At 37.7% G+C, this 223,040-nt stretch overlaps 8 protein-coding genes across 14 annotated transcripts; 6 read left to right on the top strand and 2 right to left on the bottom strand.

Annotated features, from left to right (window-relative positions):
- Window positions 1–1,081: 1,081 nt before the first annotated feature.
- Window positions 1,082–67,589, top strand: dapk1 (death-associated protein kinase 1). The gene is made up of 26 exons (XM_079608774.1): window positions 1,082–1,242; window positions 1,773–1,934; window positions 29,697–29,918; window positions 33,197–33,335; window positions 34,165–34,294; window positions 36,581–36,629; window positions 36,720–36,746; window positions 38,507–38,659; window positions 40,026–40,071; window positions 40,164–40,253; window positions 40,613–40,705; window positions 43,890–44,009; window positions 46,398–46,496; window positions 46,853–46,951; window positions 47,753–47,851; window positions 49,563–49,760; window positions 49,887–50,084; window positions 52,024–52,122; window positions 57,311–57,388; window positions 58,961–59,177; window positions 59,976–60,161; window positions 60,480–60,677; window positions 61,618–61,756; window positions 61,973–62,093; window positions 62,902–63,090; window positions 64,680–67,589. Exons 2-26 carry the CDS (start codon window positions 1,873–1,875, stop codon window positions 65,946–65,948), a joined length of 4,320 nt encoding a protein of 1,439 aa, XP_079464900.1. The 5' UTR covers window positions 1,082–1,242; window positions 1,773–1,872; the 3' UTR covers window positions 65,949–67,589.
- A 1,577-nt stretch (window positions 67,590–69,166) lies between these two features.
- On the top strand, window positions 69,167–73,169 carry ctsla (cathepsin La). Of its 2 annotated transcripts, none has more exons than XM_079606730.1 (8): window positions 69,167–69,300; window positions 70,598–70,733; window positions 70,834–70,956; window positions 71,041–71,193; window positions 71,888–72,112; window positions 72,209–72,377; window positions 72,491–72,608; window positions 72,707–73,169. In XM_079606730.1, the coding sequence occupies exons 1-8, from the start codon at window positions 69,209–69,211 to the stop codon at window positions 72,804–72,806; spliced, it is 1,116 nt and encodes a 371-aa protein (XP_079462856.1). In that variant the 5' UTR covers window positions 69,167–69,208; the 3' UTR covers window positions 72,807–73,169. The 2 variants fall into 2 exon arrangements, with proteins under 2 accessions (XP_079462856.1, XP_079462857.1); XM_079606731.1 differs by lacking the exon at window positions 69,167–69,300 and adding an exon at window positions 69,303–69,847.
- A 217-nt stretch (window positions 73,170–73,386) lies between these two features.
- Window positions 73,387–82,699, bottom strand: fbp2 (fructose-1,6-bisphosphatase 2). The gene is made up of 7 exons (XM_079606732.1): window positions 82,306–82,699; window positions 81,322–81,484; window positions 80,135–80,227; window positions 79,407–79,547; window positions 78,390–78,527; window positions 76,820–76,939; window positions 73,387–74,440 (listed from the first exon to the last, which is right to left on the bottom strand). The coding sequence occupies exons 1-7, from the start codon at window positions 82,476–82,478 to the stop codon at window positions 74,252–74,254; spliced, it is 1,017 nt and encodes a 338-aa protein (XP_079462858.1). The 5' UTR covers window positions 82,479–82,699; the 3' UTR covers window positions 73,387–74,251.
- A 1,539-nt stretch (window positions 82,700–84,238) lies between these two features.
- Window positions 84,239–90,647, bottom strand: fbp1a (fructose-1,6-bisphosphatase 1a). Its single transcript, XM_079605888.1, has 7 exons — window positions 90,185–90,647; window positions 88,977–89,139; window positions 88,104–88,196; window positions 87,859–87,999; window positions 86,090–86,227; window positions 85,817–85,936; window positions 84,239–85,139 (listed from the first exon to the last, which is right to left on the bottom strand). The coding sequence occupies exons 1-7, from the start codon at window positions 90,352–90,354 to the stop codon at window positions 84,951–84,953; spliced, it is 1,014 nt and encodes a 337-aa protein (XP_079462014.1). The 5' UTR covers window positions 90,355–90,647; the 3' UTR covers window positions 84,239–84,950.
- A 6,628-nt stretch (window positions 90,648–97,275) lies between these two features.
- kank1a (KN motif and ankyrin repeat domains 1a) lies at window positions 97,276–159,956 on the top strand. Of its 5 annotated transcripts, none has more exons than XM_079608362.1 (12): window positions 97,276–97,481; window positions 135,664–135,792; window positions 146,466–149,108; window positions 150,375–150,527; window positions 151,491–151,587; window positions 151,992–152,177; window positions 155,125–155,212; window positions 155,827–156,046; window positions 157,781–157,923; window positions 158,092–158,292; window positions 158,476–158,574; window positions 158,866–159,956. In XM_079608362.1, the coding sequence occupies exons 2-12, from the start codon at window positions 135,756–135,758 to the stop codon at window positions 158,926–158,928; spliced, it is 3,930 nt and encodes a 1,309-aa protein (XP_079464488.1). In that variant the 5' UTR covers window positions 97,276–97,481; window positions 135,664–135,755; the 3' UTR covers window positions 158,929–159,956. The 5 variants fall into 5 exon arrangements, with proteins under 5 accessions (XP_079464488.1, XP_079464487.1, XP_079464486.1 ...); XM_079608361.1 differs by lacking the exons at window positions 97,276–97,481; window positions 135,664–135,792 and adding an exon at window positions 124,853–124,984 and having other exon boundaries at window positions 158,866–158,973; window positions 159,129–159,956; XM_079608363.1 differs by lacking the exon at window positions 97,276–97,481 and adding an exon at window positions 133,224–133,501.
- A 1,364-nt stretch (window positions 159,957–161,320) lies between these two features.
- On the top strand, window positions 161,321–194,237 carry dmrt1 (doublesex and mab-3 related transcription factor 1). 2 transcript variants are annotated; one of them, XM_079605916.1, is made up of 5 exons: window positions 161,321–161,730; window positions 162,299–162,479; window positions 166,252–166,406; window positions 180,022–180,166; window positions 192,911–194,237. In XM_079605916.1, the coding sequence occupies exons 1-5, from the start codon at window positions 161,539–161,541 to the stop codon at window positions 193,030–193,032; spliced, it is 795 nt and encodes a 264-aa protein (XP_079462042.1). In that variant the 5' UTR covers window positions 161,321–161,538; the 3' UTR covers window positions 193,033–194,237. The 2 variants fall into 2 exon arrangements, with proteins under 2 accessions (XP_079462042.1, XP_079462043.1); XM_079605917.1 differs by lacking the exon at window positions 180,022–180,166 and having other exon boundaries at window positions 161,458–161,730; window positions 192,911–194,225.
- A 6,156-nt stretch (window positions 194,238–200,393) lies between these two features.
- dmrt3a (doublesex and mab-3 related transcription factor 3a) lies at window positions 200,394–203,562 on the top strand. The gene is made up of 2 exons (XM_079607145.1): window positions 200,394–200,966; window positions 202,208–203,562. Exons 1-2 carry the CDS (start codon window positions 200,582–200,584, stop codon window positions 203,167–203,169), a joined length of 1,347 nt encoding a protein of 448 aa, XP_079463271.1. The 5' UTR covers window positions 200,394–200,581; the 3' UTR covers window positions 203,170–203,562.
- A 4,648-nt stretch (window positions 203,563–208,210) lies between these two features.
- dmrt2a (doublesex and mab-3 related transcription factor 2a) lies at window positions 208,211–211,859 on the top strand. The gene is made up of 4 exons (XM_079607171.1): window positions 208,211–208,394; window positions 208,684–209,042; window positions 209,225–209,327; window positions 209,784–211,859. The coding sequence occupies exons 2-4, from the start codon at window positions 208,710–208,712 to the stop codon at window positions 210,860–210,862; spliced, it is 1,515 nt and encodes a 504-aa protein (XP_079463297.1). The 5' UTR covers window positions 208,211–208,394; window positions 208,684–208,709; the 3' UTR covers window positions 210,863–211,859.
- The last annotated feature ends 11,181 nt before the right edge of the window (window positions 211,860–223,040 follow it).

Raw genomic sequence — 223,040 nt, forward strand, 5'->3', positions numbered from 1 at the left:
AGTTTACATCAGGTAATACTGTCAAAGTACACAGTTACATTGACAACATGCCTAAACATTTTGACGACCTTGTTCGTGAACAATGACTCGATGACTTATCATTCTGATGACACTGACATGATCATTGGCATGAATATTTACTTTTGAGAGATGTACTAAATATGTTATATATATATATATATATATATATATATATACATATATATATATATATATATATATATATATATAATGTGTGCCCCGTAGTGTTCCAATCAGTCTTACTAGCTTGGTTTTTTTTAAAGCCTCTTTTATGTCAAACAAAACGCCTTTCCCAGGTTCAGCCGTTCAGCAGCCCGCAATATCCCTCTGTACCAGTAGATGGTGCAAGTGTCTAATAGTATATAGTCCCATAGTCCAATTCTGCTCTCAGAATTTCTACAAATTGCTTTAAATTAAACAATTAGAATGACAGAAATGAACTTTTAATAAATGTGTAATCTATTTTTGTAAGCTTATTTTTTTTCTCGTGAGAAATGCTACAGAATAAGGGGCATCATCAAGTAAAATAAACATACAGTGTTTTCATAGAAATGCCTATAATTACCTACCAATTTAGGGAAACGTTTACACTGTTACTGTAATGAAAATCTTTGGTTGGTTTATATTTGATTTATCAGAGGTGATATGTGCCAAATACTAAGTTCGGTTGTTAGACTGTACACTTTTTAAAAAAAATTCCAGCCCACAGATAATCTACAAATAAATAACATAAATAAAAACAAATAGGTAAACAAATAAAGCACATGTCAAACAGAAATTAGACACAGGCACAGCTAATTTGTGTGGGCATGTGCAGTAGAAGGATGGATAGATAGATAGATAGATAGATAGATAGATAGATAGATAGATAGATAGATAGATAGATAGATAGATGGATGGATGGATGGATAGATAGATAGATAGACAGACGTTCAATTTATACTTTTTTGGTCTCAATTACATTTTAACACATCTGAAGAATATTGATCAAAATGTCTAGACTTTAATTTTGATTATAATGAGCATCTCTCCACAGCGCCACCTCCGGTGGACTGCAGGCGGTCTTTTTACCGAGAGCCCCGCACCATCTCTACATTGTTACAGTCCTCCCATTTCCTGCAACACAACACTTCCATGTCTCTCGTTAAGGGTATGCTGTTTTATCGCTTTACACTGGATCGTACCTGCTGCCTGGGGATTGACAACGATGGAAATATAAAGGTAATCTACTTTTATTCTCTTTTATTGAAGTAATAAGCATGTTACCAGGTAAGAGCATGCTATACTTTGTTAGACCGTGTAGGTAATGAAGGAATACACGTCAGGTTTCTCTAACGATATGAAACCTGAAAGGGAGGGCGTAGAAACATTTCATTTTATATGGTGTAACAACAGCCTACACAGCGTTATTTGGTTATCTCGTCAGTTTTCTTGCCGTGGTGAGTGAACACAGGGGTTATGTATGCTCACGACACGAGCAGTTCCTCACACACACATATCAAGCTGCGCTGTTCACTTGGCAACGCCAATCGCCGTGGACGCCTTAACAAAACCTCTGTTACCTTCTCCCGTATGAGGTTTATAGTTTCCACCCACTGGCTAAAGCCGTCTAAGCATACACAAACAGTAGTTGACGTGCTGTGTGTGTAGTCAGTGGCTCAGAAGAGGTTTTTATATGAGTCGAGAAGACACTGAGCGTTTTTACGCACAACACGCGCGTTTCTCTCACGCGTCTCTCTCTCTCTCCGCAGAGCGAATATGAGAGGGGTTCGCCGCAAACTGTCATTAGGTTGACAGAGATGGGCTGCTGATTTTGGGAATCCCGGAGAGCTGGAAGCGCCCAGGAACACCATGACCGTGTTCAACCAGGAGAATGTGGAGGATTATTACGAGATTGGAGACGAACTCGGGAGGTACGTGATGATTTCTGGGCGTTAGGTGACATTTATCTCATGCAGTTGGTTGTTTTGGAGGAATTATATGCATATATGTATGAAACAGATCTATTTGTGATGAACTTTATGAAAGCTGTTAAACATAAAGGTTCCAACAGAGTTTTCGCAGCAATTTTGGGGACACTTCCAGAAAAATAACCTTTTTTTCTTACTGCGAATAACATTTTAATAATCTGATTCTCAATACCCTTTTTCCACTATAAAGAATATTTTGTGTAATATAAAATTATATGGATGTTAAAGGTTGTTCATGGAACCATTCCAAAAAAAAGAACCTTTTTTGTTTTTTATAATAAACCATTGAATACACCATCTACTGTTGTTCAATCAGCATAGCCTACACAAGAGAGCTTTAAGGTGGTGCATAGGTCTTTCGGGGTCGGCTGTACTACTGAAAAAGTACCTAAAAGTACCATGGTATTACCCTAGGTTTTTAGGGAATGATAATACCATGGTATTCTTTGAAGTTGCTTAAGCTACCATGTCAGTACCATTTAGTACCATGCATTTACTGTATCTTAAGTGTCACAATTACTGTACCATGGCACCTCGATGGGGTTGTTGCCAGGATGGTCTCAGTTAATTATTGGGCGTCCCAAACCCCCCTGGAGCCAGGAAATCACTGGTTGTCACTCTAGCAGATGTTCATACATTCCCAGTTATAATGATCTCCAATGGTATTTATTGATTAATGGGGTTCAGATGGCTGTAAAAGCCCAAATTCTCTTCTGGGAGCCTTACTTGAGAGGTTGATCAAGACAAATTGGGTTAGTCTGCTATTTTGCGACCCAACGACAATTGCATTTTTACTTAATAATTTGGCTTTTGAGGACATCCAGTCAGCAATTGATTTCATTTTGCAGGGTATCGCGACTCAGTTCTTATTAAGGGACAGTCACACAACACTTTTCGTTCCATTCACTTCCATAGGCCTGTGAATGCTGGAGACCGGAAAGAAGTTTCACATTTCGCTGCTTTCCAATGTTTAAGTTTAATGGACTCTGAATAACCTGCAAATTTATGTCACGTAATGACATGTGACAAATATAACATCGATACGTCATGGCGTCGTGACCTCTTAGCCGAATTAAAAGAACACAAATTTTAAAGCTGCAGATTTGCAGCGTTGCAGGGAAGTGGAGTGGATTGTATATTTTTTTTCAGTTTTAGATTTACTGTTTATTATTGTATGTTATACAGAGCGGAAAGTCACATCCGTTGCAGTTTCCAAATACATTTTACATCCTCAAAATGTAGTGTTTGAGTTTGTGTAATATTAGCTGTGTAATATTGTGTAACATTTCAGCATTGGTGGTCAAGAGATGGATGTTCTGTTGAACTGGTTTTCATGAGAAGGCAGTTTCTCGGATTCCCATTGACTGCCGTGTGTGTGGGCGATAAATCACCACGCACATAGGGATGAGTCTGCTCCTTGTGTGGGTTGTGGGAAATCAGGCTGTTGTTGTATTTAAGAGAAATATTGTATCTGTTAGTGCTCACGTAACAGCCTATAGGATGCAGATGCATTGCTCACGCTCGCTAAAATCGGTTACATAATGCGTAAACGTACTGAGGGGACTTTGAATCGAATGCTGAAGATGTTCTTGTCATTGGCTCCCGAGGGATGACAGCATCTGTTGGTTGTTCTTATTGCATAATTGACTCAATGACTGCAGTAGTTTATTCCAGGTATTACAGAATTATTTTATAATAGAGAAGTATAAGAAAGCAGTATTGCTTTACTCTAAGGGATTGTGTGCCTCACAAGAATTGCATCTGAGGTTGGTTATTTGCTGTTAGTTGATTTTATGTTAAAATGCTGTTTTTTAAAATGCGCATATTCATGAGCATTGATTTCATGTTGAAGTCTGGACAGCTTTTAATTGACAGTTATGTGTTTTAACTATTTAAATATGCATGAGCCATCCCTTTATTTATTGGTAATCTTTGAAATGTAAAAGTTTGATTGAAAACACCTGCTTGAAATGTTTTGTAGTTCTGCTTGAGTATTGTGTTTTTACGCTGTCCTTGAATTTTTATTCATATGCATGATGTGACATTTTACATATTCCAAATTATTTGAATAGCATTGAAGACAAAAACATTTGAATATTATGGTTTCACCATGACAACTTAATGACTAGTGATTCATTTTGGTTATGCCATAGAGCTACTAATCCCACTATTGGATGAATGGATTGCAGCTTCTGCGTACAAAATAGTCTGCAATAAAACAAAAAGACCAACAATCATTGTATCCCACTGGCACATTTTAAGTTTCTGCATTCCCTCCTACACTAACAAAACCTCCAAATCAGGACCAAGAACATCATTCACTGTTCCCAAATCAGCCATTCATTTATTTACCCTCCTCACCGTGTTCAGGGCTTAGCTTTGATGCCTCATCAAAATGTTTAAGCGTACCCCACCAGCATTGAGGCCTTACTCGGTGCTTGCGTGTTACTCGGGCTGTAAGGTTAAACATACAGGCTCTCTTTGTGGGGCTTATGAGGCTTCGGCTCATGGAAGCTCTTAAGTGAGGAGGTTTCTTTATTCTGATGGGAACTGCTCCGGGTGGTCCTCCTCAGAGTAGGAGGAGCAGTGGTCTGTTGGATAAATTTGAAGCGGGGGTCTCGGCTGGCACTACTTTTCATGGATTAACAATATGAGCTGCCGCAACTCGAAGGTGGTGTATGTCATTTTTGCACCAATATAGCGACAATGAATTAAATTTTCCAAATTTCCCCCACATTAGGGTTATTATTGATCACTAAAACATTTGTTAATTGAAACAAAGCTGAAATAAACAAAAATATTTTTGTGTTCACCAATTTTTTTTAATTCTGTCATAAATTACTCACCCCCAAAGTTGTTCCAACCCTGTATGAATTTCTTTCTTCTGCTGAACACATAAGCAAATATTTTGTCAACTATACTTGCCTGGTGTTTTCCTTATTCTTAATTTGAATTAAGGTATTGTTGTATGTTATATGTATATATGTGTGTATGATACTATATTTACGTTATTGTTACTTTCTGTCAGACCTAAGTTGAACCAAAAAATTATTTAAAATCTATGGAAGTCATCTATGGGTCCATCAACTGTTTGGTTACCCATACAATATTTGTTTAAACTAAAAGATAGGTAGAACTGAAGTAAGTTGAAGCACTAAAATTATTAACTGAAAATATGGAAATAAATGGAAACGGTTAACAAAAAATAATAAACAAAAAACTGAAATGATAAAAGCTAAAAATATAAATAATATTAAAATAACACCGCCCCACATCTTTCATTGGATCCCATTCCTAGTCCAACCCCAAACGCTAAAGTTTCACTCATACTTCAAACAAAATTCCAAGCTTTACCATAATCAATGTGCATTAAACATCACTGAACAACTTTTGAATGGGAGTCTGTCTGTCTATCCATTTCAGTATGGATCGTTTCTAGCCCACTCTTAGAAGATAAACATCAGCTTTAGCGCTAATGCTTAAAGCGAAGATGAATTCCCAACCAATAAGGAACTCCTCTCATTTTACAGTTCACTCAGTAATGATATCTGCGTTCCTCTATTACATTAAGTCTCTAAGACAGACTATAATGTTGGCTGCTCTCGGTCTGTCCTGCCACTAATTGGTTCCCCTTTGTGTCTGTTTGCTCTGGCTGTGTGTGTGTGTGTGTGTGAAAGGGGAGGAGCAGATATTTTGCTGGATCTCACTATCACTTCAAGAGGCAGTGCTTCTGACTGTGTAGTTTTGGAGAGTGTGCTACAGAGAACTTATTAACCCGGACTTTGATTATAATGAGATTCCTCCAAAAAGCTAAGATCACCATAGAGATTCCTCCAAAAAGCTGAGATCACCAATGAGATTCCTCCAAAAAGCTGAGATCACCAATGAGATTCCTCCAAAAAGCTGAGATCCCAAGCAGTTTTGATGTGGGCCATTTTAACAATGTCCCTACCCCCTGTAATGACATGCAGAATATGCAAGTTTTTTTTGTTGTTGACCTATATTTGCACCCCAGTAAAATGTGTCAGAGGGTGCTGGCGTTGAGTTTCGGATAATTAGAGTTAGTGGATAATTCATGCCTAATGTTACATATCATCACCATAACTTATTTTACCTAGCTTTTGATGATATCTGCTGTTATGAGTGCACACATAGCATCATCATTTAGAGTGCACTAGTGCGTAAACGTACCTACTCGTCCGTCTGTGTGTGTTCAGTGGGTGAAGTTTGGGTGTCTCTTGTGAAGCCTAATGAGATTTGTGGGGGTGAGAGTGTGAGAATGTGTATGAGATCAAGAGCATTTGTGAGCGAGCGTGCCGGGAGGGTCATGGTACACTGTAAGACAATCCTGCTGTGAAGTATTAGTCTTGACCAGTGAAGCATGTGTAAGACAAGAGTGAAATAGGAGGGTTTTTTTCTCTATCTGTCATCTTCTGTTTGGCATGGTGAATGCAGCTTTTGAGGAAACAAAATATATCCCCCACCAGCATCCCAAACTAACCATCTTAAAAGGGCTTCCTGGATAGTACAAAGGTTAAACCGGCCACATATGTCCACAGCATGTTAATCAGTATCAATAAAGAGCCATTGTTAGTCATTGACAAAAAAATGGCTTTTTTAAGGGTTTCCTTTTCTTATTTTTCTGCTGTTGAGGTGCAATAGGTTTTGGCTATTAGCGTGGCTCTGCATTCTGTGGGCATAAAGCATCTTTCTCAATTTATGGCCATTCAAATGCAATTTGCATGTTGGTACCATATTGGTTATAGGCCTATATTAGAAATGTTTACATTTGCCCAAATTGGCAAATATTGGCAATTATGCATGCTTGTTTGCCCAATAATTAAATTTGATTACATTTGCCTAACACTTTTACATTTATTTGAGCAAAATATCTAAATGAATATTCACTTTTAGCATTTAAAATGATCGATTTTAGTTGTTAGTGCTTTATTCTTAATTTATTTAAAGACAAAAAAGTTATGAATTTTAATATCAGCCATTCATCAGTTATTGGCCAATAGATTTAAATAATGATTGGATTATTGGTATCAGCTTGAAATCTGTGCATCCCGTCGTCTACATTATATTACAGTAGATGTTTTACCCGTGACCGATCATTTATGCATCATTTTACAGCACAGGACAGTCAGTAGTATAAGAGTTTGAGCATTTTTGCTTTTCTGCCCATCAGTGTTTGTGTCAGCCATCATTTTCCTGTGGCTTCATAGTGAATAGTCCCATCGCATTTACAGCTCAGGGGATTGGCTCTAAAACATTGTCCTGAACTGAACGCCCATGAGCAAAAATGTCAGAATTCAAAACTGGTTCCTGTGCCACTGAGGTGAATGATAATGCTGACTGATAGCGTTGTCCAGGTAATATAGAGATCCCTGATTGTGTCAGGTTCTTGTTTCCTGTGATTATCAGAAAACCTTGAGAATGCAATGAGCTTGGGTGCTGGTGGATTGAATGCAGCTGGGGGCCTGCGTTGGCAAGTGTTTATACACAATTAAATATGTGTGTACAGTGCACATAGTAACCTGGTTACTTTTTGTGCCACTCCTTTGACGGCTTGACTGGACTGTGAGATTATGATATTCTGCTTAATAACAATTGAATTGTATTTCTTTTTATACTTTTAGATATGAATGCTTTTTAACACACAATGTTCTAATTAAAAAATATATTCTGATTGAACAGTTTTTATTTCACAATGAGCGCGACATAGTGTTACTTACATTTTGAAACCATTCATCATGCCTTTCTTATATTTAATCACCTGCTAGTCATATTGTGGGTATAATTGTGGGTTTAAATACTGCTTTATCACAGCTGGTTACAATAGTTAATACATCACGGTGTTGTCATTCACACAAGAGACCTCTTGTAGAGGGAGTCCAGGATGTGTTGCTATTGTGGATCATAGTTGATTCATCGACTTTATTTGCACAGTCAACACTTCTCCAGTCAGTGCTTGGTTTTATACTGCAGTCAACGTAATGATTGTGCGCATCAGCCATGATGGGCCTATTTAATGTCACGTGTACGCATATGAATAATGGGAATCCCCCTCCTGAATCATGATTCTTAATAGCAAATTACTGCGACTGATAGGCAGCATCTTGGAAACTTAAAGGTGGCTCGAGCAAGAGCTGCGAAACAGCTTTTTCTCAGGCACATTTGTTAATATTCAGCAATAAATTTGTGTGAACATGTTATGAATTCTTCTCACAGATCTCGGCGCACCAGCACTGTTAATGCTGTTGCTAAGCTACTGGTGAAGTGATGTCGTGGAAGGAATTCAGACTCCCTGTGCTGGATATCAAGTGTTTTTCTTTATATCTTGTAAGCCATTGTCATTGCCTTGTTGATCATTTTGCTCGCCTTTTAGTGTCATTGTTATGCTTTGTTTTTACTTTAGACAATGTATTTGACCCGATTTAAAATGGCAAGAGATACATTGTCACAATTCTTTGATATTGCTGCTTGAAGCGAGTCCAGAAAAGTTAATGCTGGCTGATCATCACATTCCTAAAAGCTTCCTTGTTTTCTTTAGAAATGTTCTTTTATGGAGGGGGTTGAGTTACTGTATATCCTCTGTTGAGATGTCAATACTAAAGCCGCAGAATGTGTTTTTAACACTCATGTTTTGACAGTAAGCAGTATTCGTCGAAACCAGGTGGATGTCAGTTTCTGTCTACATAGGGCATTTGGAAGATAAGGCCCTCAGCAGACTTCAGGTCTCCTCCCCTGGGTTGCTATGGGAACCACCCATTTATCCGGTTCTTTCCAGGCGTAGCTATCATTTAGGCTCGGTCATCTGTGGGGCTTCCTCCATTAGCAACGCTTCCTTAAATGAGTTCTGATTGACTGAATGTGAGACAGTCCTTCATGCTCATGGGAGAAGTCCAATTAATCGGACAATGCTGATATTCTGATTGGTTGCACCGTTTTGATTGAATTACAAATGCGAGCGTGTGTTTCAGCTGAGGACTCAAGACTAGTAATGGCCACTTCAGACCTAGTCATACACATTTGCCACCGGTGCCTCTTCACACAATGTGTTCTTTGTGACTTCAAATCCACTTGAAGGACAAAATTACATTCCTCTGACATGTCAAATGCCGTTCTGGTCAAATCAAAGAAAAAATATTTTTTCACAGATATCACCGTAGCTAGTGTTATTTTTAAAATTAAAAAATGAGTGAACCAGCCTTTTAAAGTAGCCAATCAGAAAATACCCTCTGCCTTTTAGATTGCCATTCAAAAGTTGTTGTTTTTTTAAGAATTTTTAAAATGTTTTAAAAAAAATGTCCATTATGCTCACCAATGCTGCATTTATTTGATGAAAAAACAGTAAAAATAGTAATAGTGTGAAACATTATTACAATTTTAAATTACTAGTTTCTATTTGAAAATATTTACAATGTAATTTATTCCTATGATGGCAAAGCTGAATTTTCAGCATCATTACTCCAGTCTTCAGTGTCACATGATTCTTCAGAAATCTTTCTCACATGCTGATTTGCTGCTCAAGAAACATTTAGTTTATTATTATTTTCAATTTGTTGAAAACAATTGCAGAGCTGCCAACCTGTATACATTTTGCGTATAGCAGCAGGTACCCATTTTGACATCAAAGTATGCGCAGTATACTCAAATCAAGCAACAGCAAAAGAAGAAGTGTTTGACCAATCATAGCGCTGGGTTCATTGCCCAAATAACAAGCGGAGATGATTGACAAATGTGGAAGGCATATCATTAAAAAGAGACAGCAAATCGAAGATATTAAAGACAGACACACAGTAAATATGAGTATTGTTCTTCTAGTTCTGTTTAGGGTTTACTCTAAAATACTGCCTTAACAGGAATTCGGCCATAATTAATTATATGAAGTTTTATGTAACAAAGTTCGGGAGGAGCATGTTCAGGTAATCAACCAATCAACTCTAGAGGAAGCCGGTATAAATAAAGTTTTTCATCATCTTCTGTCTCACGACAAGTTTCTCAGCATCCCTCCACCACCCCATCACCTCACACTCGGCTGGGTCTACCGCAGTATAGGGGGAGCACTCTGGGTTCGGGCAAAATTCCGAGCTCGGAGCCCTCCCCTGGACAGCAAGCCAAATACGCATAATACTACATTAGATTTTATGTACGTGTGAACTCGTGAACTCTTTCCAGTCGTAGTCTTTAACACTTCAGCACAACATAATGTGCAGGTTAGCACAGATTTAAAAACTGAAATCATGGATGACTGACAAGCTCAAGTCTGGAGAAACATAGACATTGGTATTTATTTATCCATTCTCAGTGTTGAGAAACGTAGCCTATGTGTTACGTTATTGTGTTAAAGGGCACCTATTATGACATTTAAAATGTTCCTAATGTTGTTTAGGGAGTCCCCAACAACAGTTTTACATGCATGCAATGACAAAAAACACTTTTGTTGTCAGATAATATGCATTTATTTTTACCTGATTTGCTCACCGACTCCCAAATGATTCGTTCAACGACTCATTTTTCAAACCCCTCCTTTGCGCGACGCTAATCTGCGTTGATTGGTCAGATGACCCAGCAGTGTTTACAGAGATAATACTTATTGTTTAACACGGAGTACAATGATGCTTTTATCAATTAAATCGTGTTATAATAATGATTATAGTCCACTGCTTTATAGTTTGTAGTAAAAAAGTAAAAATAAGATAAAGCATGTAATGTTATGTTAGCGAGCATAGCCCAGAGTTCATATTGTAAAAGCACAATCAGTCTTTGTTTGCGTTAGCCCGATGCATAAACATAACGTTTTTACAAAAATAAAAAAAATAAAATGTAGTTACGTTACTACGAGGTATTACTCTATTCTTTGAGACAACTCCGAAAACAACGACAAACACTTCACATAGGCTATCTCAATACAATTGTCATTGAAGACCTAGAAGCTAAACGGTGCTTACACAACAAACAAAATAATTATTAAGCATGCTACATAAAATATAAAAGCAAAAAATTATAACACTTACAGGTTGTGATACGGAGGAGGAAGCTGATGCAAATACACTTGGAACTGAACCTTCCTTCAATATCAGCCTGCTCGCGAATCCAAGTTTGATTGCATTTAAGTTGGTAAAGCAATCGTCTTCAAAACGGCGCGAGCAAAGCACAAGGCTCGGACTACACTTCTGTTGTATAGTTGTATATGAATTGTAGCCACTTAGTCTTCAAATGCTCCTCCTTGGGCAGATGAAAAAAGTTTGCTTTTGAGTCGCACTTCAGAACACAGCGTCTCGTCAAGTTTTCCCTGGGCTTGGAGCGCAATAAGTGGGCGTATCGTATTCAAATAACTTGACAAGTTGACGTCATCTAGTCAGAGAAAAAGCTTCGGTCTTCTAACGATTCATAAAAATGATTCAGAGTCGACTCTTACTTTTGAAAGACAATAACTTTATATACGGTGCACTTTCATATTTCAAACTTTGCAGGATGTTTTTGTTCACTAAGATCTATGTTACACACTACATGAAAGGTAAATTTCAAAATTCCATAATAGGTGCCCTTTAATACTAACTAAAGTACCTAATTATGTTACATATTTATTTTGTATGAAAACTAGCACGTTAGTTACATATGGATTAAAAAGAACGTTGTCTCAGTGCTGCAAAACAAACAGCACTGAGTCTGTCTCTCTCACAAACAAACGCGCGCACTCAGAGAGAGAAAGATAATCGTTTACATGGGTTTAAATTGTATTCCTGCTAGGGTTTTTATCTGTCCAAATGTCAGAAAGCTTTTTGTATTATTATCCATCCATTATTACAAAACCTCAGTTTAAACGACTGTCAAATTAGACGTGGCGCACATCCCCAATGTAAATACTAGAAATTTGCAAACAATAAATTATTTCCATTTATATTAAATGCGATTTTTATAAGCACACATTATGCAACGCAATATTAATCATGAATAAAAAAAGGTTTTGAGCAGGTGTATTAACTTTTGACTTTCATTGTATATTATAATATAAACCAGTGCAGTGCAAGTGACATTTTTGAATTGGGTCAAATTCCAAAAAACTTTAACAGTCGAAACTAGAATTATGAAGACAGGCGTATTTGTGTTTGTGGCTGTTACAGATTCAACCCCTAGAATTAACTAATTCTTCCTATAATTACAAGATTTGAGACCAATTTGGGCAGAAACACCTCCCGCCAAACCCTGTGTCCTGTCAAGTCACACTGATGGGACTCAAAAGTTGTAGCATAGATTGTAGCAATTTAGTGTGCCTGGACTGAATTTAATTTAAAAAAAAAATCCTATTTGCCTAAACTTTTGGAGTTTTGGAAAATAGGTCATGCGTTTTTGACAAGTAAAATTTTTTTTTGAGGAGTAACAGCAATTGTTTGCAAAGTTGAGCGGAGTTACATTTTATGCAAATGAGACAATGCAGAGACAACCAATGAAATCGAGTTCCCGGAAATGTTTGCCTTCAAGTTGCGTTAACCAGTGATGTTAAGAGTGCTTGCTGTAATAGATAATAAAGATATTATTCATATACAGCGAAACAAAAAAGGAGAAGGTGCATCGAGTTTTTGCATGCCATTTCCCTTTGTCTTTCTCCTTGTGACCGAATCTGTCAGTTTCAATTCCTTCGAAGTGTATTGTTTCATTAAACAACAGAGCAGTCAAGCTTACACCATGTCTACACCAGTTGTAGCATGCTTAATTAAAGAGATGGTTAACCCCCAAAATGAAAATTCTGTCATCATTTACTCATCCTTAAGTTGTTCCAAACCTTTATGAGTTTCTTTCTTCTGCTGAACACAAAATAAGATATTTTGAAGAACGTCAGTAACCAGACAGTTGATCGGCCCCATTGACTTATGAAAATCATGGGTGCCATCAACTATTTGGTTACCCATATTCTTAAAAATATATTTTTTTGTGTTTAGCAGAAGAAAGAAACTCATACAGGTTTGGAACAACTTGAGGATGAGTAAATGATGACATAATTTTCATTTTTCATCAAAATAAAAAAAATTAATGTATTGATTTTTTTATGTACTTCAAAATGGGTGTATACAAGCAATTCTACTGTAAAGTAAAATTATTTAGCGATTTAACAACAGTTTTTTCATATATTCATAAATATATAAAATAAAAATCCATTTACACCAAAGCATTTTAGTTGAAAATAAACTAGGATTTTATTTTCAATACATTTTTCTCTTGTTGCTGAAGCTGAGCTGATTGTGTTCATGAATATTCTGAGATGATAAAACTGTGTTTCCAGTGTAGACATTGAACACAAATGTAGTTTTTTTTTTATTAAAGAACTTCGTCAAATAGTTACAATTATTGGTTAAAAAAATGGAGTAAAACAACTTTTACTGCTAAACATCCACTCTAAAATATGGATGTTTAGCAGTAAAAGTTTTTTTACCGAGTGTGACCTGGCAAGCACACATCAGTGTAAGTGTTACCTGTCTCTGAGGACGGATTGCTTATCAGCTCCTGCTGATTGGACACACACACACAAACCCTTTGTACACAATCTTCCTCTAAAACCCTAATATCCTCAGCTCAAACCTCAGAGTGTGTCAGCTCTACTCCAACCACAGCTCTGTTTCCTTGGTTACCCCTGTGTGGCACTATGGCACTGAGAGTTATTGCATAACGTGTGCAGTTTGGGCGCTAAAGATTAGTGGGCTCTTTTCTCTCTGAACTGTCCACCCACATTCATTTTTTCACTAATGAACCACTATATGACTCGCATATACATATTTCAAATTATGTACCTCTAAATGGGCTAATTTGTTGTGTTAAGATATACAGTATATGTGTGCCCACTGTTGCCATTAGGCATATATGAGTAGCCAAACAGGTCATGCTTTGATAGCTGATACTTCTGGTTAGATGTTTTCACTATGTGCTGAGAAATATTGGGAAAGTTTTTTTAGTTTTTTTTGTGTAACGTGTCTGTGTTGTAGTCTAAAAACTCTTCAAATCCCAGTTCACATTTAATTGGATGGGATGACACTATAGCAAGGCTTATTTAATTACACTTGGACCGGATCAGCGGGCTAGAAAAGTCAGTTCAGACTCTGCCAGATTCCTTCCAACAGACTATTCTCTGACCCAAACAGAACTCAGTTCACCAATGGAAAAGAGGATCGCTGTATTTCTGCAGAAAATACTGACTATACCGAGCACATTCAGCATTGCATTACAAAGCCAGCATTTGGTTTTCAGTTAGATTTTATGTTTGTTAAAAAATTAAAAATTCATTATGTTGGTATAACTCATTATGCTAAAGTAAAATTGTAAAAAAAAAAAGTCAGATTTTGTCTTTGCTAATTTTCAATCCAAATGTGTTTCTTAACTCAAAAGTTGAGATTGAAACATTGAGTGGACAACGATAAAAGTGATTTGTTAACTGTAACTTATCGTTAGCAAAAGTGCTTTTGGTTCCTGGAAAACTGGCAGATTGCCTAGCCCACAGCCTGTGATCTTCACGCTGTGTTAAAACCACTTTATTGATCTGACAGCATGTGCAGTGGTATACCCAACCAGTTTATATGTGTGTAGTCAGCATTTCTAAAATGCTTCATTTTGCACTTCTTTGATGATAATGCTGATTAATCTGTTAAGACCAAAGGTACTGAGAGTTGCAATGGCACTGTTGCTTTTTTTTTTTTTTAACCAGATAACCCAGATTGGTATTTCACTACTAGGTAATTACTTTAGGAATCACTATGTGGTTTATGACATGACATTACGAAACACTGTAAGCTTATTTGAATGTGAAGAGCACAGTCACACATACTGTAGGATGTTACATGTTCACTAGTGATCTGATCTGGTTGGTGGTAATCAGCAATGTTGTCTTTTGAGCTGGGAAAGATCATCAATTTGAAAATATCAACCTTCATACTGAACTGATAAAAAAAAAAAAGAGTCCTCTTTCCCTTTAAAACTAAACGAAAAAATTTGCATATCCTCTTTCTTGAAGTATTTTGAACTCGTGCACAATTGGAACCAGTACAGCTGACAGATATTTGAGCAGATCATCATTTGTAAGGACAGAACAAACTTGATTTGTTGACTTTCAGGGTTGAAAATACCAACTCACAGCTCAAGAAAAAAAAAACTGTCCGTATGTATATGGACAAATTGATCAAAAGTGAGAGTTAGTTGAGACATTAATAAGGTTACAAAAGGTGTTTATTTATTTATTCTATTTTTTTAATTTCTATTCATCATAGACTCCTGAAAAAGAAATCAATCAAAGTTTCTACAAAATATTAAGCAGCAAGGCTAACTGTCTCACTCTGGCAAAGCGTGGTGTATGCAGGAACATGATGAAGGTAAACAGGCCTTATTAACAGAAGGGAAGCACCACCAAACTCAGCATTGATGTGAACCAGCAACAGAATAAACTAAAGAGGGGATTTTTAAACACAGAAATTAGTCATATTTCATGAAAGACAAGAACTAATACAGACATGACAGAACTGAACAAAACTAAACATAACCGTGACATAAACATTTATAATAATAGTATAGCAGCAAATCAGCTTAGAATGATTTCTGAAGGACCAAGCGAAAATTCAGCTTTGTCATCATAGGAATACATTATATTTTTATATTTTATTTTAAAATAAATTTAAATAAAATAGTTGTAATAATATTTAACAATATTACAATTTTTACTGTATTTTTGATCAAATAAGTGTAGCAGCAAGCAACTTTGTGAGCATAAGTGGCCTCTTTTCTTTACTGATTTTTGATAACTATTTAAGTGTGTATTATATGATAAACACAGTTGCAAAAACAAGTAGCTGAAAAATGACTAGAATAAACAGAAACTTGCACTCTGGTCAAAATTCAGACTGCAGTCATCTAGGATAAGTTTTTACTTTTGACCTTTTATAAAAAATGACTGCCATATTTAAAATGTAAATTTCGGCTAATTTTGTCCGAAACAGCTATTTTGGTTTTGGGCCAAAATGGTTTTGAAGGGGCCAAAATCAGTGACCGATACAGTGATCCGTGAAAATCAGTGATCCGATGGCATGTTTTGACTGTGTTCAGCGTCTGTTTCATGCAAACAACATGGATAAGCTATAACAGTTAAACATGTCAGCTGTGTGGACACTAGCTCTGGATTGACAATATTAATTTCTCGATATGGTATCATAAATCTTTTAATCTGTGCCTCACTATACTTCACTAAACATTTGTAGCGCGCCTGCTGTCCAATAATTGCAAAAATCTTTGTGCTTTGTTACTTTTTAAATGACGCAAAAAACTTTAAAATTCTGTCAATTTTATTATGAAATTCAAACAAGTAGTATCGTCTCCTCTTTACTATATCACAAAATAAACAAGGGTGAACAACAGAAGGTATGTTGAAAGATTGAAAGATTTATTCTTTATTTTTGGTTTCGGTTTTCAGCCAAGAGCATCCTTAATTTTTGGTTTCGGCCCAGAATTTTAATTTTGGTGCATCCCTAATTTAAAGAGCCCCTTATTAGAATAGTATGTTGTTAGCTTAGCAGCATGCTAATGGAAAACTATATTGGAGTTGTTTCGCATGGTGCACAAGTATGACTCATTGGCCTTGTTTGATATTGACAAATCACTGGCAGCCTGTTATGGCTCAGGGCCTTCATCATTTGTTAATTTCATGCTGTTTTCACCTTAGTAGCCGACACCATGCTCAATCTACTCTCTGTACAGCACTTGTAATAGATTCAGCCCCAGCTATCCAGCTCGACTAATGCTGTGCCCCACCATCTGAAGCACGCCAAGTTACACTCCTCCATCCCTTTATGATGGTTCAAAAAGTAGATGTTTGGCTGGAACGCTGGCTGTCTGCTGCCAGGAGGCAACTTTGTTTTCTAAGTCTCGCATAAGAACAGCTTGGACTGGAGACACGAGGAAGTGGGAGGAAATGAGGGTAACTAAAACAGCGCCATATTCCCATGTGTGTCTCCCTTGCTCAAAAGGTCAAAAGTGCAAGGCTTTCAATTAATGGTGGGATAAAATGTATGATAATCCTGATGCCATAGTGCTTTCAGAATTCAGAAATATTTATGGATCAGACCGGCTTAGATTATGAGACACTCTTATCGATGGGGTCTTTGGGTGTAATAATATGGGGGTTGTTGAAAGCAATCTGGGAGCCGGTGTTGTGCTAACCAGTCAGGCACCCCACTGGACAGCCTGACGAGCCAATGGTGGGCCAGCACAAAAGCTGCTTTGTCATAAAGCTCGCAGGGGTCGAAACCCAGTCGACATGATTATACAGAGTAGGTATTATCAGACGAGGCAGAGGCCAATCTGAAATGTACACTAGTATTAATGTTGTCTCTTTTTTTTTTTGCTTTTCTTTCATCTACTCGAAACCACATCCAACCGATTTTTTTTTAATCTGTTAATTTATTCAGAAATAGGCCTACTTAAATTCAATTCATACATACTTGACTTGATAAGAAATCTTCTATGATGAGCATGTTTGTAATTTCGATATTAAAATGAATTTTGATGCATTTTTGGTATATCTGATTTTTATAATATAATAATTAAGGAAAAAAAGCATAATTAATGCTGACCACACACTTGAAGATTTTACAATTTGCATCCCACAATGAACAGGGGAGCTTGGCCCTATTTGAGGCTTGTCGCTCTCGCAACTGACCTTGTCCAAAATCTTACAGATCCCAAATTGACTATTGATTGGGCTGCCTCTGATGGGATACCCGCAATAGCCAATGAGAGCCACATAAGCAGCCACAAACATGTCACGAAAGTGGAGGATTGAGCCAAGATTTCACCCATGTTCTTTTTCTGTTTTTCTTTTATTGTCCCTGCAAAACAAAACACGTGGCAGTAGAGTCAGCTGAAGACGTCGATCATCCTCCATATTTGTTTGTTTCTGAAGTCACATTAGATCACGCAAGTTTCTGTGAGATCTCATGTCTGTGGAATTGCCACTGTGAAATTCTTACTTCAATCGGCAGGTGTGTGGTCTCGCAGTCTGGCCGAATCATCTAGTGTGTGCTTTCGGAGTGTCTGAGTATTGAAACTGTCCTAATGCCTGTGGCCCACGGTTTTAATAAATCTGTTACGATTTGAAAATCGTCTAGTGTCCCAAGCATAAGGAAAAAATTCCAAGAAGAAAATCTTTCTGTGAAAGATTGTGATTGACCCGTAGTAACTTTTTATATTATGTATTATATTTTATTAACCAATATGGTTATATTATTTACAAGTGCAAGTGCAATTAACACTGCAAATTGTATGTTGCAGTTATTATTTTAAATAAAGAGTTTCTTGTAATTGGTTGTCGAATCCCACCTGAGTTGAAACCCTTGGTTGGGTTTTCCCCTCACGCATGTGGATGGAGGCCTTTGAGACCACTTTCATCTCACTGCTGCTATTCTAAGCTTGCATGACGTTGGTTTGGCACCAGGTGAAAATGCATCTCATTTCCACAGTGTAAACACTGTAAAAGCAGATGGGAGCGCAAACATTCCCTGAGCCACCTGACAATGACTCCTTGAGGTGAGACCGTAGGGAATGAAACCAAAGCTGGAAAAAACCAACAGCTCACTTGGAAAAAAAAACCCACTATCGTCAAGGTTCAATATATTTTTTCTGTCCAGTAAGCATCACTGATCTCTCTTGTGATTTGTACATCTTTGTTCTGTTCCAAGGTCGGTGGTCTGCCGGTTTTTAGAGGAATACCGTACTCGTCTGTTCATAGACGTCTGTATTACATAAATATGTGGTTTGTACTCTGAAAATGAAATGGATGAAATGTTTCTTGAATTTGTCTTTTTTTCTGCTTCCTTGTTCTCCTTTGCCTTTTTCAATTTCCCGCTCAAATGAGCAAGCTAGCGTGCAAAATTGGTAGGTGTCCTTCGTAATCGACCATGTCTACACTGTGCATTTTAAAAAGTGTTGACAGCTGTCTCATTGTGCACTTTTCTGAGCAATAATCTACAGTCATTCAAAACCAAATGCATTTTATGCAGTTTAGGCTTTACTGTTGTGTGCTTCTGCATTTCACATGGCTTTAAATAAGATGGACTATTAATTGCCGTTCCCTCTGTAAAGTGGCTCGGTCTAGTGTTTCTCTTTGGCACACGCAGAGCAGTCAGCAGTCACGATGAGGCTGAGTAATTGGTTCAAAGGTCACTGTTTGCGGTACGCTGACATTTTATCTGGTATTAAAGTGTTTTGATGAGCCCATCACTCTTTTGGATGTGGATTACAGGAGGATTTTGCCCTCCAGCTGCGTTTTCCTCATATTGCTTCGTTGAGCCTGATCTCAGAACAGCAGGAGGGTGGATCCTTTGAGGTCTCGTAGTAGAGATCTTTGATCAGTTACAGTCATAGAATTTAAAAGTAGAATCACTGGACATTTTACTGTGTCCAAAAGCTATGAAATAATGCCTTTGTAGACTGTATATGGAGGTAAGAAGGCAACATGGCAGGTGTGAATTCAATGCATAACATCTTTTTCGGTAAGATGCATTTGTCTTGTTGATTTCAGAAGGCAGTTTAGATATTTATTTTTGCTTGTGATATCCTACAATCAAAATGGGTTTGACAGTTGGTGAAAACTGGCATCTGAAGGACAGCTGTAACAAGTATATTTAATTTATAAATGATCTCACGGTTATCTAAGAGCTCACTTGAATTTGTTCTACACCATTAGACATGATGTCATGGTACCCTGGTATTCTGTCTGAAAGTTTTTTTAAAAACACTAGTTCTAGAAAAACACTGACTGGGTTATAGATTATAGAAGAGGTCAATCACTTTGTATGAACAAATGAACATACCTACACTGTTATTTTGTAAATAAAACAAATATTACTTGACTATGGTTTACAAGAAAATACTATTTGAGTTGTTCAAAATGTTGTGTTTTATTCAATCTGTTACTTGCTAAATCTTTGTAATTGTTTGTGAAATTTACTAGCAGTCAAAATTGTTTCTACCCCAGTTTATATCACAGGGATAATTCTCACAATAATTCAATAATTTACTCGCCCAAATGCCATTCCAAATTATGTTATGTAAAGGAATGACTTACTTTTTTTTCTGTGGAAAACAAAAGAAGGTATTTTAAATAATGTCCAAACTATTTTCTTTCATAGAATGATAGTGGATGGGTACCAGGGGCTGTCAAGCTCCCTCCATTAAAAAATAAAAAAATAAAATAAACACAATGAAATTAATCCTGAAACTATTCCAAATTTTCTTAAGCCGGAGTTGTTATTCACTGAAAATCTTGTTTGACATTCGTTGTCACCATTCACCATCATTGAATGGAAAAGAGCATCTTGAATGTTGCATTAAATCATATTTTGTTACACAGAAGAATGCCATTTAAGTTGGTAATGATGAGGGGGAATAAACAATGACCTAATTGTTATTTTTGGATGAACTATCCCTTTAAATACTCCACACATGACTAGAAACATTTTTATGCTGCAGTGTGAATGTATCTCTCATCGTGTCTGATAATGTTTGCTATTTTAGTATTTTCTTTATAGACACAGATTTAGTGTGCTTTGGGTTTAAACATTTGTCTTTTTATTTGTGACTTTAGTATGAATATGCAATAGAACAATAATATGAGGCTTTCTGTGTATCTCAGTGGATAAAATGCTGCATAATGGCTGTGCAGCACAACAAAGGTGCTCTGAATCCTAATGCCAACCTGGACTGTTCAACCGCACACAGGAGGGAGGGTCATTTGGAAGAAAATGCATCAAATGGAAGAAAAACTCACGTATAACAGTGAAACCAAAAAAAAAGGAACAAGCCCTGAAGACAGTGGCATTTTGAGCAGGCCCCTCTTCATCATTCCCCCGTGTTCATTACGTCTCCGTTGTCATATAGCTGATGTTTGTCATGACACCAGGTCAGGCTGATGCTGGAGGTTTCGACAATTACATCCAAATCCTGCCTGAAGAATGAGCCAGGCACAAGGAATCTGTATTCAGACCACGCTAACCCACTTAAATATTCATCCAGAGCAGTGGCGGCTGGTAAGGACTGTCCGTGTGTGTTACTCTAATGGCACAGAGTGCACCTGGCATTGTGTTTTCATTAGGAAGCAACCACTTAGTGAAGGATCTCTCATTTTCTTAGAGTTTCTTACCTACCATCCTTTTATATTTGCTCATTCATGCTCATTCTCAACCTGTCATGACAAAGGCTTCCCATCTGACAGAAACGCCTCTGATCTTATTTGCGCACCTTGTTATTCTGCGTTTCGTACAAAATGTTTCAGGGCAAGAGTCTGATTTCATTGCAACCCAAAATTGCTTTTGACACATGCTTTTGTTCAAAAAGCTCATTATTATCCATAATTGAGTATTCGGAAGATAGCAGGCTGCATAAAAGACTAAAGCACCTGCAAACAAAGTCCTCCCCTGTAGGAATACACCCCTGTACTTGTATGAGGGATTGAGTCATACAGCCAAAATGAACATTCTAGAATTAAATTACTTGGATATATGTATATATAAATGCATTATATTAAATTAATGTATAATGTGTTTAGGTATATGTAGTAGGGGGGAAAAGACAAGTAAAATTTTTGGGAAAGGACTGGAATGAAAATAGTGTAATGAAGCTGAAACCTTATATTTACATATTTAATCATTTAGCAGACACTTTTATTCAAAGCGACTTACAAATGAGGAGAGCAATAGAAGCAATCAAACCAACAATAGGGCAACAATATGTAAGTGCTGTGACTAGTCTCAGTTAGTCCAGCACAGTACATGTTAGGCCCTGATCGTAAGTCGACCAAAAATTTTATTCGTCGTTTTGTCAAAGTAAAAAAAAAATGGCTTAAATGAACGACTAATAGTCTTCTAGAAAATTGTTTAGTCAAGGGCAGCCCTAGTACACGTAGCAAGTTTATATATAGATAGATATAGATAAAGATAGATATAGATATAGATGTAGAATAGTAAGTGTTAGTATTAACGGGTCAAGTGTTGACAAAAAAGATAAGACTTTTCAACAGTTTCTTGAAAATGGCTAAAGACTCAGCAGCTTGGGTTGAGATAGGCAGGTCATTCCACCAGCTTGGAACAGTCAAGGTAAAGGTCCGTCAAAAAGTGATTTTGTGCCTCTCTGGGATGGTACCACAAGGCCCCGTTCATTTGCGGAATGCAAGCTTCTGATTGGTATAGAGGTGCTTAGCCAGTAGTTGTTCAGTAGGCAATAATCAGGGCCTTGAATTTGATGTGATTGGCAATTGGCAACCACCAGTGCAATTTTATGAAGAGAGGTGTGATGTGCGCTCTCTTTGGCTCATTAAAGGGGGGGTACAATGGTGTTTCATGTATTCAGAGTTGTTTACAGTGTTAAAGAGATGGATTCTCATGCTAATAATGGCCAAAGTTTGAAAAGTTATTTTGAACGAATAACAGAGAATTTCTGTGCTGAAAATCATACTTCCGGATTGCAACACGTTTCGGCTGGTTTTTTTCTATCGTAGATCTAATGACGTAGACCAGAGTGGAACTCCTTATATGAGCATTGCTCTCGGAAAAGCGCGTTCACGCACACGTCGACCAGAGGAGAGAAAGACCGCGCTCATCGACGCATAGACATCATATATCTCTATATAATATCTATGCATCGACGCGCTACTACCGGAAATCATCATCAGCAGCGCTAAATAGGAATGGTTGATGTCAAGAATGTCTCCAAAAAAGTGTGTTTTGGGATGTGAGGGAAAGTTTACCTTGTTCAGCTTCCCAAAGAACCCAGTGTTACTGGAACAGTGGATGCAGTTTGTATTTCCGGGACAGCAAAGGAGTGTGGCAAGTGCGGTTTTGTGTTCTGGTCATTTCAGTGACGAATGTTTTATTAACAAGACCCAGGTCGTCGCTGGATTTGCAAACCAAATACTATAGTAATATGGCATACCGCACCACGATCGATAATAAGCAAACGTTCCCGGGCGCTCCCGCTTGACTCTATAGCTCCGCCCACGCCCAGAATCAAGGACCTCGGCTTTTTCCGGTTAGAATCGGAAAGCTGTATTTTTATTTTATAAATATGATGAAACTAAAGACTTTTTGGAGATATTAAGGACGCACTATTACTCTATAGGTACTCAAGATTAACATGAGATTGACTGAAACTAAGTATTTTACCCCCCCCTTTAAAGACCACTCTTGCGGCAGCATTTTGGATCAGTTAGAGAGGTTTGACAGTGCATGCTGGAAGGCCTGTCAAGAGAGCATTACAGTAGTCCAGTCTAGATAGAACAAGAGCTTGGACAAGGAGTTGTGTAGCATGCTCCGATAGGAAAGGCCTGATCGTCCTAATGTTGTTTAAGGCAAATCTGCAAGACCATGTTTCTGAATAACAGATCCTAGTGATGACATGTAGATGGAGAAGAGAAGTTGTCCAAGCACTGAGCCTTGAGGCACACCCCAATAGCTAGCTGTTGCGATTTAGACCCATCCCAGACACCCTGAAGGACCTACCTGAGAGGTAACCTACTGGAGAAAACTCATGTGCTTCTCATGTGTGGGGATTGAGGCAAATCAACAACAAAAAACAGTGATCATCACAATAAGGGGTTGCACGGGACAAGTGCCCTGTAATCATAAATGTGGTGCTGATTCAAAAACACACATTCTGCAAATGTGGTTTCCCAAATCAGCATTCTTACTCATTTGTGTTGAGAAATGCAAATCTCTGTTTTTTGGCTCTCCTGGCCTAAAGATCTTTTCAGGCAGGCCCGGACTGCGATAGGTACACAGAAAGCAGGACGCAAAAGGGAAACAGAGGCTGTTCACATCCCTCCCTCTAGCCCTCCTCCACAACCTGGCTCAAGTTTCACTGCAAAAGTTGGAAGCCTCTTTCCAAAGAAGTAACAAAGAACAACATGATCCCTCGCAATAGAGTGGCTGGGAGTAAAAGCTAAGTTTGCTGGCCCGCTTTGTTTGCATAATTTTTTATGTGTCCTTTAGTTATAAACATGCAAATTAAGTCATTATTAATGATAGGCTATTTTGCCTCATTGAGGTTGAGCGGGAGTGTAACTTGCACTTAAAGCATGGGGTCTCTCTTTAGGATCCTATGGGAATAATTATAGAGTGGGATTTTCTACTGAATGGGTTGTTGACATTTAGGCTTATTTATAACCTGGTCATGGAGCAGTGCTCCAGAACAGCCAGTTGCACTAGAGTTACACCATACATTTTTTTCCCCTGTCCTTTTTATTGTTAAAATCATATTTTGACCATTTGACAATGTTTCTGATTTATTCTTATTATGCTTTTATTATGTATTTGCTCTGCCCCTTGGCATCTGTATATAATATCTGTATTGTGACGAAAAAATAAGATTAAATTGGTAATTGATAAATAATTTATATTGATATAGATGGTGTGTACGCTAGCTGTATTGTTAAGATAATGTTTTTACAATCACTTTACCAAAGCTGTCCAAGTAATTATGGCTGTTTTGAATATACATTTGATACATTTTCATATTCATCAATTTTCATATTTATGAATAATTCAGCCAAAAATTAAGGCATTATTTTCTCATTATCAATGACGTTCTAAGTCTATCTAATGACTTTCTTACTTCTGTGAAACCAATGATTATTTATGTTAAATAATCTGATGTTATTTTTTCCTCACAACAATTGTTCATGGTTTAGCTCCAAACATGAAATAAATAAATATATTTTCTCTGGTCAAAGCAGTTCTTGTATTAACAGCTCACTGGAGGAGAAGACTATCAGTGAATAATGACTTGCATTTCAGTCTGCTCCTCACACAAGAACAATTGTATGACTGAATGACACCATTTCCATGCAAGCTCGCTACTTGGGAAAATACTACTGTTAAGAACCAGGGGGTTTGTGTCTTTCTTCAAACAGCCCTTTGCTTTCAATGCTACTACAGGTCTTGCATCTGCATGTTGGTTTTACCTTCTGATTTACAAACTCCCTCAAGGTACTTTCTTCACACACTATGAACAATTATTAATTATTGTGGATCAGTTTTATAATCTGTCATTGATAGTGTTATTGACCTCAATGATTGTGCTTCATTCTTTCTCATATGTGATGCAAATCCTAGGTTGTAATCCTGGTTATGTATCTGGACAACTTAATCTGGATTTTAATCTGCCACTGCTTTCTTTATCTTATACAGAAGTAATCAGCCCTCTAAGAAGTTGTGCCTTCTGGTGCGCAATGTAAAATGGGTCATGTGATGTACTGTAGTAGCATTTTCCATGACTGTGGAAAATGTTTTGACTCTTATAGGCTAAAAGGCAAAGTCCAACTGCAATTAATGCTGATGTGGATTCCAACTAGATTAGATCTGTTATACACAATTCTTTGAAATTCTTGTTTTTTTTATATTCAGAGATATCCATCTTTTCATAGTGAAGTTTCATATACCCTGAACATCATGGGTGTTGGATTTACTTCAAAACAATTTTCACTCTCAATGCACTATTACATTTCAACCACATACAGTCCAAACTTCAATAGTTTAACCAAACTCATATCACTTCAAGACAAAGCCTGAGTAACTTACAACACTCCAGGCACTAGATGAATGCCAGCTCAGCTTCAGCCTTGATAATGGGTGCTTGTATCTTGTGCCCATCTTGTGTGTGTATCTTGTGCCCACTCTAAAGAGTGCTTCCTCTGGGCAAGCTCTTTAATGTCTGCTGTGATCGCTGTGGCTCTTCATCACCATGGTGCTCCAGATTTCACGATCACAAGCCCTGCTACACTGACATCTTGATACGCACATTTGCCCCATCTCCCATTCAGAGCTGGCAGAAACAGCTCTGAAAAGGACTTTGGGAACAGCCTAACTTGTATAAGAGAAAAACATGCCGTGTCTATTGTCGTCCGGTTGCCGGGCTATGTGTGACGATGTTTGCTGTGGACTGTTGTGCTCCGCAGGGCTCTTACTAGCTGACACGACCCCCTCCTCTCCCACTGCCCAGCCCCCAGCACTGCTATAGAAACTGGCACAGCTGAAGACCCATGCCCTCCTCTCACTGAGGAGTGTCGCTGACAAAAGCGTTTAGACATGCCTGAATGCTAAAAGTAACGCTGTCAAAACCATGAGGCATGACTTTCTGATTTTCAGTTCTTTTTAATTCAGCCTTGAAATGTGCACAGGCCTATACACATTTTGTTTATTGTTTAGTATAATAGTCAACAAAAAAAATAACAATAAAATTTGCTATATGCAATCAATGATAGGTTTTTTTTTTTATTTATTTTTAGCAGAGCTGGTTAACCTTAATTAAAAGATTAGTGTACAAAAAAAAAAAAAAAAAAAACTTTGTTCCCTAGAACACGTCAGCATAATGGGACGGGGGAAGTCATCAGAATCACAAAAAAGCACCATAAAAGTGACCCTTATGACTTTCAGTTTTCTGAAGCCATAAAATGGCTTTGTTTGAGGCACAGGCTTAAATGTAAGACATTTTTAGCGACCGTGTAGTCATCTGTACTAGTTCTATATAGTTTATGAGAGAAGTATCAATGTCCTGTGTGTAAAATAGTCATTCCTCAGTCAAAATTTTTCATTTGAATTAGTTGATCCAGTTCATAAAACTGTTCTGAATGATTTGGATCAGATGGTTCCAGTTAGTGAATTGACTCAACTCTCTGACTCAATAATTTGCTCGCAGTGCCTAAAGGAGTAGTTCACCCAGAAATGTGTTATTTGCTACTAGAATTAAACCACTCGATTCAAATGGATTTTTTTTTTTATAATGTCTTTATGAACTTTTTGAAGCGTGGTGGAATGGACATTCGACAGAGGGGAAGAAATCAGTCAGGTTTTATTAATAATATCTTTATTTGTGCTTTGAAGAGGTACAAACGTCTTATGGGTTGGGCATGACATGAGGGTGAATAAATAATTATAATTTTTGGGTGAACAGTGAACTGCCTATTTAAAAGCACACTGGAGAAGATGAAGATTATCATTGAAAAATGATTGAAATTGAGGTGTGTTTATTTTACAGAGTCATATGGCTTCAGAATATATGACTTGGAATATAATCATAGACTAATTGTATGATACTTTTTGGTCATTTTAAAGCTTGACAGTCTTTATTTTCTTTAATATGTAGAAAGAAGTGGCCAGGATATTTCTTGCATAGAAGTCATGTCATGTGTGTAAAAAAGTGAAGGCAAGTAAGATTACAGCAATAGGGGTGTAACAATATATCGTGTCACATATATCACAATACAAAAATGCATCAATATGTTTCGTGGATAGTGACAATATGTACAGTGCTATGCATAAGTTTAGACACCCATGCTAAAGTTGACTAAAAAGAGGAATAAAAAATCATCTTTTGGAAATTGAACTTAATGCCTTAATTTAAAAAAATAGGAAAAATCCAACCTTTAAGGACACCAATTTTCGTTGTGAATGAATAATGTATCGTAAATAAATAAATGTTCTTCCTTAAAATACAGGGTGCATAAGTTTGGACACCCCTATGTTAAACTCCCATAGAGGCAGGCAGATTTTTATTTTTAAAGGCCAGTTACTTCATGGATCCAGGATACTCTGCATCCTGATAAAGTTCCCCTGGCCTTTGGAATTAAAATATCCCCACATCATCACATACCCTTCACCATACCTAGAGATTGGCATGGTTTTATTTCAGTTAGCCTAACAGCTGGTTTGATTTGCATTGAGAGATGATCTTATGGAAAGTACTCCATGCCAATCTCTAGGTATGGTGAAGGGTGTGTGATGATGTGGGGATATTTTAATTCCAGAGGCCAAGGGAACTTTATCAGGATGCACAGTATCCTGGATCCATATAGTAACTGGCCTTTAAAAATAAAAATCTGCCTGCCTCTATGGGAGTTTAACATAGGGGTGTCCAAACTTATGCACCCTGTATTTTAAGGAAGAACATTTATTTATTTACGATACATTATTCATTCACAAAGAAAATTGGTGTCCTTAAAGGTTGGATTTTTCCTATTTTTTTAAATTAAGGCATTAAGTTCAATTTCCAAAAGATGATTTTTTTTTCCTCTTTTTAGTCAACTTTAGCATGGGTGTCTAAACTTATGCATAGCACTGTATAGTGTACTGTATAATTCACCCAAAATGAAACTTTCTGTGTGAGTTTACACAGTTTTAGTGTCAGTACAACATTAAACTACTATATATTAATGTTGAAAATAATGTATAATAATACAACGGGGGAATATTTGTGGGTCCTGATCTTGCCAAATGTCTTATGTTACCAGTAAAAAGTGGCCTACATTATTTTAAATATATCTAGTCAGTGACAGTCTGAATGTTCGTCCGAAATAATTCTGTATTTTTAGCTTCATAATCATCAATATTTGTATTCTTAGCTTCATAATCATCAATATTTGTATTCTTGTGTTACCATTGTGCATTGGGTTACCTGCCTATAATCCAAGCTTATTCAAGCCTATTAACATTTTTAATCAACAGTACATTTTTGTCAACCTTTTCCCATATGTCTTGAGGTATCGCAATAATATCCTATCGTGAGTTCAGTATCGTGATATGTATCAAATCGTGACATGATCATTACACCCCTACACAGCAAGGATCTCTGCTTTCTCTGAACATTTCAGACCCCAGATAAAATGCAAATGTACTGTCTCTCGTTACTCGATTGCTGTCTGGGTGACAAAAGGTGGAGCAGGCAAGAATAGAGGCCCAGCGTTTTGTATTTGCATGAGAAAGCCTCATCCCAATGACCACTTTCCTTTCCTGTGTTATTTAGTTTTTTTGTTTCTTCGCCCCCAAAACAATTGTCGTTTCTGTAGAAAGAAACCTCCCAACAGCTGTATAACGGCCACAATTAAAAGAGGCAGAAATTTTGCAGAGCTGTGACATTATGAGATGATCCTATTGGGATATTTCTCACAATATATGCTGCTTGATCGGCAGAGTTATAAGCTTCAGGGGCCCAAATGTGCTTGTTTGTGTATTATACTGCCGTGTTTGGTGTGATGGCTTTGAATGGCATAGCGTGGGAGTCATTGTTATCAACCATTGAACAGGACTGAAAACCAATGAATATCCACATTATGTGGAAAAACCTAGATGATATGCTGTTTTGCGTTTAACATGCTAAAGCAATAGGCCTTATTTATTTCATTCCAAAAAAAAATTGTACATTCGCACAAAGTGTGATATTAGTGATTAAATGTGATTGTGACGGTCAGCCTGACTCTGTCCTGTTGGCAATTTGTGACCACTCAGCTTGGCTGACTGTTGGTTTCTGGCAGTGGTTCAGAATGCATGTGGCTTACGGAGACTAAGATGGGAACGTGTCGAAGGGGAATGTGGAGTCCTGCTTGTTGGCAATATGCTATAGAGGAGCAAAACTGAATTCACACATTAAAGAGTCATTTTCTCTTCTAATTTTAGAGCATTGTGTCATTTTCTGAATGCAGAAATAGTATCACACAATGCATCTTTGTTAATGTCCAAACTTTTGTATTCAAATATGTATATTTAGTACTATTTTGGTCAGAATTAGTACTTTGTATTTATTCTTTAAAATATTTGTATATGTCTACATATTTGTAATTTGATCAAGCGTTTGAATATTTGTTTGTGCTTGAACATTGACAACATTGTTTTTCTTTTTCAGTGGTCAGTTTGCGGTGGTAAAGAAATGCCGTCATAAGAACACTGGTGTGGAATATGCAGCCAAATTTATCAAGAAGAGGCGGAACAAATCTAGTCGGCGAGGGGTCTCCAAAGACGACATTGAGAGGGAGGTCAGCATCTTGAGGGAAATCCAGCACCCAAATGTCATCACCCTGCACGATGTGTTTGAAAACAAGAGTGAGGTCATTCTCATCCTGGAGCTGTGAGTCATTGTTTTTCTTGCATTTACTGAGTCATGAAATCATTAAGAGCCTTCATTCATCTTATTTCTGTGGCACAATTAAAAATCAGATCGGTTAAAGATGATGCTAGTAGTACATGAACTACTGGTCATTTTAGAGTTCTGGAACATGACAGTATGAATACATCTATTAAAGAAGTTGTCTAGGGATTCTCCCTGAATGCATTTGCACCAACCTTTACTTGCAAAGCAAACACTTGACAAGGTCAACAGTGGGGGGTTGAGGAGAACCAGTCTATTGAGTAGATGAACCAGTTTTGCCTGTTGTGCTGTGCACATTCATACACTACTGCCAATGTGTTCAAATGAAAAAGACATGAATTGATGTCTGTAGTGTCTTAAATATACTGGTGCACTAAAACAAAGACCTTTGGTTTCTAAAGAAAAGTTTATTTTAAGTTATAAGTCTGGGTCAAATTTTTTCTTCCCCTGCCAAAATTGTCACTGACCCTGCCACAATTTTTTATTTATTTTTTAAAGTTATTGTTTTCATTGTTTTTTAATGTGACCTTGTTTTTTAATGTAACCTTGCATTTTAATAAATAAGCTTATTACACCAATATATATTTTCAATTTTGATACCACCATATTTTTTTTTTACTCCGAGCAACTAAATGACAAATATTAGTACAGAGAGTCAGAAATAAGCAGTGCTTTAAGCACACAGTACCTTTATCTTTTTGTCCAATTTCCAAATACTTTTTTGTAATGTTGTGATTCCCCTTGTAGACGGTTGGTTTGGTTCATGGCTTATAACTGTTTAATGAAGAGGGGGAAATGAATGGGAAAAAGTGAGCAGGCACGAATGCACTTTATCGGTGCTGTACAATGTTAGGATGTAGTATTACTACATTTAGTATATAGCATTTAGTATTATATTCTAGTATTACTCTGTTGTGCTTGAAAAATCAACACAAAGTCTAACATTGTAAGCAACTTAAATGTGACCTAAAGGACAAAATTCAAAAATCAATGAGTTTATTTCATCGTTGTATGTATTAATTCCCCATTATCAGAACAGATTGTTTAAAAGATTTTGGTCTTTTGACAATGTAATAAAAAGTTTACATAATTAATGTCTGGAATGTCAAACCTCACCATTTCAGCAGAAATGTGTTTTTAGACATAGATTATGTGAAGGAAGTGTCTTTCCTCAGAACCTCTTGAAGTGTCTCCTCACCCAACTGGTTTTCTTTGCTACTTCATATCCTTTGACAAAGGGCATCCCTGCAGCTATGTTCTGAGCTCATATTTGTTACACATTTCTCATCAGTGAAGCTATTTTGTAAACTAACCGAGGCATCTAGAGATAAGTACCTTGCTAAAGGACATAACCGCACGATCCTGACCTCGGAACTGAAGGTCAAGTTTCATTTTCAGGTCCTTTGGCGTCCTCTCAAACCCTTTGTGCTCCAAACCAATATTAGGAAGTGAGAAGTTACAAGCTATCATGTGTCTTTCTATCTCAGACGACATGCTCACGGACCCCCCACAGTCCGTTTACTGACCGTCTGATGCGTAAAAAAAATAGCAAGTTCTGGCTGAAATCTGAATGGCAAAAAGGATTTTTTTTTTTTTTTTATCAGTCTGCCTGGAAACAAAGTTGTGTTTGCAAGGTAGCAGGTTGATACAATGAGTGATTTTGAGGAAGAACTAATTTAGTTTAATCTATTTCAGATAACCCACCCTGAATGGCAGTTTGTTGTTTGTCGATCGGGTAGACTCTTCCTGATTAAGTAGTTTCTTTGCCAGAACAAGCTGTAATGAGGACTAGACTTTATGCCGCAAGTCAAAAATCTGACTAAGAGACTTGTGTTGTTCAGGGTGGGGGCTTGTGTTTTTCTTTGTTTCTGTGAGGGGGAATAGACACGTATCTGCCGCCGGTGTTTTTGCAGCTGGGTGGCTCGTCGCTGCACTTGCTCAGCCTCACCATTAGCAGCAAACATTATCATGTCATCAGGGTGCAGCTGGTTTGCAGCTTCCTTCTGCTGAATAAATATATGCCCGAATCCTGCTGGTCCTCTCCCAGAAGCCATGATTATATCCCTGCCAGCAGGCATTTCTGCCGGAGTGAATCTCTCAGAACCATTAGAGAGGTTGGTTCTTCTGCTTAATAAGCCAGACTCACTCTAGGTGATTATTATTTTGTTACACCATAGCCATATCTTTTTATTGCAGATGTAATTCTCAGATAATTTTATGGATGTTTCTTTCTATGTAATTCTGTGAATCCTGATTTGTAGGGTCTCTGATTCCCAAAATAACCACCTAAATGATATTTTAAGAGTTACCTATTTATCTATCGTCTTGTCTCTCTTTACATTGAACATTATGTGGTACACCTGATCAGACTTTTTTTTTTTAAGTTTCTTTTAACATTATCTTGAAATTTGCAGTTATCCTAAACTGATTTGGCCAACCCAGGCTCACGGGACAAGCGTTCCTGTGGTGACATTTTGATATTATGCTGCGTCTTGCACGTTTCACAACCCTTTCAAAGTGAAACATTAAGTGAGTGGTGCTAAAAGTGTTCAGGTTTATCCGAATCTGGTGAACATGAATCTGCCAATGCTTTATTATGTTGGTTGTTGTACATATCACGGCAGTTCTGAACTTCCGGTGAGTGGCACTACAAGGTTAATGCTCTATAACGTTTGAAAATAACGTACCACACAGTAAACCCTAAACATATCTGACAGAAAATCCTGACAAAAAGCAACCTGACAAAAGCAAGCGAGACATAAATACACATTTGCTGAAGCAAGCATGTCTGCTATGTCAGAAAAGATAAATGGACATGCAGCTGGTTATGTGATGCAAACATCAAAATGTATTAGTTTTTCAAATGATGCACTATGTTAAATGTTTTGAGCTCATAACATACCATCGTGCAAGGAACAGTGTGAAAAATATGTCTTTATTAATTGATAATCTCCTCTAATCATAATTTTGTGTGAAAAGTAATAAAAGTAGTTGCTGTTTTACTGCCTCTAGTGTTCATTTCTGCTGAATAATTGCAGTGATTTGTATGTGTTTTTGTGTTTTGCAAAAATGTAAGTAGAGGTACGTTTTTCCAATGAGCCTGTGTTGGATTTGGCAGTTGTATACAGTGCATCTTGTCCATGTCACTCTTGTAAGAGAGATTTTATCTCAATTAATTTGATCCTGGTTAAATGAAGATTGTTTATGAACTAACTCGCTCTATTGCTCGTGTCAACATCTGTCCTCTCTCTATACAGTGTGGCAGGTGGGGAACTCTTTGACTTTCTAGCTGAGAAAGAGTCATTGAGTGAAGAGGAGGCCACCGAGTTCCTCAAGCAGATCTTGGATGGAGTCAGTTACCTACACTCCAAACAGATTGCCCACTTTGACCTGAAGGTACTGAGGCACGTTTGAGTTTCACCCCAATGCCAGACTGTGGTGATTAACGTTTCTGTAGACCAGCCACAACAAATCAATTGAGGCGCTTTTATCCTCCCTGCTGGTTATCCACTCATTTCCACTCTTTACATAATTACTGACCATCCCGGAGCTGGGATAGTTATAAATTCAGTCCTTTTTCCCTATGTAGTTTTTATAAGGGTATATTGCTAAAGTGCATTAATAATTTAGTAGTCATGGATTTTAATGTTTCAGATGTTAGACTTAGTTTTTACTTCCCGACTAAAATCACTTAACCTGAGTACCAGTCTAACTGACAAACTAACATTCACATTGAAAAACTTAACTGTGACCTAAAGAATCAAATGAAATCGTCCAGCAGTCACTGAGCCGCTCATTATTAGCATTTTATGTCTAATCCCTTATGTTACTCAAGCAACAATGTTTATGTAATTAGATCCACTGCTTTCAGAGCGGTCATCCACACAGCTTTCCTTAACATTTCTGTTAAATATTTTGAAGTCATTGGAGCTTTTAAGAGATTAGTCTGTGCATGAATAAAGCCCACTGAAGGAAGTATTGTTTCTTTGGAATGTCCAGGCAGGGATCTGTTACTGCCGGGCTCGAGTATGCCTGTTCTTTCTAGAGAACGTTTATATAGCTTTGCATGTGATTTCCATGTGTTATGGCAGATTTCCTGCACTCTCTCTCTCTCTCTCTCTCTCCCCCTCCCCCTCTGCTGCTGTGTTTTTGTTCTGTACCTATCATTAGTTCCTCTGATTCTCTCTTCTCCCTCCAATTCTTTCTCTATTCCCATCTTTCTCAGCCGGAGAACATCATGCTGTTAAACCGGAGTGTGCCTCACCCACGCATTAAGATCATTGACTTTGGCCTGGCCCACAAGATCGATTTTGGCAACGATTTCAAAAACATCTTTGGTACCCCGGAGTTTGTAGGTCAGTGTCATCCACTGGTCAGTCTATAGAGATGTGTTGTAATTACACCCTCTCTTATTGTTATGGTCCTCTGTTCAATCCTTTCTTTTCTCCTTTCATGTGTAATCTGAACCACAAGTCTGACATAACTGTACAGAAATACCATGGATCACTGCTTTGTGATCCTATGAATCCTGCAAATACTGTAGGTATACAAATATATAATATATTAAAATATACAGATATATTCACAAATATATATTAATTATTTTTGATAATAATATTTTACAAAAAACAAGGAACTCCCACTCACTATCAGTACTTGCAAATGAGTAGCAAAATTTTACAAGCGACGGTTCGGTCTCACAACCTTTTTTTTTTTTTTTTTTTACTTATTTGGTCTTCTTTTTCCCTGTGATCACCTGCAGGTGTGCGATGGTGTTTGCTAATTGATTAATAATAATATTTTTAATTATAAGTATGCGTTATAATAATTATATCACCTATACTATGAAAAACAAACTGTTAAACAAAACTTATCTTCATTTAAGCTTCTATAAAGTCTGAAGTAGGACGACACTTCACGCGTTTTTAAACCTGTGAAGGAGTTCATATGTAGACATTCATTTTCTTGTATTTAAGCATAGGCTTTTAGATGAACAGGTAATGAAAACAATATTTTAGTGAAGTGTGTTCAGACGTTTAACTTGGTGGTGTATGTTTATGTGTTTGGGTTTGTATTTTGTGTACAACAATATGAGTCAGCTCTGTTGTGTTTGACATCAACAAGCCCTTACCATCCTACAAAGCACACAGACATGCACACCCACGCCACCTCCATTCCTCCATGCCAGTGGCATCACATCCAGTCCTACCTGAACGGCAGCCAGTATGGCTGCAGGCACTGATGATACAGCAGTCTTAATAGAGACACAGTGCTAAAGGCCACGGTCAAGTTCCAGCTTCCCCACAGTGCAGTCTATTTCAGAGCTTAAAACTAAGATCGGTCTTCATGGAGGAGAATCCGGTCAAGGTAGACACCTGGTGTTCGAGACACTAATCCAAAACAGTCCCAGTAGTTGAACAATTAACCCATTGCACAGGCATGACTTCATTGATTGATTTATTTTTGTAGCCTTAGAGTCAGGGAGCAAATTGCTTCTTGCATCCCTGGTCAATGACTAATTCCAGTGCATGATAAGACAAATAGTAAATCTAAGTCAATTCTCAGGCATAGAGAGAAGCAGCATCTCTCCCACCTCAGCCTCATTTCCTTGTTTCTTCATTAACACATCAGAAATCGAAAGCATCTGAAACCAGTGACTCATTTCACAGCTCATACGGTGAGAAACTACGAAAATATCCTACCATCGACTTAGCATTTCTAGACAGTTTTGCATTCCCAAACTGTGCATAATTTTGTCACATGACCATATATTTAGTTCATACTGTAGCTACCATATACAGCTGTTTGAGAGATGCACACAAGTGAAAAGCATTTGTTGATGCTAAAAACTGTAGAAAAAAGTAGAATTTCTGTATGGCAGATCAAATTAATTTTAACTAAGCAAACGTATCAAGGTCTGAAAATTTTATGTACTTTGGCTAAAATTAATATTTGGCAAAAGATTAGTAATGAATTATTCATAAAGCGTTTTCCCAAAATGGTTGTTGTGAGGCTTCAGTGTAAACGTGTCGGTATTGTGACATATTACTGGGTAAATCAGGGTGTTGAATGAGAACAAATAGAGGGCAGGATCAGAGATTATTATATATATTTTTTACTAAAGATGAATCATATACAAGATTAGTAATGTTCACTAACAATGTAAATATGGTCAATTTTGATTTCATGCGGACTTGAAAATTGTTAGTAGGCTTTACTTCCAAATGCTATAACAATTGTTTCTTTCATTTCATTCAAATATTAAATATTTTCCTGGTTGTGTGAAAATGTGAATGATATACAGCAAAATTTGATTGAATGTGATTTGTGCATTAGTATATATTTTTTTCTAATTTATGTTCTTATTTTATTTGAAACCAGAATCTTTACTTATTCAACTTACTCCTTTATATGATGCAACTTACCCCTAAGGTGTTTTTGTTTGTTGGTTGGTTGGTTGGTTGGTTGGTTGGTTGGTTGGTTGGCTGGTTGGTTTTTGCAGAAATATAATTAGGTGTACTAGTTTTAGCTCTCATTTCTCTTTTCCAATAGGATGACTTAAGTCAAAACTGGCAAGACTTACCCTATATCTTCTGTATTGTATGATTGTATTGTAAGTGTTTTTGTATTGTGGTTTGCAGCTCCAGAAGTGGTAAACTACGAGCCTCTTGGCCTGGAGGCAGACATGTGGTGAGAATGAGTGTTAACTCATATCATTATTTGACCTTTGACATTGACTTCCTAAGCTAATCTTGTGTTTTTATTTCTGTCTAACTCTAGGAGCATTGGGGTGATCACTTATATTCTGTGAGTATTCATAATCTATTCATAATCATCAGTGTTGTTGCGATGTTGTAAATAGTATACATCATTACAAATGAAATCTGAAATGCATTTATGGATTTTCACTTAGACTTTAAATAGCATCCATTTTCGTAATTTAATTTTTTTTTCTCCAAGCATGGCTGTAATCATATTCCACAGTAAAACGAAGGCTTGGTGACCAAGTTTAGTTGAATACGAGACAAATAAAGTTAAACTAAGTGTTTTTATTACTTTAATTTGCAAGCTTGTATCAGCTTGTCACAGAATAAACTCTTGTAATTCTATAACTCTTCTAATGACTGATGTTTGAAGTAAAAGGATAAAGCTCAGTAAGATCTTCTATCCAGCCAAGTGCAGCATCAGACATTGATGTTTCCATGAGCTGCACAGTCTGAGGTTACATTGACAGTTTTTCCTCTGTCATTTACCATTGTAATAACATTGACAGATAAAAAGAAAAGAAAAAATTCCAAGTACTTGATAAGGCTGTTAGAGCTCTTGCCACATACGTTCTTGTGATATCAATGCCACTTAAAAATACCAAGCAGTCCAGTGTTTTACTGGCATTTAAAAATAGACATGGAATTTATAACCCAGTCCGTCAAAGTGATGGATAATGATTATTAGTGCAACCTCTGAGTGCAATGTCTAATTGTAAAGCTGGTGTTGGTCTTACTGTGTGTGCGCGTGCGTGCGTGCGTGCGTGCGTGCGTGTGTGTGTGCGTGCGTGTGTGTGTGTGTGTGTGTGTGTGTGTGTGTGTGTGTGTGTGTGTGTGTGTGTGTGTGTGTGTGTGTGCGCGTGTTAGTGTGTGTTAGTGAGAGGGAACTCAACATATCACAGAGCAATATAAACAATGGAACTTGCCTGTTGCTTGTGATAAGACCTGAGGGGACCCTCCTTTTTTGATGGGAACCAAATCCCCATGTCTCTGACGTAAATAGGTGAATCTCATGAAAACTGTCAGGAAATATCCGACTCATATTTCACCCTATACTCAAAAGGGGTAAAAAATAAATGACATATTTCGTAAAGAACATTAAGGTTAAGCCTACTTTTAGGATTGTTAGAGCCTCATTTGATCCAAAAAATGTCTGTTCTTATCTGTCCATCACTATCCGTCCATCAACATGTGCTAATATTAGCAGTCTAAAAAGAGATGAAAAGTTCTGTCTCTCTCAGGGCTGTTCCTCCCACTCCTCTTTCATCATTGGCAAATATAAATAGAGCTTTTTACCAGGTAGATTTCGCACACCATTGTCACGTCTAATCCTGACGCTCTATTTGGATTCCTATTCTACCTTTCTTTTTCTCACACTTTTCGAGACTTTTCAATAATTAATCCAGCAATATTTACAATATAAGTTTATCTCCTTACAGTGTTTCTTACCCCACATATTTATCAGTTAACATTTTTAATTAGCAACAGCAATACATATCAATTATAATAAAAGACGGCTCGTATACCCAGATGTTTCTCTGGTACTATGCTCTAGAACAGAGATTATCATCATCACAAAGGGAAAAAAATGGAACACAGCATGTATTTATGTGTTAAACGCTAAATGGCCTTAAGGTCTCACACTTTAACAGTAATGGTCAGGAAACTGCTGGGTTGCAGGTTATAATATCACAGCATCAGTCATTCACATAAAACTTGACTTTGTTGAATGCTGCTATACTGAAGATCTTCACATTCAATAAATGTTTGATAAAATTTTCTTTTTGTCCTCTGTATCTTCAGGCTTAGCGGTGCCTCACCTTTCCTGGGTGAAAATAAGCAGGAGACACTTGCTAATGTGTCAGCTGTGGACTACGAGTTCGATGAGGAGTTCTTCAGCAACACCAGTGTTCTGGCCAAAGACTTCATCGCTCGGTTACTGATCAAAGATCCAAAGTGAGGACCGCTGAATTAACTTCTGATGATTTGAGGTGGTTCGGTGGGGTTTTGAGGCTTTGTTTTTTCATTAAGCAATTTTATTTTACTTTATTTTATGTACTTGTGCAATTAATCACACCTAACACTAAAGTTTTTAATATTTTTTTTTTTTTAGAAACCGCATGAAGTATATTTTAAATATTTGATCTAACAGGTAGAAAATATACAGAAATTGAATAAAGTTATCCAACACCACATTTTTCCACGGCATAAATTATACATAAATTATAGATTATTCCTAATTAAAGCTACAAAAGTTATTCAGTCAAGAGGAGTGGGTGATTTGCTTGTATTTGTTTGTTCTTTGATTAACATTAATGACAGACAGCAGCAGGTTTATTAGGCTGCTGTCACTTTAAGACCTGCCGCACATGACACAGATCTGACACATCCTATTTTCTCACTTGCGTTCATTTAAGACTTAATTTAACTAATTTAAGACTGTGCTTGCGAGGATGCTCGACAAAACTGACATTTTAGCATAATTTTGTTTGTTTTTGTCCATTCAAGCGCGAAAGAGAACTGTCTGAAGAAGCTTTTTGTGCGCACGAGTCAAATGTGTGTCACCGTTCTCTTTTGTGTCTTGTCGCGCTTTAATGGTTTAAAAGCATTTACCATAGCATAATGTAATGGTATGGACAACGGCAAAAAACGAATGCTTACATATTTTTAACACGTTAAACTGAATGTATATATTTCGTTTTTAGAAATTTGAATAATAATGAACAGTTTGTAAATTGACTGGCTATGCTGTCTGAATCAGTGAAAACTGCAAAGACCATTCACCACAAATCAGGATGTGGGTTGTCAACAAACAAGAACATGTGCTTTGCACAAGAAGGTGGAGACATTAACAGTAATTCCTGTTAATTTGGTTCCATATTTGTCTACTAAATTGTATATCTGCCTGTTGATTGCATTTGCGCTGTGGACAGACCTCATTCACCTCAGTTTTTTTTTAAAGGGAACTAGAACTAGTTCTGTGGAAGTTATCTCAGTACTTCACTAAAATGCATCATTCATACCATAGATACTGCTTGGGTCTAAAAATTGTCATGAAAGCTGATATGCAACATTCCAGAGCCCAATTCCACAATTCCATCTGTGTGCACAATGCGATAACCATCTTTCAATTTGTATATTGAATTCCTTCTCGTTTCTTCTAAAGGTTGTCCTTTATTTGCTTGTTTGTGGGAGCTTATTTTTTAAGTTAAATGTTGGAAAGTATCACAATGTAAAGAGATTCGCAGACTCCCTGCCTGTGTTTATTACATATAATAAAAAAATTATATCATAAGTGAAAATAATATTTTCATGTTTACAGAAAAAGAATGACAATCCTGGACAGTCTTCAACATTCCTGGATCAAGGTTTGTCCAACAACCACTACATATGAAGCACTTAATCAAACACATTTTATTATCTTAACGTATGGTTTAATGCATCAATGTCTTTTTTTAAGCCAAAGGACACGCAGCAGGCACTGAGTCGTAAGGAATCAGCTGTAAATATGGAGAAATTTAAGAAGTTTGCTGCCAGAAGAAAGTGGAAGGTGCTTTTTTTTTTTCATTTCATTTTTAATCATGTTCTGCTATGAGACACAAAGCATGATCAGTGATCTGGTCTCAGTCAGCATTATATGCCACACCAACAAGTCACACTATTTCCACACAAGCTCTTGGCTATGAAACTAAGAAGTACGCTCATGCCCTCACAGAATTAAGTTCATGGCAAAAAGCACATAATAGTTGGTTAATATGTTATTTGAAGAGTTGAAATGTCATTTAATCTTTTCGAGAAGAGTTCTAATTGCTGTATGATGCTTATACAAAAGCCTCTCCTACAGAAGGTGTCACAAATATGATCTTCATATCATAATTTAATATGGTTTGTTTTATCTGTCTTCCTCAGCAATCGGTGCGTCTCATCTCTCTGTGTAACCGGCTCTCCCGCTCCTTCCTGTCTAGGAGCAACATGAGTGTGGCACGCAGTGATGACACACTGGTAAGAGCTCACAGTTAAAGTCACCTTTCAAGAAGCTTATTAATTTTATTATTTTAAATGTGTGTATTGAAAAAAATCACACTCAGTACACACACACCCAAAAAAACAACGTAAAACAGCAGCAAAGTGGCAAAAAGAACAACATAAAGCCTAAAAAGACACATGATCAGCCTGGCAACAGCAGAGGAACCCCTGAATCCCTGAGGTCTGGACTGGTCGGGATTTATGGGTTGAAACAGCTCTAATGAGCTCCGTCAGCTTCCCACACACCAAGAATAGAGGCAGACACACACACACAAACAAAACTGACTTGGACATAATGAAATTCTTGAATATCTGAAGGTTGTAATTGGTTTTTACAGGTTTTGGAAGAATACTGTCTAACACATTAAAGCACGACTGCTAATTGCTGTGAACGCTTATATTGAAGCTTGCCATAGAGTCAGATGACTAAGCCAAACTAATATGTGACCCTGGACCACAAAACCAGTCACATGGGTACATTTTTTGAAATTGAGATTTATACATCATCTGAAAGCTGAATAAATAAGCTTTCCATTGATGTGTGGTTAATAGGACAATATTTGGCCGAGATACAACTATTTGAAAATCTGGAAACTGAGGGTGCAAAAAAATCGTGACATTGAGAAAATTGCCTTTAAAGTTGTCCATTTACTGTATGTTCGCGATCACGCTGCATTCACTCACAAAAAGTTATGTTTTTATATATTTACGGTAGGACATTTACAAAATATCTTCATGGAACATGATCTTTACTTGATATCCTAATGATTTTTGGCAAAAAAAAAAAATCTATCATTTTGACCCATACAATGTATTGTTAGCTATTGCCACAAATATACCCGTGCGACTTGTGACTGGTTTTGTGATCCAGGGTCACATATGAGCACATTCATGTGAGGTTTTGCATGATCTTTCTACTGCCCAGATATTTGCTTAGTGATGTGTGATAAGCCTGAAGAGCGAAGTGTAATTGCTGTTGTGTTACATACATTATCTAAAGTTTACAGCTTACTATCTCTCTCTTCCTCTGCTTCGTACACGTCACACATCTGTTAAACTGCTATACAATAAATGCATTTTTCACATTCACCTGAAATAATCTTATAAATCTAATATCTATATATTACAATATTGCAGGCATTATAGTAATATAATAACCATAAGAAACATTTCAACCTTTATAGTGGATTAAAAATATGTGATAAATGTTGGGTTTCTTTGAGAACAGGAAATGGTTGAGTTTCATATACAGGGAGTCAACAGCAATAACCAAGACGTCACATGCTTTATCATTCTAATAATCCATCTGTACACTAAAGAAATTTATACATTTATTGAGCAAGAATGCATAAAAAAAATTATCGAAAGTGACAGTAAAGACATAACTGGTTTCAACATTGATAATAATAAGAAACATACGTTGAGCACAAAATCTGCGTATTTTATGATTTCTGAAGGATCATGTGACACTAAAGACTGGAGTAATTGCTGTTGAAAATTCAGCTTACAGAAATAAATTACATTTTAAAATAGAAAAAAGATATAATAAATTATATTAATATTTTATAATATCACTGTTTTCACTTTAAAAAATGCGGCTTAGCTTAGAGTTCTTTCAAAATCATTTTGAACAGAAGTGTAGGATTTTTCATGGTTGGTACCTAGTTATTACCCAGTTATTGTAATTACTATAATAAGCACGTAGTATGCATATGTGGAACAGGATTGTAAAATAAAGTGCCTATCACTCAGTACCTTGTCAAATATTGTAAAGTACATTGCATTATCATGTGATACCACAGTGCCACAGTTTTTTTTCTTCTTTTTTCTCAGAAACAATAAACTTACACCCATGGTCGTGAACACAGAAATTACCTAAAGGTCACATAAAATGACACAAAATATCTTAGAAGTCATTTTTTACACTTATTTTAGTGATATGAAATTATTTTATTTCATAGTCATTTTTTACAACCCAGGAGTGACTCTAGCATCACTCCCTTTAGAAGCCTCTGGCTGTTTGCAGAGTGTGTTCCAGCGTGCGTGTTGTGTAATTGGATACACTCGTCTTGTGTGAGATGTCTATGTGTGTCTATCTGGGTGTTATTCCAGTACACTCCTTCACTAAACACAAGCCTCTTTCTGTCCCTCACGGCCTGTCCAGTTTCCCTCTAGCCGTGTATTTGAGTTTTCTGACACACACGTCAGTTTGGAGGTGGTTGGGTCACACGGCACATTAAGCAGCGGTCGAGCAGTGAAGAGAAAGCGCTGTCTGTGCGCCGCCCCTCGTCTGCATTATTCAATAGGATTAGGACTTCACGCTGTGTATTTGCTGATAAGACCAAGCGTAGTACTACTGAGCGTAAAAGGATTTGCTCAAAGTGTGACTGTCAAAGGGAGGCTTGCTGTTGTTTTTGCTTCCAAAGCTTATTGTATAATAGCCTAAATACTGTCAAGTTGGCAGTTTTTCATCTGAAGTTGAGCTCGTCATTTATTTGAATTCAAGTCAGTGTGGTGAAAAGAAATGTTGGAACTGTGGAGCTCACATAGGTTATACACGTTTGAGTTTGGCTTGCGACATGTCCTGATTTATGGAAGTATATTAATGTCAAAAGTCTTCACCATATCTGTGCATTAAAAATCCCAAATCTATACACAAATGAATTTTTTATATATATTAATAATAAGATTTTATAATGTTTTTGAAAGACATCTCTTATGCTCACCAAGGCTGCATTTATTGGATAAAAAAAATACAGTAATGATAGTAATAACTGAAATATAGATTTTTTTAAAATATTTTAAAATGTAATTTATTCCTGTGATGCAGGAATGTTGAAAACGGTTCTGCTGCTTAATAGTTTTTTATGGAAACTGTGGTACATTTTTTCAGGATTCTTTAATGAATGGAAGCATTTTCCAGCATTTAAAAAAGCATTTGAAATAGAAATCATTTTGTAACAATGTATAAGACCTTACTGTCACTTTTGATCAATTTAATGCATCCTTGCTGAATAAAAGTATTCATTTCTTTAAAAAACAACAACTTTTGAACTTATTATACTGAAATGTGTCATGTGTGCTTGTAGTATGTGTTTCGGTCTGTTATCATGAAGATACTGTTTAGATTCAGTAATTCATAGATGTATTTTTTTGACAGGATGAGGAGGACTCATTTGTCATGAAGGCTATTATCCACGCAATCAACGACGACAATGTTCCAGGTCTGAAACATCTGCTTGGATCCCTGACCAGCTATGATATCAATCAACCTAACAAGGTGAGAGAGACAAAGTGAGTCTTATAGAGGTGATATGGGGAAGGAAAATGATGGAGAGAGTGACACGGTCTCGGTCCAAGTGATCAGTAGCCAACCTGAGCTCGATTGAGCTGATAACTGTATCAGTGTCACCGTATGCCCATGACGTCTGAGTTTACATTGTCGTTTTCAGCACTGACACTGAGATGTGAGGCTTGTGACTGAGGAACAGTCAACGGACCATATCTCATCCTATTTAAGTGAGGCTGTGCTTTGCATAGTCACCGTCACAATGGGAATTTTGAATAGAATGAAAGAGGCTTGGGGGTTAATTACCATTATTATGGTAATCATTCCAGATATTTGCAAGGGAACGCTGCAATAAAAATTCTTAATCAGTATGGTTTGCCGGTAAAAATATTTAAACATCCTGATGACAAGATCAATTTATTGAGACACATTTTTAATTAAGAATTTTTATTAATAAAATGTTTTATATTTTTATTTAAAGAGTACCTATTATGCTTTTTTTACATTTTCAACTTTCTTTAGTGTGTAATGTTGATTTTTTTGAGCATGAAAAACACAAAGTCCACTCCAAAGGGAGTTATTCTTTATATCAGTAAGCATTGTTTCTGAACTCCCTGATATGCTTCAATTAGTCTGAAGTTTTCTTCCGCGAAACAATATACCAAATTCCTAATTTCCTGCCCAAGGCATACGCAAAATAAAGGGGCAAGGCCTGGTTTAGTAGCGTGTTGAAACTCACATTATGGCATGCTTGAAGCGGTTGACCATTCAAAAAAATTCTAGTCCAGCTGACCAATCAGAGCATCTCTCCCTGATGAACTGGCGCTAAATATCACTAAGAAAAGTAGAAGCCGCCACTGTATATAATAATTTTCTTATGACTTGCGTATCAGAGCGTTGCAGACAACACACAATAAATGTGTTGTCTTGCTTTCTGAGGCAGATGCTGCTGTTTGGGAACAGTCAAGAGAGCTCTGGGAGGGAATTATACCGGACCACTTGCTCTGGCATTTCAGACCAACCAAAACATCATTTCAGATGCTGTCCTACGAGATCGGTCCACTGGTTAGTCCAGTTATGCCATCCCATCGCAAAGTCACGTGTCTTCTTTGATGCGCATCAAGGAATTTATTCAGTAAATGTGTTTCCATCGTAGATTATGCGCATGTTTTCTTATTAGATAAAACATGTACAGTGCCCGACTCAAACGGACGCATACGTTTTCTTATGCACATTTTTAGAATTTATGCTCATCTTCTTGTTTCCATCCAGCAGTTTTTGATGCGATATCCCAAAATGCGCATACAAATAGGAGGATGTAAACCTAGCTAAAGAGACCGGAACTAAACTGAGTGTTAATGTCAGACTGAGATGAGAGGTACTGAAACTAAATCAAATTTGGATTTTTTTTTTTTCACATTTAGGCATGAAAACCTATTCTAGTAGACCCCAAAACAAAATCAAGACTTTGTAAAAGCGCATAATAATCCTCTTTAGCAAGATGTGATTTCAGGGAGACTTTCTTGAGTTGAGATAAGATTATTTGTCTAAGCACAGTGGTAAATTAGTGTTTTAATTTTAAATTAAACTAAATTTAATGAGATTTATGCTGAAAAGAAGAAGAAAAAATAATGATGTAATTTTGCTTTGCGTCGCAAGTAAACAGAAATCAAGACAACAATTCTGATTAAGGTGTGTGTGCGTGCGTGCGTCTGTGTCTGTGTGTGTGTCAGTCTCAACCTGAATGCACACAGACTCATGGGGACTTGTATCACCGTGGGGACCTAAATTGAAGTCCCCATGAGGAAATAAATATTTATAAATAATACTACATTATGTTTTTTGAAAGTTTTGTGTGATGGATAGGGTTAGTGTAAGGGGATAGAATTTTGTAAATTATACGTGTGTGTGTGTTGAAGAGACAGGTTGTGTGTTTGTGTAGAAGGAGGAAATGAGCCGAGGTTGATGAAACTGTAATCTGCTCACTGATGTGAAGAGACAAGTGTGCTTTTAATTGCATTGCTCAGAGCCGTCCAGCACTGTCTGTGTTTATATATGCACAGTGAGAACTATTCCCATGACTCTCATGCATTTATTCATTCAGAGGAGTTTATCGGCAGTCTAGAGAAACCATTTCAGCCTCGCGCCCGCAAGAATATTTTACCGACCACTGCGATCGCTCTTTGCCAATTAAAACTGCTGTGCGAACAATGAAAAATGAATCAGGCTAATTTGAATTGCCATGTTCATACTGACTCCGAATTATAGGCTTAATTAAAGCTGCTTTCGAAAGCTTGAAGGAGCTATTAGTGCTTTGTTATATTCTATACAATGATTCCTGATTGTGTTTGTGTGTGTTTTTGTTTGTGCACACTTCAGCACGGAACCCCTCCGCTCCTGATCGCCGCGGGCTGTGGAAACGTCCAGATCATTGATGTGCTAATGAAAAAAGGGGCGGAGATTCAAGCCTTTGATAAGGTGTCATACTTCATCCCATTCAATTCATATACGAGAATATTTTAAAATAATGTACTCTGGCGTTTAAATGTTTGGGGTCAAAATGATTTGGTACTTACTTTTGATAATTTGAATGTCCTTGCTGAATAAAAGTTTTAATTTCATTCAAAAAAATAAATAAATCAATAAGTTGCACCGACCCTAAACTTTTGAAAGGTAGTATACATATCAGACAAAATGCTCCAGAAATATTGAATAGTACCGAAGATATCTTTTACCAGTAGTTTCAATGGTAAACATGGACATGATAGACACCAAATATGTAAAACGGCTGCAAATACGTACAATTATGCTCAACATGCCATTCTTTTCCTCAGACTGGAGCCAACGCTATCTACTATGCTGCCCGACATGGCCATGTGGGGACCTTGAGATTCTTGCATGAAAAGAAGTGCCCTCTGGACATCCAAGATAAGGTGCTTCTATCTCTCTCTCTCACACACACACACACATACACACACACACACACACACACACACACACACAAAGACACACACACTCAACAATCACAACACCACGGAGAGGACAGATGCGATTTTTCAAAGGCTTTCCCCATCCACCACCTTTTCACCAGAAAACCTTTCCTACTGAGTTCACACGCCTCTATTTCCCATTGGTAATTTGCAGTTGCTATGGTTACCCACTGGCCTGAGGTTGGCCGTTGTATGAAATAATTGTTGACTGTTTGTCGACTGCCTCACTAGTCAGTGAAGTGCGCTCTGTCAAGCGAAATCACGGGGTAAAGTGTTGTTGAGTCTTTTTCGGGAGTGCCATACAGAATCACACTTGGAGTGTCCGCAGCTTCATTACGGGTGTAAATTGGGTTTTTAAAACGTCCGCCTCAGCCTAAACCGTTGCTAGGAGGAGCACTGCGCTCAGATCCGGCGCAAAGCTGATTTGGGACTGGCTTTGGCAATTCTCAGCACACAAGGATCTCCCTTAAACTGGTCACGTTCTGTTTACGCAGGCTTTTCGGTCGCTTTGACCCTTCTTTGGCATCAGGGAAATACTTTAATGAAGTTCATAGCTGCTTCTTACAGTCTTGTTCAGCACTTTTGATTGTTTCCCTGATGTACATTTACACATGGTCATTGCATTTTTTGTGTTCAGATCATCAAAGTGTAATCACATTAATAAAATGCCTGCTCATCACTGAATTACGGGCAGACGTCAGCTTGTAATTCATAATGTGAGTTATGCTTGACATTCTGTTCTAGTCTGGAGAAACAGCTCTGCATGTGGCAGCTCGCTATGGTAACGTGGATGTAGTCCAATACCTTTGCAGCATCCATGCCAACCCTGACCTACTGGACCGGGTATGTGTCATACACACACTACACTACACTCTACACTGATCTGAACAATGAACAGCCCAAGCCATTATAGACTAATATGACGTGAATGTAGCATCACTCAAAAGTAAAAAAAAAATTATAATTTAGCATTGTACAAATGTGATATTTACAGCCATCTGATTTAATAGGTGATTGATAAAAGGGTGGTTAGAGATAATACGAACGAGTAGTGTTAGATTGGTCATGAGATCTCAGTTTTTTCATCAGTCATGAGATGTCTGCCCCCATGAGGCAGTCTCCATGTAAAATAAAACTGCTTTTATTAGACTGCTGATATGACTGGACTCTCATTTGAGCCCTCAGGATTTTCTAAAGTACTATTTTATGTACTTTTTTAATGACGAAATTGAGTTTTTATTATTATTTAAAGTATTACTTGGAAAATAATTTAGAATTCAAGTAGTTTTTAATATAGACTCAAATTTATATTTAAGAAGCAATGGTGCATTCAATTTATCAAAATTTACAGTAAAGATGTTTAAAATGTTACAAAATATTTTTATTTCAAATAAATACTGTTCTTTCGAACTCACAAATAATGCTAAAAATATTTTCACAAACTGTTTTCATGTTGTGATAATGTCAATGTCTGAACATTAATAATAATAAAACATTTTCTTAAGCATCAAATCAGCATATTAGAATGATTTCTGAAGGATCATTCGTGTGACACTGAAGACTGGAGTAATGATACTGAAAATCACAGGAATAAATCACATTTTAAAATGTTAAAATAGAAAAGAGTTTATTTTGAAATTGTAATAATATTTCACAATATTACTGCTTTTACTGTATTTTCAAATAAATCAAATAAATGCAGTCTTGATGAGCATAAGAGACTTCTTTCAAAAACAATAAAACATCGTACCCATCCCAAACTTTTGAACGGTAGAGCATTTTGAAGTATTTCTAATAATGTTCAACTTGATAGAAAAAAATGTTCTTTTATAAAAGAAAATGCTTAATCTCTCTCAGGCGTCTTTGATGACAGAAAGAAATGTGAATGTAATAAATAGTTTCGCAAGTGCTGACGTGACATGAGTGCTGAAAACTAATCATGTCCGTGGCTCACTTCATTCGTTCAGCGATATGAGCTCACAGCAGTAACTTTCAGAGGGAAAAGTCTCTTGTGTGTTTGGAAATATTGCTTCCATTGACTAACAGGCAAAATAAAAAATAGTCACTATAAAAAAAACTTGCTGTACCTCAAATGAACGAGCCTGAAGCACCACTTCAGAGAAATGCAATAAAGATAATCGTTTTAAGATGATGTGTGCGCGAGTTCAATTATTAGACTAACGATAAGCAATGTGCACAACTAAATGATTTAATAGTATTACAGATTCATTTGAAAGTGGCTATTTTTACCATTATCAACATTTTATGCTTCCATACCAATTTTGCATCCTGCCCATTTACTATAATATCCTGGTCTGTTGAAGAAAACCAATATTCAAATGCCATACAGAGAGGCAGACACAGCCACGTATTGTATATTTCAAAATTGTTACATTCATTGGAGGTGTCAGCAAGGGTTGCAGGCTAATTAAGAGCAATTCGTCATGTGAAATGGCCTTGACACAGACTAATGTTGTTTTGTTAGCTCCGTGTGTTCAAGGTTATTCATGAGCTCTTGGTCTGAATGCCAAAGACTGTTTTCATGCCTCCACAGGAGCAGGAGACACCTCTACACTGTGCAGCGTGGCACGGTTACTCTGCGGTGGCCAGAGTCCTATGCGAGGCTGGTTGTGATGTCAATGCCCGGAACCGTGAGGGTGAGAGCCCGTTACTTACCGCTTCTGCCCGCGGCTTCAAGGACATCGTGGAGTGTTTGCTGGAGCATGGGGCAGACATGGACTCTGCTGATAAGGTGAACACAGACACTTGCAAAATATTAACCATTAACAGCTGCAGTGGTTGGGTGTTTTATGGTTCATTTAAGGTCAAAATAATGATTGACTCCTTATCATGGTTTGTTTGCATCTATATATTTCAGGACGGCCACATCGCTCTGCATCTGGCGGTGAGGAGATGTCAAATTGAAGTGGTGAAGTGTCTGCTCAGCCATCACTGCTATGTGGACCACCAGGATCGTCACGGAAACACACCCCTTCACATCGCCTGCAAGGATGGCAACCTGCCTGTGGTCACGCACCTCTGTGCTGCTAAAGCCAATTTGGATATTCCTAACAAAGTGAGTTTCAAACTAGGAGGGAGAAAAGCTTCTGTATAATATTCTTTTTTGACCCCTAATTGTGTTTTAGCCAGTGTTATTTTTGTATTATTTATATACTATTATAGATTTTATTAATATATATTGACATTCACTTTTTTGCTCTCCAGCTGCTGTGGCTAGTGATTTTCTAAAGTTAGTAGCCGCTCAGCATTTTCACTGGCCACAATTTTTACATCGATACCATAGGGAAAACCATATGGGTATTTTTTTATATTATCTCATAATTTGGCAGCTGGTATATTAGGCGGCTGTCACTTTAAGACCTGATGCTCGGACCCATTATACTGTTTTATATAGCCAATATACTTGTCTTTATGTGCGTGCACTTTGAATGTAAGCACAAAATCTGCGGAATGAGTAAAATTATACTCAATACATGCAATCCCACACCGAAATTCAAGCCCTGTAACACCAACAATATTCATCCAGAGCAAATGAATCGAGTGAGTAAACTTGTCAACTCGCTGTCGGAGAGATTTGAGAGTGAGAACGCGCAACTGATATTGTGTGTCCCGCGAAAAAGTTTCAGATATTTCAGTATCGATATGTATCGAAAAATCTGAAAACCAAAAACTGAAAAATTTATATTCAACCCGCCACAGTGGCTAGTAGGAGTGATTGACCAACTGTGGTTGTCTTCAATTATTTAGACACCAGATATAATTTTTGATTTTTTTTTTTACTAGTGGGTGCAGGACACTATAGTTAATTTATGTAAGTGAGGATAGCAAAATAAAGTAAACTGTGACATATTATACCCAAAATTCTTCATACAGTGGACTACCAGTAAAATTTATAAAAATTTGGGACCAAAATTATTCAGACACTTTGACCTAACCATGTTTTGCTTAAGTGTTTTTTCTTTAATTGCTAATGCAACCTTTTTTACACCACAGACTGAACAAAATTAGGCATCACTTGGTAATGGGTTGACATAAATTGGTATTATCTAATTGTGTACTTACATTTGACAGCTGAACGCTATTCAACTGAATTCATTTGTGAGACAGAAGGATGGCCAAAACCAGTGAAATATCAACTGATTTGATAACTCGGTTCTTGTCATATTTTTTTATACCATTTTCTAAACTATAGCGAATAAACTGTGATAATGTGAGAAATGTTGAAGGTGTCTGAATAATTTTTAGTTTGACTGTACATGTATTTTATATAGGGCTGTCAACGTTAACGCATGCAATTCATTAAAAAATCTTGAACGTGTTAAAATAATGTGATGCAAATAATATTACTGACACGCGGAATTGCATCAAACGTAATTTACGCCACGCAGTTACGATTAGAAGATCTAAGAAGTCGAGAGCACAATGCCACAAGCACCTGTAACCTTGGTGGGCGTAAATTTCTATTCTAACCTTTTTTTAACCCGATTTCGCTTCTCTGTTTTCTCTGTTTTGATTTTAAGCCGCTACACTCCGAGAGAATTTTCAGTCCAGTAATCCAGTAAGCGAATTCATTCAAACTGCACTAATGTATAGAAACCCTAGTTTTAGCCTATGAACCAGTCTTTGCTTTTTATCTTATTCAAGTATTAATTATTGCGCTTGAATCATCATCCACTCCTTTTTCAAGTCCCCTCAACTGACCCTACTTACTTGGTTGTAATTTTCTTGAAATTGTTACGCACCAATTATACATGCCAAGTTGTTGCTTCTGTGTGAATTTTTTTAATGGCACTTCCATTACAGCTGGAAGAAGATTTGTGTTCCTTCTAAATGACGGCTTTACGGGTCAAACGGAACAGAATTACAGTCATGTAATTGTCATCAACATTTTGCACTTATATTCATGTTGTTCACAACTTTTTACCTTTTGGGTTCTAGTTACCGTTAGTGATGAATAATTCTCAGAAAGATGTTTGTTTTTTATTTGTCTGTAGTTTGGGAGAACTCCTCTTCACCTGGCCGCTAGTAACGGTGGTCTGGAGGTGGTGCGTCATCTCTGCGTTACAGGAGCAAACACTGAGGCGATCACTAATGTAAGTTCAACATCCTTCTGGGTTTTTATGTAAATAAGTGAGATGGAATTTGTAACTGTATTAAACATTTATATTATTTATTAAATATACACTACCAGTCAAAGTTTTGGGGTCAGTACGATTTTTCGCAATAAATTAATACTTTTATTTAGCAAGGATGCGTTGTATAGATGAAAAGTAACAGTAAAGACGTGTATAATGTTACAAAATGTTTATATTTCAAATCTATCAAAATCTATCAGTTTCCACAAAGATATTATGCAGCACAACTGTTTTCAGCATTGATAATTAAATGTTTCTTGTGCAGAAAATCAGCATATTAGAATGATCTGAAGACTGGAGTAATGACTGATTAAAATTCAGCTTTAACATCACAGAGAATTACATTTTAAATTATGTTAAAATGGAAAACGAGCGTTTTTTTTTTCATTTGTAATAATTCACAATATTACAGTTTTTACTTTTGATACATGCAGCCTTGATGAGCATAAGAGACTTTTGTTCCAACCCAAACTTCTGACCGGAATTGTGGATGCCTTTTAAATCACTAAATACATATGTATGTATGTACCGGTGTGTATATATATATATATATATATATATATATATATATATATATATATATATATATATATATATATATATATATATATATATATACCGGTATATATATATATTCTATAGAAGGGGTTCTGTTCGACTACTGTCTTCTTTTTGTGTTAGACTGAGGTGGAACACTAATGATCTGGTGTCTTGCCCTCTTCGCACATTAATCAAATTGCAGGCTCTTCGTCTCTTTAAACAAGTGTTCATTTATCATTCATGACAGCCTAGATTACCATTCTCTCCTTAATCCTTAATCTTTCAATCAACTGTCTCTCGACTCATATAGAGCCTCTCCAATAGGATGTGTGTCGGTTTCTGTAGGTTTGCGTATTCTTATATGATTGTGTGGGTGTCCCCCATCATCATCATCATTCGTGGATGACTGATTCTTAATATGCATTTCTGTGGAGATATCTGTCTGTCTTTATCAAGTGTTCAGAGATTTGTGCGGTTTGTTTTTTTCTGTAATATAGGGGTGTACCTTCTCCAGTAAGCTTGTCAGGCCAGTGCAATATACTTTCCAGACTGAAGCTTAATGAAACTGTGACAGCAGAGAATCATTGTTTCACTTTCAGCACTGGTGAAGGACAGCATGCCCCAATGAAACCACAACCAACTCGTCCTAAACAATGTATGTTTCTAATCAATAGCCCCCCACATCCCCCCCTCGCCCGAGCCACGCACCCCTCGCTCACACCCCCTACCTCAACACCATCTCAAACGCTCCTCCTCAGTGTTAATATTGTATAGCAGCTGATGCACAATGCATGTTACAGCACACAGGGATTTTGAGAATCCATAATTCATTGCCAGAGGCATATGGGTCAGGGGCATAAGAAAGAAAAAATGGATTCCACATATAGGAAGCTGCTGGTTAATGTGGTCTTCGGTCTTTGGAAATTTGCTCTTTTTTTCAGTGATTTGTCAGGCTATACATTACCATTCAAAAGTTTGGGGTGGGTACAAATTATTATTATTTATTTTTTTTGGTAACATTTTACAATAAGGCCTAACAATGAAAAATACTTTAAAAGCATTTATTAATCCTAATGTTAATTTCAATGTTTACTAATACATTATTTAAAAAAAAGTCTGTTACTATTATTTATTGGACCTGATCTAACATGAACTAACAATGCACAGTTGTATTTTTATTAACTAACATTTACAAAGATTAATACATACTCAGACAAATGTATTGCTCATTGTTAGTTAATGTTATATAATGCATTAACTAATGTTAAGTACCCTTATTGTAGAGTTACCTTTTTTTTCTTTTTCTTTTTTTAAATGGGTCTCTTTCTATACGCTCACAAATACTACATTTATTTGATCAAAAATCAAGTAAAAACAGTAACAATATATTGTGAAATTTTCAACTGAAAATATATATTTTTTCATTTTTGTATATTTTTAAATGTAATATATTCCTGTGATGGTAAAGCTGAATTTTAAGCATCATTACTCCAGTCTAATATGAAAATCAGTCTAATATGCTGATGTGCTGCTCAAGAAACATTTTTGATTATTATCAATGTTTAAAACTGTTCTGATGCTTAATATTTTTGAGGATGGAAATTGATTGAAAGAGGATGATTTTTGAAAGATGAATAGAAAGTTCACAAGAGCAGCATTTATTTGAAATATAATTTGTTTATATATTGCAAGGTACTGTACATTATAAATATATGCACTAACTTTTGATCAATTTAATGCATCTTTGCTGAATAAAAGTATTCAATTCTTTTTTTAAATCCTACTGACCCAAACTTTTGAACTGTATTGTATTTATCAGACGTATTATTTTCACCTGGTTGACGATAAAACGGGCAAAAACTCCTCTTTCTAACTCCTTAGCAGCGTGCTAAAACCCACACACAACGCCCAAGCATCATGATAGCACTCACATTTTCTTCAGAAAATATTTGATTCGTTTTTGTTCATCTCTTCCAAGCAACTACCATATATTTTTCATGTCTCCCTTTCCAATACGAAAATGACAAGCTGTGGTCTCAATGTGTCAAGCAAACACTACAATTGGTTCCCTCATGTCAGGACGCTCCATTCAGCCTTGAGATTTCCAGGCATCTTTTAATCTTTTGGGAGACAACCACAAATCAATAAATGAATACAAAGCCCGCCCTCATGGGGACACGTAGTATGAGCTGGAGCCGAGCAGACAGACACAAAAAGATTCTGTGAATAAGAAAATGGGCTGTTTTGTACGGCACGATTTGTAGTCATATCTCATAGTCTAATTAGTAGGAAAGGCGCGTTAGATACGAGTAATTGCAGTGCAGCTTAGCTTTCCTTTTCATCGGTGCTTTAACACCTCTGCTGTGTTCATCACATCCTCTTTCGCTCAGGTTTGTGTGGGGGTGTGCAGGGGCTCTCTTTCAGAGGGAGGCAGCTTCATTTGTCCCCGTCGGTTTGAGGAGGAACACAGCTGTTTCTGGTTGTGTGGTTTGCTTGTGGTCCCAGGTGTTATGTGTGGGTTTGTGTTGCTGTGAGTGAGATTGTGTACGTGTATCCGGAGCTGTTAAATCATTAATGCTTTTGGTCAAGGGCTGTGACTCTGGTGGGTTAAGGGTAAACAGATTTTTTTCTTCTTCAGATAACCAAGAGTCAAGACTGCCTTGAGGTTTAGGTATAGCATTGCAGAGTTGCCTCAGTTTTTCTTTTTCTTTTTTTTGTAATGCTGTCGTTGAGTTTGTATGTTTTTATGCCATTTTTACATATGACCTTTCTGTGGAATATACTTCCTCGAGCAGGCTCTCTCTTTCTACTCATTACCCCTCCATCCACAACCCCTCTCCTGATGCTGATTTCACAATCACTTCCGTCAAAACCTCCTGGGAAGTTCTTATGTGCGTCAATTTAGTTGTAATGAAAGTCTCTGTATCTCTGTAGTATCAATGTAGTCTCTCTCTCTCTCTCTCTATCTCTATCCCTATCTCTATCCCTATCTCTATCTCTATCTCTATCTCTCTCTCTCTCTCTCTCTCTCTCTCTCTCTCTCTCTCTCTCTCACTTTCACTTCCGCACAAAGACAGAAAGCTTTTAGTGCTTGTGAAAAAATTAATAGCAAAGAAAGTGCATTAGGTGTGTAATTGATGCTTTCATTATGTATTTTATCATTCCATTGCTGCCACGTAAAATGATTAGAAATGTAGATTGGTTGGTCCTCATTAACCGACTTAAATGAGTGCCATTTTCCAGAGGGGTCTCTAGATATAAATTACACTTGGGGTTTAGCACATTAGTGTCAACTATAATACAAAGCTTCCAGTCTTTCCAATTTATCGGGATTTTTTAATTCGATGGTTAATACTAGGGTTTGATTAATATATACTGTATACACTACCTGGTGCATATGGTTGCAATAAAGGTGAGGAAATGGATTTATTTAACCGAACTCAAAATACACCAGAAACAGGACAACCGCTGTACACACGACGAGAACTGACAAAGAACAGAAATAAACACAGGGCTTATATACACTAATTAGCTAATATAATATATATATTATACAGTTTCCACAAAAATATTAAGCAGTTGTTTTCAACATTGATCATCAGCATATTAATATGATTTCTGAATGATCATGTGACACTGAAAACTGTGTATATATAAATATATATATGAATATTATAACATATTATAGCGGTTTTCTATTTTAATTTTATTTATATATATATATATATATATATATATATATATATATATATATATATATATATATTATTAATATTTATATTTTACTCTTACCAAACCCAAACTTTTGAATTGAAAAATGTTTATTATATCAAGTTCAAATCTTACAGTAATTGTTTTATATTGATAAGCACATTTTTCTCCGATGTAATGAACTTCTCCTGAACTGTATGGAGCTAATATGGCTTCTAGCAGGTTTCCATGGGCGGACAGACAGATAGCAGCAGAAGTGAGAGGGGGTGTGTGAATAGTTGGGAGCTGTTCAGAAAAAAATGACCCACCGTATTACAACTCTTCTTCAATGAGTGCAGCAGTGAGGACACACACAAAGCACATGCAATTCCATGAAACTGTTGCAAATGAGTATCGTTGAGTGATCGGCTGAGTTCCAGGACTCCACCCTGGTACTTACTTAATACATTTTTGACTGATAAGCATAATTTTGGACCGATTACAATTTTGTGGCGTCTTTCATCTGCACTCATCTCAACTTTACGATCATCTTATGTGAGCATTACACCTTTCATTCATTTCAGCCATAATCAACAGCTTTTGTAGCATACTGTGAGTCACGCTGTGGAGCTGTTAGGTGATATTCTCTCTTCTTTCTTTCCCACTTTCTCTTGTTAGCTTCTCACTTTCTCTTTTACACCCCTACCCTGCAAACCCACTCTCGTTCTTTATATCTCTCTATCTATCAGAGCTTTATGAGTGCAGTGGTCTGGTAATACTGAGCAGATGAAAGGCTGATGGACTTTTATTTATCTAGCTTTACTCATTCATCTGTGTCACTGGACGCTGACGGCCCCGCATTGCCTGTAATGTTCTGTCGCTGCAGTTTATCCATCACTGTCATTGTCTCTTGCAGGATGGAAAGACAGCGGAGGATCTCGCGACTGCTGAGCAGCAGGAGCATGTAGCAGTGCTGTTGGCCAAGCTGAAAAAGGTGTGAGTCTTTGTTTATTATTCATCTCACTGAGACTCAAGAGACATTCATTTGCATTACATGAATGCTTTGTTCAGGCTTATGAGATCCTTGTTGCCTTTTTTATGACACCTGCAAAGGATGTCAGTTTTGCTCTCAATAATGCCTTTCATCCCCCTAAAAATGTATGCAGAAGAACTGATTTTGTTATTTTAAAAATAAATGTTTGGCTTGCATAACATATCATTTTTAACCCATTGATCCGCTATTGGCCTGAACGATTATATTGAAATACATCAATTATAAGAAGATGGGCTATTATAATTGCAAAGCAATTGAAATCTCATTGGCCCAAAATCCATCTCCATATAGTTGTGTATTACACCACAAAATATGCTCATATTAGCTATGATTATATACTATGCAGCAGTTTTTTTTTATACTGCATTTTGAAGCTAATTAATGCTTAAATGCCCACTGGCCAGCTCAGCTGCAACAGTCAGGTTCCAGAAGTAAAAGCACCATTCATATTCTCCTTATTGGAATTCATTTTTAATGATAACTTCGAAACCATTCAAACAAATGTGAGCTATATGCTTTTACTGTAGCCATCAGTCTGCATTATTTCAACTTATTTTTGAATAATCATGTTTAACAGTGGAATTCCTGGTAAAAAAAACTCCACCAATCAGAGAATCGCGTCAGACAAATAGTGCCAAATGATCTCTTGAAGCCCTGCAAAAAATGACAAAATAGAGTCCGTTTACGTTTTAACGTTTTATATAGGTCTATATGTATTATGTATGCATGTATAATTTCACAGTCTTGTACCTTTTGTCTTTGTCTGATTTTCAAATACTTTGATTCTTATGATAATTTGTAATGTTGTGATTCACATCATTGGTTGATTTGGTTCATAACTCTTTAACAAAGAGAGGGAAGTGAATAGGAAAAATGCACACTATAGTGTCATGTTCACTATATAGTATCTAGTGTCACTATGATTTGTTGGGCATGTTCTATGGTATTCTTTAAAGAACCTTAGAATACCAAGTACATTTGATGAATCATAACTGAAGCTTGCAGCCCCTCCCATCAATGTGACACATAGCGCCAGATCTGCCAATTAATCCCAATAAAATCCCAGATGGCATTCAAGGTGATTCAAAATAAATGGTTTTCCATATGTTAAGATATTTCAGTCGCTTCTAATTTGAACTGCAGTCTTATACATTTTTTCTTTTCTTTTAAATCTCAGTCATTTTAATTCTGCAATCGCTTGGATTTGATCTACTACCCAGATGTATGGTTTATCTATTTAACACAAACTTTAGACTTTGAACGTCATTTTATTTGACCGCCACATACATGATTTACTATTATGGCATTCAGTGTCTTGCTATTTGCTACAAAATGTGGATTATGCTCAGTTGGCAGACCCAGAATGCTAGCTATTAAGAGCTTATAAATGACGCTCATTAGGATGCACTGCACATTCTCAGTCACATTACCATTATGTCATTGGTCCATATGTCATGTTGTAATGCCATTGGATTGTGTTCATTTACATGCCCTTTGTGACTGGTCTTACAGGACAACCATAAGAGCGTTTACATCCAGCAGCTGCGGCCTACGCAGACCCTTCAACCTCGCGTCAAGCTCAAGCTGTTCGGCCACTCGGGAGCAGGGAAGAGCACTCTGGTGGAGTCTTTGAGGTGTGGCATCTTGCGGAGTTTCTTCAGGAGGAGAAGAACCAGACTGACCAACCCTGTACGACACCCAGCCTCACCGGTCACCTCCAAACCTTCAGGTAGGGTGATGATGTGTCTTCCTTCTGTATTTAAAGAAAATTAAGCTGAAAATTAAGCTTGTTTCCATCACTCATTCCCAAATTAACACACACACGTAATTTAGCGCTATCCTTGGAAGGCAGAATCGCGTCAATGTCATGCAGCAGCTAAACTGAGGAAGGCGTCTCGGGGTTTCTGTGAGAAAAGTTTTTAGAAAGAACCTAAGTTCAGTGGAAGGCGTTGATTGTGCGAGACATGTGCAGCGCAGTGCGACTAACACGTTTGTAGGGTATAAAAAAGAGTTTTGAGTCATCTGACTCTCGTGTTATTTCTCCAAACTAAAAATGTCTCTTTGCACTTCTGTGGTTTTGTCAGGATTTTTAACTTTTTAAATATTGTATATGGTGATAATGGATCATCCATTGTGGGGTTTAAACATACAATCTTTTTCCATTACCAGCCCATATCTTAAACAAGCAACATTTCCCTTACTATGGAGAGAATTGTTTCTCCTTAAAAAAGCTTCTATATGTTTTTTACTATATTTATTTTCCTGTCAACACTGGGAAATCTGGAATAAGGGCTTTAGCAAAGAGCTCCCCCGTGTGGTGGGTTTCCACAGTTCATGAAATTATTCAAAATAATAATAATAATAATTATAAACCCTCAAATAATAGGCTAAATTTATCCTTCGGTTACAAAAACTTTATGCATTGTATTTATTGTTAGAAATTTAAAAGTCTAATTTAAAAGTTTATGTAGTTTACAGTCTTTCTTTCTTTTTGCTTCCCATGTGTGTGTGTGCTGTGTGCCTGTAGTGTCTGTCAGTATCTCTAACCTGTACCCAGGCTGTGAGAATGTAAGTGTGCGTAGCCGCAGTATGATGTTTGAGCCCAGTTTGACTAAAGGAGTGTTGGAGGTCTTCAGTCCTGTCCATAACGCTCTCTCCACGGCTGATGACACCGCCACCAAAGCCATCGACATCCAGAACGCCAATGTCAATGGTGAAAGTCTTTTAAATCTCTCTCTCTCTCTCTCTCTCTCTCTCTCTCTCTATCTATCTCTATCTCTATCTCTATCTCTCTCTATCTCTCTCTATCTATCTCTCTCTCTCTCTCACTCTCTCTCTCTCTCTCACTCTCTAAATGTTTTTTTATACTTTAAAGCAATTTTTTTTCTAGTTTAACATATTTTAATATGTAATTTATTCCTGTGATTGAATTTTCAGCAGCCATTACTCCAGTCTTCAGTGTCACGTGATTCTTATATTTTTTATTTTATGAATTGTGCTATATTTTATTGGTGTATGGGTGTGTTTTCAGGTGTTGGAGACTTCTGCATATGGGAGTTCTCTGGTAATCCCGTCTACTACTGCTCATATGACTACTTCGCTGCAAATGACGCCACAGCGATTCATCTGGTCTTATTCAGCCTGGAGGATCCTTATGAGACTCAACTCAACCAGGTCACATTCTGGCTCAACTGCCTAAAGGCTCTCACGCTGCCAGAGGACAACATCGGTATGTGTGCGGGACACTGTCTGCAATTTTTCCTCCTCGGTTTTAGAGGGATTTCCATTACAATAATTACAGAGAACACATTACAGTCTCTGATTAAGAGATCTTAGGAAAAAGCTATAGCCTTTTTTCTGGATTAAAATCTATATTGTATACTTGGTTAGTAATTTAGTTACCTTAGTCATTTTGAATAATAACTTTTTTTTTCATGGAAGTCATACAATTACATGGTAACATATCTGCATTTATTGAATTTTTGTTAAGGCTCAGTTTTATTCATCAGGCTCTGCCCCTCTTTTACCCATACTGTTGAAATTCGCATTTCCATAATAAGCCAAATCAACATTTACTAACATTTGTGATATTAGTAAACTACAAAAAACGCTAGTTGGATGTTTTAGCCGTTGCGTCATGTCTTGCTATATTTCACACCATGTGCACCATATTTTTTAAATGCTCTGTCAAGTTACAAGCATCTCAAGAAAAAAACCCTGCATTCTGTTCCATGGTGCCTCTGTTTTTTAGCTGTGTTTGAACCAATTCTCCAATAGTTACACTTTTTTCATTTTTAACAAGGTAATCCCTATGAGCTTGTGCATGCAGTTTTGTTGTCTATGCATCACTGTTTCACTGTTCTCTATTCTGTGCTTCATTGATGCTGTTTGTAGTTTTCTTTCTCATTCTTATCTCTGGTAATTTCAGCCTGACTTGCCTTTGCTTGCACTGTAGTGATGGTTGATGAATTTGTGTAAGTACTGTAGCAGGCACTTCCATAGTGTTATGGATAATGCCGAAAAGAGACTTCATTAGAGTCAGTGCATCAGTCTAAATCTAGGAATCTAGTTCTTTGTCTATGGTCTATGGAATTTTGAGTTAAAATGATGCATTGAGATTAAAGATGTTCAGAACAGATCATAAGACCGGTGCTCTGTTGTGTCCGCAGCCTTTGGAGGGAAGATCAGGAATCCACTGCATGTGGTGCTGGTGGCCACACATGGTGATATTGTGAATCTGCCCCGATCCTTTGGGGGAGAGTTCAGCTATGACAAGGAGAGATCTCTACTTAGGGAAGTCAGAAACAGGTGATTCAATCAATATAAACTGTCAGTTAAGGTCTATGAGATATTTGGAAGAGTGATCCTTTTACTCTATGGAGCATGGATAAATCCTATTGATTACAGTGATTTGGTGGATAAAACATCATTATAAGCCAAAATGATCAATTGAGTAGATCTACTCAGCATTGAATGTGCTTTGTTTCTATTAAATTGAGTATTATACTGATTATTTTTGATCAGGTTTGGGAATGATCTTCAGATTGCTGAGAAGCTCTTTGTCATGGATGCAGGAGCGTCCAACTCCAAAGACATGAAGCTGCTGAGAAACCTTCTGTTAGAGCTCCGCAACACCATCATCTCTGTAAGATCGTTCTCCACTCTTCTGAACATCCCAGCACATTCATATTAAACCACCGGAAACCCCCATGTTTTAACATTGATGATTTGCATTAATAATGAAAAAGACATGGAACTTTCTAAAGATGTTGCTCTTTTGGGTGCTTTTGATTTCTATAAAATAATTGTATGATTTCTATTAAAAATGTTTATCCAGCAATTCTGATTGTATGTAATGTTTTCTGATAGTCTGATCTCAATAATGAGGCTCGCTTTTCTTTACCATGTCAAGTTATCACCACAGTTTTCAGAAATACACAATATCAAACACTGACACAGATCCTTCCTCCTACATCGCTCTCTTTCTCTCACTCCTACACGTACCTGTTAACATTTCTTTCTCATCTGCCATTATATTGTGTCTGGAATGGATCTTTGCGTATATTGCAGTATATTATAAAGAAATGCAAACTATTTCAGGAAGTATTTAGTATAGTATTTATTTATGATATATTACAATATGATTGAAGTGTTGAGGAGTCTTGCATTATTTTATCAATGGTGGTTTCTACTATTGCTCCTACTTTTGGTTAATGGGGAAAATACTCTTAAAAGTTATATTTGTACAATATTTTGAGATGAGAATATTAAAGACCCACTCGTTTGACTTGGGCTAGAAAGTAACTACCTAACAACCACTCAAAACACCAGCATCTGCATAGGAACATGTTTAGAACCACCCAGAACGGACTTGACAACCCCTTTGACAAGTACACTCTCGAGTTTTCTTCAGAAATGTAAAAATTGCTTTTCTATCTCTCTCGTTTTGACAGACCTGCAGGCCGATGACTCAGCTTTCAGAGAAGCTGTTGTCCACTCTGCCTTCCTGGCGGAAACTGAATGGGCCAAACCAGCTGATGTCATGGCAACAGTTTGTTGTGGATGTGCAAGAACAAATCAACCCTCTAGCCAGCGAAGAGGATCTGCGGGAACTGGCTTCACAACTTCACAGCATAGGAGAGGTGTGTGTGTGTGTGTGTGTGTGTGTGTGCGTGCGTGCGTGCGTGCGTGCGTGCGTGCTGATGAGCAGATGATTAAATATGTATGCATGTTTGAATTATGGGTATATTGCTGTGGGTATGAAGTTTGTTTTAGGTCGTTGCACTATATAATTAATTAAAATTATTATTTTCATGCATTTTGCTACTACCGCACACACACCCGCTATTAATGCCACATTCAAACCACTCAAAGTCTACAATACAGAACATGTTTTGTATGTGGATCCAATGAGTTGGTGGGCATCAGCAACTGAATAGGGGCTTTTTAAGTCTATTGACCACCCACAACCATTACAACATCAGCTTCACCGATAGAGAGGGCAGGCGAATGAGTCATTCTCATCAATATTGGTCATTTGTGTTTTCAGCAGCAACACTTAAACACATTTTAGGGATTGTTTTGATGTTGATGGGCTAAAATGCCAAGCTGTGATTCAGTGTTATTAACATTTACTTACATAATATGCTCTGTTTATGGGACTTCAGATCCATTGTATCTAACCTCACCCTCGCTTTAAAATCTGTTATGTCATTTCTCTTCAAAGAATAATTTGATGACAATCTATGTCAGAATGTGTGACTTTCTTTCTTTTTTTTCTCCTGGCCACTCTTTGTACATAATGAAAATTCATTTCAATCTTGAGCTATCAAGCTCCAAATTTCAAAAATCACTCTGAGTTTCATATAAGTTTTCCACAAAATGTGTTTGCCTTATTCCTAGTCTTCCAAATGCATACAATAGCTCTGTGTGACGAACAGACCTAAATGATGCACTTATAACTGATATATCTACTGATGATTCATCACTTTTATTTTTAGAAAAAATTAATTGAGAAAGTGACCTTCCTCTTTTAAAGTGACAATTTAAATGTGCATCAACACATCTGCTGAACTGTTATGGAAGCCACCTAAAGGCTTGTTCACACAAACACAAATATTTGGTCCAATTTTTGCACGTGATATGTCTGACTAATGCATAAAAACACCAGATTGGCTGAATGAAAATGCAGATTCACCGACTAACAGTAGGTGGTGCTTTTAGAAAAGCAGTCACAAAACGGTATGCAACATTGTTTTGACATCCGCTGTTCAGAGAGAAAAAAGGAAGTGAAAAAGTATTTACATGTTTTCGAATAGCCAATCAGATTTGTGTATTCACTGTGGTGTTTATCAAACAATACCAAATACAAGAGTATAGAGAGCTGGTTCCAAATTCTTCCTCTGCTGTTCACTGGCACTTAGCAAAATAGTCTGTTCATGAGCACCACCGAGCTGTAGGTTTATGTAACTTCAGCGGCTCTGAGCATGTGACCAAAAGTGTGAATCTTAATGGTTTTCTTCGTGGTGCAGTAGAAAACGGTTTAGAACATCTCTACATAAAAAAAAAATCACATCGACAGCATGTGAATGTTTGAGTCGGTCTGAACAGACACATTAACAGCCGTTTATATCAATACAAATTTAATTGCACTGAATATTCATCTTAATGTGACCATCAGAATCACCCATTTCCCTGCACAAAATAATGTTTATTCCCTTTTTTGCTCTAGATTAACATCATGCAGAGTGAGACTGTCCAGGATGTTGTCCTGTTAGATCCTCGCTGGCTTTGTAGTAACGTACTTGGCAAGCTTCTCTCAATCGAAACCCCCAAAGCGATCCACCACTACCGAGGCCGCTACCGTGTGGAAGAACTCCAAAACCTTGTCAGCGAAGGGGACATCGATGAACTTCTCCAGGTGCTCGACGCCATGGACGTATGTGCCCGTGATTCAGCCAACCCGGGGATGGTGGACATTCCCGCCCTGATACGCACGGGTGGCCTACAGCACACCTGGACTGATGAGGAAGACATCGAAGGTGAGGACACTTTGCTTTACGGTGGAGTGCGCGTGGTCCCTGCGGAGCACTTGGCGCCATTCCCTTGTGGACTTTTCCATAAGTTCCAAGTGAACTTATGCCGGTGGGGCCGGCAACAGAAGCCTGAGGTCGAGGCCGAGGATGTGAGGTTGTGGAGCGGTGGAGCTCGGGTCGGACTCGGCGGTGCTGAGGCTCTGGTTCTGCTTGTGAACCACGGGCAGGGCGTGGAGGTACAGTTACGAGGACCTGACGCAGATTCCGGACGTTGCTATGGTTTGTTGGACACATTGTGCGGCATGGCAGAGGGTCTCCTAGCTGCTACATTACCCGGTTTGCTTACGGCTCGACATTACCTAAGCCCTCAGCAGCTGCGGGAACACCACGGCCCCGTCATGCTCTACCAGCCGAGGGACTTTTTCCGCGCTCAGGCTCGAGGCGAGAACGCGCTGTCGAACACCATGGGTGGCTATCGCGAGAGCTTCGTCAGTATCGTAGCATTAGGTTGCACCCATGTCTACAAACAGGGCAGTCTTGGTGGGGAAGTGTCCGTGGCGGAAGTCAGTCACCTGGCTCGACGCAAGCTCTGCCGCCTGCTGGACCCACCCGACGCCCTCGGAAAGGACTGGTGCCTGCTTGCCATGAACTTGGGCCTTAGCGAGCTTGCTGCTAAATACAGTTCTGGCACCAACGGGATTCCGCCTGCAGACCCCCTTTCCCTTATCAGCCCCACAGCCACGCTCCTGCAAGAGTGGAGCCAACGACCCGAGTCAACCATAGGGATTTTGCTCGCTAAGTTGCGAGAACTTGGCCGTCGGGACGCGGCGGATTTCCTCCTTAGAGCTGCGCCAGTGTTCCGGGTCAACCTGGAGATCCTGGGCACCCCGCCGGAGCCCTACAGCCCGGTGTGTAATGGGGGCGGCACGTCCTACAACTCCATCAGTTCCGTGATCTCTCGTTAGGACGTCACTATAGAGAAACGTGCAATTATCCGGCAGAGTGGTGTTAAATATCAAAGTCCCTGCGGGTCCTGAGACTGAAGTATTTGAATCAGATACTCTGTTCATGTCCATTTTGTTGCCCTTTGCGATTTCTGAATGTTCATCCTTGGTGTCTCTCAAAAGGTGCCTATGTAATTTTTTTCCCCCTGCAAATCTTTTATAGGCTGTCTCGCATTCCCAAGGTGAAACTGTAGACGGCCTTTCTCAAAATGTCCTAATTGAATAAATCTGGAGTTTGCTATTTACTTCTATATAATCAGACAGCTGTTATAGGGGAATTACACTAAATTTGATGACCGAATGATAGATCACTAAGTGCTTGGCAACATTATTTAATAAATGGCTCAAGCTATTGAGTGCCTTGAAGATGGCGAACTGTTGACAAAGAGCCATCTTTGTAGATTTTCAAATTGGATGTGCACCTCTGCAAGTGCTTCAGTGTTTACCTGTCTTATGAAGCTTTTAATGAACATATCTATTACGCAACAATAGATTTATGCTTGTTCTACATCATAGAAAATTGTGTAGTTTACATTTACTACCTGAATGTTTCTTATTGTAACTAAAAGGCATAATTTTTCAGACAGGATTTTATTTGACTGATGAAGCACAAACCAACATACTAAACATTCCTTTAAAAGCAAAAATACATGGTAAATTATTTTAAAATCTGGTTTCGAAAATCCTTCACATGTGTCCTATTCACACTTACACTTGTCACGTTCACTTTTGAGAAATATTACAGTTCTAACTACCTATCCAATGGAAATTATGAAATAAGCGAGGCACTTACATGACAAATAAGATATCATTCTTTCTTTTTTTTATTATAAAAATGGTGTCTGCTTCAGTGTATTGATAAGCATGATCTTTGTTGCAATTGTTCAGCTGTTATATCAATATAATCTGTTTCACGCATTTACACTGTTGTTGAGTGTTTAAGACAAACTTATTTTCAACACTTAGTCCTGTATTCTTTACACTGGAGAATTAAAACATGTCTACATTTGCACCGAATACCTGTCTGGTTGAGGTATACTGGAGACAAATGAAGTGACAACTTGAAAACTGTAGATGGCAGCAAAGACTTTCTGTTACATCTAAACACATGCTATGACTATTTTGCTCTCCTTTAAATGAGACCGTTGCAGTTTCATCATGTTTTTAATGTCTTAAAAAAAACCGAGGACTGTTCCATATTATATTTTGGAATAGGTGTTTCCTCCAACCCTTCATCATTCCCCTTGCAGGCTTAAAATCACAGACATTCTAAAAGGGAATCCGGCACATTTTGTTCTCTCATTCCAAACGGCACATTTTTATATTGTGATTTAAGTCCATGTATTATGGAGCTCTTTCTCTGTTTAGCAGTGGTCAAGGTTCATGCTTTCCCCTCTTAAGACTTTTAACAGGGTACATCAGGGGGGGGGGATTTATCCTGGTGTATTTAAGACTTGTACAGTCATCTCTTTGCACAAAACCTTCACATTATGTCTATTTATATTATGTTCGCATGTCTCTGAATGCCATGTCCTTAATACTTCCTTAAACTTTACAGTGTACTACTTTTTTATATAATAAATTGTTTACTCAATGACTCTCATCAATGTTCTTTTTGAATAATATTTTTATAGTGTTGTTTATGCATTATTTTGCCACTTACATTTTGCTGTTTGAAAAATATTTTTAGGATGATAAAATACATTTTATTTATGAAGCACCCCAACTCAAGAGCACAGTACAAAGAAAATGTATGATTTGAAAACATATAAACATTTGTAAGCAAATAATAAAACACTAAATAAGCTGAGAAACGGAGAGAAAAGATTTGAAGGAAAGAGATTGTCATGGAAATTGGAAGGACAGGAAGTCTTCCACTACAAAATGGCTGCTTACTTGGTCTAAATGATGAAATATGCTAATAAACCTATCCCGGAAACAGTCCATGTATTTTAACGTTTTCTCAAGTGCCCTCTAGTAAATTCTATGTAAAATGGCTTTTTGCGAGTACTCTCCCCACTGAGGCCTTCAACTCAACCGTGTGAAGTAGGGCCCACTAAAATGAATTGAAAAATATAATGATTGCATGATGAATAATCAGTCATGTGCTTTTTTTTTTAGGAGTCAGAGTGTGTCAGGACAGAGCTTGCATTATTCAGCAAACGGAATTAATACTGCCCCATATTTCAACATAACACATTGAAGCTTTCCTGTTTTCTTCTTTTTACAGCTCTGCTTCTGTTACACACTCTTAAAAATAAAGGTTCCAAAAGCGAGTTTCTTTTCAAGAATCTTTATCCATGGATCTTTCTTAATGGAACCATCTATTTTATACCAATAGACTAGTTGATTTAAAAAAAAAAAAAAAACTATTTAGTGGCAATGTAATAGGCTACTAATCTAACACAGAGTCATGTTTGGCTTGTATGTTGCTCACACTTGATCAATGGTATTTCTTTAAACTACTCCTTATTGATCATTGCAGAGATTTGCTGACAGGCTTAAGTGATAATGAGCAATCTTCGCATCCACAGCTATTGTGCACTACTTGTCACAGACGATCCATTAATCAGTCTTTTCCCCCCTTTGTTGTTATGTAGATTCAGAAGCACTCTAATTCGGGCCTGCCTCAAAGCAGCATGAACAATGTGGAATGTTGTCACAGAGTCAAGTTATAGGTCTAGATAACCTGCACTGATGTCCTCACATAGACATACTGATAGTAAATCCAATATACACTGGTCTTTGTGTTGTCCATGTGTGAGTGAGCAGTGTAATGCAGTTCAATGCATTTTATTGGTAGGCTATATTGTGAAAATGTAAGACTGCCTATTAAAATAGAGTCCCTTTTGTTTTATGATATTTTATAATTTAGTATATCAAGTTTTAAATCTATTTACTTACAAATGATCTTGTCAGCTGTTAGAATCTTGGTTTGGTAATTAATTCTATCATTTTTCTACTGTAGTAGGTTAGGCTTTCATGTTGTGTAAGAACTTGTTTTTGAACACTTAGGAGGCATAAGCACTACTGACTGGTTAATAATAGGTTAAACAACTGAATAGATAACAGTTTTATATCTTGTTTGTTTCTTTAGAAACAACATTGTTTTTTCTCCATGATCATAATCTGTCGGGAACTCATCACGTGCTGGTGGGTCACATGCTCTGACGTGTTCGCAGGGGCGGGATCAAAAGATCTATAGGCAAGAGTCTCGACCAATGAGAAATGAGGAATTTGCCTTCAGATGCGCTATAAACTTGTGGCCCGTCTGTGAAAAAAAAATATTTTCTTCTGGATTCAGGACGACAGGGTGAGTCAGGAGTTTTTAAAGCTTTTTGTAATTTGTGTTGTTTTAACATTTATTTATTTTTAAAAACCGTCAATATGGACCCTTTAGTTCAAATGATATACATCTTTGTTTTGTTTTAGGTTTAAGTTAACGTTAAACAGAACAGTCTCGAGCTTGTTAGGTCGCTCTGTTGCTGATACATTCTTATGAACTGTAACTTAACGTTAATACAAAATGCATTCTTATGAACTGTATTCGACACACGGTTGTACCTTCACTTAATAGCCTAGATGGGTAAAGCATAGCGCTTTTTGCTATAACAATTTCTCTAAAATTGTTCCAATCGTTTCTTTTTCGATTTCCGTGGCCTGGTTTCGCTCTTTGTTTTCTTTTCCTGGGAAACTGGGCTGCAACCCAACCGCCCAGATCCCGTGACTGCTGCTAAAGGAACACCGTATTCTCTTCTGTGTCCAGAGGCCCGTGCTGTTTACAAATATATATATTTTAGAAGATAACGTATACAGTCATATAACGTTACCGATAGATTCGTCACTGTTCGGCGGCATAGGTAGGTTTGTCTTTTTAATTTAACGTTACGCGTCCACTCGCTTTTCTAACTGTTATTAATCATAACAAGATTATTAACGTCACGAACGTTAACGTTACATCTGCTGCCTGCTGTTGGTTCTTTACACGGTGTAAGGTAAACAAATATCGTGGCAGTAATCTAATCTCACGACACTGTGGAAAAATACGCCTGTTCTTTTAAATATGCATAACGTTAACGTTACACGTTTAATTATACAGCAGTGAGGTGACTGACTATAAATATTTGGCATGAGATTTCAAGCCGTTTCAGCAATGTCTTGCGTAACATTAACTTATCTGTAACCATTTTAAATAGGTTTATTCAGCACTTAAGAGCATATTAATTACAATAATTCTTATTTCAGCCGCATAAGTAAAAAATATGACAAAAAGTTGGAATTCCAACTTGCATAATAAAACATTCGGAATTACATAATTAAAAGTCGACTTAAAAGGTCTTATATTTCCACAATTTAGATTTTTTTATCTCATAATTATGACCTTTTATGTTATAATGATGATCTACCAAAGAAATGGGTAGACAGACCCTGAATATGTGTAGGCCTACAAAAAAAAAATCTGATTTAAAATATTCGTACTAAAAGGATGGTAGAAATAAAAAAAAGAACAGTAACTTGTACATGTTTAAGTTTGATATCTTTACATGGAATAAAACAGTTCATGGTCACTTGTTGCAACATGTCTGACCTGTTGTTGTTTTTCCCCGCAGTGTTTTGATCATGAGGGTGTATTTGGCAGCGTTCACGTTGTGCCTCAGTGCAGTATTTGCTGCTCCAACTCTGGACAAGGAGTTGGATGACCATTGGGAGCTGTGGAAGAACTGGCACAGTAAAAAATACCATGAAGTGAGTGTTACCTTGAAGAGAGATTGCTGGCTTTAAATGTACGTGAACTAGTTGAAAACGGAGCAAGATGTGGAACTCAGTGTTATCTCTTTCAACACAGAAGGAGGAGGGGTGGAGGCGAATGGTCTGGGAGAAAAACTTGAATAAGATCGAACTGCACAATCTCGATCACTCCATGGGCAAACACACCTACAGACTCGGAATGAACCGCTTTGGTGACATGGTAAGACTGCAGAAGAAGTTTATTTGAGGAGTATCTGATTTTTGAAATCCCTTCAGCATTAATCAATCTATTCTATATCTACAGACTCATGAGGAGTTCAGGCAGGTGATGAATGGCTTCAAGCAAAAGAAGGAGAGACGAGTCACTGGATCCTTCTTCATGGAACCCAACTTCCTGGAGGTCCCAAACAAGTTGGACTGGAGAGAAAAGGGATATGTGACTCCTGTGAAAGATCAGGTGAGATAGCTGCCTTTATCTCAACTAGCTAGAAATTATATACAATTCAATATGAGTCACGGCTCTTATTTAAACGCAAAACAAAAAAACCTGGTCTGACCACTTTGAAAATTAGATCTATATTATGTGTGTGAAAGATCATACTTGTGTTTTTGGTTATTCACAGAGCAAACATGTCATAAATAAATCATATACACCATTTACATCTGTTAGGCCTGCTATTCAATAAACTACTAGCCTTTTTAACCAAGGCGTCCCCCATTGTGCACAACAATATTTAAAACTCATTTTAATCTATGCACATTTGTAATTTTTATAAATAAAAAAGTAACTAAAATACTTATATTTCAAATAACAAAAAACATTTTTTAAGTTAAATTCCAGTAACTTTTCCAGAAGTTTTATTTGCAATTTCTACACAAAATATTTTAGAGCTTGCTATTACTAGTGACTAGTCGCAGTTATTAAAAATACCCACGGTTGATTAATTCACATGACTTTTCCTGGTTAGGGTTTTTTTTTTTAACCAGGCCCATTTTTACAATTAGGCCTGGTTTTTCCAAGACACTGGTTCTTTGAAGAAGAAAAAAGGGAAACCAAAATAAGAAATATCTTATTATTATATGTCAAAATTATTTTGTCATCCTTATGGCCCCCTGCTGATCTAAAACATTTTCAAATGTGATATTTTCAGGGTGAGTGCGGTTCTTGCTGGGCCTTCAGCACTACCGGAGCCATGGAGGGTCAGATGTTCAGGAAGACTGGAAAACTGGTGTCTCTGAGTGAGCAGAACCTGGTGGACTGCTCCCGTCCTGAAGGCAATGAGGGCTGTAATGGAGGCCTCATGGACCAGGCCTTCCAGTACGTCAAGGACCAAAGCGGTCTGGACTCAGAGGAGTCCTACCCCTACTTGGGAACTGTAAGCTACATTACTTTTTATTCTTCTGAAATTATTCTGAATAATTACATAAAAGATTACCATAACATACATGCTTTGTTTTACATTTGTTTTCAGGACGATCAGCCCTGCCATTACGATCCCAAATACAGCGCAGCCAATGACACCGGATTCGTTGACATTCCCAGTGGAAAGGAACACGCTCTGATGAAAGCTATAGCCTCTGTGGGGCCGGTGTCAGTGGCTATTGACGCTGGACACGAGTCTTTCCAGTTCTACCAGTCAGGTGTGCATATTTCTCAACACTAGTTATTAAGCCTACTAAATGACTGAGTTATGACAATGTAGTGAAGGAGAAGCCTGTTGATGTGAACTGACGGATGTATCCTCTTGTTATAGGCATCTACTATGAGAAAGAATGCAGTAGCGAGGAGCTAGATCACGGCGTTCTTGCCGTTGGTTATGGTTTTGATGGTGAGGATGTTGATGGCAAGAAGTACTGGATTGTCAAGAACAGGTAAGAAGGTCTTTTATACTGTACATTCATATAAAAACATGAATGGCCAATGTTTAAAGCCAGTGTTTTTAACCCAATGTGCCTTTTCTGTATTCTAGCTGGAGTGAGAACTGGGGTGATAAAGGATATATCTTAATGGCAAAGGACAGACACAACCACTGTGGCATTGCTACAGCAGCTAGCTACCCTCTTGTCTAAGGAAGATACCTCTCGAATCAAGACATTGTACCAGAAGGCCACATTAGTGTCTCGGGTACCTGAGTGGTTCACAGAAATCCACTAGTGTAGTAAAAAAGGAGTCGCCTAACACAGGGGACTGTGTCTCACGGCCTGAATGAGACTGTGAGAGAAACTCAAGCTCTAGGCATTGTGTGACACTGTTTTAGGGACTTTATGCAATTGTTTTTTGTTTCGTTTCTTGGTCATTTTAATGGCATTGATTTAGTTGATTTTTGCCTCAATGTAAATACATGGTCTTTAGTTTAATTTGAAATGTACAAATGTTTTTATTTTATTTCTACTTTCTGTATGATCAATTAAACTTTTAAAAACGGAACTGTTTCCGCTTGCCTTGGATTGATATTCTTCCAGTAGTTTTATATATATATACAATTTAAAAACATATTTTTGCCCATGACTGCATGCACTACTGTTCAAAAGATTTTTCTTGAGCACCAAATCAGCATATTATAATGATTTCATACTGAAGGATCATGTGACACTGAAGACTGGAGTAATGATTCTGAAAATTCAGCTTTGCCATCACAGGAATAAATTACATCGAAAATAGATATTTTATATTGGAATATTTCACTATATTCCTGATCAAATAAATGCAGCCCCGGTGAGGATAAGATTCTTCTTTCAAAAACAATCTTAAACTTTTGAACGATAGTGTGTATATTTTGCTGTAGCTTTACATATCATGTGCAAAACAAATGTATTCGTATCACCTCACTGCGACATTTTGTTGACTTGATTAGCAAACAGAAAATCCAAACTAGTGTAAGGTAGCCTATTCAAACAGGAAGTTAGTTGGTTATGATTGAATGGTACTGGTTTTCAGTACTGCTTTCTAACACTTAAACCTAAGCAGCAGCATATGCCATGTTCACGAGGGTTTAAAAAAAAAAGTTTTCCAGTCACAATCGATTTCTTCTTCACTGTATTGTGTATTAATCTTCGGGAGAGGTGAACATTAACATGGAGGGCTGTTCATTTGCTCAATGTGTCCTATTTGTTTATCTCTTGGCATTTTGCCATCACATGGGCCGTCATCATGACCAGCAAACTAAGACTTGTGGGGTGGAGATTACTGAGTTTTGGCTCTTGTACTAGTGGGGAGGGGTTTGTTAGAACCAGAGGGAGTAAACGCTTTACCAACTAACAAACACGTTGCTGAAAGCACATTATGTTCGCATAAAATAAGTGAGGAACAAAGACAGATTGCGAAAGGGGTATAAGAACAAATCTGAACAGAAAAGTGAAATAAGGAAAAAAACAAATTTAAATACAGGAAATTTAATGTGATTCTGTTTACAAAAGCATTACTTCTACATTAAAAAAAAAAAGCTACCGTGGTGTTTTGCATGCTAACTCGATGTCATGTGATTTTCAATGGATCAAATCACAACCCGAAATCTCTACTTTTTCTGTTTCTTGACAAAGGACAAGTACTCCTCCACATCATCTGGAGAGCCCGCCACAAAGGGCGCTCTCTGGTGCAGTCCCTCGGGAATAATATCCAGGACGCGCTGGGTGCCCGTCGTGGCGATGCCTCCGGCCTGCTCGATCAGGAAGGCTATGGGGTTGCACTCGTACAGCAACCTCAGCTGGAGAGCATGAAACACGCGAGAGAAAAATCAAGAAGTTACATAACGCTGACAATCCAAGTTATTTTCCAAAGGGTCTAAACCGTGAACACTTATCCTAGTTTTACCGCCGGTGTGTTTCATTTTCTCGTATCATTGAGTATGTTTTATGGATTCATTTTAGTCTTATCTATGTAGAGCAGAGAAACTGGACTGTGTAAATGCATATAAAAAGTGAATACACTGGAATTTCTTGAAAAGCAGCATGAACTGCAGATACTATATCTGGGTCAATGCTTTCATGCTATAGTGTGTATTTGCTTCAGTTTAGGCTTATGCAGTGTGTTTGATCACTGGCCATTGTCAGGAATGACACAGCTCTTCAACCTCAAATGAGAGGTTATCTGTTATCAGAATACGACCTGCTGTAAACCATCAGGTCATTTACAGTATAACTTATGATAGATTGACCTAGTCTGCTGCAGTGTTGTTGTTGTTAACTAAAGATAGAATTAATAAGTGAATACTGTTAATAGAGTGCTGCAGACGTGACGTCAAAACCTCGGAAGACTAAAGGCAGCCACACACGACTACAAGATAATCAGACCCGATTTTAGGCCCAATTCTCTCCTCTGTCAATCCAGGGTAAAGTCCTGGTTATCTTGATGATTCTACAGATTATCTTATCAGATTTTCCTGTAGTGTGATATGTGTGAGAAGTGAAACTAATCAGAAAGTGAGGTGATGGAAAGACATCATCCAAAACTTTTTCTTTTTTCCCAGCGAATAATAAGCAGTCCAAACACTATAGACCTTATTCAGAGCAGCGCCATAACAGGTGTGAAAGTGAGGCTGTGAGGAACAGACTTACCGTGTTTTCAATGGCATTCGCTTTAAAAGCTGTATACAGCTCCTAGATCACAAGATTTTGTCTACTGAAATTTCTTGAAAAGATATTATTGCAGTGTTTCGTCAGCAGAACAATCCAAAAACACATTAAATAACAGTACAACCCACTGACGAGATGCATGTTGTCTATCCCGTACAGCCTCGCTTTCATTCCCATTAAAAATCAAAGATGGCGCTGGTGTGAATAAGTTCTGTTATCGCAGTTTCTTCTTTTCCGCCGTCCGCCATGTTTGTTTACACTAAAATCAAGTTTGACCAGTAGAGGTTTTGCGTGATTTCCTGTGTTCACAGTCAGGACTCTGTTTGTGAAGGGAATCTGTTAGGCTGCATCCGAAAATTTCATACTTCCCTACTATATAGTAGGCGAAAACAAGTATGTGACAAAAGAAGTATGTCCGAATTCACAGTACTCATAAAAGAGTAAGAGTATTCTGAAGTGTGCATACTATGGACCCTTTACTATCCCATAAGGCCACAGGAGAGGGTTTATGAATGGCAGAGATGCAATTTAACTGAACTGAACTGGTAGGTCACATGATAATGACAACATGCTGAATGTAGTCGGAATTACCTTCATGCCACACACATTCATACTATATAGTACATACTTTTTTAGCGATCGTGAAGTATTTACTTATTCAACACAAGTACCTACTCAAGAGAGTATGCGATTTTGGAGGCAGCCTAAGTGTGTGCTGTGCTGTCTTGGTCACATCGTGGCACTCCACACACTAGGAACAATACTGTTATATCTATGATGTTTTTATGTCATGTTTGTGGTCTCTTACATTTTAAAAATCTTATACGTTTTAAAAAATCTTTTAGTGTACTTAATTGTAATAGATTATTACAGCTGTGACGTCAAAACCCAGAAGACTTGGCCAGTGGTTCCCTCAAGATTTTCCTATTGGTTTTTTTATGACTGGGGTTTTTCAGTTTATGAGTAAAATAAACGTGAAGTTATGTTTACCACAGACCTTATTTTACTCGTAAACTGAAAAACCCCATTATAAAAACCAATTGGAAAATCTCTAGGAAAACACTGGCCAATTGGTCTTCTGGGCTTTGACATCACCGCAGCAATAATCTATTAAAATAAAGTTAAATGAATAAATAAGTTGATGAAAATGTAATCTAAAAAAAAAACTTGAATGGAAAAAATGTGAAATGTTGCCCTGGCAACAAACTAAACTAAAATACGTTGAAATACTAAAATGACTTAAAAAAATTATCAAAATGACAACGGTACATAATGTTACTGAAAACTAAAATTAAATTAAAACTGAAAATATAAAAATTAACAGCTAATAATTAATGCTATAATACATAAATAATATTAAAATAACACTGGACACAACCATAAGGCTAACCTGACGTGAAACACGCTAAGTTTTATCATACTCATTATTTATTATATCACTATCACCTGATGTGCTTTTTATGACCAGTTTCCACAGTTTGCCCTGAATATCTTAAAGCATGTGAGCTCACCTTTCCTTTTGGACTCTTCTCATTGGCTGGGTACATGAATATGCCGCCATAAGCGATGGTACGGTGTATATCAGACACCATCGACCCAACATACCTGGCACCATACGGGGCACTACCATCCTGTGAGACAATTACATTTCATCAAATATAATATCAGGACATGTCATCAGTATTCATATGAATGATCAAAAACTCAAACTTTCTCCATATCTATCATTCTATGCTTGGATTTTTGAATAAACTGAAAATAATTTCAACTTGCACCAACAGTCTGCACATAATCTAAACAAACATTGTCGGGAACAAAATGTCACAAGGACTTCAATAAAAGAGGATAGGAAAGCAGGAAGTAGTGTGAGAAGTTCCAGGAAACTGAAACCCAGCTGGACAGCTAAAACACATCAGTAACACTTTATTTTACAGTGTCCCTGTTACACACTTTACATGTACTTACTACTTACTATAAAACAGCAACTAAACCAAACCCTACTCCTAATCCGAAGTATATAGTAAGTATATGTTGGTAATTCATATTTTTCAGTATGTATTTGTATACACTGTAACAAGGACACCTTAAAATAGAGTGTAACCCACACATCTGTCACCAAATAAAATCCCCCTTCTTTTAGAAAGATTTGAGCAATAAAAACAACAAAAAGAAACTACATAAAGTTGTAATATATGGCTTTAAATGTGGATTTTAAGAGGTGGCAGTGTGTTCCCTTGGCCAACCCCACCTCAAGCAATGACAGACACAACACACAAATCAATACTTCATGAGATAGCATGTTTCTGACAACACTTCTACGAAAAACACATGATATTCCACATAAAACATGCCAGAGTTGATAACATAATGAACGTGATTAGCAAGTTTCCCATTTCGTAATGCAGTATTTTATCTAAGACAAGCTCTTCAGGTTTTTTTTTTCTTGTTTACTTTTTCCTTATCACCGTCAGACTGCTGAAGATGATCTTAAAATGAAGAAACAAAAACATGTATTCCTGGAAACACAAGATCTCACATCTATTCACAAAAAAAAAAAAAAAAAAAAACTATTTATATTAATAATTAACTAGCTGACCCACAGAAAAATCATACTCAGCATATTTTATGATCACTCGCTGCACGCAGTCGCTCTGAAATCAGTTACATATGCTGAGTCTATGTTCCAGGTCAGGAAACAGAACAAGACTCATTCTGCAAAGGATGTCGCTCATCACTTTCCAGCAGCATTTGTAACGTCTAAACATCAGCTGATGCTAAGCACGGCAGTAAAGTCATGCAAGCTGTTGATCAGTCAGCAAGCATTATTCAGACATTATAAAACAAGTGATCTCCAGGCCAGCTAAGCAACATTCTCTGTTCTGTCGCAACATGTCATGAACATGTGAGTATGTAAAGCTCTCTCACATGATGTTTTGTTCACAGCAAATCACCATGTGCACTCAACGGTTAATTTCTTACGGACTCACTCAAAAAATCTTGGCCAGCAACAATAAGACTTCCCCAAAATAATATAAAAAGACAAAGCAACATTCTTTGGCTATGTATGTCTCTGTAACCCACCTCTGGGTATTTCTTGTGCTTTATATACTCATTGACTGCAGGCTCGAAGTACTTAGCATAGCCCTCGTTGATACTGTAAATCTTCCCCTTTTTCTTGATCTTCACATTTCTGTCTGTCAGAATGAATTCTCCAATTGCCTGAAGAAGAGGAACATGACAAAAAAAACATGAGCTCATGCTACACAATGACAACCTACTGTACTGTATGCTGTAATAAAACTAAGTATAAACTAGCCTAAGATGAGGAATCAAAACTAGTTCACTACAGCCACAAACTATTCAAGACTTTTATCCGAAATTGAAAAAAAGAAGTGCCCCTTTTAATGTGTAAAAAAACCTCTAAAGATGTTAAACCATAAAGAGAAATGAAACAACTCTCAGTAACACATTATACAAGTATAAAATAGTTTCACAGTTTACTACATAACTATTTTTCTTTTTAAGACAATATTATGTTCGGTGTCTGCTTACTTTGCTCATAATAGTCGTTAAGCTGTAAATGATTCACTTAAATCGTTTGGTGTGCCTTTAAAGGGATAGTTCACCCAAGAATGAAATTTCTGTCATCATTTACTCACCTTCAAGTTGTTCCAAAACGGAATGAGTTTGTTTCTTCTGTTGACCACAAAATAAAATATGTTGAAGAATGTTGATAACCAGACAGTTGATGGGCCCCATTGACTTCCATAGTAGGAAAACAATAGGCTACCTAGTCAATGGGTGCCATCTGGTTACCAACATTCTTTAAACTATCTTCTTTTGTGTTCAACAGAAGAAAGAAACTCACACAGCTTTGGAACAACTTAAGGGTGAGTAAGTAAAGACAAAATTGTCATTGTTGGGTGAACTATCCCTTTAATGAACTGATTCCTATTATAGTAGGCTACTTGAACTAGGCTGCATGGCCATACAACTCTGATTTCAGAACAGCCTACTTTTCATTTTAAAGGCCTGGCATTATTATTCATCATTAGTCTATCATTTCAGCAGATTGAACTTTTTTTGTGCGTAGCCTACTGGATCCAGCATGAAGAAGTCAACTCCAGTTCCTGTACTGATAGCCACTACCGTGGCGCTGCCGTAAAGCGCGTAACCCGCACACACGATCTGATTGCCCGGCTGTAGGGCGTCCTTGATAGTCGGTTCTCCGTCTGAGGCCTGAAACAGGAAAAACAACTGAATAAGCGGCCTGTCCACAAAGACAAAAGAGTGAATTTAGACTCATCGTGATTAAATGGACTGTTAAAGCAAATAAAATTGTACATACACGTCAACATTTAACAAACCCAATGCCACCACCTAGAGTGCATGTTTGTTACTGCAGTTCTACGTGAAGTGTAACTTTTTAACGATTAGTAGGAAGAAACAAATATATTAAAACATAACAAACGTTAAATATTAGACTCAGTTGTGCCGTTGTTATTCGTTACATTCTAATAGGCTACACTTAAAAAAATCACTTTAAAGTTATATTGAATTCATGCTTAGCCAATATTTGTCATCAGGCAGGGTCAAATGCAGTCAGCATACCTCGTCAATCTGCATGGGAGAGCAAAAGAACATCAAACCAATCCATCTCACGCACCACATGACAGAAAGCTTACATTGGAATACAATTCTATTATTTTTTTTATTTTTATTTTTTACATTAGCTTATGGGTTTCTCGCATGCATCAAAAAGTACACCAAATGCACATGCAACTCCAATCTTGCAGTCAACAGATGCAGTACAAACACTCACTCACTCTTTTGTAGATGGCAAAGATGGTGCCTATGGGGGCCAAACAGTCAATGTTGGAGGAGCCATCCAGAGGATCAAAACAGACTATATACTTTCCCTGTGACAAACAGCAGTCTGAACTGAGTATGCATCCGAAATGAGACGGCGACCTCATGTGGTATTTATCCGAATGAACTCCAACAAATATGCATGAACACAGGGTACATTAGACTGACAAATAGCCTAGCATAGCCCTTACATAGCAGCCATGACTATTTTGAAACCACACAGACATTTCTAAGGGTTTTATTTATCTAATTATTCCAGACATGCAATTTTATTTTACCTAACTATTAAAGTTTTCCCCAATCATTTAACTTGCCAATAATATTCATATTTTATCCCATTCTAACTGTTTTGATCATATCCAGCTCAAAATATTTGATTATTATTATTATTATTAAGTGTTGTTGTTTGAAGTTTTGAGTTATTTTGAGACGTTGTAAAACGTTGTAAACAACACATTTGGAGCTAGATTATTCTCTCTTTTATCTCATAGCAATGTTTCCAAAGAGTAGCAGTATCATTTTATCAAATAAGCACATTCATATTTAGGCTACTTGTTAGACCAGAGTTCATTCCTGAAATAACAACTCTATTCTTTCTACCTTTGGTGATAAAGGAATAGTTCACAATATATATTTTGTCATCATTTACTCACTCTCATGTTGTTTTAAACCTGTATTAGGCTACTTTCTTTCTTCTTTGAAAACAAAAGGTAAGGCAAGGGCCTGTCAAGCTAAAAAAAAAAAATGGCAAAAGCACCATTATGGTCAATACGATACAATTCCAAATTTTCTTTAGCCAAACCAATGAAAATATCCCTTAGTATACATTCACATCCAAATGTGGCATTTCAAGACACTTTGACACTGATGATGTTGGATGGGATTTGCCTAATTTTCAGTGAATATTGATTTAAACTTCCTATATTTACTTTTTTCCCAAAATGTTGTGAAGCTTTTAAATGCACTTTTAAGAGCGTGACTGACTTTATGAAAAGAGCAGCATAAACCTTCTACCTAAAAAAAAATTTGTGGAAAGAGAAACATCCTACAATTTTGGAACGACATGAGAGTGAGTAATTGGCAGACCTTTCTCTTGAACAGTAGCCTACAATATATATATTCAAAAACAAGAAAAAGCTCGTACTCTTTTCTCAGCAGGTGTGTAGATGACATTCTCGTTCTCCTCAGAAACCATCAAACAGGTGCCATAAGAGGCATGCAGCATATTGATGACCAGATCATTGGAAAGCACATCCAACTTCTTCTGCTCATCGCCTGTGACGTTCACCTGCCCGGCAAGACCTTGACTGTGTTCAGTGAAACGGAACATATTATTAAAAAGCAGATACTGAGGTTCAGATGCCAAAACCGTAAATGGTGGCATTTTCTTATTCCTGAATAATACTGTCACGATAATTACATTTGAGGACATTAGAAATGACAGCCTCGCAGCATGTAATAGATCATTCATATTATTTTATAATTATTAGGATTATTATAATTATATTATTTCTTTACAAAGACAATACATTACAAACTACTAAAATGGATTCATAGCACTTTTATTTCTCTTTTATTATGTTGCTATGGTTTCTGATTGTGTTTTACACCTGTTCTTTGTTTCATTTATTACCTTCACTGTGTATTTAAGCCCTCAGTTTCTCTCAGTTCTTTCTTCGGCATTGTCTGCGCTATCGTTGATGTTTAATGTTGGCTTGTTGATTTCTCTGTGTTTGTTAAAGTGTCTCGTATCCTATTCATCTTCTGTCTCGCTTTTTTGTGGATTACACATTATTCAAACTGGGTAATAACCCTGAACCTATACCCCTAAACCTAACCTTAACCCATGTAAGTACTTTCAAAGTATTGTACCATACACTTAAGTGCACATTCTGTAAAATAAAAAGCAACCTTTGTTGTTTAACTAACCATACAGTGTAACTTTACAGTTCTTTTACTACCACTATAACTTTAACTAGTCTCAAAAACCATAACTAGGTCAGTCCGTTTGTCCTCACATTTTGATTTTATAATTCACCCTCTTCTGCTTCATAGTTAAAGAATGTGTTCACAACACAGAGTCAAACATATTCATACTCATAATGGAAAATAATTCAGTGAAACTTACAGATGATTGAGTCCAGCTTTCCTGACAGCAGATGAAATAGCTTTAATAGCAGTTAACAAGGAATTAATGAGCTGTGTGAGTTCTCCGGTGGCCCCCTTCACCTTCCGCCCCTTCTCCATCACGAAGCGAGTGAGGGTCCATACGTCCACATCAAAGACCGACTGATCCGACATTCTTACAGTATCCGAGAGTTGCTGCAGTTGGACAGGCAGAGACTAACTGAAGAGACTCTAGGCAGTCTTTTTTACACACACAGTGAGTGGATGAAGGCCAAGGTTATATTGGTGAAGCAGATCAAGTGACAGTAGTATGAATGCTAGTAGAGCCAGAGCTCAAAGAGCCCAACTTATAAAGCACGTTCCTTGGCTCTCAGCTATTATTTATGTTCACTGTTGTCACATGACATATACTCAGGGGTTATAAGGTCATGGGTCACAAATCAAAGCTCGTGAGTGTTTATGACAATCATGTCTTAATGAACACTGGAGGTCTGGTAAATGGATCGCATTAATAAAACTATGTATTTATTTATATGTAAATGTGTCCCCATAACTCAAAGTCAAACCTCGAACTGTGACTAAACACATTAAACACATTTAAAGAAAATGGATAAACAGCATTTTATATTTGATTCACAGCACCGAAAAGTGCAATTAACATGCTTTCCGAAGACTTAATTTAAATGGTAATCCTCAACAAGCACTGTTTACGCAATATATTTAAGCACTGCTATAGACGTCGCTCTCCATATTCAACAGATTTGGAAGACATATTTCCAAACACGCATTGCCTCATGCTCTTATTGCCTTAAATGTGGGTGCTTTCTTTGCCACAGAGCCCAAAATAATAAACTCATTAGGATCAGAACCTTCCAGAAAAGCTGTGGGCTCCGACACAGGAGAAATCACGTAACACAGGCAAGCATTTCTGCACACGCATTTTGTTTTATACTGCACTATGCTACAACTAATTATCATTAACATCTTGTAATGAACAGATTTGCATGCATATTTTTTGACCAAGGTCATGCAGAGCAACACCCCAAAATGTGTCTCAAATGTCAGCTGGGCTCTATGCGCCTACTGGCCTTTACAGAAAAGGTCATCTGCTCTTCATTTGGTTGCTTGAACTTGTTGTACAGCATGTCTTGTATTCAAATCTCTGTTTATATAGGAATACATTGAGTATGATAAAGGAAACAGCATTTTTCATTCACAGATAATATTAAAGTGTTCTCAGAGGCTTACTGAAACACAATTAAAACATCAACATACGTCAAAGTCACCATGAAATCAAAATGGACCATTTTTATATTGCAGTATTTCTGTCATGACAACTCTCAAAGAGATTGCCATGGTAATGGATTTGGCAATGTTAATATATTTGGTCTTGGCGGAATAGATCTGCTACGCTGCTGCAGAGCAAGTACGGGACTCGCTACTGCCAATACATTCGCAGACATTGCAGTAAACATGTAAGACATGCTGGTGCATATTTAACATACATGATTTAACCCCCGAAGCAGATCTATACAGGTGGAGCTGGGGGAGGTGGAAGGTTTCTGAAGTGTGCTGAATGCTAACATCAACCCTACCGATATTTGTTAGAATGTATACAGTTATAGCAACCCGCCCTAGACTCCAGAGTGTCACCAGTCCAAATCCAATCAGCATAACCTTTCAAAGAATGGGAAGGGGCTCCAAGAGCCATTAAAGACAAAAGGTGAGAGTCTCTCAGTAATCTGGCTCATTTGACTTAAAAATAAGGAGTAGAGGATCTGACGTCACCATCTTTACCTTAAATGCTAAATACAATGTACTTCACATTAGTTTTTCATGTGATGTTATGTCAAGATGGATCTTAAACAGATCCTTAAACTTGTAATCCCAGACTACCAAATAAGTTAAGGACCTATCAGCCTTTCATTTATTTTAAATGATTTAATGCACATTATTATTATTTTGTGTGCTATCGTAATCATTAATAAAAATAACTTCCCCTCCCTCTTGCAGCGACATGGTGCAAGGGCAGGACCAACCTGTCACTCACATGACATCACAGCAATAGCCAACCACAACGATCCAACTTACATTTGTATTGTCCAAGAAGCCGTTTCACTCACAATAGGGAAGAAAAGACTATTGCAACTTACGTTTCATGCTGACTTTAATGTACGAATTTCTTAACACAGAAAAAATGTCTTTCAAAGTATTTTGTTTTGCCATGAGCTTTATTCACAGCTTCCCTCAATAGGGTGCAATAAAGGCACAATATATTTTGATCTGTACAGATTGCAATTTAAATTCAAATCATCCTCATGAACCTGCTTCTGATTTTTTTCTTGACACAATTCCAGCTGCCAAAAAACACCCACAGAGATGGTGTAGTGCAGAACACATCGTGTTTCTCTAAAAGAAAATGTTTTGGTCTCAAAAAAAGTTTTCCGCAAAAAAATAATCACTCTTTAGTCCGCGTTCTCTTTCTTTTTGGGAGGTATAAAGTATAGAAAAAACATTTGGTTTTAGGGAATTAGATCTACATTACTGAGATATTTTGAAAGTAAGAATATATTTTGGTCTATCATTCTGGAGTGTCAAGTATTATATATCTTCTTTATTATTCCGAGTCTCTCTGACTATTGGTCTTCATTTATGGTGTTTCTGAAAGATGGAGATGTACTCTTGGACATCATCAGGGGAGCCCATCACCACAGGTACCCGCTGATGGATGTTCTCGGGCTGGATGTCCAGGATGTTGGTGGTCCCTGTGGTGGCCATTCCTCCGGCCTGCTCCATGATGAAGGCCATGGGGTTGCACTCATAAAGAAGTCTGAGCTGAAGAGAGTTAAAGAGTTTTACAAGTCTCTACCAGTCCCAGCCACATTATTTATCCAAGAACATTTAGATAGGGCGTCCTCCTATTCCTACAGCTCCCTCTATAGGCTTTAAAAGCAGCTGTAGCAGACACAGGTGAGGGAAGCATTAAAAGCTTTCTCACTAAGGTATTTGAATTATGATACTGTGAAGTAACAGCATGGCACAACGGTTTTTACACAGGTATAATGTAATGGATCCTATTCCAGGTCTTACGGATATGAGAGAGTAAACATTGACACGCCTGCATATTTGACACCTAACAAAAGAACTGGAGCAAAGGTCATACATGCTTTCCGTGTCTTCTCTTCATTGCTGATGCATTTTTAAGTGCAACGTAGGTGTCCAAATACTTTTTTTGTGGCTGCTAAATAAGCAACAATTAAGAGAATTTTATGATAAAGAAATAATCATATTTATTCTATCAATGGACTCCTATTCTACAGTATTACTGAATATATGGCTTTTCATAAATATATGAAAGCATATACAGTATATCTGAATATATGACTGTATTCAGGTTTCAAGTGTTTAAATGCAGTTCAGAAAGAAAATTGCTCAACAGTTGATTTATTGGTGTGATGGCATCTACGTTTAAACAAGGTCACATGAATGTAAACAGTGTTTAGATGAAGTACCTTTCCTTTGGGGCTCTTCACATTTCCAGGGTAAAGGAAGATTCCTCCATAAACAAGCGTTCGATGCACATCTGCCACCATTGAACCTACATAACGGGCTCCATAGGGCGCACTGCCATCCTGAACACATTTTTACAGTTATACTCCATGTGTGTCCTTTAGTAGCTGGAGGTGTATTTGAAATGTATACGTTTGTTCAGCTTTTATTATGTTTAGGGAAATATATATTGTAAAAAAATGTAATATTTGGGAGAAAAAAAATGCATACTGAACCTCTGGGAACTTTTTCTTCTTCAGGTACTCTGTGACGTCAGGATTGAAATAAAGGGCGTAACCTTCATTCAGACTGTAGATCTTCCCCTTCTTCTTAATCTTCACATCTCTGTCCACCAGAATGAACTCTCCAATAGCCTGACATTTAAATGCAGGACGCCTAAGTTTACTTCACTATATTACAATGAAATCCTAAATTAATCATGACAAACTATATATCGTTGGAAAGGTCTAAGACTCCTTAATAGATATTTCAGCACTGTTTTTTGTTACAAATTATGCAGGAACAGTTATAGATGAATTTATGACAAGAGCGCACCTCAAAAAAATCTACATCATAACAGGAGTCCTGACCTTTGTCACAAAAAGTTGACACACACACACTTTTAATAATTGAAATGTTGGTTTTCATGCTAAAATTTCATAAGAAAACATATAATCTAGTATTTGGTCAATAGAAAATTATAAAATAATATTATCTTCTAAAAAGTATAATATATATATATATATCTTTTTTATCGCCTTTTTTTATTACATTACATATTTATATGATACGTAGTTATCATAAATTAGGTATCATTTGAAAGCTTACGATCTCAGAATTCATCCTGTAAAAACTGTTTTGAAATTGGACATTGTGTTACCATAGAAACAGTACTCTAAATTATTTTATCAGGCTCCTCCCCTTTTGGGCATCATTATGTTTCATAATTTATGATCAAAATATTTTCTAATCTTGACAAAACACATTTGGTCAGAAAGGTCTGAGTCTCAAGGTTCCATATTTTGTGACAGAAGTGATAATTGGACAGAAATTTATTAATTTGTTATGGCAGAATGCATACAGTTAAATTCAATGAAATTCAATGACACCCGGAGGCTATTTTTGGTAATACGCCTAAACAAAATCTCATGGAAACTTCCATTTTTGTCATATCAACTTCAAATTTGGAACACAACTTGGTTAGATATATGGCTTTGATTTTACAGTAATTTTATAGTAAAAACTATTTTGTAAAATATATATTTTATATAAAAGAAAAATATTATATAAATTATATTTGATTTAATGTAAATGTAAACTTCCATAACTTTTTCATACTTTAATTTTTTTCCTTTCACTTCAGCAATAATCTGCTATTTTGTCCCTTTAAAACAAGACCAAACTTAGGTCTATACTCCAAAGCATTCTTGAATTACCACCATTTAAGCTTGAATAGTGCATTTTAATGTCCATTCTCAAAAAGGGGGGTGACAGTTAAAGGGTTAATGCATGTGTTATTTAGAACTTATTGTCTTTGGAGAGCATCTGTGGTATGCTGTCAATTATCACAGAAAATAACCTAGTCCTCAGTTTAAAAAAAGATGGAAGAGTATATACATTTACAGTAATACACGTCTTACATTTTTTCTAGTGATGAAGTATGTTTACAAGCTGTTTAATTAATCAAATTTGATTTAAGAAAAATGAAAACTACCGGTAAATGAATTAATTAAAACTATATCCAGAAAATGATGGGAACCCCTAAAAGGTATCACATAGACCGAACACTTTATGGTTCAAAAGAAACCTTTCTTCTAAGAGTGTACACTGTTTCAAACTATGTCTCCAGCTATGAATCATATCATTTGCAGCTACAAATGATTAACTACACATAACTACACATTCTAAGCTTGCTTTGTGTATACTGAATAAACTGTGATACTGATACACTGGTTAAATGATCCCAAAAAGTGATGTGTAAAAAATATAAGTAAAACGGACTCACTGGATCTAACATGAAGCAGTTCACTCCCTGACCAGTGGAGAGGACAATCATGGTGGCACTGCCGTATAGTGCATATCCAGCAGCCACTATGTTTCGACCAGACTGCAGGGCATCTTTCTCAGACGGCTCGCTGTCTGTGCTCTGGGAACAGATAAAGTGTGTTCAGAGATACTAGGGTGGGATCCATGTGGACTGTCATGGGCTGCTTGCATACTTGCAAATCTATTAAATATATTCAGTCATACCTTTCTGTAGATGGCAAAGATGGTCCCAATCGAAGCAAGGCAGTCAATGTTGGATGAACCATCAAGAGGGTCAAAGCAAACCACGTATTTACCCTTGAACACATGCGAGACACTTTGGTTAAATAAATATTACTGAAGTAGTGGTGCATCTTGACTTGTATGTAGCTCTATCATGTCACTCATCTTTACACACACACACACACACACACACACACACACACACACACACACACACACACACACACACACACACACACACACACACACACACACACACACACACACACACACACACACACACACACACACACACACACACACACACACACGACTGGCTTATGTCTAATTTTAACAGCTTTTGACTAATGTAGTTTCATAAGTTACAGTTTTTAACAGATCATTTTGTAGAAATTGAACTCACAATGTTCTCTAGAGCAGAAATATTTTCATTCAAAATTACATTTCCATGACTTTTAAGGTTTTATAAACTGTAATAAACTTTTTAAAATTCCCTGAATTTCCAGGTTTTCTATGACTATGGAAACTCAATTGATAATATGTATTTGCGTATTGATAATATGTATCTCAGTTTCATAATCTTGAATGTCTGATTAGATTTCGGATGGGTTTCTGATCAATAATACAGGTTATGATCTATAAGCTTGCATCTCTAGGAGCTGAAAGCAGTCATGTGACTAGGTCTCCATGTTCTGCCCAGGAAAGGCAAGTTTATCTGGAAACTCACACTCTTCCATTCTTGGACTGTGAAGAGTTACTGAGAACTTATTGGCTATGTTTTTGCAACACTTTGCAACACAAAATATATATATTGATTAAATGGTTTATGATTAAACACTTACAGTAGTAGCTTACCCGTCTATCTGGCTCCACAATGATTGCAGTGTCATGTTCCTCAGTGACCAGTACACATGAGGTGAATGAGGATTTGATCATGTTTATGACGAGGTCATTGGAAAGGATGTCCAGCTTCTTAACCTGATCACCTGTCACATTGGTACTTCCAGCAATGCCATACCTGCCAGAAATATTTCAAAGTCATGAGTTGAATCATATCAGAGTGACTGAAATAAGTTTTTAGGTATTGTTTCTCAATGCATTATAGAAGTGTTGTATAAAACCAACATCACACTACTTCCAGTACAACAGCACTGTTTTCTTATGTGATACTGCATACATAATCCATGTAATGGATACTGAATAATAAACTAATTTGTAATATAAAGGATTCATTTTTTTTAAAGTACAAACTTCAGGTTTTTCAGTTATGCTGGCATTTCCTATCACCAGCATGTCTATATGCTTCAGTTTAAAAACTTAAGCTAATCACACATGTGAAGAAGAAAAAAAAGAATAAAGAATAAACCAGCATGATATTGCTGTCTGAATGAGCAACTATGCAAACAAATTAAAATAAAGAAATGCACTCAAAATGAAATGAATAAATTATATAATTTATTAATAAATAATTATAAAATAATTTATATATTTTTTATATAAAAAAGTAGCTACATTGAGAATATAAAAAAAGAACAATAAATGCTATTATGTAGCCTATAATTACTTTGTATTCATTTATTGCATTCTAATAATTAGCATCTGGCATTAAAAATTGCACACAAAAAACAAAACAAAAAATGCAAAAAATATAAACTATCTAAAATATAGCCTAAGCTTTGGTTAACACTATTTTACAGTGTCCTTGTTAGGCCTACTTAATAAAGTTAGAACATTAAATTATACATTATTACAAGCAAATAACCATAAACCATCCCCTATTCCTAACCCCAAAGTAAATAGGCTACATGTTGTTTAATATACATTACTAAGTAGGCTACTTAATTGTATTAAACTTGTCCCTCAAATCTGATTGGTTGATTGAAATGCTAATCCAGGAACATGTAATGGTGAAAACACATTCACCTTCTGGATATAGTAAACAAGAGATGGACACTGTTTTTAAACTAAAACAAACGTGTTCATTTTTGCAACTCATGTTTTTGCAACCCAAACACTTGGAGTCCCCGTCGATTCTGTCAAAGGAGTGCATGAGAAATACTCACAGGTGCGCGATCCCTGCTTTCCTGACAGCGCTCGAGATGGCCTTTACAGCCGTGCACATCGCGTTCAGAAGAGTTGTCAGCTCGCCTGTGCCTTTGGCTTTCCTGCCCTCTTCGAGCAGAAATCTCGTCAAAGTCACAACATTAGTGTCGAATGAGCTACGGTCTGACATGACTGCAGAGTTAAAGATCTTCTTGCTGATGTAAAAATGAAAAAGATATCGCTGTTGTATTAATACTATGAATAATTCCTGCAACTCATTCTATCGCGGAAACAAAAATATGAAGGCGGAAATGGTGCTGTAGAGGAGTGTATGGAGAGCTAAACTAAACCAATGAGAAGTGCACAGCCAGAGGTTTAGAGGTGTGACTGACTGACTGCGTGGAAGTTTCAAAACAATGTTGCATTGTGGAAACAGGAGTGTGAATGAAAAGCCCCCTCATGGCTGATCTCTGCTGTGTCATCATGATCATGGGTTTGAGTCTGACCCATTGGCGAGCTCACATTACTACTCATCTATACGAGTGGCAGCAGTTTTTAGGGTGAAGAATGTTCTTCTGTTAATTTATTTAATCCCACCACCTGTAAAAGTTCTAACCAAAATTTCCTTTTGAGTTTGAATGGTCTAAAGGATTTTTCAGAGAGTTGTCAACTACAGTATAATAAGCCAGTCCTGCAGTCTGCCATGTTGTAGCTTGTCATACTAGTCAGGCTGGTTAATTATTGGCTGGATTTGGAGAGCTTTTTAATTTGACCTATTTTAATCAGTTGTTGTTGTTCAGTTCAATTTAAAATAGGTATGCAAGACATTTAACATTTACTGTAACAGCCTACTTCAGTTTGTTTTATACATACAGACAGTATGAAAAGTATGTTAATTAAGCATTGGGCTATATACTATTTACAGACTGTGCTAAATGGTTATAGGAAATTATCTTTGCAAAAACATTTATGCTGTGAATGTTCAGCATTTTACTTAAAATGAGAAAGATTCAATGTTCTGTAAGAAATTTAAGGCTAGCCGTTTCACAGAACCTGATTTCACCAAATGCAAAATTTTCCTGGATATATCTCTTTGTTGATCCTGGATTAACATTCTGATCAACCAATCAGATTTGAGTGACAAGTTTACAGTCAAAAAATAAAGAAAAGTTGACAGTTTATGTCAAGTAGGCTTACAAGCGGTGCTTCTTCCAAGGGACTACAGATGAAAATTCGCTTTTCTGCTAACTCTGGCATTTACATTTTGAGTGTAAACTAAAAATGTAATTCGATGTGCATTGTCCCTTTAAAAAAAAATACATATTTTGTTTTGTTATTCATCTATCATTTCCATTTCATTTCAGGGATAACTTGTGGATACACTGTAAAAAATGATCGTGCTTTTAACGGTAAAAGACTGTAAAAATGCTGTAAAACTTAATTGGTTAACAGAAAGTTTCCGTATACGGTGCATAACTGTGATAGATCTCTTTAAGGCAAGGCTTGGCAAGGCAAGGCAAGGCAAGGCAAGGCAAGGCAAGGCAAGGCAAAGTTTATTTATATAGCACATTTCATACACAATGGTAATTCAAAGTGCTTAACATAGAAGAAATGAAAATAATCAAAAGAAATAAGAATAATTAAAACAGTTTAGAATAAAAAATAAAATAAAATACAGTACAAACAGTCGGACGAACATTGGCACAGTGCTCATTCAGTAAATGCAAAGCTAAACAGATGTGTTTTGAGTCTGGATTTGAATGTGGCTACTGTAGGAGCACACCTGATCTCTTCTGGAAGCTGGTTAGCTGCGGCTGGCATAATAGCTAAAAGCGGACTCGCCGTGCAGAGTGAAACCTTATTTCTAGCTGATGTGATCCTAATGATCTGAGTGATCTGTTGGGTTTATATTCAGTGAGCATATCTGCAATGTATTGAGGTCCTAGGCATTAAATTATTTATATACCAGTAATCATACTTTAAAATCAATCCTAAATGTGACTGGAGCCAGTGTAAAGACCTGAGGACTGGTGTGATATGTTCATATTTTCTGGTTCTGCTCAGAATCCTGGCGGCAGCGTTCTGTACGAGCTGCAACTGTCTTATGGTCTTTTTGGGAAGGCCAGTAAGGAGTCCATTATAATCCACCCTGCTGGTGATGAAAGCGTGCACAAGTTTCTCTAAGTCTTGACTGGAAACAAACCATCTAATTCTTGCAATATTTTTCAGATGATATATGCTGATTTAGTTATTGCTTTGACATGACTACTGAAGCTAAGGTCTGACTCTAGAGACACACCAAGATTCCTGACTTTTTTGTTGTTGTTTGACCTCTAGAGTGAAGGTATGCATTCACCTTGAGAACTTCATCTTTGTTTCCAAACGCAATGACTTCAGTTTTGTCTTTGTTTAACTGAAGAAAGTTTTGGCAATTGGGGCTGTAATCGTTAGGCGATAGGGCTAAGTAGATCTGTGTGTCGTCTGCATAGCTGTGGTAAGCAATTGGTTCTTTCTCATTATTTGGCTCATTGGGAGCATAATATGCTATGTATAATATATTATGCAGGTTGAATAGGAATGGTGCAATAATTGAGCCTTGAGGGACTCTGCATGTCATGGATGTCCACTCAGACTTATGGTCTCCTATACTCACATAATAACCTCTCGCTTCTAAGTATGACCTGAACCATGACTATCCCAGAAAGCCCCACCCAGTTTTCCAGCCTGTCAAGAAGTATGTTGTGATCGACAGTGTCAAATGCAGCACTGAGGTCGAGTAGTACCAGTACTGATCACTTGCCTGTATCAGTATTTAAGTGAATATCATTTATTATGTCAAAGTATCCATTTGAGCTTAAGAATTTGTTCAGCTGATTGAAAACAAACTTTTCAATGATCTTGCCAATGAAAGGAAGATTTGAGATCGGTCTATAGTTGCTTAATATAGTCTTATCCAGATTGCTCTTTTTCAGGAGGGGTTTGACAACTGCTGTTTTCAGGGAGTTTGGAAAACTACCAGAGAGAAGTGAGGCATTTACCACTTCTAGGAGATCTGCTTCTAAGCTGTTTAACACACTTTTGAAGAAACATGTGGGAAGAGCGTCAAGGGCGCAGGTTGATGTTTTAAGGTGCTGTACTGTTTCTTGAAATCAGACATAGTAACTACTTTCTCAGGTTGTGGTCTGATCTCTCTGACCCCAGTGCAACTCAAGGATGTGCTGATCACCTTTCTGATATTATTGATTTTCTCAGAGAAGAAAGAAGCGAACTCACTGCACTTGCTGTCTGAGAGCATTTCACTTGGAATCTGGCTTGGGGGGTTTGTCAGTCTCTCTACAGTAGCAAAAAAGAGCATGTGTGTTGTTTAAGTTGCTGTTTATAATATTTGAGAAGAAAGTCTGTATAGCTTTGCCTATAGTTCCATTTTGAGAGCATGGATTGTGTCTTTGTAGATGTTAATGGACTACAAGTTTTGTCTTCCGCCACATGCGCTGTTTTTTTTGCATTGTCTTTTCATATTTTGCACTTTTAATAGTAAAATACTGTTCTATTCTAATTATTGGACAAAAAACTTCCACACGTAATAACCTAGAGTACTGTCTAACACTTGATGGCTGCTCTGTTAAGTCTTCGTCGTCGGTTAGGAACCTGGGTGTGCTCTTTGATACCAATCTTTCATTTGAAAGTCATGTGTCTATCTGTAAAACCGCTTTCTTCCATCTTAAAAATATATCTAAATTACGTCATATGCTCTCAATGAATAATGCAGAACAATTAGTTCATGCGTTTATGACCTCAAGGCTAGATTATTGTAATGCTCTACTGGGTGGTTGCCCTGCACGCTTAATAAACAAACTACAGCTAGTTCAAAACGCAGCAGCTCGAGTTCTTACTAGAACCAGGAAGTATGACCATATTAGTCCCGTTCTGTCAACACTGCATTGGCTGCCTATTAAACATACATTTTAAAATATTGCTGATCACTTACAAAGCACTAAATGGTTTAGCTCCGCAGTACTTGAGCGAGCTCTTAACGCATTATAGTCCTTCACGTCTACTGCGATCTCAAAATTCTGGCCAGTTGATAATACCTAGAATATCAAAATCGACTGCTGGCGGTAGATCCTTTTCCTACTTAGCACCAAAACTTTGGAACAGTCTTCCTACCATTGTCCGGGAAGCAGACACACCCTGTCAGTTCAAATCTAGACTAAAAACACATCTCTTCGGCCTAGCATACACATAACACATTATAGACTTATATAATTCAATGTTAGGCTGCATAGTTTAGAACAGCCGGGACCGGGAACACTTCCCGTAATCCTGATGTACTTGGTACATCATAAGAAGGATGGCGTCTACGCTAATATTAGTCTCTCTGTCTATCCCGAGGTTTACCGCTGTCCACTAGAACCAGGCCGTATCCAGATCTGATGAAGGACCAGCGCCAGGACACGACGACGCCGCTGACCTGAAGTGTCAACCAGTCTCTCCTCCTCTCCACTCCGACTTCAACCAACCGGAACTGGACAAAGACTCTTAATTCATTCTGAACTTCATACACCGTTCACTCATTGGCCAGAGGAGAACTGGCCCCCGACTGAGCTTGGGTTCTCCCAAGGTTTTTTTCTCCATTCTGTCACCTGATGGAGTTTTGGTTCCTTGCCGCTGTTGCCTTGCCTTCTGGCTTGCTTAGTTGGGGACATTTAATATTCAACAATATTATAGATCTGCCTTAAAGGTGGACAATGATGAAATTGTTTTTTGTATTATTTTCATGTTATCACTGTGAAGCTGCTTTGATACAATCTGTATTGTAAAAAGCGCTATATAAATAAAGGTGACTTGACTTGACTTGACTTCAATTTACAGTTTAAGGAAGTGAAAAAGAACAAGCCATTGTATAATTTACAGTGAAAAAACGTAAATTGGCAATCCCACAATTCCCTGCGTGACACTTAGGTTTTAATCAGTTACATTTGGGTTTTATGTTAGCCTACATTTAATGTTGTTAAATGAATGTTTATTGCATTTTTAAAATTTCATGTCTGTTTAGTGTTTGTGTGAATGACACTGTGCCGCTTCTATTTATAGTATTAACTTTCTCAGCTTGTGATGATTCATCATGCGATTCTCATTACCACCATAATTGGTGGTTGACAGTGTATTACAATGGTACAAAACAGATATAGTATTTCAATAGATCGGTAAATTAGCATTATATTAGATAATGAAATACGTTTTTTTTTTTTTACTGTAAATTTGGCTAAAGTCTGTAAAACCTAAAATGTTGCTATCCCATATTATTTTATGACAAATTTCTAGCAACCACGCAGCTGCCAGTTTTTTACCATACATTTTTTACATTATATGGTTAGGTTTAAGGGTAGGGTGTGGTTATATTTAAATTATGATTTTTTTTACATTTTGTGTGTATTCGGACTCCATACCGAACTACCGGTAAGTAAACACTAGAGGTCAGCCCTGAATAAGTGTTTCTTAAAGCACTTCCTCCACTGAGAAGCATGATGAGCCCAGCAAATGTTTCATAAACTTTGAATAATAACAAACAAAACAGATTGAATATACAATATTAGGTTAATAAAGAGCAATAAGCTACAGAATTACATCTGGTTAACACTGCTGTAATGGCCTAGCTCCTATAGGCCCATTCTCTCTGAAGCCATACATCCCACCTCAACCCTCAATGATCAGCCTCACCACAAAACAAACAAACTAAAATAATGATAACAGATCATTCAGGTAATGACACAAGTAGCACATTAGGAATAATGCGTTTGTCAATTTTTGAATGGGGTAACTTTTATAAATTTACTATTTTCTTAAATAGCTTGACAGTATTAAACAAAAAATAACAAACAATGATCCCTGTAATTAAGTTCACTTCAAATATTAACATTTTGCAGCTTCTGCAGGGTGCATGTCGACCTTTGACCACAACTGTATTTCCATACAAGCTTTCTGCTTGGTTCTTTATTCAGATCCACATTAGATTAATAATGCAATAATAATAATCAACTCTCTGAACATTTAGTTTAATGAGTTCAATACAGTCTATTAGAAAGGTAATTAGAACAGAAGTAAGAACATTCAGGTTAAGTGTTGTATCCTCGACATAAACCAAAATAAAAGTCACCACTTTGCAAAGTTCATTTATAGCCTATTGTTGGCCTGACTTGAGAAAAAGTGAAAATGCCCCAGGAAATCATATCTATAGAATTAGCATTTACATTTGAACTTAAAATAGCCTATAAATAATTAATTCGGTGTTATTATAGTCACAATTGGGTGACTTTTAGTGACCCTGCTGATATCCTAAAAAAGTTATTTGAATTTAGTATTTCTTCATGTCATTAGGCATGACATTTTTCGGGTTTAGGCAAAAACAATGGGCTTTTTTTATTCACCAATCAATTTTTAGGTTTCAGGATTTTTTAACCAAACTTTGTATGAAGATGATTCTCAACTATGTTATGAAATATAATGGAATGAATTGATATATAGGCCTACTATTTTACTTTATGCAATAAATGGCCATAAATAGGTTGTCCCATTCAATACAATATACACTGTATCTAATTTGCATATTAATGTTCTTGGGGCAACATGTAATGAAAAAAGTGTAATAATAAGAGTAATAATTAGAAACATTTTCATAATAATATCTAATATTTCATAGGAATATTGATATATAATTTATAATTCACTTGTTGTTCCTCCCAAAATCCCTGATAAACATGATTCCAGGTATCCTCTACAGTGGACATGTATGAAACCAATAGCCTTGTTTTGTAACAGAAAGTCATATTTTGATTAGAAACCCAGGTAACATTTTCCTGAGATGTTGATTTATAACAATTCATTTGAAAACTGGTCAGATTTAAGTGCTAATTACAGTGCTAAATTTGTCATTTTTAAAGACCAAGAAGTTGTTGTCATGTGAAACTTTCAAGCATTTGGTATGTGAAAAGCCCCGAATGTGCTCTTTATGACATCCAGAATTAAAACTGTGACATGTATGGTGTCAGAGAAATTCACTAAAATGTAATGTCCACTACAGTGTACAAAAGTGTATTCCTGGGTCTCAGGAGGATGCAGTAAGAGGAGCACCTGCCTTTGTGTACTCAGTTATTTGCACGTCACGCTCTCACGTCAGGGAACATGTATTGTGCGCTCGGGTGAAGCACGCTCTTGTGCGCATGAGCGAAGAGGACAGGAGGACACTTCACCGGGACTTTTACAAAGGGAGCGCACGGACGGGAGAGGGACGTATAAACAAACTTCTTTGAAAAAAAGGTAGGCTAATTCATTTTTCCTTTTTTTAAAAACCCGCATATGCTTCTTATAAACTAGACTTTATCGCTCACTTCAGGGCGCGTGCGAAACCTGATCCAGCAGCTACAACAGGTCTGCAAACAATTGTGTTTTTCTGTGGGATATGTTAAGCTGATCATTTTTTGTCTCAAGTTAAAATAATGAGTATATAAATATAAATTAATCGTGACAGTGGTAGACATACACTGAATGTAAGCTGCAGGACCAACGTTGGGAATAAATGCTGTGGGCGATTGTAGTAGTGCATGTCGCACGACTCTTGTTACTTGTCAAGATAAGAGATTACAATATAATTTTAATGGTTAACAGGGTCAGATCTTTTGTGGGGGAAATACTTTTCTTCAGATGTTGTGTGTTGAGACTAGGCTACTCCGTGAACCCATGATTTGTTTTTACACAACGGTCGATATAAATGATGTAAAGAGTTTTTGCAGCTAACCTTTGTGTCAGGAAGCATGCGTTCTTGATTTTTCCCGCTACACCATGCGTTTAAGTTTTATGTTTATTTATTTAGGTGCAGGCCTATGTGATGTAAGTTGTCTGCTAAATGATAAGTTTAGGTTTGTAGTTCTCATAACTGAGTTGGCTATACCTGTAGTATAGAGCAGGGTAATTGTTCAAGATCTGGAACTGTGTTTTTGTGTCTTTAAGTTTGATATAATGTTACTATATAGGCCTATGTTTGTTAGATAAAGTAGTTTAAAAATTTACAACCCTAAACTGTAAATGAATGTAAAATGAGTGCTGATGTTACAACTTATGTCCAGATGGTTTGTGTTACACTAATGGAACACACTGACATTTGACAATTTTGACAATTGATTGTTACAACACTCGCCAGTACCCCTAGTATACCACATACATTTCCCTGTATTCATGAAGTCCAGCACAATTCAAAACTCTTCAGATGCAGTCCTCAGGTCGCTTTACAGGAAGTAAGTCATTATGATGATCGCCTTTCCTGTGCAGATTTCAGGAAGTTCAAACTGATTTTCATGATAACCTCACTATAAATGACTGATGTCTTAAAGCTGTATGGCGGTGGTTTGAGTTCTCGAACAGCCATTTACTGAAATTCTTATCATTCTTTCATTACTGAATTTATCGTCATATCAGTCGTTATCCAGGAAAATGTAGTTGTACTACCAAAAATCTGCTTTGCACCTTAAAAGATACTGAAAACCACCATAATGGGCTACTTGATGTAGGCCTACTATTAAAGTTCATCTTAAGCGACAAATCAATAAACCGTGACTGTACACAAACCAACACGAGACGATCGCGTCATTCAAACAAAGACAAAACTCCATCAGGGTTACTCGTGACACCAAAACAATGGGATTTACTAAAACATGATAAGAGAAATGCCCTAAATAAAGAAAAGTCATAACTAGGCTATTTAAACTTTAAAATAACCAGAGGCTTCTAGGAATGCCATTTTATACTTAACATGATATAGTGCAGCTTTTCATGAAGGTCCAAGAGAGGACTTCTAGTCCTGAAATACTCTGAACTATAACTTGTTCATTGTGCTGGCATGCTCATTCTTCCAGGTTGGCATCATTGCCATGTACAGTCCGCAAGAGGCTCTCACAAAGACATTATTATGCTCTAGTGAAAAGGATTGTCAGCGACCTACAAATATTATCACCATCAAAAATGAAACCTCTATATCTGAAACAAGGGAGCCCTTTCCCCTTTCAAATATCATTTACTGGATGCATTGATTCACCCATCATTTCAACAGCAGACAATTTTTAAATTCTTCTTTGTTGGATTGGATCCCACTCTTATTCCAGTTGCACTCCTCAAGAAGTCTGTGACCTCTTAGACCACATTAAACTTGTGATAGTATATTTTGTAAGGGGCCAATCCAGAGGAAAATGGGCACATCCACAGGGTGTAAACTGTTCGGTTCTGCTCCGAGACTATGAATGGAAGAAGGCTTTGTGATGCCGAGACATCTTTTGGAGGTAGTCCCAGTTGTTTAAAGAGGGAACTGTTTCAAGATGAAAGTCTTCTAAAGCCCCCTTTCACCAATGACATAATGAAAGACCATATTAAAGAATGTGAGATCCCTGTCTGCCTTTATGCTTGCTTTCCAGAGGGATTCTTATTGTTAAAAGCAAGATGGCTAGATCTTTTCTTTGAAGCTGAGTGCTGTTCATGGGTGGCAATGTGGCATTTCAAATGAGAAGAGGTTTGAATGTGAATTTCACTTTCTAACCATGGACGCATGCATGTTCCTGTCAATTAGAAAACAATAGGATGCTATGCACATTGTGTCCCTCATTAATTATTTATCCTGTTCTATTTGTTTTGTACCATCATGTATTTGTTAGCAACAGTAGGTTTGGTTTCTGATGACTTGTTACAAAATAAAATGGCTACAACTACAGTTCAAATAGGATAGATGTATTAAAAAAATCATTTACTCGGCCTCATGCCATATCTAAAGTTCCAAACCTGTATAACCGACTTTCTTTTGATACACACAAAAATGGTGTTTAGACGTTCTTCAAAATATCTCCTTTTGCAGAAAAAAGGGAAATCCATGCAGGTTTTAAAAGACATTTTCTACATTCAGGCCTTTGTGGACATATGGCCGAAGCCTCCTCAATTTGCACCTTGCTGAGGAAGCTTTCCACATTGGGATCAAAGCTCAGTTCATGGTGAAGGGAACTGTCACCTACATCTCTCTCTCTCTCTCTCTCACTCTCTTTTTTCAGGCTGTAAAATCCACACTGTCGCCTGTTTATACAGAGGAAATTACTTCCACTTTGCTGCTTGGTTAGAATTGTTTGCAAATCTAATCTACCCCCATTTACCATCGCTCCAAGCCTACCAAACATCTCTAGCATAGAGAATCTCACACTATATTGTGGATGGGTTACCATGTCTTTTTAGGCTGGTCTTTAACACTTCTGCTTTATTTGATGTACATAAAGTTAGTTCTTTAAAACAAGATTATTTTATTCTGTTTCTTTACTTGCTCCTGGTCAATATACACTGTCATTAATAAGTTTGGAGTTCGTAAGATGGTTTTAACAAAGGCTGCGTTTATCTGACCAAAAAAAGCTTAAAGGGATAGTTCACTTTAAAATTAAAATTCTGTCATCATTTACTCACCCTCAAGTTGTTTCAAACCTGTATTAATTTATTTCTTCTGCTGAACACAAAGAAAGATATTTTGAAGAATGTCAGTAACCAAACAGTAGTCTGTACCCATTGACTTCCATAGTATTTTTTTTCCTACTATGGAAGTCAATGGGTACAGACTACTGTTTGGTTACTGACATTCTTCAAAATTTCTTTCTTTGTGTTCAGCAGAAGAAATAAATTAATACAGGTTTGAAACAACTTGAGGGTGAGTAAATGATGACAGAATTTTAATTTTAAAGTGAACTATCCCTTTAAACAGTAATATTGTGAAAAACTTAGGCCAAACTTTTTTTAAAATATATTTCAAAATGTAATTTGTTTCTGCGATGTCAAAGATGAATTTTCACTTGATCATTCAGAAATCATTCTAATGTGCTGATTTGATGCTCCTATTATGATCAATGTTGATCAATCAAATGTATTGTTAATTGTGCTGCTTAATATTTTTGTGGAAAATTATACTTTTTTTCAGGATTCTTTGATGAATAGATAATTCAAAAGAACTTGAAATTTAAATATTCTAGAACCTTAGAAATGTCTTTTCTGTCACTTTCTGATTCATTTAATAGACACTTACTGAATACATGTATTATTATTATTATTAAAGAAGTCATATTGACCCCAAACTTTTGAACTGTAGTGTAGGCGAGTCTTTGAAATTCACTCACTGACTAGTGTATCATTTGTTGAGTCATAATTTAACTTGTTACTTATATTGTTGAACAATATGCAGACAGAAATACAATCCCGTGTTTAAATTAGGCATTTATTTTGGGACGGTTATTAGTTACTCATTCAAATAGGTACAGCAAAATAAAGCTAATCATTTGATATTAGTAAACCATGCTCTAGTAATCCTTCCTTTTTTTTTTATGACTTCCTAGTGGAAAATCAGAGTTGTTTGCACTCAGAATGCTAGTGACCTTTATTTCCATGCAGTGATTTAATCTCCTTGGTGGAATAGGATGTACATTTTCAAATCAAATCAGTAATTTTCCATCATAAGCAATGTTCCATCAGTAAATGTACCTTCAGTTAAAGCCTTTTCTCATAAAAATGCACCCTTTTTTTTGTTTTGTCCTGCCTCATGCTATAGGCTTATATTTGAGGAATAGACTCGGCTACAAGGCAATTAAAATCGAGAGGCAGGAGGTCCAGATCTTTTGTTGTTGTTAACTGGTCGTATTCAATCAGCAACCATCACATTGGCTTGTTTGACCGTATTCAAGACACTCCAGTATGACTTTTTTGCTGAGGATGCTGTCTAGACGTTTGTGTTTACATATTAATTAGGAATTAATTATCTAGACGATCAAAGTCCGGTGGGAAGTTCCTCTTGTTGTTGTGAATATTGCAATCATTAAATGAATGAGGAAATAACAAAAGTAAAAGGTGTTATTGGCAGTTTTATGGATTATTGCTTTGTTTTTTGTAGTTTTGTGTCCACAGCTTTGCCTTGAGCATTCACGAAAGGGCTTCTCAAAACCTCTCTGAATATAGCTTTCTTTGGTCAGGTTGGTAGGATCAGTGCATTTCTTTCAGGCTTTCCCCTTTGCATAATATGAGAAAGTACGGTAATTAGTAAAGACTCTTAATTAGAAGCGCAAAATGAAGAAAAAACGCCTTTGTGATGTATCAAACCTGTGACGTGAATTGCTTGTTTAGGTTGGCTGATTTGTAAAATCGTAAAATCTTTTCTTTGTTACCCAGAATGAACCGATTGAATGGCTTGCTGCATTCTGATGCATGGTCCAAAACACTGGATTAAAAGGGACACCTGGTCATTTGACTTTTTTTAAGCTTGAAACATTCCAGTAAAATAGAGAAACAAAGGATCAGGTTTACTGCATCCCAGAGAGCTCTCAGCACTTTAAGGTCATTGTCCTGAGATGTGGCTGCCGAACAGTGACTTTATTCTAGTCTGTTTTAGAGTTTTGTATTGATTTCTTAGAATAGGAGGTCGAGAAATTTTTTACTCATCCATCTACTGGTTCATGTTTACATGTTGAACATATACTGTAAAATTATGTTGGCTGTTTTCCATCTTCTTCCTCAGAGTTTAAAGTTTGTTTCCCATTAAAAAAAATTTCATCGCATAGAAGATGTCCAGAGTATGTCCAGCAGGTTGTATAATTAAATTAAATTTTTGAAATGTCAGAACGAGACAAATGGGGGTCTTTATAATTTTTCATCATGCATGTAAGTGGCCGATGACATCACTTCACTTTCCATTTTTAAAAGTGATAACTACATCACTCAGTTGTTCCATCTTATCTAAGAGGTTTCTCTGTTTGGCTCTTCACCATGACTTATCTTCACTTTCCATCAGGTATTTTTCATTAAAATGAAGATAGATAGATTCACATGTAGCAGCGTGAAGATCTTGTCATGTGACGAGAGAAACCGCGCTCTGAGCAAAGATGCAGCTGGGATTAGTGGGTGCAGAAGAAAAACTCCTACATTCTCAATTTGTCAGTTGTTTCACAGAGGTCTTTTTGTTCTTTGTGACGTATGACATACCCACATTTGCAAGTGACATTCATTTTTGTAAACATGGTTTACTCTGAGTCTTTACACAACTGTGCCATTTGACAGTGACCTTAACATAAGTCAAATGGCTGTTTTCTATCAGACTGAGCCACAGTTGACTTGCTTTCCCTAATATGTTGACATGCACAGTTACAGTCTTCATCTGTCTGTTGATATACCGAGCATCACTTATGTATGTCTGGTTGCAGACAGTATGTCTAAAGGCTGGAATTCTCAGCACGACTTATGCACAAATTGTTGCCCCGATTTACAGTCTGGCCAAGTCAACACCATGGCAGTTGCTGAAAGAGCCAGTCAGCAGATTTTGGGCAGTCTGAGTTTACAGATTTCAGATCACAGACAAGGCTTAAGTCTTACTAGTCCCAGACTAAAATGCATGTTGGAGCTGTTTTCACTGAAAGTAACTTGCTCAGTGGCATTGTTTTGTCTCAAGATGCACACCAGCAATGTTTTTCTTGCTCATGCATGTTTATAAAAGATACTTAAATGGCCTAATTAAACTATGGCCTAGTCCTGGCTTAATCTAAGCCCTACATTTTTTTAGCTTCGGACTTTGATTCGATTCAGGATATTAAACATCTTGAGCAGATTTCAAAACGCATATTGTTTTAATTTGCCATGCATCTCCTAGAAACAAGGTGCATGTTTCTGTGTGGGTTTGTTGTGTTTAGAAAGACTTGAAATTGAAAATCTGGTAGTGTATTTAGTAGTAGTCATTTAGTGTATGATGCCCAGTTTTTGTACCATTTTAAAAAGTCGACAAGAGTATGATGCCTAGTTCAGATTTTAAAAGTTGGGTATATTCCAGCACTAACATAATGTACATGCTGGACAAACATAAGCTACAATTGCATTTCAACTTCAGAAAAAATGAAGTCGATCATTAGCCATAAACATTTTATGACAAGATTCCAGCAGGTCTGATTGAAGTGAGGGAAAGATATTTAGGGAATGAACCCTCCTCTGGTCTCCCCTACACTGACTTCTAAAGTTCAGCGCTCAATGGAATGCAGTGAAGGGTGGCGTTGATGAATACTGAGCTGAAGGTTTGGGGCAGGAACAGGCAGGTCTGAGGAACGTACAACTTTGCTCAGTTGAGTGCCCAACATTTATGCAAATCTGCCTTGTTTGAGATCTTTCTTTATACATTTTAACCCTAGTCATGAGGTAGCTGGTCTTTTGTGGACTATAGACCTTATAGACCTATGCCATATTGAATTTAACACGGGTGAAAACGAGGCTGTAAGGGATAAACTTAGAGTCTTTTTAATGGTGCACTCTGTATAAAGGTTCTGGAGATCACTTCATTTTTACATAGTTTATGTCTACTGAAAGTTTTATTCGGAAAGATGTTTTTTTCAGTTGAACAAATAGTATGTAGTTAAACAAGCGTATAATCCATTGAACACACTGTAATTCTACCCTTCACAGCTTTAGTTTTATATTCTGACAAAATACAAATAGCTGGTGATCGATATATTTAGTTTATTTTTATAGCAGTACTGGAGGCCCTTGAGCATAGATGGCAGAGTTCAAATTGTATCAGCTGGACAGATAGCATTGATATGAATAGGAATGGTAAAAGTTTCTCCAGGTAGACCTCCAAAGTAACTAATAAGCCATTATTAAGGCTGTGTGTATACATGTACACTCTAATGTATTTAACAGCCCACATTTGACTGTATGTGTTGTGGCAAACTGACAGCCTACAGAGAGCTTGGTTGACTGACCACTGATCTCAGGTTTCAGGTGAAGGCGTCTACCTCAGCCTGTCGGACTGCTTGAGTTACCCCATCAATGTCAGCTAGGCCGATGTCCTCCTAAACAATACCTTTAGGTGTCCAGTGGTTACATGCTGATGGTTTGTCTGAAAGCAATACAACTTTAAAAATAAAGACAGGATGATATGGAGGGTTTAATCTGAAATATCCAAGAACAGGTATTGTGTAACATCTTTCCAGTAATTACTGTTTTAGCCTTTCAGAACTTTTCATTTTTAAAGATGTACTGTATTAAGTTGTTTAGTTAGCGTTGGCATCAGTGTTCTTTGTGTGCTTTAAGTTCCAGTTAGTGATGGGTTAATCATAAACGATTCATTCATTTTGAACAAATCTTTAATATGACTCGGGAACAAGAACAACGAGTTGTCTCGGAGAGTGATTTGTTCGTTTTGTGTTGATCGTGCATGTGCAACGTCCCATAGGTTCAGGAAACAGAAATGATTAGTTCACCTCTCGAGTCTTTGTTTCCAAGTCGTTCCTTCTATTGTCACGTGACGTGATGTGACGATCATATTGGCTACAGAAATTAGTTAATCATATCATTCCCAATAATTAGTAATAATTTCCATTGTAATATATATTGTTTTTACTCTTAAAGTTTCGTGATGCATTACAGGTGTCAAATTGTGTACATTTGTGGATTTCTGTCATGATGGTTATTTTCGATAACTCGTGATGAACGAACGACTCAGACCCGAAGACTCGAGAGGTTAACGAATCATTTCTGTTTATGGTACTGACGGCATAGCTTCAGCCTATGGGGCTGGGACGTGACAAAAGAACGAACGACTCGGATTAGGAGGTGAGGTGACTGCATAGCCTGAAGACCCATAATCAATTAATGAATCATTTCTGTTTTGCATAATTTGGCTTTGGCTGCATTTATAGATTTTTTTGGTCTGATATTGATATTGGTTTTGAGAATGGGAAAGATACCCTTGTTTTGGCTAGTCTTAGCAAAATGTCACTCTAAATGAGGTCTCATAATAAAACAATGTGTTTGAATTAAGGATGCGGATCCTTAATTCAAACACATTGTTTTATTTGAGTGTACGTACACTGGCAGCGCCACTTGGTGTCTGTCTGGTGCCCAGCTACGATTCCAAGGCTGTTTAAAACCCTGCCATGCCACTCACATAGGTTTCCATTAAATTACACTATATTTGTTCCAAATCATTGTTAATAAGGCTTTATCCTACCTACCCTAGGCTGGAAGATTGTGTATTGTGCATTTTTCAGCAAAACGTTTGACTTTCTTTCGCTTGAACGAAGTCCATATGCTTCATATAGAGAGCTGTAATGATGTAGATTGTTATGAACACCGTTAATTAATAAACATTTAGCAATTGGCTTGATTTCGCAGTGATCCTAACCAGTACAAGCATGCTGCCTCAAGCTTGTTCCTTATGTTGAGCTCTTTATGTTCAGACATGCTTTATGTTGCTAACTTCTTTTGCTTCTGTTGATAACACGTGTACTAATACTCTGTGGGATTAAAAACCACAAGAACAGCCTGCTAATGTTTTTACTTATCTAAATTGATAACAACATGCTTACCTAACCTAAAAGTGTCTCTCTTGCCATTTTTTTGTCCCCCCATATTTACCTAATTTCAAACCGAATTTGGTACTGTCATGTTTCTGCTTGATATTAATCTGAAATAACCAGGGTGTCTGTGTGAGTTTCAGTGCGTGACCTCTCTGAGCTCTGTGCCGAGCTAAAGCAAAGCCCAGTTCATAATAGTCCTCTCAGGTTTCTGTTTTCACTAATAGGGGCAGGTTCACCTAGGTAACCAAATTTCCATCTGGATTGTGGATTCAACCTTCTAATGTGTCTTTTCATCCTCCCCTTCATGCTTTGAGAAAAAATCAAACAAGTTGTTGTTTACTGAAAGAAAAATCACAACAAAGTTTTGTGCATTTGTTTAAACGGCTGAGCAGGATCTCACCACCTGCTTTGCTTCTTGAAATGAACAGGCCACGGTCTGCATGTCAACACTACCCTTTTAGCTGAAAAATATTTCTGATTGTATGGTGCTCAATATGTTGGATTTCGCAATGGACTTAATATTCAGATAGACTGAATATGAACAAAATATGCAAAATAATTTTTTATTGGATTAGGGAAGTTCCATGAATTAATGATAGTCATTGATGATTCCTGAAGTTTTAGGGTTTGGAGTTTGGGGTTGCATATGTCAAAGTACATGTAAATTAAACCTAATGGGCCGTTAGAAGTCACAAGTTACCAAACCAAATTATTTTACATTTTGACATATTGGTGATATACGAAACTGCATTAAGGGATAAGAGCAAGTCTCACAATCCTCATGTAAAGTCTATTTACACATAACATAATCTATACAACTAATCAGTTTTATATTAGACTGTAATAGTTTAATGTTATTAACAGGAGTCCAATCATGACATTACAGAGAGAGTGCATTCACAAATGTACATGAATGCAAATATGGAGATTTAATCTCACAATCATCTCAAGGGATGGTTTGCTATTATTTATGTTTAATATGCTTAATGCACTGTGTAAAGTATTTCCCCTTGACAGAACATCCATTATTCATTCTCAGGAGAGTGGGCAAACCTAAATTGTGTTGCTGAATCAGTTATTGTTATAGGGAAAGTAAATGTCTGATTAATGTAGTAGTATGCAAATATGAAAAAATTAGTGTTCAATCACAATATTTGTTTTGTTTGTTTTGTTTGTAAGGTATTCTAACTCTCGTACATAACTTTTCATTAATTAATAAAGACATACGATACATGATGTGTATTGCTGCTTTGTTTAGTAAGTGTAAAAACAAAGTGTAAAAGACAAATTAGAAACATGTTACCGTATTTAGTTAAGACAATCAGATAAACACCACTTTTATCTTTTGAGGCAGATAGTTGAGTTTTTTTGCAGTCATATGCTGTGTTATGTATTATGAGAGTGTTTGGCTGTGTAACTCTCTTCCAGGGGCTTGTGGTGTGATGACTTAATTAAAAATTCCTTAACCTCAGGCCTTGGCAGACAAGTGTGCTGTACAGTGACAGATCTCTCTAAGCAACAGAGAACTGGTCATGTTTAAAAGGATTCTTTAGCTTTGAATGAAATATATATTGAGCTTTTGATGTTTACTTCATAAGATTCACAAAGCTTCATCCTACGTTTGAACTGATCTTTGATAATCCATCGTAAGCCCCTTAAAACGGATTTTTTTTTTAGAATGAGATGAAAGTATCAGAATTTAAGAATCTTACCCTTATTTATTTTTTCTGAAAATCCATTATTCCCCCTCTCAGTAATTCCAGATTATGTGCAAATCCCTCTATACCCTAGTAAAAAAACATATACCAAAATCAGTGTTGGGGTAGTTACTCAAAAAAAGTAACTAGTTACTAGTTACTAGTTACTTCTGTAAATTGTAATGAGATTACTTTACTAGTTACTGCATTTGAAAAGTAACTTCACTACTTATTACTTTACTTTCCCGTTTCTTAATTTACCGTGTAGATACATGGACAAACATAGCCCTATCATCACTTAGCCTGCATGTCCGCATAGTGTTTATAAATGTAGCCTATAAAAATGGCATGTAAAACCATATAAAATAACAATATCCCTCTCTGCACAAAGAAATATGCCTCACTGTAAAATCTACAAACAACAGGATTATGTCCGTGGTGGTAGACACATGATCAGGGCTGGACAGAGATAAACATTATATTTTATTTTGACGAAAACTGCAAAACTGAAACTTTGTTCTCCATCTGTATTTTGACCATAGACCGTATATAAGAGATTTTGACCGATACACTGACACTGCACGCTCGCTCAAAGCCCAAAGGGGGAGGCGTTTAAAGATGTGATTGGGCCAATCCAGTGTCAATCAAGAAAATAACCAATGGGCCAATCTACGTGTTTCATGGGCCGGTCTGTCAGAAAAAAAACTAACGCTGACTTTTTTTAACCAATGCATTACACCGGCACTTACCCAGCGCCGCCAATTAAGCAAAACAAAACGAATGGGCCGCCGATGTACGAGTTTTATGAGCCGTTAAGACAAACGAACAAAACAGTTTTAGATGCATCGGATCGGCCCAAAAAGCCGTGAATCTCCCGGTAGTCCCGATGGCCAGTACTTGCCTGCCAGGGCATAGAGTGAATTTCTGGCAAATATTTTTGTCCTTTCGGGCAAAAAACTGAAAGTAATGTGAATATCGCCACTGGCCGAAACTCGCGTCTCCGTCTCCATCTCCATTCCTCTCTGTCCTTCGCACCAGCAGCTACGTCACTCAAATCGATCTCTATGGCAACGGTGCTCAGGCAAGCACACACACACAGGCGTGCACGCACCACTTCGACAGATCAGGGGCCTCATTTATAAAACTGTGCGTAGGATCCTTACTAAAAGTGTACGTGCGCCCAAAAGCCATAAATGGCGTGCGCAAAAAAATATTCAGACTTATAAAACAGTGCGTACGCCAGAACCTGCGCAGGATTCACTTTATAAATCCCACTCAGCGGAAGATTGTGCGCACATGCGTCTCCTCCCCGAAATAACCATATATGGAGCTTACAACGCCTAGTTTTACTATGCATATCCTCATCTGCATATCATTTGCATATGATTATTCATCCACGTGATAACATGTTTAACGGTACAAGATATTAGGAAAATATGAAATACGGATGTGCCGTCACATTACATTAATAAAAATATTTTAGTAGCCTATGCCTTGTTTTTGAATAAATAAATCAAATAGTCTAGTGTTAAATACATTTCAGAGAAAGTTTTTCTCAATCTTTTCCACTGGCCAAATAGTCTTTTTAATTGATTTATATTTTTTTATGGAAACAGATAGACCTTGTTGTGCATTATGTTTGCACAATCTGCTATCATCATGATAAGCAATTATCTCTGTAGTTAAAACATTAAAACACAGCATGCCAAAGGAAAAGTGTTCAAAAGCATTGCACAACAACAAATATTTATAGGCTATTTATTGAATATATAGGTGATATCAGGTAAAATGGGCCATCAGGTAAAATGGGCCATCTAAGGTTTGGGGGTCCCAGCCCCTCTGAAATTTAAAGCCAATGACTGCAAAGGATTTCAAACTGTTGTCATAACTGTGCTTGACAAGTAACAGGTGATTTGATTGGTTTATTGTTGCTATGGTGGCTGGGGCAATAATTCAAATCAAGACTGCACCAGAAAGTTGCATGGTAAGTAGCCTGGCATACCAAATATAACTAAACTATTATAAGGATGATACATCTATAAAAAAACGAACATGCACATAAAAAAACTATGCATAATATCTGTCTTGATGGCATCGATCAGAAATAATATTGTTAGTTTGGTATATGAACATATTTTTTGAAAAAGTGATGTTTTTCTTGGCGGCCCAATTTACCTTAACCCACTCAGGTAAAATGGGCTACATGGTTTCAGCTAAAATGGGCCATCATCATCTCATTGAGTGTGAGTGAGTGTGTGAGTGAGTGTGTGAGTGAGTGAGTGAGTGAGTGAGTGAGTGTGTGTGTGTGTGTGTGTGTGTGTGTGTGTGTGTGTGTGTGTGTGTGTGTGTGTGTGTGTGTGTGTGTGTGTGTGTCTCACCATGACCCCACACACCCCCTGAACAGTAATAATGGTAGTAGATATTTTATTTACATTATGCACACAAACTCACACATGCACACACGCTCACACACTCACACATGCACACACGCTCACACACTCACACATGCACACACGCTCACACACTCACACATGCACATTGCACACACTCACACATGCACACAATCACACACACACTCACACATGCACACACGCTCACACACACACACATGCACACACGCTCACACACTCACATTGCACACAATCACACACACACTCACACATGCACACACGCTCACACACTCACACATGCACACACGCTCACACACTCACACATGCACATTGCACACACTCACACATGCACACACAATCACACTCACACATGCACACAATCTAAGGTCACACATCACTCACACATGCACACACGCACACACACTCACACATGCACACACACACACTCACACATGCACGCACACACACTCACACATGCACGCACACACACTCACACAAGCACGCACACACACTCACACATGCACACACTCACACATGCACACACTCACACATGCACGCACACACACTCATACATGCACATTGCACACACTCACACATGCACATTGCACACAATCACACACACACACTCACACATGCACGCACACATGCACACACAATCACACACACTCTCACACACAATCACACACACTCTCACACATGCACACACACTTTTTTAATAGCACATTTTAATATGTGGGTTTGCACCCAAAATGTTTTTTTTTTTTTAATGGCACATATGAATATTTTTGTTTAATGCACTTTAAATGTTATGTGGCTGTATAAGCAATTGTGTTTTAAAATTAAAATTGATGATAAATTACTATTTCCCTTTGCAGTTTGACTGGCCCATTTTACCTGAACAGCTGGCCCATTTTACCTGAAACTGCTCATGCAAAAAAAGTTGGCACAGCTGATGTTTCAAGAACTGTAGGGCCTAAATAATTATATTTTATTAAATAATTTCAACACAAAATGATAAAAAACAGTCATTATTAATCATAAAAATACATGGAAAGGGCATATATGGTGTTGTATTATTGTCCCAAACGATTTACCGAAAAGTGGCCCAATTTAGCTGATATCACCCTATATATATTTTACTTTTCAGTAAATGTCATGTAGTTTAAGTGTTTAACTCTATTAGCTAATTAGAAAATTAGAATGGCATATTTAATCTAAATGTTTATATCAGAAATAAAACATAGTTTAAATCATTCTTTTATTTAAACTGTTATTGTGAACATGCACTGTAGCCTATTTATGATTAGGACTCATAATGAAGATTTACAGTTTTACTTCATCTGCCGTTATATAGGCCTAGGCTATGCGTCAGTTTCACTAAACGGCCCAACGCGCTCGCTGGCGCGGACATTTAAGGTGTGGATATTTGCTTCAAGTGATAGGCTTGGTGAGTGAAATTATATTTGTATTATATTTCTGTAAATGTATAATTTTATTTCGATTTTCTGTCTAAAAGTGACCAAAAAGACATTTACCATCGGTGTCGCCAAACTGCTCCGTCTCCAAAACGTTCGTACGCATGGGTCAGAGTTTGCGTGCAGGTGCGCACATTTTCCCGTCAAGTTTGTTTTTATAAATCACAAGTTATGCGTCGGAAATGGCGTACACCTCTTTCAGGGCCTGTTTTGTGCGTACGCAACGGTTATAAATGAGGCCCCAGAGCTTTACACACATGCAAACACGGCTTGGGTAACGCAGGAAAGCGCGTTCCTATAGTCTAGTAAAGTAGTATAGTTACTGATATTTTTAGTGTAATGCGTTACTTTACTTCGTTACCCAAAAAAGTAATATCGTTACTGTAATCCGTTATTTTGTAACTCGTTACCCCCAACACTGACCAAAATGTATGTAAAATACATTTATTTCATACCAAGTATAGTAGAAATCCATTACCATATTTACTGACATTGTTTGAGACTTATTGATAAATATATTATAATTAAACTTTATTTGGAGTATTTCTGTATTGCACAATGCACATTTCTTAATATTAAGCCTAAAATGTGATAATATCAGTCTTTAAATGCAATATATGTAAAGTTTACCTAAAGTATACTTGTAATAGTTTAGCAAAATCAAATATACTTAATTATATCTTTAGTTGGACCATAGCACTACTTCAGGATAACTAAATTGCATTAAGTAAAAAAAATGTTCCAATTTAGCAGACTTTATGTGGGCCTATATCAATTTTCATTTTGTATACCGAAAGTACAATTTCAGGGTATTTATATCAAGTACATGCATATGTAAATGTATTGTAGTATACTTAGCATAAAATAAATGTATTTTAGTATATTTATTTTTCACTAGGGTTCTGCTCCAAAACCAAACTTTACGTGTTTGTGTGGCTACGTGACAGGACCCCTATTGAGGGGTCTATTTACAGACTCCTCCACATGTCCACGGCGAGAGGAGGGTCCCTGGAGTCAGCTTTGCGGTCGATAGACAATGCTTCTCCTAATTTGATCAGTGCTCATTGATTCGTTAAGCCATTCTTGCAATTACTGAGCTCATTCCCAGGCATTCCTCTAGTGTCAAGGTCATGAGCCGAGCTGTGTTCTGTAAGATCAGTCCACTTGGGGTGCCAAGTCTAATGGACCCGGGCAACTTGTAGACCAGAAAAAGCATCTCACTCCTCTCAAGCTGCCCATTGTGTGGGTTTACTAATGCAGATTACTGGGTGAACAGTTTTTAAGCCATAATTGGAGTAAAAAATGTCTTTAGAAATATTTCTGACTACAATTTAGAGCAAAATTTAGAGGGTGAAATCCAGTCATTCTATGAATCTGTCTTTTTCAACTATTTTTAACATGCGCATCAGATTAACACAGTTAATTCATTGAATTTCATGAAGAATAGGCATTTGTAAAATTGTAAGACACACACATACTTTAAATATCTTGTTGATGTTTATGTTCACTTCCTTTGTCAACTGTTAATTGACATGGAAAGACGGGGTGTTTAGCTCCCACTGGCAAAATGTTGCGAATTGTGAAGCCCTTGTCTGCCTTAACCATATTACCTGTTTGTAGGTGTTGGAGAAGTCCAACACTCCCACCATACAGGTCACTGGCAAAGGTAATTACTCCATTGGGAGCTATACCGATTAGAGCCTTCAGTGTGGTCCGTCCTTTGTACTGGCTGTACAATTGACTGTGCGTCAAGCCTCTGTCACAGAGAGCAACCTCTGTGCAGTCAAGCTGCGGAGGGCATGTTGTTCTCAAGCAGAACAACATATAAAATGTTATACAGCAGCACACTAACTATGGTAGTAAAGATGTTGGTTACTGTGGCTGTGCTACAATTAAACCTTGTCTCCAGGTCTATGTGGCCACAATTAAGCTTCTTTAAGGTCAGGAGCAATTGATTGACTATAGGGGCTAGTGCTGTGTTGAAAAAATCGATTCACCAATTCTGAATCGATTTTCATATTAATTTCTAAAGATCGATCCGTAACTCAGAGGATCGATTTAATAACAGGCCTACATTTTCCCCATAAACACACAGAGACATGGCAACCGGCGGCGCTGCTAATGCGGTTTCTCTGAATCCACTTGTTGACAAGAAAGGAGGAAAGAGCCGTTCATAGCGCGTTTTTTGCGCGTGCAAATTCGTTTTCCAGGCGCGCCTCTGTTCATGGTTGCATAGCAACGACAGACGCAAAGGGAAAGCACGCGCTTGTGGAGAGGAGAAAGCGGCGCAAACTGCGCTCTCCATGATGACGAGGAAGTATCATCAAATAATTAATTGATTTCTAGCCCTTGCATTAGCTTTACTACTAGATATATTCATTGAGATGAGAAATAAAAAGCCGCCCTGTACAGCTATGATCAGCTGTTCGGTCGAGCTTTCCATGTTGTTACGGAAAGGCCGCTGGTTTTTGTCACATGACCTGTTGAGATGCATTGAAGTGCATCTCACTGAATTTGCACGCGCATAAAACGCGATATGTGAACGGCCCCTAAAGTGGTATCGTGTGCGGTTGTATCTAGTTTAAAAGGCCTTCTAAATATGAACGCAGTTTTGGATTAAATAAAAGGACAGTCAAGTCAAATAAAACACGTTTTATCTCCTGTTTAGTTGGTAACACTACATTAAGATACCATTCATTAAACTAATGCGGCATTAGTAATGCCTTATCTAACATCTAACACATTGAGTGAACAATACATTTTTACAACATTAATGTATGTTTGTGAATGTTATTTAATACAAACACTTGATTGTTCATGAACAGTTAAAACTTTTGATTTTAAAAATATAAGATTGGATCAGATCGGATCGAATCGAATCGAATCGAATAATGATAATCGATTCAAGATCTTGAGAATCGGAATCGAATCGATTCTTGAAATTTGAATCGATACCCAGCACTAATAGGGGCATCATTTAGACAGTCCAATTAGAGTGATATTGTAGCTTGAATCTAGAAATTGGCAGAATCAGGCAACCCGGTGAAATATTGGACTGTCAGAATTGGAGGACATTTGACTGAAGTAAATAGTTTGCTTTTGTTTCTCCGATCCGCTCCTTCATCCTCACCACTGGCAACAACCGCTTGTTTCTTCCGGTTAGGGGTATGGCTAAGGTGGTCGGGGAATTCACCTTTGGCTAAGCCCCGCCCCCCTTAGTTACTGTTGCTACCTCCGACAACTTCATCTGGGCTCTGGTTTGGTATCAACATGGCTTATGCTGTGACAGCTCTTCCTGCTGAAATTTTATCAAACTTTTATAAAGCAGCAAATAAAGTGTCCGATAGAAGTAGGCAAAAGTGTCTGCAGTGTGCGTTTGAAGGCTTTATTCAAGACATACGGTGAAACGCGAGCAACAACAAGGCATCCAAATAGAGGCAAAAGCATAACGGTCACAGTCAAAAAATGAACACAGCATATCCTAATCGAGACGGAGGCTGGGACTCACAATATCAGGAGAAACACTGTTCATACAAAGCTGGGTAGGTCTCTATTCACTTCTATAATCGTTATTATTTACAAAGCAAACGGACTACGCGAGTATAAAGTTGTATTTATTAGCAGCGTGTGCTAGCGTATCAACAATTAGGGCAGAGAACCGAAATCATAATCTAAACCAGCATAAAACTGTCTAACTAGTATAACTTCACAGTAAGGTTAAAAGCTAAATGTATCTTAGAGCACAAAAGTGAGCTTGTTGATCCTTGGGGGGGTTTCGCTGACTGTGAGGACGTCCACACAGTTTAATCCAAAGACGACACTTGTCAGTATTTAACTTCGGTTTTGGGAAAGAGAAAAAACGGACACCCCCTCCAACCTCTCTGGGAAACGCGTATCTGTGTTACAAATGCCCCCGGCACAACGTTTAACCATATTTTTTTATAAAACGACAACGTAATAGCCTGCCGAGACCAAAAATATGAGCCGCCTGCGTTGAAGTCAATGGAGCGCCGTGAAAAAGTGTCGGACCCTCTGTGGGAGCTCGTTCTTGGCTGCGCTGTGATTGGTCAATATACATTCTAGGGCGTGGCTTAGCCAAAGGCGAATTGGGAAGTCTTCCCCTCATTCCACGGGAACCACGATGGCCTAACAACTTTGCTGTTGAAATTAATGACATTTTCATTAATGTCAATGAAAATCTTAAACTTCAGGCTCAAAACAATACAATAATGTTCAAAGCAATATGCATAGTAAAGAGAAGCATGCAAGTTAAATATAAATATAATACTCAGAGTTTAGACAGTAGTATTAGCTGTACTCTTGCTTGGTTGGCACAAAAATATTATATCAGGGTATCCGAAATGGGCCTGTTTGGCTTTTACCGGTGGATTCTAACATTAGCACAAACTAGCGCCAAATTTTATGTGTCTTTGTACGTTCGTTTAAGAATTTTACTTACCTTTTTGAACTGCAGTCATTTCCTCTTCTTTTTCTCATAGCAAGGAAAGCGGTAGAATGACAATTGCATAGTTTGTTTTGGACTTGATCAATTCAAACAACAAGGGACACAGCACGGCAGCCGGCAGGTTGTTGAAAATATGAGAGCTTCAGCTAACGCAGTAGAGGCTTGGACCTGGAAACAGGACCGCTACGTCATTACTTAACAAGCAGATTGGAATCTGCGCAATTGACCGTTCGCAAAACCCCGCCCTCGAACGGTTTTCGTCCAATCCTAGCTCAGCAACTGTAACTAAGGAGAAGGACCTCCGTCAAACATTCCGAATTCAGCAAGATAGTGAAACGATGCGCCTATGGCAGTGAGGTCTGCACGGGCTGAAAACTTGCTGTATTTTATGATTGCTTGCAACTATAATTAAAAAATAGGCTACATGTACAAACACCGTTTCACTACGGCACTGCGGCCCCCTCATCAGTCAGCAAACAAGAGAAAAAAAAAGAGAAAAAGCACGGACTTACTAATTACGAAACTTTGATGTGGTTGAACACGAACAGTCACAAATTCCTCTGGAACTCAAACATTAAACTTCAAAACAAAGTTTGCGCAGTTGCACAACTATTTACACACATATATATCCTTCTCAGTATAGGCTACGAGTTATGAATGAAGAGAACCGCATCGAGGGTTGATGGTTTCAGCACGTCCTCTGATTGCAGTGTTGTGACTGAAATAGCGCGCGCGGGAGCACATGCGCAAAACAGTTTTGTAAAATGATATATGATCAAATAAAAATGATTGAAATATCATTTTACAAAACTGTTTTGAGCATGTGCTCCCTAGTGCGCTATTCTGTGTATACTTTCTGTCGTGCCCTGGAGGATATGTCTGCTGCATTACTCCAAAACCAATCACTTAATGTATGGATCTCAACCCAGCCATTCTCAATTGTTTGACGGGCGTAGTAACAATAACTAAGGGGCGTGGCTTTTGCGAACGGTCAATTGGGAGTTTCATGTAGAGCAAAAAAGTTCCTGAATGCAGATTTTTCTTATGTTCAAGTTATTCACGCAAATTCATCGTGCACACTGACAGAAAGCTGCTTGGTTGGAAAGTGATTTATGTGCGAGTTACATCTATACGCTAATGGACCCTTTTTTGCCTGTCAAATTTAGTTGAAATTTAGCTGATTTGACTGCACTTTAAGACTTTATGCTTATTAAGATGACCTTCTACTTCATTAGTTGATCTGTAGGAAACTATATGAATGAACACTTGACAAAAGTACATGCAGTATCAATGCAACATTGTGAGAAAAATAATTGCTACATTAAATAATGATTGCACTGTAAGGCCCTATTGAAGACTAACTTTGTGTGTATTCTGTAGACATGTGGAGCACATTTTATTTTATTTATACTTTATGTACACTAAAAAAAATGGTGTATGTTTTACTTGAAAACTATTTTCACTTAGAAATGCAAGTAACGCTTGCCAATTTTAAGTAGAAACACGAAGGCAATTTTACAGTGTAGTATTATGGGATTGTTTCAAATGTATGTAACTGGTAATTGATGGTGTAAATATGTATGGCATATAATACTGTATGCATCTCATAGTTGCACTTTTCACCAAGATCCGATTCACACACATTTATATAATTTGCACATCTTCTCATATTATAGTTTTCTCATGAGTTCCTCCAGTTCTCAGAGCTCTTGTAATTACAGGGACGGTCTGGATGTGGGATTCCTGCTTTGATGTGAGCGTACAGTGACCCATAGGGTCACAAAGGCACTGTCTGTTCTCCTCCAGAACTCACTTATCACAGCTCTCAACTTCCTGCTGAGAGCAGAGCTCCAGTGATCACACAATACAGTGCATTATCTGCAGGAGGGGGTGCTAGTATTGTCATAACCTTATGACCCTTTGACCCCTCACACCATAAACAAACAAAAAAACAATCAGTCCGGAGGGGCAAATGGTCCCAAGGAGCTCAGCTGAAGTTGTCCTACTGTTTCAGATGAATAATTCGTTTATTTTTAAGGAATCTGAAGCAATTTTCCAGCCATGAGCCACATAATAATGGAAAATAATGCTTGTTGAGAAGACTGAAATCGATGTGTTGAGATGGACTAATGAAATAAAGTCTTTAATCTCTGTGTATTATTGGTGTAATGATAACTTGCGTTTAGAGCTTTGCTGAAAGCTCTTACAGACACTTGCAGATCTGTTACACAAGTTGAAGGTTTGCTTTGTCTTCATGTTCTCTTTATGAAATGCGCTGCTCTTTGTGTTTCTGATCAGCTGCACGTGCGCACTCTGAAAATTTTGAAATGACTAGTCATCGCTGTCAGCACCATTCAACATGTCTGAACATCAGAAACATTAAACAGGCATTATCATGTCCATGTGCAAAATCAGCTTTAGCTGAAGGGGACAGTTAAATTCATAGTATGTATGTCAGATATCATGGATAGTGACTACAGCGGAGAACCAGCTGCTGCTTCATCCGTGCGTTTATACATTCCTATGCCCGTGTTTGTTGTGTTTTTGATTCTTTAAATGTCGAAGGATCAGTCGACGACATCATATTGATCTCAATATCTCTTTCTTTCTCCAGGCAATACTTGTTGTCATCTGTAAAAGGGGTTTCCTGCTGCATGCTTTATTTGCAGATCATAAGCTCTGAAAACTGTGGTTCTTCTTTTTTTGTTTCTTGAACAGCCAGACGTTTTTGGATGGGGTGTATGCATGAATGCCTTTATGAAAAAAACTGATGGGTGTTTATTTCGAGACTTTAACTTTAGTTGCTTGTGTGTGAATCCTCAGACAGAGTCCTTTTGTGAACATTGATTTTGTCAATGGTTAAATGCTGCTGACTTGCTGTCAACCACAACACTCATTATACCTTTCAGTTTAAGAAACGCATAAGGTGCATTTACAGACAGACTATGTCTCTTTCAAAAGAACTAGGGAAAGCACCACACACACACACACACACACACACACACACACACACACACACACACACACACACACACACACACACACACACACACACACACACACACACACACACACACACACGGTCTTAATCTGGTAAATGATAATTTTGCTGTCCTCAGCTAACCATTTCAGTGATTCTTGTTTTGTAGTCTAAACCACCTTTGTGAATCTCAGTTGATATAAAAAAAATTTGTTATACACTAGTTTAAAAGTTTTTGTCTGGTAAGATTTGATTGCTTTTGAAAAAAGTATCTTATGCTCATAAGGCTTTGATTAAAATACAGAGTACAAAGTTGAATACAAAGTTTAAAAGAAAAGCTTTAAAACATAAATAAAATCTTTTGTAAAATAATAAATGTCTTTTCTGTCAAATTAATACGACCTTGCTGAATAAAAGTAAAACATCTTACTTACTGTTGATTGACTAAGCAAGCCCAATCTAAGTATTCTTGCACCCCTTCTTACTATTGTTCAGCCTATTCCTGCCTCAGTTGTTATACGGGAAGCTATTAAAATATTTACTGCCAGATTGTGTCTAGTGCATTCGTTCTAGTCATGAGAGGTTTTACAGAGCACGCTTTAGTGTTCTGACAGTCCGACAGATCCCATGGGGAGAATGGGACGGGAAGAAAAGTGTGTGTGTGTGTGTTGGATGGCAGTTACAGGGTGTAAACGTGGGGGTTTCCTCAAACTGGCCTCATCTACCAGTGGCTAACCCTAATGGGATCCTCACAGTTTCTCTTCCTCGACTGTGTGGTGAGACAAATCACTTCACTGTGACAACACCATTATCTACATCTCTCCCACACTTGCTGCCAGTAAACAACCGAAATATGTGAACCTATTTCAGACAGCAAACAGCTATGAATTGGGCATCCCTTTTGTTTTCTTATTTTTTAACATAAGACTTTTCATAAAGTGCTTTTGCTGTGTCAGAAGCGTTAAGGTTTCTACTTGATTTCTTTTCCCACCAAGCTCCTTCCTCTGGTCTTTCATTTTCAGATAACATTATACGGCTTATCAATTAGCCATGGGAATACTCGGTTCTGCATGTCATTCGACCTTAAAGAGCATCTCTCGGTTCCTGCTGATAAGCTCACGGCATATTGGTCCGCTCAATATCAGCATGAATGGCTGAAGGAAGCCATTTAATGGGCATCCTTGGCCATGACGTCACCTCAGAAGTCCCTCTGGACCATATCTACAACTGGAGACAAAAGACTACTAGAGTAGTGACTGGCTAGTGGAGATCCTATCTGACTCTGAGACTCAAATATTGGGGTTGAACAGCTGGTCCAGTCAGTGCTCAACAGATGGCTGTGCAGAAACAGTGGATGAGGGTTAGAAAATGAATTTGGAGGGAATACATTAGGCCACTAACAAGATCCTTTGACACATTAATGTTAATTTGTTATTGCGTCTCTTTCAATCTGGAAGCTGATTTGGTAGCGGAGGTTAAGCCAATTGTTGCTTTCCTTCACCTGCGTCTGTTGTTGGCATCTATTAGGGTGAGTTTTACAAAGCGTATCGGAGAACCTCCCTGAAACATATTGTTGCCTCTTTTACGGTTGCTCACTCGATTGAAATCATAGCGGATGAATGATTTCCCAAACTTTCACAGGGGATGCTCTTGGTCTTTGTTGTGCTGATTTCGGGCAGGGGGACAGCTGTGGAGGCTTCAGGATCATAGGGACTCGTAGCGTGGGGAGCAGAACATTGATTTTTAACGCATTTCAGACAAAACCTGGTGGGATGCTTGTGCTGAAGCCAACGATTCTGAAATGTGTATGTTATACCAGTCCCTTCTGCTGGTAATTTTTTTTTTTTTTTTTAGAGGGTTAATGTCCAATGTATGGCAAGCAGTAAGGTTTGCCCATTCCATGCATTTCCCAGCCAAATCCGGCCCCTCTCTTCCCAGCCCCCTGGAATGGGCCCTTTCTCATTAGCACCATTATAGCCCAGCCAGCTCAAGTGGTTAAGCCAAACAAAACCCTTTAGCCTTTAAACGCAGCTCTAATTAAGGCTGGCAAGGTGTGTTTAGCGTTGGAATTCTTCCTGCTTCTTTGTAACTGCTGTCTAAAACATTCCTGTAGTGTCTGTCAACAAGGAACGCTCTTTGGGTTTCCAATAAAAAAATGTTTTTGTCTTGAAAACCTAAATCTTAATTTGGCATTAGCATGTACAAAGCATCCTGTGAATTAATTAATTTAATTTATTTATGTATTTATTATTTTGTGTAGCAGTAAATATATTTAATATAAATTTTAAATTATTATTTTACAAGATTGTAAATATATATTAAAAAAATAGTGGTCTGGTTGTATTTTGAAGTAAAAACTATTTAAACGTTGTATGGAACTATGTGGAAATATATTTAAAAAAACAGTAAAAAAAAAACAGAAAATAAATAATAGATTTTATTATATACACGCATTTAATAAAATCTATTATTTATTTTCTGTTTTTTTTTACTGTTTTTTTTAATGTAGCATCAACTGTTTATATATTGTAATATACACTTAAAGTTAATATATAAATGTATGTGTGTGTGTAATACAGATAAATGTTACATATAATAAATCACATGAGAGGTTAGAAACTAAAATATTTAATGTATTTTGTTTTGCATTAACTTTATTTAAATATGTATTTTAAAGATTGAAAATATATATCCTAAAGATAATACAATGTTAGTTCTAATTGATCCATGTTATTCATATGAAAGCTGAGGGTTAATATTTGATTCGCATAAACGGTCCTCTGAGGTAGTATGTCAGTTTGACTGAACACAACTAAAAATGTTCATCTTTTCCCTCATCCTTTTCACAAGGTTGACTATATAACTTTTTTTGAAGGTCAAAGAACCAAACAGTTGAATCTTAATTCTGCACTATAATTTGATATGCATTTTGAAGAATAAAGTGTGGTAGAGCAGCTTTCTGTGACCGTAACTCTGGGAGGCTCCGTTGGCCTCCAGCACTCTCAAGGCTCTTTATCATGAGAAGAGTCTGCCTGGCTCCACTGGAGAGCTAAACAAATAACTGGCTCCAGCCTGTCCTTGGTCAAATGCACGCTTGGACAGGGGTGAAGAGATAGGTTTGGAAGTTTAAAAAAAAGCACAGTTTTATTTAGTTCCAAAAGTGGTAGAATAAGAGACATCCCTCTGTCAGACAAAAGAGGGTAATGATAGCGAGTGTGTGGCTGATAGGGACTACCCACTCTCCTCACACACCCTGTGGAGTGGAAGGGCTGGGTCTTTGTTAAATGAAGCAATGAGTTTGCAGCATTATGTGGAGTGAACGGTTTCCCTTCAGGTGCTTTCATGCATGTTTTACATGACTCAATATTGTATTTTTTTCTCTCTGATGGCAGCAGTGAGACAAATGGAATGTTTTTTGTTTGTTTGTTGGTATGTATAATTTTCTTTCCTTTTTTCCCTTTTTTATAAAAATTGGAGTTTGGTCATTTCATGGATATGGATAAAGTTTCGTGTATTTTAATTGTATTTGTACTGGGGGGATTTTTAGGATATTTATGTGCTCATGCACCCATTTACTGCAAATGTATATTTGAAGAATGCTAGCCTGTAGATGGCAGTGTTGTCAGAAAATTGCATTTGGACTTGCAGTGTAAAGTTTATACAGTCCACAGCAAGCAGACCACGTGGAAGTGGTTCACTGCTGTACATTTCTGCTATTAAAGAGAAGAGGAGTTGAATAGAAAGTTATTTGTGGGTTTTCACACTTTTGCTGGGTTTACAGTTATCTGTGATTTATGGGCTCATATTCTTATCTCAGTCACTCTGAAAATCAGCCTGTCACTAAAGTCAGACCGGAATAATATTATTGAAAATACAACAAGAAACTGTCAGACTATCTCTGCTTGATCTGGAATTTGTAAACTCTTTAAATGCAAATAATTTTTCTATGTTCTAATTTAGTGTGTGTGTGTGACCATTATTTTGATCAAATATATTGTAAAAATTTCATTTTTGTGTGGTATTTTACTTTATTTGGTCAGCTCTTTACCTTTGACAGAACTTTACTGTCCTTGTAAAATATTCTTCTGTTTATATTAGCACATGCACCCTTTCTGTTATCAGGAAATAGTTTTAGATTATAAAGGAAAGCTCTCAGCTCTTCTTCAAAAGAAGCTCTTTGAAAACTCTCATTACTGCAAGTCAGTGTCTCGCGCTACCAGACCTCTTGACATTAGACTCTTCAGTTGAACAGAGGGGGTGTAATGTTTTCGGATTATTCATGAAAATGAATATGCATGACTATTAACTCAACAATTTCAAATGTAAGAATGAGTCTTGCTATATAGATACCACTGTTAAAAAGTATGAAGTGTTTTTTTTGTTTACATTTATAATGTCCAAAAGTCTTATTTCAAATAAATGTTGTTCTTTTAAACTTTCCATTCAAATGTTTTCAACATTTAATATTTAAAGAAATGTTTCTTGAACACCAAATCCGCAAATTATAATGATTTCTAAAGGATCATCTGACACTGAAGACTGGATTAATGGCTACCAAAAATTCAGCTATACCATCACAGAAATAAATTACATTAAATAAAAAATGTACTTATATTTTATCCTATATATTTAATCAAAGATGCAGTCTTGGTGAGCATTAGAGACTTCTTTCAAAAAAAATCTTACAGACCACAAACTTTTGAACAGTAGTTTATCTATAATCTTTCATTATTAAGGCATTCCACAACAATCTATTAACCCCAATTTCTCTGTCAGCATGACGTACGAAGGTCAAAAACCTCTTTGACCTTTGACAACACTAGATAAGCTGGTTTGGAAAGGCACACATGGACTTTTCATATAGTCTTACAATGGAATCAGACTAATTTGTTCTAAATGGTGTTCATTTCATATACTTTTTGTTGTCATCCTTTAAGCTTTAAAGTTGTTTATTGATTCCAAAAATATAAATGTTGCTTATTTCGCATATTCCATATATATTGCACATACAGTTTGTATGTTTCAGGAAGTATGAGGAAAAAGAAGAGGCTATAGCTTCGAGTGATGTTACTGATAAGCAAACACTTATAGTGAATCTACAGCTGTATCTCAGGACGCCGTTTAAGGCGAACAGACCAGACAAGAGGGTGATAATGATAAAAATAGGGTCTACAGCCCATGCGAACGGGTCTGTGGTTATGATCAAGTCCCTTTCTCTTCAGGTTTCTTTATATTTAGCTGACCTAGATCAGGTTTGGGACCGTTCAGTCTGATCTTCAGTTTAGAACTGGCTGTCTAGAGCATCGGCCGCTTGCAGGAGTTTGCACTCACAGTTTGAGGTTTGACTTTGACTTTTCCAGCAAGTTGATGTCGAGTTCTTGGAATATCCTGGATACTTTTGATTCAGATGAACCGGGTAATGACAATGTGGCTGGATTATTGTTATTATTTATTTGATAAACCAATGTGGCACTCTTTAATACACTGCAGCCAGGGTTTGAGTGTTTGTCTAATTTGCATGTAAAGATGATTTCTTTAGGTTTCACATTGCTTGGGCTGAAAAACCAGACAGAATAAAAGTGATATGCAGTTTCAGAATGCCCTCCCTGTGCCTGTCAAGATAATTATAAGCTTTGAAGCTGGATTTGGAAGGGGGGTCAGCATGGTTGTCGTAAGTAATGGTTGGGGGTATTTGAGCCCGGGTCAGACCTTTGGCCCCCCTGCCAGAAGCTAACACGAATGCACAGGTGTGTTCAGCCCCTCTCTTTTCTGAAGTCCTTTAGTTCTGGCTTATTCAAAGCTCAACGCTATAATGAAATTCAGCTGCCTGCTTTCATGGTCAAGTTGCTGCTGGAAAACCCTCCTCCTCCCCCCCAACTCTTGTCTTCATAATGACTGTGGTGGCTGATGGGAAGGGGAAAATGGTGTTTATGAGTGTACATTGGGCTGTCCCCCCCCCCCCCCCACACTCTCTTCAACACTGGTGTGAAAGATCAAAAAGGGAGTTTGTACATGCGAGTGTGTTTCTGGCAAGTGGTTTCAAAGGGAAGTAACATTATGAAGTTTAACTTGTCTTTTTCTCGCTTGTTTGGTCATAAAATGATTGTTTCACTTGAGCATGGGATCTTGCCCTCTCGATTTTCTGACTTCAGGTTGTCACATTATTAATGCCTGCCGGAGACCCTTGCTGAAAATGATCAATGGACACACCTGCAGCTCCAACTCAAACTACAACAGCAATATCCGAAACGACTATGTGCTCCTCTTCCCCTGAGGATGTAAAGATCATGTTACTTTAGCCCATTATCTGAATTTTTGGGATAACCGCATGAGGCTCTATAGGTGGTCTCGGGTTTAGAGTGGTTAGTTTGAAAAGCTTTTTGGATGGCGTTAAAGGAAATTAATTAAATCTCATATCGCCTTCTATGACTTGTTTTGTAGAAAAAATAAAAGGAGATATTTGTAAAAAAATCTGGTGACTCAGCCTTTCATACTCCAAAAAATGGACAAAAAGCCAAATGAGTAGCCATAAAAGTAAACCCATATAACTGCTGTGCTGTATTTCAAAACTTTTGAAGCCATATGATAGACTTGTATGAGAAACTGATACTCTTCCCCTCCACCATAGCTGTCATATTTAGAGCTGCACGAATAATCGTTAAAAGATTGTGATATGGATTCAAACACCCACGCGATCTTAATTCCAAATGTCAACTATTTGGCTGTGTCTATTAAATCTTTGACAAGTATGATCTCAGCAGAACATTCAGATCTGCGTTTCTGCTGCCACTGATCTAGAGAGAGCAATTGTCATGTTTAGGTATGAAACAGCTTCACAAACAATCTTCTCAACCAGTTTCATTATTTATCTTACAATAATTTAGATTAATTCTGGGATAAAATGTTTTAGTTTGGATATACTGTAAACACTATCTACGGTAGTGATCAAAATGGAGTAAATCACCTTTTGAAACTTGATGCTTCAAAATAAAGATTGTTACGCCAGTAAGTGGCAACAAGAGACTGTTAAAAATGAATTTGTCATTAAATAATTCAGTCATGGACAAATGCTAATTCATGTAATGAAACGAGTGAAGTCTTTTTGAGCGAGTTTTTAAAATAAAAATAAATTTTTATTTATTTATTTTATTTATTTATTTTTAAAGAAGTTTTTCTCACCAAATATGCATTTGTTTGATCAAAATACAGTAAAACAATACAATATTATAAATATCATTGCTATTTAAAATATATTTTTCAGCAGCCATTCCTGCAGTTTTGTGTTTTGTCAGGATTGAGGGAAATGTTCAATGAATAACTTGAATTGTGGCCAGTTTACCATTCAATATTAATGTATGCCTTAACTATACTTCCAATTCTGTGGAAGGTGTGGTGAAAAGAGCATTTAAATTAATGAGAAGCGACAAGGAAAGTAGGTGTGTTTGTGCATTTTTCTAAAGCAATACACCTTACCACTCCTGTTGTATGTTAAGGGTGGTATTGGGTTTGTCCAGTAGGGGCAGTGGCGCACTCTGTTTGTGGGATGTAGCACTGTTAAAAGCAGAGAAGAACACGCAGTGGTGTGGGGGTGCTTGAGTGTGTATTGCTGGCTACAGAGATGGGTCCAAATAAAGAGAGACCATTCTGAAGTTCCCGTTGTCTCTGAGTTTTCCCTTGGAATCTACGATACAACATATGGCGACGAGGATAAAAGTCAGAACTGTGGAGCAGCTGTTTCTGAGTGAAAAATAAAAAGCAGGAGGCCAACGGGGTGAGCTGATGAAAGTTAATTGCTATCACCTGGAGGACTGAACTGAACTGAACTATGGCTGGTATTCTGGGATCCGTGACACCATTTGAGGATAAGTCACAATCATGGGAGGAGTATTGTGAAATATTGAACCATTTTTTCGTGGCAAATGATGTTGAAGAACCAGAGAAAAAACGAGCCATATTGTTGAGCTGTGTGGGAGCTCAGACATACACACTGATGAGGAATTTACTGAGTCCTGAGAAACCGGGAGCAAAAAGTTATGAGGATCTGGTGAGTTTGCTGAAAAATCACTTCAATCCAAAGCCCAGTGAAATAGTGCAACGGTGGAAGTTTAATTCACGTAACAGACACGTTGATGAAAGCATAGTAGAATATGTGGCCGAACTGAGGAAGTTGGCACAAGATTGTAATTTTGGAGACACGCTCACCGTTATGCTGAGAGACAGATTAGTGTGTGGTGTTAATGAAGACAGCATACAACGAAGATTACTGGCTGAGGATGGACTGACGTTTGAGACAGCGCTAAGAAAAGCTCAGGCTATTGAAGCTGCTAATAAGGATATGGCTGATTTGCATAAAGATAAAGGAAATCGAATGGGTTCTACTGTTTTCAAGATGGACACAGGAGAAAAAACTAAGTCGGGTGTTACAGGAATGTGCTATCGATGTGGTGGAAGTAACCATTGGTCCAAAGACTGTAGATTTGCCAACGAAAAGTGCTATAATTGTGGTAAAATTGGACATGTGAAAAGAGTATGCAGAGTGAAACCACAGGAAACTGGTGTTGAGAAAGACAGGAAATTTTGGAAGTGGGGGAGAGGAAATCAATCAAAGAGGGCTAATTATCTTCAAGAGGAGGAGGAAGATCAGTCTGAAGACGTTTTCACCATGTATAGTATCGAGTCACCACAGCCCCATGTACCCCCCATTACACAGACACTGGTTGTAAATGAATGTCCTGTAAAGTTTGAGATTGACACTGGATGTAGTGTGACTGTCTTATCACAGAGGGAGTATGGCAAAATAGAAGCTAAGAAGAACTTGCCTGAACTCAAAACAAGCTCTCTCAGTTTAAAAACATACACCGGACAGGCAGTGCACGTTCTAGGTACCATCAAGGTTAAAGCCAAACACAAAGGGCTTATCAAAGAACTCACAGCAGTGGTGGTGGCAGGATCTGGACCTAATTTATTGGGACGATCATGGCTCAAGGATCTGGAAATCAGCTGGGAAAAAGTGAGTAAAATTAAAGACAGCTCAGAGTTGCTGCAAGATATACTAAGGAAACATGAAACGGTTTTCAAAGAGGAACTTGGAACATTAAAAGGAGCCACTGCTAAGATTCATGTATCCACTAATGCAAAGCCTCATTTTTTCAAAGCAAGGTCACTTCCATTTGCTATGAGAGAGAAAGTTGAAGCCGAACTTGATCGTCTGATTAAAGATCATATTATAGAGCCTGTGAAATTTTCAGAGTGGGCAGCACCTGTTGTGCCTGTTTTAAAACCAGATGGGTCAGTAAGACTATGTGGAGACTATAGAGTAACCATTAACAGAGAGTCGTCACTGGAGCAGTATCCCATTCCGGGGATGGAGGACATGTTTGCAGTTTTAGCTGGAGGTGAAAAATACAGCAAGTTAGATATGAGTCATGCATATCAACAGATTCTGTTGGATAAGCCATCACAGCCGTATGTGACCGTGAATACACACAAAGGGTTGTTCGCGTATACCCGATTACCTTTCGGAGTTAGTTCCAGTCCAGCAATCTTCCAGCGGACCATGGAAGGGGTACTGAAGGATATTCCAAAGGTCACTGTATATCTGGATGATATCTTGCTAACAGGACGAGATGACCAAGAACATTTGAGAACACTGGATCAAGTGTTGCAGCGGTTGGAGGAGTATGGTTTGAGGTTAAAAAGGGGAAAGTGTAAATTCTTGGAAAAGGAAGTCATTTTCCTCGGACACAAAGTGGATGCCACTGGTATTCATCCAGTTCCCGAAAAAGTTCAAGCAGTTCAAGATGCACCAAGACCGACTTCAGTAACGGAGCTGAAAGCATATTTGGGACTGTTGAATTTCTATAACAGATTTCTGCCAAACCTCTCAACTCTGCTTGCTCCATTACACCTGCTTTTGAAGAAGGAAGTTCCCTGGTGTTGGAAAGAGGAACAAGAGGAAGTTTTTAAAAAATCCAAAGAGTTACTGCAGTCTAGCCGGGTGTTAATCCACTATGATGAGAAAAAAGAATTAGTGCTTTCTTGTGATGCATCAGCATACGGTGTGGGAGCCGTGTTAGCACATCGAATGGCAGATGGAACGGAGAGACCCATTGGGTTTGTATCACGAACACTTACAGTAGCAGAAAAAAACTACTCCCAGCTGGAGAAGGAGGGTTTAGCTGTAGTGTTTGGGGTAAAGAAATTCCATAAATATCTGTATGGCCGTAAATTTGTGATCTGTACAGACCATAAACCTTTACTAAGTTTACTGAATGAACTAAAAGCTGTGCCACAGATGGTCTCTCAAAGAATTATGAGATGGGCAGTGATGTTGGGGGCATACGAGTATGTCATGTCTTACAGAGCTGGCAAGGACAATGGAAATGCCGATGCCCTCAGTCGTCTTCCGGTTCCGGAGAGTCCAGAGAAAGATTCAAAAGAGGATTATGTCTTAATGCTGGACAGTGTTATTAGTCCTTTGACAACGTCAGAACACATCAAGCATTGGACCACTCGAGATCCTGTCCTCTCTAGAGTCCGTGAGTATGTGCTGAAACGGTGGCCGGATCACAGTAATACCAATGAGTTTGCACCTTATAAACAGAGACAACAAGAGCTCAGTGTTCAAGACGGGTGTGTGCTGTGGGGAGCCCGCATCGTTATTCCAGAGCAAGGACGTTCGGAGTTGCTGGGACAGTTACATCAATCTCACCCAGGTATGTCAAGGATGAAAGGTCTGGCCCGGAGTTACCTGTGGTGGCCACATTTAGATGCTGACATTGAGGCCCGAGTAAAAGATTGTACTGTATGTCAAGAACAGAGAAAAGCCCCTGTGGGTGCACCGCTCCATCCGTGGGAGTGGCCACGACAGCCATGGAGAAGAGTGCATATGGATTATGCTGGTCCATTCCAGGGGAAGATGTTTTTAATCTTAGTTGATGCCCATTCTAAGTGGATGGAGGGATATCCTGTAAATTCAGCAACAACAGCGACTACTCTTGAGTGCCTCAGAAAGAGTTTCAGTACCCATGGCATTCCTGAAATTATGGTATCTGATAATGCTCAGTGTTTTGTAAGTGAAGCGAGCAAAGAATTTATGTCTAAGAATGGAATTACGCATGTTACTTCTGCCCCGTATCATCCGTCATCCAATGGTCTTGCTGAGCGGGCAGTTCAAACTTTTAAGGACCTCATGAAAAAAAGTTCAGGTGACACTATGGAGACCAAATTGCATAGAGCATTGTTCAGTTATCGTATTACACCCCAGTCTACCACAGGATTGTCGCCTGCAGAAATGATGATGGGAAGGAAATTGCGATGCACCCTAGACAAAATACACCCCGACTTCACTACTAAAATTGAATTGAAACAACAAATTCAAAAAGAGCAACATGACCAACATGCAAAATCTCGCTATTTTGAAGTAGGAGATACGGTGTACACTAGGAACTTTGGATATGGACCAAAATGGATGCAGGGAGTAATTCAGGATATTACAGGACCTGTATCCTATAAAGTAGCAATAGGAAGTGCCCAAGTAGTGCGACGTCATGTTGATCAATTATTTAGTCGACAACAAAAAGAGATGTTGACTAAAGACTTCCAGGCTGCCGTGAGTGTTCAACCTAATGATATTGATGTGGTGTCAAGGGATGCTGATATTCCAATGCCAGAATCATTCAGTACATCGACAACATTTGAATCAATTCCAACTGTAGATAACGGGGAGCCTGAGAGTGGGATTTCTGGAGGTCAAGGAAATCACTTGCCAGATTCAGCCAGTGCTCAAAGAATGCCTGAATTGACTCAAACCTCAGCTAGAAAGGAGCCTGAGAATGCATCCTCTGGAGGGCTACGGCGTTCAGAAAGAGAGAGGAAACCACCAGCATATTTTAAAGACTTTGTGATATAGAAAGAAAAAAAAAGAAAAGAAAAAAAAAAGGGGTGTGTTTTGGGGAAGGATTGACTCTAAGTTAAGTGGAGGGGAAATGTTGTATGTTAAGGGTGGTATTGGGTTTGTCCAGTAGGGGCAGTGGCGCACTCTGTTTGTGGGATGTAGCACTGTTAAAAGCAGAGAAGAACACGCAGTGGTGTGGGGGTGCTTGAGTGTGTATTGCTGGCTACAGAGATGGGTCCAAATAAAGAGAGACCATTCTGAAGTTCCCGTTGTCTCTGAGTTTTCCCTTGGAATCTACGATACAACAACTCCCATTTTAGATCTGTCTCCAGCAGTGGGGCGTGTTTGTGTGTGTGATTGAATTCAGAGCCTTGTACGGACCTGCACTCCATGTTTAAATGCTGCCTCTGGCTAGTGTTGTGTCAGATGACTGCCTCGTCATGCTACCCTGCCCTCACCTCTGGAGATGTGCTATACCTCCCACTAGCATGCCAGATGTATTTCCTGTGTCACTTTCCCTGTCATCTCTGTTCATGAAACTCTTAAAAAACTTTCTAGCAGGAAATACAGACTGGGTAGTATGGAAGCTTGTTTCTCCCACAGAATAAAACATTTAAAAAGATAATTGCAACGTTTTATCTCACAAGTGCGAGTTAACATTTTAACTTTATATCTCCCAATTCTGAGAAATAAAGTCAGAATTGCGAGATATCAACTTACAATTGCGTTATACAGTCAGACTTTATTTCTCAGAATTGGGAGATATAAAGTTAAAATGTTTACTCGCAATTGTGAGATAAAAAATCACAATTATCTTGTAAAAACATTTATTCTGTGGTGGAATACTACACATTTGTTACAAATTGCGAGATTTTTACCCTGAAAGGTCCGGTTGCGAGTTTACATTTCGCAATTGACCGTTCGCAAAGACCCGCCCCCCTTAGTTACTGTCGCTATGTCTGACAAGCTACACCGCTCTCACGCCACACCATGTTCTCACTCAGTGAAAAATACATCGAGGAGCATAGAGACTGACAATACGCTGACAGACAGGACAGACCAGGTTACTTTTGGGTTACTTTTGATATTAAACATATTAAACAGTCTCACCTTTCAATATTGGTCATTTTTTAAAAAGATATTTAAGCAATAAATACCGTTTTGTGGCTCTTTAATGTGTCTGACAGATCGATGTAGAGCATCAGTTAAAGCTGCTCATGAACTGATCATCTCTTCCTTCTAGTTAATTTATAGCATCAAATAAATAGCATTTATAGCATTTTTCTCATCAGTTTCTACCTTTTAGCAAGGCTTTAAGTGATTACAGATATCTTAATTTATCAATGATGTGTTTTTCAGGAGTCATTTTGAGCTTGTATTTTCTTTATCTTTTACAGAGTTAATGGCAAAATTCCACTAACATACCCTGAACAAGTTTATGAGAACATCTTTCCTTGCCATTAACTGTAGACTGTTATAATTCCAATGGCATCGGATTCAGACAGGCCATATCACATGTTCAGAGGTGTTGTCTGGTGCATTTTTCCTTTAATTTTCATTTTTGAAAATATTCACTCGTATTCTAATATTCAAGTACAGACTTTGCTAACAGGGAGTGACACTGAATGAGTAAAAAATTATGAAGCACGCCTTTCCGTTTCTTTTCGCTATCAGTAAGAAGGATCTACCTGCAGTTACACGTCAATCTGTAATGGGCTGACCCTGTTTGCTAAAACAGCAACCTTGTTGATGCCATTGTGCCAATAGAGGACTTAACATTGTAAGAGTGTTTGATGGGACATCTCTTCCTTTACACAGAGGGTCTCTTGTCAGTGGTCTGGTCACTGATCTGTTCAACACGGACGGGTGCATCCTTTCCTCTTATAGGACCTGTGACATCTGAGAAAGTTAGCTAATCTTAGCGGTAATATACACTCCACGTTGCATAGATGCTTTGGCTTATAGGTGAGTGCAAGGCCGAAGTAACTTCATTCCCCGTGACTATATGTTGAAGAAGTTTAAGAATGACTGAACAAGGTAGGTGCGCTTTTTTAGTCCGTCACATCTGCATGCATGCACCTTCACAGCATGAACAGGAATATATCGTATGTGTGTATACACACATTTTTGGACTGAATCTGAACTGACCCTTGAAGTGTATTTGTCTGTAAGAGTTAGTGATCCAAAATAATCTGTATTTTTTTTTTTTAAATAATCAAGCATTCTGTGTATAAATATAATGTAAGCCATTCGTTCATTTTAATTGCAGCATTTAAGCATGTTTTGACAGGCTCAGAGTTGACTTTCAGCCACATGTGCATATTTTCATACAATTAACTTGGTACATTTTTGCGTCTTTGTTGAGACAGTTGTTTAGCTTTAAGAAAGATAATCACTCAGTCTACACAGTGTTGAATATGTCTCATTGTTTACAGACTGAAGTGATTTATTGATGAACTCTTTTGCTGTGTTAATGGTGAAAAGGAAAAGCTGTCCTTTTGTCTTCTATTCATATAAAAAAGAAATATCGATACACTTTTTGTCCTGGTGATCGTTGAAAAAGACATTGCACAACATTTCTAAGTGGATTCCTCAGTTTGGCTGTGAGCTTTGGCTGTGCTGTATGTTTCTGCTAAAACCGAGACATGCTGTTGTTGTAATATGTGTGTTTGTGTTTTTTTGTGCGAGATGGAGGAAATTCCTTAACACGTCCTGTGTTTCGTAATACTCAGGACTGGTCCAATCATTGTTTTTACTAGCTTCCCAAGTCTGTGTTCTTCAGAGAACATGGCAGACCTCCCACTGGTTCCTCTTCCTGCCGTTCTTCCACCAGGGGTTTATGAGACCCACCACTGTATCTGCTGCACACATGCATATTTGCTGGCCCGTCTTTGCTTTGCTTAAACAATCCCGATCTGCTGCCTAAACGCTTTAAGGTCATACTGAATGCTGAATCCAGCAATACTGAATCTTAGTTTTTGAGATTACTGATGCTCCAACTTGTAAAGATAAACAGCTTCTCCTTCACACAAAAACAAGTTTTTGATCTGGCACCAGAATAGTTTGAGATGGTTACAGATGGTGAGCTGGTTGCCCAACATTTCTGATTGGTTAGTTGCTCTGTCTTTAGTCCATTCCAGTTCTAGTACTAATTTAGATTGCAGGGCCGTTTCATTTCAAATCTCTTACAAGGTGAAGAATACTGTACGTGACTGTTAGGCTGTCAGTCTGTTTCTATACAATAGCTTTGATGATGACAAAATTTGATCTTTCTCAAAATGACCGACATTTTTAGGAAAAAAATGTACAAAAGCTGTCAGTGGTCCTCTTTCAAGGGTACCTATATATATATATATATATATATATATATATATATATATATATATATATATATATATATATATATATAAAAAATAGGTACTAATAAATACACGTTCAGTAGCCTAATATGTACCTTAGAGTACTAATGTGCAGGAGTAAATGAGGTACAAAATTGCACCTTTCTATATGCCCAACATTTGAAGGTTAGAGTTCTATTTGTTGTTAAATATTAAATGACCTCAATAAAAGCTCATGTTTTGGTTAATCTGCCCACAAGGTCTTGCTGACAAGCACACAATTGCAACACTGAGGTGCGTCACATAGGCCTCACCTATATCAGATCTGAGTCCATGATTTGTTTTGTGAACATCACATTGACTTTGGATTGTTTATAGTGTAAATGGTTTGAAATGAGCCACAACTCACCGGCCAATTTGGCTACTAAATTTAAGTTACCGGCCATTCAGAAACTTCTACTAACCCAAAAAAGAAAAATAAATAAACCAGATTATGAGAGACACAGGCAGAGAGACACAGGCAGTACAAGTACGTGTGTGTGTGTGTGTTCAAGGAAGCCAGATATGCACAGACTCTGCGCAATACACTGTATTTAATATATGATGATTACTCACAAGTTGAGTATTTGCGCTAAATCTGCATATATTTGGCTTACATGGACTTTCCCAGCAAAGTGAGTACGGTAAACATAAGTAACACGTCAAATTGGCTAGTGATCTGACAGCGTTACCCGCCACAGTTGATTTTTACCGGCATTTGGCGGCTTGCCGGGTGTTCATTTCAAACGCTATATATGTATGTGTATTTGTGACTCATGCTGTGCCATTATTTGACATTTTGTGTTTTGTTGTTTTGTCCAGTTTGCAGGTTGCATGGCAAGCTGATTTGATGCATGGCATTTGCATGAGTGCATTCAGGCTCTCTGCAGGATTTCAAACGAGTGTCTGCGGCCATGGCCCAAACCATGCACGTCAACGGCAATGCCTCAGGTAACACCCCTCCCTTTTAATTAGCATGACTGTCTGTTCTGTTCGCTAATGAATCATCAATGTTTATGCCTACAATTATTCTCAGTTAAAACTAAAGTGTGTAATTTCTGCACCTGAGTCACCAAAGGGAATTGCAAAAATAATACTTGGTGTCAAACAGGTTTCCCCAAACACTCCCCCTAAACTATCCCACCCCAGACTCACCATTGGTTGAGCCAGTGGTTCTTTATTGGGCTGGTTGTTTGCGATGCTCAAACTAAGATGGAAAAGGAGAAAGTATTTTGATATAAAAAAAATTACACTTCAGCTTTAACTTTGCTAAGTGAAGACCCAGGTGAGCACAGATATATGAACATGACTGAAAATATGCTTGTGAGATAGATTTGATATATATTTTTGAGCACTGTTTGAAGATTCATGCCCACTATGTTTGCACAGTCCTGCGTTTCTTAAACAGGACAGGAGTGTGATTTTCACAGCATTCTGTGACATATTACGTGTCAGCTTTGCCGGGCTCCGGACACTCAACCACAACATCAACGCATTCCACTGCACATTCCTTCTGACAATAAAGTGAAAGAGCAACAACTTGAGTAATAAAGCGAACTGTTTTGTCAGTCGCTTTATTGAGTGATGCAATGGAAATAAATTGAATTAATGGGTTTTGCTCCTTTTTTGCCATGTAGTGTGTGTTGACAGGTCATTTTAATGGTACTTTAAATGTCAAGTAGGAATGTTTTTGTTGTAGATTAGGGAAATCAGCTTAACTAAACTAACACAGTCAATAGATAGCTTCTTTCTTTATGATATTGTATCTCCTTTTGGCATTTTGGTTGTCTGTGTCGGTAAACCCTCACCTTTGATATTTATACAATGAAATTCAGGTCAGTAATAGCCTAAAGGAGATTTTGTGTTGTCTTGGACTCTTTCCATATGGCTCCTCCACAGCAAACTAAGGCCAGAGCACTTGGTGTTGTGTTAAACAAGGCTGCCAAGCTGTGCCATTATAAAGTCTAGAGTTCTAGCTGATTAGCATGTCAAGATTGAAGGGCTAATGGACGTGCTAAATTGTTGGACACTTGTATTACGGGTACTTCAATAAAGACGACCATTGTAACTCAACAGTATTCAAGCGATCTGGTACCTCATTGACCTTTAAACATATTTGCAGTTTCTTTGTGTATTATGTGTCTGCAAAGTCAAGCTTTCATCCTGATCTAGAGTGTAGAAACTTCCAAAGCAGATTGATGTATTGAACTTTTAGACGTTTTTATAGCCTGGGATCGGACGTGACTGCTTAAATATTTGGTATCAGTGCATAATTTGAGTACATTAATTCGACATTAGGTACGATGTTGAAAACATGAGCTCAAAATGGAAGTTTTGTGGCTTTTAGTCAATGTCTGTTAGCTTTGTGGCCATCTGTGTTGGAAGTTGATGAAATGATCAGATATTTACATTTAAAATGTACATTCTTTTTTTGCGCAGCAAAGAAAATTGTACTCCTCGAGCCATTTTATGTGGTATTTAAGGTTATATATAAAATCACAGCACGTCTGAAAACTTATGCAGTATATTATGTAATGATGAGTGTAACAGGACTAATATTCAGCCCTTGTATTTGTAATATTTTGAAGCCTGGTCTACAACAATCTCCTGCATGTAATTCACAGCCATTCCTTCAGATATTCTTGGTTCATTTACTGCTAATATTGGTTGGATTAGCAATAGTCTGGGATGTTCTGCAGGTTTAGTTAATATAAATGATTTAATAGTGGATCTGTTCACCGTTTCTCTTGGTTGCTCTGTTCTTTTATGGCAGGAGTATTCTTAGAGAAGTTTCTGTATCTGTTCCAGCATTGTTGCTTGTTGCTTGTTTAATGGCTCTGTGTGTTTGTTAGTGTGGTCTTGAAGATGACGTGGATTTCTGGGATAATTAAACTGGAAGGCTGACGTGGTTTCCATGGGCCGGGTCAGGAAATACCAGGCCAGAGTGAGAAAAAGGGCCTCTGTTTTCTCTTCTGTGTGTGTGTGTGTGTGTGTGTGTGTGTGTGTGTGTGTTTGAGAAGACTGATATGCTAAGACCAGTAATGCTAGCCTGCTACATTCAAACTCCTGTCCCAGTAAGTGACTAAACAGTATTATATTCAGTGCTCTAGGCATTTAAAGGTAGACTTGAATGAATGTCCATTAAGTGTTAAGGATAAAGTGTTGTAGATACTTGATTACTGATATTCATGTCAATTGTTTTTTAGTGCTTTGGTTTAAAGAGGAAATGTTCAAGAAGGTTGCATTTGTATTTGTTCAAGTTTCAAGCTGCTGGCTGCTCTGTTGTAGTTAATGTTAATTTAGTACTGCCACCAGGCAATATATCACACCCCCTGTCCTATACTATAGCATCGGTACAATAGGTAATGCTGTAATTTGCATTGTTATTGCACTGGACAGTTTGAAACAAACAGGTTTTGTAAAGATCTGGAGGCCATTGATGTGGGTTATTGCAATGCATACGTCTGAAATGCCTGTATAAATGTCCCAGGTGCGTGTTTTAAAGCTGACCAGGTTAAGGACATGTGCATATTTTTGTGTCCAAGTGCATTATTTCCTTTTAAAATAATTAGATAAATTCATGACATTTATCACTTTATTCTATACAACCTATTTAGTTTGAATTCATTTTTAGTAATAATTTGTTCAAATAATACAATAATACATTCAAATAATAAATCATCTTAAATCCCCAAAATGTCAGGTGGAGCAACCACCCATACAAATGAACAGACCATTTAAAATTATGTTTTGATAATAAGGAATTCAAAATAAAATACTATGGCATCATTTTAAGTTTGAAACCTCTCATATATGAATTTTATAAATATCAGAAGCTGTTGAGATAATTGAAAAACTTTTGTCTGGGAATAATCTCAAATGTCAGGATCGCACAACTGCAAATGTGGCTCTTTTATTATGAATTGATAAGGTAATAACAATATGAAATCATGACATCATTAAAAAAAATGCAGCATTCAGAGGACCCCAATTAATCCTTGTGGAATAGAGAACGTTTTTTGTACATCTTTCTCAAATAGCTACTAATAAAACGTTCAAGTACGTGTAGGTTGGTAGACTTTCCATGCCAGGTCACGGCTCTAGACTAACTTTTTTCACTAGGAGCACAGTGGCCTCCAACTGAAAATTTTAGGGGACACAGCGTAAATCAACATACTAACCAAATATTCACATTTCTACTAATTTCCAGTGTATTACTAATAAATACTTTGATAATAGATGCAGAAATTACAATGCCTTTGCGCTCTGATTTAACGTTACAGCCTCTTGTCTTCTAAAAGCAACCGGCAGTTGATTTATTAACACCGCATACTCTATGCTTGAGGCTAAGATTGTGTTTAAATATAGTATTGTTTTTAAACTGTGAAGTGCCTGCACTGTCGGCAAACTTCGTGTTCCCCGCAGTTATGGGGTAGCGACTGCAACAGTTTATGGAATTCGTCTCCTGCAGTACTACCTCAACCAGTCTTCCCGAAAATGGTGGGTTCGGCCTTTTTCGCCACTAAAACCTCTCACTCTGAATCATCATCCGACTGTGACACTGTACTAGGGCTGCAACGTTTAAAATAGCTCACGGTTCAGTTTGTATCACGGTTTTAGGTTCACGGTTTCGGTATGATTCGGTATGTGTTCAGGGGAAAAAAAGACTACTGTCAAAAAAAATTAAGAAAATAAGAAGAAATAATCCAACCAAGCAAAAGCACAAATAAATACAATAGAGCAAAGATAGCCTACTAATAATATAAACTATGCTTTTTAGGTCTAACATTAGTTTTCAGGTACAGAAATTGAATAAAATAATCAAATGTAAAATAACATTGCATATTTGACTGTATGAATTAAAGATTAATCCTTATTAAAGTTACAAAAGCTATTCAATTCAGAGCTTAAGGCATAACAGATACTATATCTGCTAGTATACTCATCAAGACGGCCATGTTTTGTGTGAATTTGTCCATTCAAGTGCAAATGAAAGTTTGCACTTTCGACTTGAACGATAACTCAATATTTGCGCGCTGTCTGAGATGAGTAGCTTACGAATAAATCTAGTAGCGAGTTCTCTTTCACGTCTTGCTCTTGAATGTTTACATTGGCAAAACATAAATGAGTTTAGTTTAAACACCGATGGTAACGTCTGTAGTTCAGGTCTCGCCGGCGCTCGTGCGCTATCAACTCCCGGTTGATGACGGCGAAAAATGACAGGTCATGTTCGAGCATTTGGCACTTGCATTGAACAATGTTTACAAAAAGTAAATTGTTTTGATTATCTGTTGTAATGTATTATTTGGTAAGCCAGCAAGTGAATTTAACTGGCACAGTAGCCGCAGGTCGGAAGAACGAGTCAATAGTTCGCTTGCTCGTTGCTCAGACGCTCATAGCAGGCTGTGATATTTGTCTCCGTCTCCTTCCCACAGACGCGCGCTCGATTATCTCTAGGGCCCTCCCCCTCCACACATTAGCCACTTACAGTGGCCATTCCCTATTCTTATTGCACTCATTGGCCTGCCACACATTTTGGATTTATTGATAAGCTCCTTCCACGTTTAACGTGTAAAAAATTACTGGTCGCACATGCAGAGGCTGCATTTCGTTAGGGTACTGAAGAAGGCTGGACTTAAGTCAACCTCTAACCCATGTTTACAAAGGCCTTGTTGAAAGCATCCTCACCAGTGGTATCACAGTGTGGTATGGCAACACCACCCTGGCTGAGAGGAAATCACTGCAATGGGTCATCATTAAGTCTGCTGAGAGGGTAATCGGCTCAAACCTTCCCTCCATGGACACTATATACATCCAGCGCTGTAGAAGAAAAGCACCTGAGCATCCTTAAGGACAAACACCACCCAGCTTATGCCTTGTTTAAATGGGTGGACACAGGCTATAATTTGAGACATCGCAGGCCTGTGAGCATTAGCACCCACAAGGCCCGTTTGTTTAAAAGTTTTTTCCCATCCACTGTCAGGCTAGTGGCACAGGACATTAAGGAGGGAAAACCGTATCCTATTCCATGTTTTTAATTATCGTAATGATCAAGTGCAATAGTAATTTATTCCATTTAGAGTTTTTAATCTTGTATGCACAATATTACTATTATTTATTCTAATGTGTATTTATCTAAATTAGGTAGGTTATTTATATACCGGTTCAATATGTCTTTTGCATTCCTTTTAAGATGTCTAGTCGTTTTCTGCTCTACCTCATGATACGTATGTGTATATGTGTATGTATGTGTTATCTTTTATACAAATTTTTTATTTTAGAACTTGACTTTGAGAAACGCATAAGCATTCCAATGTACCTGTACTGAAAGTACCTGTGCAAATGGCAATAAACTTGAAAATTACTGGTCGCACATGTGCGACTGGATGTAAAATTCAGTCGCACACTCTCAAATTTTGGTTGCAAAATGCGACCATTTGGTCGCAGTCTGGAGCCCTGTGGTACAACCAATATAAAGGTTGGAAAATACTATTTTATCTCAAAATTCTTTATTGTATTTAAAAATTATATGTATGAACTTAGCATAGCCAAAAGCTAAAACAGGCATTCAAGTAGAAGCCTGTTAAATATAAAATTAGTGAATGACCCTATATGAAAAAAACAACAACATTATTTAAGCTAAATAAATAATCAATTTAAGCTAAGATTATACTAAAATGTAGATTTAAGTTAAAGATGTTTTACCTTTTCAATTATTTTCATAATAATTTAAGTAATTTTATATGCCATTATTGTATCAAGTAAAGGAAAATCGGTCACACTTTATATTAAGTGTCTTTAACTAATATTTACTCACATAAAAATGGTTGGGTATGATGTAGCCTACATGCTGTTTTTTTAAAAGCACTTGTACAGTTATTTGAGAGGGGATACAGGTAAGGTAAGGACACGTTTGGTGGTATGGGAAGGTTTAAGGGTGGGTTAAGGTATTAAAGGGTAAGCGAAGGGTCAAAAATCGCAATAAAAGTGTGATAAAATCACAATAAATTACAATGTATCTGAAAGTGATGTCATGTGATTTTATTTTATTTTTGATCACTTTACTTCAAGAGTCTGTTGACTAAAATGTATTTGTATTTTATTTTTACATGTAATTGTACAAAAAAAGTATTCCGTATTCAGCATATTCCCTGTCATTATTAACGTTGTCTGGTGGCTAAACTGATATTCATCAGATGGTGCAACCATGTAAATACTTAATAAAAAAAGCCAGCAAAAAAAAATTGGTCAAAGTGAACAAATGGCTGAAATCTACATTATGAATAGTTATTGTATTTGTTTGCATTTTCTGGTATGGCATGAATATTTTTCTGTCTTTAAAAGTAAAATCGTATGCTAAAGATACTAAATACCTGGCCACTAGAATTCAATAATTATAAATGTATATGAATAAAACGCACAACCACAAAATAATAATGTGTTTGGCACTGCAGACTCTGTAAGGGTTACTTTAAGATTTGACTTATACATAAAATTAAGAATATATATATATATATATACATATAATACACACACAATTATTTGGTTGTACCACCTGACAAAAAAAGTAAAAAACCAAAAGTAAACACTTAAAAACGTTTCATCCTTACGGCATGTCTACCACCTGTATTTTCCTGTTGTACATATACTGTGAAAGATAACTTGGTGTGAATTCCTAACATCCTGATCTCTCAAATTTCCATATAGGTTTTGTGGTTAGCAAAACAAGCAGATTTATGATTTAGTTTTTTTTCTGAGGTCAGGCTTTCAAATAGGCATCTATTTTCATTGCTCTGTAAGAGATCCACCGAGATGTCATTGTGTTATATATGAGAAGAATTGAAAACATTGTCCTCAGGGGTTTGTAATTGGTAATGAATACTCTCAGGTGTGTTGTACTGGAATAGACCTTGAGTGTAATAGGCAGAACATAAAAGAGGCCAAAAACAAATCAGAACTACAGATTTTAGATAAGAGTCTAGTCAAAATGTTTCTACTTTTGCTAGACGGCACGGTTTCTGGTGACAACGTAATGCTGATCGCTCAAATATTTAGCTGCTATTTGATATGTCATTGTCTTTGGACATATAGTCAGACAGCATTTGACACAGACAGTAGATAAGCCATGCCCTTTTAAACTCAAAGATTGTGAGGCACACACTTGTGAAGTACTAATTCTTCTCTGTCCATCTCTTCTTTTTTTTCTTTTTTATCGGAGCAGGGCACAGATCAAGCAGGGCTGTCTGTGGACATCTATTTTAAGTTGTTTACACTAATGTTACATTTGGTCAAAAGTGGATGTCTTGGGAGAATTTAGAGAACCATCTTGTCCATCTGCAATTCAGAGAACACACAGAACAATGACATATTTTAGAAATATTCCCATGGGATTCCCCAAACCATTTAACACATGTTTCCTTTATTTTGACAAAACCTATACCTCTTACAAACCCCATTTACATGGGGCTGTTTCTGCTCATTTTGTCCAGAAATAACTTTGTGACACTGACAACAGACTTGCCAAATCATCATGTCACGTTTGTTTGCCCACCTGTCAGAAACGGTCACTGCCATATCCTTGCTTTTTGGGTCTAGCCAATCACATTTCAGGGTGTGTTTACACTTGTAGTTTGTTTTGCTTGGTTCGTTTGGTCCTGAACAAAAAAAAAACCCATTTAGTCTGTCTGCTTCGCGTTCACATTGGCATTTTAACACCAAGCCTAAAGGCATAGGGATGCTGTACGTTCACAATCTGATTGGTTGGCTTTTATTACGTATATATTTCAAGACAGAACTTATTGATCATCCAAAACAATGCTGAGTGCTGGGCTAAATTCCCTCGTTGTATGTTCGTAACCTACATATGATTGTATCTTGACCAGCTGGGAACTTGTGAAGAGCTTATGAAATGTGTAAAGGAGTCCAAACAGCTGCAAGATTCCCTCCGTCACACACACAAGCGAAAATCTGCTGCAAAGAGACGCGGTTCTGATGCTTGTAACGAACTGTGATGGGCAACATCGCGACTGTGACGAGAAAAAACAGGTATGCTTGAGCATTCTGTCCTTTTTAGGGCTGCATCGTCTGACATCATGTCCCGTTTTTGGTTTGTTTACATGTCTTTGGTCCATGTTGCGTTCATATTTTCGAACCGCACCAGATTTCGTTTGGGAGCGGACCAAGATCCATCTTTTCAGCGGTCTCGGTCCACTTGTTTAGTGTGCACCAAGGTTCGGATGACAGTGTTCACACTTATTCAAATTAACCGCAATAACAGAGCAAACGCAACAGGGCTCGTTTTAATTGAACCATGGATGCCAAGTGTGAACACCCCCCCCAAACTTGCATAACCCGGCAATTTTATTTTTTCTAATGACAAGGACTATAACTTGTCACCCTAGCCAGCACTAGATACAGGAGAGGACTAACATCAGTTTTGAATTTTACACAGGTGGTTTGTGAATGTCTTTGTTTCAATTAAAAATGTATTCTGTAAATACTGTCTTAAATACTGGTCTTAAAAAAAAAAGTATTTGTTGGCAGCTGGTTGCTGAACTTTAAACCAGTCTAGCTTACGCTGTTAAAAGTGCTTTTCAACATAAAGCAAGTTTGCTTCAGTACGTTGCCCGTAGCATAAACTATTTTGATCTGAACATCCTCTAGGCTGTTTTTGTCTGATGGTGGGTAGTGTAATTCTAGACTGCTAAAAGAGAGTGTGGGTGGATTATTCTTGGAGCCGTTTCTCACACTGCTTTCATGCGTTTCCCTTGCTTCTCGCTTGTCCATTTAGTGTCACAGGTTTTCAACCCCCCTCCCGGTGAGGTCAGCGCTCAGCTGCCTAAGTGTCTGTTCTTCGTACCAGACGAGCCTGTCTCTCTCTCCATGACATTGCTGTTGTGCTCTTGCTATAGTCAGCAAAGTTAGCTGGTGTGCTTAACAAGCTAGCGATTGTTGCTGTGCAAGTACAGTAAAAGAGGTTTTGTCAGTGCTGTTGAAGGATTGTTGCTTGACTAAATAAAGAATAAAGCTTGTTATTTTGATTGGAGTATTTAAAAAATGTTTCTTTTGGTCTACTAACTTTTGTAAACCTTTATTGTCATTGAAAAAGTCACTATATCTTGGTGTTTTTATCTGTAATCCTACACATAGTTCAAATGAAGGAGCAGCAAAAGCTTAACTGAAACTTGTATTATGTGTCTGGTGAGTTTATGCTCCTTAATATGACAAAGACGTGCCTGGAAAGAGTGTTCAAAAAGGGACCACTGTTTTAAGGGGTTACAAAGCGTTTAAAGAGCACTTTCAGAGAGGCAAGACAGAAGAAACAGTGTAAGTGCTGGATGATTGGTAGAGGCAACTAGCCTATCACAGGCGGCGCAGAGCTGGGCTAAGTTTACACCAATAGTGGAATTTTTCCCCTTATGGAGTGAAGGTTGAGAAAGTGCTCAGTGAGTGAGGGGAGGCAGCCTGCAGCTTGTTCTAGTTATAAAACTATGACGGCTTGTAAGGGAACAGGCGCTGCTGCATGAAGACTGCTGTTTGACTTGGGGTAAGTGACGCTTGAACAATGAGGGATTAGGTTGTCTTAACCTCCCCAAAACCTCTTTCAGTTAAACCTATAGGCAATGTTTGAATGAGTGTTACATGGTCAAGTAAACTTGCATTTACATATGTCCTTACCTTAAAACGTACCATGAAAATGTTCAATGGTTTGTTGTTTGTACTTAATGCACTGTGTCTGGCTCTCTAAATCATCTGAAAGTGTCTTGGCTTTCAGAGAGTTAATCTGTCTAACTGACGACAGGAATTCTCTGTCCGATGTGGAATTTGGACTGTGATATAAGCTCTGTTGATGGATATTCCTTGGCTTCTAGCTGAAAAGAAATTATTAAAATTGTTACCTCTCTGTCAAGGTATTTCTAGTCTGCTATGTAGTGAGTGAGTGAAATGTTTAAAATTATTGTCAATTGCATCAGACCAAATTGATCTTTGGGTAGAAAGAAATATTTGCTCTCCTTGTTTTCCCTTAACCCTACCCCCACTTGCCCCCACCTTGCAAATGCTCAGCAAACACATGGAGTTTGTTTTGCCATGAAATTGTGTTGAATACATCTTTACATTTAGTGTTGGAAACCAATAGATGGAAAGTTCAACTTTGTTTTTTAGTTAATGGTTTGACTGTTCTTGGAAAAATCTTAGCAATGTATAGTAATATGATATCATAACACACTGTTATGATTACAGGGCATGACAGTAGTGATCACACCCTTATCACACCTTTGTGCCTGCACCCTTTAGAGTTGGTTTCAAACTTTATAAATATACTTAATTTACCAAGGACTCAGACTGAAGAACCATTCTGTCAAAATGTATTTCTGTTTTTAGAGTTGTTGGCTGTTTAAATCCTTTTGGGGAACAAGGTTGTTGTTGTTATAAAGCTTAAAGTAGTAATTCAAAAAAGTAGTAATTCGAAAAGTAAGTAATTTTAAGGAACGATCATACGTTTTTATTTATATATATATATATATATATATATATATATATATATATATATATATATATATATTGTACAATTATTAGATAACATAACAAATTTCACTCTGTGTTTGTTTTTTCTTTTTTTGCAGAAAAAGATGATGATGAGAAGGACCCTTACTGCTTGGAAACCCCATATGGTTATCAGCTAGACCTGGATTTCCTTAAGTATGTTGATGACATTGAGCGGGGCAACACCATCAAGAAGCTAAACATCCAGAGGAAGCCAAAAGTGGTCAGGTCCGTGCCGCCTCCTCGGAGCAGTTGCAGTGGCCAGACTGAGTGGACTTCAACAGACTCCTTGTCCTCTTCCAACAGCGATGAGAGCAAACAGTCATCCGTCTACTTCACGCCTCAGAACCAGGTAGCCCCCCCTGGCCATACTGCCCAAGTTCATGAAGCTCCCCAAGCCTTTGTGAACGTCCCTGAGACCAAGCAGCTGCTGCCACCACCTTCTCCCCGCCTTCTTCGCCATAACCCCCAGGTGGAGAAAACACTGATGGAGACTCGAAGGCGACTGGAGCAAGAGCGGCTCCTTATGCAGCCACCAGTCAACGAGCCGCCTCGCAGGCGACTGGCCAGTTTTGGCGGAATGGGCTCTTCCAGTTCCCTGTCCTCTTACAGTGGCTCCTATGGGCCAAGCCAGATTTCACCTAGCTTGCATTCTTTCCAACATAATGGACATCTAGGCAATGGCGAGTACAACCCCTATTTCACATCCTCTATGGGTAGTTCGATCCGCCACAGTCCCCTCAGCTCAGGCATGACCACACCAGTGACCAATGTTAGCCCCCTGCACCTCCAGCACATTCGAGAACAGATGGTAGTGGCTTTAAAGAGACTAAAAGAACTGGAAGAGCAGGTAAAGACCATCCCAATTCTTCAAGTCAAGATATCAGTCTTGCAAGAAGAGAAAAGGCAACTAGTGTCCCAGATGAAGAACTCCAAGGTAGCGGGGCAGGGTCCATGTGGAGGTTTTAGGAAGCGCTCTTATAGTGTTGGCAGTGCTGATCAGTATGAGCCCCTGACCCAGCTCAGGACAGGCTCTGAACTTCACATTGAGGAGATGGAGAACACTGAGCAGAGCACCCAAAGGCTACAAGAGTTTCGGCAATTGACAGCTGAGGTGGAGGCTCTGGAGAGGAACATACAGGATAATGGTGAGGAAATAAAGCACAGCTTACACCAAACAGAGCAAAAAACAAACCAAAACATCCAGCTTTGGAGTCGTGAGAGCAAGTCCATTGGTGTCGGAGCCGATGAGAACATGAACGATGTGGTTGTTTACCGAAAGTCTCCCGGGAAAAGCAGAGATGTGGCAGTTGGAACAGAGCAGGAGGTGAGTAGCACAGGAGTTGGTGTGACTGAAGCCATGCTAGGAATGAGCAGTGAGGTAGAAGCTGAAATCGAGATGCAACACCAGACCATCGAAGCTCTCAAAGAGAAGATCTACAGACTGGAGGTCCAACTTAAGGAGACCACCCACCAAATGGAGATGGGAAAGCTAAAGCTTCAGCTTCAAGTGGCTGGATCAAGAAAAAAAACAGACAAGGGTATGATGGCAAGGCCAGAGATGTACAGCACTTCAGTGGAGGCCAGAGTGTCCACAGAGAGCCAAGGTGTGGGCAACCATGTTGAGTTTAATGACGCAAGCACAAATCATGTCCAAAAAATGAATTCAGTAGGCATTACTTGCAGACCAGATGCAAGGCATGTTTTGGTGGGTCCAGAGTTGCCAATGGAGCGGTGGGTTGTACAAGAACGTGCTGAGGTTCATGATCAGTGTGTCGGCAGTCAGGTTGTGATGTGCAACCGGAGTGTGGGAGTGGAATTAAGTGTATGTGAAATGGGGATCAATACTGAGTTAACGGCCGAAGATTTAGGACTTTGCAAAAGAGAGGCTGAACAAGCCAGAGAGTTCAGGTCTATTGGATGTGGAGATTGTTCAGTGGATGTAATGGTCAGGCCCATCAAGGATATGGTAACCCAGAGCTCAGCAACAGATGATGTTCACAGAACTGATTTTGGAGTCATGGTCTTACCCATGTGTGCTTCACAGTACACAAACACAGAAATTGAGACAATAGCCAAGTTAACCAATACAGACAACGCTATTCTTACTGATTCCTTCACGAATACACAACCAGATTCAAAAGACAAACAAGTAAGCACTGTACCAGTGGAGACTCGTACAATAGCCATTGGGGATGGTCTTGTAAAAGATGTGCCGGCCACATTGAAAACACGCTCCGTTTCAGTAGGTACTACAGCATCTGAGGAGGTTATGCTTGATATGTCAGCATCTTGCAAAACAAAAGAGGCTGGGGTTGGCCACATGAGCATACATGAAAACTTCTTAGTCGGTCAGAAGACAAGGAACATTGCCTGTGGCCCCTCTCAATGTCCTGCCCCGACCCAAGTTAAGAGTATGCCTGTGGGATCAATGCCATCAGCAGGACCCATCCAGTCAGAGGCCGGGGCAGGTGTTGGACTTGATCACTACATTGAGAGAGTGCAGAAGCTCTTGCAGGAACAGCAGATGTTGCTTGCTCAGAACTACAGTGAGCTGGCAGATGCATTCGACCCACCTCAACAATCCCAGTTTAGCTCCATCAACAGTGAACTAGTTACTACACTATCATCCATCAATTCAGTTATGAAGTATGGAAGTGTTGAGGAACTCTGCAATGTGGACCTTCTAAGGCAGCAGGAGAAATCAGACCACACCGTGAAAGGTTAGTTGCAGTTTGCTAGAACCCTATATGCACAATGTTTAAGGATCTATGCTGATTTTTTTTAAAGCGCTTTTTTTTGCATATTGCAATGACCTCATTAATCTGCTCTGTTTTTACTGGGGAACTGTTGTTAATTTTATTTTAATAATAAATATTTCACTGTCCCTTTTTTACTTTTCTTTTTACATTCTGGAACTAAAGAACATACAAACAGAAGGAAGAATATCACTGAATATTTAGGATAAATCAAGTTGCTATATTTACACTCAGGCCCCTTTTGAGAATGTTGAAGAATAGGGACGAGGCACGAGGGTACACGGTGCGTTTGTGTCTGTAATGATGCCTGACACGATCTGACAGGGCAGAGTTGTCTCTGACCCTGAAAAATGCATGGGGGGCTTTGGATCTAATCCAACAGTGATCTCATCTTTTTTGGAAGGCAGCAGCTTGTGCTAAATGCTTAGTTGTTGTTGTCTTTGCTGATGCTGATTCATAGGTCCACTGTGTTATGTAATGTACAGAAGCCTTGTGTAAAGACGTTCTCTCTATAAGGCTAGCCTTATGTAGCATATCCAAAGTTTCTTTAAGTATGTGCACAAGTACTGTTTTTATTTCCAGGAATGAAGGCTTAAAAATGGTAGGAATCTAAAAGTTCTTAGTCCAGCGGTCTTGTATTTCTCTCTAATCTTTTATTTAGAAATTAACAGCATTTTAGCATGAATTCGTATGGAATGCTCTGAAGCTATAAATAACATTTCCTTCTACTCTGTAGAGAAGGGGAAAGCGAGAATGAAGGAGAGCATTTTTACATGCGCATCAGAGTATTATGGCCAATGGATCAGTCAAATTGCTGCCAAGATTTAGCGTTTCCATATCTGCTGTGATAAGATTTGGCTCTAGATTAAGCAGGAGATGCACTCAGGTATTCTCCATATCAGACATTCTTTTGCTGAAATGTTTTTATTACATTACTACATTTGGTGCATGCCAACAAAAGACCATCTTGATATTAAGAATATCTAGACTCTTGAATTCAGATTCATTCCATAACCATTGCACATTGCTCTGTGAGATAATCAGCAAGAACAGCATTTTGACACACTTTTATGTGATCTTGAGATGTCCTTTTCATGCAATTCTGTTTTGGCTGGAGCTATATTATATGTCTTGGATGTATAATTTGAGACAGAGCAATTTATGTACAGAAATATATTGCTGTTCCTTATGTCTGCCTTTTTTCTGTCTCTTCTTGATCTATTTATCCAGAAACGCAGATGGTCAATGCAGTCCATTCCCACTCGAGTAGTGTGAGAACAGAGGTCACACGGATAGAAAATGTCCATACTGACGACTCGCATGAACAGAGTACAGCTACACAGAAAAGCCGCATGGACCAGCAAATGTCCACAGCATTGCATGGTACTGTATGCCCAGTTCTGGCACCAAACAAGAGACATATTTGTAAATATTTTTGCAGTTATAGTCAGTTGTAGTTGATAATCAGTGTGTTGTTTTCAAGTACTATAAAACTGTGTAACCATTATAAAAGAAGCCACTTCTTCATGTTGAACTCCCCTTGATGGATGTTTTTTTTCATGAAGCCACCCTTGTGTGACTGTCTTAGGAGAGCATGTAACAGATTAACAGCTTCAGGGCATGTAGTTCCAGGGATTCAACTGCTCTCACCCGTCAAAATAAGGGAAACGTGGATAATGAGTGCCTTCATCTTCTACAATGTTCGAGATACAGACAGTCAGAGGGAGTGTGTCCATTTGTAGGGCATGTTCTTGCAGTTCTCAGAACTGTTCTTTTTTCAGTCTCCGTGGAGAGGGGCGGTGATCCTCTTCGGTATTTGGCAGAGCAAAGCCTGTACTTAACATGTTTGCCGTAGCTTTAGGCTGCGGGATGTTTCTTTTGCTTCACATAGTTTTTTCTAAACGCATGTTTGATATGCAAAAAAAAAAAGTTTTCCTGAACTAGCGGTGCTTGATGATAATTTTTTCTGTTTGGACATTCTACATGTCTGTCAGATTTGGACAAGTAATGTAGCCAACTCCAGCTTATGGTCCTGATTAGCTGTTGCTGGCTAAAGTAGATTCTACTTGTTCATTTCCCATAACAGCAATAACACTGTCTTTCATAAATCATGATGTCAGCTTTATGCGGTTCTTTTAATTTTGATAGGGTGTGTAGATTTCTGTCAGCATTTGGTCGAGCCAAAATCTATATTAAAATCGTTGCACTAACAATATTCATGTAAACTTGAATACCTGATAACTGTTTGTACCTGGAAAAATATGATTTAAAATGTAAATAGTTAAGCTATACTTCAACACTATAACATTATAATTGTTGATTGCCTGGATTTATCTTCCTTACTAGGCAGTCACAGCACCCTGAAGTCCATCATGAAGAAAGACGGTCATCAGGGACCTAATGGCACAAAAAAGAACTTGCAGTTTGTTGGTGTGAATGGAGGGTAGGTTCCCGTTCCAAGTAAGAGGAGAAAATATCGTTCTCAGGGAAGAAGTGTGATAAAATATATGTCTGAATTGATGTTGGTTATATGTAAGGCATACAACCAAAAAACAAACAAAAGTGTGGGTGATCAAGACCTTAATGCAAAGCTTATTACATGGCTACTTACAAAATAGCATTAAATATTACTTGTAGTTTAGCTTAAGCTGCAACAACATTACAATATAAATGTATATATTCTTAGTAACCTGCACATGAAAGTAGGTATGCTGCCATGAAGAAATAAGTGATAAGTGGTTATTTTACAAAACCAGTGCTGCAGTTGAACTGTCAGAATAAGGTATTCTATCTAGAGCATCATGTAAATGTGCATAGATTCAACTCCATGCTGTTTTCCATCTCCAGGTATGAGACGACATCGAGCGATGACTCCAGCTCAGAAGAGAGCAGCTCCTCTGGGTCAGAGGATGAAGGGGAGGAGAAGGACAAGATGGCAAATGTGAGAGAAAGGAGGAAAGAAGAATTCCGAAACAATGAAGCAGTGGATGAAGATAGAGACACTGAAGATTTAGGCCAGGACAAAAGGCAGAGGCAAGTACTGCCAGTAACTCTTAGATCCACATGCAACAAGTGATTCATAGTTAGTATTGCGTCATTTATGACTGTAGACCAATTCAAGCATCTCTTGCATTAGAAAGAGAATTTAAGGTATTTTGGATGTGATGTCTGCAATGTAATATTTGAATATTTTTTGAAAAGTGGAATGTAGTCACTGGAGGCACGGGAGCTCTGTATAATCATATCAGTTACGAATCCTGCATACCAAGCCTGACATGAGTCATGAGAAAGAGTCCTTAAGTAATGCTTTTCATAATCTCCAAGTAGTCCTCTTCCACCTGGAATTAACATTATTTAATATCTGGATAGTTTCTGGATTTTTTCTTTTTATAGCTAGAATGCATTTACTCTGCATTTCAATGCGTCTCCAATGTGATCAGTTGGACAGCTGATCACTCTTACCCATGCTAAATGGAAAACGCCATTTATACACTTTCAACCATTTACTAATTTAAAAAAAATAGTTTGGGAGATAGTTCTAAATACATTCTGACGTGGTCTATTATGTTTCCCTAATTTAAGTTTTAAATCGCTACTTTGAAATTAGATTAATAGAGAGACGTGAGTGAGGACTTGGGGAGATAAATAAGAGATTCCTAGTTTAGTCCAGTAGGATCATTCACAGGATATTGTTCATTAAAGGGATACTACACTTTTTTTGGAAATAGGCTCATTTTACAACTCCCCCAGAGTTAAACAGTTGAGTTTTACCGTTTTCGAATCCATTCAGCCGAACTCCGGTTCTGACGGTACCAGTTTTAGCATAGCTTAGCATAGATCATTGATTCTGATGGGTCCATTAGCATTTCTTTCAAAATGACCAACGAGTTTCAATATTTTTCCTATTTAAAACTTGACTCTTCTGTTGTTAAACCGTGTACTAAGATTGACGGAAAATGAAAAGTTGCGATTTTCCAAGCCTATATGGCTAGGAACTACTCTCACTCCGGCGTAAGAATCAAGGAACTGTGCGGCCGTACCATGGGTGCAGCAGCGTAATGATATGACGAAGCACCTGCCGTCAACAAACCAACGTGACAACCTGCTTGCACAGGGAGCGTGCCTTGAGCTTTGTCCCGCAAGTCATAAGCAGTGTCCCGCATTTTAATTTTGTCTGCATTTTATTTAATCGTCACAAAACCACACAAAAAAAAGTAACAGCTACTTTGGGAAAGAGAACGACAGGTCAGTATGCCGCGGTGTCCATAAGTTAATGCCCGTAGTGTTGTTTATTTGTTAGATACACTAGGTTAGGAGTGAGCGCCACTCTGTGTATGTTTTGTTTTTGTAGTTAGTTTATTTAGGTGCCGAATGCACCGAAGTAATTCGGTTTCCTTTTCACCCTTTTCTTTGGCTAAGTTTAGGCTTAGTATAAGGATTGTTTTGTTATATTCTGTTCTTTTCTTTGGCGACACTTTTTGGTTCTCTTAGCTTCCCCTTTTATTAAGTTATTTGATCATTTATACTTTAAACACTGTAGCCTACATAGCGCACTTCATTATTATTGAGAATTGGATCTAGTGGCTTCGGCTTTGTGTCAATAAAAATCCAATTTGTCTCTTTAAGTTGAGTCTGTCATGTGTTCTTTCCACTTTATTCAGCCACCAGCAGTAATATTAAAATAAGTGTTGCGAATCCTCTCCTAGACTTTAAAAGATCGTAACAGTGCTTATTTGGAAATGTGCTTTTTAGCGATTGGATTATTATTTTCATTTAATTATTTAGATTGAATAGATCCGTGCTGTTAAAATTAGTTTTATATTAATAGTGACGCTCACAGCGTCGGTCAGCGCCGTCATTAACATTTTTACAAAGCCTATTAGCAATTTAAAGCATGTTAACATCACTGCAAAAAGACATCTAATATAAAATCAATATTTATTCACGTATAATAATAGTAAGTTCTCTCCCTCGTGTCCCGCATTGTCCCGCAAAATCAGGTCTGCTGACCTGCAACAGAGCAATAGCCAGGTGGTCACCCTAGAGCATGGAGACATTTGTGAGAGACGATTTAGATTTACTACGCACAGAACCATGGCTGATCGCACAGGAAACCTGATTTGCCACCTAAAAACTACACAAACTAAGTCCCGGTCATGTTGAAAGTTACCGAGCTGGGGACTATTTTCAGGTGCTTCGTCATATCATTACGCTGCTGCACCCATGGTACGGCCGCACAGTTCCTTGCTTCTTATGCCGGAGTGAGAGTAGTTCCTAGCCATATAGGCTTGGAAAATCACAACTTTTCATTTTCCGACGATCTTAGTACACGGTTTAACTACAGAAGAGTCAAGTTTTAAATAGGAAAAATATTGAAACTCGTTGGTCATTTTGAAAGAAATGCTAATGGACCCATCAGAATCAATGATCTATGCTAAGCTATGCTAAAACTGGTACCGTCAGAACCGGAGTTCGGCTGAATGGATTCGAAAACAGTAAAACTCAACTGTTTAACTCTGGGGGAGTTGTAAAATGAGCCTATTTCCAAAAAAAGTGGAGTATCCCTTTAAATCAGATAACCAGATCACAAGACGGCAGTCTCTGTTGTCTCTTTCTACATTGTGAGAGCCAATAAGCCACAAAACAGCGCACAAGACTCAGGCGTTCTTGTGAAATTATTTCACGTTAAGAAAATACCAAGCAGAGTCTTTTTTTTCTAATGGGTAAAAATAGAGCATGATGGAAAACATGTCCTTGAGTTGTGGATAATTATTTTTACAGATTATGTACTTGTATGCAGATAATGGAAATACATTAGCATTTACATTTTTGTCAAGTGTTCAGAACCCAGAATGCCCTGACCACCTCAAAATGTGTTTTTTGTTTATCCAAAAATAATTTTTTTGTTCTTTACCCAATACTGGTTAGCAGTCAGAAGTGCCATGTATTTTAGTAACACTGCTTTTTTTGTTCTTCCCAGGTATGAGTTGAATGAGAAAATGCTTTCTGCATGCAATATGCTGAAATCCCACCTCAATGACCCCAAGACTCTATCCAGTAAAGATGCGGTAAGATAATATTAACCCTGTGTTAACCCTCAGTGTACAAAAATAATATCTGATTCTAGATTCGTATAATTATTTGGTGAAATCCTCTCTTTTCTTAAGTTTTGCCATTTTTTATTTATTTTTTATTATTATTATTTTCAAGTCTGCAATCTTGCCAAACAACAAACTGACTCAAAGCAAGTTAGTTTTAGATGTTTCTTCATGCTCTGCTTCACTGCGCCTGAACGGGAAGGAAATTGGCTCCTTTGTGGTTAACGTGGTGTAAAAGAATGTTGGATCAACACTTATTTCTGCTGACCCCCGAGCAGAGGGTCTGAGACGCACCCAGCTGTGCACTGACAGGCCTACTCTTAAGTCCTGCTTTAAGTCAAAGCTGTATTAGCCCTGAATTTCAGAAAGGATGTGTCTAATAAGTGGATGTAATTTACACTAATTAGGATCATTATGTAACAAGATGCTGGATGTTTTTCTGTTTTGCTTCTGTTTACCAAGCTTACGTTTTTACATTGATTTTGGGATTCCTTCCATGTTGAAGTGTTATAAAGCACAATCCATGTAAATCCCCTGTAATACATTCTGATCTCAATCGTATTTCTCATTTTGTGTCATTCCAGAGGCCATATGTGAACACAGTGCAGCACGAGTGGTTCCGTGTGTCCAGTCAGAAGACGGCCGTGGCAGAGATGGTGGAGGATTACCTGAATGCTTTCAGAGGGATCTGCCCTGCCCTGCTACAACACATTGTGAATATGGCTGATGGCAACGGAAACACCGCCCTCCATTACAGTGTATCCCATTCCAACTTCCACATTGTGAAAAAGCTGCTGGATGCTGGTAAGTATGTGACTCACATTCCACATTTTCTTTTAAAGCCACTTACTGTACAGCCAGCAGTCGATGATTGACGAGTGTGTTGATGTTGTTTGGGACGCATGAATAAAGTCACATGTCATCACATACAGTACATGTAATCGGATCACGAAACATTTTGGGCCCGTTTACACCTGTTAGCTCTGTGCATTTGTGATAATTTGTTAGCCTGCCTTCCTGTAGCTCAAACAGTAGAGCATTGGGGCTTGTAATGCCAAGGTCATGGGTTCGTTTCCCAGGGAAAGCAAGAACTGAGTTCCTTGAAATGCAATATAAGTCGCTTTGGATAAAAGCGTCAGCCAAATGCATTATGTAAAATGTAAATGTGATCCGATCACCAGATACAAATGTTAATACTAGGGATGCACCAATACCACTTTTTCCAGAACGAGTCCGATACTAGTACTTGCTGATGCCGAGTACCGATACCTGTATTTTCATTGTATTTATTTATTTATTTTTAATATTGGGAAGAGACACCAAAAGAATATGAATCAAATTAGTTGACTTAGCAAATAGACATTTCACTAGTAGGCATTAGATTATTTTCACTGTTCATATTATTGTCTTAAATTTAATAGCACATTTACACAATTTTGTGTGAATTTGTCCGTTAAAGCAAAAGATGACATGAAAGAGAACTCTATTTAATAGGTAATTTCACTCGCTGTCTGAGAGGCAGCTTTTCTGGGCATGCGCTTTGTTTTTTTGCACTCAGAAAACGTATTAAAAACATCATGTTATTACTGTACCGCCTTCCTGAAATAATGTAGGGAACCACTCGTTATACATAAATCATGTAACAGTTGATGTTTGTACTTGCACATACGATTTAGATTTAATTCAAATGACGCATGTGTGCTGAGGCAATCAAAAGCAAGCAACCGAAGTGTGCGCTCTCTCTCTTTACCGTCAGTTAACGTTGGTAACATGCTCCACATTTTACTTTCTTTGCTATCATTTCCAACCGAACTACAACTTTTCCAGCAATGTCTATGAAAAAGGGTTGTGCGCTCGACAAGGTCTCGTGTCTGTGCGGCTATGCGCTCAATACACTGTGTGTTTCGCTTCTCAGCTCGCGCACCGATATACATTTACTTCATATATATATATATCCTTCTCTGATATATCCATTCTGCTCTCTTTTGCTCTGTTGTCTGTTTCTCTTTGTCACAAGCACTAAACAAAGCACTAAACACGCTGCGTGGTATTGGTTGTTGGTATCGGAGCATTTTATTGAGTATGAGCGCACTACTTTCGAAAATCTTACCAAGTCCAAACTTTTGAATGGTAGTGTATGTAAGCTAATGGTAAATTCTCCAGCCACATCCAGAATCAGGCCGTTTCCCAGTGTTCCCCCTCCAAAAAGCACCAAAGACCTCTCTGAATACCACATGATGAGGTGCCTCGACTCCTGAAAATAAAAGCCCATTATCCCAACTTCTTTGTGCTCCTCTACTATCTGACTCTTTTCGGTCAGCCCCCATTGTCTCGATTGTCTGCTTCCATTCTCAGACCCTCTGGCTGTCTATGCCCCATTTCCAGTCCGCGAAGCCCCGCTTTGGTCCTTCTCTTATTCCACAGCCCATGACTCTGAATCTGAATAGCCCGTATCTCTTAAATTCACACAAAAGATGGCCTCCTTCCAAATGCATTTACTTCAAGGGTGGGCTCAGCGTTCTCTCTGTTTCACCACAGACGTCTGCAATGTCAATCAGCAGAACAAGGCGGGCTATACTCCCATCATGCTAGCAGCACTAGCTGCCGTGGAGGCCCCGAAGGACATGAGGGTGGTTGAAGAGCTGTTCAGCAAAGGAGATGTCAATGCAAAAGCCAGCCAGGTCAGTGTGATCCGACAGTTACCGTACACTGAAAGTGTTTGAGCATTATTAACAAACATGAATAAGCTAAATAGTACGTTTATAAATGCACATTCACCTAGATGAATAGCTTTCCACACAGTTACTTTATAAGTGTTTAAGCTGATCTCATTGACCCTGTGAATCCAGGCTGGTCAGACAGGGCTGATGCTGGCTGTCAGTCATGGCAGAATGGACATGGTGAAGGCTCTGCTCGCCTGCGGCGCAGACGTCAACATCCAGGACGATGAGGGCTCGACCGCGCTCATGTGCGCTAGTGAACACGGCCACGTTGAGATAGTCAAGCTGCTGCTGGCTCAGCCGGGCTGCGACGCCACACTCAGCGATAATGTGAGTGAGCAGAGTCCACTTTGAAACTAGATAATCCACCATGTTTAATAAACATGACATATTTCTATAATGTGTCTAACTCGTTTCTCTCGGTGGATACTGCAGTATTGTTATGAGACCGCAAGTAAGGCTAATGAAGCGTTTGACCATTTAGGTGTTTTTTTTTGTTTTTTTTGTCCCTAGGATGAGAGTAATGCCCTGTCAATTGCTCTGGAAGCGGGTCATAAGGACATAGCAGTGTTGCTGTATGCCCATATGAACTTCTCCAAAGCACAGTCACCAGTGAGTGACCACACTTTCACATTCAGCTGACATGCAATGCATTCATTTTATCTGTATATTTGTACATTATGATAATTCTAAATGTCTTTCTTTTGAAAGAACTTGAAAAATTAGGATGTTTTTGCACATAACTAATATAAAGAATCTTGACCTGTTTCAGTGTTACAGCTGAGAATGACGATTTATTTTGTAAGGCTAGAGTTTAGGGTCTTTTATAATGGTTATAGATTTTGCTGCTGACTCATGTTTGGCTCTTAATCATATCTTTTATGTCTGTCATTCTGTTCACAGGGTACGCCTCGTCTTGGGAGGAAGACTTCACCCAGTCCTACAAGGAAGGGACATGTAGTTTGATTGGAGAGCTTTTAGCCGACCCTGCCCGAGCTGCTATTTTTTCAGGTTCTGCCATGCCTACCATTTTCATCAGCTAGAAACCAAATCTAAAGCTAAAAGACTGAAAACTTACTTCAAACCTCAACTAATGGATAGTAGGCAATTATACTGAGCACTTTTGCAAATGTCTTCTTAGTGATGTCTTTCTCCTTGGCTTTCAGATTATATAATACAAATGGACTTGCTAGCTAAGAGTCAGTCCTTTCAAGACCTCAAATCTGTACTCACCCTGAATGTATTCGAAACGAAGTATTTCTTCTGCCTGAAATCACCAGCATAATATCAGAGCTAGACGTCAACTGGAACGTGGCTATGGAGTTGCCTTCAGAATTTTTTTATTCTCATATAAATGTGTCATTTTATAATATATGAAAATGTCTTGGTATTTTTCCTCCTTTAAGTGGCCTAAAGCTTATCTATAGTCCTGTTCAAAGCTGCCCCCCCCCCCCCCCCTTCTTTTTATAAAGAATCAATAATTTATAATTCCAAGATGTGGCCAATGTTGCCTGATAATGAGTTTATATTTGAAGAACCATGTATAATGAGTTTTATATTTGAACCATGTATATGCTGCCCAATCTTTTCAGCCTTTAGAGTTTAAATCTTTTCTCCTCTATCAAAACCTCAGCAGAGATGTCCAGTGCGTATCACAAGTTGAAATACACACTTTCAACTTGTTTTATACATATGTTTCTAGATTGGAAATGGTCCTTTCTTTTATACTTGCCATTTCATCTATTTAAAAATCACAGTATTTAGGAAATTTCAGATATATTTACCAATTAAAAGTTTTTATCAGAAATAATTGTACTTTCATTGTATATAATGTATGTTTACGATTATGTAGATGTAATAGCTTTGGCTGGCCTTTATGTAATAAACTTATGTCTTGCATCTAATATGTGGCTTTTCGTGTAGTCACAAATATAATAACAGAAAAATGCCGTTATTAGCCTATAACTGAATAATAAAGTACTAAAATAAAATGACATGACTTGTTCCTGGTTTTTTAGTCTATCCTGTGAAACTTTTCTCTCACTAGTTTCGTACAGGTCAACAGTACAATGTCTCCCTCTACTGGAAAGGACAGCTAATCTACACTCTTAATGAATTTAGGCATGACCTGCCGTCTCCTTTCTTATTAGGCACGCACTATTATTCAAACAGGAAATATTGAAAATAATGTATTTTTAAACATATTTTCATATTAAACATATTTAATTTCTTACTATATTTTAATAAAGTAGGCCTAATTAAAACTCTGCCCCCTAATTAGCTTGACTCTGTTGCAGTTATTTGCAGGGGTGGGATTTGCAGGCATGGAAATATGATGATCAGAGTGACTTTTAGTTATGGACACTGCAAAGAGGGTTATTATTATCATCATCCTCAATGTCCTGACTGGTTATGGCTAGTTAGCCCCTGCTGGTTGATACCGTAACTACACAGTTATGCTGCTAAAAACACTTTTTTCCCCTCTACTGACAATTGCTCCAGAATTAGGTATGTATTGTCAAAAAAAAAAATCAATCATCAGTATATCATAATTTATTATATTTTCTATAAAGTCAATTAAAACTAGTCAATTATTCACACATTAATTGTAGTATTGAAGTTAATTTGATACCCTGTCTGAACAGTGATGTCATCTAGCTAGCTCATGGGTTTTCAAACTTATTGCTCAGACAGTCCAGTAAAAAAAAAAAAAAAAAACTAAAAAAAAAAAAAACTAGTTAGCCCCTGCTGGTTGATACTGTAACTACACAATTATGCTGCTAAAAACACTTTTTTCCCCTCTACTGACAATTGCTCCAGAATTAGGTATGTATTGTCAAAAAAAAAAAAAATCAATCATCAGTATATCATATTTTATTATATTTTCTATAAAGTCAATTAAAACTAGTCAATTATTCACACATTAATTGTAGTATTGAAGTTAATTTGATACCCTGTCTGAACAGTGATGTCATCTAGCTAGCTCATGGGTTTTCAAACTTATTGCTCGGACAGTCCAGTAAAAAAAAAAAACAAAGTGAAAAAAAAAAACCTGTGGAATATGCAGTTATTAAATTACGTTGCCTCTGTATACCCTTTACCTTTCAACGTACTTTAGATGTATATATATTATTATTTTTTTTTTTTTTTCATAATAATTTTTATTTTCTATGAACTTTCCTGATATCTCGGTCTGTTGAAAACCCCCGGCCAGTTGCAACTTCCAAGATTGGACCTTTTGTAAATTATCACATAGATGAATCGTGAAACTTTCAATTTATTTGAGACCCATATACAACCAAATTTAAACCTCGCATTTAGTTTTGTGTCATATGATCTATGATTTCACGAGACATTTGGGAGTTGGGAGTCACTTTGGTCTCAGTGGGAAGAAACTGAACATAAGCTCCCACGCGCACTGGAATGCACAGGTTTGCTCGCGCCAAACATTCGCCAATTGTATCAAACATCAGACCCCCCGACCCCCCTTGCTCCCCCTCCTTATAAACGTCTTATAATCCGCTGGCGTGACATATTCGCAGCAGAAGAGGCTGACTGTCATTACCACCTGTCAGGATGAGTGAGGAAGAGCAGAGTAACGGCCCGCTGGCGGTCAGGAAACCGTCCCGTATGCCCAAATGCTCACGCTGCAGGAACCACGGCTTCGTGTCTCCGCTAAAGGGCCACAAACGCTTCTGCAACTGGAGGGATTGTCAGTGTCAAAAATGCCGACTAATTGCTGAAAGACAGCGGGTCATGGCAGCCCAGGTAACGTTACACACGAGCCAACCTCGATAGGACCATGCGAGTTCAACCAGAGTCTGATTTGGGTTTTATTTTTTCCTGTTTCGTTGTGTCATCCGCTCTCTTGTGATCTAAATGCATTGTTTGTGTTTGTGTATGTGTTGTTTATAAACTTTTAACTCCTCCATATTTCATGCTTTGCCTCCCCCTATCGGTTTTTTTTTATTCATCGTTACTGCATCAACCGCATCGCGTGGTTTTTAGTCGTTTTTCCAGTTTACAGTCGAGTTTACAAATAATTTGACTGTTTGCTACAATAATCATGATAAATTGTTTACAAGCATAGTAACGTTTGCTAGCTACATTGTTGAACAGTGCAGTTTTTGCGACTGTTTCAGCTAGCTGCAGTTTGGCGCCGATATTTTTTTTCTTTTTTCGAATAAAACGGGCTGTGTGGAATAACTATCATTTAAGTATCAAGTCATTTAATTGTTAAGAAATTATATTTTAAATGCCTCGTGATACTTTTAACGCATTAGAGAGTGAACGTGTTGTCCCGCCTGGGCCTTGAGTTCAATGTTTGTCGTGTTAGGTGGCCTTACGGAGGCAGCAGGCCCAAGAGGAAGAGATGGGCATCTGCAGTCCGGTTAACCTGTCCGGTTCAGACACTATGGTGAAGAACGAGGTCGTGGGTGATGTGAATGTGTTTACTATCAGCTCAGGACCGCCATCACCCACCAACAGCAGTGCCACCGCATCTCCCACCAACCTAGGTGAGATCCTGATAATTCAAAACAATAACGTTACGTGTCTCAAAGGCCTATATCTCAATTTCTCATATGGTTTTGAGTCAAAAGTTCAGTTAAGAAATGGATGTGGTTATTTACAGTATGCTGGGGGTCAAACACCTAGTTTAAACGTTATTTTGTAAATGAATATAAGCAACAATTCAAACGTCATCATATACATTATATAGCCTTTGTTATAGCTGTTTTTGGGCAAAACGTGAACAAAATAAAATCACACTGGGATACATTAAGACAAGTCAAATATATATTCAAGGCAGATTTTAACACTGCGTCCTTCAAAAATGTCTGGTTGGGGCAAGTTGTCATGCTACAGTTGTGGTCAAAAGTTTGCAAACACCTCGCAGAATCTGTAAAATGTTATTAATTTGAACAAAACGAGGGAAGTTTCAGCGCATGTAAACTTTTGAACGGTAATTTATGTGAAATGGCGTACTGAGGGGAGTACTAAATACAAAAACCATGCAATTTTTATTTTAATATTTTATTTTGTTAAAACTATTAACATTATGCAGAAGGTAGACAAATGATGAGAACGAAAAAGATTGTATTAATGAAACTTCTGATGCTATGCTTTAAAAAAAAAAACTCTCATAAGACTTTCATAACAATATAATTTGATAATGCCTTTCAAAGCAAAAAATGTTTAATGGTTTTACTGAAAGCAAAGCTCCAAGTAGTGGACATACAAGTTAAGTAAGAACCTTTAAATTGATGGTTAACATGATATTGAATGAAAACAAAAAGCCTAACCCCAGTCTTCCCTAATCTCATATGAGCACTACATTTTTGAGTCATTTGTATATTTATATTATGGGGCTGTTGAATGCTTGTCCTACACACGAGAGTTTTAAGGACAAAAACCTGACTAATGTCTTGAAGCACAACATCTGAACAATGTCTTGAAGTTTGGTAACCGTAGTAAGTGGAATATTTGACAACGGCCTTTTAATTATTAGAAAATAACACACACCGAGGCTTCTTGACGTGGCCACAGACATTAGCTACCTCGGGTGTGTATTATTTTCTAATAATTCAAAGGCCCGTCGTCAATTATTCCCTATATAATTTCAGGATTCTTAAAGCCAGACAAAAATTTTGTTTAATAAAATATAGCCTAAAGAAAAAAAATTTTTTGTCTCAGAAAATATTTTTCCATGCAATATCATGTTAACAAACAAAAGAAGATATTTTGAAGAATGTCGGTAACCAAACAGTTGATGGACCCCATTGACTTACAAAGTATTTATTTTCCTACTATGGAAGTCAATGGGGTCCATCAACTGTTTGGTTACTGACATTCTTCAAAATATCATCATTTGTGTTCAGCAGAAGAAATAAATTCATACTGGTTTGAAACAACTTGAGGGTGACTAAATATTGACAATTTTTATTTAATGTCAATTTTAAAGTTCTATTCACTTGGCTTGTATGTCCACTACTTGGATCTTTGTATTTAGTAAAAGCTCTTAATGCAACAACACCATTTAACATTTCGCCACCTTGGAATTATAAGGTTCTATCTGCATTCTGACTGGTTTTGAGATATTGAGCTTTAAAGTTTTTGCATTCCATTCGACTGTGTAGAAAGAACCTTTTTATTTTCTAAATAAAAAGTTCCAAAATGTACACAACTTAAAAAACAACATCACATAATGTAAATAAGTTGTCACATAATAAGAATATGTGAATAACTCAATTTTGACAAAAATGTCAGATAGAACCTTATAATTCCAAGGGGACAATTTGTGTTTTGAAAGGCATGTTATCAAATTATATTATCATGAATGCCTAAGAAGCGTAGCATCAAAAGTTTCATCAGTACGACCTTCAGAATTTTTTTTTGTCTGTCAATTTACACCCTCTTATTAAAATAAGACCTAAGCTCAACTATTTGTAGGAGGTTTCTGTGAATCAGCCCTTTGTCACTTTACCATGGGAAAACAAAAAAGATAAGTACATCTTGACCTCCTGAACTATCCACTGTGTGAGTGGCAGAGGAAAAACTAAAGGAACCATGACCATGAACATCGTGTAACCATCCCATAATTCTCAATTCTGCCAACCTCCTCAGAACACTGTACAGTCAGTGAGGTGCACATCCATTCTCATAAGGGGGGCGGGAGGCTATCAGCGTAGATGGCGATTGTGCCGTGCCAGACCACGTCGGTGTCTGTTGTGTTAGATGAATGAGAGAAACATCCTGTTCCTGGTTCTCCGATAGGACTAAGGAAGGAGTTGGATACCAGACAGGTCAAGGTTGTCTATGCTCTGTGATTTAGCCAGCTGCCTCTTGAGTTGCTGAAAGATGAAGCAGGAGTTACTGGCGGTTTTCACAATTTTGTCGTCAGAGATAAAGTGACGCATGACATAACACGCATGCAGACAAAATAACTTCTCATGAACTGGCATTTGATATTACTGTGAATCCGTGCCATTACCGCCACTAAAGAATTACTAAATTGTGCGTTTGTTGATCATATGCATATGTTTTTCACTACTCAGTGGCCTAATGTGTGATACCCATCGCAGAATAGGCCATTCCAGGATGGAATGAATAACACTTTGTCCTTGAAGGATGTTTTATTAGGTTCTGCTGGTTTTACCCCTCTGAGAAACCTTTTTTTTTATTCAATTAACTCTTTTGAAGACATTTTTAACAAAGTTAAACCTTCACATGTCACTTTCTTATGCCTTGCAGACTTTTGTGTGAAATGTGAGAGTATCTCTTGGGCACTACATTTTACGATTTCACGATTCGATATATATCACGAAACTGAACTCACGATACGTTATTATTGTGATACTCCAAGTCATATGGTAAAAGGTTAACACAAAATGTACTGTTGATTAAAATGCTAAATTTGGTCTTACATTGGGGTGGAAATGAATAGAGTTGGTGCCGGTAACCCATTGCACAGGACAATGGTGACACCAGAATAAAAAATAGTCTCGTGTGGTGAGCAGGCCGAGGGCCGTGAGAGAATGGCGGTTTTACCAGTTTTATTTGTGTTTTGTTGTATGTGACAGCAGCCCCTCACGGACGATTGCTGTCACATATAACAAAACACAATTAAAATCCAGGCTTGGCCTCTCTCAATCTCCACTGCCGTCGCTCCTCCTTTTACGCTTCCGCTCCTCCGTGAGAGATACGAGACCGGTGCGTCGCGCAGGTGTTGCTCATTAGTAATCACGCCACCGGCACTCGGCCTTGTCCTGCTCGCCACATCATGATTCTGAAGATAAAAATACAGAATTATTTTAGATGAATATGCTTGCACTCTGTCAATAACTAAATATATTTAAAATAATGTAGGCCACTTTTTATCAGGACCCACAAATATTCCCCCATTGCATTATTACACATTACATTCAACATATATATTAGTTTAATGTAGTACTGACACTGAAACTCTGCTAACTTGAAATTTTTCTCACATAGTAATTGTTATTGTTGCTTTTTTCTATTGCGATATATTGTTACACCCCTAATAATTACCCCTACTAATTACTAAATTTAGCATTTGTTGATCATATGCATGTTTTCATGCCTTAACTTTTTGCAAACAGTCCCCCCCCCCCCCCCCCCCAAACATTTACAAACATGTTTTTTATTGTATTTTTGAATGTGAGAATAGCTTGGAAGGAATACGTTTATATAATTTCCAATTTTGTATATTGTGTAAAATTTGAATGATGGATTTGTCAGAGAATGTTGACCTATTGTCTGATGTTTCAGAGAGCCGTTCCATGCTGGCTCTAAGCTCAGTGACCAGCAGAGGGCACAATGAGGGCCCTTCTGAGCTGATGGTGGATGCCTCCTATTACAACCTATACCAGCCCACACCGTACACGTCCTACTATAGCAACCTGTACAACTACCAGCAATACCAGGTGAATAAATGTGCTCCTCACATGTCAAGTGCAACTGAACTGCTCTTTCATGTTATACATTATTAATTTTACACAAATATATGCTACTATTATATAATACATATTTATTATCATTATTAGTAATAGTAGTATCAGTAGCTTAATACATATAAATATGATTTAATAATAAGTATGGTTTATTTAATATGTATAAGCTACCTACTCCCATTTGCACTTCATTTCAGGAACCTTTACTGTAAATTTGTAAACAGTAAGTTGTTGCATTATTTTAAGTAATTATTTACATTGCCCTTCTCCTGCTAAATATTACATTTATCTTGATTATTCTGGCTTCACATTAGGTAAAAAGTTAGCTTCTTTTTTTTTTTTTACACACTAGCTATGGTATTTCTTTACCATAAAGTGTCACAGTTTTTTACCGTGGAGTTGCGTCACTGTAAAAGTAACAGGACGTGTTCATGACAGATTTTAAGTTTGTACTTTCAAAAACAACTCAAATTTATTTTGAATTAATCTACTGACCCCAAACTCACCCCCCACAACCCCCTAATATAGTATCTTCAAACCAACCCTTTAGACATACAGTACCTCACACGAGCACACTTGCGAACATCCGTGTGAACGCCAGCATGTTGCACACACCTCCACACTCACACCCAGTCTGCGTCCCATGTAGCCCAGGCCACGGTAATAAGGTGATTAAGTGTGTTGCAGCCGTGTTGATAGGGGCTGCTGTCATTGGACCCGGCTGCCTTGTTGAAGTTGGCAGGCCATAGTGAGCTTCTGTCCTCGGTGCACGGTGATAATCCTTGTGCCATCGTTCCAAACCACTGGCCAAACACAGCAGGAAGGTGTGGAGCTTTCATGCCACGCTACACCTCTTACAGGCTGTTTACATTTCCCTGCTCCCCCTAGCCGGAACCGCAACTAATTCTGTCATTGGACTGGAGGTTTTTTTAACCCTTATCCTCATTGTATGACTATCGCAAGACAACTGATATATCAGTCTAAATAAGAACTCGGACTGCTTTCAATTACTGTCACTGTTTTATAATATCAGCTAAATGTGTTTTTGTTAGTTTAATATTGTATTTAAAAAATCCTAATCTGCAAAATCACATATTTCCTTATGTTTTCTAATCATGCTGCTCAGATACTGATGCTCTCTCTATTCTACCAGTAAAATATATTTTTTAAAGTATAACTTCTGTTTATAGTAGTTGCATTAAAAAAAATGTATGTAGTATAATATATTGCTGGTGTAACTACACTGTAGAAAGTTATTGTTGGTTTAAAGTAAAAAAGTAAGTTATCTGGTTGCCTTAAAATCTTACGTTCATTGCAATGAAAAATACAATGAAGGAGATTGGTTTAATAGACACTAAAAATATTATTTTATCTGAACCACATTAATTATCGAAGTTGATTTGACAAAAGTAAAAAATTTGTGATGACAATCCATGACATTTTTTTTTACAGTGGGTCATTAAGATAATTTTTATTTGAAAGCAAGAATGTATTAAATTGATCAAAAGCTACACTTGAAGCAAATTATATCTATTCCCAATAAATGCTGTTTTGAACTTTCTATTCATCAAAGAATCCTGAAAAAGTATCAGCATTGATAAAAACTAAGAAATGTTTCTTTAGCAGCAAATCAGCATATTAGAATGGTTTCTGAAGGATCCTGTGACACTGAACTGCTGAAAATTCAGCGTTGCCATTGCAGGAATTAATTACATTTTAAAATTATATTAAAATAAAAAAAACATTTTAAATTGTAGTAATATTTCAGTTTTTACTCTATATTTTATATATTTGAGCAAATAGATGCAGCCTTGGTGAGTATAAGAGACTTCTTTCAAAAAAATATTAATGACTGTAAACTTTTAAAAATAATCTTGTTCTTCAATGAAATCTGATCTTTTGTACAAAAGATACATGGTCGGGATCACAGATTAGCTTATTTGATTAGTGACCTGGAAATAGTGCAGACTAGCGGGGTCTAGGCGTTTCCATTTGTAATGATAGAGACATTAACATATTAACTGTATGGTTGAAGATTTAACACCAAATTATATTCAGATGTACTGTACCATTAGCCAGATGCAAACCATGCTATTCTGAGGCCAGGCACATGAATCTGTCTTGGCAGCAGCTCTCCAGTGTGGACATTGTCTGTGTCAGACTATACTGCACAGTTTGAAGATGTCTATTTGAAGATATCCAATTGGACAGCATGAAATTGAGGGCATCCTCAAAGTCATGGCCCGTTCAACTTTGATATATATCATCATTGTATTGCAACAGTTTTACAAGCCCTTATTAATCAGCCAAGACTCACTGCCATAAGAAAGTGCCTTCACACCATGATATGGCTTTCATATGGAGATCAGCCTGTGTATATGGACTCCGATTTATATAGCAAAGTATCCCTGTTGTATCAAATCTGATTTACTCAAGTGTGAAGTAAATTCAATCTATATTTCTCCAGGGAGTGTTATATACACACGTCAGGGATGGGGCAATATTTCAGCATATTTGTGCAGTTGGGTCCCTGATGGCGACATATTGCTCAAGGGTCACCGCCTCCATCTCCTTAGTGTGTCCCAGGGTTTGAATTGCAAAGGTTAATGACATTGCTCACATGAAGATACAGCTTTGCTGTTTAAGCACAGCTCTGTAGAGGGGGAGTGACTTTAATTCTGATCTCACATTGCCTGATTTAACTATTTGGAAGGTGCTTGAAGGAAATGTAATGTTTTTTTTTTTTTAAACTATCGCTGTCTGAGTAGTACTACATTTGAGTTTACTTCGTGATGTTCTAGTATTTAGTACTGTATGAATGAAATTCGGATGTACTACATCCGCCATGTTGTTATTGTCACGTGACCTACCAGCATCAGTTGCGTAGCTTCACTTCCATTCATAAATCCCCTCCCGTGGCCTCGTGTGATAATACTTTGTCCATCGAATGCACACATCAGAATCTCTGCGGAAGTAGTCGGTCACCAAGGGACTTTTGACTGCTGTTTTTCAAATACTAGGCTACTGTATGTATTCGGACTACTCTTTTGGCGTACTATTTTTCGCATAGAGTAGGGAAGCATTCGGTTTCGGACGCAACGCAATACTATTAGTTTAGTCTTCGTTTTTGTTCATTAGCTATTGGTTTGTTTTTAGCTTTTAATAAAATATTAAGTTATTTAAAGGGTTAGTTCACCCACAAAATAAAATTGTCATTGTTTACTCACCCTCATGTCATTCCAAAACCCTAACACTTTCGTTCATCTTCGAAACATAAATGAAGATATTTGAATGAAATCTGAGCGATATCTGTCTCTCCATTGACAGTCAACGCAACTACCACTTTTTCGTTTCAAAATTTCATAAAGAGATTGTAGAACAAATCCATATGAATTGAACAGATTTAATTTAGGCTTGTATTTACATATACACGTTCATCAACTGGCACATCAGTTGGTAAATGGAAGCTCAAGCATGTTCGCTTGACGTGCAAGAACCAATGAGGTTTTCGTGTGTTACGCAGCACGGTTTGAGCTTCCGCAAGAACCAATGAGGTTTTCGTGTGTTACGCAGCACGGTTTGAGTTTCCATAGGAACCAATGATGTTTTTGTGTGTTACGCAGCACGGTTTGAGCTTCCGCAAGAACCAATGAGGTTTTCGTGTGTTACGCAGCACGGTTTGAGCTTCCGCAAGAACCAATGAGGTTTTTTGTGTGCGTTGCGCAGCACGGTTTGAGCTTCCGCAAGAACCAATGAGGTTTGTTCTCGCGCATCAAGCAGGTTCTGTTGAGATTCTGTTTATGTTTGCTGATCAATGTTTATATGTGAATAAAAGACTAAATTAAATTTGTTTATCATATAAAGTGATAGTCTTTTCAGATAATTTGGACTAAACCACTTAATTCATATGAATTAGTTTTACAATCTCTTTACGTCAAAGTGTTCGTGTGACTGTCAATGGAGAGACAGAAATCTCTCAGATTTCATAAAAAAAAAAGTGTTCTAAAGATTCAGATTGTGTTCCAAAGAACACAATTTGTGTTCTGAAGATGAACGAAAGTCTTACGGGTTTGGAACGACATGAGGATGAGTAAATGATGACAATTTAATTTTTGGGTGAACTAACCCTTTAACATTTAGCAAGAGTTGTATTTATTTATATACAGTATGTTAAAAAAAATGCATTAAAACTGTACAGTAGTGGCTAGGTGTAACAATACTCTCATGTCACGATATCACGATACTGAACTCACAATATGATATTATTGTGATACTCCAAGACATATGGGAAAAGGTTGACAAAAATGTAGTTGATTTAATTTTTTTTATTTGGTTTTACATTGGGGTGAAAAATGAGGCTTGGACTTGGTGCTGGTAACCCAATACACAGGTAAATGGTGACACCAGAATAAAAATGTTCATGATTCTGAAGCTGAAAATACATCATTATTTTAGACGAACATACTTGCACTCTGTCACTGACTACATATGTTTAAAATAATGTAGGCCACTTTTTACTGGTAACGTAAGACTTTTGGCATTATCAGGACCCAGGAATATTCCCCCATTGCATTATTATACATTATATTCAACATTAGTTTAATGTAGTACTGACACTAAAACTTAAATTTTTTCTCACACAGAAATTTTCATATTGGGTGAAATATCCACAATACTTATTGATGCAGTTTTCTATTGCAATATATTGTTACACCTAGGGATGCACGATGATATCGGCACAACATCGGCATCGGCCGATATTAATATTTCTGCCGATGAGCCTTGCCGATAGGGTGGCGTGTTCACAACATGTGGAGGCATTTCGAGCATGGGCGTCAGTTTGGTTTGAAATGTGCTGGGGACAGAGACGCAATTTTTTTTTCTCTTTCGCGCAGGTCATGTTTTTAAAAGACGATGTCCTGTAGCTTACTAATGTAAGCTCTCCAAGCTACTATGCTCTCCACAGATATTCATTTATATATTTCATTAAAATATTTATTCGCATTTATGAGGAAAAAACAATGTTTCGGACGTGATAGTTCTCGGTTATGGACGTGACCGCTCTGAAATCATCTCTCAAAGACAGCTTTAAAACTTCCTCAGAGACCTCAATCAGAAAGCACAAAGCCTTTCTTTAAAGTGAATTTCGTTTTGTATTAATTGTATCTTAATTTTAATCAATGTTTCATCAACCAATTGCCTGAATTTAATAAGTAAAGCAGATAATATATCACGACGCGGAGGCGCATGAACTGGAGCTCGTCTCATAAATGAACCGAAACTCAGCATAGCATACTTGACTCACAGACCTGAGAAATATATCTATTATCTACAGAACGCTTTAAATCATACTTTTAAACAGAAGAACAGTTCAAAACGAAAGAAAACTATGTAATCCGATGAAATGTGCATTTCTCTCTGGCGCGTTCACTACTGCGAAGATCGTGAGTCAGCATCGTCAACTTCATTTTTGCAGCTGACACAGAAAACACTTGTTTATTAAACAATTAAAATGTCTCCTTGCTATATTTGACATATTCATAATCACTAAAATCATAACACAGTACAGAGTAGACATGATCTTAATTCCATAATGTCCTTAAAGGGGTGGTTCAGGATTTTGGACTTCAGACCTCATTTTCAAGTTAGCCTGGTTGTTATTCATCAGTGGAGACAGTTTTCAAAAATTTTCATCCAGTCCTTCCTTCCAGTTGCATAGTTCGCCGGTGCTAGGCTAGCGCGAGTCAACGGTATCTGCTAGCCTGCCATTAAAAACCCACTCCACAGTACACCAAAATCAAATAAATTATAATGCCAGACTGTCGATGTTGAGAGAATAATGTTAGAAATCAAACTACCCTTTCATCGCATTGCAATAGTTATACTTTGTTCCCTGTACAGTCTACAGCAGCGGCGGAGTGATATTAAGTTACCTAGGCAACCGAGAGCCGGTCCACATGACAATCACACAAGTGTATTTACCTGCCGCTGACACTCATCACTACAGAAGCAGAGTATATTTCACGAAGAAATCAACTTAGGACATAGGACTATGGCCACGTTTGAAAGCCATGCCAATGTTTCAGACTTTGGAGACGATGAAGACGAGGAATGTGTTTTATTCAACGAACCTTACATCTATGAGCCGAAGAACTAATTGAGATGGATGCTAAAAGGGCAGAAAAAGAAAGAATGTCTGTAGAGACAGCAGCCGCTAAAGATGCCGTAAAGAATTCTTTAGTTTACAATCGAATGTTTTTCAATATAGTTTTTCAAGACTACTACTAGCTAGCTAGACGTCCCGACTGTAGTGCGCTTCTGTTCTGTGTTTACTTTTCGGTGCAGTAATAATAACCGGAGCAAAGTAAAATTCCGCCGCTGCTGAGAAACTAGTTCCTGTAAATCTAATGCGATCATTGAGATGCCAGAGTACTTTGATTTCTAACATTATTCTCTAAATAGACATTTACATCGATAGTCTGGCGTTATAATTTATTTGCTTTTGGTGTACTGTGGAGTGGGTAAAACTGTTTTTAATGGCAGGCTAGCATATACCGTTGACTCGTGCTAGCCTAGCACCAGCGAACTATGCAACTCCACTGATGAATAACAACCAGGCTAACTTGAAAATGAGGTCCGATGTCCAAAATCCTGAAACACCCCTTTAAAAATAACAATATTACTGGCCATAAACTGACAAAGTGCTCGTCCGGTGTACGATACCTCGAGTTGTCATAGACGCAATGCGGCGCTGTGCTTCTCGGTTTGCGATACCTCGAGTTGTCATACACGCGAGACGCGACGTGGCGCTGTGCTTCTCGGTGTGCGATACCTCGAGTTGTCATAGACGCGGCACGTAACTCTCTCTGCCTGCCTTGCTTGTGCTAACAGCTCCCGCCCAGATGTGCAGGGCTCTCTTGCGTGCGCAATTTGCACCATAGAACTGGCTTAAACAGACGATCTGACGTGTTTTAGAAGATTAAATACAACCCGAAACTAAAAAACAGACCAGGCCCCTATTTGAGACCGGCCTTTTTTAATCCAAACCTGTAGCCACACCAGGTGTGTAAAAGAGACAGGCGTCTTTGGGACTCGGTTATTATTTGAAGTTTCATGGTATACATCGGCATCGGACAAAATTAGTTTGAAAATATCGGCATATCGAATATTGGCCAAAATCCAATATCGTTCATCTCTAGGTAGTGGCCAAAGGTGATGTCCGGAGGGGATATTTGTTTTTAATGACCCTACCTAAGTTCAATTAAACTATCAAAATATTATATATATATATATATATATATATATATATATATATATATATATATATAATCGGTTATTAATATTTCATTGGTTCTCTCTTGTTTTTGCATGCATTTATCATTTCTTTGAATGACAGCCTGGCTAATAATTTATTAAAATTAGTTTCTTTGCATTATCACAAATAAAACAATTGACTCAAAGCATGACTCAAAGCACAACTACACAACACAATCTTTAAAGGATAATTCCGGTATTTAACACCATGAGTCTATATTGTAGTTTGTTTTGGATGAACAAGAGTGATGGACAACATTTTTTTGACAATGGTTCCTCTCTCGAGTTTTTGACTATAAAAGAATTGGCCATGGACCCATTTAACATTGGAGTCAATGTGCATGTCCGAAAATGTCATTAAAACAGCCAATAATGTTCGTTTACAAAACTGTTAAACTCACCGAGTGGTTAGTGGGTGTTCGTTGATGATTATAAACAATATATCGTCGCAATATATGATTCCAATCCGTTTATTTTGCTATAGTGGAACTATTTTTTCAGAACCGTGTAACTTCCGCTCAATATTTGAATCTGAAGCGTTAGCACACTCCCGACCACTTGATGGCGATAACCGATGTTTATGTCTCGCGGGACACTCACGGTCACAGTCGAGTTCAACTTCATATTGCACTGGTCAGTGGTCACGTCTTTCAATATGGTTAGAATTTGTGCGGTCAAAAACTGCGGTAAAGAGCTCTGCTCGCTAGCCTTATGAGAAACGGAAGCGAGCAAAAAGACTACATCGACCAAATGTAAACAGCCCCCTTTCCGTTTCCGGTAGCGCATTTATATATTAACGAGCACTCAGTCCTTCAACAGAATTCAATGGGATTTTACAAAATGACGAATAAAACACGACAGAAACTGTATTTCGCAACACTTTTTGTTTCTGTAACATCAACTAACATCACTAATCACTCGGTGAGTTGCACAGTTTTGTAAACGAACATTATTGGCTGTTTTAATGACATTTTCGGACATGCACATTGACTCCAATGTTAAATGGGTCCATGGCCAATTCTTTTATAGTCAAAAACTCGAGAGAGGAACCATTGTCAAAAAAATGTTGTCCACCACTCTTGTTCATCCAAAACAAACTACAATATAGACTCAAGGTGTTAAATACCGGAATTATCCTTTAACAAATGAAGGGTGAAGATGTCAATTTTACTAGGCCGGACATCACTTTTGGGAATTACTGTAGTTCATACAGATAGTGTATTGAACACTGCTTTTTTTCTAATATCTAAATGTTTTCCATTTCTAAATTACTGTCACTGTCCAGAGAGTGTAACAGAAGATTCCCATTTAAAGGATCAATTCTGTGTAGTTTAAGTAGTTTGACTTGTTTTTAGTAAGTAGTTTGGTGTAATATTTGAATATTTCATAAAAAATAAATAAATAAAGTAGTGTTGTCACGATACTAGAATTTCTAACTTCGATACGATACCTTGAAAAATATCGATATTCGATACCATTTTCGATACCACAGAGAAAAAAAACTGCCACAATATTAAGGGGGTATTTTTTTATTTAAAGCTAAAACAAGTCTAGAACATGACAATGAGGTATATTTTACATGAACAAAAATGTCCTGAGTTCTATCTGTTAATATTTTTTAATTGGACCAGGGCTAACATGACCCATTGTATTTGTATAACCTACTGTTATCAAAGATTAAAATATAGCCGCCTACTGTAACAAAAAAGCACTTAACAGTATCAAATTGGAGGATAGAGTGTCAGTAATGTATAATAATAAGATTAAACATTCAATTTTCAGTTAAAGGCATTTCATTATTGAATTCAGAGATGCCGTCTAGCTGTTTAGTTTAATTAATATCTGTGTAATCAAATTGATGATAATCGCTAATGAAGGCAAATTGCAGAATTATTAATAATTTTCTGAATAAAGTTAAATAGGCACAAGTTAATTTACATTTGACCACAGTTAAAATATTTACTTGTCTAAGATTCCTCAGTCAGATTATGTTAACTTTAAGAATTACGGTGAAAAAACGAGACAACACAGACTCATATCAACAACAATACTAGGCCATCTTGGTTAATGTTTCAGAAAAGTAAAAATGAAAAGAGTTAGTGTTTACTTTAGGATTTTTTTAGCAGTGGGGAAAGGTCTGTCCAAACAACAAACACCCCTGATGCTGAGCGTAGCCTATGCTTGCTAAATGGTACCCCTGGAGCCTGTTCCTTAAGTCTGTTTACACCTATAACATAATGAGTGATGTGAGGGATTATTGATAGTCAAGCAATCTTTTGGGTGTCCGCAGCCCGCTCGCAGTGTGAAGCGCGTGTCTGCGCTATTCTCTGACATACCCGCTCGCAGTGTGAAGCGCGTGTCCGCGCTATTCTCCGACATGCCCGCTCGCGGTGTGTAGCGCGTGCCCACGCTATTCTCCGACTCCGACATGCCCGCTCGCGGTGTGTTTACGCGTGTCCGCGCTATTCTCCGACATGCCCGCTCGCGGTGTTCTTTATCAATCAACCAAAGCCGGTCGCGGGGGCGCCGCCCTCGCCATCTTTCCATTCACTTCACTTTTGCTATTTAACCAGAGCGAATGAGACGAGTGCGTCACGTGTGGTGTTTGTCAACGCGCCTTTGGAGAGAAGTGAAAGTGACCGCTCGGCTAGTATCGATACTTCGGGAAATTAGTATTGGTACCGTTCAGATATTTCAGTATCGATATTTATCGAAATATCGATATTTTTGACAACACTAAAATAAAGAATCAGTTTAAAAATATATATTTCAACAACATTTGTCCGTCAAATCAAAGTCAATTTAATACAAACAATTTTGATGGAAGAAAACTATAAAACATGAAATCACAGATAGTACTCCTGTAAACTCGTGAGACTGTGTCTCAAGGTCATTAAGATAAACATATCCGATTATTAGACATTTAGACACGAAGGTTAGTTTAGATTGTTTTTAGCTTGAAAATTATTGTGGAAAATCAAAGTATGAAACCAAAGTGTGAGATTTGTGTTCGTGTTTTGTAATTCTGAAACTTTGCAGTTGTTGGTATGGAGTTGTTTGTAGGACATTCTTGCATTCTCCCTTACATTTACAAAATCATAACTTCCATAATCGCTTCTTCTCTTTATTAGGGTCAATTCGATAAGGAAGTAATAAGGGCGAGGAGCTTTTCCTCCTCATCTGGCTTTTATCTTAGTATGTCCATCTCCCGCCCTCTCCCACCTCCAGTGAGTGGGGCTCCGCTGCACTGCAGGTGGAGAATGAAAATATGAGGGTTGCGTAGAGGATCCAGACAGCTGATGGTGCCAGATAAGAGCTCACTCAGGGAGGTAAAGGACTCCAGCCAGCCCTCATTAATGATGCTGCTCTGGATCGAACAACGCTAGCAGGCTTGTTCTTCATTTCTGAGAGCACTTCTTGTATTACGTGAATTGGGAATCACAATGCACTTTCAAACCGCTGAAGCTGTCCTAAGCAGGCACTATGCAATGTTACCAGATTTTTGATTTTTGACGTTGAATGATGCATGGATTTTACTCCACTTGCACTTATTTGGATGTAAGTGTTATGGTGGGTTAAGAGTGGCATAGAAAAGCAAGGAAATAGCTGAGTAGCATTGCAAATATTTTGGCACAAACACAGTGTTTGTCTCTTGCTTGTTGTGGCACATGCTTTTTTCCACCTTGTTTTATTCCATGTATGTATTGGTGGGGTACTCTTGAAAAAATATAGTTCAATTTGTATTATATTTGTCATAGGCAATATAAGAGGCTGACATTGTTTAAATAACAGTTTATAAACCTGTCAAGAGTTGATGGGGTGAACAGTAAATGGTGACATATTACTGGCTGACAAAAATCAAATTCCATAAAAGTGAAATTGAAAACACCCTAAAGCCTCTGTGCTGCCAAGTAGACAGCTTATTTTAAAGTTCTCAAAAGAGGGAAGAAAACTTGCCAGAGCAGTTTGTTGCAGTTTATTTTGAAAAAAAGAGAGCGGGAGAAATAAAGCAATCTAGGCAGAAGGTCAACCATAACTTATACTGGTCATTTTTTTTTCACCCTCTCGGACTAGAGGTTCATATCGTCACATGCACAGAGTGTACAGACTGTTTTATTAAGTGTTTTCAGTGCTCTGAGATGAATGTAATACAGTCTGCAGTAGAACTCAAGTCAAGACCATCACTGTTGGTGTACCATATACTGTACATAGTTTCCATCTATATTGTTTGGTATGTCTTCTGGTTCAAACTGATAGAGATGGACCAAATATTAAAGAATGAGAGCAATTACAACGCCCAATATGGTGTCTGCAATAAAGGATCAGCCTTTAAATTAAGAAAGCTAGTTTAGTTTATTTCAGGGAATGGCACAGAAAAAAGTACAAGGTAGACAAAATATAGTTAAGTCATATAGTACAAAAACAGAACATACAGTATTTCAATATGACGATCGAATTCTGCCTGAAAGGGAGTGGGAAGAAGACAACTTATTTAATCCCACCCCAGTTCCCCATTTAGTAATTAATACATTAAGCTTCATTGTTACTTTGCTCACGGATTGTGTATGAATATTATATCATGATGGCGTTACCATAAGTAACAAGTATTTATTATACCAACAGTGTATACCAACAATGTAAGAAGAATAAACAATGCCAACAATGGTAATGGACAATATACCAACGATGGTAATGAACAATATACCAATGATGGTGCCTTATTAGTCGAGGCACTGCCTGGTTTATTTGCTTTACAGTGTGCATGCACATTAACTGGGCCAACATGCAAATACACTACTGTACAAAAGTCACACAATATAAATAAATGCGACAACAGCCAGTAAGTGCATGTTTCTAATAAGTGCTTTCTGTGTGTCTCTGTGACTGAACGGCGTGGTTTCGTCTGATACACACACTCAAACACATGTGATGCTCACAGTGTTTTCAGCGTCTACCATCTCAATATTTGAGGACATGAGAACATGAGCTTCATCTCCAGAGCAGCTTTGAGGCTATGTTTACACGGAAACGATCTGAAGAGAAAACGCATAAGTGGCGTTGCGTTATCACTTTTTATTCTGCGTTTAGTGACGCAAAAGTGTGTGAAATTCGATGTAGTATGCACTCCAGGCAGCTATGTGGCAATGTGAAGCACCGAAAGTGAAAGAGCCGCTGACACAGTTTTTCATGTTTAATACGGTAAAGCTGCTGCTTTAACCCTCGGTGCTCTTCGCGTGTCGCTAAAAAATGACAGAATTTTTTATTTTATTTTTGTCAATGAAATTAATGCTATATTTTAGTTTGATAATGTTTTGTTATTTTCCTGTACTGGCGCATGCCTGTGACGTAAACGCGTACGCGACGCCTTCACTGTCTAGCAGACTTTTGCGTTTTTACCCTTTAGAGGGTTCGTTTACACGGCGACGGCGTTTTTGAGGTGTTTTAACTTCTGTTGTGCAGCATCTCTTATTTGACACATTTTTTTTTATTTGATTACTTTTTAAAGGGTTGATTAAATTGTTAAAGTTTATATAAATTACCCCCCCCCCCCCCCCCCCCCCCCCACACACACACACACACACACACAAAAAAAAGGAAAGCACAGAATTTAGGGTAAATTAAAGGTAGCCAGTAGGTGCAGTTCCATAGTGAATAAAAAAGTTTACATTAATTCTCAAGGTCTACCAATGTGGAAAGCATTTCCTTCCCCCTAGTAAATTAATATTGTGGTAAATATCAATATCGTGTGATATGTTTTTTTTTTTTTTTTTTTATAAAATATTTTTGGCCATATCGCCCAGCCCTATTATCAATGTTAAAAATAGTTGTGCTGCTTAATATTTTTGTGGAAGGATTTCAGAAATCCTTTTTTTTTTTTAATCTTTAAAAAAAATATATTTTTTAAATCTTATTGACACCAAACTTTAAAACAGTAGTGTAATGTTTTAATTTTTAGCCTGATTAGAATTAAAAAAGCAATTTGTATGATGCCATTTTGTTGTAAAGTGAACTGACTTGCAAAATATTTGTTGCTATCCTATTGTTTAACATTGCTCTGTGTTCCATGCGCACTAACTTTGACATGTTTTACAAATTATGATGGAAAACTTCGATGAGCAATCATACAATGTGAATGTCTGCTCCTGCAACTTTTAAAAAGTGATCTTGTGTCTTTTGATTCTTGACCATTTATACCATCTGACTCTTTATGTGCTGACTTAACTCTTCTTCTTTATTTTCCACCTGCCCCAAAATCAAATCCCTTCTGAAACAGATGCCCAATGGAAATGGCCGCCTGTCCAGCCATAATGTGCCCCCCCAGTACCGCACACACTCCTACTATTCATCTTACCTGAGTCAGGGGATCGACACGGCTGCATGTGTCCCACCCAGCACCTGCCCTGAGCCCAAAACAGCGGGTCAGTCACACACACACACACACACACACACACACACACACACACACACACACACTTCTTAGGGCCATAAACTTTTATCCAGAGATTATCAACAGTGTGAGCAAGTACATCTGAGGGAGGTTCATACTCTGAGTCAAGGGCGCTGTAAAATTTATAAAAATAAATAAATTCAAAGGTAAAACTTTTATGAGCATCATTTGTTCTGGTGACTTCAGATTTAAAGAGACAAGGACCATGTGCTAAGCGCTTCAGTCTTAGAACATAGAAATCATAAATTGTATTTTATATAAAAAATTCCTGTGCCTTTTACTCTGTAAAGCCATGTAGCAAAACTAAATATTTTTTAGAAACAATGTATGGCTTACTGTGCACCATTCTCCACTAATTTAGAGTGTTGAAGGACATTTTAGCTCTCAGTGCGAGTATGATTATGGCGTTTCTGTGATCCACCATTCCCGTATACCTCCAAGCTTGCCACCTGCCCTGGCTGTTAATGATTTTTACATGCTGATTTCCAGTGGTTTCAACATGAGGGTGCCTGTCACCCCCACTATCACTGCAGGGGGGGTTATGTTCCATTACAACACAAAACACTCCAAGTTGGGTGGTCCAGTCTCCAAAACACCCTTACTCAGAGCCCAGCATTGAAGGGTCTGTGATCTATTATACGTGTTCCGTACATACTATTTATATGATTCCCTAATGCAGGGTTTTTTAATCATTTTAATATTAATTATATGTGTTTAAAGATGTGAGAACGATCAACAGAATGTAATAACTGGAAGTTATCTCATTATTAATTTGTTTCAGTTCAATAAAAACATAAAAGCCAATTAATTAATTGCGAGTAACATGTCTTCTTAACGCATTTATTATTCTCACACAGTATACTGTAAATGAGTATACTGTACATGCAAATATATAGCTAGCTGTCTTTTTTCTTGAAGTGGGTCTCTCAGAAGGGGATGATCATATGTATTTGGGGGTCTTTGGCATCCAAAAGTTTAAAAACCTCTGCCGTAATGAACTTTAGTCAGCATAGATGGCATTTTGTGTGAGTGTGTGTGAGTGAATTAAACTAGGCTAATCAACTACTACAGTTACAACTTAAAAAAATGTTTTGTTCAAGACTCAACCTGTTTGAACCCTTTGGTTAGGGAAGAAACTAGATGACATGAGTGACCATCCAGGCTAGTGTGGCTTGAGTTTGATGGGGTCTCTCTCCACTCCCTCTTCATTCAGATCCCAAACATCTCATAGAGTTTTATTGTGTCATATTCACAATCACATCTTCTACAATCAGACCTGATTAGCAGTTCCCAGCATTGTTGTTTTCTGGTAACTACAGAGGACTTTGAGGTATTACTACTTGTACTGTCAAGAGAGATTAAAAAAGAGACAACTCCGTAAATGACAAGCATTCAAGTTTAATTATTTTCAAAGTAGCTTTACAGTAAGATACAAAGGCGCCTGGTTTTCAGATGGTTCTGTCTCTTGAGTCTTCTGTACTGCTTCTCTGGCTCCAGTGCTTGTGCGGCATGTATTTATTTTCCCTAGCGCTGGGGTAATCAGTTGGCCAAATATGAGGCCAAATAACCTTCAGGAGTGCGACGCTGTCCTTTCCGAGCGGCCCCCACAGCTGTCTTTGGAAAATTGCCTCTGGGGTTAGTGAGCGGGAACAAGTTAAGATTTACAAACAATGATGAAGCTTGTCATGCGTCTTTCTCCATCCGTCACGAGCGGCGGCCTGCCGGGGCGTCGAAGTGTTCTTCATAAAGCTCAGCTCGCTGTGAAATACGCCCCTGTGCGCTCTTTACTGCTGGGAGCTCGTCAGCAGCGCTCCGCCATAAATTGCCTGGGCCGGAGGTGACACTGCACTTCATCACCTGGCAGGGTAGCCTTACCTCCGCCCGCATCCGCCCCCACCCGCGGCAGCCGTCCCAGCCCGTGAGATGATGTGCCCGCTGTGAGTTATGTTGGAATTTCAGTGTTATACGAGACAGTCTATGGGTTTTACCATTTTTTTTCATGCTTTGTTTTTTCTTTTTGTCACCGTTTATTATTGGAAGATTCAAAGTTAGTTTTGTTTGCGGTCTGGGCCTAGTTTACAGTTTTGGAGAAAGTGGACAGCATCCAAATTTTAAGAGAATATGGCTGGGCAATTTGGGCAAGAAAATGATATCTCTGTATGTTTTTGGCTGAATGCGCCAGTATAGCGGAAAAATTATATTTCTGTATTTATTACTTTTTTTCTATTTTGGATTAAAAACAAATCTATGTTTATTTAAAAAACGGTTCTTTCATATCCTGCTTAATGTTGTCCTATAAACAATGTTCATATTGAAGGTTATGAAAACAAATATAGCTAGTATAACCACGTAGGCTATGCTGTATGTGCAAAACCCACATATGGGTTAAACCCACATTACATTCTAACATTGTAACAACAACATTACGATCTAAAAACGAAAATACTGTTTCTTTTAAAGCATTGAAGTTAAATTCACTCAATTAAAATTGAAAATCAGTCAATACGAAAGCAGACTAAATGTTAATTGTAAGGGGAACACACATTCACTCATCTGAGCTTAGTCATTTAGCCCACATTTGATTACCCCATTACACTTTACAGTTACTTCAGTTACAGTTATCATAACAATACACTCAATTGTAGGTTTAAAGTTCTACATATGGCACATTTAATGTCCAACCACAAATATTTCAGCAAAATGAATTTTTTTGTCAAAATTATGGCTCCTATTCTATTGTGCTCTATCTGTCTGGTGCGCATGTGTGCAGCGGCGCTCGATCACTAAAGTCTGGGAAGTTTAGCGGAGACTCGTTTAAGCATAAGGCTTGTCCACTCCTGACAGCAAAATGGATATACAGGTGAATCTCGAAAAAAAATTATATCGTGCAAAAGTCAATTTATTTCAGTAATTCAACTTAAAATGTGAAACTAATATATTATATAGACTCATTACATGCAAAGTGAGATATTTCAAGCCTTTATTTGTTATAATTTTGATGATTATGGCTTACAGCTTATGAAAACCTTTTCACAATATTCTAATTTTGAATTTGGGGTGTAAGCTGTAAACCATAATCATCAAAATTATAACAAATAAAGGTTTGAAATATCTCACTTTGCATGTAATGAGTCTATATAATATATTAGTTTCACCTTTTAAATTGAATTATTGAAATTAACTTTTGCACGATATTTACATTTTTTGAGTTTCACTTGTATTTGCTAGACTTTCTAAAATTTACAAATGGAGAAAACAACTTTGAAATGTGGTTTTCCTTGCATTATTTAAATCTCAAATGCATTAAACAGCACAAGTACCTGCCAGAGCATCTGGTGGGGCAAGCCGCTTTAAACTATATGTGTTACCTATATCTTACGAGTTATTTTGAAGCCTTTAATATAAAGCATATCTCATGTTTAGGACAAATTGGATTATGCACTTTCCCACAACAGATCACCCTGTGCACTAATGCCCATCCCTATATCGTTTATAAAAAATATTGGCCTATTGACATATTGTACATATCGCCCAGGTCTAGAAGAGAATATGTGTCTTTCAGAATACAATATTGTAAAGATATTTTTTCGTAGTGCACAAGCCTTTTCTAAAAGTAACACTACACATTATACATTTTTTTCTTTTTTGGATATGGTTCTATGGTAATACTATGTTTTATTTAGCTTGGACCAAGCTAATGTTATGCTTTTCTTGGAAATACTATACCATCTAGTATCCTGTAAATATAGTATGGTATTCATTCAGGTCCATTACATATTTTGCAAATAGTACAATGTACGGTTTTGTAATGTGGTACATCACTGTACCATGTTTCTGCCACAGTACTTTTTTCTAATAAGTTAAAAAAAATGTGTTGCTGTCCATCAGCAATACTTTTATTTGAATACAAATATGGTGAAGGGCTTTATTTACGCAGGTAATTAATTACACATTCCAGTCACATCAAATCATATGTACTGTGCTTTCGACATATATCGATCGGTCTGATGCGGTTTACAAACCACAAATTTAATGGATGCAATTCTTCTCGGTCAGAATGTTATATCACTTTCAGAGGCGTCAGACCCCCTCTAAAAAGTTCCAGGAAAACACAAAATCTCATAGGAGCAACCAAAGAGCCCATTCATTCTCTTTCAATGCAGATTAACAATGGGGAATAATGATTCCCTCCCAGCTTCAAGCATAATTGAGAGGTAGCGCTTGAGCAGGAAGAGGTGTAACTTCTCATCTGACAGAGAGGCTGTGGAGCTTTTTTTAACATTTAATCCATCCTGTTTGCATTATTCCTCTTTGGAACATGCATAGAACTCTGGCACAGCCTGTCCCTCGAGGTTAAGTGCTGTTACATGTGTCCCTTTATTTGGTTGTTACACAGTTTCGCTAGCCTGGCTAGGGTTACATATAGGTCATGAGTTCACAAGAAGCTGCATACACTAAATTTAGGGTGGATTTTGAAGGAAATATGGTTGAATGTTTTATGATGCTGGCATGACAGCTTATACTGTTGTACTCGCTAGATTTACCTGCTTACAATTGGCAGTTCTTATCTATTTCCCCTTCTGATCTCAGATCAGTAGGAGTAAGGTTTTCTCTTTTTCACCTTTTACACGCAAAATAAAAACACTTGATAGCTTTTGTAATCTGGGTTGTACGTGAGTAGTACAGATGGTAAGGATGGCTAATGTGCCACAATGCATTTCAAAAACTTTCAAAGGAATTGGTAAAGCCGGATGTGTCTCTGTCAAGTAAATCAGATGGTAAATCAGTGGCCTGCAGGCAAAATCTCTGGCTGGAGTGTTATTTAACCACACAGTCAGTAACTCCTCCGTGTCATGCTGTCTTCCCTTCTCCAGTGCTGATGCTAAATGCTCTGCCTTTTCTCTCTATGGATTGGTTAAATACCAGTGTAATTGGCTGCTCCAGGCTCAAGCGCTGTCGTAATGTGTTGTACAACATTTCCATTAACACTTGCCTGAGGCACTGAAGAGATAAAATGGATAATGACTGCAGCCAAAGGTTCTGCTCTCTTTAGCACAGTGTCCTCCTCAGGAGACGGTCTGTGTTAAGGAAAGTCTAGAATCTGTTTATATACTCTACCATTCAAAAGATATATTTATTAATACCTTTATTCAGAAAGGATTCGTTAAATTGATCAAGAGTGACAGGCAAGACATTTATAATGTTACAACAGATTTATATTCTAAAATATTCTATATTCTTTTGAACTTTATTTTCATCAAAGGAATCCTGAAACAAATGTATCACGGTTTCCTCAATATTATTAACCAGCAAAACTGTATTCAACATTGGAAATGTTTCCTGAGAACCATATTAGAATGATTTCTGAAGAAACATGTGACATTGAAGACTGGAGTAATGATGCTGAAAATTAATCTTTGCTACCACAGAAATAAAATTTGTAAAATATATTTAAATAGAAGTTATTTGATAACTTTAAATAAATAAAATATATTTTTAAATTACACGGCTTAATGAAAAGATGTGTTCATAGTTGCAGCAGAGCACTTTATTTTATGGGATTCAGTATTAAAAAAGCAAATCTATATTTTAGGCATATTCTGAGTACCTCATAGTTACAGGTTCCTTTTCTACACAGGTTTCTATTACTTAGTTATTTGTAGTAGCATTTAAAAAAAAAATTTTGGTTACTAATGGAAGGTGGACATTCATTCTTGAGCAGAATGTTTTCTAAACGTGGTCTTATTCAACTTCTAACCCCTGCCGTAACATCATGAGTTCAACTGAATCTATTAGGTTGTTTATTTCACCCAGGGGGGCTTCAGTCTCCCCCAGAGCCTTGCTAACTGATGCCTGCACCGCTTATTTCTCACTTGTGATTATTTTCTCTCCTTTAAGAATAATAACACTAAATCCCTCAAATCATCGATCCCGTGTCTCAAGTCATTATAGTATATCCATAATGTTTCGACGGATCGGCACGCGGGCCGGGAGAGACGGACAGGTCATTTGCAGGGCCGGCGGAGAGCTGTATCAGTGCCAGTGATTTAACAGGGAGGAGGGCATGTCAATTCTCTCAGAGACACTTTGAGACTGGGGACAGATTGGGGAACAATACAGGTCTGGAGGTGCTTATGTGTTTAATTAGCCTCTGACCCTGGCATGATGCCTCCTGTCAGACGTTACAGGCCACTCATGCAGATCTCTAATAGTCCAATAATGGGGACGGAAGTGTCCGATGTGCTCACATGTGAGCTGAATATTAGCAGCCATTACTTTAGTCTTCAGTGTCACATGATCCTAATGATTCTAATGCCGATTTGGTGCTCAAACATTTCTTATTATTATCAATATTGAAAACTGATTACGGTAATATTTTTGTGGAAACCGAGGTAGGCCTACTTTTTTTTCAGGATTATTTGATAAATAGACAGTTTACATAAACATTTACATAAAAATAATTTTGGTCCCACTTTATATTAAGGGTCTATAACTACTATGTACTAATATTTAAATAAATCATGGTTACACTTTATTTTAAGGTTAGTTGCACTGCAAGTATACATTTAAGTACTTTGATATATTAAGTAATTACATGACATACTTTAGGATTAGGGTTTGGTTTAGGGTTAGTAGATAGCATGTAATTATGCATAATTTATAGTTGCATGTTACATAGTTACATGAAACAATGAAACTGTAAAACAGTGTTACCCTAATCATTTTATACAATGCACTTACTGTATACATGTCATTACACTGTACAAAATACCTGCATGTAATTACAGCTGTAAGTCATTTCTGTAATTACTTCTATAACACGATTGACCCTTTCCTTACACTTTAACCCTCCCTTACACTTACCCTTACAACCAAACATGTCCCTAACCTTAACCGTATATCCCACCTCAATAACAGCAAGTGTTTTGCAATACAACACGAAACAATAAGTGCATTGAACCTAATAATTACTCTTTATGTAAGTACATATAGTAGTTAAAGACACCTAATAAAATTGTGTAACCAGATTTTTTTTTTTTTTATAGAAAAAATATCTTGGTATTTAGTCTTGCTTGCTGAAGATCGTTTTTCATACTTCAAGTTTGGATTTTACACATTGGCGCGTAACTTGTCCAGCATGACTTGTACTACACACTTGAATCATACCGCCCACAACACTTTATCATTGTACGGGTGAGTTTTGCACAGGCTACATCAGACATTTTCTTCATAATAGTTGCATTCCGTTAATGTTTTTTTTACAATTGACTAATATCTAATAGTTACAATATCTAATACGCAGTATTCAGGTCATCAGTAAAAAAATCTGAAGGTGCTCTAAAATATTATACTTAAAAATATTCAAATGCTTTTGAATTTTACTTGTGCAAGCTCATGTTTTTCATTAAGAGTTAAACACGTCAGCATCCACCTCCCTTGAGTGCTTCAAACTCCAATGGCAATGTGATTGTGAGTGAGCACTTGACTCCGAGAACAGCATCCGTCTCTCGGCAGCAGCCACGGCTGTTCACTCTTTGAGGAGTCAGCAGCTGTTTAAAGTGCCGCCTCCTTGCTGTAGGCCTGTGTTTTCTGCGCCATTAAGTCCTGCCACAGCTCTAATGATTGAGAGAGACGTGCATGTCATTCCTTGAGGGAACTCCATCTTCCCCCCAGCACATCTTCAGCCAAGTCATGTCGTATGGACGTGTGTTTGTCTGAGGGTGCTTTCACAGCTTTTGGTTCTGAACAGTTTGTTGGATGTCAGAGTTTGGTCCTTTTGGTTAGTGTGAAAGTGGATTTTTAAATTTGGGGTGTGAATGAATGAACTACAGCCAAGTGAACGGCAATATGATTCACTTTTGGGGTAGATTGGGAGCTGGGAACCGAACCGGTTTAAGAAACGGTACTTAAAAAAACAAACAAACAGATCTTAGTTTTACCCTTGCACTGCAAACAAGCAGAGACGGTCTCCAAAATGTGTGCAGCACTTCATTCACGATTGAGGCGGGTGGAGCTCCTGAATGAGGTTTTGCCGACAGTTTGAGGATCCGCAGGAGTTACAAGGTTTGGTCACAAATTCTAGTATAAGGTTCTATTCAAGTTCTGGTATAAAGTATACAGTAGACAAAAAAAATAACATTAACTTGTATTTTTTCTAATCAAACCGGTTTCGGAACTGTAATCTTACAGAAGGAACACAGAACTGAAACATTAAAAAATGCTGATTCTGCTCTGAGTGAACCCACCAATACTACAACTGAAAACTATAATTGTATATCAATAACCAATAATTTGCTATTCTGATGCAGGGATGACATCAAAACCTAAGTTTAATTCGCCGCTGGTTCCTTTGTCATTTTCCTATGGGGTTTTTCAATTTAGGATCAAAATAAAGCCTGTGCTTGGTAAACATAACTTGACGATATTTTAACATTTTGTGGTACAATGTAAATTACAGACACTGAAAACGTGAATTTTAAAATAGTTCTGCTTTTCTTTCTTTTTTAAATGTATGTTTCTAATAAGTAGCTAGATAAGACAGTTTGGGGTATGAGAGTGTGCAGTGTATGTTGTAGAACAAAACGTTAAGGTATTGTCAAGTTTACCACAGGCTTTATTTTACTTATACATTGAAAAACACCATTATAAAACCCCATAGGAAATTCTTGAAGGAACCAGCGGCGAATTAGTCTTCTGGGTTCTGACTCATCCCTGCACCACTCTATTGCGATTCTGTACTATTGACAAAATAAAAATCTAAAATCAATTGTTTAATATTTACTATTATGTATAGAATGAAAAATGAACATTCATTTTGAAATTGGCATATGATTTGTTTTCTATTATATTAACTAATTGTAAAATGAAAAAAGGGATAAACGAGCATGTACAATTAAAATCCAAAATCCACTAATATTGATAAATTTAATTAATATCAGCCTCGCTGTCTCTTATTAAACATAGTATGCTCTCTTAAGGACTTGTTTAATAAGAACTTACCAGAAAACATTGTATAATTGTTTTCATATGTACATTTATAACACTGTGTAATTTTAATCTGTTGTATTTACTATTATTTTATTTAATAAAAAGCCTCGGCTGCTGACATAGCATAAATTTCTCAACTACTTATTATGACCTCTAATATCAGCGAATAACCTATGTTGAGCAAATGTGCACATCTTAACACTGAGTTTTAGACAGTGACATTTATTCTTAATTTTAATGGCTGTAAGCATGCGTGTATGAGTGAGAGCATCTGTATACACGTTCAAGCATGTAAGTGTGTGTGTGTGTGTGTGTGCGCCCGCCTGTGTGCGTTATCTTTATGCAACTCTGTGTTTATCTAAGTGAAGGCATTATGGACCCTCATGGCCCAGTGCTGGCAGTATATGAGTTGCAGAGGAAAAAGCTTATCCACAATAGATCAACCCTGAATTACCATCTTCTCTCACATCTGGGCTTTTGTTCACCTTTTCCAAACTGCCAGAAATGATTGAGCTTCTTTCACTATTTCCCCTCCCCTTTTCATGCTCTTTTTCAAAAAAAAGAGAAAAAAAAAAAGCTTCCTTTTGTTAAACCACACAAAGACTGTTTAATAGTTTGGAAATCTAAGATAGTCAGCCGAACAAGGGTGAATAGGGCAAAAGTTCAGATGGGAGAATAAGCTCTTTATGAACAGCGTACAGCAATTAAATCCTCTCTTGTTTCAATACTGTTTTACACTTGACTGACGTGTGTGATTTTTATTTTTTTGTAATTCTTGTGTCACCGCCATAGTGTTTGTTTGGCAACTTTGTGAAAGCTTCATAAATGTCATTATTATCCAATGTGTTCCCTTCTTAAAGAACCCACTTCAGTTCAAGCTGGTTTTCGCTGGCGTAAGATGGTCTTCCAGCGCGACCCGCTGTAAATCCCTCCAAAACCAGCACACCAGGATAGGCTAGGTCAAATTTAGTGTTCAAAATTAAACTTATTTTGAGAGATAATTCTTCAAAGTCATAAAACCGTAGTAAAGATGCACTATTAATTTGAAAATACACAAACTCCATTTACTTATTTCATTATTTAGGTTTTATCTGCGTATTTAAAGGCCTGATTGTCTGTATTACAGAGTGTTTACTGCTGATCTAACATTAGTCTATATTAAGCGCTAATACAATGATAATCAAAGGCAACGAAGCTGTGACACAGAACATGTCCGCTCGCCGAACAGCCCCACTGCTGATTTACCGTCCCCACAAACGACCTGTCCACTCACCCGCGAGATCTTCCCTTTAATCACACCATAGATTTCCCCCTGATGAACTCCCTCAGAATTAACACAGCCACGGCTAATTCCAGCCCCTCCTCTTTCACCCTCGCTCGTGTATTATTGTTGTACAGAGAGCGCCGGTGCAGTTTAGCTACACAAACATTAGTATTAACGATTGGCCAGTTTGGAATTGGTGACAAACTGCAGGCGGAGCGCAAAGTTTTGTAGCCTGAAACCAATCAGGAAGTTAATGAGGAGAAAAATTACTCCTTTTCGCCAGCGCCCCTTAATTACCTCCACGCCAGAGCAGCGCAGATGAAAAAGAGGGAGGGCAGGAAGGGATGAGCGCCACAGTAAGAGCCTTTATGCTGCTTTTCTCGGGTTATGAAGGTCAGGAAAGCAGCTGAACAGGATTTGTGTGCGTTGCCCCTCCCGACACTCGTAACTTTGATAGAATCTGTAGAGACTGTAATGTATTAGCTTCATATGCACATATTGAGATGAGAGCTGACCTGGCTCAATGCACAAACTACCATCCAGTTTTATTGGGAACTATAACATTTGTGCTGCTAGTGTTTCGGTTTTACATTTGCATAGTCATTTAGTTAAGCAGATGATTTGGTCTTTGGGTTAAAACTGAAACATAATAACTGTCAGGGTTTATTTAATGTTGAACAGAGCATGTGATTGTAAAGAAATTTTTTAGTCTTAATTCAGATTTGTATGAATGATGCTATAGTTATCGGTCTGCGCACAGATACTGGGGAAGGTCAGCACAGTACAGACACTCAATAGCCGTGTGCTCACTCAGCAGTCTGACTGGCTCAATAATGCGCGCATCTTCAGCTTGAGTGGGTTTGCTAAAGTAGCCAGAACTTGCTGCAGTGTGAGATTTATAGATGGCACCACTGTCTTTACTTTGTTGTAATGTTGAGAGCTGACAGCACTGCTCATCCAGTTAATTGATGCTGTTTGGTTTGACTGGAGAAGCTGATAAACTCAAGATCAGAAATACGTTGACAGCATTGTTTCCACTCTAAAGGCCCTTTCACACTGGACGCGATTTTGACGCACGAATAATTCGCGCGATGGTTTTATTTTTTGATCAGCTGTTGTGTAATGAGTGCTTACACACCGAACGCGAATGTGCTGCGGCGAAAAAACGACTTTTTTAACTTTTGCGGCGACAGAAAAGGCTTCAGCCAATCACACACAGTGGATTGTTTATTTGATTGCATGTAAACGTAGCCCTCACCTCAGCAGACTGCCAGACGCTGCTCCGGACCGATTGGTTCCCTGAAGTTAGTGGTTTGTCTCGTCAGATGCGGTGCCACTGTCTGAACGAGCTCCTCAAATTGTCCCTATTTCGCACGCGAACTATTCGCTTTTTCGTTTCGCTTTTTCGTGTACGCGTTCGGTGTGAAAGGGCCTTAACACTGTGTTCAGTGCAAAGATTCAGCTTGTTCGCAATACTTTTTTTATGTAGTTAGAGTAAGTTGATGAGATTGTAAATGCAATTGCCCCCCACAATACTGAAATTACTCTTAGAAATGTGTGTCATTTAATTGCATCTGCTTTCAAAGTTATTGTTATTCTAGTATGCACACTTCCAGTCAAATGTTTGGGGTTTGTAAGATTTTTTTATTTATTTATTAATTATTTTGTAGTAATGTAAATCTTTACTGTACTTTTGGACCATCCTTAATGGATAAATGAAGTATTCATAATAAAAAATAAATAAATAAAAAAATCTTACAAACCCCAAACATTTGACTGGAAGTGTGCATACACTTGATTTTTTTCATCAAAAAATCCTGAAAAAATGTGTCAGTTTTTACAGACCGCTCAACTGCTTTCAACATTGGTAATAATGGCTACAGAAAATTCAGCTTTGTCATCACAGGAATAAATTATATTTTACAATATATCAAAATAGAAGCCATGTATTTTAAATTGTAATATTATTTCACAATATTAGGCTACTGTATTTTTGATAAAATAAATGCAACCTTGGTGATAATTTTAAAAACATAAAAATGATCCCAAATGTTTCAATCATTTGCCCTCAAGTTTACACTTACTTACAAGTTACTTACACTCACACTTACACTTAAAAGTTCACGGTTACTCTGGTGGTAACCTATCAGAGTAACTACAGGTATGTCTACACTTTTTGTTTTGTTCTTGAACAATAGATCTTATGTTCTGACAAATGCTACTTGGCTTTATATTTTGTTTCTAATACAAAGACATTCAAACATCTTTAAGTGTGGCTTAAGTGTCCAAATACTTGTTTGGCACTATTGTACTGTGTCAGGAACCAAAAAGCTCATGTTACATGAAGGCTTCAGGTGTCGTTTATCACAGATCCCATAACCAGATTATGCTCTGGCACAAAATGTCTTCAATAATAAACAAAAAAACTGTTTATCTGATGTCATGATGCATCCTATATTTCAGCTTACGCCACTGGAGTTCAAGACAGCTCAATGATCAACACTGAGAACAAGCTGGAGTGTGAGAGCAGCTCAGAGTCTGGAACCTTCTCCGTCGACTCCGTCTTAGATGGGGCAACCAAGTAAAACACCCTCACCTGCCGCAATCTCCCTTTTTTCTAAAAGTTTAATGATTCTGTATTCAAATCCTACCTTATTGTTCAACATTTTAATGTTAATACTGATCAATGTGGTGTTATTAAACTTTGTTGGGGTAATTCTTTCCGATTTTTATAGACATAGAAATCAGTTTCTCAGTGATGATCAGAAATGCTGTTTACCATGTTTCACACAGTTTGATAGCTTCAGTTTGTTCACTTTGATGCTGCAGACTTTTAAGACTAAAAGCGACTTTCGCTTTCTGAAAGGAATGGCAGAGCCGAGCGATTTATTGTCACGTATGGGTTCAAGCTCAGTATTGCTGTCATTGGCCTAATGGATAATCTAACTTCCTTTCCATGACCTTCATGCTGCAAACTATATGAGGGCTTCTCAAGCATCCTCCAGTGTTGTGCGGGACAGTTGGGTTAGAAGAGATACTATTCAATTATGCCTTAATCTCACAGCGAACGGCTTGTTTATTTATGGCCATCACTAAAGGGTGTCATTTAACTTCCTGTGCGTGAATCCAGCTAATGTGCAGTGCTCTTCTGAGCTTTCTTTGTATAATATGAAGCTGTGCCCTTGATTTTAATGGTGTTGGCACAGATAGTGTCCTCAGTCAAGTCACAAATAGAGGAGAACAGGGACACACAACTTTGTCTTTCCTTTTAGGCTCTGTTTGTTACAGATGTACATTTAACTACAAATGATGTCATTTTTCAGTATCTTGAGCTGATTGAAATGAGCCATATGTTAAGTGTAATCTGATTTTTACATTTTTTTATTATAAAGGATTGCCCTTTAATACTCTTCGACAATCAGTATATCTTTTGCACTTATTTACTTGCATACAACTAAGTAGTAATGGGTATCTAGCAGAGACAAAAAAAAAAAATCTTTCTAAAAATGAATGTAAAATGTAATAATTTTTATGCATTTTGTAAGATTTTGTTATACTAACAGTTCACCGTTTGATCCATGTGTTAATTTGTTTTCCAGACGTGTACATTTACCCACTGTATTTTGGTGTTGGTGTGGATGTGCTCTTGACACCATGATGTTACAAATATTTTTATTATTGTTATGATTATAAAACAATGCAAAAGCTAATTTGCGATCGTTGTGTGTTTATACACTCTCATGTTCAGTGGAAATAAAATCATTATTGATGAGATATAAAACCCGAAATGAAAATTACTTGTATTTTCTTTGCTCTGCACCCTCAAAACATTCATTTGATTCTGCCCCATCTGCTGTAATCAATAACCCGACCATCTTGTTTTTTTTATTAAATGCACTTACTCTTAATTTCATCCCCCAGTGGTTTTAGTGAGAAGAATGTGGAGTTACCTATATGGCTTTGGCATTATAAATCACTTCTGGAGAGCAGATTGTACAGCAGTATCGATTGATCCTGATATATCACAGAAATTTACTGTCACTTCTGTTTTCAATTAAAGATACAATCAGTCAGATAATGACTTAATTGGATTTTACAGAAGATTGAGTTTTATTGTCCCGTGCTTTACGAGTTTAGTTAAGGAAGGCCGCTTTATCATAGGCTGTCAGCGCTGGGCTCCGGCGTGCCGCCGTGTCCTTCTGTTGCTGCTCCGGGTTTGTGTTCCTGCGACAGCCTGAAAAGTGTCTGTGGATTTGTTTTCCTTGAGCTGCTATTGTGCCATCAATCACGGCGGGTGCATGATAGATAAAGCCGCCCCTGTCCCAAAGTCTCAGTGCATACTGGAGGTGCTAGACCTGCATTTTCGCAAGTCGGGGGCTTTTGGATTTAAGAGAGGAAGAGGTCATCATAAAAGTGTTTGATGACTCTACGGTCTGAAACAAGGCCCAGTTTAATCTGTAATAATACATTTATTTGAATTGAATGCATTTTATTTTGAGGGTCCCATAAAGACATAAAAGAAGATTACTGGAAAGTGAATAGAAAGAAAACATTGAGAGTCAAATTTATGGAGAACATGCTGATTGTTGTTAAAGTATTCCATTTGGTTATTACAATTACAGATTACAAAATCAATACATTCTTGTTTTGCACTTGACATACAAAAACCTTTTTAGATGAATAGAAATAATACAAAAAATATTTTGGTTACACACAGTTGTGCTCATAAGTTTACATACCCCTTGCAGAATATGCTAAATGTTAATAATTAACAAAAAGTCTCATGGTTTTTTTTTTAAGTATGGTCCTGAATAAGCCATTTCATATAACCGATATACACTCACTGGCCACTTTATTCCTGTTCAACTGCTCGTTACCGCACATATCTAATCAGCCAGTAACAGTCCAGCAACGCAATGCATTTATGCATGCAGCAGAGATGGTCTTATTACTGGGAGATGCGAGGCTCTGTGGCTCTAACTTGGATCACGTGAGGCACCTCATCCTATCATATAATGACAGTGGTCAGCATTTAGAGTTTTATTGACAGTCCGTTACAGTTTTGCGTTACACACAGTTTCTTGTGGATTAGCATGTTCGTCTTGTGAATAATTTTGTTGTTATATAAACATACTGTTGAACTGCATTTCTTTGTGGAGTGTGCTTTACTGAGCGGGAAAAAGAGTGTGAATTGCTCTATTAGTTGCAGATTACTGGTCACTACATTTAAGATTAGATTTGAATCTTGATAAAAAAAAACAGATTTATTGGGCTTACATATAGCAGTAATAGTGACAAAAAATGTAATTGATTTAATAGTTGAAATCTGGAAGGATAGAAATAATACATTTATGTATTATCATTTTTAGATATTTTTTTTTACCTTCATTCATTATAAAGCATTATAAGGCATAGCAGTCAAATCATTACAATTCAAGTCTAATGTATTCGTTGAAACCTGGAAGCCATTAGAGAGAACCCTTTTTTTTTTTTGCCACACTTTCAGTTCCCTAGGTACCAAATTAACATTGTTTATGAACATTGTTGCTGACCAACATGTCCATCCCTTTATGACCACAGTGTACCCATCTTCTGATGGCTACTTCCAGCAGGATAACGCAACATGTCACAAAGCTCAAATCATCTCAAACTGGTTTCTTGAACATGACAGTGAGTTTATTATTCTCAAATGGTCTCCACAGTCACCAGGTCCAATAGAGCACCTTTGGGATGTGGTGGAACCAGGCCTTGCGCCAGAGGGGGGGCCTGGCCCCCACATGGACATCCCTGTGCCGATATAATAATTAATTAATATTATATCATTTGAATAAAACTTTTGTTTTCCATGCATGATAAGCAGCCATGTAAACGCTTCAAGGCATAGGCACATCCGCACATAAATGCGGGATTCACTCTTGAAATTGCGATTGCATGAGGCAAAAATACGCTCGCTAATTTCAGAAGCACCCGCTGTGATTTGATTCTGGAACCCCCAAGTCATGTGTCCATGAGATTCACATCAACTGCGTGATGCTATCATCAATGTGACAAAAGGGGGTCTGACCCGGTTCTAGCAAGGTGTACCTAATAAAGTGGCCAGTGAGTATACTGTATAGTCCACAAGACTAAATAATAACTGAAGTTACACAAATGTACTTCATTTGAATCGTAATATATCCACTTTTTATAGGAAAGTCCTGCTGGCACATTCTTTGGTTTTCTGGCATTTTCTGTTTATTTTTAAGCCTCTTTCCAACAGTGACTGTATGACTGAGATCTCAACACGATGCATTAAAGTCACCATGAAATCGAAATTGACCATTCTTTTTTTTTTTATGGAACATTGCATTATTATAAATTATCCATGCACATCACTATTTCATGTACCTCCGTAAGCTTTAATCAAAATAAGTTCCCCTTACTCTTGCAGCAACATCTCTTCTCTGATGATGCCTTTACTGGCGCGAGGGCGGGATATCCTGTCACTCGCATGACATCACAGCAATATCATACTACAACCAGCCAACCAATTCCCAATGGACAAAATCAAGTCCCACCCTACATTATTTTTCTTTTTTTCGGAAACCGCTTTACTCTGATATACGTCACAATAAGGAAGAAAAGACTATTGTATCTTCCGTTTCATGCTGACTTTAAGAGCCAGGGGTGTAAACTTAGACGATGTGTACATTTTCATATTTTATTTACATCTTTTTTTTTTCATTTACTACTACTGTTCAAAAGCTACACAAGCTATTTACGTTTCCCGAAAGACAAAATAAGTACAATTTATAACAATCATCTAATTTACGAAGTAATTTTTTTTTTTCAAATTAACATCTTACATATATATATATTTTTTTTTATCACTTAAAAAATTAAAGCCACACACCATAACAATTTAGTACCAATTATGCCAAGAACGTGATCAAGCACCTGGCCAGTGAATATAATAGCTTGAATATGAAACCCTTTTTCCCAGGCACAAAAAAAGTACATTAATACAGTAATTATGCAATTAATCCATAATGAGTCTGTTTGATTGGATTTGAAGCTGTCAGTGAGTTTTACAATTACTTATTTGTTGTACTAACTTAGTTTCAACTGCACTCAATTGTATATTTGAAGTCCCATTAGAGTGGGTTATAGAGACAGACAACTGTTTTGTTGTCTGCCTTTGTTCACGTTGAGATGGAGAGGGTGTGCCGGGGAGGTGTGTGTCCTGTCAGAGTCTCAGTGATTTGAGTGCCCTTGGAGGCTCTGTCCATTCCCAGACATTTCACTGGACAGATGTCCCATCATTACTCACAACATTGAAACTATTGGCTGCCTGCCGGTGAGCCGCAATGAAAGAGAAGCCGATTGGACATTCACAGACTACGACGTTGAGTCTATACATAATTACCACTATAAACCTCAATCAAACCTGACAAAGTACAAAAAGAGACTCAATAAAATGTAATTAAATACAAGAGCATGAAATTGTATAAAATGTATTTCTTTTTCTTTTGTACCATTTTCTTTGTATACGGCATTCATTCAAAACTGCAGTTCTCTGCACTACAATAAATCACAAATATTTAGATTAAACAAATAATGAATGACATATTCCTTCTGAAACATTAGACCTGCTTACAAACTGAAGTAACCTATATTACTACTTGTTTTCTCTCTGAGATGAATCTATTATAGTATTATTGATCATATACTTATTCTCATTTTTAAGTTGCTGGGGATAACTGTCTTTGCTAAATTAATAATGTTCAAATGTAAATTATTAGGGAGTGAAAGTAGCTGTCACTGAGGGTTTGACTGTAGAGATTTAGTTGGTGTCATATACTCATGGTTTTTTGGATCTAGACCTGGGACATTTACTGGCTTTATTCTGTCCTTCAGCGTAACTTTTGGGCTCCACATAGATCTAATAAACCACAGTCTAGTGCTGCTAGTATGGTTCACTTAACACACAGAAAATGTCCATACTAATCTTTCACCTTTGGAAATTAAACAACACTTTTTAAAACTAAATTCCACTTTGAATTAGTGGTAGTTTAGCTATAAATGCATTTATGAATGCAAAGTGTATGGACATGGATATGGTATTTATCCATTTATTGTATCTTTTAATCAGTAAAACTGTCATGCAGTTCTGAACACAGAAAGACATAAAGACTATTACATTTAAAAGCAATACCATGTTTATACACATTTATATAATTTCACAATAATTAAATAATCTGATTTGTATAGGCTTTATTGGTTTCATTCATTTTCTTTAATTGCTTTCAAACGAGCCCAATTTGTTTCTTTGCTGGTAGTTAGTTCGTTTTTTTCTTCTTTTTTTTTCTTATTTAATCTAACATGCTTATATCTTAAAAAGCAAACACATTTATTTGGTTATCAAATTATTAGTTATCAAACTAAATTGTAGCCTATACTTTTCATTTTACATCGAATGGATTTATGTGGTGGATGGTACAGGTACATATTATATAGTGCATGTTCACCTTATTCTCTTTTTATTTTTCATATCCATTTACTTTGATGTCAATCAGTGACAGAAAACATAAATAATTTTATTAGCATTTCTGTTGTCCTCCCATGCACTCCCCTTGGTGTGAATTCCCCTCGCCATGCACAGACTGCACGCTGCATTATCGTCACCTTGAAATTTCATCTGCTATTTTCCAATTAAAAGCTTAATAGCCCTGGAAACGGAGTTCATGTGGTGAAGTTTACCGTGGCCCCCAGTTCTCAAAGTTGTGCTGCCGGGATCCCATTACGTGCTTGAATAAACCCATTTAGGAACAGAAACGGGACTCGAGGGTGCCCGGTGTTGAGTTTCACTGGACTTTAAAAAGCGATGGGCATCATTTAAAAAAAGGTGTGCTGCAATGTACACCCTACAGCCTGTACATCGCGCGCCAAATAGCATTTAAAGTCTGTGTATGTTTACTGTGTGCACAAAACAAAATAGGCCTGTTTAATGTAGATGACATCGCCCCAGTTCAATTGATTCAATTCTTTTTTTTTTTTTTTTTTTTCATCTGATCCTCCCAGGACTCATTTGGTACAAGTCCAAATTATATTGCCCAATTAACTCGCATGCATGTCGGACTATTCAACATTTTTCATGGGAATAAGTTAAGAGCTCATTCAAATGCAAACCACCATATTATTGTCGCCTGTGTTTAATTCGAATTCGCAGCGTGTGGTTAAACTAAATACCAAAGCGGTTGCAGGATTTTCATGAAAAGCGCACAGCAGTTATTTGAATTCTTTTCTACATTCCCACTTAATTTTTGGAATTACTGCACTCCTATAAGAGCCTCATATGTTGAAAAATCGCTGTGGGTCCGATTTCAAACAACCAGTGAAAATTATGGTGGATTATTATTATTATTATTAGCCTATTTAAATTCTCTTTATTTTTACGCATGTTTTGTTTTATGAATTGTCAATTCAATTGATTTAAAATAATGCGAGAGTAAGAGGTGACGTTTTAGGATTACTTAGCCTGCAATCATTTTCATATTTCGATAAATGTGTTAAAGTTTGTCTAATGCAGCCACAAACATTGTTTGTGATATAGCCTATGTAGGCTAAATGTAGGCTACGATAAAATAATAATTTACAACAAGTGTGCTTTGTTGATGCATCATCCTACTTATAGCCTATCCAAGGCAAGTTGGTTAAACTTTTGAGACACCTTCAATCTTTTATTTGGACTTCCTTGTGAGGGCTCCAAGTTTTAACAAAAAAATCCCACGCTAGCCTACTTAAAAACACAAAATTGTAAAATTGTATTAAAAGGTTGCATATGGGCAAGATCTAATTGTAATTAGAAAAGAGCGAGACTTCCTCCCTCCATCCATCCAGTGTCAGAGGAATGTAAATTGCTCGTGACAGTGATGTGAGGAATAGAAGTGACTCGTTAGTGCGTGTCAGATCGCCTGATGCACTTCTTTATTGCGGGGCGAAAGGTGGATCCTCGTCTTAAAGAGTCAACACCTCTCATCAGAGTGTAGCGAGCAGCAGAGGGGCTTGATCTCTTGACTATACTTGACAGCACTCTTCCTCTACTGCTTATCTGATGCACTTGCGCCTCTGGCACCTCTGGAAAAGACTTGAGAAATGAATGGCTACGGATCGCCCTACCTCTACATGGGGGGCCCGGTGTCCCAGCCGAGAGCGCCCCTCCAGAGGACCCCCAAATGTGCCCGCTGCAGGAACCACGGGGTGCTGTCCTGGCTGAAAGGGCACAAGCGTTACTGCCGTTTTAAGGACTGCACTTGCGAGAAATGTATTCTAATAATCGAGCGCCAGCGCGTCATGGCGGCTCAGGTGGCACTCAGGCGGCAGCAGGCGAACGAGAGTTTGGAGAGTTTGATCCCGGAGTCACTGAGAGCGCTGCCTGGCATCACTGTGGGCAGCGGAGAGCACAACCCAAACAACCCACGGTCCAGCGACATAGACCTGCGCTGGAGCACAGAGACAGTGACCCCTAAACCACCGCAAGGTAATCGCTTACACAAGGAACTCAATGTTTTAGACATTTTACTCCGGGAAACGAAGTTTTAGCAACACCGAAGACCGAAGTATATCGTTTTTTGCATGTTTGAAGGTTTTTATTTTATTTTTCAAATTAGCCTAATTGTTAGTTATCGTTTTATTTTAATAATTATAATGTGCCTATTATTTTTTATAGTTGTTACAAAATTATAAAAGCTTATACAAATAGGATAAATATAATCTTTAATCTAAAACATTTTGAGTTTTGAAATAGCCTACTTTTTAAAGAACATTGCCACGTTGTTCACAAGAATACAAACATAATTATCTCAAATATCTAACAAAAATAATCTTTGCACTAAGCAACAATCTTACTGATCGAGACAACATGATAAAGTATAATGCGGGCATTTTTGTTTCCTGGAAGTATAGCCTGTTTTCCTGACTCGGAAAAATAAACTCATATGTATTGTTATTAATGTTGTTTTTAAAAATATTATTGTACATTATCAATTATATTATGGGGTTGTTCCTAACATTTTAACCATTGCAAACACGTTTATTGGACGTAGCCTTTTTTTTTTGTCCACGTGAGATTAAAATAGCTACATCAACCTGAAGGTTCTGCTAAATTATTTGGAATAATTAGAACAGAAATATTTAAGACAACCGAAACTGCCATCGGCTTAACATTCGTCTTATTTCGGTGAGGTGATGAACTTGGATAGTTTGAAAGATCGACAGTGTTCACCTCACGGGTAATAGGACAGGCCCTGCCGATCATGTCGGATGAGGTCAAGCTGAAATGCAAAGGAAGTCCAAATGAATGTAAAATGTTTCTAAAGTAATCAGTTTTCAAAACTGTAGTGAAGAGTAATCGACATTAGATTTCTCAGTGCGAGTAATAAAGTCGCACATTATAAATCACACGAGTGCTGACAGGTCAATAACATGAATGTTGCACTTAGTCTGCAGAATCGGACAATGTTTGAGTATATAGTGAGTCCGAATTTTAGCTGGACTTTAGGCTGGCCTCCACTTCAGTCATTCTGTATGAAATACCAATTGTCTGTCCGCAAAATATTTGAATTAAAATGTACATTTAGCTATTAGACTGGTGGTTTCATAATAATTTAGATATTTTTTTAATCACATTTCATCTCAGTGATTTTAAGCTGCAGCATCACTGTATTATCATCTTTTAATATACATATGCTCATGAAGTCTGTGTGTGTGTGTTTGTTCCAGACTTAAATGAGGATCTGTCTGGTGATCAGTCTGGTGGAGAGAACGGAGGCAGTGCCAGCGACCGAGAACCAGAACCAGCCAGCTCCCCTGAGGAGTCGAAACCGCACTTGTGCTGTACCCCTGACACCTCAGACCCAACTCCCCAGCTTGAGGAGTCCCGCTTCGGCCTGTCTAAAACCTGCACCGAGCCAGAGACCAAAGCGGACGACCCCAAATACTCTCCTGAGCCCAACCTCCTCATCGAAGGCCTCTCAGGCTCTGTATCTCTGCCTTTCAGTCTGAGGGCCAACCGACCTCCCCTGGAGGTCCTGAAGAAGATCTTCCCAGTCCACAAACCAGCAGTCCTGGAGCTCATCCTGAAAGGCTGCGGCGGGGACCTGGTCGGAGCCATCGAGATCCTGCTGTCCAGCCGTTCCACAATGAAACCAGAAAAGATCCGGTCTGAGAACTCCGAAGCCTTGGTTCTCCCGTCGAACGGCCACCTTTTTGAGCACCCGCTGAGCTCTTACCCCGTCTCGTCTTCCAAGTGGTCGGTCGGTTCGGCCTTCCGCGTTCCCGATTCCCTGCGCTTCTCCTCAGAGCCTTCTGGTGGCCCTCTTAGCATGCCGTTACAGCACGGCTTCCCCCAGCCGCCTCGATACCCCCTCATGCTGAGGAATTCCTTGAGCCGCGGCCAAGCCGGGCCCTTCGTGCACAACGACTTGACTCTGTGGAATACCATGACTTTACAGCAACAGTATCAGCTGCGCTCACAGTACATCCCTCCATTCTCAGGCCCGTCGGCCGGAGTGATCCGCAGCTCCCCGCTCCTCACCAGGGCGGGACCCTCCGAGGAGCATCGAATCAGCATCCAGGAGGAGAGCTGCCCCGTCATTGCCAAACAGAGCATGTACGCTGCGGACGAGGAGTATGATGAAAGATCTGACTCCTCAGACTCCAGGATCCTGAACACTTCCTCCTAACTTCAATAGAAACAAGCACTGAAATGCCATTTCAAATGGCTTCTTGAAATGATACAAAAGAGACACTGCTCGTCTAGGAGCGCAACGAAACGATATACATTGCATTACTTGAGGTATTGTATTTCTACCAGATCTGAGGTTGTTGTGCCAACTTAATCATGTGTGGAATAACATTAGCTTTAATAGGGGGGGGGGGGGGGGGGGGGGGGGGTCATTAAGGTACTATTATTTGACCAAAAAGTCTGAATAACTTAATATATTTGAGCACAGTGATCTCTATTTCCACTTTGCATGAAATGTACCATTGATAACAATTTATTGTAAAAAAAAATAAAAAAGAATATTCCAGCAGTGCATGTAAAAGTATGGCAAATAAACCTTCTATGAACTGTTATTGTCATTGTGTTTACCTGAAGCAAATACATGTATTAGCTATCTGTAAAACAAAGGTATTAGCTAATTAATAAATTGCCCATTTATTTGTTTTCAAAATGCAGAATATATCTTCAAAGAAAAAAAAAAAAAACTCTCTACAATTTAAAATCTAAAGGCATGATTTTTTTAAAAATATAAATATCTCTAAAGACAAAGTAGCAACTCATTAGAATAATAAAAAAAACACTTAAAGGAATACATTACCTTCTCATTTCGCAATGAATCCACTACTAATCATCCCCTAGTCTATATAGATTAAATACCACTAATAATAACAAATGATCCAGTCGTCCTCATTCTCTTTATTTAGTTTTAAACCAGTCATTCATAATTAAACAACATTTGTCGTTTATTATTTAATGGTTTACGTTATTAATGCCAAATGTGATGAGAGTGATTACAAAATGAACACAACAGGGTATTTTTTATAGGCCATTAAACAGTATTTTCAATGGATCAAGTTATGTGCGCTTATCAAAGACGAAATGCGCAGAAAAATGAGCTTACTGCGCCATCTAGTGGACCTTTTTAGCAATAGCAATTTCGTGACTACTCAACTAATAAAAATAAAAATATGCCTAAATAAAAAAGATATGCCTGATTCCTGTTTAGTATATTATTATTCGTAAATACGTAACCTACACACCTAGCAAGCATTAAAGGCTATTATGTTTAAGTAAGATGTTAAACATATGAAATAAGATTCCAAAAGGTGTTTTTCGCAGCGATACCAGAGAATAACGTTTTGTGAGCAGATCTTAAAAAAAAAAAAAAAAATCTTAGTGTGAAGAAAAGTGTATTAATCTAAATGAACTTTTTCACACTATAAATTCTTCATGGAACCATTGATGCCAATATAGCCTATATATATATATATATATATATATATAACGCCTATATATATTTTAATTTTATTTTTATTAAGAGAGTTCAATTAGAATTGAATGGAAAGATTTGATGGAAAACACGATCAAATTAATTTAATGTCATTCACTGTGAATGTCATTCTCCATGTACAAAAAAGCAATAATTATTCCTTTATCTGTCCAATTATATCTTTCATAATTTAGCCTATTATTAGGCTATAATAATCGAAATAATTTTAATGCGTTTACCGCCTCCTATAAAATTGCTCTGAGTGCAGGAATTCCAAATGCAAACATCGACACTATAATGACTCAATACTGTCACCTTGTGATTGTGTACAAAAGAAGTCATGGTGTCATTAAATTTGTGTTATAATTCGATATCTTGGCCTACAATCTGACACAGGTTAATTAGCCTATAGTCCTATTATGTCACATTATTCAGCGTCTGAGACAGGGCTACTGAAGACGTACACGAATAGGCTATGCAACTAATAGCCTAGATTTAGAACTGAATAACCTGCAGTGGCGATTTACTGTGACTTGTTGCTTGTTTAAGACGCCATGTTTATGTTGCATGGTGTTTATATACGTAGCTATGTGATGCTAAATCAGTGGTCGCTCGAGTGTGCAGGTGTTGCAGTATTTAACACATCTGTTGACTTAACCGAGCGACAGCTTTTAATTTTGAAATTTGAATCTGTGCCTCTAAGTCAACATGGCTGTGCTCTCGTATAGCTAAGTCAACCGGACAGACAAATTATGAGCGGTTAAGCATCAGCAGGTTGCACGTGTTACCAATCCATCAAGCCAAGCGTCCTCAAATGCTAATTAACATAACAGGGATTCAGTGAACGCACACATCTCTTGTCTCCACACTCAGATCAGGTTACATTGCAGTGTGTAACATGTGACACACCCTGAACCAAACCAGAAGCTCGGACGTGATTCGCTTAATTGTCGCACGTTGATTGTAAATAAATATCCTCAAAGGTGCCTGAAGGCATGATGGACCTGCATTTTACTGTAACAGAAAGTAGCTATTGTAGGTTTCATGAATCCTTAACAATGCAGGCTGCTAACATAAAGCCCTCATTTCCCAACACAAGCTTGCAAACAAGCATATAAATATGGGACATATAGACAAAGAACTGAAACAGTCTTTAAAACAACCACTCGCTAGGCTAACTATTCACGCATAAAGATCACTAAACAATAAACACACTCCGATTTTTCCCCCATTTGGCATTGTCATATGCGTTTAGAAGGCAACAGAAAGGATCAAAGCATTCCACATTGGGGAAATTGCACCCTGGGTAGCAGTTGGGTTTGCTGGCCGTAACCTTGCTAATAAATTAAGAGGGAAGAAGGGCGAGTGGCAAAGCTGCACCTGCACGGCAAACATCTTCACCACATGTGAGTAACAGAGATGACGGGGCAAGACCAGACAGACAATTAGGCCCAACCAAAATCACCCTACCATCCTGCTTACATTATAGCTACATAAAAATCTCACTTAAATTAACATTTTCTAAACCCTTAATTGTCACCCTAATGGCTAATAGCCTATTCTTTTTTTTTGCTGCTCTTTGTTTTTAATCAATTAGGGATATTTAATTAATTAGCCTAAGTAGGTGAATCCTACAACTTATTTTTAGTTTAAAGTTGAAAATTGCTTAACCTATTTCAACGAGTGAAAGCAATGTAAAACATATGTTGTCATAACTTATTTAACTTAACATTTGTACTGTGTGGATAGGCCTATATAAAAATATATATATTGACGAATAATTTCCCGTCAGTTTTTCTTTTTTCTTTGTGCGAACGAAAACGGGGCTGTGGGAAATCAATTGTAGGCTATTGTAGGCTACCTGTGTGTCGATTATTAATCTGACGCGAAATTAAAAAGGGATATTTTCTATATAGTTTTATATAGGCTATATAGGAAACGTCCTAGCCAAACGTACAACCCGTTGAACGGAATAGGCCTATATCTATTCAGTGTTGCTTTGGTCCTGGAGGCACACCAACCGTGCACATCTTGGATGTCTTCTTTAATAACTGACTATTTCTGGCACTCTACAAACAAGATGATGAGTTGAATCAGGTGTGTTTTATTAGGAAGAGTTTGAATATTGGTGTGCATCCATGGTTGGGAAACACTGACCTATTCATCATATCCTCGTTTTCATTTGTGATGGAACATGGCCCATTAGCCTATATAATTAATTTACAAGTTATTTTAGGCTACATTTTTTATTCCATTGTTACATGCAAGATCATGATAAGGCCATATATTATAATATAACCACGCTGACATTTCTTTATAGGCTACAAATGACTCAGACAAAATTTGTGTGCAAAACCTAATCCCAAATTAGTTGTTCATTTAAACCCTGTCAACAAGCTTACTCTCCCGCTCGTCCCGCATATGCTGCTGCCTGTATAAAGCCATCATGAACAGTAGCTGTGACATTCTTTAGTGTCAGTTGATTTTACTTTGTTTTGAGAAACATCACACATGGTAGGTCGATCGGGACAAAGAGAATTGTGTTTTGTGTATCAGTCCCGCATGCTTAGTCAATGTTTTTTTAAGTGTCGCTTGTTGTGTCAACTGTCATATCACGCTCAATCTTGAAAAGTTGAAAACAGTGTTTAAATGCATCCCCGAAGGCTTGTGCACTGCCAACAGCAACGCAGAAAGATATAAATTGGTGTAACAAGAGATCTAGTTTCTTGTTAACAGACAAACTAATTTGTACAACCGCTTCTAATCATTAAAATTATAAATTGGTCTCTCGGAATTGCAACCTTTATAATTGGGCCTATAAATAAAGACATGTCTTTAACAATTGAGATTTTAAATAAACGTCTATTCAAAGTTTTGAGATAGCCTATCATCATTAAACATGTAGGCCTATTTAAAAAAAATGCAATTAATCATGCTAAAAAGAACAATTAACATTTTAAGGGAACTTAATTATATCCTAGGTGAAAGCAAACAAACAAAAACAAAAAACACCTGTATAGCAACGCTGTTAGGTGCATTTGAATAAAAATGAAAATCCATCGCCAGTTTTTGCATTCACCAACTGTAATTTGAATATTTTCAATTAGTGGTTACTTTAGCCACTGCAAGCACATTAACGAAATATTACAACGTAACTTGCAAATGCGCGTTTGCTAGGCTATTGGCTATAATTTCATAAACAAAATTCAGTTGTTCAAGCTAAAGCAATTTAAATAAATGTAGCCTAACCTTCACGAAATATGCAAAGTTTTTATTATTTTCTTTAAGCATCTGCCAGCCAAAGTGTTAAGTTCTTCATTTATTTTATTTGATCAAATAGTATTTTATTAATGTTCTGTCTTTTCTTAGCGGAAAATAATTTAATATAGGCCAATATAGATGTAGCCTAAGTCTTAGCAATAAATAATTCATTAATAAGCCGAGACATGGGGGTTGAAAACTAGACGTGTTAAACAGCTGAACCCCCATTGTCCTCCGTGATTAATTGATAGTTTCCTAGAAATGTTTTATTTGTAACTTCACTCCATTAAGAACTTCGTTCAGAGAGCGATTCGATTCCAGCCAATGGAGAAGGTCCGTTTCACATCGAGCCAATCGGGATGTGCTGTCACACGCCGTCTCGAGATTGGCTCTCTGCGAGGGGAGCTTCCCTATTGGCCGTGCCAGATTTGCTGCGCGGATCTTAGAGTTGAAAGGCTGAGAGAATCTCACCGCACATTTCAGTGACAGATCAGGTAGTCTAAATGTTGCTCACTGAAAAATATTTGAAGGTGGCCTAATTTACTTTGGAAAAGCTCATTTTATCGCTTCAACATCTCTGGAAGAGGAGGAAACTCGAGTCCTGGTGCTATAAAGACTGTTGGATATACACCCCTTTGGTCTGCTTTGGCAAGGTACGTGTCTATGAGAAAGGAAGTCGAAATGCTACATAAATAAAAAAATAAATAGGCTACTGTAAAAATAATAATAATAACATAGCCTACTTTTAATTGTTGCTTAAAAAGGGTAAATCCAAGCTATCGTGGTAGTTTTATTTCAACCAGTTTGGGTCTACTGAGGTATCTAATTTGACTATTTGGAACTCAAGTAGAAATAATTAATTGACACGCTAAATGAATGAGAAATATTTATAATAGGCTACTTACTTCGAATAATTGACTATTTAGTCCTCATTTCTTCTAGACAGCATATTTACACACGTCCTGAAAATGACGGATCTTTCGGAGTTTGAGATCGACGTGGAGGGCCTGGAAACGGAGAGCGATGATCAGGCGGTGTTCACCGGCACTGGCGAGGACGACGCGGCGACCAAAGAAGATGACAAGCCCAGCCGCTTAAACCTCGGCTCTGGAGACCAGCGCAAACTGAGCCGCACTCCGAAATGCGCCCGCTGCAGGAACCACGGCGTAGTGTCTTGTCTTAAGGGGCACAAGAGATTCTGCCGATGGAGAGACTGCCAGTGCGCAAACTGCCTTCTGGTGGTGGAGAGACAGCGCGTAATGGCTGCTCAAGTGGCCCTGCGGAGACAGCAAGCGACAGAGGTGAGTGCGCGCTAACTAATGCAGCACTCCTCCATTTAGAACATTTATTGTCATCAATATCAAATTGAGAAAAAAAGAAGAAAAAAAAAAACAGTGAACAGGCAGACTTTCTATATTGCTACAGAAAAAAAAAGTACTTTTTAGAGCAAAATCTCATACAACTATGTATCATATAATTTTAGGACAAAAAAGGAATATCTGGGAAGCAAATCCCAGTGGAAAGACGAAATATCTATCAGAGACACATCCGTCCATCGACCATGCTGGCAAAAAGTATTTTAGAAGGTGGGTAAAAAATAAAAACAAACTGCATGCACAAATTGTGAACTCTTCCTCGCTGCTTATCTAAAGCTCAAGATTGATCTATCTGTCTTTTCATCCTGTTCCCCTTCTTTTAAAAACTAATTTTCTCCTCTTTCTCTCAGCCTTTCTTGGACTTCTGTCCATTTCAAATTAATTCACTTGGTTCCTCTCTGGATATATTCATGGCGTAAGCTCCTTTTAAATACAGCATGTTTCAATATTATTAGTATATAATATAAAACGATTAAAAATAAAAACTGTGCATGATATTATTGATGACAAAATGTATAAAAAATCAGATTGAACAGAAATCACATGTTTTTGTTTAAAACAAATGTAGAAATTCTTCACAGTAAAATAAATCAACAGAAAAAAGTGGCATACATCTGGTCTGTTGTTCTATATAAATTGAACCAAATGTATCGTTTTCATTCACAGGATATCGTCCAGTGCAAAACGACCCATATCTAGGAGCCGGTCCAGCTTTGCCCCCTCCTCTGAGCGACCGCATGAGGAAGAGACGAGCCTTTGCCGACAAGGAGCTGGAGACGATCATGCTGGAACGAGAGTACAAAGAACGGGAGCTTCTCGAGTCCAGCCAGCCCAGCTCTGCCTCACTCTTCCTTCCCGGCAACATGGTTCACGCTGCCGAGTACAACTCCTACAAGACGGCCTTCTCATCCTCCTCGGTCCCATCCACGGCTGAACCTTCTCCCAAAGATCTCTGCGGCTTTCTGCCCGGCTGTCTGGATCTCTCCCTGCAGTACGCAGCCACAGGGGGGACGACGGCTAACGTGGAGCTCATCTCCTCCAACGTTAGCGTAGCGACCACCTATCGCCAATACCCGCTCTCACCTCGCTTCGTCATGTGGCCGCGGAGCAGCGGCAGTATTGGCGATGCCCTGTTATACCAGCAGTGTCTCTTGAACGCCACCGCAGTCCAGAACTTGAAACCTGGAGCTGTTTGGGATCCAAAGATGATGTGCTCCTCTGAGAGCCACCCGCCAGAGCACGAGGCAGCGGCGTCCAGGCTCGAGGGCTCTCGAGCGGCTCCAGAGCCCTGCGACCTCCAGCCGGGGCCCAGAGAGGCTCACACAGGACTCGGCCAGAACGGAAGTGCCCGTTCAGCCTTCTCGCCTCCTAAGAGGGCGTACGGACAAGCTTTCCCAAATGTAGGGAGCCACGAGCATGTGATCAACAACATGAGCAAAGACGCTGCCAAGCACACGCTGTCCATGAAGCTCAACTCCTTCCATTCCCTCATACAGCAGACGCTCAACGACAAGAATCCGGAGATGAATGGGCCGTACTGTAAGGAACTGCTGGAGGAAGCGGCGAAAAAGTTCCGGGAGGGTACAGCCAAAGACGCAGCGGGACTCAAAAGCTCAGAAAGAGCGGGAAAGGACTTTGTAGCAAAGCCGTGGAGCACCAAGGTCACCGCAGGAGAGTCTCTGTCGTTCTCAGTGGAGGCCATATTAAAAAGACCTGCGCTTTCTTTAAATCGGACATCCCAGTAAGGCTTCCTGCTAAAATAATGATAATCATTTTAAAAGTACATGCTTGCTTTCTACTGATTGTTTATTTATTCACACAGACACATTTGGACATTTAGAAAAAGAAATGGCACCATTAATCTAAGCAGCAATGCTGTTTTTCCCACACACATCTGTATATATAAAACTGTACATACCATTTCAGACATGCATGTTGTACATTATAATACATCATAATGTGTAGATTATTTAAATGTAAATGTTAATTTTTCTACTTTAAAGGTGTCAATAAAATGAAATTTCTAAATATTTTAAGATGTATCATGTTCCAACCGTACTTTGTCATAGTGATATTATTTAGGCAGAAAAGTAATTGTTTATGTTAATCTATTTAATCAAGGCAATCAAACAAGACAAAAAAATCAGTTAAATACATTTTGATCAGTTAAATTTAAAATATGAATACGAAGTAAAATAAAAAATATATGTATATATATAGAGTGACTGATACATTTTAGCAAAAAATTGCTGCTTGAGATGTTCATTTGTTATTAATTAGTTCATGGATTGTGGCTTAGAGCAAAAGCAGAGTCAATGTAAATATGTGCAAATACCGCAAACTATGATTCTAACTCAGTTTAATTCTAGACAGATGACAATGCGCTTTTTGTGTACATTGATTGAGGCAACGATTTACATTGACCATCAGGTTTATAGAGTAACTGTGTGTGTTTATCTAAAAGGATAAATGATTTTGTTGACTTATTCCACTTTATGTGCAAATACGGAGCACCTGCTCAAGACATTAATTGTCTACATGTATCACAGATGTCGTTGAAGGAAACACGAGAAGTCCATAAACTGTGAAATACCTTTTACAATTCACTCTTTTTTTAACATTTAGCTTTAGCTGACGTCAGATTATGCTGGGCCGTGTGTAAATGCAGCGATTGTATTCTGAAGATGATAGAGAATAAAAAAAAATAAAGTGACAGCTAAAGCTAAAATGATACTTTACTACATTAAGGCTTGAATCTGCTTCCATTATATCATGTGAAATAAGCTTTATTTTAGTCTGCCTATTAAAGAGAAATTTCCAAGCTACATATGAAATTATTGTAAACGGACCTAATAAATGTTAACAATATAAGACATAGTTGAAATGCTCATTGCACAGTTCAATGGCTCAGATGGAATCATTTCTGGCTTCAAATGGAGCGGGGAAAAGTCTCTGAGGAAAGCCCTCTGCACGATATCTCCTAAGCCACTGAGAATAGCATGAAATTATAGATTGACTACAGCTGTTCTGTTAGTCAAATTCTGCTTTCTTAGGAAGAACAGATCCTGGTACGAAAATCAAGAAACAAATTTCAAGAAACGATCACATTGTCGGTATCACTAGAAGGTTGTTCGGTGCTCATTTTACCTGTTATCGCTTCTCTTATTGACTGTAAATAGCCTACCCTTGCGATGTGGAAAATGGGTCAGTGACTATGCAATAGGAGAAGCTTTCGAGTTCAAATAAACTGAAGCCAGTGAGGGTGGATTGTAACAGGACAGTGGATCTGCTGATGAGCCCTGTTCCCATAGTGTCAGATTTAGCACATTAGCAAAGTGCCATCCCTAGCATTGTTTGTTCAGTTCCTTTTACTATACCCTTATGTCAGTCTGTGTTAACCTGTCTGTTTAAAAACTGTTGCTAACACACACAAGGAAAGCAGATCAGGACCCTGTTGTTCCACATTTATATTTCCTTAAGCAGAGTTTGGGAGCAAGTATGACAATGCACTGCAGTTTATGTGAAACAAGCAGTTTTGTCTTTCAGTAAAGAGATCAGAGATAATAAAATCAGATTTTGATAACAGACAAGACAAAATCTAAATGCAGAAAAACATCACTCACTCACTGAAAAAAAAAGATCACATTTTTAAACAGTATTTACATTTCAAAGATATTTTAAAATAGCAGTCTTTTAAGACACTTGATCTTTTAAGCATAAACCTCACTAGTTAGATTTATGCTCAAGAACTAAACCAAAAACTATTTGTTAATGTAATGTACTCTTCAATTCAAGATAGGCCGTACAACATTTTGCTTCTCAAGTTAATCTTGTTTTAAGAATGTCTAGATAGTTGTAATGGAAAACAAGAAAGAAAAAAAGAAAAGAACGGATTAAAAAATGTTTTGTGCATCAGCGTCAGTAAAGCAATGAAAATGCACTTCTGTTCATTTGCATTGCTGCACAGTTTACACCCAAAACATTTGTCTGGCCAGAGTAAGTGAGGACAACTCAAACTGGCCTGGCCAGGTCATTGTCCCAACTCGCACCTCCTTTTTCACTCGTTCCTCCCCAGGTGCAGAACAAACCCATCTCTCAATCTGTTGACTTTGTCGCCTCAGTTGCTCTGGCCGAGGCCTCGCTGCAAGACGCTGTGCATTTAACACATTAAGCCAAAGAGCATGCAAACCTTTACGCGGGGAAGTCACAAGGCCACAGGGTTATTTTGACATGAGAAATAAATGGCGTGCTGCAAATTTTGCATTGGCTTTCACCAATGCATGAACAAAAGGGGCAGGATCCCAATTTGTCACCCTCATCTCACTACCAGCAGCTTTTGTGTGCGGAATTCCTGCAAGGCAACATGTAATACAATAAGAAATGTGTAGCGCTGAAGCTTTTTGTCAAATTTGCGGCTCTTAATTACCATGTTTGCTAAGCTGACAGCTGATGAAGTCAGTGTGGGTGGTTGAAGTTGTGTCTGCTCACACACTCACACACAAACCACCATCATCCACTGTGTTTCCATGGCGGAGCCTCGTCAGGCAGGTTTATATCATTAACACCTGTGGGATGTTTTTCTTTTCTCCTTCCTTTCACTTACCCCTCTCTGTCAGCGTCTCAACACATGCGCAAACAGCCTTTCTTTTACAACATCGACTGTATTCTCCAATAAATAACAGCTGAGTATATCAAGAGGTCTTCCCTAAACAAACAATGCGAGAAATGTCTCCTCCTCCCTTTCTTGGCAGGTTCATAAAGCAATCAGCCAAAGTGACAAGTCAGGGGAGCGTGTGAATTGAGAAACGAAGCAAATGAATATCACTTTTCAGATCAGTTCATGTCGAAGCCAAGCCTTGTTGTGCTTGTGGGATTTATTCAAAGTGGATCCAAACAATAGTACAGTCCTGACCTCCTCGCTGTGCTCCTGCCTTTTTTTTCTCGTTGTAGTTCGTTCGCAACATTTCCAAGACATTCAAGTAGATAAGCAAATCGCCCCAAGTTCAATGCAAATGCTTGTAAATCCGAATGTTTGTAAAGCGCTGCCTGTAACAACATTTCGCCTTGATTCGTCCTGGTTGGCCTTGGCACGTTTGCCCATCACATGTTTTTCTGTCGCTTGTTCGACTGTTATTGTTGAGGGGCATTTTGTGTGAGTTTAACCTGAGTGTTTTGTGTGTACAAGAGCAGCAAACTATCTTCTGTGTCCAGCAATGCATGGTCTTAGTTTGCGATTCTGAAAAGAACATGGAAATTGTATGGAAATCCTTGGAGAGAGACGTCAGATTTTACTGCAAAAGTCATTTTCGAAGATCTTTGCTTAGGCTCATTTACAGTGAACCTAGCAAGAGAGCCAAGGAATGATGCCATGCTAAATCCAGCACAACATTGCAAGTCGAAAATAAACTAATGTGCTTTTTTGGCTAATAAATGCTTGTTTTGCTGATTGGTTGCATCTGATTGGTTGGCTCTAACCACCACAGATACAGCACTGTTCAAAAGTTTGGGGTCAGTAACATCGTTTTGAAAGAAATTAATACTTTTGTTCAGCAAGGATGCATTAAATTGATCAAAAGTGACAGCAATGACTTTCACATTGTTACAAAATGTCTACCGCAAATAAACGCTGTTCTTTTGAACTTTCTATTCGACAAAGAACCCTGAAAAAAGGTCTCTTTACAAAAAATATTAAGCAACTGTTCTCAACATAACAATAATATTCATACTGTTATAACATAATGTATACCATAATACTTATAACATAATGTATACCATAATACATATAACATAACATAACATAATAATGTTATAACATTATTACATAATAATGTTATAACATAATGTTTCTTGAGCAGCAAATCAACATATTAGAATGATTTCTGAAGGATCATGTGACACTGAAGACTGGAGTAATGATGCTGAAAATTCAGCTTTGATATACAGGAATAAATTACAAATAATATAAATCATACTATATTACATAAAATATATTAAAATAGAAACCAGTTCTTTAATACTGCCATAATATTTCAATATAATATCATTTTTAAATGGCACTTTTTGATTGTCCTTTATTTTTAGTTCAACCTTTTCTCAAACACACTGCCAACCATGAAGAAACATTAAAAAGTCATTAACAAGCTAGTATGGGGCTCAGCTCCCAGGGGGCCGCGGTAGCTTTCGCTAAAGAAGTTGTCACCCATTATTGGAGTCCAATGACAAAACACAGCTCTGTTTTCCCAGAGAGCGCGCTGTTGGCTTCCCATCGCTGTCCACAAACCCTCAGCTTGGGGTTAAGAGTCCGGCCCCTGAGGCTACTTGACATCTGGCCTGGCCGTGGCTCTCTGAGCATTCTTGGGGTAACGCCTGCTGGGAGAGAGGGCTCGCTTCCCTCGTGCAAAGCAGGCCCAACAAAGTCTTGCTGAAAGATCAGGCGAAGGGGAAGAGATTACATGTCAGGTTAAGAGTGGGTGAGAAGCAAACACGGGAGCCCCTGATGAGAGCGTGAAGAGGCTCTGAGGGAGGAATGTACACAAGGGATTGTGTTTGGGTTTATTTTGGGGTGGTTATTGTTCAGTAGCAACAGGCGGTGAAATGGGGTGGGGGGTGGGTGGTGGGGGGTGAAACATAAAAATGGTTATGGAAAGACAACTAATTCAGTCTGTAGACCTGATTGTTTTTTTCTGTATTAGAATTCTAGAATTCTCTTAAATTTTATTTAAATTATTTTTTAGGTCATATCTTAAATAAAGCACCATACACATCATACATTTTGTAAAGCTGATCTGTGTGAAAAACAATAGAAAATATAATGCATACTATAGTTGTTTTAATTGAATTTCATTTAAGTTTTACAATGCAATAACCTAAGAAATGCAACAAATCATCCACATCCACATCCACATCATAATCATATTTTTAAGCTTTTGTGTGAAACAAACAATAGACAGCTTTATTTTATTTTTTATTTCTTCTTAGGTCATATCATCTTAAATAAAACATCATACATATCATACATTTTGTAAATATGATGTTAAGAATATTATAAAACATAATTCATAATATATGTATTTATTATTAAAACATTTTTTTTAAATAACCTAAGAAATGCAACAAATAATGCATATCCACATCCTAATCATATTGTTAAGGCTCATATGTGTGTGAAACAAACATTATCTTTAACAAACAATCATTATTTAATTTAATTTAATGTAATTACTTCATAATATCATTTGATTTATTTTTCTTTTTTTTGGATTGCAAGGTTCATATAGCCTCTTTTCTGCCATCTTCTAACATCACTCTCACTTTCTCTTCAAACAATAGGAGTCTGTTGAACTTGATAGGCAATGCTGGCCTCGCTAGCACATTTACACAGCAGCAGCGTCAGTGTGGGTAGCATGCTAGCCTGGCAAGATGGTCCTGTAGCTGGTTCTTCCCATAGTGGCAGGACATCCGTGGACCGGAGGACTTTTTACAAGAAACTCAGTGAATGACTCCTTTTGTGTGACGCACTATTCAAAGGAGTCATGATTCAATTTCGAAAGCCATTAAAGTATGGTTCCTCATGCAAAGCTTGACAAAGAAACTTGTTTGAACACACACACCACAAACTTAACCTTGCTGGAGGGTAAAGACTGAGTCGTTGCTACTCTGACACTTAGACTCTATTTAGCCAACAATATGTGTGCTAATCTCTGTGTTTCCATGTAAACACAGATTGTTTCCTGCACAGTGTTGTGCAATAAAACTGGTTCATACCTTTGATCCGCTCTGAACATTAGGGACATGATGTCCAAATACCAGCCAGCAGGGGATCCTGTGACGATCCAAACATCTGCAGGCTATTTGATTTGACACAACAGGCGCAGACTGACCACTAGACCACTTTTTCAGTTTCTGGCCACAATCAGCATGGGCTGACCACTACAATAGCTGATTTGACTGGATTTGAATAACTCATTATCGCTAATGTGGTTTGGGCTTCTATTATATATGAAAGCGAAACAGGGAATATCTGCACTGTTCAGGAGAGTTAAAGTCATTTTTAAACGATTCAATTCATTGCCTTATTAAATGATGTTCTATGAACTAAAAGTATCAGCTTGAACTACACACCCATTCAAATGTTTGGGGTGGGTATACATTTTTTTAAGTTTTTGAAAGAATCTCTACAATTATTAAAATACAAACAGCAATATTGTCAACTATTTTAATATATTCCTGTGATGGTAAAGCTGAATTTTCAGCATCAGTCTTCAGTGTGTCACATGATCCTTCTGAAATCATTCTAATATGCTGATTTGATCAAGAAACAAATTATTATTACTAGTTATTATTACATTTGTGCTGTTTAATATTTTGTGGAAATGGTGATACTTTTTTTCAGGATTATTGGTTAATTTAGAAAGTTCAAAGGAACTGCATTTATTCGATATGTATTTTTATTTAACAACATAAAGTCTTTACTGTCTTTTTTGATATTTTTATTTATTTATTTGTAATGCATGCTTGCTGAATTAAAGTATTAATATATTAACATTTAATTCAATCTTACTGACCCCAAACTTTTTAATAGTATTGTATATTAATATGTAATGCATATTAAACGTACTTATAAATTATTAAATACAAACCCACAATAATGTATTTTGAGCATCAACTGCATAACAACATAAAACAAAACAGGAATATAAAAGGTACAGTTAAAATAAATTAAATATATTAATAATGAATCATGATAAAAGTCAAACAAAGCAATTGTATGAGATACGTGGCTTTCAAAGATAGATTGCATACTATTATACTCTTGCAACTCCACTAAGGCTAAAAGTAGAGCAAATACTGTTATATAGCATCCTGCATCGTCTCAAAAAACGCTCTAAGACCATCAAATGAAATTCCTTTGGGTCCACCTGTTTCTTTTAAGTATACATAGCAACAGTAAATATCCTGATTTGTGTGCTGTGTCTAATTCTCTTACTGAAGGCCTCTGCATGACAGAGAACTTAGGTGTGATGTCCTGTCACATCACATATACACAGATTTAGATTTAGGACTCAGACCTGCCCTACAGTGGAAAGACTACACAGAGGAGCCTGTTACTAAACCGATCCATACCATATCTGACATTGAGGAAGAGCTGTGAACATCTCATGTTTCCCCCACTATCCAGGTGGCATTTGCTCCAGGGTGATCCTCTGCCAGCCTCTGCCTCCCACACTCCATCATCTGCCAATGCACAAGACTGGACGTTACTGAGGTTACTGGGCTTCTCTCAATACCTTTAATAATACATTTAAACATTTCAGTGCCAATGGATAAGATCTCCAAAAGTTGTAGGTATTCATTTCTGGAGCACACAACAATAAAAACACACACTTGACTCCACCTTTCAATTTCACAAGATGTGTTGTCTTTTACACACACACATGAAAGACTTTGAACCTGAGAGAGTGAGGGGTGATGCCCCTCATGTCAAGTTTGGACATTGAAGTCATCAGATATATCTCCAGAAACCTGGCTCTTGAAACAAAGCTACACCTTTACTTTGATGTGTGGGACTGAGATAAAAGCTGTCCTCTCTCTGTCCTCGCTGTGCGTGTTATAACCTCAGAAACAACACGTCATGCACATCCACATCATGATCATATTTTTGTCAAGCTGATCTGTCTGTGTGTGTGTGGGGGGGGGGGGGGGGGGGAAGACAATAAACATATTTTTGTAAATGTGTATGTGTGTGTATATTTCCAGACAAGGAAATTAAGGGACAAAGGGTTACCAGAGCCCGATACAAAATATGATCAATCACATAGGGGACGTCTACATTTCTTGGTGCTGTCACTTTAAGGCTGGTTTGAATGTGTGGTAGCAAATGATTTATGTCTTAGAGCTCATTATAGAAAATTGACGAGTCTTAAAATACGCTCACCTGCAAAACAGCTCTTGGAGCAGGGCTATCATTTGATCAAAGGCCTTCTGCTGAAATCTAGGAGAAAAACCCTCATGTTTTCTTAGAGGGAAAAAATTATATCACCCCTGTAAAAAATGATCCGCGTGCAGTGCTCCTAACTGAACAACTGAGAGATCATACTGTATGTTAAGACATTACCATTACAGACTGTACAAATTTGCCCTCAGTCTTTAGTTCAAAGACGATAATATGACAATTATGTATTTAAGTATATTGTAAAGTCTTTTTCTCCTCCGAAATCCATTTAGAGGCCCTTTGAAAGGCAGGGGGGCGACATGTGCAGCTCAGCTGCTAGCGGCAGCCAAATGCAAGACTTCCTGCACACATTACAGTAACAGAGTGAAAGATTTATATCCGCTGCACCAAATATGACCCTATGAGGCAACTCTCAAAACCATCATTATTAGTCCCACACCCACAGGTTATATGCTTAAACGGCACATACATGTTTGTCATTATAATTACTGTACTTTACAATTACTTAATCTTAGGAAATTGGATGCATCAACCCATATACAATAAAGCCCTACTGTTTGCTCTGTTGCAATTTGCCGTCACTTGAGTCATGGCAGTGATTAGGAAAATAAAGGGTGTGGTCAAGCTTCAAATCCACACAAACTAATTGGATTCAGATTAGTTCTCTTTGCCAATGGCAGTAAAACAATCTGTCATATCTAGTAGCCTACTGCTTATAATAGAAGCATCCAGCAAAATAATTTGCAGCTTTAAGTGCAGTTGATTCTTGAAGGAAATGGGGTGGATCACTGTTTGATGAGAGCATGGAGGTGAATAAAGGACAACGTTGGCCAAGTGCCAGCTTCACGCGGTTACTCATTGTGTGGAAAAAGGCACTTCACTACATGCATGTTTCTCCTTTCAATAATGCTCTTCATAAATAAACACCTTTTTCTGTAAAACCATGGAAGATGTGTTGTCTTAAAGGGACAGTTCAGCCAAACAAAAACAAAACAAATAATTTATGTCGCACTAAATTTTTGTAAAATGTGAAACACAAAAGGATATATTTAGAGATATGCGTTTAATATTTTTTCTCTAGTTTTCCCCCATCAACTTTCATAGTAAAGTTGAAAGGAAATGCAGTTTGGGCATTCTGCGAAATATTTACTTTTTTTCACACTATAAAGTCAGGTTTGGAACGATATGCATGTGTGTAAATGATGACCGGTTTTGCCCTTTTCTGGGGGATTAACCTCTGTTGGCTTTACTTGAAAAATAAAATATAAAATAAAACAACAAGACATCATGCACATCCATAATCATATTTTTGTCAAGCTAGATCTGTGTGAAAGAATATTTTCTTATTAGAATCGTTTCTGAATGGTTAACTGATGAATTTATGTGATTGGCGCAAACATAGAGGGAAACTTTTTTTTCCCTCTAAGAAAACATGAGGGTTTTTCTTATAGATTTCAGCATTAGGCCTTTGATCAAATGACAGCCCTGCTCCATGAGCTGTTTTGCAGGTGAGCGTATTTTAGGACTCGTCGATTTTCTATGAGCTCTAAGACACACAATGTCCCCATGACTCAGATTGCTGGTATCAAGTGCATTAGTACATCCCAAAACACAACACTTGTAATGCCTCTTTGGTGCAGACATTGTAAAACTCCAGCTGCTACAGTGAGGATACAGAAATGGTGGACTCTGTGTTTCTCACTCAGGGCTGTGTCTATGCCAATAGGGCAGATCGTCACCGGCTGTGGGCGGGGCTTCTCATTGTAGGGAATCTGAATCAGCTCGTTTGAAGAGACTGCTTTTGATTTATGGTAATTTAATAAAAAAATGAGAGAGTAGATTTTTACCATTAAAGGCTGATTGTTCTCACAAACTGTTGAAACATTGGTGTTTAAATTATGTGTATTCAATTATGAATTTTGCACAATAGGTCCCTTTTAAAAAAAAAGAAATTTTTCAAATTGCTTTTTTTCCATATTCCTCTTTGCCAAAGAGAGTTTTTTTTTCAGCATTATCTGCCATTTATAATTGTATCTGTTCTTGAATCCAGTCCAACACTGCCATCTTCGTACTAAATGCATTAGCTTGGCAGGGTCTCAGCAGAACTAGAGGATGGACGGCTGTGGTAGTGATGAATGACAACAGAGATGATTGCATTTAAGAGACAGCATGCATGCAGTGGACCCACTGTCAGCCATGCTTGAGGTGATGGGACCATTTTCAGAGGTGATGGAAAAGCCAGACCAGTGCAGTCTTTTACTGTTTCTTCCTCGGTGGAAAATCCTCATTTCCACCGAACACGTTGGTGTCTCAGGCATTGAGTGACCAGGGAAAGTGTATATAGGGCTATACCATGACATGTGTAAGAGGATATTGGTGCATTTGAAGTTTTAAAAGCTTCTGCCTGAAAGATTTAGTTGGAAAAGAGAAAGGGGGGATTGTATATGACACCTTTGCGAGAGCACTCTTATAAATTGGAATCAATTTTTCAAAGGAAATAATAAAATCGGTTAACCCCTCCCACCCAGTGCCATGCTGATAGGCTCCTTTCAGGCTTGACAATCGACATTTTTTTACAATTACGGCAAAGTATTCGCTTCCAGGCTCGTACCTTCCATGGTGCTCTTACAGACCAAGCTAACTGTTTAATGGTCCAATTCAACCATTTTTATATCTCTGCAGAAAATATGGGCTATTATTTTGGAGGAAACTCAGAATCTATATAGGACCGCAGAGGAAGACAAAGCATCGATTTGATTTTAAATTGACGAACTGATGGGAAAAGCAAAGTGCATATAATAGCCTGTGTGACTTCAAAAAGGCACCACATGTTGAAAAAGGGAAAAAAAGAATACTGTTCTGGTGTGTCATGCTTGACTGCGCTGGCTTGTAACAAACCTGACCCAGTTGAGCTATTGGTGACGCAAGACCGACGCAGTGACTTGTTCACAACGGCTCGTCTGAAAGTTCCCTGCTTTCATCAGGACTCAAACAGGCTTGCCAAAGCTATTGGATTTACTTATATCACTTTCAGTAAAAGAAGTCTATTTCAGCTCATCAACTTTAGTGACTTCAACTAAAGGTTTAATGTCAGGGTGAATATTTTGGATGTGCTGCCTGACAGCATCTTTTTTCAGCATCATTACAGTCTTCGTTCACATTATCCTTCAGAAATTATTCTAATATGATGATTTGCAGCTCAAGAAACATTTATATTCTTTTAAATGTTGAAAATGCTGTTTTGGATCTCAAGTAAAATTTATTATTATAATTAATAATAATTAATTAATAAATTAAGAATGCATCTTTCTTGCTAAAAAAATAAATAAATAAATATATATATATATATATATATATATATATATATATATATATATTTTTTACATTATCTTTTTATTTGTAATTTTTAAATGAGATGCCTATACTAAACGTAAACTTTAAAATGGTAGTGAGTATATATACCGGTATATATATATATATATATATATATATATATATATATATATATATATATATATTGTTTTTAAGGGCTTATTTTGGAAGTGGACACTTAGTAAATACAGAAGCTTAAGCAGCTTAACTGAACATAAATGCATATCATAACCAGATATGATATGATGTCTTGTCTTTCTTCATGCGCCTCTGTCGATTCACTCCATTTGACAATGTTCTGTACAACAGTAAATTTCTCACAAATAACAGATACTTTTATTTTCTTATTCTTACTCTCTTACACATAACTAGCCGTATTATATTTATATAATTCAATTCTGAATCAGTACTCTTTTAAGTTCTCTTAAATCTAACCAATTGGGAGGCTGCTTGTAACCCAGCAGCCAATGAAAGTCCATCTTCAGAGACTGTAGTATTATCGCCACAATACGGATCTCTGTCAAGTTTCAGTGCCTCTCACATCTGTTACCTCAATGCGAGAGACCCCAACCTGCTGGCCCTGAGGACCAAACATGCAT

Source organism: Phoxinus phoxinus (genome assembly GCF_949152265.1).
Source record: "Phoxinus phoxinus genome assembly, chromosome: 3".
NCBI classification, from domain to species: Eukaryota; Metazoa; Chordata; class Actinopteri; order Cypriniformes; family Leuciscidae; genus Phoxinus; species Phoxinus phoxinus.

What these genes read in the sequence shown, in the direction of transcription:
- dapk1 (XM_079608774.1), top strand. Translation starts at nt 1,873, where the DNA reads ATGACCGTGTTCAACCAGGAGAATGTGGAGGATTATTACGAGATTGGA. An exon ending in ATTGGAGACGAACTCGGGAG is followed by an intron (nt 1,935 to 29,696) that starts GTACGTGATGAT and finishes TTTCTTTTTCAG; the next exon opens with TGGTCAGTTTGCGGTGGTAA. An exon ending in ATTTGGATATTCCTAACAAA is followed by an intron (nt 50,085 to 52,023) that starts GTGAGTTTCAAA and finishes ATTTGTCTGTAG; the next exon opens with TTTGGGAGAACTCCTCTTCA.
- ctsla (XM_079606730.1), top strand. Translation starts at nt 69,209, where the DNA reads ATGAGAAATGAGGAATTTGCCTTCAGATGCGCTATAAACTTGTGGCCC. An exon ending in CCTACCCCTACTTGGGAACT is followed by an intron (nt 72,113 to 72,208) that starts GTAAGCTACATT and finishes ATTTGTTTTCAG; the next exon opens with GACGATCAGCCCTGCCATTA. An exon ending in TACTGGATTGTCAAGAACAG is followed by an intron (nt 72,609 to 72,706) that starts GTAAGAAGGTCT and finishes TCTGTATTCTAG; the next exon opens with CTGGAGTGAGAACTGGGGTG.
- fbp2 (XM_079606732.1), bottom strand. Translation starts at nt 82,478, where the DNA reads ATGTCGGATCAGTCGGTCTTTGATGTGGACGTATGGACCCTCACTCGC. An exon ending in TCTTTGCCATCTACAAAAGA is followed by an intron (nt 79,548 to 80,134) that starts GTGAGTGAGTGT and finishes TTCCTGTTTCAG; the next exon opens with GCCTCAGACGGAGAACCGAC. An exon ending in ACTTCTTCATGCTGGATCCA is followed by an intron (nt 78,528 to 79,406) that starts GTAGGCTACGCA and finishes CCTCTTCTTCAG; the next exon opens with GCAATTGGAGAATTCATTCT.
- fbp1a (XM_079605888.1), bottom strand. Translation starts at nt 90,354, where the DNA reads ATGTCAGACCGTAGCTCATTCGACACTAATGTTGTGACTTTGACGAGA. An exon ending in TTGTGGAGCCAGATAGACGG is followed by an intron (nt 88,197 to 88,976) that starts GTAAGCTACTAC and finishes CATGTGTTCAAG; the next exon opens with GGTAAATACGTGGTTTGCTT. An exon ending in AGAAGAAAAAGTTCCCAGAG is followed by an intron (nt 85,937 to 86,089) that starts GTTCAGTATGCA and finishes AAATGTGTTCAG; the next exon opens with GATGGCAGTGCGCCCTATGG.
- kank1a (XM_079608360.1), top strand. Translation starts at nt 124,936, where the DNA reads ATGTCGAGTTCTTGGAATATCCTGGATACTTTTGATTCAGATGAACCG. An exon ending in TTTTGATTCAGATGAACCGG is followed by an intron (nt 124,985 to 146,465) that starts GTAATGACAATG and finishes CTTTTTTTGCAG; the next exon opens with AAAAAGATGATGATGAGAAG. An exon ending in TCAATGCAAAAGCCAGCCAG is followed by an intron (nt 157,924 to 158,091) that starts GTCAGTGTGATC and finishes CTGTGAATCCAG; the next exon opens with GCTGGTCAGACAGGGCTGAT.
- dmrt1 (XM_079605916.1), top strand. Translation starts at nt 161,539, where the DNA reads ATGAGTGAGGAAGAGCAGAGTAACGGCCCGCTGGCGGTCAGGAAACCG. An exon ending in AGCGGGTCATGGCAGCCCAG is followed by an intron (nt 161,731 to 162,298) that starts GTAACGTTACAC and finishes TTGTCGTGTTAG; the next exon opens with GTGGCCTTACGGAGGCAGCA. An exon ending in CGCATCTCCCACCAACCTAG is followed by an intron (nt 162,480 to 166,251) that starts GTGAGATCCTGA and finishes CTGATGTTTCAG; the next exon opens with AGAGCCGTTCCATGCTGGCT.
- dmrt3a (XM_079607145.1), top strand. Translation starts at nt 200,582, where the DNA reads ATGAATGGCTACGGATCGCCCTACCTCTACATGGGGGGCCCGGTGTCC. An exon ending in GACCCCTAAACCACCGCAAG is followed by an intron (nt 200,967 to 202,207) that starts GTAATCGCTTAC and finishes TGTTTGTTCCAG; the next exon opens with ACTTAAATGAGGATCTGTCT.
- dmrt2a (XM_079607171.1), top strand. Translation starts at nt 208,710, where the DNA reads ATGACGGATCTTTCGGAGTTTGAGATCGACGTGGAGGGCCTGGAAACG. An exon ending in GGAGACAGCAAGCGACAGAG is followed by an intron (nt 209,043 to 209,224) that starts GTGAGTGCGCGC and finishes ATATAATTTTAG; the next exon opens with GACAAAAAAGGAATATCTGG. An exon ending in GGCAAAAAGTATTTTAGAAG is followed by an intron (nt 209,328 to 209,783) that starts GTGGGTAAAAAA and finishes TTTCATTCACAG; the next exon opens with GATATCGTCCAGTGCAAAAC.